Source organism: Corythoichthys intestinalis, chromosome 17, assembly GCF_030265065.1.
Source record: "Corythoichthys intestinalis isolate RoL2023-P3 chromosome 17, ASM3026506v1, whole genome shotgun sequence".
NCBI classification, from domain to species: Eukaryota; Metazoa; Chordata; class Actinopteri; order Syngnathiformes; family Syngnathidae; genus Corythoichthys; species Corythoichthys intestinalis.
This window is the reverse complement of record NC_080411.1, coordinates 24893308-25146035: the sequence shown is the minus strand read 5'-3', so window position 1 is coordinate 25146035 and position 252728 is coordinate 24893308. Positions and strand designations below refer to the sequence as shown.

The 252728-nt window shown below is 39.3% G+C and overlaps 4 protein-coding genes and 1 long non-coding RNA gene across 17 annotated transcripts in view; 4 read left to right on the top strand and 1 right to left on the bottom strand.

Annotated features, from left to right (window-relative positions):
* The first annotated feature begins 24792 nt into the window (after positions 1 to 24792).
* On the top strand, positions 24793 to 186293 carry ank1b (ankyrin 1, erythrocytic b). 10 transcript variants are annotated; one of them, XM_057819840.1, is made up of 45 exons: positions 24793 to 25013; positions 87507 to 87608; positions 94504 to 94602; positions 96346 to 96444; positions 96735 to 96833; positions 99769 to 99954; positions 101747 to 101845; positions 101968 to 102066; positions 102281 to 102379; positions 102580 to 102777; positions 105744 to 105842; positions 105924 to 106022; positions 106094 to 106192; positions 106266 to 106463; positions 109150 to 109248; positions 109398 to 109496; positions 110018 to 110215; positions 112279 to 112377; positions 112450 to 112548; positions 112703 to 112801; positions 112972 to 113064; positions 113175 to 113247; positions 119221 to 119241; positions 120322 to 120445; positions 122128 to 122191; positions 123421 to 123533; positions 128835 to 129059; positions 129151 to 129305; positions 129553 to 129764; positions 130275 to 130479; positions 130621 to 130717; positions 135563 to 135791; positions 135911 to 136039; positions 141274 to 141393; positions 144981 to 145065; positions 149923 to 149997; positions 150081 to 150212; positions 150289 to 150447; positions 153879 to 153950; positions 174459 to 174851; positions 174957 to 175026; positions 179577 to 179712; positions 181684 to 181740; positions 182188 to 182285; positions 184812 to 186293. In XM_057819840.1, the coding sequence occupies exons 1-44, from the start codon at positions 24888 to 24890 to the stop codon at positions 182254 to 182256; spliced, it is 5502 nt and encodes a 1833-aa protein (XP_057675823.1). In that variant the 5' UTR covers positions 24793 to 24887; the 3' UTR covers positions 182257 to 182285; positions 184812 to 186293. The 10 variants fall into 10 exon arrangements, with proteins under 10 accessions (XP_057675823.1, XP_057675821.1, XP_057675824.1 ...); XM_057819838.1 differs by having other exon boundaries at positions 174384 to 174851; XM_057819841.1 differs by lacking the exon at positions 109398 to 109496 and having other exon boundaries at positions 174384 to 174851.
* Positions 186294 to 192617: 6324 nt separating this feature from the next.
* On the top strand, positions 192618 to 208480 carry LOC130906000 (eukaryotic translation initiation factor 4E-binding protein 2-like). 2 transcript variants are annotated; one of them, XR_009061187.1, is made up of 4 exons: positions 192618 to 192893; positions 205098 to 205289; positions 205599 to 205696; positions 208462 to 208480. XR_009061187.1 is itself a non-coding variant. In XM_057819846.1 (3 exons), the coding sequence occupies exons 1-3, from the start codon at positions 192758 to 192760 to the stop codon at positions 205628 to 205630; spliced, it is 360 nt and encodes a 119-aa protein (XP_057675829.1). In that variant the 5' UTR covers positions 192618 to 192757; the 3' UTR covers positions 205631 to 207828. The 2 variants fall into 2 exon arrangements, 1 of the variants encoding a protein (XP_057675829.1); XM_057819846.1 differs by lacking the exon at positions 208462 to 208480 and having other exon boundaries at positions 205599 to 207828.
* A 986-nt stretch (positions 208481 to 209466) lies between these two features.
* LOC130905962 (nodal homolog 2-A-like) lies at positions 209467 to 212915 on the bottom strand. Its single transcript, XM_057819789.1, has 3 exons — positions 212591 to 212915; positions 209943 to 210652; positions 209467 to 209853 (listed from the first exon to the last, which is right to left on the bottom strand). The coding sequence occupies exons 1-3, from the start codon at positions 212838 to 212840 to the stop codon at positions 209701 to 209703; spliced, it is 1113 nt and encodes a 370-aa protein (XP_057675772.1). The 5' UTR covers positions 212841 to 212915; the 3' UTR covers positions 209467 to 209700.
* Positions 212916 to 215409: 2494 nt separating this feature from the next.
* On the top strand, positions 215410 to 245967 carry si:dkey-88l16.3 (low-density lipoprotein receptor-related protein 2). Of its 2 annotated transcripts, XM_057819787.1 has the most exons (47): positions 215410 to 215525; positions 215879 to 216001; positions 216426 to 216671; positions 216796 to 216906; positions 216999 to 217118; positions 217303 to 217428; positions 217526 to 217729; positions 217948 to 218116; positions 218196 to 218364; positions 219404 to 219626; positions 219710 to 219829; positions 219911 to 220129; positions 220332 to 220637; positions 224517 to 224732; positions 224844 to 224990; positions 225091 to 225339; positions 225415 to 225639; positions 225789 to 226037; positions 226163 to 226360; positions 227831 to 228079; positions 228168 to 228377; positions 228463 to 228711; positions 230039 to 230236; positions 230309 to 230575; positions 230650 to 230865; positions 231894 to 232061; positions 232135 to 232257; positions 232781 to 232936; positions 233009 to 233224; positions 233729 to 233958; positions 234028 to 234157; positions 234820 to 235013; positions 235141 to 235327; positions 238322 to 238537; positions 238603 to 238786; positions 238855 to 239056; positions 239190 to 239354; positions 239554 to 239769; positions 240260 to 240487; positions 241669 to 241803; positions 241877 to 242072; positions 242157 to 242282; positions 242822 to 242929; positions 244701 to 244937; positions 245112 to 245400; positions 245508 to 245604; positions 245774 to 245967. In XM_057819787.1, the coding sequence occupies exons 1-47, from the start codon at positions 215468 to 215470 to the stop codon at positions 245819 to 245821; spliced, it is 8718 nt and encodes a 2905-aa protein (XP_057675770.1). In that variant the 5' UTR covers positions 215410 to 215467; the 3' UTR covers positions 245822 to 245967. The 2 variants fall into 2 exon arrangements, with proteins under 2 accessions (XP_057675770.1, XP_057675771.1); XM_057819788.1 differs by lacking the exon at positions 242822 to 242929.
* Positions 245968 to 251925: 5958 nt separating this feature from the next.
* Positions 251926 to 252728, top strand: part of LOC130905688 (uncharacterized) — a 9467-nt gene continuing 8664 nt past the window's right edge. The window contains exons 1-2 of one of the 2 annotated variants that reach the window (XR_009061141.1): positions 251926 to 252060; positions 252447 to 252584. This is a non-coding gene — a long non-coding RNA (uncharacterized LOC130905688). Of the gene's footprint in view, positions 252061 to 252253; positions 252585 to 252728 lie in introns of those variants that run through there. The other variant, XR_009061140.1, reaches the window with a different exon arrangement.

The window sequence follows — 252728 nt, the reverse complement described above, 5'->3', positions numbered from 1 at the left end:
AATTGTGCTATAATAAATAAATTTGCCTTGCCTTGCCTCTCCCTCTTTTCTTCTGTTCCGCCATAACCTCTTCCTGCTCGCTTAAAAAAAAAAAAACAACAAAAAAAACAATAATAATGTACTGTTTTCCTTCCTTCTGTCCTTGTTGATAGACGCTACAATATGTGCTCTGTCAATGTTCATTCGAAATACAGTAGAATAATAGAAACCTTTATTTTTGGAGTAAAATTTTTTAATTTTACAGACGAAAACATTTTTAGTAAATTTCAACTAAAACTAAACAAACACATTTTGATATGATGAAAATATGACTAAGAATAATAAGTATTATCATCCAAAAGACTAAGAGGAAAATTAAAAGGGCTGTCAAAAACAACAGTGTTGCTAACCGATGGCAGTACCACCCGTTACACTCCACATCAAACCATTAAGAATCAGGGTCTTTATGATATTCTATAAACACTTGACAACTGAAATATCCACTCACCAAAGGCCAGTTAGAACAACGCATGAAATATTAACTGTCAGTAATCAAATTCCATTCAGTCAGCCAAAAAATAATGAGAATTCAGCTGTTTGCTGGTGGAAGCAAATTTGACATTTTAGGCATTTTCATCGCAAATTATCTCGCATACCTGATAATGGGACATCAAATTTTATAATAATAATAATGGGGGGTGAGATTACAGGATCATGTTTTGCAAATATAGAGAAAACTGGAAAAACTGCAGAAAACCCACGAAAGCACAGGGAGAACATAAAAACGCTTCCTGGTAAACCCCAGAACTGTGGGACCGGTTTGTTAACCACTTAACAAATTGCAACTCATTACATTTCCCATTATTAAATTTGCTTGGTCTGCCAGGATAAATTCCAATGTAATCCAATAAAATATGATGTACGTATACCTGTGAACATATCTTTGTGTTCCATTTCACTTTAGGATTTTGGAGTATTTTTCAAGGGCTAATTTCCCCAGATTAGATATCTACTTTAATGTATTTTATCTAAATAGTTTACTAAAGCCAAATTATTGTAACAATAAGGATCAAATAGCATCTAATCCAAATAAACTATTATGCCGTGTTCATTTTATCATTGTGCTACTGCATTGCTATGGTCACTGCCCAAATACTTTTTGCAAACCTGTCAACCCAACCATGAATCACAGATTTTAATCTTGTTAAAAGCATAGACAGCCTCGGGAGACAGGCGGGTAGGCGCTCATGATTTGATAATAAAAAAAAATAAATGTCATCTGTAATCGGTTGTCGCACTTAATTGCAATGTTTCTATAGGCTCATTTGTAGGAACATGACATCTTCCGTTAAAGGGGCCAAACTGAGGTGTTCCATTTCATGCTTTATCGTGATTTTTTTCCCAGTTATTTTATTGATTTGTCCAAATTATTCAGCTATACTAAGAGCTTTGTGTCTTTGGAACCTTCTCACGTCACATGCGTAATTTAGTTAACTTGAATTTAAAACAATGAGAAAGCACTGCTAACCTTGTGAAGCTAATGAAAGAAATACACTTTTTCTGACTAGATCAATCTATTTTTTAAGGTAGCACAGGATACATTGCATTTGCCACTAATAATTTTACTAATCAGTTTACATAAGTACAAGTTATTTGACAGTTCCTACCATTCTCTTTTTCTACAAAGCATGTACACCTTGGTGTGGAACCCCTCTCCCTCCATTTAAGGACAGAAAGCTGTTTCGGTATTAGTTTTTTTTACTCCCTATTTTCCTTCAGTAAGTATTTTCTGTTTATTTGTTTTGGAGTATCACCTGACCCACAAAGTGCAGTATATATGGGCTACTACCACACATGTAATGCTACTAACAGGAACACATTGGTCTATTTTTGTTTGTGTCCCCTCGGTGACGTCCCAACAACCTTTGCTTGCGCCCTCCTTTCTTCCGCCTCTCTCCAGCCAACGCCCAGTTGCTGCAGTGCAGTTCGCTCCTCCTTTTCCACAAAATCAAAATGACCCACCCCCCGTTTCACCCCCTCCTTACCATCTCCTCACTCGGAGCAGCCATTGCCTCACTCACTTGCGCTAGTATTCATACAGAGATGGAGGCAAAAGCCCAGGAAAATCATATTTTTTACAATTAGGGCTTTCAATAGCTCAAACCTGAACAAATAAATGATAATTGATGATGATGACCTATAAAAATGTAGGTGCACTGAGGTGTTTACTTAACTTTTATCATAGTAGGATTAACTTAAGAGGAGGAGGACGACGAAAAGTAGTGCATTTACTGTATAACTGGTTGAACATGCTGTCAAGAAAATTTGAACACCCTGCTATTTTGCCAGTTCTCCTGCTTAGAAATCATGTAGCAGTCTGAAATTTTCATCGTAGGTGCATGTACACAGTAAGATGATATAAAATAAAAATTGAGAAATCACAATGCATGGTTTTTTTTAACAATTCATTTGTGTGATACAGCTGCAAATAAGTATTTGAACACCTGTCTATCAGCTAGAATTCTGACCCCGAAAGACCTGTTAGTCCGCCTATTAAACCTCCACCTCCACTCCATGTATTATCCTGAATCAGATGCACTTCTTCGAGGTTGATAGCAGCATAAAGACACCTGTCCACCCCATACAATCAATAAGACTCAAACTTGTAACATGGTCAATACCAAAGAGCTGTCCAAAGACACCAGAGAGAAAATTGTCCACCTCCACAATGCTGGAAAGGGCTACGGAGCAATTGCCAAGCAGCTTGGAGAAAAAAGGTTCACTGTTGGAGCAGTAATTAGAAAATGGAAGAAGCTAAACATAACGGTCAATCTCAATCGGAGTGGAGACCCATGTAATATATCACTTCGTGTGGTCTCAATGATCCTAAAAAAGGTCAGGAATCAGCCCGGAACTGCACGAGAGGAGTTGGTCAATGACCTGAAAAGAGCTGGGACCACCGTTTCCAAGGTTACTGTTGGTAATACACTAAGACGTCATGGATTGAAATCATGCATAGCACGGAAGGTTCCCCTGCTTAAACCAGCACATGTCAAGGCCAGTCTTAACTTTGTCCATGACCATTTGGATGATGCAGAGGAGTCATGGGAGCAAGTTTTGTGGTCAGATGAGAGTAAAATAGAACTTTTTGGTCACAATTCCACTAACTGTATTGGAAGAATAATAATAATGAGTACTTTCTCAAGAACACCTTCCTTACTGTGAAGCACGGGAGTAGTAGCATCATGCTTTGGGGGTGTTTTTCTGTGCATGGGACAGGACGAGTGCACTGTATTAAAGAGAGGATGAGTGGGGCCCTGAATTGTGTGATTCTGTGGAACAACCTCCGTCCTTCAGTCAGAGCATTGAAGATGGGCCGTGCCTGGGTCTTCCAACATGACAGTGACCCGAAGCACAAGCCAGGAAAACCAAGGAGTGGCTCCGTAAGAAGCATAACAAGGTTCTAGCATGGCCTAGCCGGTCTCCAGACCTAAACCCAATAGAAAACCTTTGGAAGGAATTCAAACTCTGTGTTTCTCTGCGACAGTCCAGAAACCTGACTGATGGGTGGGCCAAGATCCCTCCTGCAGTGTGTGCAAACCTGGTGAAAAACTACAGGAAACGTTTGGCCTCTGTAATTGCAAACAAAGGCTACTGTACCAAATATTAACATTCATTTTCTCAGGTGTTCAAATACTTATTTGCAGCTGTATCACACAAATAAATCGTAAAAAATCATACATTGTGATTTCTGGATTTTTCTTTTTAGATTATCTCTCTCACAGTGGACATGCACCTACAATGAAAATTTCAGACCCCTCCATGATTTTTAAGTAGGAGAACTTGCAAAATAGCAGGGTGTTCAAATACATTTCTTCACTGTACAAGTGGAAAAATAAGTCAGCTCATGCATTGCGTCAATGGTGGGCTGTAATCTAACCAATGTAAAGTAAAGTATTAAGCAGCAATTCACAATATGTGGTACGAGTACCACTAGTAGTATGCAGGATCTATATGTTTATTATTATGTTTATTCATTTACAAAAGTTTCAGATATTTACTCAGATAGAAATTCTACCTAATTTTCATGTGCATTACATTTTACTTGAATAATAAATACAGACTTTGGTAACACTTTACTTGACAGTGGGTTCGTAAGAATCTCATAAGACCATCATAATTATGACATGACACAGTCATGAGCATTAATAGATGCTTATGAAAGATGGCATTAAGTGCCATCCATTATGTCACTTTAACCCTAGATGCGGACTGGACACAAATGTAGCTAGTGACATACTTAATGACATCTGTCATAAGGACTCATTAATGCACATAACAGCAGGGGCGCTGCAAGTCACTCACAGCAGGGGCTGCTGAGAATCTTATTTTGTTTTTCCCCTTCCAAAAACAGCCATTTTGCCAAATTTGTCATGCGCGCGCCTTTTCTCCATACAAGGCGTGCACAATGGCAGTATACACGCATGCTGGATAGTTAAGTAATACTACTAGGCTACTACAAAGACAGCATGCTATTTCACTTTCAGCATATGTTGGAGTTGTTGTATTGGAAATAAAAGTGCCCATGTATTATATAATTATAATGCTAATCCCCGCAGCTAGACGGTCCAATGACGCACAAACACATTTGAAAACTAAAAGGTCCAATAAGGCTCAGTTTAACCCCCACTTTTCACAACACTCAATTGAATTGCACACGAATATCCAACAGTGCGCTGCACGGCGGCAGCTCAACTGCAACAACAAACAATAATATGGCTAAAATGCAATCTAAATCTGCAGCTAATTTTTCCTCGCTGGGCGCTATTATAATCATTTTCGTTTTTGACCTTGAATTTTAGAAAATTTCGCAGTTGTTGTAAGGGGGAAAAATCGCTAATTTGCTTTTGTGCCATGCTAACGCATTCTCCATCAACAGTTAACTTTTCCGTTTTAAAAAAAATCAACATATACAGTACATACGAAAGGTTTGGACACACCTTATTTGTGCGTTTTCTTTATTTTCATGACTGTTTACATTGAAAATTGTCACTGAAGGTAATAAATCTATGAATGAGCACGTGTGGAATTATGTACTAACTAAAAACATGTATAATATTTTAGTATCTTCAAAGTAGACACCCTTTGCTCTGATTACTTTTTTGCACACTCTTGCCATTCTCTTGATAAGCTTCAAGAGGGAGTCACCTTGAAAAGTTTTTGACTTCAGATGTATGCCTTTTCATGGAATTCATTGCTTTATCAATGGGTTTGGAACCTTCATTAGTGTTGCATTGAATGAGTTGTGTCCAAATTTTTTGGCCTGTACTGTATATTTAATCCTCGATAAAATACACTATTTATTGATTTATTTTTATCATCAACATAAAGAATCGAGCGACTTTTTTCTCTCCCCAACACCAGGGGGTGCTGCAGCACCCCACTTCCCGCGCGACTGCATGACAGTGTCATGTCATCATAATGACAGATGAACCCGGTGTCAAATAAAGTGTTAGCAAGGTGTTTCTTTTTTCAAATCTGCCTTTTAAAGTGCAATAATTAATCTGAAATTTGTGTATTGTTATAGTGGATTAAAATATGTAATTTTTAGATACTCTCTGACTGTTTTTAGAGGTTACTTTGAGGTTACATGTTCATCATGATAGTCGTACTTCGAGATCTTAGCATTTTTTTTCTTGAAGTGGAACTTGTTTGATATAAAAAGCTTGACAACCACCAGTATTAACTCTATAAGCCAGTACCATGGAAAATTGAATAATTGTTTCTATAATACACAAGTTGGTGCACGAACTATAAAAACACACATTTGAATCTTTGGCTGCCCATTTTTAGAATGTTTCAATAAGTGTCCCATTAAAATATCAATCACCCATCAACTTTCTGTACCCTTTATTTAGAGACCATCTGCGGAAGTATAGTACATAAAAGCACTGTCATGCCAAAGGGTAAGCAGATGTGCAGTGATAAATGGAGACCACACTAATGAGAAAACTGTCATGCAGAGACTTGAGATGAAGTGCTGCTTCTACAAACCTCTTTTTCTTGTAACACTTTAGCTGACAACAGAAGAAGTTCACGTGAGGTGAGCAATATTTTTCTCCGTGGATGACTGGAAGCTACTCTGCATTATTGTGCCATCTTGGCTTCCACGCTCTGACGCTGAGATGATTTCTGGGCATCTGCCAAGCCACGTTTTGCCCTCCAGCTCTGTCTCTGACATGGCCGGCCATAGTGATCAAAGGCTCCTAATGGAGAAGTGGGCGTGCAAAGCCTGAAAATGAAAAAAGATCGCTCAACTTTTTTTTGCGCGCAGGATGGAAAATTAAATTTCTTTTGAGTAATTCGAATATAGAATTTGTTAGAAACATGGGATGTTATTTTGTCTCAGTCAAATCAATAGCAGATTTGCAGCACTCCTAGATGCCTCAGGACTGCAAACTCTTGGCAGGAAATTATAAATCCAACTATTGAAGCATCTTTTTCATCCCCGACATATTCAGCGCTTTAGTGTTTAGTGCTCATTAGGGTCACGGGTATTCTGGAGCCTATCCCAGCTGACTTTGGCTGTGCACCATGAATTGGTTGCCAGCCATTTGTGGGGCACATATACAGTACAGTAGGTAGGAATACTCTTTTGTTTGTTTGTTTGTTCGTTTGATTTAATAATTTTGTCGTTTGGATTATGTAAAATAAGATAATAGAATAATTTCTCAATTTACATTTCACTGCAAGGCTATCATGAATCATTCTACAAAAGTGGTGTATCATTTAAAAACCTGTAGTTTGGCCTGGAAGACCAGCGTATAAGATTCATTTAATGGATGTTTACTGACATCTACAGTTGTATGTGTGAAAGTGCAGCAATAACAGGAGTGACATATAAAGCAAAGTTAACAGGACCAGGGGCAGAACCTAAGGGGGTTCTGGGGGTGTGACCGCAACAGGGCTGGGCCTCTAAGGGGCCCACGAAAAATTAGCTGTAGCACTACCATATCCACTAGCAATGACCCCCCCCCCCCCCCCCCCCCCGGGTGACCGTCCACTCAGGGGGTCCCATTTATGCTCATTGCAACCGGGCTTTGTTCACATTTGTGTTCCGCCACTGAACAGCATGCAGGTATTGGAGTAAAAAAATCTATTATAGTGTATAAGTAAGAATAATCCAATAATTGCACTCTATCATATACAGTTGTGGTCAAAAGTTTACATACACTTGTGAAGAACATAATGTCATGGTTCTCTTGAGTTTCCAGTTATTTCTACAACTCTGATTTTTCTCCGATAGAGTGATTGGAACAGATACTTCTTTGTCACAAAAAACATTCATGAAGTTTGGTTCTTTTATGACTTTATTATGGGTGAACAGAAAAAGTGATCAAATATGCTGGGTCAAAAATATACATACATGGATCTGAAAAAGCGAATCATTGACTTGAACAAGTCAGGAAAGTCACTTGGAGCCATTTCAAAGCAGCTGCAGGTCCCAAGAGCAACAGTGCAAACAATTGTAAGTATAAAGTGCATGGCACTGTTTTGTCACTGCCATGATCAGGAAGAAAACGCAAGCTATCACCTGCTGCTGAGAGAAAATTGGTCAGGAGGGTGAAGATTCAACCGAGAATCACCAAAAAGCAGATCTGCCAAGAAATAGAAGCTGCTGGAACACAGGTGTCAGTGTCCACAGTCAAGCATGTTTTGCATCTCCATGGACTGAGAGGCTGCCGTGCAAGAAGGAAGCCCTTGCTCCAAAAGCGGCACCTTAAGGCTCGACTGAAGTTTGCTGCTGATCACATGGACAAAGATAGCACCTTCTGGAGGAAAGTTCTGTGGTCAGACGAAACAAAAATCGAGCTGTTTGGCCACAATGCCCAGCAATATGTTTGGAGGAGAAAAGGTGAGGCCTTTAACCCCAAGTACACCATGCCTACCGTCAAGCACGGTGGTGGTAGTATTATGCTGTGGGGCTGTTTTTCTGCCAATGGTACTGGTGCTTTACAGAGAGTAAATGGGATAATGAAGAAGGAGGATTATCTTCAAATTCTTCAAGATAACCTAACGTCATCAGCCCGAAGATTGGGTCTTGGGCGCAGTTGGGTGTTCCAACAGGACAATGACCCCAGACACACATCAAAAGTGGTAATGGAATGGCTAAATCAGGCTAGAATTAAGGTTTTTGAATGGCCTTCCCAAAGTCCTGACTTAAACCCCATTGAGAACTTTTGGACAATGCTGAAGAAACAAGTCTATGTCAGAAAGCCATCACATTTAACGGAACTGCACCAATTCTGTCAAGAGGAGTGGTCAAAGATTCAACCAGAAGCTTGCCAGAAGCTTGTGAATGGCTACCAAAAGCACCTATAATTGAAGTGAAAATGGCCAAGGGACATGTTACCAATATTAGCGCTGCTGTATGTATATTTTTTGACCCAGCAGATTTGATCACCTTTTTCTGTTCACCCATAGTAAAGTCATGAAAGAACCAAACTTCATGAATGTTTGTTGTGACAAAGAAGTATCTGTTCCAATCACTCTATCAAAAAGTTGTAGAAATAAATGGAAACTCAAGAGAGCCATAACATTATGTTCTTCACAAGTGTATGTAAACTTTTGACCACAACTGTATCTAACCTATGTACTAGTTAGTATATGTGCATATATACCCCCCCCCCCCCCCCCCACATATATATGGCGGAAAACACTCAGGTGACTTGAAGTTCCGCTCTGAGAACCCCAATTTGACCAAATTTAAAAATTGTCCTATATGCATGTGTTATACATAATTGGAAAGCTTAAAATCTCTATTGTCTGGGGGAAGAAAAATTTTGAATAGGAGGGCATTTAAAAAAAATAAAAATAAAAAATTAACAGCAAAACCCTAGCTGGAGGCGAGAGCACGCGAGAGCAGAATTAAAGACGCCACGATTTTAACGAGATATTATCGCGCACTTACCTTGTTTAGGTCCAAAAACTCCATGTAGCATGTATCATCGAGTGTCAAAAAGCAGATGTGAGTGGCCACAGCCGGATTTTGGGGGGATTTTATGGGTGAAACATGGTCATAAAACAAGGGTCGCGAAACAGAAATCGCAGACGTCAAGGAATGGTCGAGATGTTCTTTTTCATATATTTACCCTTTTAAATATTGTTTTTGAATTTTTCTTTGCTTGGATCGATTATTTATCATCTAACATATGGGAGAAAATGCGATAGTAACAAAAAAATACAATTAAGAGATAGTTATGAGGTTATGTTATGTCAAATACTTGTTCTCCCCCACTGTAGATATCTGTGACTGTTTCACAGACACCATTTTTTTCATTGTGACGTCATTTGTTTAAAAGTTTAAAATATGCAATTGAATAATTTTTTGAAGTCGTTTTTTCTTTTTTAAACGAAATATTAGACATCAATTAATGATTCTAAGCTAAAAATGACAAACATTTTGAATAATAAATATAACTAGGCCTGCAAGCAGGACTGAACGGGCCCTCGCAATCTAGCGCAACTCGGACGTCACGCAACTCGGACTGTGTGCAGGTCAGGGTGGTGGCAGATCCTCCTCTCTAATCATCTCATTAGAACCTAACAAGCTCGAAAGTCGCCTCTTTACATTCCCACACCCAAGAGATAAAAACCCCTATTGGAGAGAGTACTACAAAAAAGGAGCCACTACTGAGCTGTGCAGCCAAGCCCTTATTCAAAACCAAATTAATCTTCTAACTGGGCCAATTCGACCAAGTGTGCCAACTATTGTGGCTCTATAAGCTCCCTGAGTCTCTGAAAAAAATATATTTCCTTTAAATGGCGAACAAAGGGTCGTCACGGCAACAGACAGAGACACGTGGACATGGGCCGTAAAAAAGTATTTTAATAGGTCTTGAAACTACAATGACCAACATGAAAAGAACTGGACATGTTTTGGAAAAACGAGTGACTTTCTATCGCCACTAGTTGGCGCTGTAGGGTTGATGCAAATGACCCCTACAAGGCCCTTCAGGGTATGACTCTCAACAAGCACGGGAAGTTTGGCGCAGATATCTTGTATATCTGCCGAGTTATGACTGTTCAAAGTTTTTGGAGAGAAAAATTGTTGACAGTCATTTTCACTTTCCTGTTTGGACCCCTCCGCTTCAACGAAACTTCAATATTTTTCATCAGGCACCTGAAGACAGGTCTTAAGGTTTCCCTTATGCAGGTTAGAGGTAGATTGATTTTTTCCCTTTAGAGGAGGAGTGTGTCCCGTAAAAAAGGGCATTTCCTGTTCCCACTAGGAGGCGCCAGGCACAAATGGTAAATTTTCAATCCAGTCCTGCTCAGGCTGGTATACCTCACACACATGCCAGATTTAAAATAGATTGAACGTTGTATGAGGGAGTTATCAGTCATTTTCCGAATTCGGTGTTTTGGCGAAAAAATGGAAGAATTTGGCGCCCCGCCCAGGTCAGGCCCGTGAATGAAAACACACCATTTTTATAACTTAAGATTTCATATGCCTCATGAACAGTCTCACCAATTTTGAGAATGATCAAACTAATTCCCTAGGTGCCAAGGTGTAAAATGTGCACACTGTAAATCGATAAAAAGTTCACATTCAATCCAAAATACCCGATTTCCTGTAGGATTTGGAATGTGTGTGCAAGAGACTTTTTGGAGCAGTTTTGCACAAAGTTTTGACTCTCCAAATTTCATCACTCTATGTTAGAAAAACCTAAATGGAGAGGCCTTTTTGAAAATTTCAAGGGGGCGCCACTGAGCCATTTTGTTAAATTGTTTCGTAACGTTGCAAGATTATCGAACGTTATCCAAAGCCGCATGTATGTGCAAATTTTGGTGAGTTTTTATGCATATTCAAGCCTCCAAATGTAAACTCTTACTGTGAACCCATGAAAATTTCACATTCGATCCAAAATACCCGATTTCCTGTTGGATTTGGAATATGGGTGCAAGAGACTTTTTGGAGCAGTTTTGCATAATGTATCTACTCCCCAAATTTCCTTGCTCTATGTTGAAAAAACCCAATAGGAAAGGCCTTTTTTAAAACTTCTTTCTGTCGCCACTAGTTGGCACTGTAGAGTTGATGCAAATGACCCCTACAAGAACCTTCAGGGTATGACTCTCAACAAACACGGAAAGTTTGGCGCAGATATGTTGCATATCTGCCGAGTTATGACTGTTCAAAATTTTTGGCGAGACAAATTGTTGACGGTCATTTTCACTTCCAGTTTGGACCTCTCCGCTTCAACGAAACCTCAATATTTTTCATCAGGGACCTGAACACATGTCTTGAGGCTCCCCTGAAACAGGTTTGAGGTCAATAGATTTTTTTCCCTTGGAGGGGGAGCCTGTCTCGTAAAGAAGGCCATTTCCTGTTCCCACTAGGGGGCGCCAGGCCTAATGGGTAATATTTCAATGCAGTCGTGTTCAGGCTGGGATATCTCATATACATGCTAGAAATGAAAAAGATTGAACGTTGTATCACGGAGTTTTTAATCATTTTCTGAATTTGGTATTTTGCCCAAAAATGGCCGACTTTGGGACCACGCCCAGGTCAGACCCTTGAGTGAAAACTCACCATTTTCAAAACTTAAGATCTCATATGTCTCCTGAATAGTCTGACCAATTTTGAAGACGATCCAACTATTTTCTTCAGCGACAAGGTCTCAAATGAAAATCGATAAAATTTCACATTTGATCCAAAATTTCCGGCTTCCTGTTGGGTTTGGAATATGGGTGCAAGAGACTTTTTGGAGCAGTTTTGCACAATGTATCGACTCGCCAAATTTCATCGTTCTACGTTGAAAAAACCTAATAGGAAAGGCCTTTTTGAAAATTTCAAGGGGGCGCCACTGAGCCATTTTGTTAAATTTTTTTGTAGATTATCAAAATTTACGTAAAGTTGCATGTATGTGCAAATTTTGGTGAGTTTTCGTGCATGTTCAGGCCTCCAAATGTAAACTCCAACTGTGAACCGATAAAAATTTCACACTTGATCCAAAATATCCGATTTCCTGTTGGATTTGGAATATGGGTGCAAGAGGCTTTTTTGAACAGTTAGGCATAAGGTATCTACTCCTCAAATTTCATTGCTCTACGTTGAAAACCTGAGAGGAGAGGCCTTTTTGAAAATTTTAAGGGTAAAGGGGGCGCCACTGAGCCATTTTTTGACATTTTTTCAAAACGACACAAGATTATCGAAATTTACGCAAAGCCGCACGTATGTGCAAATTTTGGTGACTTTTCGTGCATGTTCAGGCCTCCAAATTGGCCATTTTCATTTGCCCTGAAAAAAGAATAATAATAATAATAATAATAATAATAATAATAATAATAATAATAATAATAATAATCCTTTGCAAAACAATAGGGCCTTCGCACGCTGAGTGCTCGGGCCCTAATAAATTACCTACGTTTTATGGCTAGGTTGAAACAAAAGCGGTTGCGCGACTTCTGTCAACGGGGGTTTTGAGGTTAAAACGGACTAATTAAAAATAGTTTGGGGACTTCATGCACCATGAATCTGCTATGGCAGCATATAGACATATTGTTCTATCAAACACAACAGTTCTTTTGTCTTAAAATACTGCAGTTTCTTTTAAAGAGGAGTGCAAGAGCAGAAACTGCTTTTTCAGCCTTGTCTGTGTTTTCCGCCAGATACATATTTATGGCGGAATACACTCAGGTGACTTGAAGTTCCGCTCTGAGACCTCCAATTTGGCCAAATTTCAAAATTGTCCTATATGCATGTGTGATATGTCATTGGAGCCTTAAAATCTCAATTTTCTGGGGGAACAATTTTTTTTAAGAGGAGGGCATTTTATAAAAAAATAAAATAAAATAAAAATTCAATCCTTAAACCCTAACTCGAGGTGAAAACATGAGAGAGCATAATTAAAGACACCATGATTTTAATGAGATATTATCGCGTCCTTACCTTGTTTCGATCCAAAAACAGCTGAGAATGGCCACAGCGGGATTTTTGGGGTATTTTATGGGTGAAACACAGTAATATAACAAGGGTCGCAATGCAGAAATTGCAGACATCAAGAAGTGGTCGAGTTTTAATTTTTCAAATATTTACCCTTTTATGTTTACTCTTTTAAACAGTTTTTTTCCCCATTTTTTCTTTGTTTGATCGATTGTTTATCATCTAAAATATTGGTGAAATGCGACCGTAATAAAAAATGTACAATTAAGCAATAGTTAGGAGGTAGATATCTTTGACCTATTTACAGACACTATTTTTTCATTGTGACGTAATTTGTTTAAAATATTCAAGCGAATAATTTTATAAAGTCTTTATTTTTTTAAGTAAATATTAGACAATAATCAATTATTCTAAGCTGAAAATGAAATGATTCGAATAGTAAAAATAATTACCTTCTCTTTATGGCTTGGTTAAAACAAAAGTGGTTGCACGGTGTCTGTAAACGGGGGTCTCCAGGGTAAAACGAACAAATTAAAAATAGTTTGGGTGCTTAATGCACCATGAAACTGCTATGGCAGCATATAGATATATTGTTCTGTCAAACACAACAGTTCTTTTGGCTTAAAATACAGCCGCCTTGGCCTTTCAGCCTTGTGTTTTCCGCCATATAATATACAGTATATATATATATATATATATATATATATATATATATATATATATATATATATATATATATATATATATATACCCTTAATGCGGTATATTAACTATGTGTTCTCTCCAATTTTCTATACTGCTTATGTACAGTTGCGCTGCAGGTGTCCCGTATTAAACATAAACAAGGCTTCACTGTCATATTCACACCAATGGATGAATTGGAAAAAAATCCACAAGTTAATGCTCATCTCAAATTGCCTTGAAATGCCTGATAACGGTGGTAAAGCACTACATTTGTTCAAACGAAGCCCCACAATTCACTTCATCATGCAGTAGTCTGCAGTGAATAATCGCTGCCAACCGCTCACAACAAAAGGTTTGGACATCTAATGCTGGGAATGGAAGTCAATGAGTTAAAAGTCCCTGAACAGGCAGTTCACGAAATTTGGCCAGCATTTATTGAGTCATTCACTATGTTATTATTGTTGAGAAAATCAGAGGACATATTGATGCAGATGTAGTCTCTAAATGTTTGCCGTAATTTTAAAATACACATAGAGTTTACCAAAATGGTGAATCATTATCAATTCATAATACAACACATCCTCCTAATGTCAATCTTATGTTATCATTCATCATAACAATATCCCACAAGAATTGCTATTAAATCATCAGTTAAATAGTGTCGTAGTGACAAACGGGCCCTAACCCGTTATTAATTCAATAATGCCATTCCAAATTATAGTATACAAAAAGCTTTATTGAAGATTCAAATACGGAGAACATGGCTTGCTCATCCATCCTTTTTACTTCGTGCCATTATTTTTTCATGCACACTTTTTTTATTCATTGATTGCTGAGTACTGAGAAAATGCAAGTCATTTTCAAGGGCACTGTGCGTACAGTGTGTTGGATTTCAGCCAAAAACATGTAGCTTTGATTCACAGACATCAAACAATGAGTGTCTAAAAATAACGCCAATATTCAACCAAAAATAGAATTGCACTTAAATCCGGCGTGTAGTGCATTAACAAATAATGCAATTTAAATTAAATATACATGACTCATTAAAATGGAAAAAAAACCTTCCTTTGTAGTAACACGTCCACTGATTGATTGATGCAACTATACAACTTAAATGGTAGTCGTTACTGGGAAACTGAAAGCAGTACAGTAATTGATTGCTTTGGGAATAGAGCAGATAGCGTCGGGTTTTTTAAACTGTAATTATCAAAAAGTGCCACTAGATAGCGCTAAAACAAAGTTTGGCGTGGTTTTGCAAGGTTGGTGAGAAATGTCATCACTTGCAAAAATGCGCAATCTAATGATCGCAAATAAGTATTTTATGCTTAAAAATAATTAATAGAGAAGTGTTGCTTAGCATGTTTACTGACATGTATTGTTGCATGCAAAGCCAAACCATAAGAATGTTCTTGTGGATTTACTGTAGTTGCAAAAGGAAATGTCCTTGAGCAACTCCCAGAGACCATTAAAGTGTCAGAAATTAGTAAAGATGTCTCCATGTAGTATCATTAATGATTTACGGCCCTCCTTAACGATAAGAGGAAGGGAGATGCAAAACAAGGCAAGACTCATCATTTAGCCAAACAGCAGCTTCCTGGGACTCTGTATTGCTTTTAATTTAATTAGTTTTTGGTAACTGGAACTTTTTTTTTCTTAAATTTTATTCAATCCTGAGGGGATCTAGTTGACACTGAAATTCATGTTTCCCAAAATGTATAGAGCTACACACATATTTCAAATTGGGAAGGAAAAAAAACAAGGCACACCACTTAATGTAAATGTCACAAAATGTCAAAATTTTCTTCTATTCAAATTAGTGCCATTGATAATTACTGGTACTAATACTGATATCACTACAATAGTAGTAACTTCAGTTGTCTAAATTAGTCATTCTCAACCAGTGCGCCGTGGCATTTTAGTGTAAAAACAAAACCTGTCGTAATCATGACATGACAACTGTTATTAATTTGAATAAATGCTTGTGGCGGAAAACACTCAGGTGACTTGGAGTTCCGCTCTGAGGCCCCCAATTTGGTGAAATTTCAAAATTGTCTGATATGCATGTGTGATACTTGCCTGGTACACCAGACTCACCGCTGTTCCAGCTATTGAGTCTGGCCACCATTCACGCGGATACAATTTCCAGGGCGGAGCAAGCCACAGCAAACAGACAGCGGAGTGGACCAATCAGCGACGGGCAGACGTGACGTTAGTAAAATGGCGAGGGCAGGACGAGGGACTTGCGCGCGGAAGTAAACATACGAAGAGAGGGGAGTTTATTCGACATGGCTAGCGCGAGACAGACTGTTGTCAATGACTCGTGTCGATGTGTTTTTGGTAATTTAAAACTGATTTTACCGTGGATTGGAACATATTCTTGGCTCTCCCGTTCACCATCTGTGTTGTTGAAGAGACGACTTTCGACGCGCAAGAGTGACGTTGCTCGTGAAGAACACGTCACGCAAATAAACGAATCTGATTTGTCGATTGATTTTGTACCTGCTCGAAAGGCCGTTAATGGGATGGTTCCCAGACTATTTCTCTCAGTGTTTGAAAAATACAGGGAGAATAGTCTGGCAGAGCCAGGCAAGTGTGATACATCATTGGAAAACTTAAAATTTCAATTTTCTGGGGGAAGAACAATTTTGAACAGGAGGGCATTTAAAAAAACAAAAAACAAACAAAAAAAATAGCCCCTTTAACCCTTAAACCCTAACTGGAGGTGAGAGCATAATTAAAGACACCATGATTTTAACGAGATATTATCGCGTACATACCAAACGCAGTGTGAATGGCCACCACTGGGCTTTTTGGGGATTTTATGGGTGAAACATGGTAATATAACAAGAGCCGCAATGCAGAAATCACAGACATCACGGAGTGGTCGAGTTTTTCTTTTTCAAATATTTCCCCTTTTATATTTATCCTTGAAAACGTTTATTTTTTCTTTGTTTGGATCGATTCACAAGAAAGATGGAATCACAATAGCTCAAAAACAATAACAAAACAATCATAAACTTAGATTAAAAGCAGGATAAAAGTAAAAAATTAAGAGGTAAAGATAGAACAGAGCTAAGGATCATGTGGGTAAGAAAGTAAACAGGTGTACTTTGAGTTTGGGTTTGAAAAGTGAAAGGGTAGATATATTGCAAAAATCAGGGGGGAAGTGAGTTCCAAAGCTCTGGAACCGAAGGTGGTGAGACGGACACTGGACGGAAAGGTGGAGGATAGAGAAAGCGCGAAGTGAACGGGGGGGACTGTCAATACAGAAGAGATTGCAAAGGTAGGGAGTGGCATGGCTATGGAGTGCTTTGAAGGTAATGATGAGGACCGTGTAGTTAATTCTTTGTTTGACTGGGAGCCAGTGAAGTTGACGGAGAATGGGGGTAACGTCAAGGGCATAGGTTTGGTCTTAATATTGGTAGGGACGATATAACAGCATAACCTGCATGTACACTTTTTGCTGGGGACGGACCAAACATATTTGGTGAATGGGGGTCAGGGCTACATTTCTCACCAATATGAACCTAATTAATTGATAGGCTTAATGATTAATGCAAAATAAATCTGTATTGACCTATACTAATCTTAATCTGGTCTTAATCTGATCATGTTTGTTAAATCTAGTCAAATAATTTTTTGAGTGTTAAAGGCTAATTAATAGATTAATGCGTCAGATTCTTCCACTTACTTTAAGTAAATATTACTATTTGTTCGTATTGAGCCCATACATCTAAAAGTTGGTCATTTTTCACCTAGATCAAGACAAAAATTGAATATTCTTTCATTAAGAACATTTCTGACAAGCAAGTTTTTCTTTTAATATTAAATATACAAACCTTTTGCTTAAAATAAGTCTGTTAAGCTTATTTTCAGCTAGCTGTTTTTCTTATTTTAAGAAATCTCAGTGAGTAAAATCGACTTGAAGCAATGTAGCAGTAGCAAAATTAGTGGAGTGTTCCCCACCTCTACAACATTGACGTCTTTTTAAATTACTTACAATGGCTGCTGCCTTGTCTTTGAAGGGGGCGGGGCAGGCGGCCTGTTGTATTTCTGTCGGGCTGTGAATGGCTGTGTGTGTGGGGGGGGCGGGGGGTCAATTCATTAGCCAATCAAACATGCGTTTTAGGGGAAAAATGGACTGGCACATTCAGCGAGTGAAAACGGGTCAGTGTAAGTCTGAACATAATGAAAGTACTGTAATTCACTTAACAATGGTAGGATCAATTCTATCCTTACATATAGGAAGACAATCTAAATGACCTATATAAATGAAGTCATTATATAATGCAAATAAAGTTGCTTAAAAGTTGGTGGGGATAATTTGAGCATCCTGAAAAGTTGCTAGTGTTATGTCCCTATTGTCCTTATGCAAACCTACGCCCTTGTGTAAAGTAGTGTGTGGTGGGGGTCCGAGTGATAAGTTGTGCTGCTGAGTTTTGGACGAGCTGCAGTTTTTGGAGGGACTTATTTGGAGACCGAAGAATAGTGAGTTACAGTAATCGAGCTGGGAGGTGATTAGACTACAGACCAGAGTGGAAGCGATATGGCGGGTAAGAGAAGGGCGGAGGTGAGAAATATTGCGAAGGTGGAAGTAGCCTGATCTGGTGATGTCGTTGATATGGGAGCAGAAGGAGAGCGTGCTGTCGAGGATGACAGTACCGTATTTTCTCCACTATAAGTCGCATCGGAGTATAAGACGCACCTTCAACGAATGGCCTATTTTAAAACTGTTTTCATATATAGGGCACACCACATTATCAGGCGCTGTAGTAGAAGTGGTTGGGGTTGCGTTATGCATCCACTCGATTGTCATGTTTGTGTGCCTTTTCATTCCAGCACATGATTTAGCTGGATGGGCGGGGCTGTGCAACACACCTGTGGCACATTAGGAGTGAAGACTGCTGTCACCATATGTGAGTGTCGGACTATTACTTTCTAGTTTGCTTGCTTACCGCTGTGGGAGTTGTCTGGAGATCTTTTTCCTGTTATGGTTGAATTCTTGTTTATCACGTTACTATTATATTATGTTTTTTGTTGGACTTTGCTATTATTTGGTTTGGCCTTTTCTTAGCCATTGTTGCCTTCCCCTTGGTTTTCTCGCCGACTCGGGTCATGCCTTTTTGTTTTGTAATTTTTCTCGCGTGTTCTGGCGTGCTCCCTTAGTTCTCGTTTTGTAATAAATATTTCAAACCTCAACGACCGTGTTTGGATCCATATAATGGCTCGCCGTTTCCTAACATAGATGGAGCTGCGCTAAGGGATCCATATTGAGCCATATAGAGCACAGGTGTCAAACCGATTCCAGAAAGGGCCTAGTGGGTGCAGGTTTGCTTTCCAACCAATGAAGAGGACACCTTTTCACCAATTAGATCTTTTACATGTGTAATCAGTTAAACTTTGTCGGGTGCTGCTTATTTCAGCAGGAAGTTCATTGGTTAAACTCTCTGCGCATTATCGGCAGTGTTGTTAATAACGGCGTTAGAATATAACGGCGTTACTAACGGCGTTATTTTTTTTCAGTAATAAGTAATTTAATTAATTACTTTTCTCTTCTTGGCAATGCCGTTACCGTTACTGAGGCGGGAAAGGCGTGCGTTACTATGCGTTAGTAAGTTGGTTGAATAAAAAAAGTCTGAGAGAGACGGACTCACGGAGACGAGAGAGCAAAGCAGGAGTGGGGAAGACACCGTTGCAAACGCGATGCTAGGTAGCTCCAGTAATACCTGAGTGTAGCCATAGCCTACAAACTACGCCCACATGATACAGTAGATATCGCATATTATAGAACTAGATGCAAATGACAGACATGGCTGCATTGGCAACATGTTTTAAGGACTACATGCGTTAGTAAACAGCCACCATCTTAAAACAGTAGACCTCGCAGGAAGGCTCTGATGTAGAGATCCTTCCTAGCGAACCTAAGTAACTTTTTTTTTTTTTTTTTTTTTAAATGCTCCTAAATCGGCAAAATCTTGACTTAAATCTATCTTTAAATGATGAAACAGTTTTAAAACTTACACATGTTGATTGTTGAAAGTAGACAGAAGGGAACTAATGCAATAACGGGAGCAATTTTAACAACTTTAACGGTTGATTCACAACTTTAAATGACTTACCACACATAGCAAAGGTTACTATCTAGTTATCGCAATACCCTCGTGTCTAGTTAAGTGGAGGGTAAAGAATTGGGCTAGGGCCAATTGTCCCCAAAACCCTTTAAACTTCACATTGTGTGACCTTTTTTTTTTTTTTTTTTTGAGGAAAAAAAACATGAAAATTATCACTAGTTGCTTTGCCAAGTAACTAATTACTCTTACATTCAGGTAACTGAGTTACTAACACAATTACTTTTTGGGAGAAGTAATTTATAACTGTAATTAATTATTTTTTAAAGTAAAATTAACAACACTGGTTATCGGTTGGAACAAAATCCAGCACCCACTAGGCCCTTTCTGGAATCGGTTTGACACCTGTGATATAGAGGGTGACCCAAAAAAAAAAAAAAAAAAAAAACGGGAACTTTTTAACAATCAATAAAGACAAGCGTGATTGAAGAAAAATATTTTATGTATAGGAATTGAAACTTTGAAATATGCCAATTAAGAAACAATGATGGAATTTTCACTTTTTAAAAAATGACGTTCTTGAAATGTCATCTTCCTGTACTAATGCATTCTTGAAATCTGCTGCTGAGATTGATCCCTCATCTGAGCTGGATTACTATCAATTTCATCCTGATTTAACCATGGTTATTAAAATGCCGCAGTGCTGCCACTTGCTCATGTCTGCCAAAATTCGAATCATTTTTTTTTTTTTGAGATCTTTTTTTAAGTGGTCAGCAGCAGATTTCAAGAATGCATTCATGCAAGCGGACGTCATTTAAAGGAGATAATTATCAAATGAAAATTCCATAATTATTTCTTAAATGGCATATTCTAAAGTTCCAATTACTATGAGTAAAATATTTTCTTCCATCACTCTTGATTTTTTTGGATTGTTAAAAACTTTTTAATGGGTCGCCCTGTTGGAGTAGCTTTATGCATCCACTAGATAGAGCAACGCTAAAGGGAATGTAATTGACAGGGATCAGGGAACAAACCGACCCAAGAATGCAGAGCTCATAACAAGTTTTACTGACAAAATCCCTGACAGGAACAAGCCTTGTCTTTCAGTGAGGCCCGGAGGGTTGTTCGAGCAGGGCAAAGGCCCAGGCAGGAAATGTTCCAGGTCCGATTCTTGTCACAGGTTGCACAAAAAATACAGACAAGAGACGAGGTACGGGCTAGAGGCACAAATCCAAAAAGTTGAAAAGGTGTATCAAGGTCCGGGAAGCCAAGGTAACTGGAGAACGCTCGTAAGTTGCTGTAAGGGTTAACAAACTCAATGAAGCAGAGGGCTATGGGTGTATAAGTAGGGAGGCTATGATCATGATCAGGTGGGTGGAGTGAGTGCTAATGACTGGGAGGAAAAAACAGAAAAAACATACATACCTGCTGAGGAGCTCTAACAGTCAAGTCATGATAAACCAATATTGATGAATATTGACTGATGAATATTGATTAAGACGCATCTGATTATAAGGCGCACTGTCGGCTTTTGAGAAAATGGAAGACTTTTAGCTGCGCCTTATAGTGCGGAAAATACAGTACTTTGATTGTTCGCATCTGTTGTTTCTTTTGTTGAACAGTGGTGATGTACTTTACTTGATGTGTCGCATTCATGCAGCTGTGCGCTCATACTGAGAGGCGTTGTATAGACATCGGATTTTTATCAACATACGAATGAGCCTAATAAATTGGAACTGGACTGTTCACAATGCATGAAGAGACTCAAATACGTGTTGCATATGGGCAAAGAAATCAAAATTGTGTGAGTGTAGCCAAGAAAATGACTCCAGAAACATCTTGAGAACTTTTCTTCTGCTTTCACTTTCGTGACTATTATGCATCCCAAATCTCAATGTTGCCCATATGGTTTTAAATTGCTTGTCGGTTTCTATATTTCCCGTGACGTCATCAGTTCTCAACTCTGCTGAGGGAAACCACAAAAAAATATATATATGCCGTAAAACACTCAGGTGACTTGAATTTCTGCTCTGAGACCCCTATTTTGGCCAAATATCAAAATTGTCCTATCTGCATGTGTGATGTGTGACATCATTGGAAAGGTTAAAATCTCTATTTTCTGGGGGAGGAAAATTTTTGAACAAGAGGGCATTTAAGAAAAAAATTAAACCTAACTTGAGGTGAGAGCATGTTTAAAGACACCATGATTTTAATGAGATTTTATTGCATACTTACCTTGTTTTGATCCACAAACTCCGCGTAGCATGTCTCACCGAGGGTCAAGAATGGCCACAGCCGGACTTTTGGGGGATTTTATGGGCGAAATACAGTAATATAACAAGGGTGGCAATGCAGAAATCGCAGACATCAAGGAGTGGTCGAGATTTTATTTTTCAAATATGTACAATTTTTCTTTGTTTGGATAGATTCTTTAAAAATGCTGTTTTTGCACCTTTTAGCAAGATACGATCGTTTAATTAGTGTGAAAAAATGATGACTTTTAAGTAGGGCTGTCAAAATTATCGCGTTAACGGGCAGTAATTAATTTTTTAAAAATTAATTACGTTAAAATATTTCACGCATTTAACGCAAATGCCCCGCTAAAATAGATTAAAATGACAGCAAAGTGTCATTTCCACTTGTTACTTGTGTTTTTTGGTGTTTTTTCGCTCTCTGCTGGCGCTTTGGTGCCACTGATTTTATGGGCACAATAATTATTACTGACATCAACAATGGCGAGCTACTAGTTTATTTTTTGATTGAAAATTTTACAAACTTTATTAAAACGAAAACATTAAGAGGGGTTTTAATATAAAATTTCTATAACTTGTATTAACATTTATCCTTTAAGAACTACAAGTCTTTCTATCCATGGATCGCTTTAACAGAATATTAATAATGTTAATGCCATCTTGTTGATTTATTGTTATGATAAACAAATACAGTACTTATGTACAGTATGTTGAATGTATATATTCGTCTTGTGTCTTATCTTTCCATTCCAACAATAATTTACAGAAAAATATGGCATATTGTATAGATAGTTTGAATTGCGATTAATTACGATTAATTAATTTTTAAGCTGTGATTAACTCGATTAAAAATTTTAATCGTTTGACAGCCCCAGTATAAATACGTTTTTGGGACAATGAAGCATTTAAAAATAGAACGTATTTATACGTTTCTGGGAGCAAATGAGTTAAAGACACCATGATTTGAATGAGCTATTATTGCGTACTTAACTTGCTTTGATCCACAAACTCACCGAGGGTCAAGAATGGCCACAGCCGGACTTTTTGGGGATTTTATGGGTGAAATACAGTAATATAATGCAGAAATTGCAGACATCAAGGAGTGGTCGAGATTTCTTTTTTAGATATTTACAATTTTTCTTTGTTTGGATCGATTGTTTATCATCTAAAATATTGGGGAAAATGCGACAGAAACGAAAAAATACATTTAAGCGATAGTTATGAGGTAAATATCCGTGACCTATTTACCGCCACTATTTTTTTTATTGGGACGTAATTTGTTTAAAAGTTTAAAATAAGCAAAGGAATAATTTCATCGTCATTTTTATAAACTAAATATTAGACATAAATGAATGATTCTAAGCTAAAAACGAAAGACATCTCGAATAAAAAATATGATTACTAACCTTGTTATGGCAGGGTTGAAACAAAAGCAGTTGCGTGGTGTCCGTAAACGGGGGTTTCCAGGGTAAAACGGACAAATTAAAATAGTTTGGGGGCTTAATGCGCCATAAAACTGCTATGGCAGCATATAGACATATTGCTCAACAGTTCTTTTGGCTTACAATACAGCAGTTTATTTTAAAGAGGGCTGCAAGAGCAGAAACAGCTTTTCAGCCTTGTCTGTGTTTTCCGCCATATATTAATGGCAATTTCAATGGTTATGGATCTTTGTGAGTCTTTAAAAATGCTCTTTTTGCACTTTTAGCAAGATACAATCGTTTAATTAGTGTGAAAAAAATGATGACTTTAAAGATCATGTAAAGTCACTTTCATGTACTGTAGGCTGCTGTATTTTTTGTATTTGAGAATAGCCCATTCCTGGTTTCTGTACAGCCACAACCAATTGGACTAAAGGCAATTCATGAATTTAAGGTCCCTTTCAGGTTGCTCCCTGCTAGGCAATTCATGAATTTAAGGTCCCTTTCAGGTTGCTCCCTGCTGCATGACTAGATTGGATGAATTTAACGTTGATATATTTGTTATGATTATTTAGTCATCCCTGGTCCCGTCACCCTCTCTCTCTCTCTCGCTTTTACAGCTGGAGCTTCACATTGTTACGCAACTGCACTATGAAGAAAGAGGATGTTGCAGAGGAAGGTGGAGCGAGAGCTCTTGGTCATTAGTTCTCCTTGCTGCAGGTGTAGAACAAAAGGCTGCAGCGAGCTGAAACTCGTAACTGATCAAATATAAAAGTATTGAGAAAATTCAACCTTTAAGAAAGTATTGTAATGAAGAGCTTTTATGACACATTTGATGGAAGGTCCCTCTCATTTAATGTCAGAAAAATCCCACACAAGGATCACGCTACCAACCAGTTTAATGCATAAAATATGATTGCTGTTTTAATTACTATACCAGCATCTGATTGACTATTCTTACCCTCCATCTGTCTCTAGGCAGGGAAGTGTGCCATGGAAAATCTACAGTCAGAAGAGGAGAGATGTGAAGCCATTCTGCAGCATAGGCACTTTGGTCTGTTGTACCTGGAACGAGCGATTATGGCTGAAGGCAAAAGGTGCCGAGAATAAGAATTCTCTTACGATGGGGAAGCCGGATGTATTAAAACAAATAAGAGGGAGATTTACAGCAGGATCTCCACACTTCCAGACACAAGACTGCGTGACTGGTCTCCGGGAGCAACGTGGGGGGAGAGAGAGGGAGAGGGAGAGGTAGGCAAGGGGGGGAGGGGAGGGGAAACATTTCAGCGCAGTGCGAGCGCCTGGATGAGTGGCCGCATCAGCACCACTAGCTGTAGCATCTTGAGGCTGACGTGTGGCTGCCGGAGCATCTCCATCGGCTATACATAGAGAGGCGTGGGGTGGGACGGACTGCACACGCATGCCGCGGTGGCAAGCCGAGGGGAGCTAGTCGGGGGCTCGGGGGACTCTGGCAAGAAGAAACGGGGACGACTGGTAGCAGCAGCAGTGTAGCAGCGGCAGCGGCAGCAGCGGCACCATGGCGCAAGCCGCCAAGCAGCTCCGCAAGACCAAGGACCTCGCTGAGGCCGCCGCCCAGGAGCAGCGGGAGAAGGAGGAGGAGAAGATCAAGAAGAGGAATCGATCCAGGGATCGCAGACGCAAGGTAGGATGTCTCCAAAGATGCGGGAAATGACGGCATTGCCTTCGTTACGCTTGCAGTGTGTCTCCTGACTGGCAGTCAGCATTCGGTTACCCATGCATAATTACCCGATCGTAGGGCCTCAGCTGGTGTGTATGCGGGTGTATGATTGTTCTGACAGTGGAGGTGTGGCTATGACGGGCTTTTCGCTTAATGGCATACTCACATGAAGCATTGACCAAGATTTCATTTAATTGCAGTCATGTCTCAAATAGATGCAATTGTAGTTTGATGTCCTGCAATACATTTTTGTTGTTACCCAACATTTACTCCATGTTCTAACTGGTCGGTGGCATTCTCCTCATATTTCATATGCTTGAATGAGACGAATGCAAAATGGAGGGAAATGTGATAATATGAACCAGTTTATGACATTTCAGTGGCATACAGTAGGTGTTAGTCAAGAATTGAATGACAATTTCTCTTCTTAAATACCTGACACTCACATGCTGGGTATGCCTTTCACTGCACATTTTATGAGCTTTGTGCTGCCTGCGCACTCAACCTTGCCAGCCCCAAAATGATTCATGAGAATGAATATTGCATATTTTAATCTAGTTCAGATATTGCATGCTTGTCAGTTGGATTGCAGAGCAAACTAAAATAAAAATTAAAAAAAAAACAGTTCACTGTAAAATGTGAGATGACAAGTGTTCACCTTAGGGTGGTCAACCAGACTGCAAATGAATTTTTTTCCCCACAATATTGGCATAGAGTTGATTTGACAGTGGACCTCATTTTAGCCGGCATTGCATGGTAAATTTTTTTCCCTCAACAGCTTTTCGTGGCATTTCGTAACAATAATCATTCCCATCAATGTCATTAAATAGTTTCTCATTTTAATACCTAATGTTTAATACTACAAGATTAAAAAAAAAAAATCCCTTCAAATTAGGCTATAATTAGCAGTCCAGACAATGTCTTTCACCTGGCACGATATTCTTTCATATATAGAATATATAATAATTTGTGCGTGTGTGTTTGTGTGTGTGATTGTATTCGAGACATTTGAGGAGAATGTTGCATAATAGTTTAAAATTTCATTCATTCATTCATGAGTGTCATGAAACATTCTGGAACAGCAATGCAGAATGAATCTGCATTGATGTTCCAGAATTTTACTCCTTCATGCAACCTCTTTTTTGCTGCTATGCTGGATTTGTTTAGCAGACACTTATATTTCCATTTTAGTTAGGTGGCAAAATAAACAGTCCACTTAAGTTTAGAGTGGCAAAAAATTATTCGATTACTGAACAACTAAGCAATAAACCAATCAATCCATGACTATTTTATTATTAATTGCTTGGATTAATTGTTAATGTTGTTTAATGTTCGGCCTTGTTTAATAGTCCACCTTAAAGCCTTTAAGGGCCATCTAATAAAATACAAAGCTGCTCTCGAGGTCAACCAATATCTTGGTCATCGATATATCGGGCCGATATATGGACTTTTTCCAAGATCGACCATTGGCCAATATAGAGCAGATATAATAGAATAATTTATGGTAGCTGTTTAGGCGCTGATGTTTCTAAAATACTAGGTCGAGAGATATATTGGTCAGACATCCGGAATCAGGATTAGCGATCAGGCAGCATAGAATAGAATGTTAACATATCCGGACTTGCAAGTACTTCACATAATACTGGGTTCTAAACCTCAAATTGCTTATTTGTGTATACTCCCCCCAGCTAATCACATCTCTTTCTGACCCTCCCCCTCATTCTTTTTCTCCTTGGTCATCAGGCCCTCCACATGGTGTCAACCGGAAATACAATTAGCTAATTAGCTATCGATAGCACTACCATATTCATTGTTAGTGTAGGCGTTGAATGCATTTTTTTTTTTTTTTTTTTTGTATTTTTATTAGGATCCCCATTAGCTGATGAAAACATCCGCTACTCTTCCTGGGGTCCACACAAAACATAAAACAGACAAAACATCAACATACTAATCTATGGAGGACCCTTCCTGGGGTCCACACAAAACATAAAACAGACAAAACATCAGCATACTAATCAACATAGGCTATACTGTATATAAAAGAAAGCATTCTTATCTTGAAAAATTTACACACTAAAACAAACATAATTCAACATACTAACATAAAGACAGAAGAAAGTTAGTAAGGAGGTAAATAGACAATATAAGATGTTGATGTTTGTTCTTCTCTTCTTTCTCTATCTCATTTTCTATTTTCCTTTATTACCCCCCATATTCCGCTTCCTGCCTGCTGTTTTCTCCATGTGATACATTAAAGCTGTTCAGAGCAATAGGACATGTCGGCTTCCAAAATCAGCTTTTGACATCGGCCATCGGATGAATTATTTTTAAAAATCGGTATCGGCCTTTAAAAATCCCACATCGGCCGACCTCTACACTGCACCACCTTCTTCCAACTGTTGCCATCCACCAGAAACTATAGGTGTCTCCCCCATCACTGGCAACAGCCCGAGCACTAGTCAACTGCCTCCAAGTAGCCTCCCCCCTCTTGCGTTTTTTTCCCCACTCACTCCTGCTAAACTGGTGTCCATGGGCTAGTCCTCCACTTGTTCTCTTAATCCTAAACTCTCAATTATGGTCAAGGCATCTCTTCCCACCTTCTGCCCTCTCATTATGGACACTGTCAACCTCCCCCTTCAATCTGGCACAATTCCCCCATGTTTCAAAACTGCCTCAGCCAATCTTATCCTCAAAACAACCGCTCTAGACCTGAATGACCTCAATAATTATCACTCTATCGCCAGCTTTATATTCAGCAAAAGCCTGGAAAAAGCTGAATGCACCTGCAGATGTCTAACATTGAGCTCTATTAGCCCCTTCAATCTGGTTTCAGAATCCATCATCGCACAGAGAATTCATCATAAAAATAACCAATGACCTTATCGCTTCCAACTGGTAAAATCTGCTTTCTCGTTCTCCTTGACCCTTACCTATACAGTATTACTACATAGGCCTTACTGGCATGGCCCTCTCGTGGTTCTATTCCTATCTCTCTCAATAAATGACAACCATTCTTCAGTATGGTAAGGTGTCCCTCAAGGCTTGCTACTAAAACCCTTTTTCTTAACTATTTATATGCTCCCACTTGGATAACTCATCTGCCATCTGCCTGGAAACTGCTCATACATGGATTATCAAACCTTCTGAAACTCATAATAACAAGACTGCTTTCATGGTCGTGGCTCCTGACTTCCATCTCGCGATCCTTTCAAGTCCAAAATCTAGGTGTCATCCTGGATTACACTCTCATTTCAGTCCCAAATCAAATCCATCTAACCTTTTTCCACCTAAAATATATTTCCAGACATTGTCCTTCCCTCTCTGATTCTGTTGTTGAGACCCTCATCCAGGTATTTTCTAAATCTTGCCTGGACCACTGCAATGTTATTCTGTTTGGGCTTCTGGAAAAAGCCCCGGGCAGGCTCCAGTATGTCCAAAATTAAACTGCTAGGGTCATTATTGGGACTAAGCCCTGGCAGCACATTGTTCACACTCTCATCAATCTCAAATGGTTTCTGGTCAAATCCTGCATCACAATATTCTGCTCCTCACGTATACATTCATCAACCCAGTCAAACCTCTTATATTGCACACCCCACCACAGGATTTCAGGTCCAACTTTGGTCTGATCAATTAATTAAAAAGAAAAAAGGTGTACTTTTAAAATCATTAGAACTGCCAGGATAAATATTCTTCACAGAACAGTTACAGCAGTAACTACAGAATGTTTACAAGTGCTTAAAGTGAGCAAGCTCATGAGTTCCTGAGGGCAAAAAGCAACCTTTTAGAACAAAGCAGTCAATTTCTCCATACTACTTACCTCCTTTGTCAAGCTTGTAAAGTAAGAATGTGAAAGGCTGAGTACAAGACCAAAATGTTTTTACGATTGGCTCATGGACATATTCAAGTATTAGAGGCTGGGATGTTGGAAGCTGGGCTGTTGGGCCAAATAAACTTGTTCATTCTAAATAACAGAACTAGAAATATATATATATATTTATATATATATATATAGTTTTCTACAAATCAAGCACCAAAATCAATGATCCTAGCTCCATAAATAAGGATGTAACTGAGACAGCTAGTGAAAAAGAAGGTATCAGGAGGTCTTCATGTTCTAAGGATGTTAATTAAGTGAAATTAACATTGTTGTAAATCAAACAAGGGACAAGGGCAGCGTGCTTTCATAGCACCTCCCCCATACTGCTCTTCTTATAAAGGTCATCCAGTATAGTTTCAATAGAATGGTGGATGGACTGTATATCAATGTACTTGAGTATTTTAATAAGTAACTCTGCTAGAATCTTGCTACTCAACTTCAAAATTGAATTAATCAGTAAACTACAATAAGACCAGAGGTTGGTAGAGTAGCCAAAAATTGTACTCAAGTAAGAGTAGCGTTACTTCAAAATAATATTACTCAAGTAAAAGTTCAGTTGTCGTCAAAAAATGTACTCAAGTACAAGTAAAAAAGTATTTGGTGAAAAGGATACTCAAGTAATGGGTAACATTTTGAGTAACTGCTTACAAATGTGTTTGCTTTTTTTCTCGCACAAAGTTATCTATATACACCGTTGTTACAATGTCTTGAAAGGTGGAAAAGCGCTATATAAGTATAACACCATTTACCATTTACCATTTACTGTACAATAACCCATTACATAACCACTTTAAGCCAAAGAAATACAAAAAAACGAAAACAAAAAAACATTGAATTCCAGCGAGTGAGAAAAATGACAGAAATGAAGCATTATTCATCCAAAAAGCATGAGTGCCCTCTAGTGGAGAAATAGTTTGAATAGTGAATAGTTCCTTCATAGTTACTTTTTTTTTTTTTTTTTTTAACGGTGCTTTAAAGACGCCACGTGATTGAATAGGCTTGGCGTGATCATAGAACAGCAAGCTTGCGTCTGATTGGTATATGGAGTCCAGTGATTATTGTTGCGACGTCTCATCGGTGAAATTGATAGAGCTACGTTGCGTTACTGACAACACTGCTCATGAGTCATGAAAAGTGGCAGTAGATTAGCGCTAAATAGCTGATGTGACATGGATGATTTCTGTGAGCAACAGGAACAAGTGGCATGAGAGTGTACTGTAGATGTCTTTTGAAGAGTTTTAAAGCAAAGGGGAGGGCAGGATGGAGCCAAGGTCGAACAGAGCACAGCAGCACTCAGCATGGCCCAAAGCGCCAATAGGCTATATTTGCCTGCCGGCCTAGGATTACACCGCACCTTAGACTACACACACCCGACCTGTGTTACTGTATCTGAGAAGTGACTGCATGATGTTTAATTCCAGGAAAGTAGTGAGTTTGCTGATCATTATTACCTCCTCCTTCAAGGGAGGATCCAGTGCAAAATTTGATCTGTAAACCATTTGAAGAACTGTTTTGTTCTTGTTGTAGCTTTATCCATTGGATTACAATACTTGTATCTATATTTTTTTAAACATGTGCTGTATGTTTTCTATGAAGAACAGATTGCAAAGGTAGCTCTGAAATTACACAATAATAACTAAAATCACAAGGCATGTCCTTTGTTTGGCTGTTAACATGTTGTTGATAATATTAGTTTCCCAGTTGGTCCAGAGCCTTTTTTATTCATCAGTTTCATTTAATGTACAGTGTATCACAAAAGTGAGTACACCCCTCGCATTTCTGCAGATATTTCAGTATGTCCTTTCATGGGACAACACTGACACTGACTTTGACACAATGAAAAGTAGTCTGTGAGCAGCTTATATAATCAAGTTAATTTATTTCCCCTCAAAATAACTCAAAATATAGCCATTAATACCTAAACCCCTGGCAACAAAAGTGGGTCCACCGTATAGAAACTATGTACATCCCTCAATGTCCAAATTGAGTACTGCTTGTCATTTTCCCTCCAAAATGTCCTGTGACATGCTACAGGAGTGCTGTCAGCATTTCTGCAGAGATTGAAGAGGTGGGGGGTCAGCCTGTTGTGCTCAGACTATATGCCGCACTCTACATCAAATTGGTGTGCATGATTGTCACCCCAGAAGGAATTCTCTTCTGAAGACGGCACACATTAAAGCCCGCCCGTCTCATCAGACTATAGGACATGGTTCCAGTAATCCATGTGCTTTGTTGACATGTCTTCAGCAAACTGTTTGCGAGCTTTCTTGTGTACCGTCTTCAGAAGAGGCTTCCTCCTGGGGTGACAGCCATGCACACCAATTTGATGTAGAGTGCAGCGTATGGTCTGAGCACTAACAGGCTGACCCCCCACTTCTTCAATCTCTGCAGCAATGCTGACAGCACTCCTGTAACGGGTCGCATGACATTTTGGAGGCAAAATGACAAGCAGTACTCAATTTGGATATTTAGGGATGTACGTAGTTTCGTTATGTATTTTATTGTTATTTCTTTTTCTAGATTATTTTATTAATACATTGGTACCTCGACATACGATTGCTTCGACACATGATCTTTTCAATATCCGACGTAAAATTTGACTCGCCATTTGTTTCTATATCCGACGACATGCTCGAAATACGACGACTTATGACAGCGCCGCAATTTGATTTCCCGCAAGACTGACGCACGGCGAATTTTCTTGTGAGAGAAATGAAGATGGAAATTATTTTTAAAAATCTGAGCTTGGGATGCACATCCTTGAACTGGCTCAACAATACAGCCATAGACGGTCTATGATATCGGCAGTCCTCCTCAGTTCATCAGTCTCTATAAGTTAAGGTGACAATTATTGTTATTGTAACATCTCCAAAGAAATCGCTAGCGTCATCAGGTTTTTAATCATTTATTCTAGAATTTGTGCAACACAACATGCCTACTGTCCGCCACAGCTGAACAAGTGAAGTGAAAGTAAAAAGTTCTCCCTCACTTTGACACGCTAGCCACGCGGTGCGTTTCTGCGTACACCACGCAAAAATACATTTGCCACATTAGAACCCGATTCGTTACATTATTACAGGTATTATTATCATTATTGCTATTATTCAGAGGTGGGTAGAGTAGCCAAAAATTTTACTCAAGTAAGTGTAGCGTTCCTTTAAAGTAATATTACTCAAGAGTAAAGGTAGTCATCCAAAAAATGCAGTCAATTACAAGTAAAAAAGTATCCAGTGAAAACAGTACTCAAGTAATGAGTAACATTTTGATTAACTGCTAATTTTTAAATGATTTTTTTTTTAAACAATGGTATTTTTTTCTCTCATCACAAACGTATCTCTATGAACTGTTGTTATAATGATACTGTACAAAAACCCATTAGATAACCTCATAAAGCCAAATATATATTTTATTTAAATCATGAAAGAGAGAAAAACAGTAATGAAGCATTATTTGTCCAAAGTGCATGAGTGCCCTGCCCTCTAGTGGAGAAAATAGTTCATAGTTTGAATAGTGAATACTGTAATTCTTTTATAGTTACTATTATGAAATCAAAAAGCTCATCTTTCCAGTTTTCCGTGGTCAGTCGGTGCCAAATAAAAACTAGGAGAGAGTTTTAAATTTGCGATTTCGATTCATGTTGGGGGCAGCGCTCTATGTCACATACTTTATTTGTTACGGTGCTTTGCAAACGCGTGATTGAACAAGCTGGCGTGATCATTGAATGGCAAGCTTGCGTTTGATTGGTGTAATGGAGTCATGTGGTTATTGTTGCGACGTCTCATTGGTGAAAGTAGTAGCGCTATTCTTGGCAATAGAATCGCTAGCAAAAAACAACATCTAATACGTAGAATAAAGAGGACAAATGTAACGACTCTAGTGTAGCCCAAAGTAGCAGATAAGGGTAGCGTTTTTTCTTCACAAATCTACTCAAATAAAGGTAAAAAGTATGGGTTAGTAAAACTACACTTAGAAGTACATTTTTCTCAAAATGTTACTCAAGTAAATGTAACGGAGTACATATAACGTGTTACTACCCACCTCTGCTATTATTATTTTTCCGATTTTTATTCATAATTCACTTGTTTGGCTCTGTGTAATTATTTACCAGCAGTATTTATTAAAGATTTAGTGTTTTTGGGCTTTGGAACAGATTAATTGAATTATAATGTATTCTTATGGCAAAATCCTGCTCGACATACGAGCATTTCGACTGACAAACAAGGTCCTGGAACGAATTAACTTCGTATGTGGAGTTACCACTGTACTTATTTTAGGGATGTCCCGAACCGATTACGTGATCGGAAATCGGGCCTATCGCGCCATTTTTCAGAGGATCGGAATCAGGTGAAAAGGATTGGGTTTTTGATTAAAAAATATATATATATTGCTATGCAGTGCAGCCAAACTGTCCAACTTGTGTTTGGTACTTAAAGTTAACGATGATTGACAGGTTTGTAGATTCGATCTAGCCAGAGAAGCTTGATAGCTCTACGATCAAAGGCACAAGTCTGTTAATCATTGTTTAACTTGCTGTGGCAACTCATTGTGTAAGTGAGAAGCTGTTCTTTGCAATGTGAGTGTCAAGGGGTGAGTGCACTTATTCAATGAAGCATTTCATAAAGAAAAGTATTTTTCTACGTTATGCTTGGTTAAAAGTAATTCACATTATGAAGGCGGCACAGTGGGACAGTAACATGTTTGGAACTTTTGTTTAATAAAACAAAAAATCAAACAAACATATTTTGGTACTGGATTGGGACTCAGGAAGATTCTCAGAATCATGTTACTCGGACTCGGGTGCAAAAATATGCAATCGAGACATCCCTAATTTATTCATACTAGTATATCTGTATTTTCACGACCATAAGGTGCACAGTATTAAAATGCGCAGTCACAGTTGCGTGTGCAATTTCTGTATTCAACACATACATAAGGCGCGCCATATTATTGGGGGCAACATACGGTACAATGCATGCATTCCTCTAATTTCACCATGACTTAACAGTTTTGGAGATCAACCCCATATTAGTTTCTGTATAGATAAACAAAATGATGTGGCATGCAGTAGCATCATTGGTAACACTTTACAATAAGGGTCCCTTAATTAACATTAGTTAATGCATTTTTAGACAATAACTAATGTTTAAGTGACATTACAATAAATAATAAAATTGCTTATCTAATATTTATTAATATATTAATTAACATGAGTTAATGCATTAGTTAATGCATAACCAGACAGTAACTAATAGTTTGGTAAAATTAAAGATATATATAGGCCTATATAGAGTTAGTGTTAGGGTTTAGGGTTTGTTCATTTAGCATTTATAATTTCTTAGTTAGGGGACACATGTGCTACACTTTACAGTAAGGGTCCAAAAAGCATTCAGTAATGGTTAATAAAGGTTAACGGGGGGGAACTTAAGCATTTATAATTTCTTAGTTAAGGGATACGTGTGCTACACTTTACAATAAGGGTCCAAAAAACATTTAGTAATGGTTAATTAAGGTAAAGTAATACTTATGAGGTACGTTCACGTGAAATAATTAGGGCTGTCACAATTATCGTATTAACAGGCGGTAATTAATTTTTTAAATTATTCACGTTAAAATATTTGACGCAATTAACGCACATGCCCTGTTCAAACAGAATAAAATGACAGCACAGTGTAATGGCCACTTGTTACTTGTGTTTTTTGTCTCCCTCTGCTGGCGCTTTGGTGCGACTGATTTTATGGGTTTAAGCATCATGAGAATTGTGTAATTATTGACATCAACAATGGCGAGCTACTAGTTTATTTTTTGATTGAAAATTTTACAAATTTTACTAAAACGAAAACATTAAGATGGGTTTTAATATAAAATTTCTATAACTTCTACTAACATTTATATTTTAAGAACCAAAAGTCTTTCTATCCATGGATTGCTTTAAGAGAATGTTAATGTTAATGCCATCTTGTAGATTTATTGTTATAATAAACAAATACAGTACTTATGTACAGTATATTGAATGTATACTGTATATCCGTCTTGTGTCTTATCTTTCCATTCCAACAATAATTTGACAGCCCTAGAAATAGTACCATACTTAAGGTTAGCTTATAATATACACTCACCGGCCACTTTATTAGGTACACCATGCGAGTAACGGGTTGGACCCCCTTTTGCCTTCAGAACTGCCTCAATTCTTCGTGGCATTGATTCAACAAGTTGCTGGAAGCATTCCTCAGTGAGTTTGGTCCATATTGACATGATGGCATCACACAGTTGGTGCAGATTTGTCGGCTGCACATCCATGATGCGAATCTCCCGTTCCACCACATCCCAAAGATGCTCTATTGGATTGAGATCTGGTGACTGGAGGCCATTTGAGTACAGTGAACTCATTGTCATGTTCAAGAAACCAGTCTGAGTTGATTCCAGCTTTATGACATGGCGCATTATCCTGCTGAAAGTAGCCATCAGAAGTTGGGTACATTGTGGTCATAAAGGGATGGAAGTGGTCAGCAACAATACTCAGGTAGGCTGTGGCGTTCCAACGATGCTCAATTGGTACCAAGGGGCCCAAAGATTGCCAAACGATTTTCACACCATTACACCACCACCACCAGCCTGAACCGTTGATACAAGGCAGGATGGATCCATGTGTTCATGTTGTTGACGCCAAATTCTGACCCTACCATCCGAATGTCACAGCAGAAATCGAGACTCATCAGACCAGGCAGCGTTTTTCCAATCTTCTATTGTCCAATTTCGATGAGCTTGTGCAAAGTGTAGCCTCAGTTTCCTTTTCTTAGCTGAAACGAGTGGCACCCGGCGTGGTCTTCTGCTGCTGTAGCCCATCTGCCTCAAAGACCTTGGTTGTAACGGGTGGTTATTTGAGTCACTGTTGCCTTTCTATCAGCTCGAACCAGTATGGCCATTCTCCTCTGACCTCTGGCATCAACAAGGCATTTCCGCCCACAGAACTGCCGCTCACTGGATATTTTTTCTTTTTCGGACCATTCTCTGTAAACCCTAGAGATGGTTGTGTGTGAAAATACAAGTAGATCAGCAGTTTCTGAAATACTCAGACCAGCCCTTCTGGCATCAACAACCATGCCACGTTCAAAGTCACTCAAATCACCTTTCTTCCCCATACTGATGCTCGGTTTGAACTGCAGGAGATTGTCTTAAACCATGTCTACATGCCTAAATGCACTGAGTTGCCGCCATGTGATTGGCTGATTAGAAATTAAGTGTTAACGAGCAGTTGGACAGGTGTACCTAATAAAGTGGCCGGTGAGTGTATATTTTTAATTTTACTAAACCATGATTTACGATCTAGTTATGCATTAACTAATGCATTAACACATGGTAATTAATATATTAATAAATGTTTGATAAGCAATTATATTAATTACTGTAATGTTACTTAAACATTAGTTAATGTCTAAAAATGCATTTACTAATGTTAATTAAGGGACCCTTATTGTAAAGTGTTACCGCATCATTTTTGATCCGAGAAACAAAACCATACACAAAAGGCTTTCGTTAAATTTGCAATCACGTTGCTGTGTGTGCTCACTAACCACCATTGTTAGCAAGGCCAAGCTTTGGCGCAGGAAGTGTAAATCTTATGACAAAGTTTATTATAAACCCTTTGGATCAGGTGACAGTGAGGTGACTGATGTAACCATAGAGATTCCAAGATGACGCAGCATGTTGCAAGATGATGGAGAGACAGGCAAGACCATGTGATGTTGATGAGCCATTTAAATGACTGCCTGGTTATGCAGACAGACAGGCGAAAACAACTTTTCTGCCGCCACAGATTTATTAGAAGGCTGCTAGCGTACAGCTTCTTAAACTTTTACAGCTGAAATCACATTCCGTCAACTATCTTTAAGGAAAACTTTGAAAACACGTCTAACTTACATAATTGGCCTACATACAGGATATAGCCAGTGCTAATGATTCATCATGGGTCATTAGCAAAGTCGGGATGAGTGAGCACTGTTAATTCCAAGGAATCATTACAAAGGAGAGGGAAAGTGATACGGACTGGCACCACGCCATACACACTGATACGCACTCACAGTGAACATACACACACTTAGAAGTGGAACTGGGCTTTATATAACGAAATTAGCAGTGCTGAAAGTCTATGTGGATCATGTGGTCTTCAGAAGTCCACTAATGCACTGAAAGAGTGGCTCGCAGGCACACCCGGGCTCCATCGCAGAAAGTGGACATGATAATGCGGGCAGCAAAGCAGCGTATGATCAAAAATCAAAGATTTCATCAAGTCTTTGCTGCAATGTGATGATTGCTGTTTGAGTTTTTCAGTTTGATCATTTTCAAGGTCTGCTGGTATCTCAGTTGAGTTTCGTGGAAGATAAAACACAAGTCCATATTTATTAGCCCAAAACCATTTTAACTCTTTCACTCCCAGCCATTTTCGCCGGTGCAACCCCCTTCGCTCCAGGCGGTTTTACTGGATTTTGATTGATTTTGCAAGGCCCACAGAAAATTCTGTTCTATTGCTATGTAAACATGGAGCCCACCAAAAGCAAAAATTAGACTCTATTCTTTCAGCAGGAAAAAAAAGTAAGTTCATATCTTTTTCCATTCTTTAGAAATCAGCGTTCGAAAATAGCTTAGTTTGAGCAATTTTCCAATTTCTGATGAAAAAAAGAGAAATTGAGCTTTTTGTGAAAGCATACATTTCAAACATAACTTTGACTTTAACTCAGCCATTTTTTGCTTTAGTTACATCCCAAACATCTGAATATTTTTTTCCTTTTACAAAATAACATAAACAAAAAGACAAATAGAACTTTTGATAACAAAGTAACAATTTATTTACACATAACTAACTAAAAGATGACGCTGTTGGGCCGCGAGAGCCGGGTAAACTTTTCCCTCATCGCCGCCTGTGTCATAAAGATGGATTTTTTTGAGTCTCTGCGGAGTCTGCTCGGCGAGCAGCACGGACTCAACGGCATCGTCCGCTGCACTGGTGGTCCCGGTCGTTCTGCTCGGTCGTTCAGCGCCTGGCATTCCGGGCGTCCTCTAGGTCAGGGGTCCCCAACCTTTTTTGCACCACGGACCGGTGTGATTTGGGTCTTTTTTTCACGGACCGGTGTCCTGTCAAATTTTGCACCCTTATATAATTTTGCTCCCAAAGCTTTTGTGGCAGTGAAAAAAGCCCTCTTTTATATTCAGTTGGACTCTCAATGTTATCCAATGGTGCTAAAAAACTATTTACATCATAAACATACATGTGCAACACAGAAATGGCGTAAATTAATGCTTAACGACACGGCGAAGTCGTTAAGTGAGAGGGCTACGTCCAGTTGTTGTGTGCACCTAACATGGCAAACGTAAGTTGATATTCTTTTCTTTAAAGAAAGTTTGTAGTGTGTACTTTGGAATCGCTGCATTCGTGGTCCTTTTTAACGTTACGCGCATGCCAACTTTGTCAGAACACCGGCAATGTGCGGCAGAAAAATACAGCAAAAATAAAATAGCATTTGTTTTTAGCCCCGTCGTGTTAAGTGCAGGGAAAAAATACAACTCACCTGCTGAATCAGTGGGAGGCCTGAGTTTGTTTCGTTGAGACGAGATGGTCCCGAGATGGGAGAGTGAGAGAAGCTAGCATCACAAATACACGATGTTGGAAATTGTAGCACAGTTTTCAGCGCGTTCTAAGCGATGTCAGGATATTCCGAAATGACTTTAATCCAGAACTTTGGTAGAGTTGTTGTCTCAAATGTACGTTTAAGTCGCCGTGATTTGCGATCTCTACAAGCTGATATTCCTGTTCCACAGACATGCTCGAATCACTTGGTTTAGTCTTATACGGGTCACGAATTCACTCCTTCGCAGTTCGTGGGTCTTTAGTGATTGGGAAGTAGCATAAATTTTGTTTTCTTCGAGGTTGTAGGCACATCTTCTGGCTCGTCAGGTTCCCTTTTCCCCGTAAAAAGTCTGTCCAAAGACGTCTGTTATTCAGTCATTCTAGTGTGGGGGCTAATTATTTCCGGGAAGAAATGTGATTGGCGACGACCTACGTCATACGTTAGTATCGAGGCCAAGCGCACATACAGTAGATATATAAAACAAGATGTACTGCTAACAGTCCAATCAATGCATTTTTATGACGACCTCCTATCCTGTAGTTGTATATCTAGAGTAGACAGGGATATTGGTGTGTTAAGCGGCACAGGCCAAAGTCAATTGGCCAGAATGCAGTCGTTAATAAATTATTTATTATTTCTGCGCGGTCCAGTACCAAATGCGCCACAGACCGGTACCGGTCCGCGGCCCGGTCGTTGGGGACCCCTGCTCTAGATTGTTCTCCATTCAGTCGTCTTCTGCCGGCGTCCCGGCCGTTTGTTGCCGTTGAATCGGGTTGCGGGGTCTTACCAAATGCGCTACTGCCCTCCAGTGGTGAGTTTTATTGCTTTAAAATGGATTTTCAGCTTTGTGCTTTGAAGCTAAATTGAATCAGAACCCAGAGAATGTCTCTTGTAAAAAAAAAACAAAAAAAAAACGTATAAATACATCTTTGGGACACTGAAACAATTAAAAATAGAACATATTTATACGTTTTTGGGAGCAAATGAGTTAATAGTAAAACTAGCTGGTGAGGACAGTGGCAACAAAAACATACATAAGAGGAAATTTGCTTTTACCCAGCACACAGTGGTATGTGGGGGTTTTCAACCGAATATCAACAGGGCCAATTAACAGTGCCGATATACGGAATTTTTATGCAGATCGGCATTGGCGTTTGTATGGGCCATTATCAAAAAGAATGATTCAAAACTGGGTTATTTCAGCTCAAATGCAATCACATCGCTTCCTCCCTTCAATGCCCCTTCTGTCACCAACAATTTTTTGTACTTCTGAAGCTATTTACTTTGTACTTGTTTAATTAAATAAACAGACCAGTAGTTTGGACATACAAACAAAGCAATTTTACGCTAGTTTTTACACTTTAATGCAGATTAATATCTGCACCAAATAATGATTATAGGCCTCCTTAACGACAGGAAATCGTTATTGTTCCTGAAAAAAAAAACATGTATCGTGACCTAGTATGTAGCACACATTTTGGCAAGTATCAGATTAATTTTATAGTTAGTAAGGCTATACCGATACAAGAATGAACAATTCTTGACCCAAGATTTGATGCACAAACTGATTTTTTTTAATGTGAAAAATTGTTTGTTTAAAGCAACATTCGGTAACTTTTCTACCTTTTATAAAATATTTTCATAACATTTGTGATAGTATGTCGACTGACAACTAGGCAAGGCAAGGCAAATTTATTTAATTGCACAATTCAACACAAGGCAATTCAAACTACTTTACATCACATGAAGAGTCACGAGCAGAGATAAAATGATTCATAAAAATCACATTAAATCAAAAAAAAGTTAAGACAAAGACAATTGAAACAGGAAATGAAATTATTCATAAAATGAATAAAAAGCAAATAGCTTGAAATTTGAAATATATAGAGAGTTATGGATATGTTGTGATTAACAAGAGAGTTTTTAACCCTGATTTAAAGGAGCTAACAGTTTAAGCACACTTCAGACCTTCAGGTAACTTGTTCCAGAGGTGAAGAGCATAATAACTAAATGCTGCTTCACCCTGCTTGGTTTTTGTTCTTGGAACATAAAGGAGACAGGTTCCAGACAACCTTATGGTTCTGCATGCTTCATAGGGATTCAACAAATCAAGCATTTATTTTGGTCCAAGGCTATTAAGTGTTTTGTAGATGAGCAGTAGCATTCTATAATCTATCCTTTGACTCACTGGAATCCAGTGTAACGATTTCAAAACCGGTGTGATGTGGTCCTGTTTCCTTGAATATGTAAGGACTCTTGCAGCAGCATTCTGTACTAGCTGCAGCTTCCTGACTGATATTTTTTATCAAGACCTGCAAATATACCGTTGCAATAGTCCAATCTACTAAAAATGAATGCATGCATAAGTTTTTCCATGCCGTCTTTAGTCAGAAGCCCTTTAATCCTGGCTATATTTTTTCGGTGGTAATAAGCAGATTTAGTGAAGGACTTTAGATGGCTATCAAATTTTAGGACTTGAGTCTATAATTACGCCAAGATTTCTGACTTGATTTGTAGCTGTAAGTGACATTGTGCCAAGGTGCGTGTTTATCTTTGACCTTTCCTTTTTTGGCCCAAAATTGATCACTTCTGTCTTCTCCACATTTAGCTTGAGAAAATTCTGGCACATCCAATCATTGATTTGATGAATGCATTTAGTCAGGGAGACTAAGGGACTACAGTATAATCATGCTAGGACACAGAAATGTAGAGTTGTGTGTCATCTGCATAGGTGTGATAGGAGATGTCATACTGTTCCATGATCTGAGCTAGGGGAAGCTTATAGGGGAAAACACTCAGGTGACTTGACTTTCCGCTCTAAGACCCCCAATTTGGCCAAATTTCAAAATGGTCCGATATGCATGTGTGATACATCAATGGAAAGATTAAAATCTTAATTTTGGGGGGGAATAAAAATTTTGGACTTGAGGGCATTTAAAAAAAAAAAAAAAAAAAAAGTTTTTTAAACATCAAAACCCTATCTGGAGGTGAGAGCTCACGAGAGCAGAATTACAGACGCCATGACTTTAACGAGATATTATCGCCTTGTTTCGATCCAAAAACTCCATGTTGCATGTATCACTGAGTGTCAAGACACAGCTGTGAATGGCGACAGCTGGATTCTTTTGGAGATTTTATGGGGGAAACATGGTAATATAACATGGGTCGCGATGCAGAAATCGCAGACATCAAGGAGTGGTCGAGATCTTTTTCATATATTTACCCTTTTAAACGTTTTTTTCCATTTTTCTTTGTTTGGATCGATTATTTATCATCAAACATATCGGGGAAAATGTGACAGTAACAAAAAAAAAAAAAAAACAATTTAGCAATAGTTATGAGGTAGATATCCGTGACTTTTTACAGACTCAATTTTTTTCATAATAAGTGAATAATTTTTTAAAGTCGTTTTTTAAATTTTTTTTTTTAAGCAAAATATTAGACATTAATGAATGATTCTAAGCTAAAAATGACAGACATTTTGAATAATAAATATAATTACTTACCTTGTTTTCATGGCTGGGTTGAAACAAAAATGGTTGCGCGACGTCTGTAAACGGGGGTTTGTAGGGTAAAACAGGCAAATTAAAAATAGTTTGGGGGCTTAATGCGCCATGAATCTGCTATGGCAGCATACAGTGGGGAGAACAAGTATTTGATACACTGCCAATGGGAAAACCCATTGGCAGTGTATCAAATACTTGTTCTCCCCACTGTATAGACATATTGTTCTATCAAACACAACAGTTGTTTTGGCTTAAAATACAGCAGTTTATTTTAAAGAGGAGTGCAAGAGCAGAAACTGCTTTTTCAGTCGTCTGTGTTTTCTGCCATATAAATATTAAATAAAACTGGTTTAAGAATGGACCATTAAGGGCACCCCACACGTGAATTTGGTTCGTTCTGACTGATGGTTTCTGATTCGACACAAAGAAATCCCTATCATGTAAATAAGATGTGAACCACTGAAGAACAGTGTCAGTGAGCCCTACCCACTGTTCCAATCTGCTGAGTAGTATGTTGTGATCAACCGTGTCGAATGCGGCGATGAGATCCAATAGTAGTAGAACAGATGATTTGCCTGCATCAGTATTCCGATGAATATCGTTTAGGACTTTGATAAGCACGGTCTCGGTGGTGTGTTGTGGCCTAAATCCACACTGAAATGAGTTTTAAAAATTTGTTTTGTATCATAAAAACATGGATCTGTTCAAAAACAACCATCTCAATGATTTTCCCAAGGAATGTCAGATTTGTTATTGGCGAATAATTACTAATGGTTGAGGCAAATAGTTGAATGAGACCTCTTTTATGTTTTGAGGGGGTCTGTATTTCTTTCACCGGCACTAATTAACTCTGAGGAGGGTGGCAGGAACCCTTCCACACACAAAAAAAACTACTAAAAATGTACTGACTGCTTTACAACATATGCCACTTCCCCCTTTCCCCATTCATTATAAAGACGGAAGTAAATGCGAATGCTTCAAGGATGGCAGAGCAACAGGAGACAAAAATATTTGTCTGAGGAGGAAAAAAAGAGAGGCTACCAGGATATACAGAATAAACATTGGCCCGTTGACGTGACCCCCCCCCCTCCCCCCAACCTAACTTGTCAGTGCTGACGAGTTTGGGTAGGGTAGGAGGGTTAGCCACACTAAGTCCCATGGTTGCTAACTGTCATATGTGATCATAACAGGATTCATTACCTTATTACTATTTATCCTTCTCACAGCCGCTGGAAATAGAAATGTTGTTTAATCCATCTGCAGGCGACCATGAGATTGATTTTTGATTGATTGATGATTTTACGACACTGTCCTCATGGGAAACGCAGTCTTCTTTCAGGCAAAACACTACTGGTTTTGTCCACCAGTGTCGCTAAAATCAACCAAACTGAAAAGTTGCAAAGTGTTGCTTTAAAGAGGCACTAACATATTTTTTCTTTAAAATCATAGGAAAGTTTTAAATTCAGCTTCAATAACTGGATTGTCTACCTTATTTGTATTATTTAAATATCTTCTATGAACAATTCTTTAAACAGTGAATTTGTTTGAACAATGTTTTTTTTAAGAGGTACGAAAGTCATTTTCAAATATTTTGAACTGCTTCATGCATTAGATAGGTGTGTGCCCTGGTTGAAGTGTATAACCTGTGTAGTTTTTTTATTTGATTGCAATCAATTTTAGAAGTTACTTCTTTCTGCAAATAGCAGCTTTTAAAATTTCTCATGGTTTGACATCACACCTTATTATGAGCCATATTATGCAAGGAGCTAAACTCTTTGTTCGTCCTTCATGCCCTCTAATACCTGGAGCGCCGCCGCTGTGGAGGCAAGCAAGCTCATCTCAAATTGGCCACTTCCTGGTTCTAAACTAAGCCACACCAAGCATACAGTATAAATAGTGCTTTATTTAAATCTATGCATGAGCATTTGCTGTGGCTTCTGTTGGAGGCACTCTTTCAGGTCCTCCGTGTGTTCGTTTTCAATTCAGGTGAGACTGCTAGACTGGATTGCTAAATAAAGACTGGAGGCAAGAGATCAATACTGCGCAGTTTTAATTTCAGAAATTATTCAGTTACAGAACGAGCTGTGTAGAGAAATGCACACTACACATATGACTCGGCCTTCCTTTTATACAAATAAGGGAGTGTGTTTGTGATTAACTCTTCCTGCGGATCTTGCAAAACAGGTCATGAGCCTTGCTGGTTGTCAGTTAGAAGTCCATGATTATCTTAAGCAAAACTAACTATCAGCAGTTTCAGTGAAAAACAACTGGTCGTGTGTGCAAGCATATCAAAAGATTGCATTAGGCGAGATGCATACTGACTTCAATACTTTTGCCACACAAACAGTTCCTATCTTTGCCACTTTTTTTTCTTTTTAATAATACTTGATATCATTATGATACACGAAACTTATACTGTGGCGACATCACTCTTGGTGTTGTAGTTTTATTTAGACAATGCTAATAGGGCGTTTGCTACTAAAAACTATCTACACCTTAGCAGTACAAAGAATTTGATCCTCGCCAAAATGTCTTAGTGCCACGTAACCACATACATCATCCTTCTAATTTTGTTTCCATTTTGAGAGAAGAAAGCGGTAATTTTGCTATCATAGCGAACTTGATCGGGTGCAAATTGCCAAACAGCAGTACTCTTTCGAGCCATCCATCCCGAATAATGACATGCACATTCTCTAATACGCTACCTTGGTTACAGAAAGCGCGCCTTTCAGTTAGCAAAGTTACATTTGAGCCTGTATTACAAGTTGCGACATGTAAATAAAGGTATGTTTGTCTAAGTAAATACATTTATTTTATTTAACTTCTTCTGGACACAAATGTGTCGGTTCCATCAGTCTCAAAAAATGTAAATGCTCTCAAGTTTTCTGACAAGTGTCACTTTTATTGCACCCATACAGCCATGGTTTAATTCAATGCTGTCGACCATTATTGATTGGTTATTGAATGATGGGCCATTTCATCTAAAGCCTGGCTGCTATCCCAGTGACACATTACCTTCTTTCTCATTATCACGACACATAAAAAGCACAGTCACACCCGAGCGAATAGGGAATCAGAAATAGCTCTTGTTCTGTATGCCCATTCTGAAAATAGAGTAAAATATCAAAACAAAACATCAGCAGTTTCCCAACAAGCACGCCAATACCAGCTGCCATTGTTTCTGCCGTGTCACTTTGCAGTGTTTGCATCAGCACTCAGTGATGGCAGCCCGCCTGCGAACACGACAAGAAGAGACAGCTCCGAGCAATCTCGAGTGCTTCTCCCGAGTTGACTCCCAAACCTCGTCACTGCTCTGCTTCTTGATCCGCTCATACTGTCATTTCTTCCCCAAGGGAAATGGTTTTGTGTTATAATGTAACAAAAACAAGTAGCGGATTTAATTAAAAAAAAAACCCAAAACAAAAGGTTACACACCCCTGTTCAAAAAAATCCAGATTTTGTGCTTTTGAAAGAAATGGAATGTTTTTCAAAATAAAGAATTTATTCTTGTCATGTATTTTGTGGAACCCCGACAGTAAAAAAATACAAAAAAAAAACAGTCAAAATAGCAACATTATCTTAGTTGTTTCTTCATTTTTCAGCCTATAGGCCACACTTTTTTTCATAGTGAAGGAATCTGACCTTCAAGCCAGACCGCCGGAATCATGCCAACCGAACCGCTTGACCCGCGCTGTCGCAGATCCAAGGAGCCGGGCCGGCCGGATTCCGACAATCCGGCCAGAAGGCCAAACTCCGCGCGTTCACCTTAGTCTTAACCCTTTGTACCGACTCCATTTTGAAAGGTTTAAAGAAGGCTCACCGAAAACAAGTTGACAATTTATTCAGGTCGACAGCGATCAAAACGGCAAGGCGAAACAGAAACACTCAGGCGGGGAGGCAAAGTCACCCAATCACACATCAACAAAAGGTTCCCGAGAAAAATGGCAACGATCAGTTAAACATTCAGTCTTTCGAAGGCTCTGGTGGGGTGGGCCGTGGGCAGGAAGAAGGGTATGTTTGGGATCATTGTCTGTTTGTGGATTGGACAGGAGGAATCGGGAGTTACTGTTGTCCGGGCAACGAGGGTTGTGGATTTTGCCAACTCAGCGTCAAAGGGGCTCTTGGAGTCTTGTCAGTCATGTTATCAGTTGTATATCGGGCGTTCTCCTGTGTTCCTTGTGTTGAGACAAGCGTCCCGCCATTTGTTCTGGACTGTCGGAGAGAATTGAATGTGAGACTTGGTGGTACATAGACGTTGGCATGTCAGCGTCAATCTTGCTCAATTAGTTGCATGATGCACACGTTGGGCTTCTGTGATAAGATGTATCTTTATGCCCTATATTCTGCTTGTTTTCCTTAAACTATGGTATAAGTGCTATTTATTTTATATTGGCTTTGTTAGAGTAATACAAACAGTAAATACGAGAAAACGATGACCCTGATTGATTATATTAAGTGTGTTAGAATAATGCAAACAGTTAGACGGTACCTACGAGAAAAGGTACTATCTCCTTCAATCGTGTGGCTGGGCCTGTGACTTAAATATGTTTTTTTCACCCACTCTGACAGCCGCGAAAAGGACGCTCAAGGCATTCCCTTTACTTCCACAGTTGGCCTATTTGTTTAGAGGGCTTTGGTAGTGACTTGGAGTGAGCTTGAGAGTTTTGGAAACACGTTACAGTATGTTGTGTTTTTTAGGCTGTTTTTATCAGAATATTACCACCTATTTAACCTGTTGTTTTCCATTTTGTTGTCATTACTTTCACATTCTTAATCATTGATAAAATACTATTCCCACCAAAAATGCTACTTACACTCCAGTGCGACCAGTACTCTTCATTGTGCATGTTTTGGCTAGTGTGATTCATACTCAAGTGTGACTCACAGTCCAAAAATATGGTAATCAAACAATCATATTCAAACTCATTTTCAACTACTATTTAAATGTGCATTGGATTAACCCCCAAATGAGTTTAGCAGTCTAAAAATCCATTGCATCAACTAGAAATGTTTGATTTCTGATATGGTGAACTTGGAACGAGTTTGCCACCCCGCCTGAGTGTTTCTGTTTTGCCTTGCCGTTTTGATCTCTGTCGACCTGAATTAATTGTCAACTTGTTTTCGGTGAGTCTTCTTTTAACCTTTCAAAATGGAGTCAGTATAAAGGGTTAAGGCTAAGGTGAATGCATGAGTTTGGCTTTTTGGCCCTTAGTGCCGGGGTCCCGCCGGCCCGGGCCGTTGGAGTTGCGCCAGCGCGGGTCCGGCGGTTCGGCTGGCGGGATTGCGGCGGCCTGGTTGGAAGGTCAGATTCCTTCAATAAAATTTGTAAAATTAATTTAACTAGGACGTCACATGGTTACGCTGCCAGGCTTCCAGAGTATGACATAAACATGTCATCCGTTCAACCCTTTCAATTTGAACTCGAGAGGAACATTACTGAGCATGACATCACTGTCGATATTTCACAAAACGAACAGCAAAAGCAAAATGAACAGAAAAGATAGGATGAGCTGAGACGAGAGTATGACAAAACCAGTGTTCTGCCAAAATAAGCTACATTGGCAAAACGTCCTACAAGAGGCGAATTTGACACCCAAAGTACTACCGTGCGCTTTCAGCTTGTTTTGTTTAGATGCATACAGACAGAACATACTAAAGATGCCTTAAGAAAATACTAAAACGTAGTAAATAAGGGTGGTTTAAATACACTACGTGACTAATGTGGTCAACAGATCAATCTGCTTTAAAGCTACCACAACCAAACACAATGCTTAAAAGTATGAGAGGGAAGCACATGCAAAAAGTATTTTTAGGCAATGAAAAGGTAATAAAAGGCTAAATAAAAACAAATAAGTAAGTACTTGTCGCTTTTAACCGATGAGCGCATGTGTTGGACGTCTCGCCGCGTAGAAGGAATTGCAGAAGACCGGTAGTGTTTGTCTAGTGAGTGACAAACTATGTCATCACCCCGAGCGTCCATTGCACGCATAAAACATGGCGTCCTCTGTAGGTCAAAACATGTACTAAATATAAATTTTTAAATCATTGGCAATATTTTATGTGTTTCTAATAACATATTTTAGGAAAACAGAATAATTGTGGCTTATAAGAGACTACAGGTATAAGTACGAGGTTCCCTTTAAGGTCAAGTTGAGAAGACGAATGCATGTAACAAATGTTTTATCTGCACTACACATACCCTCTGGTCTCTCTAACAGCCATCTTGTTCTGCTCCGCTTCTCCTCTTTACTTCTTTGAGTGTCAGTAAATCTTTACTTTGCTGCTTTATCACTCTGCTTGCTCATTTTCAACAATAGCCATGGACTCCAAGTTGTTTATGTCATGATGAACGGAAGGTGAATATGTGACTAGTGGCGACAAAAAAGAAACTGTCTCAGAATGCTATATAAACAAAATATTAACCCAACAAGGATGTACTCAAAAAAGGAATATTTCATGTATGTGAACGCTGATCTCCATACATATAACCTTTGAATAAGAATGTATTTATTCACCTTTATTGGTCAAGTATGTTGGAAACACATAAGCAATTCATCTCTTAGTTACGACACGCCCACATAACACAAAAAAGACAGTGATACATACAGTGGAAGGAACGAGCAGGGAGGGCTGATGGATTGCTGTAAAATGCCCCGATTTTTGGCCTTGCGAGGAAAAAAAAAGTAAGAACATCTAAACTGTGAATTCACTCTGGCAAAACATCTGTATAAGCAGGGATCAGAAAATATTAAAAGTTTACACGTCTCAAATCCCCATCACGCTGCTGTCAGCCAAAGTGAGTCATTTCACATCGTTGCCTCCATTATCAACAGCTAGTCAGCATGTTCACTTCCTTTTTGCATAGCCATTATAACAGACAAATTTGGTCATATGATAAAAATATTGGTCATTCTGTTGGCAAAATGCTTGCTTCAAAATTCATGTATGAACATGATTTAAGCCTGTCTGTTCTCAAATTGTCTGTTGGCGTGTTTGTGTCCACTGATATAGAGTTAAGGATGTGTTTTGCTTATACTTCGCCTTCCGTTGCAATCGTTAATTTACATGTTGCATGTGCGCATTTAGCCTCGTTACCTTACATAAGGATTTTTATTACTGGATGGACAATCTTACATTTCCCCATGTCGCAAGCTTTGTTATTACTGATCACATGTCATTGATATAAAACTGACACACAGTAAGATTTACTGTATAGTAGGGTGACCAAACGTCCTCTTTTAACAGGACATGTCCACTTTTCACATCCTATCCGGGGCGTCCGGCGGGGTTTTATAAATTCATGAAAATGTCCGGTTTTCATTATTTTTCACGGGACCAATTAGCATGTGATGAAATTGACTGACGCTTTGCACAGAATACTACGGTACTGTGCTGCCTGTGACGTGTTCCCTGCCGAGTTTTTATTTTATTACAATCAATATGTATATATTCAAATGCTCATGTACCCAAAAGGAATGAAAATACCTTTATTCTGCTTTGGATACAAATTTGCGCATGCGTGTGCAGTCATAGACTGGCGTTATCATGGCGTCAACTGTCAAATCTCATTCACAAACAAAGCTTCGTCACGACAGGAGCTCACGCTATCGGAATGTAGACTTGCTAAACTTACTTTTCGGCAACTGTCTGTTGGATCTTTGTACTGGTGTGATCTGTAAAATCCAATTTGGTGTTGCATCGTTGCGCTGCTAATGTTTGTAAACTTTTATAGCGGTGTTTGATTTTGTCTCGGCTACCGATGCTCGCTAATAGGATAGCAGTCAGTGATCTAAGCTGCGCTAGGCTTTATGGGAAATGTAGCTTTTTTTTATGTAGTGTTAAACTGCTGCGTTTGGAAACATGCTGGTTGAATCGTTTGTCAGTTTATTTCGGTTATTGTTCGCGTGCAATATAGAACATTGAATGAGAATAACAACATAAGAGGGAATAACAATTTGTCAACGACAATTTTCGTGATAGTAATTTATGAAAATGTTTAGTTGCACTAGACATGTGTCGAATACCGGTTTCAAGGTATACCTTGATATGAAAACGTCAGTTTCAAAAATTTAAAAAATTTCCCGTCATACTGTGCCTAAGGTATTAGCTTTTTTAAGTCCCCAAAATGCAGGCAGAAATCCCTCGCTTGCAGCTTCCAGGCTCAACACTCCCCAACCAGTTGTTGCTCAGTGTCAGTGTGTCAGCAGAGACAATGGCTGGAGGAGGTGAAACTCCTGAACTTTTTCCCCCATCGAAGAAAACAAAATCGCTGGTATGGGAATACTTCCGCTACGGAAAAGTTAGAGCTTACAGCTCAGAGTAGGAGGGCCAACCAACATGTACAACATGTTTCCAGAGGGTGGCTGCCGAGGAGGTGGTACCTCCAATATGATTTTGCATTTATACAAAATTAAAGGTTAGTAAATACTGTCATGAGCGTTTCCCACCAGCTACGAGAGTTAACTCCAGCATGGTTAGCGTGTCCAGCGGTGGTAAAACGTGTTTTTTCTCTCTGGCAACTGTCTAGGTCAGACATGTCCAAAGTCCGGCCCGGGGCCAAATGCGGCCCGTGTTCAAATTTCATCCGGCCCCCAGCCTGTGTCATAAAATCAATAACACCTGGCCCGCACACAGACTTAATAAATTGGTCAGCAGTACTGCAACCAGCATATCAAGTAGCTTACACACGAAATGCTGCTCCTCATTTACCCACTAAAAGGCAGCAGCACTCTAAGCAACATTACTCCGTGTGACCCTCTCCTTCCAATTTTCTAAAATGGCGACAATCAACAAAAAAAAGTTGACTGACGGCCGACGCTTCAAGGATAGATGGAAATTGGACTATTTTTTCACTAAAATACACAACAACTGTGTCTTGCCTCATTTGCAAAGAGACAGTCGCTGTTTTTAAATATTTCAATGAGGCGATATTACCAAACAAGACACGCTGACATGTACGACACGATTACAGGGAAGATATGCAGCGAGAAATTGAAGCAACTTGAAGCTAGTTTACTTTTACAGCAGTAGTATTTCGCAAGAGTCCGAGAGTCGAAAGAGAACACCGCAAAGGTTAGTTGCGAGATTGTTGAAATTATTCATTAAAAAAAATAATAAAGCAAATGTGACACACTGAATGGCTTGCTAATTTTTGCTTAAATATATTGTTCTACGTAAAGGACGCCAGCCAAGGTCGGGCCCCCACATTTTTACCACGCCAAATCTGGCCCCCTTTGCAAAACGTTTTGGACACCCCTGGTCTAGGTTGACGAAGAGAGTGTGTGTATAATGTGAACATGATACGAGTCATACTCAAATGCTTTTTATGGAAAATAATTCAATTATTTTTGTTCTGATGGTAATAATAACACACAACACATTTAAGAGCTGTAATTGCAATATAGTAAAACCGTGATATTTTGGCTTAAGGTTATCATACCATCAGAATCTCATACTGGCACATGCCTAGTTAGCTACTGTCTGTCTGTATTGACTGGACTACATTTCCATGGGTCTGCATTTTATTATTATCATTATTATTTTTAATCATTTTATTCCATTTTATTTTCTTCTTATTATTATTTATTTATTTATTTATTTTATTTTTGCGTTTTTATTGTTCAATTATTTTTTATATATTATACAACCTGTAGAGTAAGCTCTGAGTATTTGAATTAGTGTCTTTGGTTATATATTATGGCTATTTTTTTTTTTTTTTTTTTTAATAGAACTGAATTTTTCTATCCAGACGGAGAAAGCACACTTTAAATATATTAAGGTTATATAGGCATCTTTGAATGAACTTCGAGTAAAATTTAAGTATCTCGAGGCCGGACTAAGTGTCCTCTTTTTTGGAAATCAAAATATGGTCACCCTACTGTATAGGATTTATCTCGCGTCACAGTATACATATCAAAGTGAGTAGAAAATATTTGAAAAATACTATTAGAAAAGTAGATTTGCTCAGTCACTCTGTATTATTAAAGCTGATTGTATTCTCACAAGTGAGTGAAGCACAAACACCAGAGTGGCCATTTGTTCAGTAAACAATCAGGTCAGGTCCTTTGGAAGCATCCATTATTGCTCCAACCACAGAGGCGGAGGCTGAGCACAACAATAAATGTAACCGTGTTTTACTGGAACAGCCTGTTTGTAATAAAATATAATGAGAGCTATGTTAAAACAACATGGAATTAGCTTGAACTGAGCAACAGATGGAAATGTAAATAAATCATGGCTGCAATGCCAGACTAAGGAAGTACAAAACACAGAAGGTGAAGCAAGTGCAGCTTTCTGACAAAATATGGTTAAATTGCTTTGTGTCCTTTAAAGTCTAAATTGCCAATGGAGCAATGCCACTGACTTAATTGTAACTGCAAATGTGATACATGCACAAACGTTGTGATGCTACATAATCTTGTTTGAGTTTTTGGCTACATCCTTATTGTCACATCTGTGACCATTACTCATACTAATACGCTAACTGACCATCTGACTGAGTGACAGTGTGTTTGCGGCTGCCATTGCACCAGTGGTCCCGCGGGGGACGTCAAGGTGAAGGGGAGCAACCTTTTAATTTGCACTCCACAATCATTCAATCTCAGTGCATATTTTCCATCATACTGTGGCTCATTACCAGTAAAAGCTTTTAAAAGATGTAGTCAATACAGTTATTTGACCAAGCCATGACACTTGGTTACAGTCCACACCACATGCTCAGCTTGTGGTTGTTGTGGCCACTGTTTTGCTCAAGCTAACCACTGTAGTAGTGAAAAAAGGTTGCTTTGATTGACACTCTTATGGTGTACCATAAGAAAAAAAGAAGTCAATCCTTATCGTACTTCAAACATGTCTCAGTTCATGGTTGCATTTTAAGGTCAAATACACAACCAGCATGGCAAGGCTGTCTGAATTTGAAGGCGCTGTAAAATCCAGCCCGGTTTTATCTTAATTGGGAGGACACAATGCGTTTTACAGCCTGAAACACCCCAGAATGTCTTTGTCATCGGCAGGGGGCTGCAATCATGGAATGTTGAACCCACATTGCACCGCTCCAAATGAATGTCTCTTGAATATGTTTTTGGGCTGTTTTTTTCGCAAGCTGTGTCCCAGTTTCGAAATGCAGCCGGTAGGCACGGATGCAGCACAAAAGGAGCATGTCTCCATGGCCTAATCACATGTTAGTTTTCCTGCATTATCAGCAATTCTTACAACCTTGGAAGACGGTATAGGCCACATCCCATAGGACACAGACCCTGTCATTTCCCTGTCACACAAAGTATTAACTGCCCAACACTAGACTTGAAGGAAATTTTAATTCCATTTCCTAAGAAGCAATACTGTTGTCTAATGCGTAATCCCTCAAATGATCTGCAGTAATTTTGTTTTACATAGCACTAAACAGCAAAGTTGTGCCCAGTTTTATGATACCGGACGTTCTATAAGGCCAGGTTTCCTAAACATTTTCACAAGCCAGTCTGATTTTTGCCATGTACACGATACATGGCAAAACAATCTGGTCTTGTATGATTTCAATTAGATTTCCACTCTGTTCTAGTATCAACTGACAAATCACAGCACACAAGGCGGGACTTTGTGATGCGTCATAAGGGGAGTCATGGTTGATCTTTTTAACAATCCTGAGAGTTTTCAAAGGTGTTACACGTTCTCGTACTTTTTCCGTATATCCGAGAAAGTGCTGTAGGTGAGTCATTGGCACTTTTTTCAGCGTCCTGCAATTGCTTGTATATCGTAAACTCTCGCTCAAAGTGCGATAGAGCCAGGGGTGGCTAGAATTTCTTGCCGGAACTCCCCGATGTGAAGGTCGCCACGGAGCCAATTGTATTTATTTATTTTTTTGTTTTTAATTTTTTTTTCTTGGGGGGGGCGGGGGGGGGGTCAAACCTCTTAAACTACGGAAAAGCAAAGACAACACATACAAAAACTGATTTTCATTCAAAATGGTATTTTTTTCAATGATTTGCAAAATAAAAGTTAACAAAAACAGAAATAACCCCAACCTCCATTTCCTAATTTTTATTTTCCCTAATTTCCTCACATACTTAAATGCCAAATCTCAATTTTAACTACCAGTACTTAAGAACATAGGTATATTAAAAGTGAAGTTAATGTAAACATATACTTTTTTTTATATATATATATATATATATATATATATATATATATATATATATATAATAAAGATATAAGTAACATACATTCAGAAAAATAAGTACAAATGACTTAAACAGAGTGAAATGGAATATATTTTGTAGATCGTGCAAACATTGACTTTTTTGAATCATAAAGAAATGAATAATTAGCCTAACTTAAATGAACAAATATAAGTCCAAAGTGCACATTGACAGCTAAGATGTTCTGAACCTCCCCATCAGAGCAAATAAAACTAAATATGAGAAATAAGCCTCCTCAACTCTTTTGTTGCTCTTAAAGATTTGATCCATTTTATGTTGCATTGCCCTTTTTTTGTCGCATCAATTCAACAACCTTTTTTTTTTTTTTTTCTTTGCTGTTCCAGAAAACATGCACATTTGAACCAATCAGAGCTAACTATCTCTGCTGATCACATGTCAGTATGTCAACCAATTGACGGATAAAGGATTCCAGGTGTTTTGCTTTGCTGCGTGCATTTGCACATTGACGTGACTCATCGTCAGACACAGATAACTGCAGCAGTTGGGGAAACCTCCATGCTGTCCGTGGGATAAAATAAATAATAAATATTAGTCGAAACGGATTACGCTACACAAGCACTTTATTATGCTTGTTGTTAACACTTGTGTATTTAAATCTGATGTTGGTAGATTGTTTTCTTCTTGGGCATGAAATGCATGTGTGGCAGCTTAGCTTTTTTACATAGCGTTTTGACAGTTGCCGTCATATTTTCGGAATCAAAGCACCGTGTACCAACACACCATTCCGGCCCTGAGTCTTATACCCGTACCGCGTTCTGGCCCTGAATCTTATACCGAAACTGCGTTCCTGACTGTTCTGGCCCACTTTCACCCCTGGATAGAACCCCAAAGTTTGCACATACTTGACTTGCTTGATTGCTAATCTCCAAGACAGACCTAACTCCTCAAATCTTTCGAACTATACATGACAATACACTATGTACTCTCAGGCAGTTATTGTGACCGCATGCCATGATTGTTTGGGAACTACAAATTGACTGCAACCGGCAACGTCTCATTCTGCTTATGTCACATACGTGCTTCTGCGATTGGTTCTTTCAGCTTCAGTATGTGCTTGTTAGCCCCTCCTCTAGCATCGATTTTGATATTCAGCCCAAACCACACAAGACCAGACTGATTTACTATGTATCTTGTACAGTCCCTGACAAATGTCTTGTCGCTTATCAATTTTGTGGAAACAATTGCTAATAACCTGACTTTTAATTATTCAGTTGGTTTCAGAAATGGCTCATATGAAAGCTAAGACCCTCCCAAATGAGTTTCAATGTACAAAAATATATTTGTGTCACTGAAAAGACATTTATCATTTAATGAAGACATAAAGGTCAAATTTTGGCAAGACAAAAGTTTTGTCGTCTACAGAAAGTAGTGTGAAAATTCAACAACAAATTGTATTTCAAATACAAAAATATGTTACATGAGAGAATTAAGTAGTGGTGCTGTGAGATCCAAATGTAATATTTTGTATGACTTTTATGACAATTTATTGATGAAGTCATCAGGAACATCAAAGAAAGCAGTCTTGCATGCCTCCCAGAGTTCATCAATATTCTTGGGTTTCGTCTTCCATGCTTCCTCTTTCATCCTACCCCAGACATGCTCACTGATGTTCATGTCTGGTGACTGGGCTGGCCAGTCCTGGAGGATCTCGATCTTCTTTGCCTTGAGGAACTTTGAGGTAGAAATTGAAGTATGTGATGGAGCACCATCCTGCTGCAGAATTTGTCCCTTTTTATGGTTAGGAATGTAAGAGGCAGCTAATATTTGTTGATATTTCAGACTATTTCTGTTGCCTTCCACCCTGCAGATCTCTTGCACACCCCCATACTGGATGTAACCCCAGACCATGATTTGGCCACCAACAAACTTCACTGTTTTCTGAGTGAATCTCGGATCCATGCGGGCTCCAGTAGATCTCCTGCAATATTTGCGGCGACTGGGGTGTAATTAAATGGACGATTCATCTGGAAGATTCATCTGAAAAATCCACCTTTTGCCACTTTTCCAGCGTCCATCCTTTGGACAGGCTGTGGGCCTTGGCAAATGCCACACAGTTTTTTAATTGTCTTTGGTTTAATGCTGGTTTCTGGGCACTGATTCGACCATAGAGGCCATTTCTAGACAGAATTCGACACACTGTTCTGGTCGACACAGGGACTTCAGGTGACCAGATCTCGTGGAGCTCTGCTGCAGTGGAAAAAGATCAAGATCCTCCAGGACTGGCCTGCACAGTCACTTGACATCAGCATCATTGAGCACGTCTGGGGTAGGATGAAAGCGGAAGCATGGAAGACGAAACCCAAGAATGTTGATTAACTCTGGGAGGCATGCAAAACTGCTTTCTTTGACGTTCCTGATGACTTCATCAATAAATTGTATGAATCCTTGACGAACCGCATGGATGCAGTCCTTCAAGCCCATGGAAGTCATACAAAATATTAAATTTGGATCTCACAGCACCACTACTTAATTTGCTTATGTTGTGTAACGTATTTTTGTATTTGAACTACATTTTTCTTTCAATTTTCACAGTACTTTCTGTAGGCGACAAAACTTTTGTCTTGCCAAAATTTGACCTTTATGTCTTCATTAAATGATAAATCTTTTTTCAGTGAAACAAATATATTTTTGTACATTCAACATCATTTGGGAGGGTCTTAGCTTTCATATGAGCCATTTCTGGAACCAATTGAATAATTAAAAGTCAGGTTATTAGCAACTGTTTCTACAAAATGGATAAGCGACAAGACTTTTGTCAGGGACTGTACATGGTGAAAGTCAGCTGGCTTGCCAGGCTACCTCCCTTTGACCCAAGCCTACTAAATCACACGTTTGAGTAAACATATTTGGAATTATCTCACCAGTATGAAAGAAAACTTTCAAATATTATGGGAAAATGTCAAAAACCAAGGCACCTAATAAGCTCAGATAAGTTTTGGCAAACTCCAGTCTGGCTTTTTTATGTCTCTGGGTCAGAAGTGGGGTCTTCCTGAGTATCCCACCATAGAGTCCCTTTTCATTCAGACGCCGATAGATAGTACGGGTTGACACTGTTGTACCCTCGGACTGCAGGACAGCTTGAATTTGTTTGGATGTTAGTCAAGGTTCTTTATCTACCATCCGCACAATCTTTCGTTGAAATCTCTCGTCAATTTTTGTTTTCCGTCCACATCTAGGGAAGTTAGCCACAGTGACATGAGCTTTACATTTATTGATGACACTGCACACGCTTTTGGAGATGGACTTGTAGACTTGATATTGCCCATGCTTCCTCACAATTTTGCTTCTCAAGACCTCAGACAGTTCTTTGGTCTTCTTTCTTTTCTCCATGCTCAATGTGGTACACACAAGGACACGGGACAGAGGTTGAGTCAGCTTTAATCCATTTTAACTGGCTGCAAGCGTGATATAGTTATTGCCACCACATGTTATGTGCCACAAGTAAGTAAAAGTTGTTGTTAATTACACACATTAGAGAAGCATCACGGGATTTTTCAAAAGGGGCCAATACTTTTGTAAAATGATAATGATTTAATTTTTTTCCCATTTTTTTTTTCATTCTCTTTTGTGCTTTTTCATTGCAGGCAAAATAAAATATTACTACCAAAGCATTTGGAAATGCAATAATTTTCTGGGAGAAACTGAGCATTATCTGACAAGAATTGCAGGGGTGCAAATGCTTTTGGCCAGCAGTGTACAGTATACTAGGCTTTATTACTAAACTGAAGTTTGACTGCTGTCTGCATGGCTTTTTTCTAAAGTAAAATTCAGCTCAGTTAAAAGCATGTCTTGAATGGATTCAAACTACTTTGCCCACTTGATTAGTCAAATTCTTTCGGTTTTTAAGTATGACTGTTTCTGCAAATTGATGAGGCACAGAAAATAATGCAATTCTTTTTTAATGTTTTGAATGAGTCACTGATGGTGTAGTGCTATATACACCTGGCTTTGCAGCAGGAAGTGCAGTGCCACTCTTCAGTCTTTTAGTGTGAGTGTGAATGACTGTCTGTCTCTTTATGTGCCCTTTTAGACTGACTAGCAACCGGGCCAAGATGTAGCCTGCCCTTCACCCAAAGTCAACTACAGTGGGGCAAATAAGTATTTAGTCAACCACTAATTGTGCAAGTTCTCCCACTTGAAAATATTAGAGACATGGGTAAACCTCAACCATGAGAGACAGAATGTGGGAGAAAAAAACAGAAAATCACATTGTTTGATTTTTAAAGAATTTATTTGCAAATCATGGTGGAAAATAAGTATTCGGTCTATACCAAAAGTTCATCTCAATACTTTGTTATGTCCCTTTTATTGGCAATAACGGAGGCCAAACGTTTTCTGTAACTTTTCACAAGCTTTTCACACTTTTTCTGGTATTTTGGCCCATTCCTCCATGCAGATCTCCTCTAGAGCAGTGATGTTTTGGGGCTGTCGTTGGGCAACATGGACTTTCAACTCCCTCCACAGATTTTCTAAGAGGTTGACGTCTGGAGACTTGCTAGGCCATTCCAGGACCTTGAAATGCTTCTTACGAAGCCACTCCTTTGTTGCCCTGGCTGTGTGTTTGGGATCATTGTCATGCTGAAAAACCCAGCCACGTCTCATCTTCAATGCCCTTGCCGATGGAAGGAGATTTTCACTCAAAATCTCTCGATACATGGCCCCATTCATTCTTTCCTTTACACAGATCAGTCATCCTGGTCCCTTTGCAGAAAAACAGCCCCAAAGCATGATGTTTCCATCCCTTGCTTCACAGTGGGTATGGTGTTCTTCGGATGCAATTCAGTATTCATTCTCTTCCAAACACGAAAACCTGTGTTTATACCAAAAAGTTCTATTTTGGTTTCATCTGACCATAACACATTCTCCCAGTCCTCTTCTGGATCATTCAAATGCTCTCTAGTGACCCTCAGATGGGCCTGAACATGTACTGGCTTCAGCAGAGGGACATGTCTGGCAGTGCAGGATTTGAGTCCCTGGCGCATTATGTTACTGATAGTAGCCTTTGTTACTGTGGTCCCAGCTCTCTGTAGGTCATTCACTAGGGCCCCTCGTGTGGTTCTGGGATTTTTGCTCACCGTTCATGTTATCATTTTGACGCCACGGGGTGAGATGTTGCATTGATCCCCAGATCGAGGGAGATTATCAGTGGTCTTGTATGTCTTCCATTTTCTAATAATTACTCCCACAGTTGATTTCTTTTACCTATTGCAGATTCAGTCGTCCCAGCCTGGTGCAGGTCTACAATTTTGTCTCTGGTGTCCTTCGGCAGCTCTTTGGTCTTGGCCATAGTGGAGTTTGGAGTGTGACTGACTGAGGTTGTGGACAGGTGTCTTTTATCCCGATAATGAGTTAAAACAGGTGCCATTAATACAGGTAACGAGTGGAGCCTCGTTAGACCTCGCTAGAAGAAGTTCGACCTCTTTGACAGCCAGAAATCTTGCTTGTTTGTAGGTGACCAAATGTTTATTTTCCACTCTAATTTGGAAATAAATTATTTAAAAATCAAACAATGTGATTTTCTGGGTTTTTTTCCCCACATTCTGTCTCTAATGGTTGAGGTTTACCCATGTTGACAATTACAGGCCTCTCTAATATTTTTAAGTAGGAGAACTTGCACAATTGGTGGGTGACTAAATACTTATTTCCCCCACTGTATGTTAGGCTTTGGCTCCTGATCATGATTTCGGAATTTTAAAAAATGAATAAATAGATATGTGGTGCATACTGTAGTTGCATGTGTTCATGCCACATTTTGAGTTTAGTCAGTCAGCATTAATGGCATTTCAATGATGAGGTTGATTGGTGCCTCTCTGAATGTGTTGCTTCTTGGTAATTCAATGTGTCAGCTTATTTTTCATCTCATCAAGTTGCAGTTTCATTGCGGTGTGACCAATATAGAAAAGGGGGCAATAAAATGTCAGTCTTCAGCCAGGGTCTGGTTGATGCCTAATCAATACAAATCAAGCAAAGGCTTCTGAGTTGCTCTATTTTCTGTATGATTCTTGTATCTTCAAACATGTGTTGATTTTTGTAATCAAGATTTCTTTCCAATTCAATTTGTTCTCATCACCTTAGCCTGAAAAAGAATTCACGTGCTTCACTTTCGCAGTTCTCTCTGTAACTTTTCTTGCACTTCAGGTCTGACCCACACACTTGGGAATGTTTGTTCCATTGATAAATGGCTCCTTGTGGGCTGAAACATCCCTTGTGATTATTGCAGAGTGCTGAATCACAAGGACTTTTATTGACTGGCCTCAGGGAGCAGTTGTCATCTCGAGAAATCCATCAGACGAGCAGTAGAATTCAATGCAATTAGTCTCGTGCGGTGGCATGTCAAGGTTATGTGCTCATTGTTACTACTTGCGATTTTTTTCATAGGACTATGAAACGGTTTCATATGCATTTCTGATGGTGTAGTGGTTCACCTGTAGGACTTCCATTCTGGTAGTGTTCTTTTGCCATTTAGCAATGTTGTTAATCTGAGTGTGAATGGTTGCCTGAATGAGTGCTGTGATTGACAAAAGATTAATCTACGGTAAATTGTCGGCTTTTTGTTGTTATGTTATGCTGTTTTGCAATTTGCATTTACTTCATGTAGAAGGGTTACACATGGAAGCCCAGTGATGTCATACTTCTGTGTTCTCCCCATGGAGAGAGCAGTGTAGTGACTTAACATCATGCTGTGAGGAGCATATGTCAGATCCTGTGACTGCTTGTTGACAGTGGGGCTAATTGTCATCCTGCATATTTATGTTTGCAGTTCATGGCAGAAAAGATTTTTAGATGTTGGAGTAAAAAAGAAATCGAGCTCTTAGCTGCACTTAATGAAAATCTTTGGTCGTACAGTATTCCATAATGTGTGGGAGTCAGTGTCACCAACTTCATCTGGTAATTTATATTGTCAGTAAGAAGCCAGGGGGCAACACGGCGCTGGGATTTTACATGCCAGACTGGCCAGCGTATTACAGAACGAAAGCCCACAATTCACTCACAATTGAAAGTCCAATGCATATTTCAATTTTGTTTTGTAGAGATGCTGTCAATGCACATTATCAGCTTCTTTACTGATCAAAACATATTTTGCGGAAGTTCCTGAAATCTATTTTTCCCCCTTCTTTTTACGTGTCCTGTTCAGCTACTTGGACATGCATAATGGTCGAGCTAAATGGCTTTAAATTCTGTAATTATTGTGCCAAGGATGTGTTTGAAACGCCCTCTGTTGTTGTTTATATTTTGATGTTTGTTCAAAAATGCAGCTCGACAGAAAAGGGTTTAAGGCAGTACTTCTGAAATAGTGGGGCGCGCCCCCCTAGAGCGATGCTGGGGTTAGCGCATGTGACCTCGGGGAATATACTTTTTTTATGGTGCTTGAATAAAGTTTAATTGCACATCCACTCAGTGGTTTGCAGTGGCGCTTTCATTTAAAGAGTGTGTGCAGTATTTTTGAACCAAACACGAGCACACGGCAAAGAGCACTGGAGACATGAAGAGCTAAGACGAGGAAATATGACAAAGCATATGTAACGTTTGGCTTTTGGCTTTGACATTTAATAAAGTGGAAGACAAGGAAAGACCAGTCTGTATACTGTGTCTAAAATGTTTGCAGCGTACAGTAGGTTAAGAGGTCACTTAAATACATTAGATCCCAATCACATTGATAAGCCGCTTGATTTTTTTTTCTTCAGCAAAAACGTCCCAAATATTGCCAACAATCGTCCCGCTTTGCCAGTGTTACATCGGTAAACCAGTGAGCACTGTTAGCATCATATAAGGTGCCATACCAAGCTGCTTAGTGCAAACTAACCCCACACGATAGCAAAGGAGCTGATACTGCCAACAGAAAAAATAAAGACTGTCCCTCTGTCCAATGACACTGATGGTTTTGTTCCATTAATTTTTGTTTGGCATATTGTCCTCATGAGTTTATGTTGCTAATCAATTTGAATTTATGATTATTTATTGTTTTTATTAAAATTTTATTTTTCAGTATCGAATGGTCAAAAAATGTACCTTGAGTGTATGTTGACAGTTTGAATGTGATTTTATTTTTTTAAGGCAAATTGATGCGCTTTGTCTTTTCTGTTACAAACAATGTTAATAAAGTTATACTGTATTGTAAGTTGATCTATATTACTTTTTTTCACAATGTTATGCAGAGGTGTACTTATAATAATAATAATTTTATAGACAAATTGCATTAATTACTGGGGCGGCAGAGAGTTGGGGGGCCGTGACAGAAAATAAATGAGAAGCACTAGTTTGAGACACACAGAACAAGTAAACATGGGGAGTAGGGATTAAAAAAAACATAATTTAGATATACAGCATATTCTAGCTGACTAGGAGTAGCATTAGGTACAAATCATGATTTCAGTCAGTTAGTGTACACGCTGTGAAGAACGAATACACCAGTTACCCAATAGAAGAGAGAGGGCAGGAAAGACTAGTGTCAGAAAAGGGCATGTTCAGCTTGCAAAGAGTACTATTAATAGGTAAGGGTGTTACTCACCAATTTTATGACAATACACTATTGACTCGTTGGACAGAAATATGGTACTTGGCCAATGTATGCCACGATTCAATTCAGTTTGATTCAATTTAAAGGATTACGATCGATTTAATACAGTATTATGTATATGTTTAACAAAGGCAGTTCCATTTAAGTTGGCAAAATGAAATACAAACAATCTTGTTTTTACAAAACTGCATATCTAAAAGATAATGACATTAATCAATGTTTTTGCAATTTGATCGATTTTGATTCGATTGTGCATTGCCCTAGTGTTAATTGTCAAATATTGTACACAATTGTGCACATTCTTCCCTGAATGAATGGAATATACAGGCTTGGCTATTAAAATGCACATCTGAATAACACCTGTCTTACAACAAATTCATTGAACAAACAGTGAACAAACTAGTTGAAGATCTCAATGTGTACATCCCTCTCAAACTTTTCTAATTAGTACTCAATTCCCTGACCCCAATAACTATACAGCGATCCCTCGTTTTTCGTGGTTAATGGGGACCAGAACCCGCTGCGATAAGTTAAAAACCGCAAGTACCTGTAACCTGCAAGTAGCAACCCCGCACCCCCATTTTTTATTTATTTCTTTATTTTTGTGCGTGTCTTCAACGCATTTATTCAGATTTAGCAGTGGAAAGAGATACATATAAGATTTTTTTCCCCAAAGTATAATTAAAAAAAACTTTTCCGTATATAGTATATATTTTAATAAATGGTTTTTAAGCACTTAATGTAAAAATTATGATGTTTTAAACGTTACTGTCCCACCGAATTATTCTTAAACAATAAAGTAGAAAAATGCGTGTCGTTGCAAAATGCTTCATTGAGTGAGTCCACTCAAATCCACCCAGGGTGCTCACTTACACACAATGAGTTGCCACAGCAATTGCTTAACAAGTTAAACGATAATTGACGTATGTGGTGCTTTGAAGTTTCGGCTTCCAAGCATCTCTGGCAAGATCAGACCTTAACATCTGTCAATCACCGTTAACATTAATAAGCAACTCCAGTGCACTGCTTGCAAGAAAAGCAACAGGAAGAAGAGTGAGACTACGTGATCGGATCAGGACAGCTCATCTGTACTTTTTTTTTTTTTTAATTGAAAAAAAAAAAATCCGCGGTGGACTGAGGGCGCAAAGTTTGAAGCGCGAAGTGGCGAGGGATCTGTTGGATCTAAAACTCGTTCTTTAACTTAGTTATTTACCCAAGGCAAGCTGACAAAAGGCAGGGCGGAGAGTTGACATTTTTCAACCTGCAGGTTGGGAGAGCCAGGAGACACGTTCCGCGACCAATGTCTATCGAAGTCTCTCTCTGAACTCCCCCGCGCTTCTAACTTTTATTGAGGGCTTGTTGATGGGCGGAATACAGTTACAACATTGTTGTCCAACGTGGCAGTATTCTAGTCACTGATTGAACAGTCACACTTCTTGATTGAATTAACAGTCACACTCCTGAGCAGGCAAGATATCTTTGTTTTGAACACACATTTGCACTCAAAGTACTGTAGCTTGGTGGAAAAGTACTGAGACGTTGTGTGATGTATCAACATATGTGTGTGTATCTATTTATCAGCAGAATGTGAGCAGTCACCGGTAAGCACATGATTATGGGCTAAAACTATATTCTAGGGCTGCAGCTATCGAATATTTTAGTAATCGAGTAATCGACTGAAAATTCTATCGATTAATCGAGTAATCGGATAAAACAAATATATTTTTAGGTGAAGAGCAATTATAGATATACATGAGAAAACAAGACATTTTATCATTTTCAGTCAATATATGTCTTTATTTTTGATGTATATTGTTGAAAACAGCCAACAATTGCATCTCAGATGTAACTAGAATTTTAAAAAATGACTAATTCACTGCTTTCACTCAAAAAACCTTTAGATCTTATTTTTAAAAAGTATATATATATATATATATTATATATATATATATAAACACACCTAAAAATGCCTTTACGCTTGATAACACACATCACTTAAAAGTTAGGATTTTTTCCTACGTTTTTCAATTAAATTTCTATTTGTGTCAAGTCATTTTTAAGTTCTAGTTAAGTTTTAAGTTAGTCTAAACTGTAAGTCCTGATAGGATTTTGAGTTTTTGCACTGTTCAAAATAAATGTATGATACAGGCTGTATTGGAGCACATCAGGGACTAGTGCTACTTGGTGTTTTATCCAGCAATGATTACTGAGCTAAAATTGATCGTTAGCATTATTGAGTTTTTATTTGACACGCTCATCACTCCACAACGCTATGTTATGTTATAGCCTGTATGTAAGACACGTTAGCCACGCATCGAAAGCGGTCTTAATTAATTGAAACCTAGCCCTCCGCAGTGCTAACGTAAGGTGAGCTAGTAGTGACAGTAACGTTAATCTTATACAGTATATTAGCGTTTAGCGCTCTTTATTAGCGCTTAGCGCTCTACTGCTTTAAGATGGCGGATGTTTGCTAACGCTGCCCAGACGCGGCCTAGTCTGTCATTGCGCATCTAGTTCAACATACATGTGATCTCTATGAGACTCACTGGACGCCACCTGCAACTAACGTAGCATGAGCGGGCTAGTATTTAGCAACGTCGGCGTCGTTTGTAGCGGTTGTCTGTAGCGGTTGTCGGCTGCAGTAAGTTTTTTTTTTTGCTTCTTCCTCTACGCACGTGACATCAGCGCGTTGTCCCGCATTAAAAGTAGTCCGAGCAAAACGTGATGCTTAGAGCTGTCAAAATAAACGATTACTCGAGGTGAATAAAATTACTCGGATCAGTTTTTAAACTCGAGTTACTCGAGTTGCTCGAGTATTCGTTTCAGCTCTACTATATTCTTCATAATAGCTTGGGAGTGCGCGTATAATAGCTGTGGGAGAGCAAACTGGCATAATATATTTGACATATAAAAACAAGCTTATCTTCCAGATCACTGTACTGGTCAAGTCATAGCATCACCACCAATTTACAGATTTATCGCTCAGCAGCTTTCTATGACCGCTTACCTTTCCTAGTGGGAGGACCGCAAGTACAATAGTACAAATTAGATGTAAATAATTTGGATATTTTCGAAATTTTGGTGTAACAGGTTGGCAAATTTAAGGACTTGAAACATTACACTATAGGATTATATTTGTTGTGACATATTTGGTATTTATTTTTTTTGTTAGGGTTCAGTTTCAATTTATACGGATGTTTAAGTGATAAACTAGCTGGTTGTGAAATAATTGCTGCCTTTATTGTTAACTGCAAATAGTAAAATATATTAGGCCTCCATTCTTGTCTAGTGGCTGTGTAATCTGACCTCTCGTACATAACCTCATTGATTGGTCAAATTTCCCATTATTGACAAATTTCAATCAATGCATCTCCGTCCATAATTCAAATATTTAGTGCTTCCTATCACCCCACTTGTATTCAGCTATCTTTCTTTTAATCCCTCTCATCTCTCACTCACTCACTTATTCCATTTTATGTCCTTAATGACTTCATTGAGATGTACCATTCCCCCTCCATCTCTTCAACTGTATTTGCCCTTCCTGTCTTCCCTTTTCTTCCTTTCTATCCATCACTTCTGCTGCTGACTGCTCACTCCTGTCATAGTGATTGTAGATTATCATTATGGGAGGCATGTGCTGCTGAGTGTTTCACATTAGCTATGCATACATGACCCTCGCTTCTGCACGGTTTCTATCTGCAGGCATATCGTACGGTTTTAGATGTCATGAACTTGTCTTTTTTTAAAACTGACAGTACGTCTGTGGTCTACTGATACATTGTGACCTTTTAAATTGAGCTTCCTCAAACAGTGAATTTTTCAGAATAATTTTTATGAATATCAGCGTCCTGGCAAAGTAAAGTTGACGCTGGTCCACTTACTGGGAAAGGGCAGTTTGCCCAGAATATCATCACTGACTAATGACGTCAACAACCGACTCGCTGAGGTTTGATTCTACCCAGCATGCCTTGCAAGTAGTATTTCTGCAGTGCTCATGAATATTAAAAGGTTACGAGAGGCGTGAGATGGGAGGGTGGATGTCGGAGAGAGAAATATGGACATGATGTGTGGCTAGGTGACTGAAAATGCATTTTTGTCTCCTGATCTTTGCTTGCTTGACCTGTGTCTTAATCTAAAACCAGTGAACTATGCAAGGAACGAATAAAAAGAACTAAAAGCTGTCTTCTTTGCAGCCTCAGTATTCTCTAGTGAGGTGTTAGACCAATAAAAACAAGATTCAGCCTAAAAAGATTAAATGGGAGGCTAATGAATTATGCAGTTTAAAGGAACATGTAACAGTATGCCGCTTCACTGCAAACCCAAAAGATGGAAGAACTCTTAGTTCACAAGTTTCTATATTTGGCCTGGTTATTTTTTTCCATTACAAAAAAGAATGAAACACATTCAGTTATGTTGTCAGGTGTTGCTAATATACAGTTTAAGAAGAAGACAGACCACTCAAAATTGTATTTTTTTAGTTCAACCTCACCATTTGTGTTGTTTTCAACACAATTTCAAATTTAGCTCTTTAATACTTTAAATAATTTATTCAAGAGTCTGAACTGTCACCACCATTGAGCCAGAAGTTACTTATTCCCTGCCATTGATGGTGATAGACAGCCGATCTATTTTTTAAAGCAACACTAGGTAACTTTTCAACCTTTTAAGAATATTTTCACAACATCTGTGATAAAATGCTGAATGACAACTAGCTGAATGACAACTCTTTTATATCTTGAGGGGCTATGTACTAAGGGTGTCAACAATAATCGATGCGGCGATGCATCCCGATGCGGGGCATGGACGATTCGATTCGATGCGGGCAACAAGCAGAATCGATTCAGCGCATTTTAAAATATATACAGTAAGTACGTTCCAGAATCTTCCCTGCGCAATTCCGGTGATGCAACGGATTTGGTTTCCCCATTTGTATTATTATTCTCATGTTTCATTTTTTACACACCGCATAACTGGTCAAGTTTCCCACCAACCTCGTAGAAGCCAAAATGTCTCCTGCTCTTAATGTGTTAGGTGCATGAATAATCTTTCTCACTCCCTCTTTCTCCGCTTCAGCCATTGTTATGTTTTGTCCTATCTCTCTGCTCTCTCGATTAGAGCTTAGTTCGGGCCTAAAAAATCCAGCCCGACCCGGCCCGGCCCGCGTATATTAAAGGCAGAGAGCCCGAAATTTTAGGTTTTATTTATAGGCTCGAGCCCGAAACCCCCCCGAAAATGTACGTTTCATTTGTAGGCCCGAGCCCGTTTTATTTGTGAGGACTCAGCAGGAGGAGCAAATGCTGGGATGCAATGCGTGGTTGCGTTTTGTGTGATCACAATTGGGACGATGCCTATGTGCATATTGATAAATTAAAACCTGTCTCTTGTAACAAATTCTCCCAGAAAAACAAGACTGTAAGATGCATATTCAATAAACATTTATATCGTTTATATTTGTGTGTCTGTTCTATCAGGTGGATAGTTCATGCTCATTTACTTGGCAAAATGCAGCAACAGACATTTATTTAATTTCTTCGAGTTGGCAGAAAAAAATGCAAGTTTTCTTAATGTTTAAAAAGTCTACATATTTTTATGATCATTATAAATGCACGTACACAACGAAATAACGCTTGAAATGTATGTTAAATATATTTCTGTTTGGGATATTGTCCTCACATGCATGGACGCGCCTCTCTGACAAAGAGAGGAACAGCTGCATTTACAAAAATAAACTAGCCTTGTTTTTTGTTTCTATAGGTTCTTCTTGTAAAAAAAAAAAAAAAAAAACGCAAAACACGTATAAATACATTTTTGGGACAATGAAGCATTTAAAAATAGAACGTATTTATACGTTTCTGGGAACAAATGAGTTAAGAGCAGGTGGTCAGGCAAATAAACGAATCTGATTGCACAGACGATTTCGTTCGGGCTCGAGAGGCCAATAAGGAGCTGGGTCCCAGACTCCAAAGCTGGAACAGCGGTGAGTCTGGAGTTCCAGGCTAGGGAAACCCAGCACTGGTCCACATGGGAAACGCTTGCCTTGCACCGCCAGACTATTCTCCCTGTATTTTTCAAGCACTGTGAGAATAGTCTGGGACCCAGCCCATTAACGGCCTCTCGAGCAAGCACAAAATCAACCGTCCAATCAGATTCGTTTATTTGAGTGACGTGTTCTTAACAAGGAACGTCACTCTTGCGCGCCGACACAACACAACAACACAGATGGCGAACGGGAGGGCTGAGAATATGTTCCAATCCGCGGTAAAATCAGTTTTAAATTACCAAAAACACATCGACACAAGTAATTGACAACAGTCAACATGGCTCGCGCTAGCCATGTTGAATAAACTTCTCCATTCTCTGCTCATGGTAGTTACTTGTCGCTTTAACAACGTCACATCTGCCCGTCGCTGATTGGTCCACTCCACTGTCTGTTGGCTGTGGCTTGCTCCGCCCTGGGAATTTGATCCGCCGGATGGTCGCCAGACTCAATCGCTGGAACAGCGGTGAGTTTGGTATACCAGGCAAGGGAAACGCAGTCTTCCTTAAGGCAAAACACTACTGCATTTGTGCACTGGGGTCGCTAAAATCGACCAAAACTGAAAAGTTGCAAAGCGGCTGGCAGTGATCATTAAGTGGCGGAAAAGGTGCAGCAGTGTTGAATTAAAAAAAACAAAAAAAAAGGGATGGTGCAATTGATAATTGCACAACATAATGATGTTGTCAATTAGCGGAGCTTGGTATCAGGTAGTACCCAATTTTAATTCCTGTAATGCTAGGAGCTCAAATTGGTCATTGTTCTGACCCATGGCTGAACTTTAGAGTCATTCACCAACACTGACGCCTATTGGTGTCAAAAATCTATGTTAAAAGGGAAAGCTAGCACTGCCTCAAACAGCAAAAATTGCACGAACCACACCAATTTTTAAATCTGGAGATAAAAACGATCTGAGCAATTACCGATCAATATCTATTCTGCCTACACTTTCCAAGGTATTGGAAAGAGTAGTCTACAACAAACTCAATAATTACCTAGACAAGCTAGACATCATTGTACCATTGAAGCAAGGATTCAGAAAGAAAAATAGTACATATATGGCAGTACTTGACCTAATGAAAAAAATCCTCAATCAAATTGACAAAGGTGACTACGGAGTCAGCATTTTTTTGGACCTATCCAAAGTATTTGACACCATTAAGACCGATATACTGATTAAAAACTACAACATTATGGGATTAGAGGCCAAGCGCTAGAGTGCTTCCGTAGCTACAGTGGGGCAAATAAGTATTTAGTCAACCACCAATTGTGCAAGTTCTCCTACTTAAGATTAGAGAGGCCTGTAATTGTCAACATGGGTAAACCTCAACCATGAGAGACATAATGTGGAAAAAAAACAGAAAATCACATTGTTTGATTTTTAAAGAATTTATTTCCAAATTAGAGTGGAAAATAAGTATTTGGTCACCTACAAACAAGCAAGATTTCTGGCTATTAAAGAGGTCTAACTTCTTCTGACGAGGTCTAACAAGGCTTCACTCGTTACCTGTATTAATGGCACCTGTTTTAACTCATTATCATTATAAAAGACACCTGTCCACAACCTCAGTCAGTCACACTCCAAACTCCACTATGGCCAAGTCCAAACAGCTGTCGAAGGACACCAGAGACAAAATTGTAGACCTGCACCAGGCTGGGAAGACTGAATCTGCAATAGGTAAAACGCTTGCTGTAAAGAAATCAACGGTTGGAGCACTTGTTAGAAAATGGAAGACACACAAGACCACTGATAATCTCCCTCGATCTGGGGCTCCATGCAAGATCTCACCCCGTGGCGTCAAAATGATAACAAGAACGGTGAGCAAAAATCCCACAACCACACGGGGGGACCTAGTGAATGACCTACAGAGAGCTGGGACCACAGTAACAAAGGCTACTATCAGTAACACAATGCGCCGCCAGGGACTCAAATCCTGCACTGCCAGACATATCCCCCTGCTGAAGCCAGTACACGTCCTGGCCCATCTGCGGTTCGCTAGAGAGCATTTGGATGATCCAGAAGAGGACCGGGAGAATGTGTTATGGTCAGATGAAACCATAATAGAACTTTTTGGTAGAAACACAGGTTCTCGTGTTTGGAGGAGAAGGAATACTGAATTGCATCCGAAGAACACCATACCCACTGTGAAGCATGGGGGTGGAAACATCATGCTTTGGGGTTGATTTTCTGCAAAGGGACCAGGACCACTGATCTGTGTAAAGGAAAGAATGAATGGGGCCATGTATCGAGAGATTTTGAGTGAAAATCTCCTTCCATCGGCAAGGGCATTGAAGATGAGACGTGGCTGGATCTTTCAGCATGACAATGATCCCAAACACACAGCCAGGGCAACAAAGGAGTGACTTCGTAAGAAGCATTTCAAGGTCCTGGAGTGGCCTAGCCAGTGTCCAGATCTCAACCCCATAGAAAATCTGTGGAGGGAGATGAAAGTCCGTGTTGCCCAACGACAGCCCCAAAACATCACTGCACTAGAGGACATCTGCATGGAGGAATGGGCCAAAATACCAGCAACAGTGTGTGAAAAGCTTGTGAAGAGTTAGGCCTCGTTCGGCCTCTGTTATTGCCAACAAAGGGTACGTAACAAAGTATTGAGATGAATTTTTGGTATTGACCAAATACTTATTTTCCACCATGATTTGCAAATAAATTCTTTAAAAATCAAACAATGTGATTTTCTGGGGGGTTTTCCACATTCTGTCTCTCGTGGTTGAGGTTTACCCATGTCTCTAATATTTTCAAGTGGGAGAACTTGCACAATTAGTGGTTGGCTAAATACTTATTTGCCCCACCGTATCTATCTGGAAGACCTCAGTATGTCAACATTAATAATTCAGAATCATCATACAAACTCATCAATCATGGAGTCCCCCAGGGCTCCATCTTAGGGCCGCTCCTCTTCATCCTGTACATTAATGACTTTGTTAATTCATCATCCGTTTTTCATAATGTACTATTTGCTGATGATACAAATGTATTCTTTTCTCATAAACATCCCTCTGCACTTGAGCAAATCATAAATAGTGAACTAAAGAAAATAGACACATGGTTCAAATGGAATAAACTCTCTCTAAATATCAATAAAACAAATAATATTGTGTTTCGCTCCTATAAAAAACAGCCCATCACACAAATCTGCTTAAACATAAATGGAGAAACCATGGAAAGAGTCTGCTCTACAAAATTTCACCTAACACCTCAAACACTATATGAGAGTTACATGCATCATTTTACCTCTCTGTTTGAACCTCCGTCACCCAACCACGCCCGCAATCCGCAAACTAAATTCCGCTCCTGGAAGCGCCATTGTAGCACGATAATGTTTTATGTGACCTCAAACTGTCATCCATGTTGTGTTATTAACTCCTGTGTGGGGAGTAGGGGTTCATTTACACATGGCTTTGATGATTGTAGAATTGTTGTTGGATTTGAATTTCTATATCAGGCTTAAAATTTATATAGCGGGTCGTGATATATGATTAAGCCATGATAAAGTCGAGGGGGGAAAAAAAGCATCCTTTCATTGTATCGGCTTGCTAAAGCAGTGGCCTGACACAGGCTATAAATATTTCAGATGCTCCGCTTTAGTGCAGGGAACGAAGAGACAAGAGGAAGATCCTTGTTTTGATCTGTCTCATCATTGTTTCACAGGCAATGAGAATTTGGCACTCCGCAAAATAGATGCCACACATGAAATGCCACCGGCATTAATATGTGGTAATATTTTTTCTGAGATATTTTATAGGCTTTAAACAGGCTTAACAGGCCAATTTGACTCTAAAATAGTTTTTTACTTTGGATTTCATTTTTAATCGGTTCCATTACCAGCATGTCGCAGATTTTTACCACGTTTGATGAAGGAGTCTCATCAACAGACGAGACATTGTGCTAAAATATGCATGAACTGCACGATAATGTCTCAAACGCTTGTTATTGTTACTTTTAAATTGTGTGTAAGTGCATCCTGTGGGCTTTTCTTTCGTATTTGAGTGCCAACTTTGCCCTTATTGCTCTTTTTTTTCCCCCCAAACATCTCTTCAAAGATATTCTTTTCTTGAGATTGTTTTGTGACATTATAGTTTTCATTTCCTGCGTTGCACGTGTAGCAAGAACCAACATTTTATTACATCTACTGTCCACTGTTTTGCACGCTTCAACGATGATTTATAGAGGCAGATGGTTGGCTCTTGCTGTGTGGTCATTTGTTGGGGGCCTGACAAAGAGTTTTTTTTTCGAATTCCCACCAAAAGTTACTGCGAAAAATGCAAGAAATAGGTTTGGCTAATCAAGCGATTAAACCTGGTGTCCTATCTGATTGGCAAACCCGTATGACTATTGCTTTACCACACATTAAATGTTGCTCAAAGCATACTTATACAGGTAGTCCCCAGGTTATGACGGACCCAAGCGAAGGGAATCGTATACAGTGGGGCAAATAAGTATTTAGTCAACCACTAATTGTGCAAGTTTTCCCACTTGAAAATATTAGAGAGGCCTGTAATTGTCACCGTGGGTAAACCTCAACCATGAGAGACAGAATGTGGGAAAAAAAACAGAAAATCACATTGTTTGATTTTTAAAGAATTTATTTGCAAATCATGGTGGGAAATAAGTATTTGGTATATACCAAAAGTTCATCTCAATACTTTGTTATGTACCCTGTGTTGGCAATAACGGAGGCCAAACATTTTCTGTAACTCTTCACAAACTTTTTACACACTGTTGCTGGTATTTTGGCCCATTCCTCAACGCGGATCTCCTCTAGAGCAGTGATGTTTCTGGGGCTGTCGTTGGGCAACACGGACTTTCAACTCCCTCCTCACCCCATGGCGTCAAAATGATAACAAGAACGGTGTGCAAATATCCCAGAACCACACGGGGGGACCTACTGAATGACCCACAGAGAGCTGGGACCACAGTAATAAAGGCTACTATCAGTAACACAATGCGCCGCCAGGGACTCAAATCCTGCACTGCCAGACGTGTCCCCCTGCTGAAGAAAGTACACGTCCAGGCCCGTCTGTGGTTCGCTAGAGAGCATTTGGATGATCCAGAAGAGGACTGGGAGAATGTGTTATGGTCAGATGAAACCAAAATAGAACTTTTTGGTAGAAACACAGGTTTTCGTGTTTGGAGGAGAAAAAAATACTGAATTGTATTCGAAAGACACCATACCCACTGTGAAGCATGGGGGTGGAAACATCATGCTTTGGGGCTAGGCTTGAAAGTCCGTGTTGCCCAACGGCAGCCCCAAAACATCACTGCTCTAGAGGAGATCTTCATGGAGGAATCGGCCAAAATACCAGCAACAGTGTGTGAAAAGCTTGTGAAGAGTTACAGAAAACGTTTGCCATCTGTTATTGCCAACAAAGGGTACATAACAAAGTATTGAGATGAACTTTTGGTATTGACCAAATACTTACTTTCCACCATGATTTGCTAATAAATTCTTTAAAAATCAAACAATGTGATTTTCTGGGGGGGGTTTTCTCCACATTCTGTCTCTCATGGTAGAGGTTCACCCATGTTGACAATTACAGGCCTCTCTAATATTTTCAAGTGGGAGAACTTGCACAATTAGTGGTTGACTACTTATTTGCTCCACTGTATTTTCACGTATTTACTGATTGACTGTTTTCATTACTCTAACATACTTAATATAATCAATCAGGGAATAGTCTCTTTTCTCATATTTACTGTTTGTATTACTGTAACACACCCAATATGAAATATATAGCATTTATATCATGGTTTAATAATAAAAAGCAGAATATATTTGATAATATGAATAGTTGGACTTGAAATGATTAGAATTCGCAGCGCCAAGACAACGGGCAGATAAGGGCAGAACAGATACAGGACACTTTCTGACCACGGAAGCCCAATGCACACGATTGACACTGAATAGCAGGTGATAGGCAAGACATCTACAAGGCCACGTCTGAACCACCAAATCCCGCAATCAGCTCTCCTGGACAGTCCAGAACAAATGGCGGGACAGCTTGTCTTTCCACAAGGAACATCTGATAAGGAGGAACTCGCGACCGAGAAGTGAACACGCAGCACTCACGTGGCGCTGAGGATGGCAAAATCCTTAACTGTCGTTGACAACAGCAATGCTCGAATCCTCCTGTCCAATCCACAACAGACAATTATCCGAAACAACGCCCAAACACACCCTTTTTCCGGACCACAGCCAGCCTCACCAGAGCCTTTAAAAGACTGAATGTTTAACTAATTGTTGTCTTTTTTCTCTGGAATCTTTTGTTGACTTGTAATATGATGACACTGGATCCAGTTGTGCTGTATGATTGCTGCCGATTTGGAAAAAATTGTCAACTTGTGTTTCGGAGCCTTTTTCCAGCAGTTAAAATAGAGTCGGTACAAGATGTTAAAATTAAGGTGAACACGTGGAGTTTGGCCTTTTGACCGGGTTGTCTGAATTCCGCCAGCCCGGGTCGTTGGAATGGCGCTAGTGCGGTTCCGGCGGTTTGGCTGGCGTGATTCTGGCATTCTAGCTAAAAGGTCAGATTCCTTCGCAACTTTACGAGATTTCGACTTTACGACGACTGCGTCTCATCATTTTTGTTTTTTAAATGTTGACTTTTGTTTTGTGATGCGTACTTTTATTTTGGCCCAGGAAGCGAACCCATGAACAGACACGCCAACCTACCACACAAACACACACACGTTCACAGAGAAGCCGAGTGACTGCGGTGACAGCCTGCGCGCACATTTGTTGCTTGTGAACAATTCAGAGGCAAAAGCTTTATATTACCCCTTTTGTACTGTTTATTGTGCGTTTTCAATTGTGGTCGAATACTTGGGGCGAGTTTATGTGATTGTTTTTTATAATGTGCGGACGCTAATTGATACATGCTAATCGTTTGTTATTGCTGTATCAGCAGCTACTTGTGAACAAAAATTTGAATTGCTGTTATTGAAGATGAGAATGATTTAATTTAATTTTATTTAAGTTTCATTCTGCAAGTGTTGATGTCATGAGTAGCTGAATAAAGTCAGCAAACCACATGGACGTCTGATGTCTTCATTTCGGCGCTTAGCTCACTCTCTTGCTAGGACTTGGCTCCAACGTCTTGGCACGGACAGTACAGTGAAGTATAATACATGATTTTGGATAGTGTTTTTTTTTTTTTTTTTTTAGAGGGTGTTTAAAAGGTTAATTCCGAAATCCGGGTTACATCGCCAGTGCAGGAACGGAACTTGTTCGTAAACCGGGGACTACCTGTACTTGTTCATTTCTAGATGTAGTTGTGGATTTACCAAGTTTGTGGATTTTCAGAACTTGTGTGGCCGCTTCTGTATTGAAATCCAGATACAGTCATAGTGTTGTGTTTTTAATTGGAAGACTATATACCGTATTGGCCCGAATATAAGACGGCCCTAGTTATAAGACTCAAGTTTGAAAAAAAGACTTTTTGAACACCAAATTAATTTTTATACAGAAAATCATTACAGCACATCTGAAACAAATGATATTTGAGGGAAAAAGCATGTTATTTTGACTCATTCAAATCTTAATATCTGAACATTTAAATATGTAAACTAAAGTGCCATCACATTCCTAAATGAATGGCTTCTGGTTTTTGAAATGTAAATGAATGGCTTCTGGTTTTTGAAATTTAAATAAACCAATCTATTGTGATAAAACAATAAAATTGAAATAACTGCATTCACGATTAAAGGGAAGTCAATGATATATGGCGCCATCTAGCGTCGTGAATGGGTATAATGTCTAGACCGCGAAGATAAGACGACCCCGACTTTTTCAGTGTTATTTTCAATGCAAAAAACACTCATATTCGGGCCAATAAGGTAATATGACAACATAATTGTTAAATAAATGCATTTTAATACGGAAATAGGTGGCAGCCACACAAATAAATGTTAACAAAGATCTTACTGTTGTCATTACTATATTGCAGTTGTCCTGAGTCTTTTAATTTTGTCACGGCAAACTCCAATCAAAGCCCTGTTTAAATTTAACTTAAATCACCATTTTGCTCTTAAGAAGAGCGAATTTTAGTGCTTACATATTTTTACATAGAGACCTTATAGTTAGAGTATATGTCAATGTTAATTAATCATGATGTAAATTTTAAGCATTACAATTAGGGCTGTCAAACGATTAAAATTTTTAATCGAGTTAATTACAGCTTAAAAATTAATTAATCGTAATTAATCGCAATTAATCGCAATTCAAACCATCTATAAAATATGCCATATTTTTCTGTAAATTATATATATATTCTGTAAAATAAATTGTTGGAATGGAAAGATAAGACACAAGATGGATATATACATTCAACATACAGTACATAAGGACTGTAGTGGGCATTTCACTCTACTGTCATTTAAATCTGTCTATGCTCTCCTCACTCCGAAACGTCTACTTTTTCCAAAGCTAGTGAACGACGCCTTAATAATCAGACTCCTTCCTTTTTCATCTGATTTATTAATAAAATGGCCTCAAACCATTGTCCTCTTTAGACCGTAGTAAAACTACAAAAAAAAAAAGTACACAAGCATTGAATTAGCAACAACGTTAGCTTAGCACGCTATACAGGTTCACTAAACATAAACAAAAAGCGTCTCATACAAAAAATATAACATTTCGCTTACTAACATAATATGTACATTCATTACAACAACCATACTTACGGACAAATCTTGTCCAAGGATCATATAAGCACAACATTACCACGTAGGCGTCAGCCCGAGACGTCGTGCAGCCATATTGAACTGGCAAGAAAGCAATAAACCATGTCGCAAAGCGACCACAAGAGTTCGCTGTTAGACAGCACAAAAAACCTTGCTGTAAAACTTACCAAAAGGTAGAATACTCTCTGAGCGGGACATGTGCGTTAATTGCGTCAAATATTTTAACGTGATTAATTAAAAAGATTAATTACCGTGCATTAACGCGATAATTTTGACAGCCCTAATTACAATTGTAAACTATACCTGCAACTTTACACCATAGCTCCCCTCTCTGACTGACTATGGCTTGCTTGTCCGAAAGTGTACCAAAGTGCTACTACTCTAGCATCCACCCATTAAAACTTGAGCTGCTGCCACTCTGCAGAAGCAAGATATTGATTTTTAATTCTCAGAGCGGTGGCTTCATCTTGACATCGATCTGTACTACTTTCCTGGATGGAAATGTATAGTTATGACATTCACTTTGTGAATGGAAATTGCTAATGTTTCTGGTGTGTTAGGATGGAGTTTTGAAGCAATTTTTCTGCGTGTGCAATGAGTTGCAGTTTGATGCACCCATATTCTCACAATTAGTTTCTAGTAAATAAGGGTAGGATAGTGTGTAGCTTCTAATGCTACGTGCGTGATATACACTTAACCTACTTTGAGTTGTCTCTTCCATTTATGCTTCTCGATCAATAGCTAACTAGCGTTGGATTAGTTGTATCCTATTGATACTATATACACACAATGTTGCAATGTTCATTGCTTTATTCAGATTCCTGTTGTGCTTTTCAAAGTGTTTAACTTTGGAGTCGGCCTGCATAATATATTGTTTAAACATCGCAATCGCAATGTGCGCATGCGCAATAGTCCAATCGCAGGACGTTTTTTTTGTTTGTTTTTTTTTGTTTTTTTTTTTTGTTAGCTTTTGTTTTTATTCATAAAAGCTGCGATTGTGCAGACACATTGCTTTCTGGATCCCTTTTATAGCTTTATACAGTATATATTCATCATTCACAGATAAACCCCCTTATCCTGGATTAAACAGTATTATATGATGCAGTGGTACCTCGACATACAATCGCTTCGACACAACGGTTTTTTTCCACATCCGACGTAAACTTTGACTCGCTATTTGTTTCTACATCCGACGACATGCTCGAAATAAGACGACGTGACAGCACTGCAGACGGACGCAAGGCTGACTTTATTTGTGAGAGAAATCAACACAGGTTTCAAAAAGGTTGGTACAGGTGGTGAAACAAGGAAAAAGGTGACGCTTTCCTTCTAAATGAAGATGCAAATTATAGAGAAATATGAGCGTGGGGTGTGCAACCTTGAACTGGCTCAACAATACATCTCCACAGTCCTCCTCTGACCACCGTTCGCCAGTCTTTATAAGTTGACAATTATTATTGTGGTTACATTGCCCAAAAAATCGCCAGCTTTGTCAGGTTTTTATCATTTATTACAGAAGTTATCCAACACAAAACGCCTGCTATCCGCCACAATTGACTGTGTACTCAAGAAAACATTGAAAGCGAAAGTAAATTCAACCGCACCGCTCCTCTCTGTGTCACGTCAGTCACGCGGTGCGTTCAGGCACAGAACAAAACGTCCGCCACATTAGAACCCGATTCGTGACATTATTACAGGAATTATTATTATAATTATTATTCCGATTTTTATTTATAATTAATGTGTTTTGCTATGTGCAATTGCTATTTGTAATTGTACCAGCAGTATTTATTAAGGATTTAGTGTAGGTTTGGGCTGTGGAACGAATTAATGGAATCATAATGTATTCTTATGGGAAAATCCTGCTCGACATACAACCATTTCGACTTACAAACAAGGTCCTGGAACGAATTAACTTCGTATGTAGAGGTACCACTGTACTAGGGATGTCCTGATCGTGTATTTTTGCATCCGACTCGGAGTCCAAGTCACCTAATTTCAGAATCTGCCAATACCGAGTCCTGATCTGATACAAAAAAAAATTTTTTCTTTGAGCTTTGATGCTCACGCTGCCCAGAACAGCCTCTCACTTACACAATGAATGAGTTGCCGCAGCACACTTCAGACTGTGTCCCAAGTTTAACGATGATTAACACATTTGTGCCTTTGATCATAGAGCTACTGAGGTGTCTATGGCCAGATCAAAACTACAAACCTGTCAATCATCATTAACTTTAAGTACCAAACGCCAGCTGCACTGCTGACCAAGAAAAACCATTTGGTTGCACTGCTTATCAGCAAAGAGAGTGAAAGGCTGTATGAGCAATGGATTTTTTAAATGTAAAAACCAGATCCTTTTCACCTGATTCCGATCCTCTGATAAATGGCGTGATCGACCCGATTTACGATTATGTGATCGGATTAGGACATCTCCAATGAACACAATGTGGTTATAGTAATCCACCAAAGTTTTCCCAAACAGACCTATTCAAGTCATCTGGTGAAAATTCTTCTAGATTTAAGATCTCAATATATCGCGAACCCCCAAAAAATCGCAATGCCAGTTTATTTGAATATCGTTCAGCCCTACTTGGGAGTCACATGTGCCATCAGGTGGAGCATTCAATTGATTGTTATGATGGTTAATATGGTTAAAAGCTGTCACCATACTCAAGGTTGCATTGAAATGTGACAGTCATAGCACTGCTAATGCCACAACATTGTCACATGCATCTCACTAAGTAACATGTTCTCAGCATAGGCTGAGTTTGACTTTTGGTGCGGGGGGTGCACAACACGTTGATGTGCCCGAAACGCAGTGTCATCAATAAAATTAACTTACAAGAATATTTATAATAATATGTTGAAAATGAGCTCTTTTTTTTTTTTGTTTCCCATCATTCTTGAGCGAAATTCTAAATCAGGCTGCTTAGGACAGCTATACTTTTCGCCAATGAATATGGTACATCCGCCGGTGTCGTGCCAATGTATTTAACCCCGTCAAAAATTGTATCCCCTGGGCGAAGCCACTGCGCTACACTGATTTGCTAGATTTCTGTGTTTTGGTGATGTAGTTAGCTACAAGGTTTTAAAACATCATTTAAAACACAACTGTCGTATAACATAACATACGCACTGAATGTGGAAAAAAAAGGCATTGTTTTACTGTTTTAGTCATAGGACGACCTATAACTGTTATTACTTTAAATTAAGTACTGTATGGAGTTTCTCCAGTTGAATAAACGTTGAAGTCCAAAATGTATAACTGTGGTTCTTTTCTGGCTTCAAATTATTGTTTAAGTCAACATAACTCATAACTAGAGATCACGTCATTTTCAAAGTATCGGAATCGGCAAAAAAATATCGGACATGCCTTTTTTTTTAAAAAATATATATTTTTTTTAATTAATCGTTTTCTAATTGTATTTAACGTTACAGACATAATATGTTACACTCATCCAGAGTCTTTAGTTTAGGCTTTAGGTAGGGTTATCAAATTTATCCCGATAAATGCGGTAATTAATTTTTTAAAAAATGTATCACGTTAATATATTTAACGCAATTAATGCATGCGCTGCACGACCCACTCACGCATTGTCGCGTTCAATCTGTAATGGCGCCGTTTTACCTATATAGAGAGCTAAAAGGCAACGTAACATGAGTAGAGTGAATTTGGCAGCTTTTGGAGCCTTTTTTTAATTGGCTAAAGCCTTACAATCCCTCTCCCTACGATTAGAAATGTCGTGGGAAACAATGTGGGGAAGAAAGGTAGTAATTGATCTTTTTCTTAACACCCTATGTTATTCCCAACGCAGAGAAGATATATCAATTGGTAGCACTACGCACAGTCATGGTTGCACTTCCCATCATGCATTTGGGCATGGCTACAGTATCATTTACTGAAAGCTCAACAAATACACTAGATGGAAATATTTAGTCACAATATACAAAGTCACATTTGTCCTTTAAGAATTACAAGTCTTTCTATCCGTGGATCCCTCTCACAGAAAGAATGTTAATAATGTAAATGCCATCTTGAGGATTTATTGTCATAATAAACAAATACTCCACTCATGTACTGTATGTTGAATGTATATATTCGTCTGAGTTTTATTCATTTTTTTTCTCAATGCATTGCCAAAATGTATATGATCGGGAAAAATTATCGGGAATGATTGGAATTGAATCGGGAGCAAAAAAAAAGCGATCGGATCGGGAAATATCGGGATCGGCAGATACTCAAACTAAAACGATCGGGATCAGATCGGGAGCAGAAAAACATGATCGGAACAACCCTACTCCTAACTAATGTGTTTGTGTACGTCACGTGGCCATGGGATACAATTTTTGACGGGGGTAACTACACTGGCAAGACACCGGTTGTGGATCTGTTGTACAATTAGCGTCTTTATTTAGGCAAATTGAAACTCCATTTTGACGGTCATCTCTGGCATTTTATCGTCCACATTTTCAATCATTGGTTCTTGCTCAGTAGTTGTTTGAAAGCTTAGGTTTGAAAAAATTACATGTATACATTTTGCCTCTTCGGTCCTCGGGTGGTTTTGGCTAACCAAAGCAAATGACCGTCTAAGGTGCTAGTCACATGATCTGTTCGAAAAAATAATTTTGACCCATTATAAAAATATCTTTTTTTGATCATTTCATTCATATAGGAAAGCCAATTACATGCAATGACACTTTTCGGCCACCAGGAGAGGCCTGACCCCTCTGGCACTTAAACTCCGCGTATGGTTCTCAGATTTATTAGTCTGTATCTCAGTCTCAATCTGGGTACTGCATAATCTAGGTACTGCACATGCAATATTTGCACAGTTACATTATAACATTTTTGCACCGTTACATCAATATTAAAGCACAAACTGTCATCATATTAGGTTAGCCATTTGCCTCCTTGTCTGAATACTGTAAATTGGCATATACTCACTGTTTTGCTCTGTTATTTTGCTACTATATCACCACTTGCTGCTCGTCACTTATTCACTTTATTCCCAATGTGAGTATACTATATATTTTGTTCTTATTTTAGCCTCATTGTACTTTTGCTTTTGTTTTATGTGGTGCACGTTAATATGGGGAAGCTTTAAATCTCATTGTACTCTGTACAATGACAATACTCTGAAGGCTTTCTCTTCTATTCTATTCTAGGATACACTGTATCTATCACTTCACCACAAAATAAGTGTACGTGTTTGTCTAAAAGACTTTAAATGAGGTTCATTTGAACTAGCAGTGCATGGAAAGAAATGAGCTAATGATCGTATTTGTTTGAACATACAATCTAATTCAGCATGTTTTTTCCTTTTTCCTTTCGGTACATTGTAGATAAGAGATGTGAGAGAGAAGTTCAGTCTAATCAGAGATTTTAAGATCAATAGCTCAAATCGGCACACGATAAAGCTGCTGAAATAAACATAGGAAAGGGTCGAGAATAAGGAGCCTCGCTCAGCATTTTCATTGGAAAGCTCTCATTTTGCAGGTCAGATGTGTCAACAGTGTTGGCTAGTGAAAGAATATAAATAAAGGGAGTCATGCAAACACAATGCAAGACATAAAGCACAAGCACTCCCTCCTGAGATCAGACAGGCAGACAGTCCGCCTCGTGGCAAAATGCGTGCTCAGCTATGCCTGCTCGGCTGGCTGTGTGGGCGACACTCCATTGTAAGAATTTTTAGACTGTGATAACATTGTCCTACATACTGTAGAGTCGTGCTTCAAAGTATTCATGGATGAAGATTTATAACCTGAAAAAAAGTAGATGTATGAACAGTATATCCCAAAGCAGCACTTTCAGTTTCTGGTGGAATTTAAGTTTGAATTTGGCGTAAAGGATATCATGGCAATAATATTTTAACTTTGGGCTGTTGGAAGTGCAATGGATCTGAGTGTAAGAGGCACAATTTTCAGTGGTAATGATGGTCGACTTCCAATTTGTTGGAATTTCACAACCAATTTCCCACAAGAAATGTAAGTTAAAAGTTTTTCCCTTGATCAATTCAATAACCAATGTTAGCATTTTTATGCACTTTGCTGTAAAATACAAGGACATCTGAGGCCGTGGACTTTTAAACTTCTAAAAAGAAAAGAAAATTTGACCAAAATCAGTTTGTGCAAAAACTGAGGCAATATTTCAATCAAGTCATCCATCAATTTTCTGGCCAGTTGAATCCATATATTCCAGACACCGAGAATAGTTTTAACATGGAGAACCTTTATTGTATATTATTACAATATGGTTCATAGTCATGAAAATATCTTGAAAGCCTTTTTTTATTGCACTTTGGCTTTAAAATACTTACTCTACTTTATACAAGTGTAACAGCTCTCTGGGGATTTGTTTGCGGATTTTATGTTTGTTAAAAAAAAAAAAAAAAAAAAGTAAAGGAACCAAATTTTCCGCACTATAAGGCACACCTAAACACCTTCAATTTTATAAAAAGCTGACAGTGCGCCTTGTAGTCCGATGCACTTTATATATGAATCAATATTGGTTAATCATGGCATGAAATTCCCTTTAACGCAGCTCCATCTAGTGGATGCATAATGCAACCCCAACCACTACTACTAGTACTGCGCCTTATTATGTGGTGCACTCTATATATGCTTTTTTTTTTTTTTAATTGGCCATTCATTCAGGGTGTGCCTTATGCTCCGATGCCCCTAATAATGCGGAAAATACGGTACTAGTTTTTGAACTGTAACTGCCATTGTTGTTGGTTTAAAATAAATTTACAGACATTTCAAAGCAAGAAAAAATATATGTATACAGTATATAATCAGCCGTCGAACATCATTTACCTTCATTACAAAAAAAAAAATCCACTAAAAATAATTGACGTTATAGTTTTGGTTGAACCCCAGATTGTATGCAGGAGCGGATTCACTAGGGTGGCATGGGGTGGCAACTGCCTCCCTAATAGACAGGGTTGCCACCCAAGTTGCCATGCCATCGGCACCGATGGGGGGGAAAAGAAAAACAATTTGACATTTACTGCCATCAATTACGTAGTAGTGTCACTGCGGATCCTTATAAGAACATTAAAAAGATTGTATGAAACTAAGTTTCTCTACATAGGTTTGTAAATATCACTTGATCACTTATGATTTCTTAGCAAACTTTAATTCAATATGTGTACACATCTGCCATATGTTGACACTAGGGTGTGTAACAATTAGTGTAAATCAATATATCGATTTGTTAAGCATAATTGAATGTAATTTGATCCAAATGCAATATTATTATAGTTTCGATATGCAGTTTTGTTAAAGAGAACCTCGAATTTAAACACTTGTAGGCTCTAATAAGCCACAGTTGTTCTCTTTTACTAAAATATATTATTAGAAACACATCAAATATTCCCTTTGATTTAAAAATCTATAATATTTAGTATATGTTTTGACCAAGGTCGCCATGTTTTATTCGGGCAATGGAAGCTCGGTGTGATGATGTAGCAGTGTAGCACATTTTGGCAGAACACCAGTTTTTGTCTTACTCTCGTCTCGTCTCATCCCGTCTTTCTTCTTCATTTTGCTTTTGCTGCTCGTTTTGTGAAATATTGACAGTGCTGTCATGCTCACTAATGTTCCTCTCAGGTTGAAATTGAAAGGGCAGAACAGATGACGTTTATGTCGCTAGAGTCATACTAGCGTAACCCAGTGACGTCACCGCCCTGAGACGTGAACAACAATGGCGACCTACTAGTTAAACTAATTTAAAAAATTTTTGCATTAAAACGAAAACATCAAGAGGGGTTTTGATTTAAAGTTATTTTAACTCATGATAATGTTTACCGTATCTTTTGAGAACTACAAATCTTTCTATCCGTGATATGAAATCTTTGCCACCCTCAAAAAATTCCTGTCCCTCTCTTGCCACCTCATACTTTTCTAGATCGACCTCCAGTTGTATGAAACTTTTGGCTCATGATTTTTAGGGCCCGAGCACTAAGCATGTGAAGGCCTATTGTTATGCAAAGGATTTTTTTTTTTTTTCATGGCAAATGAAAATGGCCAATTTGGAGGCCTGAACGTGCACGAAAACTCACCAAAATTTGCAAATACATGCGGAAAAATATAAATTTCGATAATTTTGCAACGTTGCAAAAAAAAAAAAATTGCATCAAAATGGCGCCGTGGCGCCCCCTTGAAATTTTAAAATTGGCCTATTAAAAATTAGGGTTTGTCAGCGTAGAGCGATGACATTTTTAGGAGTCTATGCCTTATCCAAAACTGCTCCAAAAAGCATTGGCACCCATATTCCAAACCCAACAGGAAATCGGCTATTTTGGATTGAATGTGAAATTTTTATCGATTTACAGGGTGCACATTTGAGAGCTTTTCGCAGAGGGAATTAGTCGGATCGTCTTCAAAATTGGCGAGACTGTTCAGGAGACATATGAGATCTTAAGTTCTTAAAATGGTTCGTTTTCATTCATGGGTCTGACCTGGGCGTGGTGCAAAACTCGGCCATTTTTTCGGTAAAATGACAAATTCAGTAAATTACTAATAGCTCCTTGACACAACGTTCAATCTTTTTCATACCTGCATGTATGTGCGGTATCTCACCCTAACACGAGTGCATTGAAATATTACCTGTCATGTACGAGGCGGAGGACCCAGTTGCGTATCGCAGACACAGGATTTTATTGATGTTGACAGGCAAGGGAAACCTATCAGGGCAAATTGACATGCAGGCCTATGTTTGTTCGCAAACGATCTGACACTGGATGTTGTCTGCTCGAGGCTTTTATAGTTTTCTCAGTTATTCTTTATGACATAATAAAGGACTTTGTGATGCATGAGTATGGAGCGGCATAATAAAGGGTCTTGTGATATATGTGTGTGAAACAAAATGAGGAAACGTTGCTAGCTGATGAAACATTACTAGCTGAAGTATTACACATGCAAGAAGATGAGAAATTAATGGCAGAAACATTAATACATTAATGGCTGAAACATTAATACATTAATGGCAGAAACATTAATATGTGACAATTACCCATTAGGCCTAGCGCCCCCTAGTGGGAACAGGAAATGCCTTTTTACAAGACAGGACCCTCCTCCACTGGGGAAAAAGTATTTACCTCAAACCTGCATCAGGGGAGCCTTAAGACATGCGTTCAGGTGCCTGATGAAAAATATTGAGGTTTGGTTGAAGCAGAAGGGTCCAACAGAAACGTGAAATGAATGTCAACATTTTGTCTAGCCCAAAATTTTGAACAGTCGTAACTCGGCGGATATACAACATATCTGCGCCAAACTTCCCATGCTTGTTGAGAGTCATACTGTAACGGGTCCTGTAGTGGTCATTTGCATCAACCCTACAGCGCCAACTAGTGGTGACAGAAAGGATTTTTAAAAAAGGCCTCTCCTGTTAGGTTTTTTCAACATAGAGCAATGAAATTTGGGGAGTTGATACCTTATGCAAAACTGCTCCAAAAAGTCTTCGCAACCATATTCCAAATCTAAAGGGAAATCAGGTATTTTGGATCGAATGTGAAATTTTTATCGATTGATAGTACAGTTTATATTTGGAGGCCTGAACATGCACGAAAACTGACCAAATTTTGCATGTACATGCGGCTTTGCGTAAATTTCGATAATCTCGCGACATTATGAAAAACCGTAACAAAATGGCTCAGTGGCGCCTCCTTGAATTGAGGCGGGTTTCGAGCAAGTTAGGTTCTCATGAGATTACGAGAGGGAGACAATCTGCCACAACCATGTTTTTTTTTTTTTTTGTTATTTTATATGCAAAGTATGTACTAATATTGCCAAAGTTGACTTTAATGCGGCTGATGTGGGGCATTCTTTTTCAATGCCTCATTAAGATGCGTTCTTGGTAGTGGTGTAGTATGGAAAATGAATGGATGGGTTTCAGTTTGCTTCTGACGTGATCAGAGAATTTTGCTCTCATTTATTGTTGACTTATTCTTAACCGTCATCCTCTATGTTTATTTCAGGCTGATGCAGCCACCAGCTTTCTTCGCGCAGCACGTTCAGGCAACCTTGACAAAGCTCTGGATCACATCAAGAATGGAATAGACATCAACACAGCTAATCAAGTAAGCGCATCACAAAGAACCAGGAGAATTTCAAAAATTGCAAACACGATGCTTGGGATTAAAAGTCAAGTTTGATGTGTTTCTGCATGATTAATGACTTATAGGTCGAGTATTTGATCCCTGATATAAGAGCCAATCATCAATCAGCCACCAGACATGCAAAAGCATACTTGAATCAACCGCAAGTCTTAACCAACAGGAAAACCACCAAAAAAAAGTAGAATTAACTCATGCCAGGTGGGAAAACACTTGACGTTGACTTTTGTTATGAGGTTTTATGTCAGATGTTAAAAACATGACATTTAAAAAGAAAAAAAAAAGATGAACTGTTTTCATCTTACTGTTGGTTAATTTTTTATTTTTCCGTGGTTGAATACAGCGATTCCTCTTTTCTGTTTGAGTTCACCTCTGTGAAATACGGCATCAAAAATGGATGCTGTCAAATACTTCTTAAATTATCTTGACAGCGTGATAGTCTGTCAAGGTTATTACAAGAAATATGTTGTACAAGTCAAGGAGGAAAGTAAGGATTCGTCATTTTAAAACATAGAACACTAGTGCCAGTATTACATGCCGTATTTTAAAACATTCTTTTACAATTTATAAACATTGTGTTTTTCATTTGAATGCCCTTAGCCTCACTCCATACAAGTGTAGAGACATAAAAGTATTGCTTATTTGAATACTATTCGATCAGCAGTTCCATGCCACCCCCTTTTTACTAGTATTATTAATTTGCAGTACTGTATGTACATAAGTAGCAAAATATTACCTTTCTTATTAAACTACTAATAAATCAATATTACTCAAAAAGCATGGTTGTCAATCATTTACATCACAAAAACTGTAAAATTATAACAGTTGGGCACTGTTGTTTTTGGCAGCCCTTTTAATTTTCGTCCTATCCCAAAACAAACTATTCAAGTTATCTGGTGAAAATTCTTCTAGTTTTAGTATCGCAATGTATCGCAAACCCCCAAAAGTCACAATGATAGTTTTTTTTCCCATGTCGTTCAAGCCAATTCTAGAGTATGTTAAATATTAATACTGCTGTTCGTGTTTAAAATGTTTTTTCAAAAAAAGTGTTTAAAATTATTGTTCTATGCATTGTATTCTAACTTGCACACGCATACCTGTCAACCCAAGGCGGTTGGCAATCTTACAAATAGTGAAGTATGCCCTTACAAATTGGTGACTAATCTTACAACGTTGCATATAGCGTGCAATATGAAACAACAATAATACTCAATTTTTAAAATAATATGAATTTATAGGTAATATTGTAACATATAACCTGGAGCAATCAAAGAACAATCAATATCTACAGCTACAGCATGATTGCTTAAATTAAAAGTGACTTTTGTTATAATTGTATGAAGCACTTTTGGCAATTTCTATCATGTCTTGATGGCTGCATTTCATGGCACTTCAGCTTGCAATTCAGTTTGACTTGAAGGTACCGTACTTGGTTAGTGTGTCCAATTATACATTAAAAAGCTCAATTGATAAAATGAACTCACCGATGCAATCTTTGAGTCAGGGAACATTTGCTAATTCTGGGAAGTGATTAGCAATTGTTGAAGACAAATTGTGTTCGGCAAAAAATTGGCAAAATAAAATCTCCGTTTTCGTCACTTTTCATTCTGCAGACTTCATCTTTATGACCAGTGTTGTTAATCTTACTTTTAAAAAGTAATCAATTAGTTACAAATTACTTCTCCCAAAAAGTAATTGAGTTAGTAACTCAGTTACTTGAATGTAAGAGTAATTAGTTACTTGGCAAAGTAACTGGTTTTACCTTTCCTGTTTTTTTTTTCTTTCTTTCTTTTTTTTTTTTTTTTTTTGTTAAAGTAACCTTTGCTATGTTTGGAAGTGATTTATTATTTCATTTCAACATGAAAGTTTTAAAACTGTTTCATCATTTAAAGATAGATTCAAGTCAAGATTAGGAGTATTTTAGATAAAAAGTAACTTAGGTTCGCTAGAAAGGTTCACTACAACAGAGCCTTTCTGAGAAGTGTACTGCTCTAAAATGGCGGCTGATTACCAACGCCACCGTGTCTGTCATTTGGCATGTAGTTCTATATGCATAAGATATCCCGGCGTAGATTGTAGGCTGTCGGCTACAGTCAGGAAATATTGGAGCCACCTAGCCTAGCATCGCGTTTGCAACTGCGTCACAACAAACACTTCGCTCACAGTGTCTCTGACTTTTCACGCGTCATTCAACCAACGTAGTAACGCACATTGTCTCGTTGCAGAAACGGTGACAAAATCTGAACGGAGAAAAAAAAACGTAATGCACGAAAAACGTACAGATTTTGAACGTACGGCGTACACATTTAAAAATCAGTGCTCACTTGTACAAATTACGCCGAAACCGTACAACTTGGCAGGTATGCACACAGTATGAATACGAATTGTTACAAACTTTACTGGTTTGTCTCTGCATGACAATGTCAAGCAAAGAGGTTTTTACAACCACATGCAGGTTAATCTGTGTATTGCCTTGTTGACCAAACAAACACTGAACAAAGATGTTGGCCCCTAAGGGTTACATGTGGCACCTTCTTTGCACCTTTCGGAAAAATCCTAGATCTACCACTGCTAGCCTGTGTGTGTGTCGAGGAGGGGTTGTATTAAATTTATAGGGAGGAGCCTCGGCCACACCTGGCTACTTCAAGTCATTGCCAACAGACCCAAATGTGCACACTTAATTTATGCCTTTACAGTGGTACCCCTACATACGAAGTTAATTCGTTCCAGGTCCTTGTTTGTAAGTCGAAATGGTCGTATGAAGAGCAGGATTTTCCCATATGGATACATTATAATTCCATTCATTCCACAGCCCGAAAACCCACACTAAATCCTGAACTTATTCACTCCCAGCTATTTTCACCGAAGCAAGGCCATTCGCTCCCGGCCATTTTACTAGATTTTGACTGATTTTGCAATGCCCATAGAAAATTCTGTTCTATTGCTATATAAACATGGAACCTACAAAAAGAAAGATTAGACTCTCTTCTTTCAGCAGGAATAAAAGGAAGTTCATATCTTTTCCCATTCTTTAGAAATCAGCATTAGAAAATAGCTTAGTTTGAGCAATTTTTCAATTTCTGATGAAAAAACAAATTGAGCTTTTTTTGAAAGCATACATTTCAAACATAACTTTGACTTTAACACAGCTATTTTTTGCTTTAGTTACATCCCAAACATCTGAATAATGTTTTCCTTTTACAAAATAACATAAACAACAAGACAAATAGAGCTTTTGATAGCAAAGTAACTATTTATTTACACATAACTAACTGAGCGATGACGCTGTTTTACCCTACCCGCAACAGCCGGGTAAATTTTTCCCTTATCGCCCCCTGTCTCATAAAGATGGATTTTTTTGAGTCTCTGCGGGGTCAGCTCGGCGAGCAGCACGGACTCAACGACATCGTCCGCTGCATTGGTGGTCCCGGTCGTTCTGCTCGGTCGTCCAGCGCCTTGCATCCCAGGCGTCCTCTAGGTTGTTCTCCATTCAGTCGTCTTTTGCCGGCACCCCGGCCGTGTGGCCCGGCCGTTCATTGCCGTTGAATCGGGTTGCAGGTCTTACCAAATGCGCTACTGCCATCCAGTGGCCAGTTTTATTGGTTTAAAATGGATTTTCAGCTTTGTGCTTTGGAGCTAAATGGAATCAGAACCCAGAGATGTCTCTTGTAAAAAAAAATAAATAAATAAATAACCGCAAAAGACATAAATACGTCTTCGGGACACTGAAACAATTAAAAACAAAACGTATTTATACGTTTTTGGGAGCAAATGAGTTAATAAATGCTGCTGGTACTATTGCAAATAGCAATTACACAGAGGAAAACATAAATTATAAATAAAAATCAGAATAATAATATAATAATAGTGGTAATAAATAGTAAATAAGTAAATAAATAGCACGTACAGTAAATATTCGATGACGATTATGATTCAGAGGCTCTGATTCGATTATAAAACGATTATTGATGCACCCCCCTCCTTTTTTTTTTTTTTTTTTTTTTTTTTTTTAATGTTTTGTACATTAGTTCCAAAATTGTTCAAAAATCCTCTCAGGCTAAACCAAACTACTATTTCAGTATCAAGTTAACATATTACAGTAAACAAATATAAAAAAATAACAGTAAATAAAATACTCCAGTCCCCATTCTGTATCAGCAGCTTTAAACTACATTCAATTAATTTAATGTTGTGAATCAACTGTTACAGTTGTTAAAATTACTCCCGTTATTCCATAATTTCCCTTCTGTCTACTTATGTCAAAGTTTTAAAACTATTTCATCATTTAAAGATAGATTCAAGACAAGATTCTGCCGATTTAGGAGTATTTTAGATAAAAAGTTAATTAGGTTCGCTACAACAGAGTCTTCTAGAGAAGTCACTGTTTTAGTACTGCTTTAAGATGGCGGCTGTTTACTAATGCCGGAAAGTCAGTCATTTCGCATCTCTCTGTTCAATAATACATGTTCTAACACCTCCGTCGTCTGTCATTTTGCATCTAGTTCTACATATATATGATATCTACTGTAGCCGTATGTTTGTAGCAACTAGCAACTGGGCGTTGTTTGTCGCGGCTGTCGGCCGCAGTCAGGTTTGATTGTTTTTTTTTATCTAGCGGCATGAGTTGAACATTTTTATTTACTCTCAGTCCGTTCCTTATTGCGTCCCAAAGCCCGTGCTGACTGTGTTTTACTTCTGTTTTACCTGGTATAATTCAATAATCGGAATTTGGATGTTTGTAAATCGTTCTCGAATCTTCCACGGCCGAATCGCGAATAATCTATGAATCGGAAATTTCGCACGCCTCTTGTAATAATACTGTAATAATGTAACGAACTGGGTTCTAATGTGGAGGTTGTGTTTTGCGTGGTGTACCTGAACGCACCTCGTGGCTGACTTGACAGAGTGAGAGAGGACATTTTACTTTCACTTTGTTCAGCTGCGGCGGACAGTAGGGATGTTGTGTTGCACAAGTTCTGAAATAAATGATTAAAAACCTGATGAAGATCGCGATTTTCTGGGCAATGTTACCACAATATTAATTGTCAACATAACTTATAAAGACTGGTGAATGGAGGTCGGAGGAGGACCGTCGAGATCGTAGACATTCTACGGCCGTATACAATGCTCATATTTTTCTATCATTTCAATCTCCATTTCAATGGTAAGGCTCACCTTTTCCTGTTTTCACCACCTGCACTAACATTCTTGGAGCCCATGTTGATTTCTCTCACGAGAAAATTTGCTGTGCGTCCGTCTTGCGGGAAAACAAAGAAACGGCGGCGCTGTCATAAATCGGCGTATTTTGAGCATGTCGTCAGATGTAGAAACAAATGGCGGGTCAAATTTTACGTCGGATGTCGAAAAGATCGTGTGTCGAGGTACCACTGTACTTTATCAATGAGCACCACATCTTACAGACACATACAGAGGGCTGGCCTTCCAGTCTGCTCACAAGCACAATTTTAGTGGTACTCAATAGTCACAGGGAGCTGCAGGAGAGGGAAAATGTGCCACATGCAGCTCACGAGCCTCAGGTTGTCAACCCCTGATCTAAACGGTTGTGTACTGCTAATTATGAGAAGCAGATCTAAGTTGAAAAAAAAAATAGCAGGGCGGCGCTCAAAGTCAGTTGGGAGAGGAACCAGCTCCCTCTCAACGCTCATGTAGCAGTAAATACAAATAGATGGGTTGTGTTCAGCGCATATGGAGCGGTTTCATAACACGTCGGAAGGTACGAGGATTTCCCACAGTAATGAGGTCACCATTACGAAACAGCCCGAATGAAAACCCTGAAGAATTCAATATTTCTCTACAGAGGACAAAGCTTTGCTTTTTCTTCAAATCTTTAGTGGATTATTTAATTGGAACACATAATGTGACTGTATCCTGCGAGGGAAGTCTGTGTAGCGCTATCCTCTGAGGGACTAATAAAAATGACAGAAAAGAGAATTAAAAATTCAAGACTTCTGGATTCTTCATCATTGTGTAAAGTGGTGTACATAAATGATTCAGGATGTCACATTAACATTCTTTCACTCTTCTGCCATTAAGTTTCTACTGTTTCACCTTGTTGCATCATTAGAACGCAGCAAATTTGAAGCATAGAATGTGAGATTTGTCCTCACTTTCTGCATATAAAGCCAGATCAACACCACAACAGTAGAAGTAAGGCCGAGATTCCTGGCGTCACTGCAGTATACTGTACTTGCCATTATAAAAACACTGGATGACGTGAGACTCCGAGTTGTTCCCCGCGAGAATTATGAAAAGCAAGACAGACAGGCAGTTGGGCAGAGTCACAAGCAGATTTGCTTGCTCAATACTATCATCACACTGTGAATTCTGTCCGAACAGAATAGCTGTGGGTTTATCATCTATTTTTAGAGAAGCATCTGATAACTAGATGAGGGATGTGTGCACAGTGAGCGAAATCAGGTATAATACCGAGTTTTAAACCAGTGCGGTTTGAATTTAGGATTGAGAATTCGCACAGACTAACAGCAAAGTTTGGCATCTTTTAAAACATACTTTACTAAGCGTTTAAAGCCTTAGATCTATGAATTTCGCGTTCAATCTTTGTTGTCCGGCCAGTCGTCTGATTTAGGCAGATAAAAGTTCTGTAGGAGTTTGTTTTTGTGGCAACTTCAAAGAGCACTTCTGATTAATTCATTAAGTTGCCATCAGAGATGTTTGCCTTCAGAGTTTATGTGGTCGGTGATTATATTAATCCTGATTATTAACAGGATTATTACAGTGAAACTACACACATTTTGCGATACAGATAATCCCTTCAAGGGAATACATTTGTAATTCTTTTGGCTTTTAGAGATTAAATCCCTATTTTTCCCCCTTAAAGAACGGTCTCAATGGGTTACATCTGGCTTCTAAAGAGGGTCACGTGAAAATGGTCCTGGAACTCCTCCACTCGGGCATTGAACTGGAAGCCACCACCAAGGTGCGGTAGTCATACTTCTTTCATTTCCTTTTCAAACATTCAAGCCAGTGCAATGTACAGTGGTATGAAAAAGTATCTGAACCTTTTGGAATATCTCACATTTCAGCATAAAATCGCCATCAAATGTTATCTGATCTTTGTCAAAATCACACAGATGAAAAAGCAACGTCTGCTTTAACTAAAACCACTCAAACATAGGTTTTCATATTTTAATGAGGATAGTATGCAAACAATGATGGGGGGGGGGGGGGGTAAGTGAAACATCACATTTAATATTTTGTGGCCCGCCCTTTGGCAGCAATAACTTCAACCAGACGCTTGCTTTAGCTGCAGATCAGTCTGTCACATCGATCAGGACTAATCTTAGCCCATTCTTCTCGACAAAACTGCTGTAGTTCAGTCAGATTCCTGGGATGTCTGCCATGAATCGTTGTTTTTAGGTCAGGCCACAGCCTGTCTGGACTTTGACTTGGCCACTCCAGAACATGTATTTTGTTTTATTCTGAAACCATTCTGAAGTTGATTTACTTCTGTATTTTGGATCATTGTCTTGTTGCAGCATCCATCCTCTTTTTAGCTTCAACTGTCTGACAGACGGCCGCAGGTTTTTCTGCAAAACATCCTGACAAACGTTTGAATTCATTCTTTCATTAATGATTGCAAGTTGTCCAGGCCCTGAGGAGCAAAACAGCCCCAAATCATGATGCTCCCTCCACCATGCTTCATGGTGGGATGAGGTGTTGATGTTGGTCAGATGTTCCATTTTTCCTCCACACATTACGTTATGTGTTACTCCCAAACAATTCAACTTTGGTTTCATCAGTCCACAAAATACTTTGCCAAAACTTCTGTGGAGTCTCCAAGTGCTTTTTTGCAAACATTAAACGAGCAACAATGTTTTTGTTAGACAGCAGTGGCGTCCTCCATGGAGTCCTTCCATGAACACCATTCTTGGCCATAGTTTTACATATAGTTGATTTGTGCACAGAGATATTGAACTGTGACAGTGATTTCTGTAAGTCTTTAGCAGACACTCTATGGTCCTATTTTACCTCTCTGGGTATTCTGCGCTGAACCCTGGGTGTCATCTTTGGTGGATGGCCACTCCTTGGGAGAGAAGCAGCAGTGCCAAACTCTTTCCATTTGTAGACAACTTCTCTGACTGTCGATTGATGAACATCCAGACTTTTAGAGATGGTTTTGTATCCTTTCCCAGCTTTATACAAATCAACAATCCTTAATCACAGGTCTTCAGACAGCTCATTTGACCGAGCCATGATGCACATCAGACAATGCTTCCCATCAAGACAATTCTTACCAGGTGTGTGCTTTATAGTGGGCAGGTCAGCTTTAAACCACTCACTCATCAGTGATTGGGCACACACCTGACTAAAATTGTTTGTTAAAAATTGGTTTCAATTGCTCTTTAGGTCTCCTTAGGCAGAGGGTTCACTTACTTATTTTTTCCCCCTTCTGTCATTATTTGCATGCTAGCCTCATTAAAATATAAAATCCTATAAATGTTTGGGTGGTTTTCGTTAAAGCAGACACCGTTTTTACATCTTTGTGATTTTGACAAAGATCACATTTGTTGGTGATTTTATGCAGAAATGTGAGAAATTCCAAAAGGTTCAGATACTTTTTCATACCACTGTAGGTGCAACCGGGTTTTGTTTTGTAAATGTTTATGATGATTATAGCCAGTATCTTTTCCATCTCTTTCCTTCTCTGTGTAACCTCCAGAAAGGCAACACTGCTCTTCATATCGCAGCGCTGGCTGGCCAGGAGAAGGTGGTGGCTGAGCTTGTCAATTATGGAGCCAACGTTAATGCCCAGTCACATGTGAGATACTGTGGATAGGTTCAAATCCGATTTTATTTGTGTTTTTTCAACTCAAGTCAGGCATTGACATGACGGTCGGAATAAATATGGACCATTTCAAATCCTATCTAGGTCATTGTCGTTTTCTTTGTTGTTATAACAACAAAAATTATTTAAAATAGCAATATTTGCCTGCCCCTTAGTATGATCCAAAATGTTATGAATGTTACAAAATATTGGTCCGAATTTTAATAGAATGTTTAACTGATTCTACGGGGGTACTTATCACAACATGTGCATGTTTCATCCAGAAAGGGTTCAGTCCTCTCTACATGGCAGCACAGGAGAATCACCTAGAGGTGGTTAAGTTTCTCCTTGAGAACGGCGCCAATCAAAGTCTCCCCACAGAGGTAGGTGTGAATATGTTCCAGATTTGATCACAAAAAAAAAAGCTTCAGTATGTATATAACGTTTATAGCATCTGGTGCTTCAAGAATGAGTACAGTTGCCATTTGTCACAGTCTTTTTATTTTTTTAAGTTAATATATAGGGGCAAAAGAATGAGGGCAGTAAACCATGTTTAGTACTAAATCTAAAGAATACAGGTAGTCCCCGGCAGTGTTGTTTTTGGCAGCCTTTTTAATTTTCGTCTTAGTCTTTTGGACGATAATAAATATAAGTCTTAGTCATATTCTAGTCATCTCAAAATGTATTTGTCTATGTCTTGTTTTAGTTGACGTTTACTTAAAGGGTATTACAACACCTGGGGAAATGCTAATATTCCATCATTTATCCATAAACGTTTGCATGCCTTTTGGATTCATATCATGCCACTTTGTGTAATTACACACATCGCAACACCAAGAAAATTTGAGCTAAAACGACCGGCGCCCGAGATCCCAGAAATCTAGCATATCGTGTGCGTGACGTCACAAAAAGGAAACACCCGGCTCAGTGCTTAGTACTGAATGGCGGCGATGATGGCGGACAATTTTGTTTCTAGTTGCAGCGACGAATCCAACGTAACGAACGTTCTTGTAATGGTGACGAGGAGAGTTATGAGCCTTTCTTTGGTGTGTTGGGTTATCAATTTGAGCCCAAACGAAAGCCAATGCAGCCTAATGAAAGGATCATTGAGGGGAGCAATCACACTGATGAAACACCGGCAACAGATCATGTGGGAAACACCGAATGGTTTGTTTTGCATTTCTTTTTGTGAAGCTGATACACCATGACCGCAAAATAAAGTAATGTATAGAATAATTATCATTTATTGTGCTATCATAGGTTTTCGCTCTGCCAACAGACACAAATATGAATGGGATTAGAGCATTTGTTCTATATATTTTATGAGCGATAATTTATACATGTTTCCAGTCCTACTGTATATCCCATGCGTGTTTTTTTTTTTTTATTATTATAAAAGAGTACTCACTCTGGCCATTTCAAGCTTGGTTGCTCTGCTCTTTTGGTTAGCCTGAGGGTGGCGGGGTGATATCATCAGAGCCAGTCATTGTCCTCTTTCTTGATATCTCGGAACATTTAGGTGGCTGCTCGTGTATGGTGGGCACCGCATCAGCTTTCAGCAGCCATTTCTTAGCAAAACCTGATTTCATTGGTCCATAGTTCGAATAGCTTTCAGGTGTAAAATGCGTACCACACAAAACCGTGCCGGAGGCTGGGTCTGCAAAATTAGCCCTCTTAGCACGGACAAACTTTACTCATTGTCTGCGTAGTCCAGCTCTTTTTCTCGCGTTCGGGAACTGAGCGACAAATGGATATTTGTACACCACATAGCATGACAGGTTTCAACCATTTTAGGGTTTTTTTTTGATAAAACACGAACGCAACTTTCTCGTGGATAAACAACGATGGCACCTGCCTCGACCTTTTGTTTCCTTGTTGTGAGGTCTCCGCCCTATTCGGCTGTTTCCGGAATACTTTCGGAAATGTTCATAATTTTCGATCTATTTTCGATAATTGCTCATGAATGTGATTTTTTTTTTTGTTAACTTTATGAATATTTTTTATCTTGCCACATAACGGTTCCATTGATATCTCACAGCCCCTTAGTATTATAATACCCTTTAAAATGTTCTCTTCTGTAAAATTGATCAAATTTAATCCATAAACAAATAAATAAAGGTTTCCAACTATTTCGAATGAACATTGAAAGACGAACACATACTGTATTGTAGCGTCTACCAGGACAACACCAACTTGGTGATAATACACACTCAGCAGGAAAACATTATTTGCAATTAATTATACCCACCTAGACGCAACAAAGTGTTTGTAAGAAAAAGTTGTCCGAGAGTTTAAAAGGACGCTTGCTGTTAGCATTCGCCTAATGCTATACCCACCTGGACGCCATGAACTGTATGTAAATAAAGTTGTCTGAGAGTTTAAAAGGACGCTCGCCGTTAGCATTAGCATTATGCTAACGTGAACGCTATGCTAACGCTACAAATTACACATAAAATGTGACGTATTGTGAACGTGACATTAACTAATGTGTGTTTCTGTCTTGTATTTGTCTCGTCATCATCAAGAAAAAAAGTGTTCGTTGACAAAATATTTTCGTTATTGTCATCGTTGACGAAAACAACACTCGTCCCCGGTTTACAAACGAGTTCCGTTCCTGCACTGGTAATGCAATGTCGGAATTAAACCTTTAAATGCCTCAAAACGCCCTCTAAATATAAAAAATTCCGTCATTGTACGGTCCTCGGTAAGTCCAAGCGGGACAGTGAGCTAAGCTCTGTAATGATGATTTCAGACATCCATGTGGTTTGCTGACTTTACTCAGCTGCTCATGACATCAACACTTGCAGAATGAAACTAAAATAAAATGAAATTAAATCAGTCTCATCTTCAATAATAGCAATTCAAAATTTGAGTTTACAAGTAGCTACAGCAATAATAAACGATTAGCATCATCATCGCACATCATCAAAAACAATCGCACAAACTCGCCCCAAGCATTCGACCACAATTGAAAACGCAGAATAAACAGTACAAAAGGGTTATATACAGCCGTCGCCTCTGGATGCTTCACAAGCAACAAATGTGCGCGCAGGCTGTCACCTCTGTTACACGCTGCTGTGTGTGTGTGTGGGGGGGGGGTGCATCTGTACACGTGCTCGCTTCCTGTTCTATGCTTCCTGCGCCAAAATAAAAGCATGCATCATGAAACAAAAGCCAACATTTAAATAGAAAAAAACGGCGAGACTCAGGCGTCGTAAAGTCAAAATCGCGTAAGTTGAGTCCGTCGTAACCCAAGGACTACCTGTACCTGAGTGTCCACATGAAATTTCTCTTCCTCTGTTTCTTACCTGTTGACAGGACGGCTTCACTCCTCTGGCAGTGGCCCTCCAGCAGGGCCATGAAAACGTTGTAGCACTGCTTATCAACTATGGCACCAAAGGCAAGGTCCGCCTCCCAGCGCTGCACATCGCCGCTCGAAATGACGACACGCGTACTGCCGCTGTGCTCCTGCAAAATGACCCAAATCCTGATGTCCTCAGCAAGGTAAACACTGAATTGAATAGTGTCTTTTCTCATATTTTCTGTACTGTTTGTACTACTCTAACACACCCAATATAAAATAAATAGCACTTATACCATAGTTTAAGGAAAACAAGCAGAATAAAGGGCATAAGAGATACATGACACCTTCTTATCATGGAGGCCCAACTTGTGCGTCATGCAACTGACTAAGCAAGATTGACGCTGACGAGGCAAGACATCTATAAGCCCACGTCTGCACCACCAACTCCCGCAATCAGTTCTCCCGGTCAGTCCACAACAAATGGCGGCACATCCTGTCCCAACACAAGGAACACCGAAGAACGTTCGATATCCAACTGATAACACGACTGATAAGACTCCAAGATCCCCTTTGACGCTGTGGTGGCAAAATCCACAACCCTCCTTGCCCTGACACAGTAACTCCCGAATCCTCCTGCCCAATCCTCAAACAGACAATAATCCTAAACAAGGCTCAAGCACACACTTCTTCTGCCCAGAGCGTGCCCGGCGAGAGCCTTCAAAAAGACTGAATGTTTAACTAATCGTTGACAATTTTCTCAGGAACCTTTTGTTGACTTATGATATGGTGACCTTGGAACGAGTCTGCCTCCTTGGCTGAGTCTGTTTCTGTTTCGCCTTGCCTTGTAATCGCTGTCAACCTGAATAAATTTTCAACTTGTGCTTCGAAGCCTTTTTCCATCTTTCAAAATGGAGTCAGTAAAAGAGGTTAAGACTAAGGTGAACAAGCGTGGCTTTGGCTTTTTGGCCAGGTTGTCGAGTCTTGCCGACCCGGGTCGTTGGATCGGCGCAGGTCTGGCGGTTCGGCTGGCGTTATAGCGGCGATCTGGCTAGAAGGTCAGATTCCCATAACACTCACCGGTGGTGTAATACTTGAGTTACTTTTGTCTTTCTAAAGGGGGGAGGGTTCATATACATCTTACCAAAATGTTATGTATCTCCAAGTCAATCCTAATGTCTCAAGAAGATAACCCAAGTAAATAAGAAGTGCAATTTTAAAAATTGATGGGTTCCTGCCCTATTTCAAAAACTTTGGGCAGGAGAGAAATGCACTAGACGGGTTGATGAAACTGGGGTCACTTTTGACAAAATTCTGAGGTTTCAGAAGAACCTGTTTTATTTAGCTTTAACCGTTAAACTTATAGCTATAGTATATACAGTATATAGCTGCAGTACACCTTGAAATTCCGCTATGTTGCTTTCTTACAACAGCACCTTCCCTCTGATCGTAAGTATTGTGAGTAATGAACTGACATTTTAGCACCTCAACACGTGAACTATGAACTGCATATAATTTGCTTTGTTGGTACATGGTCAAATTCAACAAAATATTTCCCAGAATCACAACATTAGAATGCACTGGATACACGGTAATTTTTTGTTTCGAATCCTTTCCTTGTGACAAGTGGATTTTCTTCTGTTTTTTTTTCTTTTTTTTTTTCTTTACATAAATCTCAATAGAATTACTTTTCCTACAATGCAGTTCAGACTCGGCTCTGGAAAATATTGTCAAAGTTGTCAAAGAAGATTTGGTAACATTTATCTATGTTTCAAAAATAATTTACCAATTTGCTGTAGTAGCAGCGTCACTATATCATGTTTACTTCGGTTGTATTTGTTACGTGATAAAGTTAGTTTCATCTGAAACATTTACTGTAAATGTTATCAATACGCAAACTATTTAGAAATTGCAATGAAATGTATGAATTATTTTCCGTTCTATTTAACTTTTTCTTCCTCTCACACATGCCTTGTGTGTCCTTTATTTTTGTAGACTGGTTTCACCCCTCTACATATTGCAGCCCACTATGAGAATATGAGCGTCGCCCAGCTGTTATTAAACAGAGGAGCCAATGTAAACTTCACCCCAAAGGTCAGCGCTCTCAGCTGTGATTTAATTATATGTCAAGAATTCCTTTTCTTTTCCCATACATTTTTTGGGTGGCATAGTATCACAGAAGTAACTTACTAATATATGTATCTCCTTTTCACTAGAATGGCATCACACCACTTCATATCGCTTCTAGGAGAGGAAATATGATGATGGTCCGACTCCTGCTGGACAGAGGGGCCCAGATAGATGCCAAAACAAAGGTAGTTTTTTCGTTTTTGTTAGTCTGAGTTCAAATGCTACTTCCTTTAGCATTATTTGCACATGTCTGGCATTTTTCATTACCAATGACAGCATGATACTTTCCAAGCATTTATTCACCCCATCTGTCGCCCACCCTGCTGAGTCGCTTTTTCTACAGAGCACTTTTTCTCCATTTATGCTCACAATGTCCCTTTTTTGCCCGTGTGTGTACAGGATGAATTGACTCCGCTTCACTGTGCAGCCCGAAATGGACACGTTCGCATCATTGAGATCCTGCTGGAACACGGTGCTCCCATCCAGGCTAAAACCAAGGTACGGTTTGATAAACACTGTATATTACAATCACAGAGAGATTTTTTTTATCCGACGCTGCGGGTTTCCCACATTAGCAAGTCTTTTGATATTATCTGCGTGAATTCATTATGACTTAACTAACATTAACTTAAAGTCAGCCTTATTAGAACCGAACCTCTGTCAAGCTAGCAATCAATTTCTGTTTTATCTTTTGGCAGAATGGTCTGTCCCCCATCCACATGGCAGCTCAGGGGGATCACATGGACTGTGTGCGACAGCTACTTCAATACAGCGCCGAGATAGATGACATCACACTGGACCATTTAACCCCTCTTCATGTAGCAGCCCACTGTGGTCATCATCGCATGGCTAAAGTTCTTCTCGACAAGGGGGCTAAAGCCAATGCTCGTGCACTGGTAATTGTTTTCGTTTGCTTGATTATTAACCCCTTTATTGGGAACTCATTGGTTGCCATTAACAGCGCTTGACGTCCATTCGATTTTGATTGGGGGAGGCTGTCAGTAAATTATAGCAAAATTTATTTATGTTCTTATTTATTTGTTTCACTTTGTCTTACCATATAACATATTTTGAAAATAATAATTAATGATAATTAATCAAATATTTTAATTATTATTAATACCTGGCTGTATTTGGACATCACATTTTGGGTCATTCAGCCACACCTACAATCTTTATCAAATGTTTTTTTGTTCGTTTGTTTGTTTGGTCCTCATTCGTCTAAATCAGACATGTCCAAAGTCCGGCCCGGGGACCAAATGCGGCCCGTGGTCAAATTTCATCCGGCCCAAAGCCTCTGTCATAAAATCAATAACGTCTGGCCCGCACACACTTAATAATTTGGTCAGCAGTACAGCTACCAGCATATGTATGAAGTAGCTTACACACTAAATGCTGCTCCTCATTTACCCACTAAAAGGCAGCAGCACTCTAAGCAACATTACCCCGCGTGACCCTTCCGATTTTCTAAATAGCGACAATAAACAAAAAAAGACTGCGACAGCCGACTATTTCTTCACTAAAATATGCAGCAACTGTGTCTGTCTCATTTGCAAAGAGACAGTCGCTGTTTTTAAAGAGTTCAAAATGCGAGGCGATATTACAAGCGAGACACTCTGACATATACGACCAGATTACAGGGAAGATTCGTAGCGAGAAATTGAAGCAACTTGAAGCTAGTTCAATTTCACAGCAGCAGTATTTGTGTCAAAGTGTCAAAACCTACAACCACGGGTATACATACCAAACGTTAATATGGCCTACATGGCCCAAAATGTCATTTTCATGTATGTGGACGCCATTTTTTTTTTTTTTTTTTTTTTTTATTACCCAAAATAATCACTTGACCTACAAAAAGACCTACCGTAATTTTCGCGTTATAAGGCGCCACCCACCAAATTTCGCATGAAAACAGCATTTGTTGCTCGATAAGCCGCACTGGACTATAAGCCGCAGCTGTCCTCACTGTATTATGGGATATTTACACCAAAAGATATTAACCGGTAACACTTCATTTGACAGCACCATCATAGGACTCTCATAATACCAAATGAACCCCCATGAAAAGCTTCATTGCTTCAAGAAGCTTCATTTGGCCATCACAGCTTCCTTGGGGGAGACAATCATATTCTGCTGTCACCTGCTGTCAACACCGTTGTTGTCCAACATGCCTCCTAGCATGCATTGCAGCGCTGCAGATGTAAATAACAATCAGAATTCATGTTCTGTGCTAATTATTTTTGTTCTGTGCTAATTATTTCTTCAGTTACTGTTCCAATTGCTTCAGTAATTGCTAGTTATGGTATTTACCGTATTTTTGGGACTATAAGTTGCAGTTTTTTCATCGTTTGGTTAGGGGTGCGACTTATACTCAGGAGCTATTTATGTATGAAATTATTAAAACATTAATATATCATTTCACATGTTGTTTTGGTGTTTTGGAGTGACACTGATGGTTTGGTAAACTTGTTAGCATGTTCTTTATGCTATAGTTATCTGAATAACTCTTAATAGCTATGTTACGTTAACATACCGCCACGTTCGCATTTCGTTGTTCATGCATCATGTAACATTATCATACTCTACACTTATTCAGCATGTTGTTCTCTATTGTATTTTTATTTCAAATTGCCTATCAAGATGACATATCTGTTCTATGTGTTGGATTTTATCAAGTAAATTTCCCCCAAAAAATGCGACTTATACTCCTGTGCGACTTGAATGTTTTTTTTTCCTCTTCATAGCGCATTTTTGGACGGGTGCGACTTATAGTCCGTAAAATACGGTAGTAACACTTTATTTGACAGTAGCATCATAAGGCTGTCATTAGACATGATAATTATGACATGACACTGTCATGAGCATTAATGAATGCTTATAACAGATGTATATTAGTGTTATCTGGCAAATTATCTCACTTTTGAATGGATGTAAAAGATCCAAGCTGGACATAAATGGAGTTAGTGACAAATTTTGCCGGATGACACTTAATGACATAAGCATTCAGTAATGCCCATGATAGTGTCATGTCCAGAGTTTGACTTTTGTGGCAGGGGGTGCAAAGCACGTTGATGACCCCGAAACGCAGTGTCAGCAATAGAATTAACTTACAATATAAAGGCTTGGTTGTCGCTTAGCCCATGCTCGTAAATACAGTTATCCCAGCTGTGTGTGTGTGCGTGAAGAAGAATATGGTACCGGTGGTGGCTCTGTTGTACAATTAACCTCTTTAGTGGTGCAAATTCAAACCCCGCTCACCATTTTGGCAGTGCTCTCAGGCGTTTCATGGTCCACATCTTCAATCCTTGGTTCTTGCTCAGCAGTTGTTGTCGCATTTGAAAGCTTAGGTTTGAAAAAAATACGTTTATCCATCTTGCCTCTTCTGTCCTCACATGGTTTTGGCTAAGCTAAGCAAATGACCGTCTAAGGTGCTAGTCACATGATTTGTTCGAAAAATAATTTCGACCCATTATAAAAATGTATATTTTTTGTTGTACATTTCTTTCGTTTTTGTTGTTTGTTTTATTGCTTTACAACTTTTTTAGACAACATTTTACCGGAAAAGTCTTAATTTCAAAATTCATACATAGGAAAGCAATTACATGCAATGATGCGTTTTCGGCCATCAGTAACCCTTTAATCTCCACGTATGGTCTTATGACAGTCTTTTGACGCCGCTGTAAAAAAAAGTGTTACCTATTAACCCAAATAAATCAACGAATAAGCCACATTGGACTATAAGCCACAGGATTCAAAATTAAGGAAACAATTAGCGACTTATAGTCTGAAATTTACAGCATATCTTTGATATACAGTATTTCATGTTTTTGTTCCTGTGGACTTTTTTCCCCTCCATCTCCAGAATGGCTTCACACCACTCCATATTGCATGCAAGAAGAACCACATGAGGTCAATGGACTTGCTACTCAAACACTCTGCTTCATTAGAAGCCGTCACTGAGGTGAGCTTGTTCCTTGTCTGTTTAGTTGGGCTTATGTATGTTTGCATACTGACCTATATTCTTGTGTGTGTATTTTTGCAGTCTGGCCTCACTCCTCTCCATGTAGCAGCTTTCATGGGTCACCTGAATATAGTGAAGAACCTTCTCCAGAGAGGGGCTTCACCTAATGCTTCCAATGTGGTAAGAATCTCCTTCCTCCTAATGGCACAAGATCACCAAACAAAGTATAAGCCAAGAGTTATTATATCCAGAAGGTGGAGACCCCCCTCCATATGGCCTCCAGAGCAGGACACTGTGAAGTTGCCCAGTTTCTGCTGCAGAACTCAGCACAAGTAGACGCCAAGGCCAAGGTATGCACATTCTACTTTTAATCGCTTTACTTGTAAATGTTTTATTTACAACTTATTTTATTTTTGCTAATAGGACGACCAAACCCCCCTTCACTGTGCTGCCCGTATGGGACACAAGGAGCTGGTCAAGTTGCTGCTTGAGCACAAGGCCAACCCCGACTCGTCCACAACGGCAGGGCACACGCCTTTACATATTGCTGCGCGGGAAGGACACATACATACAATTCGCATCTTGTTAGATGCTGGTGCACAGCAGACCAAAATGACAAAGGTACGGTTAAAGTAGTGAAAATTACAAGTACTGTATATAAGTTAAATGTTGTGAAATGGTTCCTGACAGTGTATCATTTGCCCTCAAAATAACTCAAAATATAGCCATTAATATCTAAACCCCTGGCAACAAAAGTGAGTAAACCCCTTAGAAACTACGTACATCCCTAAATGTCCAAATTGAGTACTTCTTGTCATTTTCCCTCAAAATGTCATGTGACTCGTTACAGGAGTGCTGTCAGCATTTCTGCAAAGCTTGAATCGGTGGGGGGTCAGCCTGTTCGTGCTCAGACCATACGCCGGACTCTACATCAAATTGGTGTGCATGGCTGTCACCCCAGGAGGAAGCCTCTTCTGAAGACGGTACACAAGAGAGCCCGCAAACGGTTTGCTGAAGACATGTCAACAAAGCACATGGATTACTGGAACCGTGTCCTATCGTCTGATGAGACGGGCGGGCTTTCTTGTGTACCGTCTTCAGAAGAGGTTTCCTCCTGGTGTGAAAGCTATGCACACCAGTTTGATGTAGAGTGCGGCGTATGGTCTGAACACTAACAGGCTGATCCCCCATCTCTTCAATCTCTGCAGCAATGCTCACAGCATTACTGTAACGAGTCACATGACATTTTGGAGGGAAAATGACAAGCAGTACTCAATTTGGACATTTAGGGATGTACGTAGTTTCTAAAGGGTATACTCACTTTTGTTGCCAGGGGTGTAGATATGAATGGTTATATTTTGAGTTATTTTGAGGCGAAAATAGATTAACTCTATTATTAATATATATATTATAAGATGCACACAGACTACTTTTCATTGTGTCAAATTGTCATTTTGTCAGTGTTGTCCCATGAAAAGATATACTTAAATATTTGCAGAAATGCGAGGGTGGTACTCACTTTTGTGATCCACTGTATGTTGATCGCATTTGTAATATCAGAGCTGGCAAAGAAGAAATTAAGCTTTTTTTTGTTGTTGTTTTCATCCGAGTCTAAATAGAATATCATAGAATACAATAGAATAGAAAACCTTTATTCTCATTGTGCAGAGTACAGCGAGATTTAAAGCTTCGCCAAGCAAGTGATGTAGTGGTAATATAACAGTGTGTATATGACAATTTACAATAATCAAACTAGGAGGCAGCTGGCTGAGTTGATATGATAGGGCAAATGACAGTTTGTGCATAGATATTGATGTAACAGTACAAAAATGTTGTAATTTTGTACAAATATTGCATATGCAACGCCCAGATTGAGATATTAGCATGAGAACATAATACTTGGTGAGATGCATGTGACAATGTTGTGGCATTAGCAGTGCAATGACAGTAACATTTCATTGCAATATTGAGTTGATTTTGGTCTCTGCTCTTGGAAAGAAACAGTCTCAGTCTGTTTGTTTGGCTGGTGTGACCTGGTAACAGGTTGAAGAGGTGGAAGCTGGGGTATGTATAGTCTTTTATGATGCGTCTTGCCCTTCCTAGAAACTGAGAGTTGTAGATGGTCGACAAGGGAGGAAGGGGGCAGCAGATGACCCTTTGTCCTGTTTTGATCACCCTCTGCAGTCGTCTCCTGTCTGCTTCTGTGCAGTTTGAGTATCATTCTGACACAGCATAGGTCAACAGGCTCTCAATGGCTGACCGGTAGAAGGTCATCAGCAGGTTGGTGTCGAGTTGCTCCTTCCTGAGCACTCTCAAGAAGTGTAGTCTGCGCCTTTTTAACCAGTGTAGTGGTCTTGGTGGCCCAGGAGAGTTCCGCAAAGATATGGACCCAACAGAATTTGAAGGACTCCAATTGCTCCACGTATTCGCCATTGATGTACAGGGGGGCAGGGGCAGTTTTGTGCCATCAGAAGTCCAGGATGAGTTCCTTAGTCTTGGAGATATTCAGTGCCAAGGTGTTGGAGGCACACCACTCACTCACCAGTCTGAGGACCTCATTCCTCTGTAGGCCGCCTCGTCCCCATCTGTGATCAACCCACCACCATTGTGTCATCTGCGAATTTCACAATGATGTTCTCCGGGTGGGTGGGTCTGCAGTCGTGTGTAGAGTGAGTAGAGCAGTGGGTTCAGCACGTAACCTTGAGGTGAGCCTATGCTGAGCGTGCGGGTGGTAGAGAGATAGGCACCCAGCTTCACGCGCTTTGGTTGATTGAATAGAAAGTCCTTGATCCTTGAAGTGTTGAGAGAATACTGTATACAGGAGAAAATCCACCATCAGTTCACACTACTGTCCATTAGAGTGGAGGTCCACACATGTAGGCTTTCCTCCGATTCACGCAATTACACCTGCAACATTATATCCTGGTCAAAGGTGTTTTTTTTCTTGTTGTTCATATTGTGTGAACAAAAAAGAGCTTCTATGTCATCTGAATATATTGGTAATATTGGAGTACTTGGCCTAGCGTGGAGTCAATGTTGCAGGAGCAGACCGACTGATTATTGTGCTTTGATAAAGCAAATGAACAACTTTCTTCTGTTACATCAAAAATTGTTTGTTTTAGAGTTCTAATTGTGTTGCGATTTTTTTATAGCACATTATGTAATATATTGTAATGTAGAAACAAAACAAACACGGGAGTGATTATTGATCATCATTGAGGATAATTTTTGACACAACAGAACCAAAAATTTGATTTATAATAACAATATTCTGTTTTAATTTTCTGTTGGGATTTTGCTCGAGCAGAAAGGTTTCACTCCCCTCCATGTGGCGTCAAAATATGGAAAGGTGGATGTAGCGGAGCTTCTTCTCGAGAGAGGTGCCAATCCTAACGCCGCCGGCAAGGTGAGACAATAATACGCATGTATGAGAGAGACAACTTTAGCAGTGTGTTTTATTATTGTGTACTATGTGTCACAAATATTCATGTTTCTGTGTTGTTTTGTTTGTGTGTCTGTCTTTTATATGTGTACGTGTACTTGTATATTTAACAGAATGGTCTGACACCACTTCATGTGGCGGTTCACCACAACAACCTGGACGTTGTTAAACTCCTAGTCAGCAAAGGAGGATCTGCACACAGCACTGCCAGAGTAAGACCCAGGCAGACCAACTGTGGACTAAAGTATTTGGGCGTGTCTGTTATGACATGGAGCTATTCAAGACAATGATCATCTTGCTTTTTGTTCGCTTGATTATTTTCAGAAATTTTAAAGGACTTAAATTAGCATAATGCAATAATGATAAAGACACAACAATATTACATTATATTAATTAGAAAAATAAAATAAGCTTGTTTTTCCCCTGATGGTTAGACATGCAATGGGTTACTTCGATCTATAATCGATAATTTTGGGGTACCAAAGACAAAAACTAATAAATAGTAATAAAAACATACATTTTTTTTGCTCTGCAGGTCGAGCCCAAGACCAAATAAATGAAATTATTTAAAACCATTAGGACATGTCTCAGTACTTTCAATACGCAATAGGTGAAATACTCTGTAATTAACATAATCTAACAACAAATCTACTGTCATTTATTTTCAAAGATGCAGGACTCTACAGTTATGGAATGTCCACTTGTGTCTCCATGTCCTTGTGTCTCTCTGCAGAATGGATACACCCCTCTACACATAGCAGCCAAGCAGAACCAAATGGAGGTAGCCAGTTGCCTGCTTCAGAATGGGGCATCGCCCAATTCCGAGTCGCTCCAAGGCATCACGCCCCTACACTTGGCCTCACAGGAGGGACGGCCCGACATTGTGGCACTACTCATCTCCAAACAAGCCAACGTAAATCTCGGAAATAAGGTATTGTTTGAAGTCATATTCGAAGCTAATCACAGTTTTTTGTCCAATCACTTATTTTTGAAATCCCAGCCTGCCGATCCTGATTTTCTAAAAATGTACAAAACAGTATATACAGTACAGGCCAAAAGTTTGAACACACCTTCTCATTCATGTGTTTTCTTTATTTTGATGACTATTTACATTGTAAATTCTCACTGAAGGTAATAAAACTATGAATAAAACCGTGTGGAATTATGTAAAAATGAAATATCTAAAAACATGTACCGTATAGTATTTTAGTATCTTAAAGTAGCCACCCTTTGCTCTGATTACATTTTTTTGCTCCACCTAAAATGGTTTTTGACTTCACAGGTATGCCTTTTCAGGGCTGAGTAGTGGAATTTATTGCTTTTTTGATGGGGTTGTGGGACCTTCATTTGTGTTGCATTGAATAAGGTGTGTCCAAACTTTTGGCCTGTCCTAAAATATATATGGCAGAAAACACTCAGGTGACTTGAAGTTCTGCTCTGAGACCCCCATTTTGGCCAAATTTCAAAATTTCCCCTAAATGCATGTGTGATACATCATTGGAAAGCTTAAAATCTCATTTTTCTTGGGGAAGAAAAATTTTGAACTGGAGGACAGTTTGAAAAAAAAAATTTTTAAACAGCAAAATCCTAACTGGAGGTGAGAGCACGCGAGAGCAGAATTAAAGACTCCATGGTTTTAACTAGAGATGTCCCGATTGTTCGGGAGGGTCCGATCACGTCATTTTCAAAGAATCGGAATCGGCAAAAAAATATCGGACATGCCTTTTTTAATCATATATATATATATTTTTTTTTTATTAAATCATTTTATAATTGTATTAAACGTTACAGACAAAATGTTTTACACTCATCCAGAGTCTTTAGTTTTGACTTAAAGTGGGGCTGTCAAATTTATCGTGTCAACAGCGGTAATAACATTAAAATATTTAACGCAATTAACGCATGCGCTGCACTACCCACTCACGCATTGTCTTGTTCAATTTATAGTGGCACCGTATTATGTATACATAGAACTAAAAGGCAACATTTAATGAGTAGAGAGAATTTTGGCAGCCTTTGAAGCCTTTTTTTTAATTGGCTAAAGCGTTAAAATCCCTCTCTCAACAATCAGAAATATCGTGGCAAGCAATGTGGGGAAGAATGGTAGTAGTTGATCTTTTTCTTAACACCCTATTTTATTTCCCAACACTGAGAAGATATATCAATTGGTACCATTACGCACAGTCATGGTTGCACTTCCCATCATGCATTTGGGCAGAAGTTAAATGGCTGAATTATCATTTACTGAAAGCTCATAAAAATCCACTAGAATAATTTTTTTAAAGTCGTTTTTTTTTTTTTTTTTTTTTTTTTATAAACGAAATCTTGGACATCGTTTAATGATTCTAAGCTAAAAATGACAGACATTTTTAATAATAAATATAATTACTTACATTCTTTTTATGGCTGGGATGAAACAAAAGTGGTTGCGTGACGTCTGTAAACGGGGGTTCCAGGGTAAAAGGGACAAATTAGAAATAGTTCGGGTGCTTAATGCGCCATGAATCTGCTATGGCAGCATATAGACACATTGTTCTATAAAACACAACAGTTCTTTTGGCTTAAAATACGCAATTTATTTTATAGAGGGTTGCAAGAGCAGAATCTGCTTTTTCAGTATTGTCTATGTTTTCCGCCATATTTTTCAGTCTTGTCTATGTTTTCCACCATATTACTACTACAACTACTACAGCAGGTCTCTGGGTTATTCTTTTTTCGCATCTTAATGCATTTAAATGGTTGAACAGTTTGAATGAGAGCCAAAATGCACATTCACTAAACAGGTATCATCGGACTGGATTGACTCACAAAGAAAAGGCAATTTGAAAATACCTAACAACTCTAGATGCCTTCAGTGGACAAGGTTATATTTTTTTGTGATCAACTGATCATCGACCCCCCAATTCTTTTAAATCGTCCAACCAAATGATCATTGCACCTTTAATTGACATAGAGCTAACGTTCACATAATTCTTTCCAACATTTTGTCTTCAGAATGGATTGACTCCTCTACATCTTGTGGCACAAGAGGGCCACGTAGGCATTGCTGACACACTGGTCAAACAAGGAGCATCTGTTTATGCTGCTTCACGGGTAAGGTACAACTGATGAAAAATGACTCACTGACTGAATTTTTTCTAAACACTATATATTTCTCTTTTTCAGATGGGCTACACACCCCTTCACGTGGCCTGTCACTATGGAAACATCAAAATGGTCAAATTCCTCCTACAGCAGCAGGCACATGTGAATAGTAAAACAAGGGTAAATTGTACAAGCTATATATGTATTTTTAAAAAGTGTCTTAAGCGAAACATGACTTAATCTTAATTAATTGAATAAACCATAAAACCTTATCAAAAAATTGCACACCTCTCAACAAAGGAGAAATAAATTGTAATTTGCTTTTCCCCTGCAGATGGGCTACACCCCTTTGCACCAAGCAGCTCAGCAGGGTCACACTGATATTGTCACCCTGCTGTTGAAACACGGAGCTCAGCCCAATGAGATTACTTCGGTGAGTCACAGTCATACTATCCTGCAAAATAAGAACCAAACCTATGAACAGTCTCAACTCACCGACTGCCATTAACGGCAATAGGTATCAAATACATTTGAAAAGTGTCAGTGAGTTAAAGGAAAAATTACAAACTCATCAAGTGATAGTATATTGATTATTTTTGTCAGAATGGCACATCTCCTCTGGGCATCGCAAAGCGTCTGGGTTACATCTCTGTCATCGATGTGCTTAAACTGGTGACTGAGGAATCAGTATCTGCGGTGAGCCACCATGACACATTCACACAGAGGTCAAAGATGAGTCCGCGACCTCTCATTGCCCTCTTTCCATCTCTGTGATGGTCTCTCTTCTATTCGCTCTATTTTAACAGATTACAACAGAAAAGCATCGAATGAGTTTTCCTGAGACGGTGGATGAGATTTTGGATGTCTCGGAGGATGAAGGTAGGCTGAGTTGATGATGGAAAAACACCGCATATGCAGCATTGATGATTTGTTTTCAGAAAAAGGCTCATGTGAATGACATACAGTCAGTGTTGTCACAGATTAGTTCAAAAAGTACTGTAATTACTGATTACACCTCAAAAAAGTAATGTAGTTACTTTACTGATTATGTTTAGGGTTGTTCCGATCATGTTTTTTTGCTCCCGATCCGATCCCAATCGTTTTAGTTTGAGTATCTGCCGATCCCGATATTTCCCGATCCGATTGCTTTTTTTTGCTCCCGATTCAATTCCAATCATTCCCGATAATTTTTCCCGATCATATACATTTTGGCAATGCATTAAGAAAAAAATGAATAAAACTCGGACGAATATATACATTCAACATACAGTACATAAGTACTGTATTTGTTTATTATGACAATAAATCCTCAAGATGGCATTTACATTATTAACATTCTTTCTGTGAGAGGGATCCACGGATAGAAAGCCTTGTAATTCTTAAAGGTTAAATGTGACTTTGTATATTGTGACTAAATATTGCCATCTATTGAATTTGTTGAGCTTTCAGTAAATGATACTGTAGCCATTTAACTGTTCTGCCCAAATGCATGATGGGAAGTGCAACCATGACTGTGCGTAGTTGTACCAACTGATATATCTTCTCCGCGTTGGGAAATAACATAGGGTGTTAAGAAAAAGATCAATTACTACCTTTTGGCACCATAACAGATTGAACGCGACAACGCGTGAGTGGGTCGTGCAGCACATGCATTATTTGCGTTAAATATTTTAACGTGATACATTTTTTTAAAAATTAATTACCGCCGTTAACGGGATAAATTTGACAACCCTACCTTAAGCCTAAACTAAAGACTCTGGATAAGTGTAACATATTATGTCTGTAACGTTAAATACAATTAGAAAACTATTTAATTAATATATATTTAAAAAAGGCATGTCCGATATTTTTTGGCCGATTCCGATACTTTGAAAATGACGTGATCGGACCCGATCGATCGGGACATCTCTAATTATGTTATTATCAAAGTTACTTTGAAAGTAATTTATCGGTTACTTTTTACCATTTTTTTCTCTATTTGGACTAGTGCTGCAATGATTAATCGATTAACTCGAGTATTCGATTAGAAAAGAATATTCAAATTAAATTTTGTTGCTTCGAGTATTCGTTTGATTAAAGTGGCGTTGTAATGGTTTATTTTGAAAGTGTTTGCATTTAGTTTTATTGATTAGGGTGGATACACAGCCCTCTGGTCTGCCTCTTTTCACATGGCTGAATCCAACTACTCCCAGTTAAGACCAACGTAAGCTAAGTTTTTGTTTGAGCTAATGTCTTTTAATGCATTCATAACTTAGTTTATAGGTATTTATAGCCATCTTTTGTTGGAATATGTGTCTCAACCATTTTTTAAGAGCATTGTAAAAAAAAAACCTTGCATTTTATAGCATTTAAGCTAGCGGACTTTTTCTATGTAAGTTAGCCAATTGTTCTTTTGTTGTACATAGATCCTCATTTTTAAAAATGTTTTCATACCGTTTGAGGCTCAGCTCAGGTATTTTAATTTTTCATGTTCCTTATCCAATAACTCAATTATTCGAACTAATTAGTCCATCGATTAATTGACTACTAAAATATTCGATAGCTGCAGCCCTAATTTGGACCTTCAACATAACAATGACAACAGAAAAATGTCATCGCATGTAATTGACTTTCCGATAATTGAATTTAAAGGGGAAGATCGGAATTTTTCACATAAGGCTTAAAGTGCCTGTGACGGCATTAAAAAAATCTTTAATACCATATTTACGTGAATTAAAATCATATTTTGAGATGATTCGACTATATACAACAATTTGGCAAAGAGCAGATGACGAGAAATCAGTCTTTTATTCTGCCGTGTAGCCCCGCCTGTCATTATAGCGCTCAAGCTTCCCCAGCTAGATGATGATGATGTCGGCAGGGTAACGATTTCAGCTGATTTAAAATTCAGCCTATTCAGGGAAAAGATTCAGAATGAAGAAAATGCAACAGAGCAAACTGTCATCATCGTTTCAATCTTTTCAATTAAGTATTTTCCCCAATTGCTAAATAAATGGTATGGCCATGACAAATGATGGTTTTGTGCTAAATGGGATATGAAATATTAAAAATGTATTTGTTCAGTACGACAGAGCAAAATTACTGCATAATGGTCAGAACTGCCGACTTCTTAACCTCCCGAACGGTATTTTATGCCACCGGAGTTAGTCCGGCTTTTGTCATTTCCCTGCCCTGGCTTCGGAGACGGAGGAAAGAGTATAAACAAAACAGGAGGCGTGACAGCTAGCCGACATGCTAACCCAAACTGAGCGGCTTTTCCAAATATTTTTCTTGCCTTTCAAAAACAAAAAATGACACAAAACTACCCCAACTCATGTCACACACAACGGCGAGATTGATGGTCTTCACCAATCGGCCAGCTACCGGGTTAGCAAATTTCGACTCATCGTTCCCGTGCTGCGGGCTGGAGTACCCGTTGCCAGGGAAGCAGCTGGAGAATGACCGCCGAGTGACTGTTCCAATCTTTTTCGCTTTTCGAGATCGAAAATTCACACAAAACTACTCCCACTCATGTCGTACACGGCGGTGAGGATGACAGCTTTCACCGAGCGGCCAGCCCCCAGCGGCGAGCAAGTTTAGGCACGTCGTTCCCCTGCTGCGAGCAGGAGTGCTCGTTGCTGGGGACGCAGCTGGAAAATGACCGCTTGACAAACCAGCCGACATCGGAGGAGCACGTGGCTGTCCGAGCCCAAGCCGAGGATAGTAGTCTATTGGCGGGCACACGAAGAGGACCGGACCAGGGGGGTGGAAGTGACCATGGTGTGTGACAAGTCACCAGTCGTTGGCCGAGTGGCCTTCTCGGTGGACAGGGAGACTTGTCACCCACAAAATGCAAGCCACTTCCTTATTAAAATGTGTGCCATGATCCTGGTATTTGACATAATACAAAACACCTAGTTTACTCACTTCCTCATTGGTCCAATGGTCCCACAGTTGTCGGACTTATTTTGGCCATTCTCCACAGTGAACGGAAACCCAAAAAGGCTCGCACGCTTGTCCCAGGTGCAGCAACAGAAGCCTGCAGCACATTGGGCTGGCGTAATGTGAAAAAATAAACAAATTAATCTGCAAAATCAGCTGAATCTGCAGTCCTTCTGTATAGAATACTAATAGCTTTATTGTAAATATAGACCCGGCTGACGTCACATTCGCATTCTTCCTCAATCCAGGAAGTCAGTGGTTTTCATGGCGCGGGATTCAAAAAAATTGAACAAATAAATCGATCGCTTCCACTCACGTCCAAGCGGTCCATTTCATTCAGGAGCATAAAATATTGCGTGAAATACAGTGCCTTGCAAAAGTATTCGGCCCCCTTGAACCTTGCAACCTTTCGCCACATTTCAGGCTTCAAACATAAAGATATAAAATTTGAATTTTTTGTCAAGAATCAACAACAAGTTGGACACAATCGTGAAGTGGAACAAAATTTATTGGATAATTTAAACTTTTTAACAAATAAAAAACCGAAAAGTGGGGCGTGCAATATTATTCGGCCCCCTTGCGTTAATACTTTGTAGCGCCACTTTTTGCTCCAATTAGAGCTGCAAGTCGCTTTGGGTATGTTTCTATCAGTTTTGCACATCGAGAGACTGACATTCTTGCCCATTCTTCCTTGCAAAACAGCTCCAGCTCAGTGAGGTTGGATGGAGAGTGTTTGTGAACAGCAGTCTTCAGCTCTTTCCACAGATTCTCGATTGGATTCAGGTCTGGACTTTGACTTGGCCATTCTAACACCTGGATACGTTTATTTTTTAACCATTCCATTGTAGATTTGGCTTTATGTTTTGGATCATTGTCCTGTTGGAAGATAAATCTCCGTCCCAGTCTCAGGTCTTGTGCAGATACCAACAGGTTTTCTTCCAGAATGTTCCTGTATTTGGCTGCATCCATCTTCCCGTCAATTTTAACCATCTTCCCTGTCCCTGCTGAAGAAAAGCAGGCCCACACCATGATGCTGCCACCACCATGTTTGACAGTGGGGATGGTGTGTTCAGGGTGATGAGCTGTGTTGCTTTTACGCCAAACATATCGCTTTGCATTGTGGCCAAAAAGTTCAATTTTGGTTTCATCTGACCAGAGCACCTTCTTCCACATGTTTGGTGTGTCTCCCAGGTGGCTTGTGGCAAACTTTAAACAAGACTTTTTATGGATATCTTTGAGGAATGGCTTTCTTCTTGCCACTCTTCCATAAAGGCCAGATTTGTGCAGTGTACGACTGATTGTTGCCCTATGGACAGACTCTCCCACCTCAGCTGTAGATCTCTGCAGTTCATCCAGAGTGATCATGGGCCTCTTGGCTGCATCTCTGATCAGTTTTCTCCTTGTTTGAGAAGAAAGTTTGGAAGGACGGCCGGGTATTGGTAGATTTGCAGTGGTCTGATGCTCCTTCCATTTCAATATGATGGCTTGCACAGTGCTCCATGAGATGTTTAAAGCTTGGGAAATCTTTTTGTATCCAAATCCGGCTTTAAACTTCTCCACAACAGTATCTCGGACCTGCCTGGTATGTTCATTGGTTTTCATAATGCTCTCTGCACTTTAAACAGAACCCTGAGACTATCACAGAGCAGGTGCATTTATACGGAGACTTGATTACACACAGGTGGATTCTATTTATCATCATCGGTCATTTAGGACAACATTGGATCATTCAGAGATCCTCACTGAACTTCTGGAGTGAGTTTGCTGCACTGAAAGTAAAGGGGCCGAATAATATTGCCCGCCCCACTTTTCAGTTTTTTATTTGTTAAAAAAGTATAAATTATCCAATAAATGTTGTTCCACTTCACGATTGCGTCCCACTTGTTGTTGATTCTTGACAAAAAAATTAAATTTCATATCTTTATGTTTGAAGCCTGAAATGTGGCGAAAGGTTGCAAGAGTCAAGGGGGCCGAATACTTTTGCAAGGCACTGTATATTCGCGGTCTAGACATTATACCCATTCACGACGCTAGATGGCGTCAGATATCATTGAAGCGATTTTCTGTCATGACAGCTCTCAGCGACTCTTCCCATTCATGACCCTAGATGGCGCCAGATATCATTGAAGCGATGCTCTGTCATGATAGATCTCAGCTACTCTCAAGTTTAACCAGTTTGCATTATTTTATTGCAATGTTTTTTCTTATTCAGATTTGTTTCAAGACTACAGTTACAGTTAGACTTCACTTTAATGGTTAATGCAGTTATTGCAATTTTGTTGTTTTATCATAATAGATTGGTTTATTTACATTTCAAAAACCAGAAGCCATTCATTTACGAATGTGATTGCACTTTAGTTTACATATTTAAATGTTCACATATTAAGATTTGAATGAGGCAAGATAACATGATTTTTCTCTCAAATATATTGTTATAATCATTTGTTTCGGATGTACTGTAATTATTTTCTGTATAAAATTTTTTTTCAAACTTGAGTCTTGAAAAAGAGGGGGTCGTCTTATAATCAGCGCCGTCTTATATTTGGGCCAATACGGTAATTGAGGACATTTTTTGGATGACCGCTTTTACTTGAGTAATATTATTTTGAAGTAACGCTACTCTTACTTGAGTACAATTTTTGGCTGCGCTACCCAGCTCTGATCAGACTACAATAATGCGTTATTGAGAACACTGCTTACAGTGTATGTAGAGAGACATGTTCAAATGCTCCAATTTTAGAACATTTAAAGACGCGACCAAGAAAAATAATATGAACCAAAAAAAGACTTTTGCCATGTTAAAAAGTATGTTTTGAGTTGGTCAGATTCTTTTGTATTGTAAAAACATTTGAGCAAGGTTGTGTAAACTTTTCGTTTTGCCTTGACACATTGAATGACTGTTTATAACTTCCCTTTTCATTTGCTTTGTAGGGGTCGCCCAGCTAACGTTAGGTAGGATTGTGTGTGTATATCTATATCTGCTTTGTCCGTTCCGGTGGCTCGTGTATCGTGTGGCTTCATCGCAGTCGCGCACTCATTTTCTCTGTGCTTTTTGTCCTTCTGATCATTTCCTGACTCAACTTCAGCCATGTTTGTTCTGCTCTATTTTTATTCCTTACTCTTTATCTCTTGCTTCGAGATTTATTTAGAAAGAAAAGTGTCCTGTTTTTCATTAGCATCTAGTCGAAGCAGTTTCCATATACAAGCGTTTGACACACTAATGTTCAGGGACTCATTAACCTGACAGGACCTCAAGTTCCCTTCCAATTCAGTTTGTTAATGAGAGCCCATATCAGTCGTAGCTTAATTGATCCACCAGCTTATTCAACATATGCTAACACTGTCCGGGAGATAACAGTTGTCATCTATGCTGTCTTCCAGCTGAAACAAGTTACTGTCTTCCAGCTTAATTTTTAATCTTTTTGTAATATTGTGTGTTTTTAATTATTTATTTTTTTTCTCTTGGAAATAATTTTGTGTTTGTCTTTGTTCCTGAGCAGCACATAGCAATTGTGATGTCTGCTTTCCTGTTTTATCATTTCCGTCCCATGTCTGGTTAATAACAGCATTTTTCTCTTACACAGAAACAACCATCACAAGCATGTTCACCTCAATCTAAATAAATAAACAAATAGATAAAACGCTATCACCAGGTGCCTTGATGTTTGCTGTCCATGCTGGGTGTTTGACTCCATCGCTTCAACTTTAAATGTCTCATTTTTTTTCCCCCTGTGATGTGGTGAAATTGAAGTTGTGTGTTCCAGAATTACTACTCAAACCGATGGAAAATTGTAAAAATGTATTATGATTTTGATCTTAGTAGAAAAGTCAACCACACTTTAGGATATTGTCACATTGCATTTGGGAAAAGTTTTTAGGAGCGTGTTTAAAAAAAAAAAAAAAAAAAAAAAAAAGTATTGTTTCTTAATTTCTGTGGGTGCTTTTCATCCATCTTGATTACATATTTTGTTTTCTCTTACTTGCTCCTTTTTAACCCCCGGCCCAAAAATTGCCATTTCTTATTTTGTCCAGGTGACGAGTTGCTTGGAATTGACGGTGCACGATATTTGAAACTTGATGACTTCAAGGATCAAGATGATGACTTCCTCTCCCCAAAGAAGACGCTTAGGGATTTTGAAGGTGGTGTGGGGACCACGTAAGTCCAATGTTTTTTTTTGGGCTTGATTTCAGACAACAAAGATGAGAAATATTACCATTGCTAACAAATTTCTGCTGGATAATCATTCAAGTAAAAATGTATACAATTTACCTGGATTTTCTTCTAAATCGGAATTAACCCTTTAAATACCTCAAAACACCATCTAAAAAAAAAAAAACTATCTAAAAACATAGTATACGTCACTGTACTGTCCTCGCCAAGACGTTGGAGCTAAAATCCTAGCTAAACAGTGAGCTAAGCTCCGAAATGACGATGTCAGACGTCCTTGTGGTTTATTCAGCTTTATTCAGCTGCTCATGACATCAACACTTGCGGAATTAAGCTAAAGTAAAATAAAAATTAAATCAGTTTAATCTTCAATAACAGCAATTCAAATTTGCGTTTACAAGTAGTCGCTGATAAAACAATAACAAACGATTAGCATGTATTAGTCAGCGTCCGCACATGATCAAAAACAATCACATATACTCGCCCCAAGTATTCGACCACAATTGAAAACGCACAATGAACAGTACAAAAGGGGTTATATACAGCCAACGCCTCTGGATGTTTCACAAGCCACAAATGTGCGCGCAGGCTGTCACCTCTGTCACTCGGCTGTTCTGTGTGTGCGTATGGGGTGGGCGCACTGTACATGAGCTCGCTTCCTGTTCTACGCTTCTTGCGCCAAAATAAAAGCATTGTAAATCAGAGGTAGCGCTAGACTTTTTCGTTGTCTGTTATTTTGACTGACGGTCATAAAAATCCGGTCATAATCAATTTTTACGTGTCACTTAAATTTTTAAAATGGTGATAATGACATATTCAATAGTATTTAGTTTTCATTCATTTTTAATTAATATTCTGTCCGAACAAGCTTAACAGAGAATCCACACCGTGCCATCACACGTCAAGCAGATGAATATGTAACTTTTTCTCCGCAGTGACAAAAACAGCTGACTGTGGCCCCAGTAGGTAGGCTACATATGGAACAATGAAATTAACAGTTCACCTGCTGTGGCCTGAACGCAGTCTCACACCTTCCTCCTGATACGCATGGACTTGAATTGCGTGCCCGCGTGTGCATAATCAAATGTCTCAAGGGGGATTGCTGCAGAGGCTATTGTCATGAGGTTTTGGACTTTTGCCTCGGACAGACGACTTCTCATGGCCGTTTTGATGTTGTTCTGGAGGCTGAATCCGCGCTCTGCGGCTCTTTTTTCACCTCTTTTATCAACAACATCGTCGTTTTGGGGCTTTTTGAAGAAACTTCGGACACTCAGTTGCCTTGACATTTTTCCGAGTAAGGCCAACGACGTCATGCATCAAGAGAGACAATAGCTAATTAATATGCTCACTCGCCACCCTGTGGTCTGGGGTGTGAATTGCAACCTGTCAAAATGACAGATGGACTTCAGTTTTTTCCGTCACCGTTTTAAAAAAACCGGTCAACGACGGAAAATATTCGGTTAACGCGACCCCTGGTATTACAAAACAAAGTCAACATTTAAAAAATACCCCCCAAAAAAACAAAAAACGATGAGATTCAGGTGTCATAAAGTCGAAATCACTGAGTCGGGTCGGTCGTAACCTGGGGACTACTTGTTTGTACATTCACTATTTGAATTTTTAAAATTCCCATGCACTTGTGTTTCCTATAATCATTTTCTCTTATACAGGCCCTATTCTCCCGCCATTCCCAGGATTCCTTGTGTGTCACCAGAAACTGTTCTTCTAGATCAGGTATGTTTAACAATGCTTAAGTGTGGTTTACACATACTGTATGCGCTTCTCACTGTGTAGTGCAAGATTGGGCAAACTACTCCATAAAGGGCTGCTGTGAGTGTAGGTTTTTAATCCAACTGATCAAGAGGAAATCTGTTCACCAGCCAGCTGTTTTAAGCCTGAGTTATGCTTCTGCGTTGCGGTGACGGCGAAGCCACTACGACGTAATTGAGCATTCAATAGTTCTGCGGCAAGGGAGCACGTTGCTCTGTAATTCACCGCCGAGCCACTAGAGGGGTGTGGCATTGTGTTTGTAGTGTTTTGGGGACTCTTGTCGACTTCCTCTAGTTTTCTTCCGGTTGCACGATGCCAAGGGAGAAAAAAAATAATGCCAAGGGAGATGGAACGCTTGAATGTGGATCTTCAGCTCATCAACATTGAACATCAAATGTTGATCATACAAATGTTGAGGGGCAGGCGACGCAGAAGACTGTTTCGGAGGTGGTCTGTCCGACTGTTGATGTCGCACATAGATTTCTAGCCTCGGGTGTAAGTCACAGACTCACATCAAACATACGTACATGATAAATGATGAAGTGCACCAACCAAAAATACGACAGAGTGATAAATAAGCTGGCAGTTTTTGGCCGACTGGGTCACCGCTTCGGTTGGCCATTCGCCTCCGAACACACACATACTTTTCTCAGTAGTTCTTCCATTTTTATATGCAATCGCTGGCCTTGCCATTTGGCAATCTTTATAGTTTCTTGACAAGACATTCTATAAGTTGTTGCACTTGCTCTTTGATGACACTCCCGTCAGCTTGGTCCATTTTTGCGTGTCGCAAAACATTGTTTGAAAATGGCCGTGATTTCGTGCTGAACCGGAAACAACAGTCTGACCAGACCAATCCCAGTCCATTTGTGCCACGTCACCATGCTCTGACGCCGCACAAGTCAAGATTTTCACGAAGTGCACGACAGCCTACGGCGAAAGGTCGTAAATCGGGTCTGCCTTTACGTCGCAGGTCTGCCAATCAATTGAGTGCAGTCAGGTGCAGCTTCTTTCAGCATAAACCAGTTAAACTATCTGTGCTGGGTCAGTTGGAATAAAACCATTTACCCATAGAGCAACCCTTGATGACCAGTTTACCCAATTGTGGTGTAATGTGTTTTAAATGACCAACACAGCATAGCACACACATAACTACTGCATTTCTCCATCGCCTCTGTCTCTCTAAAACACAGCACACCCCCATTCCACTGCCAAAGGAGTATGATGAAGACTCTCTCATCCCAAGCAGCCCAGCGACAGAAACGTCAGATAACGTCAGCCCTGTGGCCAGTCCAATTCACACTGGGTGAGCTTGTCACACTTCATCTTAGCCTTAGGCTCATTAGTAGCGATCATAAAACCTGAAAGGGAACCACGGATGGAAAGACTTGTAGTTCATAACAGATAAACGTTATTATTAGGGCTGTCAAAATTATCACGCTAACGGCGGTAATTAATTTTTTAAATTAATCACGTTAAAATATTTGACGCAATTAACGCACATGCCCTGCTCAAACAGACTAAAATGACAGTACAGTGTAATGTCCGCTTGTCACTTGTTTTTGGTGTTTTGCGCCCTCTGTTGGCACTTGGGTCCAACTGATTTTATGGGTTAGTACCATGAGTGAGCATGGGGTAATTATTGACATCAACAATGGCGAGCTATTAGTTTACTTTTTGATTGAAAATTTTACAAATTTTAATAAAACAAAAACATTAAGAGAGGTTTTGATATAAAATTCCTATAACTTGTACTAACATTTATCTTTTAAGAACTACAAGCCTTTCTATCCATAGATCGCTTTAAGGGAATGTTAATAATGTTAATGCCATCTTGTTGATTTATTGTTATAATAAACAAATACAGTTCTTATGTACTGTATATTGAATGTATATATCCGTCTTGTGTCTTATCTTTCCATTTCAACAATAATTTACAGAAAAATATGGTATATTTTATAGATGGTTTGAATTGCGATTAATTACGATTAAATAATTTTTGAGCTGTGATTAAGTCGATTAAAAATTTTAATCGTTAACAGCCCTAGTTATTATGAGTTAAAATAATTTGACATTAAAACCCCTCTTGATGTTTTCGTTTTTATACAATTTGTAAATTTAGGTTAACTAGTGCAGGGGTTCCCAACCTATTCCACTAAGGCACACTGTGGGTGCAGGATTTCATTCTTACCAAACAAGATGACAACACTTTTTCCCCAATCTGGTGTTTTACAAGTGCAATCAGTTGATTGCAGTCAGGTGTGGCTTGTTTTAGCAGAAGCCTCATTGGTTCAACTGTCTCTGCTGGATCGGCTGGAACAAAAACCAGGACCCACAGTGTGCCTTGAGGACTGGGTTGAAAACCCCTGAACTAGTGGGTCGCCATTGTTGTTGACGTCGCAGAGCGGTGACGTCACATGGTTACGCTGCCATGCTTCCAGAGTATGACTTTAGCAACATAAACATGCCATCTGCTCAGCCCTTTCAATTTGAACCCGAGAAGAACATTAATGAGCATGACAGCATGTTAATATTTCACAAAACGAGCAGCAAAAGCAAAATGAACAGGAAAAACGGGACGAGATGAGACAAGAGTATGACAAAACCGGTGTCGTACAGGCGAATTTGACACCCAAACTACTACCGTGCGCGTTCAGCTTGTTTTGTTTAGATGCATACAGACAGAACATACTAAAGATGCCTTAAGAAAATACTTAATTGTCGTACTACCGAATAAGAGTGGTTTAAATACGCTACGTGACTAATATTGTCAACAGATGAACAATCTGCTTAAAAGCTAACACAAGAAAACACAATGCTTAAAAGTATTCAAAAAGTATTTTGAGGCAATGAAAAGGTAATAATTGACTCAATAAAAACACAAATAGCATGTGTTGGACGTCTCGCCGCGTTGGAAGGAATTGCCGGTAGTGTTCATCTAATGGCAGTGACAAACTATGTTATCGTCCCGAGTGTCCATTGCACGCATAAACATGGCCCCCTCCGTAGGTCAAAACATGTACTCAATATTATAGATTTTTAAAGCAATGGCAATATTTTATGTGTTTCTAATAACATACTTTAGTAAAAGAGAACAATTGTGGCTTATTAGAGCCTACAAGTCTGAGGTCCCCTTCAACTCTTCAGGTAATAGTTTTCAGTAATGCTTACTTATCCAAATCATTGTGGGAATGATTTGCAAAGCTCTTGATAAGCCCCCACAAAAAAATCCTTTAATGGCGTACCGCAAGCAACACGTCGCTTTTGCTCTTTAATATTCATATGAATATTCATATTCATTCACTTTAGCAATTGTGGCTAGGCGGGTCAACCTTCTGTTTGTCCCCAATAGTAAATGAATGGAAATAGTGTAGGAAAGAGATGTTTACTGAGCTAAACCTGATGACCCTGGTGCCAAATTCACTGGTAAAGTTGTGGAAGAACATACAAATGTTCAGTTAAAGAGATGGGTTTAGTGTCGATGGCTGAAAACGAGCTGAGCTGACCCAACCTGACCCAGAGTTAGCTTTTTTAACGACACCTTTTCTTGTGTGCATTTCCTTATGCCACTGACAATGACATTCTCCTGTTTCCACAAACTATCCTTTACCACCATATGCCCTGTATTATATATTATATCCTCTGGTTGCCTTACGTCTCTGACCGTTCTTGGGGGCAATTTACATTGCTATTTATGTGCGTAGCGATCGCAAATGCTACTCGGTGACATCCAACGAACACTTTTAATTTTTTCATTAATAACAAATCTTTATTCTATAATATACAGTGGGGAGAACAAGTATTTGATACACTGCCGATTTTGCTGGTTTTCCCACTTGCAAGCCATGTAGAGGTCTGTAATTTGTATCACAAGTTCTCTTCAACTGTGAGGGACGGAATATAATACAAAAATCCATAAAATCACATTGTACAATTTTTAAATAATACATTTGTATTTCACCGCATTAAATAAGTATTTGATACATTACCAACTAGTAAATATTTCGCCTCTTAGTTCTTTTTTAAGAAACCCTCCTGTTCTCCACTCATTACCGGAAGTAACTGCACCTGTTTGAACTTGTTACCTGTATAAAAGACACCTGTTCACATGCTCAAACAAAGAAACTCCAACCTCTCCACAATGGCCAAGACCAAAGAGCTGTGTAAGGACATCAGGGATAAAATGATAGACCTGCACAAGGCTGGGATGGGCTACAGGAAAATAAGCAAGCAGCTTGGTGAGAAGGTAACAACTGTTGGAGCGATTATTAGAAAATGGAACAAATTCAAGTTGACGGTCAATCTGCCTCGTTCTGGGGCTCCATGCAAGATCTCACCTCGTGGGGCATCACTGATCATGAGGAAGGTGAGGGATTAGCCCAGATCTACACGGCAGGACCTGGTCAATGACCTGAAGAGAGCTGGAACCACAATCTCGAAGAAAACCATCGGAAACACATTACGCCGTCATGGATTAAAATCCTACAGCGCACGCAAGGTCCCGCTGCTGAAGCCAGTGCATGTCCAGACACGTCTGAAGTTTGCCACTGACCATCTGGATGATCCAGAGGAGCAATGGGAGAAGGTCATGTGGTCGGATGAGACCAAAATTGAACTTTTTGGTCTAAACTCAGCTCGTCGTGTTTGGAGGAAAAAGAAGGATGAGTACAACCCCAAGAACACCATCCCAACCGTGAAACATGGAGGAGGAAACATCATTTTTTGGGGCTGCTTCTCTGCCAAGGGTACAGGACGACTGCACCATATTGAGGGGAGGATGGATGAGGCTATGTATCGCCAGATCTTGGCTGACAACCTCCTTCCTTCAGTGAGAGCCCTGAAGATGGGTCGTGGCTGGGTCTTCCAGCATGACAACGACCCAAAGCACACTGCCAAGGCAACTAAAGAGTGGCTCCGTAAGAAGCATCTTAAAGTCCTGGAGTGGCCTAGCCAGTAACCAGATCTGAACCCGATAGAAAATCTATAGAGGGAGATGAAAGTCCGTGTTGCCCGGTAGCAGCCCCGAAACCTGAAGGCTCTGGAGAAGATCTGCATGGAGGAGTGGGCCAAAATCCCTGCTGCAGTGTGTGCAAACTTTGTCAATGACTACAGGAAACGTTTGATATCTGTAATAGCAAACAAAGGTCTCTGTACCAAATATTGTTAGATTTTTGTGATGTATCAAATACTTATTTCATGCAATTAAATGCAAATGTATTATTTCAAAATCATACAACTTGATTTTCTGTTTTTTTTGTATTATATTCCGTCCCTCACAGTTGAAGAGAACTTATGATACAAATTATAGACCTCTACATGCTTTGCAAGTGGGAAAACCAGCAAAATCGGCAGTGTATCAAATACTTGTTTTCCCCACTGTATTTACACTTCACCCTGAATAAAGTTGTTTTTTTTACAACAGAAAAGGTAGCAACAGTGGCAGTCAGATAGCCTATCATTTTTCTCTGGTCATTAATTGTCAGACAGAAGCAGCATGGCAAAACGCCACGCTAAAAAATAAGTGTAAATATCAAAACGGCTTACCTCTTCGTCCTCTGAAGGACCATGGCCGTAATGTTCACTGCGTATGAAATTTGAATGGCTTCGCCTTGCTGGCGTTAATCTGATCTTTTGGTCGTCCGCACAAGTTGATCCGTTCTTCAGTTTTTCCCCCAAGTTTTTGGTTTCGAGAAACGTATGAAGAAAACATCCTTCGTATGTTGAAATGTCCAGAGTCGTTTCTACAAGTGCCATAGCAGCAGTGTTTGATCAGCATGTTCTTTTTTGAAAGATTAGCGGATAAAATAAACAGAAAAAAGTTACCTGGAAATGCTCCAAAATCAACAGGAAGTGACCCAGGTGTGCTATAAAAGCAATAAGAATTGACTCGAAATCAACATGGAGTGACCCCTAAATGCCCGAAAAACCCAAACTCAAATGCACACTGGATCCCTGAATTGTGTTTATTAGAGATGTCCCGATCAATCGGCATCCCGATCGATCGTGTCATTTTTAAAGTATCGGAATCGGCAAAAAATATCGGCCATGCCTTTTTTTTAATATATATATATTTTTTAATTAAACGTTTTCTAATTGTACTTAACGTTAAAGACATAATATGTTACACTTATACAGAATCTTTAGTTTAGGCTTAAGGTAGTGTTATCAAATTTATCTCAATAATGGCGGTAATTAATTTTTTAAAAAATGTATCACGTTAAAATATTTAACGCAATTAATGCATGCGCGGCACACCCACTCACGCATTGTCGCGCTCCATCTGTAATGGCGCCGTTTTGCCTATACAGATTGGAATTGAATCGGGAGCAAAAAAAAGCAATCGGATCGGGAAATATCGGGATCGGCAGATACTCAAACTAAAACGATCGGGATCGGATCGGGAGCAAAAAAACATGATCGGAACAACCCTAGTGTTTATTGGTGACATTTCTGCTGTATTGACACCATTGACTGAATGTGTGTTGCTTACTAGAAAAACATAAAATCAGTTTCATTCTTCACTGACCATTTCTGCTTCAGTATTTATTTTTTGAAAATGTATGTTGAGAAAATGAAGAAATAATTGTGTGCATATGTCAACACTCAGCTTCCTGGTGAGCTTCATGGTAGACGCCCGAGGAGGCTCTATGCGAGGCAGCAGACACCACGGCCTACGCGTGATCATACCGCCTCGGACCTGCGCTGCGCCGACACGCATCACCTGCCGCTTGGTCAAACCCCAAAAACTGACCACGCCCCCTCCTCTGGTGGAGGGCGAGGGGCTCGCCAGCCGAATTATCTCCCTGGGTCCATCCAGCATGCAGTTCCTTGGGTGAGTCAATCATACGAATCTTATCTAGTCACACACTGCAATGGAAATTCAACTGCTGTGCAAAGTGAAAATGATGATTATGACTCACCAGGCCTGTTATAGTGGAGATCCCACACTTCGCATCACTGGCTCGGGGAGACCGTGAGCTTGTGATCCTCCGTAGTGAGAACGGCTCAGTCTGGAAAGAACACCGAAATCGCTATGGTGACGAAGTGCTGGAAACCATTCTTAATGGCATGGATGAAGGTTAGCGAGATGGAAATGGTCCATGAGACTTGTGATGACTTCATTGTGATTTATAGTGTTAAATTTTTAATACAAGGACACTGGGAGAGAATCGTTTTTTTTATGAGGTTTTCACTGCCATGTTATTGAAGTGCACTTGTTTCACTTGGCTTGAATTATGCACTGTTACCTTTCTTTTTGACCTTCTATTAAAATCCCGCTTCTTACTCACCTTTCCTTTTGCTCTTCATTTTACACGTTTCTGTAGACCTGGAAAGTCAAGAGGAGTTGGAAAAGAAGAGAATTCGTCGGATCATTTCCACCGACTTTCCCCTGTACTTCGCCGTGGTCTCCCGCATTCAGCAGGAGAGCGATCTAATTGGTCCAGAGGGCGGGCGACTGACCAGTAAGCTGGTACCCCATGTTGAGGCCATTTTTCCTGAGACCGCTGTAACTAAAAGAGTGAGATTAGGACTGCAGGTAAGTAGAGAGTTGATCACTGAGACAACTTGGAAAACATTTTTAATGATCAATTACGGGGTCTGTTTCTGTCATTTCACTGGACTTTTTTTTTTCCTCATTGTTTGTCACAGCACTGATATTATTTCAGGCAATGGCATGTATCTGAATTTGGCTTTGTTCTACTGTATGCTGCTCTCTCTTCATGTTTTTTTTCTTTTGTCCAGCCATTCTTCACTCCTCAGTTTCCTGATTTAAGTTGTGAGCCACACTGACCGAGCCGATGCACTGATCTGATTTGGGTCAGATTTGACATACGTATAAGTTGGTTGCATGTGTGAGTATGGCTGGGGTTTTGATGATTCCGTTGAGAAAATTCAGTTTTGTGCTCTTTTTATTTTTTGTTTTCCCACTATTGCCACCACTTAATTCACCTATTTTGTGCGCATTATTTTCTGAGACATACTGTACACCCTTCTTATCCGCAGCCGTTGTTCTGCGGTTTATCAACTCGTCCTTCCATCCTCTCAGGCACAGCCCATCCCCGATGAGCTGCTGACACGACAACTTGGCAACCAGGCGACCTTCAGCCCGGTGGTCACCATCGAACCACGCAGACGCAAGTTTCACCGTCCGATCGGACTGCGCATTCCACTTCCTCCATCCTGGCGGGAGAGCCCCCGTGATGCCGGGGAGGGTGACACCACCAGCTTGCGCCTCCTCTGCAGTGTCATTGGTAGTTTGACGAATCAACTTTTTTATTCGGGGTGACATTGAAATGGCTCGGCCTTTTCTCACCTTGAGAAACGTGATGTAAAGGAGTGCTGTGAAGATGTTAACAGGCCATGAATGACGCAGTATACTTTTCGTGACTTAGGTGGGACAGCACCTGCTCAGTGGGAGGACATCACTGGAACAACCAAGCTGATGTATGCAAACAGCTGTGCCAACTTTACAACCAATGTGTCTGCAAGGTGTGAGCTCCTTCTTTTCTTTTATTTAGAGCAGAGGTTCTCAAAATCTGAGATCCAGGGAACATTTACAGGGGAGTCATTTTTCAAAGGGCACACTCAAAATCCCACCATCAGTTAAACATAACAACCACATGTCATGAGTCATCAACACATTTTAGAATAGTCATTCATTAATTGGGTTGGGATCGATTCAACGTGCTTTCCCCTTTATACACATTTTTCAACTTTTTTTTTGTTTGTTTGTTTTTGTTCAGACACACAGCCGCTTTATGTAAACTAGAGATGTCCCGATCGATCGGGTCCGATCACGTCATTTTCAAAGTATCGGAATCGGCAAAAAAATATCGGACATGCCTTTTTTAAATATATATATATATATTTTAATTAAATCGTTTTCTAATTGTATTTAACGTTACAGATATAAGGTGTTACACTCTTCCAGAGTCTTTAGTTTAAGCTTAAGGTAGGGTTATCAAATTTATCGCGTTAAGGGCGAGAATTAATATTTATTACATTTATCACGTTACAATATTTAACGCAATTAATGCATGCGCTGCATGACCCACAATATCTATAATAATCTATCATCTATAATAAATCCATTTTACCCATACAGTATATAGAGCTAAAAGGCAGCGTAAAATGAGCAGAGAGAATTTTGGCAGCCTTTGGAGCCTTTTTTTAAATGGCTAAAGCCTTACAATCCCTCTCCCAACGATTAGAATAATCGTGGGAAACAATGTGGGGAAGAAAGGCAGTAGTTGATCTTTTTCTTAACACCCTATGTTATTTCTCAACGCAGAGAAGATATATCAATCTGTACCACGAAGCACAGTCATGGTTGCGCTTCCCATCATGCATTTGGGCAGAAGTTAAATGGCTACAGTATCATTTACTGAAAGCTCAACAAATACACTAGATGGCAATATTTAGTCACAATATACAAAGTCACATTTATCCTCTAAGAAGTAAAAGTCTTTCTATCCGTAGATCCCTCTCACAGAAAGAATGTTAATAATGTAAATGCCATCTTGAGGATCTATTGTCATAATAAACTAATACAGTACTTATGTACTGTATGTTGAATGTATATTCGTCCGAGTTTTATTCATTTTTTTCTTAATGCATTGCCAAAATGTATATGATCGGGAACAATGATCGGATATGATTGGAATTGAATCGGGAGCAAAATAAAAAAAATTGGATCGGGAAATATCGGGATCGGCAGATACTCAAACTAAAACGATCGGGATCGGATGGGAAGCAAAAAAACATGATCGGAAAAACCCTAATGTAATCAGTTTTTCTGGTGAAAATTCTTGTGAATAAATGCTTAAATGCCTGAATTCTTTATAGATATGGACATAAAACAGTCTCGATTCTTGGTTAAAAGCAAAAAAAAAAAAAAAAAAAAAAAGTGCAGTTAGCATTTTTTAACCTAAATACAGTGGGGCAAATAAGTATTTAGTCAACCACTAACTGTGCAAGTTCTCCGACTTGAAAATATTAGAGAGGCCTGTAATTGTCAACATGGGTAAACCTCAACCATGAGAGACAGAATGTGAAAAAAAGAAGAAAAAAAAAACAGAAAATCACATTGTTTGATTTTTAAATAATTTATTTGCAAATCATGGTGGAAAATAAGTATCTGGTCAATACCAAAAGTTAATCTCAATACTTTGTTATGTACCCTTTATTGGCAATAAAGGAGCCCAAACATTTGCTGTAACTCTTCACAAGCATTTCACACACTGTTGCTGGTATTTTGGCCCATTCCTCCATACAGGTCTCCTCTAGAGCAGTGATGTTTTGGGGCTGTCGTTGGGCAACATGGACTTTCAACTCCCTCCACAGATTTTCTATGGGGTTGAGATCTGGAGACTGGCTAGGCCACTCCAGGACCTTGAAATGCTTCTTACGAAGCCACTCCTTTGTTGCCCTGGCTGTGTGTTTGGGATCATTGTCATGCTGAAAGACCCAGCCACGTCTCATCGTCAGTGCCCTTGCCGATGGAAGGAGATTTTCAGTCAAAATCCCTCATGGCCCCATTCATTCTTTCCATTACACAGATCATTCGTCCTGGTCCCTTTGCAGAAAAACAGCCCCAAAGCATGATGTTTCCACCCCCATGCTTCACAGTGGGTATGGTGTTCTTCGGATGCAATTCAGTATTCTTTCTCCTCCAAACACGAGAACCTGTGTTTCTACCAAAAAGTTCTATTTTGGTTTCATCTGACCATGACACATTCTCCTAGTCCTCTTCTGGATTATTCAAATGCTCTCTAGCGAACCGCAGACGGGCCTGGATGTGCACTTTCTTCAGCAGGGGGACCCGTCTGGCAGTGCAGGATTTGAGTCCCTGGCTGCGCATTGTGTTACTGATAGTAGCCTTTGTTACTGTGTTCCCAGCTCTCTGTAGGTCATTCACTAGGTCCCCCAGTGTGGTTCTGGGATTTTTGCTCACCGTTCTTGGTATCATTTTGACGACACGGGGTGAGGTCTTGCATGGAGCCCCAGATCGAGGGAGATTATCAGTGGTCTTGTATGTCTTCCATTTTCTAATAATTGCTCCCACAGTTGATTTCTTTACAACAAGTGTTTTACTTATTGCAGATTCAGTCTTCCCAGCCTGGTGCAGGTCTACAATTTTGCCTCTGGTGTCCTTCGACAGCTCTTTGGTCTTGGCCATAGTGGAGTTTGGAGTGTGACTGAGTGAGATTGTGGACAGGTGTCTTTTATACTGATAATAAGTTAAAACAGGTGCCATTAATACAGGTAACTAACCAGTGGAGCCTCGTTAGACCTCGTTAGAAGAAGTTAGACCTCTTTGACAGCCAGAAATCTTGTTTTTTTATAGGTGACCAAATTAAAAATACAACAATTACCTTGAATCCTCCAACAAATGACTCCTGAGACAATCCTTCCTGTTTGTTTGCGGTACAGCTTTCGTACTTTTTCAACCTAATCCGGCGTTGGATCGCTGCATGTATCGCTGCGACTGACTGCGAATAACTGAAGCGAATTGTGGGACGGCCTCCTATTTGAAGGCGTGATGCAGTGGAGGTTGAATCTGACCCGTCAATATCATTATGAGTCGATTTTAGCGATCCCGGTGGACAAAAGCGGTAGCGTTTTGCCTTAAGGAAGACTGCGTTTCCCATGAGTGAGGACCAGCGCACACCCGCACAGTGTCATAAAATCATCAATCCATCAAACATATTCAACATTTCTGTTTCCAGCGGCTGTGTGAAGGATGAATAGTAATAAATTAATGAATCCAGTTGTGGCTAAGCAATAGCATGTGACGGTTAGCAATAGGGTTGTTCCGATCATGTTTTTTTGCTCCCGATCCGATCCCGATCGTTTTAGTTTGAGTATCTGCCGATCCCGATATTTCCCGATCCGATTGCTTTTTTTTGCTCCTGATTCAATTCCAATCATTCCCGATAATTTTTCCCTATCATATACATTTTGGCAATGCATTAAGAAAAAAATGAATACAATTCGGACGAATATATACATTCAACATACAGTACATAAGTACTGTATTTGTTTATAGAAAGACTTGTAATTCTTAAAGGATAAATGTGACTTTGCATATTGTGACTAAATATTGCCATCTAGTGTATTTGTTGAGTTTTCAGTAAATGATACTGTAGCCATTTAACTTCTGCCCAAATGCATGATGGGAAGTGCAACCATGACTGTGCGTCGTGGTACCAATTGATATATCTTCTCTGCGTTGGGAAATAACATAGGGTGTTAAGAAAAAGATCAACTACTACCTTTCTTCCCCACATTGCTTCTCACGATTATTCTAATCGTTGGGAGAGGGATTGTAAGGCTTTAGCCATTTAAAAAAAGGTTCCAAAGGCTGCCAAAAGTCACTCTACTCATTTTACGCTGCCTTTTAGCTCTATATACTGAATTGGTAAAACGGCGCCATTATAGATTGAACACGACAATGCGTGAGTGGGTCATGCAGTGCATGCATTAATTGCGTTAAATATTGTAACGTGATATATTAATTCTCGCCGTTAACGCAATAAATTTGATAACCCTACCTTAAGCTTAAACTCAAGACTCTGGAAGAGTGTAACACATTATGTCTGTAACGTTAAATACAATTAGAAAATGATTTAATTAAAATATATATATATGTTAAAAAAAGGCATGTCCGATATTTTTCTGCCGATTCCGATACTTTGAAAATGACTTGATCGGACCCGATCGATCGGCATCGACATCTCTAGTTAGCAACCGTGTGGCTAACCCCCAGATCCCCACCCCCCCTCCAACCCGACCTCGTCAGCGCTGACGAGTTCAGCAGAAGGGGGGGGGGGCTAGTTGTGACTAGTTTGGGCCAGCGAGTGAAAGCTGGTCCAATGTTTATACTGTATATCCTGATAGACTTTAGTAGACCGATTGGTACTTTTTCCAGAATAAGCCATATTATAATGATCTTGAGTCAAAATTTAAAGGGGGAAAAATTATATTGATGAATTAATTTTCAGGATTTCTTTGATTCTAGAAAAATGCCTGCTTTTAAAATTACAGCCTTATTTTAATGAACAATATTCCTTAACAAACGGATAAAAAAAAAACATTCAGTTTCAGACCTCTTGATTTTTTCCAAAACTAAGATAGGTAAGAGAGCAGTATGCTCAGTTTGGAGAGATGCACTTTTTAAATATAATACATAATACATTGCTTAATGTTTTGCGGACCACCCCTAGCTATTGCTTGCGTATCCCAGTTTGAGAACCCTTGCTTGCGATGACATTGCATCCCGGTTCTACCAAATATGATCCTGCAATCCCTTTTCCTGCTTTTTCTTTTCCACAGATTTTGGCTAGCAGATTGTCCCCGCACAGCAGAAGCTGTGACCTTTGCCAACCTTTTGTACCGGGAACTGATGGCCGTGCCTTATATGGCTAAGTTTGTCATCTTTGCAAAAATGAACGAGTCGCGAGAAGGCCGCTTGCGTTGTTACTGCATGACTGATGACAAGATGGACAAGACGCTGGAGTTGCACGAAAATTTCACCGAAGTGGCGCGAAGCCGAGACATCGAGGTCAGCACTGAGTAAAAAAAATAGTAAATAATCTATACTTAGCGGCCCACAATGTAAAGATAATGGGTGTACTTTCTGTTTTTACATGCTTCTTCTTTTTATTTATTTATTTTTTTAAGCTGATGGAAGGTATGCCACTGCATCTGGAATGTTCTGGAAACCTTGTGCCAATAAGGAAAGCCACGCAACAGCCTCGTACCTTCAGCTTTCAAGCCTTCAGAGATAATCGGCTGCCTGTTTCCGTCAAGGTCCGTCTCTACGTGACATGAAAAGCATTCATGTTACTGTGTTTTGTTCATGTTATGGTGTGAATCGTGTATCATGTAGGTCACTGAATCAATTGTCTTTCTGAGCACCTGTTGAGCTTCCCAAAACCCAACTTTGGTGTCTCTGTGTCCGTTTACGATCACATCTGCCGAACATTAAGTTCAAAATGAGCAGACATCCCCAATGTTAAAGTGTAATTATGCTTACAGCTTTAGTAAAGGGGCACTAAAGTTAAACTTCGCGATTTCACAATCATACAAAAATAGACCATAGAATTCACCATTAGTTGATGAGGCTCGGGGCCGATCCGTAGAGGGCCTATTTTCAAAAACTTAAAATTCTAATGTTTTCTAAACCAAAGCCACTAGCAACCTAAAACCAAAACAGGCCCCTCCCTTAGGCAAATATGAGTCTCCATGAGCAGCAAGATCAAAAAATTCCCTAATAAAATCCCGATCAATAATTTTTTATACAAGAATAACAAAACTTAAAATTGCAATAAAATTCTCAAATTTGACACTAGATGCACAAAAATCAACAAATGCAGAAATAATTACCTATATTTTCAGGATCAATAGCAATATTTAACATATGAGTTTTTTTGCCCAAAATAGCAATTTATATTTTTTTTAGTGCTTATTTAGTTTTTTTATTTTTATTTTACTAAGTTTTCAACCGCTAATAAATTACTCAATTTTCACATCAGAAACTTAATACATGAGGAAAGCATGCAGAATCATCTTAATTTTACACAACAAAAGCAAAATTTTCATTTTTCTATATACAATCTCAACTTTTTTAGGTTGAATTCCGATGTTACTATTGCCTCAGCAGCACAGAGGCACGTCTTGCCGCCTATCTGGCCCTCGTCGTTTTTAGATGTTACTTAAAGTAAAACTTGTAAAAGACGATTTTTTTTTTTTTTTTTGCATGGACGCAGAAATGTCTAAATTACTAGTTTTTTGCCAAAAAAACGAACAGTTGGCTGAAAATTACCTTATCATTTGAATGTACACTTACGCTACTGTGTATGGATACAACTTGGCGGCCATCACAAAACAATGAACTTTTTAAGTTGAAAATTCTTGGAAATAAATGCGTACATCACCGGAATTTTGATACAGTGCCCTCCATAATTATTTGCACCCCTGAAAAAGATGTGTTTTTAGCTTCTAATAATTTTTTTTTATTCAAATAATATGGGACCTTAATGGAAAAAAAGAGAAAAATCCAACTTTCAATACAAGTGCATTCATTCAGTGGGGAAAAAAATCCCACTTAAAGAAAAAATTATTTGACATCAAATAATGTGTGTCACAATTATTAGCACCCCTGGTGTTAATACTTTGTGCAACCCCCTTTTGCCAACAAAACAAGGTCTGGGGACTGAGATGGCCATGGGAAGAGCTTGAGTTTGTGTCTGGTGAACCATTTCTGTGTGGATTTGGCCATATGTTTAAGGTCATTGTCTTGCTGAAAGACCCAGTGACGACCCATCTTCAGCTTTCGGGCAGGGGGCAACAGATTTTGATTTAAAATGTCCTGGTATTTCAAAGCATTCATGATGCCCTGCACCCTAACAAGGTTCCCAGGGCCTTTGGAAGCGAAACAGCCCCCCAGCATCACTGCCCCACCCCCATGCTTCACAGTGGGTATGAGATACTTTTCAGCATGCGCATCTTTCGTGGCACGCCAGACCCACTTAGAGTGTTTGTTGCCAAAAAGCTCAATCTTGGTCTCATCTGACCAAAGCACACGGTCCCAGTTGAAGCCTGGGACCTTGTGTATTTTTGTGTGAAACAAATTTTTTTCAGGGGTGCCAATAATTATGGAGGGCACTGTATGAACAGAAAACAGTCTAGATTCTTGATTAAAAGCAAAAAACCGGGCAGTTATCATTCAACTTATGTAAACATTTCGAGCTGAAATCACGCTATTGAGTATTCCAATGTGGCGGCGGCCGTTACAAAACAAAGAGCTTTTTAACTTGAAAGTGCATGCATAGAGCTCTTTTATATAATAATTACGTTGAATTCTCGACCCACTCTTGAGGCAATCCTGCCTGCTTGTACACAGTAAAACATTCGTCCTGTTTCCACCTAAATCCCGCGTTTCCACGCAGCTTGTGTTTGAGTTTACCACAGTAAAAGCCAACTCCGCTCTGCCTGGGTCGGCCCCCAACAGGACGGTGTGGGATGTCTGTAGGAGCTGTCTTGTCAACTGATAGTAAAGTCTATGAATAGACTTTAGCTGTGTTGCGTGCGCACAGAGAGGCATATTTCAGTCGATAGGCAAGATTTCGCTATGACTTCCTAGTTCTAAAACGCTGAGATATTCCTTTAATTTTTCTACTTCAAGAAAACATATAGTCATTTGACGCCAACTCACTCATACGATGGCTGGAAGTCAACTGTTGTCTTGCAAGCGTCCTGACTCGAAGCACAGTAGATATCGATATGATGTCGAGGACCAGGCAAGGAGACGGGTGCAAATGCAATTGCTATCAAACAAAAAACTACATAGATTAAACAGATTACACAATTTAATCTGGGCATGCGCTATGCATGGAATAGTTTAATATTAGGGCTGTCAAAATTATCGCGTTAACGGGCGTTAATTTTTTTTTAAAATTAATGTCGTTAAAATATTTGACGCAATTAACGCATGCACTGAATGAGCCGCTCTCGCATTGCCTCAAACAGATTTCAATGACGCCGTTTATGGACATTAAGAGTGTTGGGGGCAGCGCAGCGCCGTTCCATACTAATGTTATTCCTTCTAATAGTGGGAGAATTAGTAATTGTGAGACGTTTATGCTGTTGCTTTGTGCTCCACACATATTTCGGTAAGTTTGCTTTCTTTTAGTGGCAATTATGTGTCTCTTGTTGTATTTTGGGTAAGATATGCACAGAGATCTGTTATAAAGGCGAGTGGACACAGGCGTTCTTTGGGCGGCGCCGTTTATTAGCATAAGCTTCTGCAACTCCTTCACAACAAACAGAAGTATCATTTAGTGAAAGCACAACAAAAATAATATTGCTATCTCTCAAAAAAATAATAATGTTCACAAAAAGAAAAGCACTTCAGTCTGTAGTAATGAGGCCCTATTCTCACACAGCTAAACAACAATGCAAAGTGAACTGGCATTGCTCAGAGTTTGGTTGGTCACTCAATTCTTATTATTGTTATTTTTATTCTTATTATTATTATATTAACTCTACTTTTGATTGAAAATTGTACAAATTTTATTAAAACGAAAATATGAAGAGGGGTTTTAATATAAAATTACTATAACTTGAAACTATAACATTTATCTTTTATGAACTACAAGTCTTACTATCCATGGATCACTGAAACAGAAAGAATGTTAATAATGCCATTTGTGGATTTATTGTTATAATAAACAAATACAGCACTTATGTACAGTATGTTGTATGTATATATCCGTCTTGTGTCTTATCTTTCCATTCCAACAATAATTTACAGAAAAATATGGCATATTTTAGAGATGGTTTGAATTGCGATTAATTGCGATTAATTACGATTAATTAATTTTTAAGCTGTAATTAACCCGATTAAAAATTTTAATCGTTTCACAGCCCTATTTAATATATTAGAAAATGACTTCAGTGCCTTTTTAAATGCTGGATCCCAGTTGCTTGGATGCGTCACCCTATGAAGGCAAATCCCTTTGTCAGAAAGGAATCATTGATAGGAACTGTAATTACGCAGTTCAACATTCAAAAGTAAATGGCTGAGCCTTTTGAACTCGTTGATAACCAAAACAGAAGCATTTGAAGCAAATAAATAGTCTCACAGATTAATTAAAGTGAAGAGATGCTGTAAACAAATTTCCTAGACAGTATGAAAGATGATACAGTATTACTCATGTGCTTGTTGTGTGTGCGCATATTGATTTTCTGTGAAGTTTTCACACGCATCCTTTGTACATTTGACACTCATAAGTCAAACTTTCAATGGAAGTAGCATTATACAGCTTGTGCTTCTTTTTTTGACAATTTGTTCACAATGCTAACGAAATTGCGTTCACTGCCACCATACACCATTTGTATCAAAATGTTTTGCTTGCAAGTCAAAGCAAAATACAAGTCCCACAAAATCTTATTATGGATACCTTGGAAGTCGGGTCACTCATCTCTTACAGCAATGGAATATTTATATTTAATGTGTGTTGGACTTGAAAAGACTAGAAATGCTATTTATGATCATATTAATTGTTTACTCATTGGCTGCTATTAATGGCGATAAACGTTTAATCCATTTGAACTGGAAGTGTTCGTTCATTCGCTGCCGACCATCCCAGTTCAAAAGGATTGAATGTTCACTAATGAAAAACTAAATTAACAGCAGAAAGATGAAAAAGCCACATGATTGGACATTCATCATCGTCAATGGCACGGAAAGACTAAACAAAAATGATCCGTTTCAATTGTAATGACGCATTTAAATTTGCGAAATTTCATCTACTATTGTCAGCATTTCATTAAGTGCCAAAAAATATTATTCCTTCACAAAACAGCTTTTACACTTGGGTTGATTTTGAGTTTCATCATGAACCACTCTCAGATACAGTGTGAATAACTGTATTATATTAGGATATGACACTATTGTGTTTTATAACAATTCTCCGTTACTGCTTTGTGGCCTTTCTTGTCTGTTCATAGTAATAATCCTTTTTTCTTTTGTGACCATATTCGTGTTTTTCTGATTTCCTATTCATTTCTTTTATCATTTTGCCATGTACGTCTTTGTGTTGTTGTGACGCTATACTATTGTGCACCCACCAGATGAATACACAGCCTTCGATTTTGTGTAATGACTCTCTTGTGAGAGCTTCTGCATGTCCCGGGACTCCCTCATATTCCTCGCCAGCCTTGCCCGTCTGTTTGTGTCTGTCTCACTGTCTCTCTTTCTCTCTCTGGCGGTCACTCTCTAACTGTCTGGTCTGACAGACGTCCAGGTAAAGAGTGCAGGTAAATCTCACCCTCTCGCCTGCCTGTGGACTGCTTCCATCCCCTGCTTCTGGCCCCCATGTTACTACTGCACCACGTGCCTGCGACATTGTGGTGGGGTCTAATGTTGCCTTTGATTTGACTTTCTTTTTCTCCTCTCCCTCTTCTCTTGCCTTCCTCCCGTCCCCTCCTCTATCACACCTTCTTTTCCCTTCCTCTGCTTCCTGTTTCCCCTGTGTTAGGTCAGAGATAGTAACAAGGATGCCACTGGCTTCTTGTCCTTCCTGAGGAAGTGCACCAAGTATGAGGATGCACAACATGTCCTATGCAACCTCAACATAGCAATGCCACCGTGTATAAAGGTAAGGCCTAACCATGCACACATTCTTGCGTATTCTTTTAAAATATATTTTTTAGTCAAAACATCCCAAAAATGCACAATGAAGAGTAAAAAACAAACACTAGGAAAAAAACAAAAACAAAACGGTGAATTCATGGTAAAATACTGGCTTAGGTTGTGAGAGTTAAATGTTTTATTTGTGTTTGTGTGTGTGGTTTTTTTTGCATTTTTTAAAAAATATTTTTGTCAAACTAACAACAAACTACGGTGAAAAGAACTATATACTAGAGATGCCGATCGATCCGGTCCGATCACGTCATTTTCAAAGTATCGGAATCGGCAAAAAAATATCGGCCATGCCTTTTTTTTAATATATATATATTTTTTGATTAAATCGTTTTCTAATTGTATTTAACGTTACAAACATAATATGTTACACTCATCCAGAGTCTTTAGTTTAGGCTTAAAGTAGGGTTATCAAATTTATCCCGATAACGGCGGTAATTAATTTTTTAAAAAATGTATCACAAAAATGTAAAATATTTAACGCAATTAATGCATGTGCTGCACGACCCACCCACGCATTGTCGCGCTCAATCTGTAATGGCGCCGTCTTACCTGTATAGAGAGATAAAAGGCAGCGTAAAATTAGTAGAGTGAATTTTGGCAGCCTTTGGAGCCTTTTTTTAATTGGCTAAAGCCTTACAATCCCTCTCCCTATGATTAGAAATATCATGGGAAGCAATGTGGGGAAGCAAGGTAGCAATGGATCTTTTTCTTAACACCTTGTTATTTCCCAACGCAGAGAAGATATATCAATTGGTAGCGCTACGCACAGTCATGGTTCCACTTCCCATCATGCATTTGGGCATGGCTACAGTATCATTTACTGAAAGCTCAACAAATACACTAGATGGCAATATTTAGTCACAATATACAAAGTCACAAGTCTTTCTATCCGTGGATCCCTCTCACAGAAAGAATGTTAATAATGTAAATGCCATCTTGAGGATTTATTGTCATAATAAACAAATACAGTACTTATGTACTGTATGTTGAATGTATATATTCGTCCGAGTTTTATTCATTTTTTTCTTAATGCATTGCCAAAATGTATATGATCGGGAAAAATTATCGGGAATGATTGGAATTGAATCGGGAGCAAAAAAAGCAATCGGATCGGGAAATATCGGGATCGGCAGATACTCAAACTAAAACAATCGGGATCGGATTGGGAGCAAAAAAACATGATCGGAACAACCCTACTATATACGTATTTACAGTGAGGAACAGAAGTTGCAAGTTCATCAATCAGAAAATAGGTAGCGGTCTGAAAATTCAATCATAGATGGATGTCCACTCATAGAGACACAATCTGAAAAAAAAAATCCATAAATCACATTGGAAAAATTTACTGGGGTTCATGAGTATTTGTACCCCTAAGAATCAGCAATAATTATGACACTCACAGAGTTGTCAGTCTACCTTAAAAAAATCTACCTTCACCCCATGAGTAACCACCCACCCACCACCCGTTTGAGCTCATTATTGTCACATGTGCACCCCACAGTCAGTCATAATCCAACTGCTACCATTGGCAAGACCAGAGAGCTTTCAAAAGACACCAGAGAAAAAAAATGAGCTCCACAAAGCTGGAAAAGGGTGAGAATTGGTGAGAATAAATCAACAGTTGCAGCAACTGTAGGAAAATGGAAAAGGCTAAACATGACTGATAATCTACCTCGGACTGGGGCTCCATGTAAAATCTCTCCTCGTGGGACATCACTCATGATGAAAAAAGTAAGGGCTCAGCCTAGAACTATACGACAGAAGCTGGTCAATGACCTGAAGAGAGCTGGTTGCACAGTTTCAAAGGCTACTGTCAGTAGAACACGACGGTGCAATGGTTTAAAATCATGCATTGCTCAGAAGGTTGTAGAAATATATTTCCATTGATTCACAATAAACACACGTGAAAAATGCCACTTACTTTTCTAACATATTCACACAGGCCCCTTTTGTCTACTTACCAATGTATGTAATTTGATCAGGGCGGGGGGGTTGTACATTCCAAGCAAGTTACCCGAGAAGGGGGAAAAAGTCTATGCACGGAGAGGCTGGGGGCACTTTTCTTTCTCACCTGGTACCAATATGTCTTATCTGTTTGTCTGTCTTTAAGTGTAAATTCTTTGTTCTTTTTTTTATTCCCGAATTCTGTCTCATCATCTCCTCTTCTTTATGAGAATAAAACAACCTGTAACAAGGAAAAATCGACTCTTTTCCTTCCATACCCCATTTGAAGCCAGTACATGTGAAGCCCTGTCTGAAGTTTGCCAGGGACCATCTGAATGATGCAGAGGGGTCATGGGAGAATGGTCAGATGAGACCGAAGTAGAACTTTTTGGTGCAAACATGACTCTTTCTGTGTGGCGGGAGAAGAAGAACAATCCCAAGAACACCATCCCTACTGTGAAGTATGGGGGTGGAAACGTCATGCTTTCAGGCTGTTTTTGACAAAGCGGACAGGACGGCTGTACTGTATAAAGCAGAGGATGAATGATGAAATGTATCATCAGATTTTGAGACACAACCTCCCTTCCTCAGTCAGAGACTTGAACATAAGTCGTGGCTGGATTTTCCAACATGACAGTGATCCGAACCACACAGCCAAGCTGACAAAGGAGTGGCTGCGTAAAACGCAGACCTCAATCCAATAGAAAATCTTTGGATGGAGCTGAAACTTTTGTGTTTCTCAACGACAGCCCCGAAACCTGACAGATCTAGAGAAGATTTGTGTGGAGGAATGGGCCAAAATCCATGTTTCCATATATGAAAACCTGGTGAAGGACTACCGAAAGCGTCTGACCGCTGTTATTCCATAGAGAGGCTTCTGCACTAAAGATTAGCACTGATTTTCTCAGGGGTACAAATACTTTTGATCCCCAGTAAATTACAAATAAATTATTATTTTTTTTAAATCACACAATGTGATTTCTGGATATTTTTTTTCTTCTTCAGATTATGTCTTTATTAGGTAAAATGCATCTATGATTGGAATTTCAGACCTCTACCTATTTTCTAAGTGGGTGAACTTGCAAAATCACAAAGGGTGCAAATAATTCTGCTGTATACCATAAAAACAGTTGTTTTACAAGTCTTTCTTGTTCTTCCGCTTCTCTAACTGGGGTTTGAACAGACTCTGTCACTGTGGCAGTTAGTTGTGGCGTGCTATTGGCTCAATGATCAACTGAAACTATAGCACAGTCTAGCTACAGCTTCCAGTACACTCATGTAACCTCTCAGGTAGTCATGTTTTTCCCAACCTTCCACATATGCAGCATTTCCTCTAACTCTGCAGTAGCTCACGAGTAGTAGTGGTATTAGGCACAAATGCAAACTGGAAAAGAGGAACAATAAGAAAAGGTACGCCTCGAGAGCCCTCCTCGTGGTTGCCAGTGTGAAAAAAAAACATAAAAGTCATGCTAGAGTAAAAGTCACAGGCCAAGTCAAACATTTAAATATAAGTGTGTCTTATAGTCCGGAAAAGAGTCAAGACTGTAATTGAATTCCAACAGTGTCTGATCTGTACTCTGACATTTTTTCTCACAGGTCGTTGGAAGTGAAGAACGCAGGAGAACTTTAACTCCTCTCGCCCTGAGAGAGCGCTACAGTGCTCTAAATGAGCCTGGTTTGGGTGAGTTCATTGTCCGACCCCCAGCCGTCTCCTGAAATACCCACAGCAGAGACGGCACTGAGTTTTGCACTGTCCTTATTACCCAAAGCTCTCCGCTCCCCACTCTGCCCTCTCGATATCCTCCCATCGCTAACGTGCACGCATGGCACAACGACCGAGCCTTGGATGCAAATGCACTGCTCATTTTTACGCCCAATCTTCCCCGCAGTGCAGTTCAATATGAATGAAAATTGGAATTTTGCCAAAAGATATGCAACGGCCCCTCTGACAATCCAAATGGCTCCTCGACACCTAGATAGTTTGGCTCTCTGGGTGCCCTGGAACAAATGAATGACTCCTGTGATATTGGTTTGCATGGCACTGGTGTCCCCACTGCGATTTCCACTGGCATGGCAGCAGATGCTGTTAGCAGTACTATAGCTTAGCTCTGGGAATGGGCAGGACCTCGCAGTGGCGCAAGACAGATGGGCTTCTGATTCTGATCCCCTTTAACTACACTAAGTTGGTCATTTGTTGCTGGTGGTGGACTTTTTTGGAGAAAGGCCTTTTCTGTCTACTGGACACAGTGCAGCTATAATGCACTTCCAGTTACTGAATGCTATCATGATTATTGGTGCTGGCACTTGTATGCACCCCAAATTTGATTCTCTCCGGCCCATTTTTATGTCAACATTATTGTTTATTTCATCCTGACAGAGCAGTAGTTGTGTTCAGGTAAGAATGTCTTTAAGCACTTTTCATGGAAACTCCTCTCCAGTCACTCACATTAACCAACCACAACATTTTGAGCACTTGCACACATTGTCATATGTTCAGCCTTAAAAAATGGGAAAAAAATATTTATTTTATTTTTTAAGTCTTCCAATAATCCCAGATAAACTCAACAATTCAATTTAAAACTTAAAGTGGAGTCATTTTTAATATACAAATGTATCTTTGGTGCCACTAAACCATGATGAAGTAAAGTGAGAAGCTTCATTTTGTCTGGCCATCGCTCTATGTCAGTGGTTCTTAATTGGGGTTTGATTTTGAACCCCAGTGGTTCGGTGAGTAAACCTCGGGTTTGGTGAAGGTTAAGAAATGCAGAGCGCTATTTTGTACGCTGACTAAATCTAGGCAATGTGGCGTTTTAGACGAGGTTTTGGACTGGTTTATCCTCAATTTATAGGCTTTATTCTATTGCTTTCAACTGCTAGCCCTCTATCTAATGGGAGGAGAAACCGATTTGCTCAGTGGAAGGTTGACTGGCACTTGGTATGAGGAAGTATAACAGACCTACAGATAACGTGAACTCTGTAAATAATTTTTTTTTAATTGCTTCATTTTACGCCATGAAAATACCGTATTTTTGGGACTATAAGTCGCACCTGAGTATAAGTCGCACCAGCCATAAAAAGCCCAACGAAGAGGGAAAAAAAATATATAAGTCGCACCCGAGTATAATTCGCATATTTGAGAGAAATTTACTTGATAAAATCCAACACATAGAGCAGATATGTCATCTCGAGGGGCAATTAAATATAAGAATACAATGGAGAACAACATGCTGAATAAGTGTACAGTATGATAATGTTAAATGATGCATGAACAACGAAAAGCGAATATACTGTCCTCACCAGGACCCTCCGGCTCGGTCCTGGCTGTACAGCAAGCTAAACTCCCAAATGACGATGCTTGACGTGCATATAATTTGCTGACTTTATTTTGGCCGTCGTTATGACACCCTCATTTGAAGAGTGTAACTAAAAATAGAAATAATACTAATAAATTTCGGCCTCGGTACCAAACAGTTTGCATCAACGTAAATAAATGATAATTAACTGCTATTACAGCAATGACGCAAACGGTTAGCATGCGCTAGCATTAGCACATCGTTCAAACAACCACACAACTGGCTCTAAGTGTCTGATCGCGGGTGAAAAACACACAACAACAACAGAAAAGGTGATACACACAGGCGGTGCCTCTGTAGAGGTATTTTACAAGCATAAACAATGAACGTAGGTTTGCAGACGTCTCTCTCTCTCTCTCGCTCTCTCTCTCTCTCTCTCTCTCGCCCATTCGCTTAGACGTTGCGTAGCTGTCCATCTTCTTCTGGCGTGTGAGCGCTCTTCTTTGCGTAAACAAGTGCGAGTGCGCCCCCACTTGGGCGTGAAAGCACCACAAACTAAAGGCATGCATTTCAATATAAAAAAGTCAATAATACAATTGAACACACATTGCCAAAGGCAGAACGCGAACATGGCCATAGCTATAATGAGTTATTCAGATAACTATAGCATAAAGAACATGCTAACAAGTTTACCAAACCATTAGTGTCACTCCAAAACACCAAAATAACATGTGAAATGATATGATAATGTGTTAATAATTTCCCACATGAGTCCCTCCTGAGTATAATTCGCACCCCCAGCCAAACTATGAAAAAAACTGCGACTTATAGTCCAAAAAATACGGTAGTATGTGATGCAAGGATGCAACAATAACATGCGAATGTAAAGAGGAACAGTGTGAAATGAAGTGAGTTTCATTTTCCAGCATGGAAATCAACAGCAAAAGGCAAAATTATATGTAGTAAATCCCAAATCTGGAAAAAATTTGAACAGGAATTCACTTAGATGTTAGCTTACTCGGTTTTGAATTTGTTTTTGTTTTTTTTAAATGGTTTTATTATGAAATTGCGATGGGTTCGGTGAATGCACCTGTGGAACTTGGTACCTTTGGCAAGGTTAGGAACCACTGCTCTATGTAGAAAAGAATATAATCATTTAGCCTTTGTCAATGCAGTGTGGAATGTTCCAAACAGAAGTTTAATAAGCATTCTTCAACTTCCTCAGTTTTTTGCTACCTCTCCCTGCTCCTTTGGAATGCGTAGCAGTCATAAACTTCGAAGTTAGTTTTCGTATTTTCATATTTGGTAGAGTGGGGCATTTTACCTTTACTCTCATGCCCCCAAAATGTCATTACTCAAACATAGACTTCACTATCAGTTGATGGGACACGGGGCTCGGGGCCGATGCGTAGAGGACCTATTTTAAAAAACCTAAAATTCAAATACTGTATTTTCACAACCAAAGCTGCTAGCAACCTAAACAGGTACCTCCCTTAGCCATATATGAGTCTCCATGTGCAATGCAAAGTCGTTCCCTAATAAAATCCCAATTGTATTTTCACAACCAAAGCTGCTAGCAACCTAAACAGGTACCTCCCTTAGCCATATATGAGTCTCCATGTGCAATGCAAAGTCGTTCCCTAATAAAATCCCAATTACCTCTAATTATTATTGCAAAATTTAAAATGGCTATAAAATCGTCAAATTTTATACTAGATGCACAAAAATCACCTAATGCAGAGATAATCACCTATTGTTTTAGGAGCAATAGCAATATATAACATATCAGTTTTTGCCCAAAATAGACACTTAATTTTTTTTTTTTTTCGTGCAAGTTTTCAACAGCTAATGAAACACTCAATTTTCACATCAGAAACCTAATACTTTAGAAAGGCATGCAGAATCATCCAAATTTTACTCAACAAAAGCTAAATTTGCATTTTTGTATATACCGTACAATCACAACTTATTTAGGTTGAATGCCGATGTCACTATAACCTCAGCACGTCTTGCCGGCTATCTGGCCCTCGTCGATATGGGCAACTTGAAATGTTGCATAAAATAAAATCTGTAAAAGGCGATTATTTTTTTGTATAGATGCAGAAATGTCTAAATTACTACTTTTTTTGCCAAAAAACAGCCAGTTGGCTGAAAATTACCTGATCATTTGAATGTAAACTTACGCTACTGTGTATTGATACAACATGGTGGCCAGCACAAAACAAAGAGCTTTTTAAGTTGAAACTTCTTGTAAATAAATGGGTGCATCCCACAATTTCTATAGAAATTAACATAGAAAAGTCTAGATTCTTGGTTAAAAGCAAAAAAAAACAAAAAACGGGCAGTTATCATTCATTTTAGGTACATATTTCTAACTAAAATTCCGCTATTGTGTAAATCCAATGTGGCGGCCATCAAAAAACAAAGAGCTTTTTAAGTTGAAAATTCTTGTAAATAAATACGTACATCCTGAATTTCTCTAGATATGAACATAGAACAGACTAAATTCTTGGTTAAAGTTAGGCAGTTCTCATTCATTTTACGTAAATATTTCGAGCTGAAGTTACGCTAATTTTTTCCATGCATTTTTTTTCCACGTTTCAAAGTGCATGCAAGGGGCTATTTTATATAATAATTACCTTAAATCCTCCACCAAATCACTCTTGGGACACTCAAATGTTCTGCCTGGGTCAGCCCCAAACGGGAAGGCGCAGCGCAATGTTTGTGGGAGCTGTCTTGTCAACTGATAGTGAAGTCTATGACTCAAATTTGATATAAATAGGCTAATCTGTGACCAAGTCATTGTGTAATTACTTTTCTGACCTGTCCGACCTTTGACCTCTTTAACACTAAATTTGATCAAGTCGTCCATTTCATCTGATGACCTCTTTAACACGAAATTTAATCAGGTCTTCTATTTCATCTGACAAACATATTCTGCAAGTTTGAAAATGATCCCTTTATTCATTCTTAAATTGTCTTGAACACAAACATACAGACACAGACATATGAATTCAACTGCTGGCAGAGGTAATAATGGGTTAGTTTGCAGTAGAACTGTTTACTAATAACATTGATATTACAATGATGACTCTTTGAAAGCGTCATTTTCAAGTGAACATCTTTTTCAAGGCAAAATATTTGAAACAGATCTTTTGCAAGTAGTTATAATGTTGTGCCTGGTTTGTGTTGGTGACTGATGGTTGTCAAGAGTTGTTAAACTGATTTGATTTTCTTGTCTTCAGCCACAGTAAATGCAATGGAGAGGACTGAAGTCAAGATCAACATGATATCAGAGCAACTGGGTTTAAGCTGGGCAGGTCAGTGTCTTAAGAAAAAAATATGTAAGTCCCCGTTGACTGTTTTGTGATTTTTATTTGAGTCTGTCTGCTGTGCTGTGCAGAGTTAGCGAGAGAGCTTCAGTTTGGTGTGGATGACATCAATAGGATCCGCGTGGAGAATCCCAACTCCCTTCTGGACCAGAGTGCTGCCTTGCTCAACCTGTGGGCGGGCAGAGAGGGCAAGAGGGCAAAGAGTACGTCCACTGATTAAGACACAGAATGTGGTCAACACATCCTGATTTATCTCACCGATGTTTGATGCTTCTTCAGTGGAAAGCTTGTACACTGCTTTAAAGAACATCGACCGTGCAGACATCGTGAGTTCCCTGGAAGGTCAAGTCACACACCTGGCTCCCGGCTCTTCAGAGGAGGGCGCGTGCCGACTGGGTGATCGCGACTCTACCTTGCTATCCCCCAGTGTCATCAATGGTACGACACACACATACAAAAACAAGGCGCGGACAAAAAAAAAAAACGCTAAATAAACCACTAGACATTAACTTATTTGTTTCTATTGACGGCAATACGCTTCCAATCTCTTTGAACTGTGACAGCGTACGACTTAAAATGGATTGGATGTTTATCAGTGTATTATTAGTTTGCTGTTTTACTCTAAACTCATTCAGTGCCATGGTCATTGACGGCGATAGACAAACGTGATAGTTAAACTATTTATCAGGCACTCATTTATTTCCTTGGTAAATTATTGTTACCACCACTTCCATTAAAAACGGATTGGACATCTAGTGCATCAAGGTCACTGAAAAATTGGCATTGACAGTCAGCTCTCCACTTTAAATGAATTGGACGTCTAACGTTGTCAATGGCAGGCACTGAGTTAAATACCTCAGCAACGAATTTGAAAAGTTTAGACCAGGGGTGGTCATTGTCTTTTGCTCCAAGATCTACTTTACATGGAGACAACCTCCCGCGATCTACCTTTACAGCAGGGGGTTGCCCACAGAGCATAATTAATTACATGCATTTAAAAATATATATATTTATTTATTCTATTTTAATGCAGCCAGCTATCCACACGAGCGTTGTGATCGACTGGTCGAATGCAATAGACGTAATGGGCACCCCTGTTTCAGACTGTTATAGGGGACTGTAACCAGAGTGTATTTCTGTTTTTATTAACATTTTACTTATTTACAATTTTGTTTATTCACAATATACAGTATATATATATAAATATATACATATATATATGTATATACACAGTGATCCCTCGCTACTTCACACCCTGCTCTTTGTTGGTCAGGCAGTGCACTGGAGTTGCTTGTTAAAGTTAACGATGATTGACAGACGTTAAATGTTTGATCTTGCCACAGATGCTTCAAAGTGCCGCATGCGTTAATCATCATTTAACTTGTTAAACAGTTGCTGTGGCAACAGATTGTGTGTAAGTGAGCAGCCTGAGCGGATTTAAGTGGACTCACTCAATGAAGCATTTGGTAAAGACAAACATTTTTCTATTTTATTCTTGATTAAAAATAATTCGGTGGGACAGTAACATGTTTAAAACGTATCCTAATTATTACATTTGAAGTGATTTTATGTATATGTAATATATATACACACACACTCACCGGCCACTTTATTAGGCACACCATGCTAGTAACGGGTTGGACCCCCTTTTGCCTTCAGAACTGCCTCAATTCTTCTTGGCATTGATTCAACAAGGTGCCGGAAGCATTCCTCAGAGAGTTTGGTCCATATTGACATGATGACATCACACAGTTGGTGCAGTTTGTCGGCTGCACATCCATGATGCGAATCTCCCGTTCCACCACATCCCAAAGATGCTCTATTGGATTGAGATCTGGTGACTGTGGAGGCTATTTGAGTACAGTGAACTCATTGTCATGTTCAAGAAACCAGTCTGAGATGATTCCAGCTAATGACATGGCGCATTATCCTGCTGAAAGTATCCGTCAGAAGTTGGGTGCATTGTGGTCATAAAGGGATGGATATGGTCAGCAACAATACTCAGGTAGGCTGTGGCGTTCCAACGATGCTCAATTGGTACCAAGGGGCCCAAAGAGTGCCAAGAAAATATTCCCCACACCATTACACCACCACCACTAGCCTGAGCCGTTGATACAAGGCAGGATGGATCCATGCTTTCATGTTGTTGGCGCCAAATTCTCACCCTACCATCCGAATGTCGCAGCAGAAATCGAGACTCATCAGACTAGGCAACGTTTTTCCAATCTTTTATTGTCCAATTTCGATGAGCTTGTGCAAATTGTAGCCTCAGTTTCCTGTTCTTAGCTGAAAGGAGTGGCACTCGGCGTGGTCTTCTGCTGCTGTAGCCCATCTGCCTCAAAGTTTGACGTACTGTGCGTTCAGAGATGCTCTTCTGCCTACCTTGGTTATAACGGGTGGTTATTTGAGTCACTGTTGCCTTTCTATCAGCTCGAACCAGTCTGGCCATTCTCCTCTGACCTCTGACATCAACAAGGCATTTCCGCCCACAGAACTGCCGCTCTCTGGATATTTTTTCTTTTTCGGACCATTCTCTGTAAACCCTAGAGATGGTTGTGCGTGAAAATCCCAGTAGATCAGCAGTTTCTGAAATACTCAGACCAGCCCTTCTGGCACCAACAACCATGCCACGTTCTAAGTCACTCAAATCACCTTTCTTCCCCATACTGATGCTCGGTTTGAACTGCAGGAGATTGTCTTAAACCATGTCTATATGCCTAAATGTACTGAGTTGCCGCCATGTGATTGGCTGATTAGAAATTAAGTGTTAACGAGAAGTTGGACAGGTGCACCTAATATAGTGGTCGGTGAGTATAAATATATATATATATATATATATATATATATATATATATATATATATATATATATATATATATATATATATATATATATATATATATATATATATATATATATATATATATAAGGTTTTTGTTATGGTGTTATGGTTATGGTGTTATACTTATATAGCGCTTTTCCACCTTTGTTTTTTTTTTTTTAGTTATACTTTGGGGAGAAAAGTGAAAAACATGTCTTAAATGTCTCTCCTTCAGGTGCTAAATCTAAATAAATACATTGAACACACACACACACAAAAAAAATGGGCGTGGTGGGGGCGCTACTTTGCGGTTTTTCACTTATCGCAGTGGGTTCTGGTCCCCATTAACCGTGGAAAATGAGGGATCACTGTATATATATATATATATATATTTATAAATAATATCATTATAATTCAGAGCTGGTATTAACATACTGTATGTAAACATCACATTTTGGCTCATGTAGGCCACAGTTGTGTACTAATATTATGGACTATGTGACCCAAAATGTGATGTCGACGTATGTGGACGTTAGGTATTTATGGAGTTAAGTATTTGTCAATCACAAAAATAGTCACTTCCCTTATAAAGGGTTTAAACCCGCAGGGGCTCTAAGCTTGAGCCCTGTGGAACTCCTTTGAGTCCTCATTGGTACTCATTGGTAACTCATTGATTGCCATTGACGGGGATAGACATCCAATCCACTTTGGCTAGGAGGAGATTCCAATGAGATGGTGGAGATGGTTGTCTATCGCCATCAATGGCAGCCAATGGGTTCATGTATGCATGCGTCAAATTTTCAGCATTCCTGCAAAGCCAACTTTTAAAGGAGCAGAAGGTTTGTATATGAACCACAGATTAACATCGACATACTGTATAATATAATGGTGGTGAAGTCCACCACCATATTACTTTCAGGCTTCTCAAGCCTTGAGGCTGTAATGGTCTCCCTCCATATGGCTGCAACCCTTCCTGTGAGCCTGGGTAACAGCCATTTTTGTTTTTTTGTATGTTTTTTTTTTTACCTTATCTCTGTTGCTTCACAAGAGGTCACGGACACAAGGCCATCGCGCCTCGTGCACAAGCCACGAGTTATTAGACCCCCGTTTTTCAGGAGGGGTAAGTGAAAGGGTGGAAGTCGGGGCTGCATGGTGGTCTGCTAATGACTCTCAGAGGATGCCCCCCGAGGGTCTGAGGAATGGTGACATTCTCTGTAGCAGCATGCACGTATACCCTTCTGCCTCACTGGAGCACAAGTCATTCTTTTTCACACCCCATACATGAGAAACAAAGGTAAACTATTTCTCTTTTGATTGACACATTTTACTGTATGTTAGCTACATTTTTTTTTTTAAATGAGGAGTGTATGAGAATGTTTTTTTTTTTTTTTCTTAAATTTGTGTGTGCGCGCGTGTGTGTGTCTGGGATGTATCCACTAGTCAAAAGTGGCACTAGTACACGGAAGACAGTGTGCTCTGGGCCTCCATACCTTGTTTCTATTCCTCCTTTCTGCTCTCAGTGCCTGAGAACAAGACAACGCTTAGCATTTGTCTTTTGCTCAGTCTCTCTCTCTTGCTCCTCTGTTTTATCTCTAAAACTACAACATGTCATATCTGCTGCCTCTTCCCGTCACCCGCTCTTCTTCCTCACAGCTCTTCCTGTCCGACCTCTGACCCTATGTGGCCTTATGTATGAATCTCTGGGTCTCCTCCTCCACTCTTGTCATTCAATATCCCCGCGCTCCTCCCTCATTCAGTCGAGCAGGGGACCCTCTCCTCCGCCTCTTTCAATCCAGCTCTGTGTGTCGTCTACGGTTTGTGCATGCGCATGCTGGATGATTTGCTGTTATGTGATATGTTTGCATGTGCAAGTAATGCAAGTAGTTCATTAGAAATGGTCATCTAGCATTATTAAGTGTAAAAGATGTGTGTCTTAAATTATTGGCACGGCATGGCATGCTTTCACTATATGAATTTTCTTTCTCTGTTTACAACATTTTGGACGATTCAATCCGTGTATTTAGTCTTCAGCGCTTTATTAGCCGGCAAAATTGCCTTTTCTTTTCCGTAAAATAAATGTTGTTTTCGAGGCTACGCTGTAACATGTGAACTGCCACCAGCACATAACGTTCATGCAAGGTGACTGTGATACCGTGTCTTTCATTCATGGGCAAAATTACTGGTCATACTTAATGAGTCAGAAATGTATTCATTCCAAATAAATCATAGCTTTGGTCATCTGTCTAAGCCAGTGATGTATAGTGACTGGAGAATAATTAACTCATTGACTGCCATTGACAGCGATATTCAGTGGTCCCTCGACATACGATCGTCTCAACACACGATCTTTTCGACATCCGACGTAAAATTCTACTCGCCATTTGTTTCTATATCTAATGAAATGCTTGAAATACAACGATTTATGACAGCGCCACAGTTTCGTTTTCCCACAAGACGGACGCACGGTGGATTTTCTTGTGAGAGAAATCAACAAGGGTTCCAAGAATGTTAGTATAGGTGGTGAAAAAGGAATAAAGGTGACGCTTACCATTGAAATAAGGATGGAGATGGTAGAAAAATATGAGCGTGGTGTGCGCGTCCGTAAATTGGCTCGACGAAACGGCCGTAGAATGTCTACGATCTCGACGGTCCTCCTCGATCCTGCATTTACCAGTTTTATAAGTTAAGGTGACAATTATTATTGTGGTACCATCGGCAAAGACATCGCCAGCTTCGTCAGGTTTTTTAATCATTTATTTTAGAACTTGTGCAACACAACACGCCTATTGTCTGCCACAGCTGACGCCAAGAACACAACATGAAAAGTAATAGTAAAAGCTCTAATGCACCTCTCAATCTATCACGTCAGCCACGCGGTATGTTCAGGTACACCACGCAAAACACATCCGCCACATTAGGACCCGATTCGTTACATTATTACAGGTATTATTATTATTATCATTATTACTAATTTATTTGTTTTGCTCTGTGTAATTGCTATTTGCATTAGTACCAGCAGTATTTATTAAAGAAGTTTTTCGGGCTGTGGAAGGAATTAATGGAATTATAATGTATTCTTATGGGAAAATCCTGCTCGACATACGACCATTTCGACTTACAAACGAAGGTCCTGGAATGAATTAAATTCAAATGTAGAGGTACCACTGTATTTCCAAATCCTAGTGAAATTTGATATGACGTCTATCACCATCTATGGCACTGAAACATGATCATTTGTTGCCAGCTTCTCTAAGTTCAGATGGATTGGACGTCTATTCATGTCAATGGCACCCGATGAGTTAAATACCCTTCCTTTAGATTTCAGAAAGTGTGATAAACCTGAGTCACCATTCATACAACAAAATAACTTAGGCTTCCTTTAAGCATATAATTTTCCTGTTCAATATAACAGGCACAAATTAGAGCAGGGGTGCCAAAGTCATTTTAGTCCACAGGCCACTTTTCCACCACAATTTCATTTGATTAAAATTATAATTTAATATTCCATAATAATAATTATAAATATCTAAAATTCAATGACTAAAACAATATATTTGAAGTAATTCAATTGAAAGAAAAGTGTGTCGGGGGTTAACGTACATGAAAAAAAACCTCTGAGCTAAACCATGAAAAGGCTACATGCCCGCTTCATTTTGACATCCAAGTGACAATTATAGTTAAGCTGAAGTTTACATGTTGCCCTCTGTCCTTCTTGGTCTAACAGATTAATTCAAATGCAAAATCAGAGTCGTACCTTCATATATAAAATGCTCAGTATGTTCAACATGCCTTAACAGAATAATTAAAATTACAATCATAACCAGGGTTTAATGCAGGGGTCACCAACATGAACTATAGCTCAGTAAAATTGGGATATTATAATTTCCTATAATTTTAGAAGTGATCCACAGACTTCATAATATATTGACGGGACACAGGGCGCTGGGGCGATTCATTGGTGGTTTATCTCTTTCAAAGCTGACCGAGTGGAAACACAGACCAAGAACTTTTTACGTTGAAAATTCTTGTGAATAAATGCTTAAATTAATTCTTTATAGATATGAATCTAAAACAGTCCCGATTCTTAGTTAAAAGCAAAAAAACGGGCAGTTAGCATTTTTTTTTAACGTAAATATATCGAATGTGATGCTAGTCTTTTAGCCAACGTGGCGACGCCTTATCACAACAAAGGGCTTTTACGATGAAAATTCTTGTGAATAAATGCTTAAATCCCTGAATTCTTTATAGATATGAACGTAAAACAGTCTCTATTCTTGGTTAAAAGCAAAAAAACGGGCAGTTAGAATTTATCTTACGTAAGTATTGCAAAGTAGGACACCGATGCTGTAGCGGCTAATTTCTTCCTATTGATTTTTTTCACAATGTTTCAAAATGCATGCATGGTACAAAAAATATAATAATTACCGTGAATCCTCGAACAAGTCACTTCTGAGACAATCCTTCCTGTTTGTATGCAGTAAAGCTTTCGTACTTTTTCAACCTAAATCCGGCGTTCGATCGCTGCATGTGTGTGTTTGAGAATAACTCCTCTTGATGCTAGGTGTGGGCAGGCCCCCCTACCTGAAGGCGTGGCGCAGGGTCAGCGCCCCGTGTCCCGTAAATATATTATAAAGTCTGTGAGTGATCATTAGAAATTTTCCATTGTTTCATGCCGTTTCCTATTAGCTTAAGGGGAGAAACAATTACTATAGGTGTTTTCATATATTTCAATCATTCATTAATACTACTGAATTATACGTTTGGAGAAAAAAAAAAAGAAATGTCATTAAATGCAGTGGTTTGTGAGATGTTAAAGTCAACTATCAATACAATTCCATGAAGAACATTTAAATCTTAACCAAAGAATTGTGGTTAATGATGAAGGCTCCACCATAACATAATTATGTTGGGCAATGAACATACTGTATTAACGAATGAAAGACATTATATGGGCAGGGGGCTTTACTCTAGTTGGTGCCACAATGTTTTGCTCAGGTTTGACAGAAAACAGTCATCATTGTGTGATCATTATCTGCTTGTTGTTTGCGTGGTGATTTCTGTTGTTGTTATTATAAAATCCATGACTATTTTTCTCTAGTCAAGCCTCACCTGTGAGCTACAAGTGTTTGTCCCATCCGTATCACAATATTCAAAGAGTTGTTTGTGTGACGGTGGTTAACTTGTGATTAGTTTGTATTCTTCTTTTGCTGTTTTTCTGTGATAATCTTTGTGACTGAGTTAAGTTTGACACCTGTGTACGTGTTTGTGTCTAAAAAGTAGGAGTGCAGGAAACGCATAAAACATATTAATCATTCCTATGCTCATTCTAATTCTGATCCATTTCACCGTGTGTACCTCATTCTAAAGCCATGTTTCATCCTCCTGGCCCTGCGACATCCCAGAAACACACATAAAGTATGCATATACGATGAAAACGTGATTCATCGATTAAGATTTTCATTCATACATTTTGTAACTTCTCAATTTCAATTCACTTTTTAGCTTACTGTAAATATTAGAGATGTCCCCAATCCGATCACGATTCACGACATCGGAAATCGTGTCAGTAAAGCCATTTGGTCAGAGGATCAGAATCAGGTGAAAAGGATCGTGTTTTTAACTTTTTTTTATTAATATACAGTATGTGGCGGAAAACACTCACGTGACTTGAAGTTCCGCTCTGAAACCCCCAATTTGGCCAAATTTCAAAACTGTCCGATATGCATGTGTGAGACATCATTGGAAAGCTTAAAATCTCCATTTTCTGGGAGAAAAAAAATTTGAACAGGAGGGCATTTAAAAAAAAAAAAAAAAATTTAAACAGCAAAACCCTAACTGGAGGTGAGAGCACGCGAGAGCATACTTAAAGACGCCATGATTTTAACGACATATTATTGTGTACTTACCTTGTTTCGATCCAAAAACTTGTAAAATGTAGCATGTATCATCGAGTGTCAAGACACAGATATGAATGGACAAAGCCGGATTTTGGGGGGATTTTGGGAATATAACAAGAGTCGCGATGCAGAAATCGCAGACATCAAGGAGTGATCGAGATGTTCTTTTTCATTTATTTACCCTTTTAAACGTGTTTTTTTTAATCCATTTTTCTTTGTTTGAACCGATTTTTTATCATCTAAAATATCAGGGAAAATATGACAGTACCAAAAACATACAATTAAGCGATCGTTATGAGGGAGATATCTGTGACCGATTTACAGACACCATTTCTTTCATTGTTTAAAAGTTTAAAATGTACGAGTGAATAATTTTTTAAAGTCGTTTTTTTAAACGAAATATTAGACATCAATTAACAAATCTAAGCTAAAAATGACAGACATTTTGAATAAGAAATATAATTACCTTCTTTTTATGGCTGGGTTGAAACAAAAGCGGTTGCGCGACGTCTGTAAACGGGGGTTTCCAGGGTAAAACAGACAAATTAAAAATAGTTCTGGGGCTTAATGTGCCAAGGTTCTGCTATTGCAGCATATAGACATATTGTTCTATCACACACAGCAGTTCTTTTGGCTTAAAATACAGCAGTTTATTTTTAAGAGGGGTGCAAGAGCAGCAACTGCTTTTTCAGTCTTGTCAGTGTTTTCCGTCATATACATATATATATATATATATATATATATATATATATATATATATATATATATATATATATATATATATATATATTTAAGGGCTAAAAAGTAGCAAAATAATCCAGAAAAAAAATAAATACGTTTTATAATCCACAACACTTACGGAAAAATGGAAGAAGTACTGGAACATGTTTGGAACTTTTGTTAAAAAAAAAAAAAAAAAGACTCGTGTGCAAATATGCGAATATATGCGATCAGGCCATCCTTAGTAAATATACTCATGGCAATCTTTAAAAGTTTTGAAGTAAAATTTATTGTTAAAGTCCCACTGTTGCCATTTTTCCACACTGATTATATGACTGAATCTTGTCGAAAGGTATTCAAAAATCACTTAAAAACACTCACAAATGCGTAGTACTGAAATTTGCTCATAAAAGCCATTTTTGTAGTAGTGTACCTCAGTTTAATGAAAACAATAACGTATCTAAAGGGAAGGTTTCCGACAAAAACAGTACAGGTATACTCTGGGTTACGACATACTCGACTTAAGTGATTTTGACTTTGCGACAACAGAGTCTCATCCACCATTGTTGCCCAGTCATTTTTTTTTTATAAGTCGCATAAACAGTAACATATTGTTCCTGACAGGATCGTATTCTTTACGTCACTTTATTAATATTACATGTTCTGTCCTCACTAAAAGTGAAGTTGTTCAGCTTTACAGACAGCAAACAAGGCAATTTTTTTCTTTTTGAAGCCTTTTACCTCCTTCACTTTTGACAATTTGTAAAGATGTAACTCACATATCTACACTTATGTTTAAAACGTAACACATTTTAACAATGAAACATTTGAAACAAAACAATTGGTGTTCAAATGTCCATCTAGTCAAATCAATACGTAAATTTAGTAGATTAAATTTGCCTAGCAAAAGTCCGCTAGCTTAAATGCTATGAATGCTAACGTATTTACAATTCTCATAGCAAATCACTGATACGTAACTCCAAAAACTGTAGCTCTAAGCTCAAATACAAATGCATACAAACATGTATTAGCTGAAAGTACGCTCAGCCTTATGTGGGCCAAAAAAGAGCACAGCTGTCCTTATTCATCTAAAACAAGTGTTTAGCTCCTCTGTCAGTCCAGCCAGACCAACGCTGCCACCAGAGGGCAGTGTATCCTCCATCATTAAACAAAATACAATACTTTTGGACTTTTTGGACAGTTATTTTGAGATATAAAGGGTTCATGCCGATTTACGCGGGAATTCGGGTTACATCGCCAGCATAGGAACGGAACTTGTTCGTAACCTGGGTACTGCCTTAAGTCAGGAAAAACAGAATTTGAGACTCGTTGACTTAATCGTGCGAGGGGTTTGATGACGAAATTGAAAGTGGGTCAGAGGAGCAAGTAAGTCTCGAAGAACAGGGGAAATTCTACCATACAGGTTCAAACCGGAGGCAGAATCACCATCACATGACGCAAGTGATGACTCACGGAAACGTTAGCTTTCGCTCCATTTCCATCGCATCTCTGGCACCTACTGAATGGTAAATGTCTTGCATTTATGTCTCTTTACATAGCAGCAGGCATCACGATTGAAGAATGAATAATTCACGAATCATCTGAAAATATGAAAATCAAGTTATTTTTACTTGTGCACTTTTAGCGATGGGCCAACAAGGCCGGCTAATCATTTGTTGTGTTGGTTCCAAGGCCATGGTCAACAATTCTTCATTGGAAACACTTCATTTGTCACTCTGTCGAAACAGTCTTCATTAAAATGTCTTGATCCAGCTACAAAATACTCCCCCGATCCACTTCACTTTCTTGATCTACTAAATTCACTCGGCTCTCACCGCTGGGTCGGACGGAAATTTATAGAGGCAGCGTTTGAGCGGTAAAATATCCCCTGAGATGACAGTGGGACTTTAAAGGGGCGGTATTATTGAAAATTTTTAAGTGTGTTGTTTCAGACACTATAACTGTTCAGAAATGCAAGACATTCATTGGTTCAGTGTTTGGACGTTAAATAAATAAACACTTGTCTGTCCACGCAGGCTTGAAGTGACATTTGGCCTTAATTTTTTTCAGTTCTCAGTACATTAAGACTTTAGGTGTCATGGTATATTGATTGGTTAAGCAAAATTCAAATTAGATCGATCAAAATACAAAAAATCGAAATCGTCATCTTTTCAATGTGCTGGTTTTCCATTCAAATGTCTGGATAGTTACAGCAACAAAACTGTAAAAAAAAAAAATGTCAGTATTGCTCTGTTATTGCTTTAGGTCAAATGTAATTGATTGTGTTAAATGTGTGCATATCGAATTATATCGCCAAGTACAGTGGTATGAAAAAGTATCTGAACCTTTTGGAATTTCTAACATTTCTGCATAAAATCACCATCAAATGTGATTTGATCTTTGTCAAAATCACACAGATGAAAATAAAGTCTCTGCTTTAACTAAAACCACCCAAATATTTATAGGTTTTCATGTTTTAATTAGAATAGCATGCAAACAATGAAAGAAGAAGGGAGGGGGGGAATGAGTGAACCCTCTGCCTAAGGAGACTTAAAGAACAATTGAAACCAATTTTCACCAAACATTTTAGGTCAGGGTTGTGCTCAATCACTAATGAGTGATTTAAATCTGCCCTGCCCACTATAAAACACACACCGGGTAAGAATTGTCTTGATGAGAGGCATTGTCTTATGTGCATCGTGGCTCGGTCAAAAAAACTGTCTGAAGACCTGCAATCAAGGATTGTTGATTTGTATAAGGCAAGGCACATTTATTTATATAGCACAATTCAACACAAGGCAATTCAAAGTGCTTTACGTCACATGAAGATCATAAAAATCACATTTAAATCAATACAACGTAAAAACCAACACAACCAAAATCGGAAATAAAATTATACATAAAAATCACATTTAATAACAAATAGAATAAAAATAAATAAATAAAAATAAAACAAAAACTACTACTAATAATAATAATTGAAATCAGCAATGGAGATAAGCACAAGAGGAATAGAAAGCAAGTAGATTGAAATATATAGACAGTTATGCATATGCAGTGCTAAACAAAAGCATTTTTAGCCCTGATTTAACAGAGCTAACAGTTTGAGCATACTTCAGACGTTCAGGTAACTTGTTCCAGAGGTGAGGAGCATAATAACTAAATGCTGCCTCACCCTGCTTGGTTCTTGTTCTTGGAACATGCAGAAGACCGGTTCCAGACGACCTTAGGGGTCTAGATGTCTCATAGGAATCTAACAAATCAAGCATGTATTTTGGTCCAAGGCCATTAAGTGTTTTGTAGACGAGCAGTAGTATTTTATAGTCTATCCTTTGACTCACTGGAACTCACTGTATAAAGCTGGGAAAGGATACAAACCATCTCTAAAAGTCTGGATGTTCATCAATCGACAGTCCGAGAAGTTGTCTGCAAATGGAGAGAGTTTGGCACTGTTGCTTCTCTCCCAAGGAGTTGCCGTCCACCATAGATGACGCCAAGAGTTGAGCGCAGAATACTCAGAGGGGTAAAAAGGAACCTTAGAGTGTCTGCTAAAGAATCACAGAAATCACTGGCACAGTCCAATATCTATGTCCATAATCTCAATACATCAACTATATGTAAAACAATGGCCAAGAATAGTGTTCATGGGAAGACTCCACTGAGGAAGCCACTGCTGTCTAAAAAAAAAAACAACAACAACAGTGTTGCTCATTTAATGTTCACAAAAAGGCACTTGGACACTCAACTCCAAGTTTTGCAAAATATTTTGTGGACTGATGAAACCAACGTTGACTGATGAAACCAACGTTGAATTGTCTGGGAGTAATACACAACGTGATGAGTGGAGGAAAAATGGAACAGCTCACCAACATCAACACCTCAACCCCACCAGTAAGCATGGTGGAGGGAGCATCATGATTTAGGGCTGTTTTGCTGCCTCGGGGCCTGGACAACATGCAATCATTAATGGAAGAATGAATTCAAAGGTTTATCAGGATGTTTTGCAGGAAAATCTGAGGTCGTTTATCAGACAGTTGAAGATAGAAAGAGGACGGAAGCTGCAACAAGACAATGATCCAAAACACAGAAGTAAATCGACTTCAGACTGGTTTAAGAAGAACAAAATACATGTTCTGGAGTGGCCAAGTCAAAGTCCAGACTTGAACCCTATTGACATGCTGTGGCATGACCTAAAGACAGTGATTCATGCCATACATCCCAGGAATTTGACTGAACTACAGCAGTTTTGTAGAGAAGAATGGGCCATGATTAGTCCTGATCGATGTGCCGGACTGATCTGCAGCTACAGAAAGCGTCTGCTTGAAGTTGTTACTGCCAAAGGGGGGCACAAAGTATTAAATATGATGGTTCACTTACTTATTTTCCCCCTTCTGTCATTGTTTGCATACTATCCTCATTAAAATATGAAAACCTATAAATGTTTGGGTAGTTTTAGTTAAAGCAGACACTGTTTTTTCATCTGTGTGATTTTGACAAAGATCAGATCAAATTTAAGGGTGATTTTATGCAGAAATGTGAGAAATTCCAAAAGGTTCAGATACTTTTTCATACCACTGTAACTTATCGTTAACCAAAGAATCAATATTGCACCGACTTGAAATCGGTGATTCATAACCCAGTGTACAATTCCTAAGGTTCACTTTTTTTTTTAAACTCCTCCACAACCACATAATTTAATGTGGGTCAGTGGCTAGGTTGTGATGACTGTTGAATTTGGTGTTTGTGTTAATATCGGAACTTCTCAGTTTTGGTAAAATCATTTAGTTGTTACTAAACTGCGATAACATCATATTACTTGGTGAAATATACCTATCAGTGTGTTCTTGTGTATACTGTTTGTGATGATTCATCTAGCAATGTGGTGGAAATCTCGTAATGTGTGTGGTAATAGGTAATTGGAATAGTAGATTAAATGAGTGGTTGACTGTCTGCAATTAGTTTGGCTTTCATTCTAAATTTGAGATGCAAACAGTGTCGCAACGTTGTAACGGCTCATGAAAAACTTAAGGTTATCAACAAACATGACATTTCCTGGTACCGCATTTACAGTAAATTATGTACATGCATTGTGTGTGCAAAAATATTTGATTTCATCCATAACTGGTGCTAAAAAGCAAAGTGTGTAGTCTATAGCCTTGTGCAAACCTAACAGGGTTTTGGTTAAACTAAATATCTCCTAAGTACACTCAACCTCGTCTTTCAAAAAAAAAAAGTAATCAAATAATCATATAATCTTTCTTCACATAGGTCTACGCTTTTTTAAAGGACATTCATAATGTCATGTCAATCAAATGTTAGATTGTCTAGCTAGTAGCAGCCTTGTGGCACTGAAGCAGCAATATCTGGGATTGTGGAAAAAGAGCAAGGAAAAAAGCGCCTGGGCGATAAACAACGCCAGGGAATACCTACGTTTTCAGAATGCAAACACAGTTCACATAAATCTCTAAAATCTCAATTATTGATATCCACATGCGGACACAGACAAGCCAACTTGTAGGAAAATATCTTCATTTAAAGCAATATTAGGTAAATTTTCAAGCTTTATAAAATATTTTCCTAACAATTGTGATAATATGTCGACTGACAACTAGTTGAATGACACCTTTTAGATCTTGAGGGGGACTATCGCTTTCACTGGCACTAACTTTGAGGAGGGTGGCAGGAACCCTGCCACACCCCAAAAATAAATAAATAAATAAATAACTACAAATGTCCTGACTGCTTTAGGGAATACGTCACTTCCCCTTTTCCCCGTTCATTATAAAGACAGAAGTTGATGCGAATACTTTCGCATGAATTCTGAAAAGTAAGCAACTACAATAGCAACAAAAAAGATAAAAGGTTTTGTCTAAGGAGGGAAAAAGAGGGTATTAGTCATGTGCTGGGATGAGATTCTGACGGTATGATAACCTTAAGCAAAAAATATTACGGTATTGCAATTACAGCTCTAAAATGTGTTACTTTGCGATATCTGGGTTAAAAAAAAATCAATTGAACAGGATTTTTATTTTTCAAAACATATTATCAAATTGGAACATAAGTATAATGTTAAAATAAATGATTGAAAACAAAATAAAATAGTCTAAATAAAATTAAAATAAATGCAGTCCTTTATGTAAGCGTAAACCCAATCCCACAACTCAACATTATTACCATCAGCCAACAAAAAATAACACCACCAACAAAAATAACTGAACTATCTTTCTTAAAAAGCACGTGCCTATGACTTGTATCATGTTTACATTATACACACTCTTTTTTCCACATAGACAGTTGCCAGAGAGAAAAAAAACACATGATTTACCACCGCCAGTCACACTAAACATGCTGCAGTTAACTCTCGTAGCTGGTGGGAAACGTTCATGATACAGTGCCTTGCAAAAGTATTCGGCCCCCTTGAATCTTGCAACCTTTCGCCACATTTCAGGCTTCAAACATAAAGATATGAAATTTAATTTTTTTGTCAAGAATCAACAACAAGTGGGACACAATCGTGAAGTGGAACAACATTTATTGGATAATTTAAACTTTTTTAACGTATAAAAAACTGAAAAGTGGGGCGTGCAATATTATTCGGCCCCCTTGCGTTAATACTTTGTAGCGCCACCTTTTGCTCCAATTTCAGCTGCAAGTCGCTTGGGGTATGTTTCTATCAGTTTTGCACATCGGGAGACTGACATTCTTGCCCATTCTTCCTTGCAAAACAGCTCGAGCTCAGTGAGGTTGGATGGAGAGTGTTTGTGAACAGCAGTCTTCAGCTCTTTCCACAGATTCTCGATTGGATTCAGGTCTGGACTTTGACTTGGCCATTCTAACACCTGGATACGTTTATTTTTTAACCATTCCATTGTAGATTTGGCTTTATGTTTTGGATCATTGTCCTGTTGGAAGATAAATCTCCGTCCCAGTCTCAGGTCTTGTGCAGATACCAACAGGTTTTCTTCCAGAATGTTCCTGTATTTGGCTGCATCCATCTTCCCGTCAATTTTAACCATCTTCCCTGTCCCTGCTGAAGAAAAGCAGGCCCAAACCATGATGCTGCCACCACCATGTTTGACAGTGGGGATGGTGTGTTCAGGGTGATGAGCTGTGTTGCTTTTACGCCAAACATATCGTTTTGCATTGTGGCCAAAAAGCTCAATTTTGGTTTCATCTGACCAGAGCACCTTCTTCCACATGTTTGGTGTGTCTCCCAGGTGGCTTGTGGCAAACTTTAAACGAGACTTTTTATGGATATCTTTGAGGAATGGCTTTCTTCTTGCCACTCTTCCATAAAGGCTAGATTTGTGCAGTGTACGACTGATTGTTGTCCTATGGACAGACTCTCCCACCTCAGCTGTAGATCTCTGCAGTTCATCCAGAGTGATCATGGGCGTCTTGGCTGCATCTCTGATCAGTTTTCTCCTTGTTTGAGAAGAAAGTTTGGAAGGACAGCCGGGTCTTGGTAGATTTGCAGTGGTCTGATGCTCCTTCCATTTCAATATGATGGCTTGCACAGTGCTCCTTGAGATGTTTAAAGCTTGGGAAATCTTTTTGTATCCAAATCCGGCTTTAAACTTCTCCACAACAGTATATCGGACCTGCGTGGTGTGTTCCTTGGTTTTCATAATGCTCTCTGCACTTTAAACAGAACCCTGAGACTATCACAGAGCAGGTGCATTTATACGGAGACTTGATTACACACAGGTGGATTCTATTTATCATCATCGGTCATTTAGGACAACATTGGATCATTCAGAGATCCTCACTGAACTTCTGGAGTGAGTTTGCTGCACTGAAAGTAAAGGGGCCGAATAATATTGCTGCCCCACTTTTCAGTTTTTTATCTGTTAAAAAAGTTTAAATTATCCAATAAATGTTGTTCCACTTCACGATTGTGTCCCACTTGTTGTTGATTCTTGACAAAAAAATTAAATTTCATATCTTTATGTTTGAAGCCTGAAATGTGGCGAAAGGTTGCAAGATTCAAGGGGGCCGAATACTTTTGCAAGGCACTGTAGCGTTAACTAACCTTTAATTTTGTGTAAATGCGAAATCATATTGGAGGTATTGCCTCCTCGGCAGCCACACTTCGCAAATATATTTTTCAGGTCGTTTGGCCCTCCTCCTCTAAGCCACGGCCGTCTGTAACTTTTCTGTAACCGAAGTATTCCCATTCCAGCGATTTCGTTTTCTTTGATGGGGGGGGAAGTTCAGGAATTTCACCTCCTCCAGCCATCGGGTAGCACAGCTGACTCACTCACACTGAGCAACAACCGGTGGGGGAGGGTTGAGCTTTCCCACTGTAAGCAAGGGATTTCTCCCTGCATTTTTGCGGCTGTAAAAAAAAAACGAATACCTAGTATCCCACAGTATGACAGAAAATTTTTGCAGTTTTGAAACCTTGACGTTTTCATACCACGGTACACCTTGAAACGGGTAATCGGCACGTCTAGTGGCTACCAGGATATACAGAATAAACATTGGCCTGGCTTTCACTCGGGTGGGGTGAGGGGTTAGCCACACTAAACCACACAGTTGCTAACCGTCATATGCTACTGATTAGCCACAACTGGATTCATTTCCTTATATTATTCATCCTTTACACAGCCGCTGGAAACAGAAATGTTGTTTAATCTATCTGCAGGCGACCGGGAGATTGATTTTTGATATATTGATGATTTTACGACACTGCGCAGGTTTGCGCTGGTCCTCATGGGAAACGCAGTCTTCCTTAAGGCAAAACACTACCGCGTTTGTCCACTGACGTCGCTAAAATCGACAAAAACTGAAAAATTACAAAGTGTTACTTTAATGAGTTACCATACTACGTGTGGGGAGGCTACTGTCACCAAAATGCACAAGTGCAGTCAAGCAATGAGGTAATCATTTTGCAAATGGCCTCTCTGTTCCCCATACTTGCTTCTTTATTTCTCACTTGTCTCTTCTCTTTGTAATAAGATAATGAAGCAACAGCAGCTTTTTCTTGACAACTGCGGCATGTTCATTTGGTTTAATTAAATAATAAATTAGATGGTTCAAAAGGACCCTAGTGGTCGCAATTTTTTCACTTCAGCGACTTAATAATGTACTAGGGTCACTGGCCCAGTGTGGCAGTGAGAGTCATGACTTTAATTTTTCGCAACTGTCCAAATCGGTGGCGTGGCTCAGTGTACGGCTGGCATAATGATCTGATTGCAAGGGTGCAAAAGTTCACCAAGTAACAGCTTTATTTCACTATCACTAGGTTCTTCATAAATGGCGCCAGAACAACTTATTTTCCTCTAATACATGGCATGCTTTATGTCATTTTATCACCCAGTTAAAGCAATACTCTGGTACACCACATCCCAAAAGTTCTTTTCTGCAGTAAGACGTGGTGACATTCGGGCTTGTGACCCCTTTGTCCCGTTTAACAAAGTAGTTTATGGAACTCATGCCACGAAAATATACTTTTAATAGCCTGAACTATTCATACAAAGCTTAGTGTAATTGACTCTCAGAATCACTATTCGATGCCTAGCCAATCTTCTGCTGCCAAATATCGTCTATCGCTCCAAAACACATTCTAGTAAGAACATTATGCTGAATCACTGAATTGGCTTCCCCTTCAGTCTCCAGCATCTCTTTTTGGTCATGCCTGAAGAGGGTAGACCTATTTTGCATTGATATATCTATTTAAAGATATTTCATTTAATGACTAGTATTAACACGTATACATTAAAGAATGCTCAGTAATTGTGTGATTGGTCAATCTAGCGTGTGTGATGGCATGTCTGAGTAGACTTAGTATGCATGGCAAATATTTTGTGAATGCAGGCGCACCAATTACCAGTTACTGGCTCAACTCTGGCTCGACTGTTATGGGACGTGTTTAAAAAAAACAAAAACAAAAAAACAAAAACGGTTGGAACGATACAAATAATGATCTGGGAGATCAGAACATTGGATCGAAAAGAAAACTTGTGTCGAACTTCCATATCAGTATGCCTCTACCACATGATCAAATTTTGAATTTCCTACAATGTCCAACATACATCCCTGAATCCATTTGGAATTTTCTACGTGTATAACAAATGAAAAAATATCATTCCAACCCAAAAATAGCCAATAGGCGATGTTTTCTTCTCATTAGGGTCTGCTATGTTACATTCTTACATGTTTACAGTCATAGCCTCTTTTTGACTCGGGGACTGATGACACCAAACCTTTTATTTTATTTTTAATCCCACCCTCAAGCTAACTCACTGTGTCCCAATGACGATAACCCACTGAACCTGATTCCTAGCCCTTCTTTATGCATTTCATATGTGAGCCATTCTATCGAAACCGGACACTTGGATGAAATTAGAAAACTTAGAATTTGGTTATGTTACTCTTCAAAAATGCAGAGATTCTAAAACATTTTTCTCAAGAACATGAAATCTGACAAAAAGGCCTTTGGAAAACTCCTTTTTAACCATCCTTTATTCAAATCAGTGTTGTTTTTGGCATCCCTTTTAATTTTTGTCTTAGTCTTTCGGATGAAAATACTTAATAGTCTTAGTCATATTTTAGTCATCTCAAAATGTGTTTGTCTTCATCTAGTTTTAGTTGACGTTTACTAAAATTGTTTTTGTCTGTAAATTTTTTTTAATTACTCCATAAATAAATAAATAAATAAATAAAGGTTTCAAACTTTTTCGAGAGAACATTGACAGACAGGCACATAATGTAGCATCTACGAGAACAACGCCAACATGGTGATTATACGCATTTACCAGGATAAGAGTACATCGTTTTCTTATTATATCCACCTGGATGCCATGAACTGTATTTGTAAAGTCCGAAAGTTGAGAGAATGCTCACCATTAGCATTAACTTAATGATAACGCAAACGCCATGCTTACGCTACAAGTTACTTAAAGTGTGTGATAATAACTCAGCAAAGACTTTTAAAGGTGAAAGCAACATTGCATATTCTGTCTGAGCAAGAAAATAAATCTTACCGTGTATGCAAACCTGCATAGAGACTTTAGACGACACACTGGTTATTCTGGAAGGTGGGGATGGTGCAGCATGTCACAAGTGACACAACCAGACACTGTGCCATGCAGGCTAACTACAAATAAAATTTCGCACATTGTGAACATGTGGCGGAAACCATTGCGCATTTTCGTCTCGTTTTTGTCTCATCAGACGAAAACTGGCATTCGTCCTGTTATGTTTTAGTCTCCCAAAACACATTTTTAGTTATTATCATTTCCAGTGTTGTTAATAACGGCGTTAGAATATAAAGGCGTTACTAACGGCGTTATTTTCTTCAGTAGTGAGTAATCTAATTAATTACTTTTCTCATCTTGTCAACGCCGTTACCGATACTGAGGCTGGAAAGGCGTGCGTTAATATGCGTTACGATGTTGGTTGACTGATGCGAGAAAAGTCTGAAAAAGACGGACTCACGGAGACGAGAGAGCAGAGCAGGAGTGGGGAGGAGGCAAGGGAGTGTGACGCTGTCGCAAACGCGATGCTAATATGCTAGGTGGCTCCAATAATACCTGACTGTAGCCGATAGCCTACAAATTACGCCCACATGATGCTTCGGTAGATAGCACATATATACAGAACTAGATGCAAATGACAGACACGGGGGCATTAGCAACATGTATAATAAAGAACTAGATGCGTTAGTAAACAGCCGCCATCTTAAAGCAGTAGACTTCTCAGGAAGGCTCTTTTGTAGAGAACCTTCCTAGCGAACCTAAGTAACTTTTTATCTAAAATGCTCCTAAATCAGCAAAACTTAACTTAAAATCTATCTTTAAATGATGAAACAGTTTTAAAATTACACATGTCGAAAATAGACAGAGGAGAACTAATGCAATAACGGGAGCAATTTTAGCAACTTTAACGGTTGATTCACAACATTAAATGACTTCCACACATGGCAAAGGTAACAATCTAGATATCGCAATATCCTCAATACCCCTTTGTCTAGTTAAGTTTAGGGTAAAAAAATGGGCTAGGGCCAATTGTCCCAAAAACCCTTTAAACTTCAAATTGTGTGACCTGTTTTTTTGTTTTGTTTTTGTTTTGGTTTTTTTGAGAAATAAAAACATGAAAATTATCACCAGTTGCCAAGTAACTAATTACTCTTACATTAAAGTAACTGAGTTACTAGCACAATTGCTTTGTGGGAGAAGTAATTTGTTACTGTAATTAATTACTTTTTTAAAGTAAGATTGACAACATTCGTTTGGTCATCGTCATGAAAAAAGTGTTGCTGACGAAATATTTTCGTTATCGTCATCATTGGCGAAAACAACACTGATTCAAATAAACAACCTTGACCCTCATTTTGATCATTTATAGAAAATTGGCACCACCACCCACATTGTATTTAGTAGCTGATATCAGGAATATCATGAAAGCTGCTTGAAAATGGGAAGCGTTGGAGTATTTTTAAGATGTTATCTCATTTCCAGAAGTGGGTAGAGTAGCAAAATATTTGTACTCAAGTAAGAGTGGTGTTACTTCAAAATAATATTATTCAACTAAAAGTAAAAGTAGTGATACAAAAATTGTACTCAAGTACAAGTAAAAAGTATTTAGTGAAAAGAATCCTCAAGTAATGTGTAACACTGAGTAACTGCTAACCAATTTGTTAAATAAAATATTCTTAGCATAAAGTTATCTATATGAACTGTTGTTACAATGATACTGGACAATACCCCATTACAGAACCACATTCAGCCAAAGAAATAGAAAAAAAAAAAAAAATCATTGAATTCCGGCAAGAGGAAAAACACGACAGAAATAAAGTATTATTCTTCCAAAGTGCATGAGTGCCTTCTAGTGGAGAGGATAGTTGCTACTTTTGAACAGTGAATAGTTCCTTCATAGTTACTATTATGAAATTAAAAGGATCATATATCTGGTTTTCCGTGGTCAATCGTTGCCAAACAATGACTGGGAGAGAGGTTAAAATCCGCACTCTCGAGTCATGTTGAGGGCAGCGGTTTATGTCAAGTACTTCATTTGTTACTGTGCTTTAAAGACGCTATATGTTTGAACAGGCTGGTGTAATCATAGAGCGGCAAGCTTGCATCTAATCGGTATAATGGAGTCATGTGATTATTGTTGCGACGTCTCATTGGTGAAATTGGTAGAGCTACTCTTGGCATCGCGGGCAAAAAAAAAAAAAAATCTAATATGAAGAATAAAGAGGAAAAATGTAACGATTCTTGTGTAGCCCAAAGTAGCAGAGTAATAGTAGCGCTTTTTATTCACAAATCTACTCAAGTAAAAAGTATGGCTTAGTAAATTTACTCTCAGAAGTACATTTTTCTCAAAAAGTTACTCAAGTAAATGTAACGGAATACATGTAACGTGTCACTACCCACTTCTGGTCATTGCTTATGATCGGTCAGCTGACAAAATTCAATTCAATTTTAATTGTATAGCCCCATATCACAATAAGGTTGTCTCAGAGGGCTTTGCAGAGTCATTATGATACACAATCAGGTACAGTAGATGAATTAGATGAGTTCAAGTCCTGGGCATCCCCCATCCTTAGACCCTCCATGGCGGCAAGGAAAAACTCAAAAAACCTCATGGGAAAAGAGAAACCTTGGGGAGAACCACAGTCAGGAGAGATCCACTCCCAGGACGGACAGGATATAGAAGCACTAGGAGGGATAATGAGTATTAGCGGAAGGAGCTCCAGTTTGTAGAGACGCAATGGGGTGAGAGAACTTGAGGGGCTCCATCTAGCCAGATGAGACGGAGGGAGCAACGAGGACGTCCATCCAGCCAGGGGTCAGGATAGTCAGGCGGCTGCGACTGAAAAATCTGGGGGAGGTGGGAAAGGGGACACCAGGTGACTAGTAATGAAGAGACTAGTCAACTCGATATTAGAACTAGAAAAGAGAAATATAGACAAGTGGTAGGTAGAGTGAGAAACGGGGTAGGACTCAGTGGCTGTACTTCCCCTGGCATTATAGCTCCTAGTGCAGCTTAGACTGAACTGTGAGTCCAGTCTGTTTCAACTAGCCTGACCATAAGCTTTGTCAAATAGGAACGTTTTTAGTCTAATCTTAAATGTACAGACTCTGTCGGTCTCTTTAATATTAGTTGGAAGCTACAAAAGTACCCTTAAATCCAACTGTTGGGTGCAAACTTTGAGGTGAAAGTTTCTGAGGTGTGGGTTCATTTGTAAACGATTAAGAAAATGAGATATAATACGTAATTCCATCAAGAATCAAATCTTATGTTAACAGTGCGAAAAATGTCTGGTTTCGATAGAACAGCTCACATATGTCAAATTGATTGAATGTTAAGCAAGTGAAATTTCAAAACTACTGGAATCTGATTACCATCATGTACTTTTAATCTGGCTATTTAAATTTGATATGACTTGATTATGGCTGACTCTTAAGCTTTTTTTGCAGCTTAATTGGGACAGGGCTGAGGTCCAACACACATTTCCACCAAGTGGTACAGTTTAATTCAGTATGGCACAGTTTTTGGATCAGAAAAGCCTGATCTATGTAGCCCGTAGTTATTAGTATTACTTGTGTACGTATCATTGTGATATAGTATAACTTGCCATTGAATGCAGTAAAGAAGATCCTGTATTGAGTCTCTTCATGGAATTCGGTATTTTCATAAAAGTAAGACCTGATCGGTACATTCCCTTTTCAACCATTAACACACAATAGTCGGTCTTGGTCCATCCCATCACTGTGTTTAGTTTAATGACAAATTTTCCTGAAAAGTACAACTAAGTCAAAGCAAGTCTTCAAAAGTATTGTAGCAATCTGAAGCAAACTGTAATGATTGGTGGAAACAAGTTGCTTTTTGAGAATCACTCCTCCCCACTGCCACTTCCCCATGCTGCCTGGCTGTGCCTGCATGGTGTTAGTCTTTTTCTTGTCTCGCCCCTGTCGTACCTCCAGGTTATGGGCTGGTTCAGGAGGACCTGCTGTCACCGGCCTCCATGCAATACAGTTTGCCTTCTCCTCTTGGTGCAGAGCCCTACTGGCAGGAAGTGTCCAGTCTGGAGTGTGCCCCCATCGCCGCCACAGAGGAAGACACCTTGATGGAGATGTCGGACGTCCAGGTTTGGCCGGCAGGGGTCAGCCCCTCGCTGGTTACGGTGGAAGACTCGTCTTTGGATGGGAGCAGTCGAGCGGACGACTCGGAAGGCGCCACGCTCTCCCTTCCCTGCAGTTTGGGCCGCCCCAGCAGCGGGGCTAGCGGGGCGAGCGGATCGATCATGGAGCTGGAGGAGGAAGAGGAGGAGGAGGATGGGGAGGTTGAGGAGGAGGAGGCGCCACTGGAGCCAGTGACCTTGCTGGCCGAAAGGGACCGGGTCAGAGCCAGTGGCGCCGTTCCCAAGGTCAACTTGAACGGCCAACTGGGAGGTCAGAGGTCGGACAGGGGGAGAGGGGAGGCTCCTACGGCGGGAGGCGGAGCCAAAAGAGGTGGGGCGGGGCACGGTTCAGTGGAACACGTTTGTGTTGTTGCAGGCCAGCAGATGTACGGACACCCTGAGATGTCCTCCTTGGGTCGACCAGGCGAGCACAATGGAGACAACCGGTATGTCACTCTACTATACGCTAACCTATCCATTCATACTGCATGCCTTTGCAGAAAAGGGTTGACATAGGCTTGCCCGTGTTGAGAAACCACTCATGTAGTTCATCCTCATTAAAGTTGTTAGGTGAACTAGAGTTAGTTGCAGCTGAAGAAATACAGGCCAAAGCTTGGTGCTTTAACGTGGTTGTGGTATCAATGCACTTAACACAATTTCCCATATGTGTTTGGGAGATTTTCTAATGGGTTGATGATGGCAAGCGTGAGCTTTTTAACATTTTGGGTGCTAACACAAGAGTGCACATCTCACAAGAACACCATACCTACAGTGACGTTTTTTTTCTTAAACATGAGCTGGAGCCTTAGAAACGCTGGAGGGATATTTAACAATTACTAAACCATTAAAGGTTTCTGCTAAGAATCAAAAAGGCATCAAAAGCCTACTAGAACATCTGTGCTTTTTCTGGTCAATCACAGGCACTTTTAATGGTGGCACTTATGTGCACATATGCAAAAACCTACATATTTACAACATTTTCTTAATGATAATAGGGAAATGCAGCAGTATTCAACTGGCTCATCAGCTTTCACATTTAGCATGTGACTCGAGCATGACGTAATACCTTTTTACTTTTTCAGATGACGCTGAAGAAATAAAATTCAGTTACTGTACTAATCGAACCCATACCTTTTTTTAAGACTGAACTACAAATCCTCAATCACAGTGTTTATTTAAAAATAATATGAGGAAAGTAAGCTTTGAAAACTGATACTGCCTTTGCTCAGCCACAGACTCCCGCGGTGTTCCATTCAAAAGTTAACGGTCCCTTCCTAAGCCCGAAGCTCAGCCAACAGCTGTTGGGTCTAATTTGTAAACAAGTTATTTAATTAAGTTCTTCGTTTGCTGCTTGTCAAATGTTATTTTGTCTTAAGGTAATGAAAAAGGACGATTGAAGTGCAGCACTATGTAGTCATCAACCTCTGCGCTCCGAACCATAACATTACCTGCTGCATTCATATATAACGCAGCGTGGTAGTGTACTGAACTCGTGAGCAAGTGGCAAGCAGATATTGTTCCGGCTAATGTCCTTGTCAGCTAAGCCGGCAAATTTTAAATACCGGTACATGTTGGACGTCTTCGTATAAGACTCCAATTTGCTTGTCACGGAGTTGGAAGGGGCCAACTGTCCATTCATGCAGCAGAGGCTGGCGAGCTCTCTCAAACAGCTCCAATCTCTTGGAAAGCGAGCTCTAAAGCCTGTCTCTGTGAGGTCCGCAACGGGCGGACCACCAATGGGCACCGGATTGTAGCATATACCGTGATTTTGGGAAAATAAGGCGCACCCGACTATAAGCCGCCACTCACCAAATTTGACACAACAACAGCATTTTTTCATCATAGGTAAGTCGCACAGGATTTACAAGCCGCACCTATCAAATTTGACAAGAAAACTATTTGTTCATGTATAAGCCGCACAGGACAATAAGCCACAGGGATAGTCACACCAAAACACTACTGTTGTCGCGATACTATAATTTACATCTTGATATCTATACTCAAATAAATACTCATTACCATTTTCAGCACTACAGATTTTTTGGAACTCTTTCAGTACCATTACCCCATGACAACAAAATTCTGTGGTAGCTCAAAAAACAATATATAACTGAGTAGTCAAATATGTTATCCCGATAGAGCATTTCAGTATCCATATAATTCAATACAACCCTACTAAAGAAATACACCTTATCGATCTGCAATATCCACATATAAGACGCACTGGCTATAAGCCGCAGGGTTCAAAGCAGAGGGAAAACGTAGCGGCTTAGAGTCTGAAAATTATGGTAATTGCGACCCCCATTTGAAGTGTCCGAGATCATTGTGTCAATGCACAAGCAGCTTATATCAGCTTGTTAATGTCAGGCAGTTCCACACTTGAAGGGAAAGTTCAGAATTTTTTACATCAGGCTTAATCTTCGAGTTAGCGAGGGTTTAATTAGTCTGCGAAGTTGATTCCAACAAATTCTATGTAGCTTGTTTGTTATTTGTTAGTTTTAAGGATCCAGAGTGGCTAAGCTAGCGCGAGTCAATTAGGCCGACATTGCATGCCAATAAAAAACAACATATGCATATACATATGGCGGAAAACACTCAGGTGACTTGAAGTTCTGCTCTGAGACCCCCAATATTAGCCAACTTTCAAAATTGTCCGATATACATGTGTGATACATCATTGGAAAGCTTAAAATCTCAATTTTCTGGGGGAAGAAAAATTTTGAACAGGAGGCCATTTAAAAAAAAAAAAAAAAAAACCTTCAAACAGCGAAACCCTATCTGGAGGCGAGAGCACGCGAGAGCAGAATTAAAGACGCCAAGATTTTAACGAGATATTATCGCGTACACACCATGTTTCGATTCAAAAACTCCATGTAGCATGTATCGCTCAGTGTCAAGACACAGCTCTGAATGGCCACACCGGTTTTTTGGGGGATTTTACGGGTGAAACATGGTGATATAACAAGGATCGCGATGCAGAAATCGCAGACAACAAGGAGTGGTTGAGATTTTCTTCTCCATGTAGTTACCCTTTTCAACGTTATTTTTCCATTTTCTTTGTTTGGATCGATTATTTATCATCTAACATATAGGGGAAAATGCGACAGCGACAAAAAAATACAATTAAGCAATAATTATGAGGTAGATGTCCGTGACTTTTTTACAGACGCCAAATTTTTCATTGTGACGTAATTTGTTTAAAAGTTTAAAATATGCGAGTGAATAATTTTTTAAAGTGTTTTTTTTTTTTTTTTTTTTTTTTTTTTAGCGTAATAGTAGACTTCAATTAATGATTCTAAGCTAAACATGACAGACATTTTGAATAATAAATATAATTAATTACCTTCGTTTTATGGCTGGTTTGAAACAAAAGCGGTTGCACGACGTCTGTAAACGGGGGTTTTCAGGGTAAAACAGGCAAATTAAAAATAGTTCAGGGACTTAATGCGCCACGATTCTGCTATGGCAGCAGATAGACATATTAATCTATCAAACTCAACAGTTGTTTTGGCTTAAAATACAGCAGTTTCTTTTAAAGAGAAGTACAAGAGCAGAAACTGCTTTTTCAGTCTTGTCTGTGTTTTCCGCCATATACATGAAAATCATATATGACCCATGCAATCAATAGTGTTGGCTATGTTTTCAGGATAAAGTTATGAAAACTTGCAATGCATGTCAATATTTGCAGTATGAGCAGCAACATTTGTAATCCAGAAGCTCTGCAGAGGAGCACGGCGGAGTGTTATCACATCGGTTTTTTTTTTCACCGCTGATATTTTGTAGCCAGCAGCAAGTAACCAGTTTATATTCATAGGGAATTTGTGGAAACTTTCATTTGCCTATTTTTTCTATCTGTTTCTGCAGCCTCTAAATCAGGGGTGGGCAAACTATTCCACAGAGGGCCGCTGTGGGTGCGAGTTTTTGCTGCAACCCATGAAGAGGATACATTTTCACCGATCTGGTGTGTTATAAGTGCAATCAGTTGATTGCAGTCAGGTGCTTTTTGTTTCCATTGAAACCTTATTGGTTAAAAGCTCTGTGCTGGATCAGTTGGAACAAAGACCAGGTCCCACTGCGGCCCTCGAGGACCAGTTTGCCCACCCCTGCTCTAAATGCACATTTCAACATGTTGCCAGTCGTCAGTTAACTCAGCAGACTGATGCTGCATTCGAGGAAGGTGCGAAATCAGAGTTTCCAAACTCTGATCTGAAAAAATATCATTGGAACGCCTCCACTATTTGATCACTTTCGAGAAGGCAGGTCTGCTGGAGGTCAAAATGTATTTTGATGACCAAAATAAACAGTAACTTGTCGCAATCAGCCATCTTTGCTGTTTACATTCGCTTGGAATGCTTTGAGGTCGCAACTTGTACCCTCCGAGCGGGAGATGTCCGACTTTCTTCGAATGCAGCGTGAGCACGAGTTGCCGAAGCACTCCTCTCTATTGTGGTCGTATTATGCATCTAAAAAAATTGTCCTGCAGAATTAAATGATTTATTGCAGTTTTTTTTTTTGTGACATTGTTTTGGCCGCATGGATGTTTTGGAGCAATGATCTGCAATTTAATTTTTTTTTTTTTTTTTTTTTTTTGGATCATAGATCTGTATCGTTTTTTTATTGGCAAGCTAAGTTGGTCTCATTGACTCGCGCTAGCTTTGCCAATCCGGAGCCCTGAAACTATCAAATAATTTACAAACTGCATAGAATTTGCTGAAATCAACTTCACAGAGTAACTAAATCCCTGTTAACTCGAAGATTAAGCCTAGTGACAAAAATTCTAAACTTCTGCTTTAAGATATTGAAGTCTGCAGTGAGCCAGATTTACTCAACAAAAGAGCCAGATATGGCTTGCGTGCTATACGTTCGCGACCCCTGGCGTACCAGTACATTTTACCAAGAAAAAACATATTTGATAGACACTTTGACAAGGGTTCATAGCCCTACTCCAAATATCTCTCCCTCTTTTACTCACTTTCACTTACTCTATCGATTTAAGGTTGGTTGGAGGCGGAGCTTTTCAACCCTACCTACCTGAGAAGGATTCCCTGCAGGGCTGGGTGGCCTCAGTATCATCAGGACCAGACAACAGCACGCCGGGCGTGCTCGCTACCCAGGAAACTCTGCTGACTCCGGTGTGTGACACAGTTTACTCACATGCGCTTTATGGGCACCTTCTGCAGGGCAAGGGGCTGGGCTTCTCTTCTTACCAGGACACAGGGAAACGTACGTGGGAACAAGAGTGGAGGCGGGGCAAGGTCAGGTTGAGGCCGACGACCCGTCGCTTTTTTGGAGGGCGAGCATTTTATCCTTTTTTTTTTTTTCTTAGCTTTTTTGGTTTGTTTGTGTTTGTGAATGAGGCAATGGGATGCCATGTACGCATAGTTAGATAAAGTTGTGTTAAGAATAATGTCACTCCATTAAAAAAAAAAAAAAAAAGTGAGTATGCTTCGAAGACAGTAAATTATGTTGCCCAAAGAGGAAAACGGCCCTAAAATGCCATCCTTATATCAGCTTTAATATTTTTTAGAGTTGTCTCATAATGACTTCTCAACCGATATCCCGATATTGTCCAAGTTCAAAAATCCGATAACGATATCAAACCTATATCAATACATGCAGTCGTAGACTTAAAAAAACACTAGGTAAATTTTCAAGCTTTATAAAATATTTTCATAACATTTGTGATGATATGTCGACTGACAACTAGTTTAATGACACTCTGTTATAGCTTGACAGTGTCTCTATCGCTTTCATAGGCACTAATCAACTTCGAGGAGGATGCCAGGAACCTTGCCACACAAAAAAACTACAAATGTCCTGAATGCTTTACATCAGGGGTCCCCAACCTTTTTTGCACCACGGACCGGTGTTATTTGGGTCTTTTTTTCACGGACCGATGTTGTGACAAATTTTGCAACCCATCAAAAATTGCAACGATGCGGTTCTGCGCATGCGCGTAACGTTATACATAGCCGCAAAATGCCCAAATGCAGCGATTCCAAAGTAAACACTACAAACTTTCTGAAAGAAAGGAATATTAACTTTCGTTTGATAATGGAAGGAATTGTAGAAAAGTTCTCCTCAGATACATCCTGCCATGTAAGCTGCACACAACAACTGCACACCACTCTCTCCATTAACGATTTTGCCTTGTCGTTAAACATTAATTAAGAAGCCCGCTTCACAAAGATACGATGTTGGAAATTGTAGCGAGGTTTTCAAAGCTCTTGTAGCGATGTCAGGATATTCCAGAATGACTTTAAACCAGAACCTCAGTAGAGTTGTTGTCTCAAATGTACGTTTAATGAGGTCGCCGTCATTTACGATCTCTACAAGTTGATCTTCCTGTTGCACAGACATGCTTGAATCACTCGGTTTATTCACAAACGGGTCACAAATCCACTCCTTCGCAGTTCGTGGGTCTTCGAGGTTGTAGGCTCGTCAGGTGCCCTTTTCGCCGTAAAAATATCTCCAAAGACTTCTGTTTTCCAGTCATCTTCGCTCATGTGGGGGCTAATTATTTCCGGGAACAAATGTGCTGCGCCTGCGGCCTAGCAATACGTTATTATCGAGGACAAGCGCGCATAGATATTTTATATACACAAACAAGATGTACTGCTAGCAGTCCAATCAATGGATTTCTATGACGACATTCTAATCTATCCCGTAGTATTATATCTAAAATAGACAGGGATATTGGTGTGTTAAGCAGGGACACAGGGTTAATTCAGCCAGAATGCGGTCGTTATTAAATTATTATTTCTATGCGGCCCGGTGTTGTTTTTCGGCACAACACCTGGCCTTTCATTATGGAGATGCTTGAATGGAAATGATATGAAGCTTTACTCACTTTTTAGAACACTGCTATTATTCTCAATACAACTCAATGTAATCATCAAGCGTTTTAGTCTCATTGACTGAGACTTATATCAAAATGATTCATTTTGATTATGTCCCAGTTCTTGATGATCAGAAAAATGTGTTGTATGGTGCAACACATGGTTAAGTCTGCCATTTTTCTCCTGAGTTGACATTTCTAATGAACAGTGTAATGCTGTCTAAAGTGATGTTACAATGACACTTGAATTATTTTCCTTGTGCAGAGAGAGGATAAAGAAGACTATGCTGCTGATGAACACGGACGCGTGCTTAATCGAAAAGTGAGTGTCAAATTTAAGACAGCTTTTTATAGCGCATCAATGACAGGTGCAAAAATGCATAGGGTGGGAAAATAATGGGAGCTACCAGCCAAATATTGGTTGAAAGCGTGTCGTCACTGTCAGCAAACAGGCTAAATAAGTGGAAACTGGAGTTTGAAAGCCGTGAAGAATCCACTGTAAAACCATTTACGCTATATTTGAGTTAAAGTTAGTTAAATACAGTACCATCATCTTTAGAACAAAAACATCAGAATCTGGCCAGGCTGTTATCCTGGGGTAATTTCCAACTTTTCACAATGTGAGTAGTTAAACCAGATGCACTGTGGGATCCGCCTGTGTCTGGCTAGTGGAAGTCACAAGTTAGTTACCTGCTCTGGTTTGACGTAGATGCGCGAGCACTTAACAGGAGTGTTTTTTCCATCCCTGCTCCTTCCCTCCTTGCTCCAGGTGGGGGCGGATGCGAGGAGGGCCGCTCAGTCGGTGCAGCGCACCAGTCTTCGGAGGGTTAAACACTGAAACACAACACACACAACCTGGGCCACGAGGTACGCGATTCCCTCTATACAAGCACTTGCGTATTCCAGTGCTTGGAAAAAACCACCAGAGCAGCGCCAGTGTTCACATTGTTTTACACCACGGGAATGACGTCTTGTTTGCACTACAGTGGTACTTTGATTTGCAAGTTTTAGTACGTCTGTGATCAACCTGATTACTTAATTTACTCGAATATCATATTTTGTCACATGATATGCAGCTAAATGCATTTGTTCACTTCCAGGACATTTATAGCCGTCAACTGTAATTCAACTATTTACTGCCATTGACGAATATATTGATCAAGTATGTTTTTAAATCAGTAGATGGGCAACAAGATCTCACAACATGACTGTAAAATGGAAGCTACGTAAGTTTAATGTAAAACAGACATGATGGCGGTATCACATTGCTTTAATATTGAGATCAGCAAAGGTTTTTTTAAAAAGATTGTGACATTAATTTTGGTGGACATATATGCCGAAACTAAAGCTTCACCAATCGATTGATCGGTCCATATCTTCATAATGATATTGATGGGACACATTCCGCAGACACTGCGCCACGCCTTCAAGTAGGGGGCCGTCCCACACTCCGCTTCAGTTGGTCGAAGTCGGTTGCAGTTGTTCTCAAACACATGCAGCGATCCAACGCCGGATATAGGTTGAAAAGTATGGAAGCTTTACTGCATACAAACAGGAAGGATTGTCTCAGAAGTGATTTGTTCGAGGATTCAAGTTAATTATTATATTTTTCATACCATGCATGAATTTTGAAATGTTGTGAAAAAAACGCACCTCAAACATAGTGCGGACATGTATAAAAATAGTTGGTAAAATACCCTGGAGAAAATTATGTCCTAGTGTAGACGTAGCCTTGGTCAAGCAGTGCACTGGGGTTGCTTATTAAAGTTAACGATGATTGACAGACGTTAAGGTTTGATCTGGCCAGAGATGCCTGGAAGCCAAAACTTCCAACGCGTCGCATGCCTCAATCATCATTTAACTTGTTAAACAATTGCTGTGGAAACTCATTGTGTGTAAGTGAGCAGGTTGAGCGGATTGGGGCGGACTCACTAAATGAAGCATTTAATGAAGACAAGCATATTTCTACCTTATTCTTATTTAAAAATAATTCGGAGGGACAGTAACATGTTTAAAACTTATCATAATTAGTACATTTTAAGTGCCTAAAAACATTTATTAAAAGTGGGGGACTGGGGGCACTACTTCCCAGTTTTTCCACTTATCGCAGCAGGTTCTGGTACACATTCACCGCGAAAAAGGAGGGATTACTATTAGAGATGTCCGATGCCGATCGATCGGGTCCGATCACGTCATTTTCAAAGTATCGAAATCGGCAAAACAATATCGGCCATGCCTTTTTTAATATATATATATTTTAATAAAATCGTTTTCTAATTGTATTTAACGTCACAGACATAATATGTTACACTCATCCAGAGTCTTTAGTTTAGGCTGAAGGTAGGGTTATCAAATTTATCCCGATAACGGCGGCAATTAATTTTTTAATTAATGTGTCACGTGAAAATATTTAACGCACCTAATGCATGCGCTGCATGACCCTCTCACTCATTGTCAATCTGTAATGACGCTGTATTACCTATATAGAGAGATACAAGGCAGCGCTAAATGAGTAGAGTGAACTTTGGCAGCCTTTGAAGCCTTTTATTAATTGGCTAAAACCTTGCAATCCTTCTCCCTATGATTAGAAATATCATGGGAAGCAATGTGGGGAAGCAAGGTAGCAATTGATCATTGTCTTAACACCTTATGTTATTTGCCAATGCAGAGAAGATATAGCAATTGGTAGCACGTTGCACAGTCATGGTTCCAATTCCCATCATGCATTTGGGATGGCCACAGTATCATTTACTGAAAGCTCAACAAATACACTAGATGGCAATATTTAGTCACAATATACAAAGTCACAAGTCTTTCTATCCGTGGATCCCTCTCACAGAAAGAATGTTAATAATGTAAATGCCATCTTGAGAATTTATTGTCATAATAAACAAATACAGTACTCATGTACTGTATGTTGAATGTATATATTCGTCCGAGGTTTATTCATTTTTTTCTTAATGCATTGTCAAAATGTATATGACCGGGAAAAATTATCGGGAATAATTGGAATTGAATCAGGAGCAAAAAAAAAAGCAATCGGATCGGGAAATATCGGGATCGGCAGATAGTCAAACTAAAACGATCGGGATCGGATCGGGAGCAAAAAAACATGATCGGAACAACCCTAATTACTATACATTATTTTGCCAAGGAAAGACCTTTGTTGGTCTTGTTTTTAATGTTTTATCATTTTTGCGTTAAAGTCACTTGTATGCTTAGCATGTTCCGTTGCACAAAACTTTTTTTTAATCATGCTTCTTGGTAAAAAAACAAGAAAAAAAAGGTGTTTCTGCTGATTAGTAAACGGAAACAGGAAACACTTCTAAGTAAAGGTACCATGGTTATTTAAATGGGTAAACTCCTAATTGTACTGTATTGTGTGTCTTATAGGACAAGAGAGCAACTGCCAAAGCTTCCTCCACAAAACCACACCAGGAGCGCAAAGGAAAATAAGCAACAGGACAAAGACTACCAAAATGACAAATATGGAATTACCCTCCACATGTGACACACTTCCAGAGGAAAGAAAAAAAAGTGTTGAGTTCAACTTGTAGTTTTATAACATTTGTAAAGTATCACTAAATCTAAAGCATGACGATTTTTTTCTACAAAACAACCCAAAACAGCAAATGTCACTGAACTAAGACGACAAAAAGTGCTTCCTGTGAACTGTAACTGCATGATGACTGCTGGTGCATGACTTTGACCTTTTGAACTGTCCTAATCTACAAGCTGAAGAGTGTGCAAACGAGAGGGCGGCCCCACACTTGTGTCCTGTTCCCTTTTACAGACTTAATTACACCCCGCAGGTTGACTCCAGGAACACTGCAGCTCCCCAGAATGGGGTATTCCCTCCAACTTTCAAAAATAGCCTCTGCTGAGCCTACCAACGCTTCTTTGGGTGGACCTCTTTTGTTCTGTGTGCGCTTGTCGTAAATATGCACTCTGCTACGTGGACGTGTGCCGCTGTGCATTTGTGTGTGCGTCTTCTCTGCCGCATGCCTTTCTTGCTCCCAACCAGTGTGCGAAACCCTGGCCCCTGATTGGCGTAAAGGCCATGTAACATCAGAATTGGAAGGAAAGAGCCTTTGCGCTCGCCTGCTTCTGAGCGTTCTGTCCTTTTGTGCTGAATTGGCCTCCCCTTGCTGTTGTTAGTGTAGTTGTTGTTTTCCAGCAAAAAAGAAAAAAAAGATTTTTTGGTTTCTAAGAGCTGGAATTTTCTTTTTTTTTCCCCTTCTTCTGCGTCCGTCATAGTAGCCGACATCATCTCTTCAAAGCAAGTAGCCTCAATTGATATGCAGAGTACTCATCCGCACCTTTTTCCCCCCATCCAATGTTTCAGACGATCACATGGGCTGCAGGATGTGGTGATTCTTAGAACACTATTGTGCGACTATGACATGTGATTGTGATGGCAGCACTGTGATTGTCGTCACTCTCACCAACCCCAGACTCGTGATGTGTCATCACAAAATCAAGCACACGCAATCAAGATGATTACGAACTGGTCAGGGTGACGGATAGTGTGAACTTGCCGCAGCAATAAAACCCAAAACGCAAGCACCACTTGGAATTTCTGGAGACATTTGCATTGGATTTTTTTTTCTACCTGGACAACACGGAATCCCTCCTGCTGAATCGACCTTGCTGTGAGTGAGTCAGCGAAACACAAGATCAGACCAGTTTGGCATCATAAGGGGGAAAGCAGAGATCTGAGACAGATTTATGTCTGTATTTTACAACATTATAGCATACCAAGCAGTGTTGTGTTGCAGTATTTAATACAATGATATCATTTGTAATGTTGTTTTCTCAATAAGGTACAGCGGGGCAAATAAGTATTTAGTCAGCCACCAATTGTTCAAGTTCTCCTACTTGAAAAGATTAGAGAGGCCTGTAATTGTCAACATGGGTAAACCTCAACCATGAGACAGAATGTGGGGGGGAAAAAAACAGAAAATCACATTGTTTGATTTTTAAAGAATTTATTTCCAAATTAGAGTGGAAAATAAGTATTTGGTCACCTACAAACAAGCAATATTGCTGGCTGTCAAAGAGGTCTAACCTCTTCTAATGAGGTCTAACGAGGCTCCACTCGTTATGTGTATTAATGGCACCTGTTTTAACTCATTAACGGTATAAAAGACACCTGTCCACAATCTCAGTCAGTCACACTCCAAACTCCACTATGGCCAAGACCAAAAAGCTGTCGAAGGACACCAGAGACAAAATTGTAGACCTGCACCAGGCTGGGAAGACTGAATCTGCAATAGGTAAAATGCTTGGTGTAAAATAATCAACTGTGGGAGCAATTATTAGAAAATGGAAGACATACAAGACCACTGATAATCTCCCTCGATCTGGGGCTCCATGCAAGATCTTACCCCGTGGGGTCAAAATGATAACAAGAACGGTGAGCAAAAATCCCAGAACCACACGGGGGGACCTAGTGAATGACCTACAGAGAGCTGGGACCACAGTAACAAAGGCTACTATCAGTAACACGATGCGGTGCCAGTGACTCAAATCCTGCACTGCCAGACGTGTCCCCCTGCTGAAGCCAGTACACGTCCATGCCCGTCTGCGGTTCGCTAGAGAGCATTTGGATGATCCAGAAGAGGACTGAGAGAATGGGTTATGGTCAGATGAAACCAAAATAGAACTTTTTGGTAGAAACACAGGTTCTCATGTTTGGAGGAAAAAGAATACGGAATTGCATCCGAAGAACACCATACCCACTGTGAAGCATGGGGTGGAAACATCATGCTTTGGGGCTGTTTTTCTGCAAAGGGACCAGGATGACTGATCTGTGTAAAGGAAAGAATGAATGGGGCCATGTATCGAGAGATTTTGAGTGAAAATCTCCTTCCATCAGCAAGGGGCATTGAAGATGAGACGTGGCTGGGTCTTTCAGCATGACAATGATCCCAAACACACAGCCAGGGCAACAAAGGAGTGGCTTCGTAAGAAGCATTTCAAGGTCTTGGAGTGGCCTAGCCAATCTCCAGATCTCAACCCCATAGAAAATCTGTGGAGGGAGATGAAAGTCCGTGTTGCTCAACGACAGCCCCAAAACATCACTGCTATAGAGGAGATCTGCATGGAGGAATGGGCCAAAATACCAGCAACAGTGTGTGAAAAGCTTGTGAAGAGTTACAGAAAACGTTTGGCTTCTGTTATTGCCAACAAAGGGTACATAACAAAGAATTGAGATGAACTTTTGGTATTGACCAAATACTTATTTTCTACCATGATTTGCAAATAAATTCTTTAAAAATCAAGCAATGTGATTTTCTGGGTTTTTTCCCCCAAATTCTGTCTCTCATGGGTGAGGTTTACCCATGTTGAGAATTACAGGCCTCTCTAATCTTTTCAAGTGGGAGAACTTGCACAATTAGTGGTTGACTAAATACTTATTTGCCCCAATGTAACTGTGGGTTTAGAGCAGGGTTGGGAAACCTTTTTCCTAACAGGGCTGTTTCAAGTCCTCCAAAGGCCATGCCAGACGTTTAAAAGAAAAATCAAATGTAACCGTTGAACAAATGTTAATCATTACACTTTTAATTCATAGGATGTATCATTTTAATTCAATTGAGGTTTTATTCGGGAATCTCCCTCGAAGAATTATTGTGTTTATTCTCCCAACAATTAGGACACCAAAGCGCCCGAAGATACTGTAGGTTTCGCAAGCATGTGCATTTAGTGAATTTACGCATCCTCAAAAGCATCCCTTTGGATGTTCAAATAATGTTGCCCAATCCACCTGCCGCCCACAAACTTGGGTGGACATGTTATTTGAAAAAAGGCACAAGAACACATTTAATTCATTCACTACCAAAGACGTACAACAATGTTGTTTATGATGTTACATCATGCGTTGTTGTCACTAACACTACTAAGTAACACCTTACTGTAATCTGATTACTTTCTTTCAGTAACGAGTAAACTAATGGGTTCATTTTTCCAAAGCAGTAATATGATTAAATTTACGTAGCTTCCTTTGTGTCAGTACGTTACTATTTTGTTTTTGCCTCATAATGTATGTAGAATGAAGAATATTGTAGTCATGTACGAAGACCATTTTGAATAGAAAATGCCAGAAAGATTCCTGCTACGTCTTAGTTTCCATGGTAACCACTCACAGTTGCCTCTTGTTTTGGTCTCGAGTCACACGCGCTAAGTGTTTTGGGACTGAAAGGCGTGTGTGTCAGCAGGGGTGCGCATTCGAGCCGAGTGCAGACACCTGTTGAGATGTGTGAGTGGAATATTGATCTGTGTACGTCCATGATTGAACGTGAGTATTTTTCCTTCATTCTGGAGGGTTCCAATGATAGGTTGGACCCCCTACATGCGCAGCCGTTTCGTCACTTTGCAGTTGCAATGGCGGGTCGTCACCGCTCCAAGTTGGCAAGCTATGTTTACATCATATTCGTGTTGCATATTTATGCCATGAGGCGACGTGTTCGTTTAGCATCTTTGGGGTGTGTTGTAGTGTGATGTGCTTAGTTGCCGCCACATTTTGTGGCCAAACTGACCGTGTGTGTGTGTGTGTGTGTGTGTACGGCATACTTCCGGGTTTGTTAGCACGCATCCGCGCCCACCGACACCTTTAATTTATTGCAACGCGCAATTCATTTGTGTGTTGTTGATTATTGTGCAGTCAATTTGCATTGTTTTACCCTAACCTTTTACATTAGCACTGATGTGCTGCTAACCCTAACCCCTACACCCTAACCCGAAATTTAAAATTTTTGACATTAGGCTTGATCTTTGAGTTAGCGGGGTTTAATCACTCAGTGGAGTTGATTTCAACAAATTCCATGCAGTTTGTCAGTTATCTGTTAGTGTCGGGGCTCCAGAGTGGCTAACCTAGCACGAGTCAATGGTGGTTGAAATCAACTAAAATCCCCGCTAACTCGAAGATTAAGCCTTATGTGAAAAATTCTGATCTTCCTCTTTCAGTTACATGCGATGACTTTTTTCTGTTGTCATTCTTATGTTGAGGTAAATTGGTAAAAAGTAACCGATAAATTACTTTTAATGTAATTTAGTTTGATGATGAAGCAATCAGTAAAGGAACTAGATTACCTTTTTGAGGCGTAATCAGTAATTAAATTACTTTTTGAAGTAATCTGTGACAACACTGATGATGTTCAAATAATCATAACTAAAGAACAAAAAAGGGTAGAAGACCCCTTTTTAATGAGGAAAGATGGGAATCTAATCTTTTTTTTTTCTTCTTTTTTTCAACTTTTGTGTTCATGTAGCCATAGAACACAATATTCTGTGGCGCACATGATGTTTGGTAGTGAATCAGTTGACAAGAAGTTGGTCATTTTGGGTCAAAGTGGCATGTAAAGTCAAGGAAGAAAATATCCCTCCTATCACTTGGTTCTACTATGTTCTCAAAATTTAGTGGACAGATATATATATATATATATATATATATATATATATATATATATATATATATATATATATATATATATATATATATATCAAAAGATTATATGAAAAAGTCTCAAGGACTGTAATGTAAAATGCATACATTTTGTATTTGGCCATTTATGACTTAAATTCCATTGATTAGGGGCCTGAAAAGTTAGAAGATAGCCGCATCACCAATTACTCCAGTTGACACAAATTTTGTTACACATATCTGTCGTACCAAGACGCTTGAAAATGTCTCAAGGACACATGCTCAAAATTTAATAGAAAATCGTCATTTTGTTTGAAGCATTTATTTGTGAGGCAAATTTCTTAAATAAAGGGCCTGGGAAATTAAAGGGGAAAAAATGCTCCTCCATCACTAATTATTCCAATCGGCAAATTTGGGTTAATAAGTCTTTGAGACAGACTTGAGGGCCTATACCTGTAATTGAACAAGTCTATTATTTTTGGGTTGATGCAGTCATTCGGAAAAATTCCCGAACTAAACTTGTTGACCAAGCCCTACAAGGAAATTTGTTACAATAAACCCACTTAGACTTTGATTGGTTGGCACCACTCGTGGTTGATGGGTCGTAGGTTCTTCACCCTGCCCTAAACACTTATTTCTGAACTTATTTTCCTCTGTGATAGTTTGTTATGCCGATACTTTACGTTGTCATATCATAGTAGCACACATGCGCTGCGCATGAAAACACAAACTATCCCATAAGTACTGTAATAAGTGCTGCTGTAGCCTGAGTAAGTGAGAAGGACTGAACGAATGAGCACATTATTTTGCACATCACACGTCATTACATGGCCAGTGCATGCACTATATTTGGCACATATCACATTCACCACTGGCAACATGCCACTCAGGTTTTGAGTTATTTCAGAAATGATTACGTGTGTTTATTTTGTGCAGGGCACTAATCTGTGAGATGACTGTGTGAAAGAGTTGTTTTTGTGTGAATGAATATTATATCCAGTTTTGCTCAGATTTTCTTTTATTTTTGGGGGGTCGTGGGGTCAGGGGTATAGGTGAAATATGATGCTTTGTGAATATGAGAACACAAAAGAATTTATAAGGAGGCATGGCACATGAAAAAAGCAGTGTAATGCCCAATTATGTTTAAAGAATATTGTAACATTTAAACTGTCAAGAAGAATAGATCTCACCTATACTCCTTTAGAATGGATACGTGACAATGTAAACGCAATATCATATAACTCTATCCTAAGGAATGCAACTGCACCCATGCACAAAAAAAAAAAAGATGTTTTTATGAAAATATGTCTATAAAAATATATAAAATATATTTCATTAGAATGCTATGCACCCTCATACAGTTGTTATGGATGTTCTTTCAACGTTATATAGTAAGCCGATGCCCACGTGATGGGGAATGTAAAGGCTCTGTAGCTTTGACCACTTTTTTTTTTTCTTTTCTATTGGTCCAGAAGAAGATGGGTGAGGGGAACAAAAAAATGTATACAAGCCTTTGAATCAGAACCGTTCTGACTATAAAATATGTATAGATCATCTTACCCTGTACACCAGCTCAAATCATTTACAAGACTTAATAAACAAAGATGTGACATACATTCTTCGCATGATTGTCAGTGTGCAGGTTTTTTTTTTTTTTTTTTTTCCTTATCCGGTGTATCTAGTAGAAAAGGTACAATAGAATAGATTTTATTTCTCATTTGCACTGTCTACTCTAGGTCATTCATGTATTTCAATTCGTGAAGTAAATATACCTCAAATTTTGTCAAGGCCCACCAATTCAAAATAACTGCCATGCTATAATACAGTCAATGGTAGTCTAATTTACTGAGGTGAACCTGTATTTGTAAAATGCGTAATTTTTGTTTATTTATTTATTTAACTGCTATTTACAATTTGCATCATGTTTTCTCTCATCTAGACTGGAGCATGTAAGCACTGAATTACATGTATGTAAATGAGTCTACTAGGGCCCTTATGTTTACGATAAGAGGTCCTAGTGTATCATTAACGAAGTAGTAAAGCCATATTTACATTGCAGTAAGAAATAGTACAATACGTATGTGGCGAGCAAGTCGTTCACCAAAGAGATCACATATTTAAGGCTAGATGTACGTTAACACTGGGACGTCTGTCATAATGTCGACCATTTTGCGTCGGGGCCACCGGGAAGCACGTACTTTTAAATAGCTGTCGATTGCACAATTTTCAACCAATTTCTAAACAGCTTGGTATGTCATAAACGTCAGAAATTCTCCAAGTTTATTAGTGAATACTTGAAGATAATTATAACCTTTTAATTCAACATCTAGACAGCCAAGTCTATATGTTATTTATTAATTTATTTTAATATAACAGTTTGTAAATTCGTCAAAAAAAAATTCTGCGATTTAAGACTATTTTAGTGATGAAATCGGAACTCCGCTGTAGTGGAGCCCAGAGAAGTCCCCCGATGCAAGATGGCCGCTAGTTATCTACGCCGCCTACTCCGCCGTCACACATCTAGCCTAATAAATTTACGTTCGTAACCGAAGTGTCCTTTCTCAAAAAACCGTTGGGAAAATGAGTTTGTAATGCGTACACATCGTTTTTATTTTCTCAATGTTTTTCTATTGTAACGTACTGTATGCTGTTTGACTAATAACATTGTGTCGTCGTTTTGCTTTCGCACGGTGACAAAAATAAACTACAACTTCCGCAATCCGTGACGCCCCTGCTTTTAGCCAATGATAACACCCTGCATCACGTGGTCACCTAGGAGGGCTTTCTGGGTTGTTTTGGATTTGGTGGTAGCACATGGAGGCAAGAAGGACCCTCGTTTGAAGCAACTTAGCACAATCGTTATTTATTTATTTGTTTTTTTACTTAAACTTGAACACAGCCACTCCAAGAGTGTGCCATGTCAGCGGCAGGACAGACGAGCGGTAGCCGAGACATACCGGCCGTGAGGCGGGTCGCCGTTCTGGAGGCTGCCCACATGCCCCACGAATATTCCACGACCCCCGGGGGAACGGTGTTTAGCACTACGCCTGGAGGTAACTCGGTCATGGGTCAAACTGGCTCTTTACTCGGCATGTGCTGGTATGAGATTCTGGCGGTATGATAACCTTAAACCAAAATTTCACGGTATTGCAATTACAGCTTTAAAATGTGTTACCTTGAGACATGTGCGTTTAAAAGAAACATTTCCATTTAACATGATTTTTATTTTTCTAAACATATTAGCAAATTGGAACATGAGTATAATGTTGAATTCGAATAAATTTCAAAAAATAACAATATATTCTAAATAAAATTAAAAGCCATAGCTCAACATTATTACCATCAGAACAAAAATAATTAGGGTTGAGTTAATCACAGCTTAAAAATTGATTAATCGTAATTAATCGCAATTCAAACCATCTCTAAAATATGCCATATTTTTCTGTAAATTATTGTTGGAATGGAAAGATAAGACACAAGACGAATATATACATTAAACATACTGTTCATAAGTACTGTATTTGTTTATTCTAACAATAAATCCACAAGATGGCATTAACATTATTAACATTCTTTCTGTTAAAGGGCTCCACGGATAGAGAGACTTGTAGTTCATAAAAGATAAATGTTAGGACAAATTATAGTAATTTTATATTAAAAGACCTCTTAATGTTTTCGTTTTAATAAAATTTGTAAAGTTGTCAATCAAAAATTAACTAGTAGCTTGCCATTGTTGACGTCGCCAAGCGGGACTTCACAAGGGCTTCCTGCCGTTTTTCCACAGTGTCTTTAACTACGTAAGGTAGTGACTGAAATACACCACAAAGTGTCAATGGTGAGTTTTAAATTAGCTTAGAAATCAAGCAAAATAGTGTCTTTTGTCCCTCGACTGACGCCGTAGTTACCTGTTTACTGGTCCATTGTAATTCACTTCATTTGAGTGCTGACTTCACAACATATGAGACCTCTGATAGTTTGTAGATTGTGATTAAATATTGCCATCCAATGAATTTGTTGAACCAAACGAAATGTTTGAATAGAGTTTGACCAAAGTCTGAGTAACTTTTATGTGTATTTTGCATAGCTATTTTGATTGGGAATGCCAGTTCTCTTTGCACTGTTGTTTAACTGTGTGAGAATAGGGCCTCATTAATATAGATTGAAGTGCTTTTCTTCTTGTGAACATTATTTTTTTTAGCGATTTTATTTTTGTTGTGGTTTCACTAAATGATACTTATGTTTGTTGTGAAGGAGTTGCCGAATCTTGTGCTAATAAACGGCGTGGTCCAATGAACGCCTGTGTCCACTCGCCTATTGTAATATTCTGATTTAGAATTATCCGAGGCACCCTGAAGTGCACGCGGCGCCAATGTTGTTTACTCACATGATGCAGGAGTGAGTTAGAGTTACGGCCTGCCAAGGGCCGTAAGCTGTGTTAATGTTGAAGCTGAATGTGCTAATAAAGAAACAAAGTTCCAGTGTGGTATACCTTTGGTAAGACAAAACACAAAACAAGACACCTTTCTCTGCCTCTTAGCTCTCAAGTGCGTCATTGTAATCTGTTTGAGGCAATTAATGAGCGGGTCATTCCATGCATGCGTTAAATGCTTCAAATATTTTAACGTGATTAATTTAAAAAATTAATTACTGCTCGTTAACGCGATAAATTTGACAGCACCAAAAATAATTATTTTCCATAAAAAGCACCTGTGTATGAATTTTATCATGTTTACATTGTACACACACACTTTATCAACACAGACAGTTGCTAGAGAGGAAAAACATGCTTTACCATCGCTAGACACACTAAACACGTTGGAGTTAACTCTCGTAACTGGTGGGAAACATTAATGATGGTGTTTACTAACCTTTAATTTTGTTTAAATGCGAAATCATATTGGAGGTATTGCCTCCTCGGCAGCTACCCCTCGCAAACATGTTTTACATGTTGGTTGGCCCTCCTCCTCTAAGCCGCAGCAGTCTTTAGCAGAGGTATTCCCATGCCAGCGATTTCGTTTTCTTCGATGGGGCAAAGGTTCAGGAGTTTCACCTCCTGTAGCACAGGTGAATCACTGACACTGAGCAACAACTGGTGGGGGAGGGTTGAGCCTTACAGTAAGGGATTTCGCCATGCATGCACATAAAAAAAAAAGGTATGACGAAATTTTTTTTGCAGTTTTGAAACTGTGACGTTTTCATACCACGGTATTCCTTGAAACGGTAATCGGCAAGTTTCTAGTCTTTACATTTGCGAAAATAGATATTTTGCAAAAAGGCGTAATTTTTTTTTTTTTTTTAATTCCCACCAGGAAGGATTGATGTGAAAAAACTAATTGTAATATTACCACTGACAAATGGGTATTTAAAGTACATTCATGTGCTGCAGAGATTTTGGGTCTTAAATTAAAAAATTGCTCCATAATGTCTTAACATCTTCTGTGATGACATCTTCATGATAGAAAGTGTTACTCTTGTCATGCTATCGCTATTGCATTCTCCTCTGCTGACACTGACAGCAGTGCTATTGAACGTACGTTCAGTGTTACCCCGGAAAAAAATATTTTATTTAAAGTCATTTTGTTTAGTTTTTTTTTTTTTTTCTACCCTTCTCGCCTTCTCCGCGACACTGAAGTGTTGTTTTTGGCATCCCTTTTATATTTTGTCTTGTTCTTTGTGTTTTGAACGAATATACTCATTAGTCTTAGTCATATTTTTGTCATTTCAAAATGTGTTTGTCTTCCTCTAGTTTTTGTCGACATTTACTATATTTTTTTTTTCGTCTGATAAATTCAAAAGTTCTAGTCCAAAAATAAACTTTTTTCAACCATCTCAAATGAACATTGACAGACAAGCACATATTGTCGCATCTACAAGGACAACGCCAACTTGGTGATAATACACACTCAGCAGGAAAACAGTACATTATTTTGGTTTGATTATTATTATTATTATTATTATTTGTTTATTATTTTCACATAATTATATGCACCTGGACGCAAAAAAATGTATGTAATGTGTTTAAGAGGACGCTTGCCGTTGGCATAAGCCTAAGGCTAATGCTATGCTAACACTACAAGTTACATTTAATGTGTGTTGATCACTCAGCACAGACCTTTAAAGGTTAACGCAACATTGCATATTCTCTCTTGCCAAGATAAGAAAACAAATTTTGGTGTGTGTATGTTTTTCAAAACTAGCAAGCCTGGAGAGGACACTGGTGAGTTTGGGGGGGCGCAGCACGTCACATGAGTGACACAACCAGACACTGCTAAGATGCAGGCTAAATACATAAAATAAATACATAAATAAAAAGGTTACACATTGTGATCATGTGACGGAAACTATGGCGCATTTTTGTCTCATTCTATCGTCAAATGTATACTGGCATTCGTCTCGTTATGTTTTAGTTTCCCAACACACGGTTATAGCTCGTTATCGTCTCGTCATCATCATGAAAAATTGTTGGTCAACGAAATATTTTCGTTATCGTCATCGTTGATGAAAACAACACCACTACACTTTTTCATTTTCCTCAGCACGACGATCGTTTCAGAAAAGTGTATTATGATATTTTACTTATTTATTTTTAATTGACTTCCTTTTTGTTTGCAATAATTAAACAACATGTTAGGCTTACTGGGTAGAGTGTCTCTGAGAAACCAAACAAGCAATACTACTTACTACTGCATACATACTCTGATAAGTAAATTTCCTCCCCAAAAGTATTGAAAACTGCATCCAAACCTCACAAAATTAAAACAAGCATAAATTTTGTGATCATGGAGTAAGAATTAAACAGATTATTTCATCAAAAATAAATTATCATTCAATAGTTTACCCATCCTTACAAAGTCATGCATGAATGCATCTGATCCAGTCTGCAATATTATTATAGAAGAAAAACACCCAAAAGAACCCATACAAAACATCCACAAATGTCCTAAACATGTAAGAATAATTCCTTGCTGTGCACTTAAAAGTGTCCCATGATGAGAAAAATTCATACATTTGCTCCCATTTTACACAGATCAAGAGGCTTCATTCACATTCCTGTCATGTCCCCTTGTTAATGATCAACATCAACCCATTTTCAACACCACCATATCTATGTCAGGATCACGGGGTGCTGAAGCCTATCCCAGCTGACCTCGAGCGAAAGGCGGACCACACCTAAACTGGTCGAAATGATCGACAGTGTTTTGTTATTCACTCCTCAACAGTCTTTTAAAAATGTGCTCATGCACAATTGAAAACATGGACAATTGCACAATGTCCCTAGCATACTAATACTGTATGATGTGTGTATAGGTATTGTATAGGTTAGCATTGTACAAATGAAATAAGGGAAAGTTTCGCTTTGCAGCAATGAGAAAGTTGACCTCATGTCCACATGCTGGTAGTCATTGATACTGTGTGATGTACATGTGGCAGGTGGGAAACATTCACACTGATAAAAAAGACACACACACATTTGGCCCACTCAGTGTACTAAGCCATAGTACAAAAAATACAGTGTATCACAAAAGTGAGTACACCCCTCGGATTTCTGCAGATATTGAACTCATTTGCTCCCAAAAACGTATGAATACGTTCTATTTTTAATTGCTTCAGTGTCCCAAAAACGTATTTATACGTCTTTTGCGTTTTTTTTTTTTTTTTTTTTTTTACAAGAGGCATCTGTAGGTTCCGATCTATCTAAAATATGATGCACAAAGCTCAAAATCCATTTTAAAGCAATAAAACTGGCCACTGGAGGTCAGTAGCGCATTTGGTAAGAACTCACCTCGGGCCAAGAAAGGAAGTGAGGAAAAATAGTAGGGCTGCAGCTATCGAATATTTTAGTAATCGAGTAATCAACTGAAAATTCTATCGATTAATCGAGTAATCGGATAAAACTTTTTTTTTTTTAGGTAAAGAGCAATTATAAATATACTAGGGGTGTCAAACGATTAAAATTTTTAATCGAGTTAATTACAGCTTAAAAATTAATTAATCGTAATTAATCGCAATTCAAACCATCTATAAAATATGCCATATTTTTCTGTAAAATAATGTTGGAATGGAAAGATAAGACACAAGATGGATATATACATTCAACATACGGTACATAAGTACTGTATTTGTTTATTATAACAATAAATCAACAAGATGGCATTACCATTATTAACATTCTGTTAAAGCGATCCATGGATAGAAAGACTTGTAGTTCTTAAAAGGTAAATGTTAGTACAAGTTATAGAAATTTTATATTAAAACCCCTCTTAATGTTTTCGTTTTAATAAAATTTGTAAAATTTTCAATCAAAAAATAAACTAGTAGCCTGTCATTGTTGATGTCAATAATTACTTACACAATGCTCATGGGTGCTGAAGCCTATAAAAGCAGTCGCACCCAAGCGCCAGCAGAGGGCGACAAAACTCTGTAAAACACAACAAGTACACATTTCACTGTCCTGTCATTTTAATATGTTTGAGAGGGGCATTTGTGCGTTAATTGCGTCAAATATTTTAACGTGATTAATTTTAAAAATTAATTTCCGCCCGTTAACGCAATAATTTTGACAGCCCTAAAATATACATGAGAAAAAAAGACATTTAATCCAATATTGAACCATTTTCAGTCAATCAATGTCTTTATTTTCAATTTACATTGTTGAAAACAGCCAACAATTGCATCTAAGATGTGACTAGAAAAAAAAATTCACTGCTTTCACTCAAAAAAACTTCGAGATCTTATTTAAAAAAACAAACATATTTCTTACCTAAAAATGTAATTACGCTTGATAACACACATCACTTGAAAGCTACGTGTTTTCCCCACGTGTTTCAATTTAATTTCCATTTGTGTCAAGCTATTTTTAAGTTTTAGTTAAGTTTTAATTTAGTCTAAACTGTAAGTACTGGTAGGAATTTGAGGTTTTGCAGTGTTCAAAATAAATTATTATACGTGCTGTATTGGAGCACATTTATTCAGTAATGACTACTGAGCTAAAACTGACAGTTAGCTTTATCATGTTTTAATCTTACACCCTCATCACTCTACAGCTCTGTGTTTTTACAGATTAAATAAAGCCTGTATATAATACACGTTAGTCACGCATTGACAGTGGTCATAAACTCATAATCAATAAAAACCTAGCCCTCCGAAGGGCTAACGTTACGTGAGCGAGACAGTAACGTAATATTTATTAGCGATGAGAAGTCTACTGCTTAAAGATGGCGGCTGTTTACTAACGATGCTCAGACGCGGCCGAGTCTGTCATTTCTCATCTCGTCTTAAAGTGCATGTGACACGAAAAAGCATGTTTATTTCATAATACACGCGGTATTTTATGCTCCTGAATGATATGGACCGCTTGGATGTGTGTGGAAGCGATCGCTATATTTATTTAGTTTTTTGAATCCCGCGCCATGAAAATGAGTGACTTCCGGCTTCGGTCTTGCATTGAGGAGGAGGGCGCTGTGACGTGAACGGTAGAAGACGTCTTCACGCTACAGTGTACTGTTGTGTATGAGGACGAAGGATTCAGGTGATTTTGCGGATTAATAAGTTTATTTTTCGCATCACGCCAGCCAAACGGCTGCAGAAAAATCATTCTGTATGAGGGAGAGGCGTATGCGCCTTTTTGGAGTTTGAAAAGGTTCCCATTCACCGTGGATATTAGCCAAAACAAGCCCGACTACAGTGGGAGCTTTGGACTTACGAGGAAGTGAGTAAACATCTTGTTTAGTATTTTGTCAAATATTAATACAGCTATTACAAAGTAAACACTACAAACTTTCTTTAAATAAAGGACTACTTACGTTTGATTATTGATAGGCATGTAAAAAGCTCTCCTCATGCACATTAGTAGCATGTTAGCTCCACAACAACTGCAGCCACCCTCCTCCGGGGAACGAACTGTAAATAGCTCTCCGCCGGGCGGTTTGCCGATCCGCAAAGACAATCGGCAACTCAGTCGTTATGTCAAATAATCCAGGCTAGTTATGTGTGATTTTCCGCTTCGAAGACTTTGAAACATCACTCGGTTTGGGTTAGCATGTCGGCTAGCTGTCGCGCATTTTGGTTTGTTTACATTCTCCGAAGCCGGGGAAGGGAAATGACATATGTCCGATTTAGGTGTCATAAAATATCGTTCGGGAGGTGCGACAGTAAAGGTGAAGTCGACGGTTTTGACCATTTTTATTATTTCATATTCCATTTAGCACAAGACTGTTATTTGTCATGACCATGCCATTTATTTAGCAATTGGGGAAAATACTTGGATAAAAAGAATATCCTGTAAAAATATTGACATAAAGAGACAGAAACAATGACATTTTGCAGCTCTCTTCGTCGCGTTTCCTCGTTGTGAATAGTTCCCCCTCGACGGGCTGACTGGTCCTTCTCAAGTCATTTATATAGCTATTGGGGGAAAATACTTGGATAAAAAGAATATCCTGTAAAAATATTGGAGTAGAGAGACTAAAACAATGACATTTTGCGGCTCTATTCATCGCGTTTTCCTCATTCTGAAAAATTCCCCCTCAATGGGCTGAATAGTAAAACCGATGAGCCCAGTCTACCGCTGACGTCATCCACCTGTTGGTGACGCTAAAGCCCTATAATGGTAGGCGTGGCTAACCAGCAGATTAAAAGACTAATTTCTCGTCACCTGCGCTTTGCTAAATTGTTGTATATAGTCGAATCGTCTCAAAATATGATTCTAATTCACATAATAATGCCATTTAAGACTTTTTTTCTCATGTCGTATGCTCTTTAAATGCATGCGATATCTATGAGACGCATCGGACACTACCTGCTACCAAACTAGCATCATGCGGGTGTAGTTTTTAAAAACGTCGGGGTTTTTTTTGGTTTTTCTTTGTTTCTTCCTCTACGCACATGACGTCAGCGCGTTGTCCCACATTAAAAGTAGTCCGGCCAAAACGTGCTGCTTAGAGTTGGCAAAATTAAACGATTCCTCGAGGTGAATAAAATTACTCGGATCAGTTTTTAAACTCGAGTAACTCGAGTTGCTCGAGTATTCGTTTCAGCTCTAAAAAGTAGTCAGGAAATCGAAGTTGGAGGGATCTTGTGAAGACGCGTGAGAATTTGAGAAAAATGTGGAGAACGATCAGGGGAAAAAAGGCAAACAACACTGGAAGAGTGTAATAGAAAACGAAACCATTGTCAAAGAAGGATTCAAAAAAATTTATCTTGATGAGACAGACTTTGACGTCCACAACAGCGTCAGGTTCCACACGCGTTCTGCGGAGCTCACGTTGCGTTACTCCTTTGCCTGAGGTTGAAACCAACCATGAAGATGATGAAAAAAGTGAGACCGATCTTGATCCGGACTCATCAGATTAGCCACGGGAGCAGCCAAGAGCCTTCCCCGTTGTTATGTGCGCAAATAGTTCAACAGTTCAATAGTTTAGTTATGTGTAAATAAATTGTTAGTTAGCGATCAAAAGCTGTATTTGTCTTGTTGTTTATGTTATTATGGAAAAGGAAAAAAATATTCAGATATTTGGAATGTAACTAAAGCAAAAAATAGCTGTGTATAAGTCAAAGTTATGTTTGAAACGTGTGCTTTCACAAAAAGCTCAATTTCTCAGTTTTTTCATCAGAAATTAGAAAATTGCTCAAACAAAGCTATTTTCTAGTGCTGATTTCTAAAGAATGGAAAAAGATATGAACTTTTTTTTCTGCTGAAAGAAGAGAGTCTAACCTTTCTTTTGGTGGGTTCAATGTTTATATAGCAATAGAACAGAATTTTCTGTGGGCCTTGCAAAATCGGTCAAAATCCAGTAAAACGGCCGGGAGAGACGGGCCTTGCTCCGGCGAAAATGGCTGGGAGTGAATGAGTTAAGTATATCTTTTCATGGGACAACACTGACAAAATGACACTTCGACACAATGAAAAGTAGTCTGTGTCAGCTTATATAATAGAGTTAATTTATTTTCCCCTCAAAATATAGCCATTAATATCTAAACCCCTGGCAACAACAATGAGTACACCCCAAAGAAACTACGTACATCCCTAAATGTTCAAATTGAGTACTGCTTGTCATTTTCCCTCCAAAATGTCATGTGACTCGTGACAGGAGTGCTGTCAGCATTGCTGCAGAGATTGAAGAGGTGGGGGAGTCAGCCTGTTAGTGCTCAGACCATACACCGCACTCAGTATCAAATTTGTGTGCATGGCTGTTACCCCAGGAGGAAGCCTCTTCTGAAGACGGTACCCAAGAAAGCCCGCAAAGAGTTTGCTGAAGACATGTCAACAAAGCACATGGATTACTTGAACCATGTCCTATGGTCTGATGAGACGGGCGGGCAGTGTTGTCCCATGAAAAGATATACTTACATAACTGCAGAAATGCGAGAGGTGTACTCACTTTTGTGATACACTGCAGGTCATTTAAACACAGATATGTAGAAGGCAAGGCGATCCTCATTAGTGAATGGGATGTCACTTTAAAATAACTGCTCAACAAATGCAAACTACTGTATTGTATTCTGTTAGGATAGAACTTTGTGCATAAGAATAGGATGTCTGGTTGGATACGTTGTGGTTGCCTACTCTATTTATAATTCAGCCTCTTAAGTCGAGTGTCTAAAAAAGGGCTACAATTTAGTTCGACCAAAGAAATTATGAAAAAGTATGTTCATATTGTTGCTTCTTTAGTTGTAGGCATTGTTGAAATAGAACCTCCAATATGTCTAAATATGTATACATACAATGCATACAAAGTTTTTCGTGTGTTAACACCAAAGGGAAAACATGAATATTTCATCATACAATTAAATTGATCATATTTAATGCTCAGTTAATAGTGTCGAAAATTAATATATGTATGCTAAAATCAGCAGTATCTCACAGTTTGAATACATACGGTACATTTACAGTAGTATCTGCGCATTTCTTACTTTTTTTGGTTAATCCTCTGTTTTTCCATCTTGACGTTTGTCTCCAGTCTGCTTTCCTTTAACCTACCCACGTACTTTTTACCCATGTACTCGTGAGCCTTCAGAACCAGGATCATTTGCATGTAACAAAATCCACCACAAACACTATACTTTAGAGATACACTGATTATCGGTCGGACCGGTTATCGGCGTCAATATTTGGAAAGGTGACGTTTTTTTTTTTTTTTTTTTTTTTTTTTTTTTGATCGGCTCATATGGATAAAAATCAATTTAAAACTAGGTTTGTTATTTCTATGATTATTTTGTCCGTTATTCTAGATCTGATTTTATATTCGTGGTTATATATTTTCCGTGGAAAATTTTCAGCGAGCGATTAATTCAACCTTTTATTCAAATTTATAAGAGATGTTTCTAAATCTAGGAAGTTCAGGCATTTCTGGAGCTACTATTTTCTATTTGTGTGATTTAATAAATAGGAGCGGGAACATCTTGTTACCTCACGATATGATACAATTTGCAATACAAAGCTCACGATAACGATGATCTGACGATATGGCAATACAACGATTATTGATACATTGGCCAGGAAATCATTCTAGGATATTCTAAAAACAACTAATGAACAGAAAAACAAGCTTCTGCTGTCAATTGGAATGAGTTTATCACTAGTAGACGTCCAATCCATTTGAACTGGGTGGGAGGGTGGCAGCGAATGAACGTTCTCCCCACTTCAAATGAATTGAACGTCTATGCCCGTCATTGGCAGCCAATGCTAGGCAATGAGGTAATTTTTGGGCCATTTAAGGTCATTTACCTGTTGATTTTCAGTTATTTCCTGTTGATTATGGGGTATTTTATGGATCACTTCCTGTTTATTTTGAATTACAGAACAGGAAGTGACCTTGGAATCACCCAAATGAATAGGCTGTGACTCAACAGGAAATGACCTGGAAATGCCCTAAAATGAACAGCAAGTGACCTGTAAATGCCCCGAAAAATCGGACAGAATGACTGCGAATGCTCTGGTGTCGAATTAGTGCTGCAACGATTAATCGATTGACTCGTGTATTTGATTAGAAAAAAATATTCATATTAAATCTGGCTGCTTCGAGGATTCGTTTAATTAAAGTGGCGCTGTAATGGTTTGTTTTGAAAGTGTTTGCATTTATTTTCATTGATTTGGGTGGATACACGGCCCTCTAGTCTACCTCATTTCACATTACTGAATCCATCTGCTCCCTGTTAAGACCAACATATGTTTTTGTTTGAGCTAATGATTTTTTTGAATGCATTCATAATTTAGTTTAAAGGTATATTTAGCCTTTTTTGTGGGCATATGTTTCTGAGCCATTTGTTAAGAGCATTGTAAAAAAGCGTTAGCATTTTACAGCATTTAAGCTAGCGGACTTTTGCTATGTAAGTTCGTTAACTGTTTTTTTGTTGTACATAAATCCTCATTTTTTATATATACCGTGTGAGGCTTAGCTCAGGTATTTTAATTTTTTTATGTTCCATATTTGATTCAACTCGATTATTCTAAATAAATAATTCATCGATTAATTGGCTACTAAAATAATCGATAGCTGCAGCCCTATTTCGAATGAACGAGCGTTCCCAGTCTAAATGGATTGGGCGTCGAGCACCGTCAATGGCAGCCTTAAAGTTACCTGAGACGCTAATATGGTGGAAGATTTTGGTAGCAACTTGTTGGTCCCTTTTTATTTTTATTTTATTTTTTTTTTAAACACTGACACCTTTTTAAAACGATCTCTTGATTCTTGGCAGGAGCATACCGATAACCTTCTGGGATACAAAGTATCACAATATTTCACCATTTCGACATTTTGTCACACCCCTATTAATAAACATGCTTTAGGCATTTCAATGAAGTTCAGTGTTTGCATTTTTAATTTTTTATACGCCAATTTTTACACTTTTAATGCAAATGAATATTGGCTCCAAAAATCGGTTATCGGCCCCTCTAACTAATATTGGCTCCAAAAATCGGTTATCGGCCCCTCTAACTACGAATAATCGGTATCGGTCCTGAAAAACCCATATCGGTCGATCTCTCCTTTACATGCCCTCTTATATATTGCACACACATACAATGTACACCTGTACATAAGCATATTGTCATTCAATATTAAACGCACAAATAGATCCTTCCAAACACATGTGATGTAAATAAGTAAGATGAAAATATGCATGTTTCTTTTTACGATTTTGTTGGTGAGAACTTTTATGATTACAAAAATTTGGAAGTCAACCACTATAAGCAGATTGTGTTCAATTTAGAAATAAAACCAGTACTTACCAGTACATTTTCCCTCTTGCATCTGCAGGAACCCGAATCATCTACGACAGGAAGTTCCTGCTTCAGTGTCGCACTTCTCCTCTGGCTCGCACGCCTCCGAAGCTCCCGGACATTCCGGGAGTCACCAGGCCACTCAAACGAGAGTCCTCCACTGAGACCAGCCAGCCGGAGGCGAGCGAGATCGGTACCACTGAACACAGCCGACATACTGAGGTTGCAGGTAAATGGTGTTTCTGCATTGTAGTTTTACAACGGAATGGAAAGTAGCTCATTCCAACAAGTGGCATGAGAATGAATTAATTTCAAGACCGTTTTAGTCTCTCGCATGGTGAATTGGGGGTCTTCATTAGGTCTAGTAATTAAAATTCATGTATTCTTAAACAAATAGATAAATCGTGTATGAAAGATTTGTGCCATGTTTTACACGTTATTCAAATTTTTTGTTGAGATGCGCTTGTGTTTACCATAACAATTACCGGTATGTATATAAGAACTCCGTAATTTTTTCTCCACTCTTTTCTTCCCATAGGAGACGATGCCCAATTCGAAATGGACATTTGAAGAGGATTACAACAAATCCTAGGATTCTTCACAATAGTTGTGCTGCGATTGCAGAAGGTGTTTAAGGTTGAATTTCCAACATATAGATAGTCGATTATAAAATTAGTGTCCTTAAACGGGAAATTGTATCTTTCTGGAACTATTTATGTGCCTTAGATATTCGTCGCATTGGTTAGTAAAGCTTTGACATCTTAGGTGCTGGACAAAATCAGTTTTAACTCAACGATAAAGTCTTGTTTTTGGTGATTCAGCGACATTTATAATTCTCGAATGAAATTAGATTATTTTTCCCTACTGTTACCTCACTACATTTGTTTTAATAGATTTTATTTGCATGATGAAATTAATCTATTTTTTATGCTTACAGGTATACTAGTACAGTATTATACAATGAATGACTTACAGATATAGTCGCAAGGAAAAGAATGTATACTCTGTCTGTGAATCACGGTGGTTTCTGTATTAATTGAACATAGCCACAAAAAAAGACAACTAATTACGCACTATAAGGGTTATAAGGCGCACTTTAATGAAGAGCCTATTTTAAAACTCCTTTCATATACTGTATATAACCCCGTATTATAAGGCGCAGTAGTATAACGCAACTCCTAGATGGAGCTTTGCTAAAGGGAATGTCATGTCATTATTAACCAATATTGATCCATATACAGTGGTATGAAAAAATATCTGAACCTTTTGGAATTACTCACATTTCCGCATAAAATCACTATCAAATAAAAGCTTATCTTTGTCAAAATCACACAGATGGAAAAAAACTGCTTTAACTAAAACCACCAACATTTATAGGTTTTCATATTTTGATGAGGACAGTATGCAAACAATAACAGAAGGGGGAAAAATAAGTAAGTGAACCATCACATTTGAATTTTAATATTTTGTGCCCCCCCCTTTTCACCTACTTATCCCCCCCCCCACTGTCATTGTTTGCATGCTATCCTCATTAAAATATGAAAACTTATAAATGTTTGGGTGGTTTGTGTTTAAGTAGAAACTGTATTTTTGTCTGTGTGATTTTGACAAAGATCAGATCACATTTAATGTTGATTTTATGCAGAAATGTGAGAAATTCCAAAAGGTTCAGATACTTTTTCATACCACTGTATAAGGTGCATCTGATTAAAAGATGCACTGCCAGCTTTTGAGAAAATCAAAGGCTTTTAGGTGCACCTTATAGTGCTGCAAATACAGTACTAGTTAAAAGTTTTTAATTGGGCCAGCACATTGGTCTAGCGTTAGCATGTCTGCCTCCCAGTGAATGTGAACATAAATTATTTGCATATAACGGTATGCCTTTTGATAAACTGGGGCCCAGATAAGGGAGTACCCACCTCTTGCCTAAAGCTACATGAGAGGCTCATGTTTCACAGAAAGTCTAATAATGACAGCATGGAGCTAATTGGAGTCAGGATTGAGTTGACCTTAAAGTCAATCAATGTGATGAGATTGAAGGTGTTGATTAAAGGTGCCCTTAAGGACTCTGGGGAGGAAGCCACAAGGTATGAAATTTTTGATGTTATTACAAAACACTATTTGGAAATATTAGACTCTACCAAATTAAACAACATGGAGTTGTTTGGAAGAATTTACAAAGAAGATGCAACAACAACAACAACAATTATTTTCCCCACTATAAGGCGCATCGGTGTATTAGGAGCACCTTCAATGAATGGCCTTTTTTATGATGTTTTCATATATAGGACGCACGGCAATAAATGGCGCAGTCATCTTGGTTGGGGTTGCGCTATGCATCCACTAGATGGAGCTGCGCTAAAAGGAATGTTAACCAGTATTGATCCATGTATAAGGTGCATTGGATTATAGGGCGCATCGATGGCTTTTGAGAAAATTGAAGGCTATTAGATGCGCCTTATAGTGTGGACATTACGGTTTGTTTGTGTATATATACTGTACTGTTATATCCACTCAATAACTCATTGCAACTGTGAAGTATAACAGAGGAGGGGACATCAAAGTTTGGGGCTTTTTGTTGCCTCAGGGCTTGGGACTTTGACACAGTGAGAAGAAATAGTGTGTGCTGTAATTGAATAAACTTGGGTATTTTGACATAAGAAAGACTTATTAAAACTCATGGTTAAATTAAGTGCAAAAAGTGCCCAATGTTGCATGATGTTTTTTAAATTAAATATGCAAATATTCCATAAAAGGCTTGAACTGTTTTTGACTTCTGTATAATTCATGTAGGGTTAAAGCAGGTCATTAAAAAGCTTTAAAAGTCATTAAATGGATTTAGTCAAAATTCAGCCCTTTAAAAAGTTTGAAGCATTAAAAATGATGTGAACCTGACTGTTACAAAAAACTTTTCTTACATTATTTATTAAGGTTGCCAGATATTATCAGGTAGTCAGGATAAGAGAATATAACAACGTCATTACGGGATAAGACAGCTGATACTGTCCAATAAAGTCATTTTAAAATGATATCGGATAATATCGACATTGGTTTTTCGTTATCGGTTTTGGGCCAATATGCACGTTGCCTTATAAGTGAATGTAGAAGCTTACTGTATTTGTACAAGGGCTGGTCACAGCTTAGCACAGCAGCTATGCTTATTGACCATTAGATGTCTCCAAACTAAGATGCTTGGGATTTTTTATGTGAGCAGATCATTTGCATTGGTGCAAAAATTAAATGCACAATGAATGATTGAATGAGCCAGAAACACTGCATTATTGGCACTTGAACTTGATCCCCCCAAAAATTCTTAGGTTTTATGTAAACAACAAAATATAGTGGTGCGATATCTGCACTTTTTCCATACCTTCATTTGAAGTTGTTCTTATTTTTCACAGAATGCTTACTGGACAACACTGAAGTTGTTACATTTATCATTGTTAAGTATCCAGTGGGCCATCACAATACAGTTAGCCATAAAATGTCGTCCACGATATCAGGATATCTGTTAAAGACAACTCTACTTACAATTTGTGTGTGTGAAACTATCTGCAATTCGGCATGGGCATTAAATAGTTTGAAGTGGAATTAAATGAGATTTGCTGACATTGATACTTGTAGAAACCCATCAATGTGATGTATTTAACTCTTAGCTGTTTGTTGGAATTATTGTTGTATACATTCAGACCGCCAGTCTTAATGGTCAAGTTTTCCCCTATATCTGGTAATTTTATCTGATTGTTCAGACTGCAGTTTTCTATAGTTGCCCAAAAAGTGTTGCACATGGATAGACGATCAGTTATAAGACACACCATAGCATTATGCTGAGTTAAGTAACCCACTTGCTCAGATTTAGATAAATACCTATGTCACAAGGCAGCAGGGAAACTATGCTAAACAAAGAGCATAGCATATTTTTTCGCTGTCCAAAGATTTATCTTAAAATTCTTGTGCAATGGATGTATCTGGATGATTGTACATATGGCAAGGAATCTATCCTCTATATTTGTTGCATTTTTTGCTATTATCCGCTTCTTCACCGGTCCCCGCCGTTTCATCCATTGCTAAGCTAAGCAAAGTGACGTCATGACTGTTGCCCGAATTTCGATTTTTGGGCACTGGACAGTTCAGACCGGGGCCACATTGCGAAAAATGTTATCTCTATCAGATTTAAATCCACATACCAAAGTGGCTTACAATGGATTTGAAAATATCCACTCCCATGTGATTCGGCCTGTTGAGACGGTCAAAAAAAGTATCTCACTCGAGTCTGATAAACACAACAACAATAAAAATGGAGTTGGGTCACTTCAGCCTACTGTGTGTGAATGGACTTAACTATTAATAATACAACTAAACTGTTTAATAATGACTCACACTTTTGTTGAAAATTTTGACATAATTTATTGTTCGACGGTACAATGCAAACATACAGATGGGTCAATGTGACCTAAACATCTCAAGAAGCATCTGATAAGCAAAATGTAGCTTTTATTCATCAGCAAACAACTTTAGTGCTTCAGTTAGTGACCTTGCTGAGCAAGTTACGTAAATCTATCTTTAAAAAGAACTATCACTTAGCGTGTGACTGAGTGTGTGATTTTGTCCAATTGGCACTGACGTTTTCTCGGCTTCTGTCAATGGCAGCTGCACTCCTCCACCACCATGTCCTGGTGGTGCTTCATGGCCATCTTGCCGTTCTCATAGTAGAGCATCGAGAGCGACGACAGGGTGCTGGGCACGCAAGACAAACATGGTACCTTGTGTGGGTGGTGCAGCATGAGTAGGCTCTATGGAGAGAAGGAACAATGACGGATTAGAACAATGATGTCAAAACTGTGGCAAAAGTATGGTGAAGAGCAGAAAAAGTGAGTCTTACCTGAATGTAGGCATGGTTGGTTGGCTTGAAGTTCTCATCTACAGGTGTGGGACAGGCGCCCTCACAACGGAAGGCATTGTAGCGTTTGGGATAAATCATCCACTGGCTCCAGCCCAGCTTCTCAAAGTCCACCCACATGTCCACCTTCCTGCACAGAGGACCCTTCTTGTTCCCACTACTTGCCGGCGCGGCCACGGTTTTTCTTCGTCTCTGCTGCCGCTGCTTGGCGTATCTTTTCTTCCTGCGACGTTTCAAACTAGCCTCCCCATCCAGGCTCACATACTTGGAGTTCACCGCCGTGTGGATCAGAGAAGGCATCTGCTGGGCGTCTGGGTTTTGCTTGACGAAGACAACCATCATGACCCGTTTGGTTGTTCGGTGATGGATTCCCTCCATATCCAGCGCAGCGTCTTTCAGCTGACGTCCGGACAGTTTATTCTCCTGCCAATGTTGGAGCAATTGGGTCAAGGAGAAAACTTTCCAGGAGGAGGAGCTCAAGGAACTGGGTTGGACCCTAATGCTGCCTAGGAAAACCCTGCCAACAGAGCAGCCGTCCCCAGAGCATGAGTGGAAAATTTCCACTGAGGCTCTGGGGGACTCACTAAAAGCCAGGAGGCGGATGCGGAGCTCGGCCAGTTGGATGTGGTCGTTGGCGGACAGGGAGGACATGTCGAAGGTGATGGACCACTTGTTACCTCTTTGCTCACAGCCTGAAAGAAGTGCAAGTACAAATTGGTGTTATTTCAGAGTTGGAGGACATTTCATTTTTTTAAGTAGTCCACATACAAAATAATTAATTTGCTTGTTCTGGGGGAAAAAAATAAGTAAATGAAAACTTGGGAAATATTTTTAATCAGAGGAGCAGCCTAATTGAAAGCATCATTATTGTAAAATTGCTTTTCTGACCTTTCTGACCATGGACCTCATTACACCAAAGTTTAATCACCTCTTCTGTTTCATATTAGAGACATTTTCTGGAAGCTTAACAGAAATTTGTGTAATAAATTTCTTACCAATGATATATAAACAGAGCTAATCAAGCCTTTGATATGTTATTACATTTTATTGATGAATATGGAGCAGAAAATAACAAAAGTAAAGGCTTGTTTTTCAAGGATTTTGAAGCCAAAATGTCCTCCATTGTTGAAATGATATTTCTAATTAATGCTAAATCCATCACAAACCATATAGAATCATATTGCAAGATCTACAAACCATATAGAATCATATTGCAAGATCTGTACTGATTTTATTATTGTATTATAGGCATTTTTTATGGCTAAAATGTTTGAAATTGTAGGGCACTCATTTCTTAACTCATTGGCTGCCATTGACGGCGCAAAACGTCCAGTCACTTTATTCTTCGGGGATTGGCAGTGATCATTTGTGATTTAGTCAATAGCAAGGGCGTAGGTTTGGTCTCAACATTGGTAGGGACAATATTACCATAATGCACGTAATGCAAACAATGATCCAAATAAGGGACGACTAGCTTGACTTCGTTGTTCCTTGTGGAGGCTGGCCTGACCGCAGTAGTTTTTACTGTAAGCAAAGTTAATGTTATGCTAACTCTGTTGCAGGTCAGACTTTCGGTAGCAAAATTAGTGGTGTTTCCCCCACCTCCTCAAAAATGACGTCTTTTTACATGACTTACTGTGGCTGCTGCTGGACGGAAAAAAAAAACCTAAACATCTAATATCCCCCCCTCTCCGAAAGGGATGGCATGTCGTCGACATGAATCTGTCAGGGTTGTGTAAGTATGTCTGTGTGCGTGTCTTTATGGCGGGACAGGGAATCAGCCAACCAATTGTTCGTTTGAGGGGGATAAAAATGGACTGGCACATTCAGCAAGTGAAAAGGGATACATGTAAGTCTGAACATAATGAAAATAATGGTAAGGTCTATTCTATCCTTACAATATAGTAAGACAATCTAAATTACCTGTATATTTGAACTCTTTATCTAATAAAATAAGGTTGCTCAAAAGTTAAAATTTGAGCATCCGAAAAAGTTGCTAGTGTTATGTCCCTACAGTCCCTATGCAAACCTACGCCCTTGGTCAATAGTAATGAAAGATGACCATTAACAGCAATGCCTCCCAGGTTAAATGAATGAAAATCTTTTGTCAATAGCAATTATTTAAATACTACAAAAATACTACCATAAATATATGTATATTAAATCAACCTTAGAGTGTTATTGGGGGCCACAACCAGTATGTTTTTATTCATGTTAATTTTGCTAAATCTGTTTTAATTAAAAATATCATTAATTAATAATAAAAAATATATTGCTTCAAAAATAAAATAAGAAATAATTATTCAAAATAATATAACGGTAATTAGGATATAGGTTTAAACCTGGTTTTCACAAAAGTGGATATCACATTTTGGGTCATCCTTGCCTAGTGGCCTATGATCAAAGCCTAATTATGCTTCATGATCTGATGAAGATTCATGATCTGTAACCCGCAGGTGTCAAACTCAAATCTCCAATTCGTGTGTATAACGTGCATTTTAAAGCATGATGAAATATTTTAAGTAGTGAAGCGGGTGAATAAGCTAAAATTAACAATTCTTAAAATTATTTAAACCTTGCCCATATATCAGCCTGAAAGCTATATGACAATGTTTAAACGCATCACTCACTTTTTGCAACAAGGCTGGTCACATAATCCGAATCATGTAGTCCGGTGTTGTCCTCGGTCCAGCTCTTGTCTCCTGCTTGATTCTCGGTCTGCATGGTCCGATAAAGTTGCATCATGAAAAGGGGCAATCCACCGATGATGCGCCTTTGCACGGTGATTCCGGAAGGGTTGATGGAGCCTCGCAGCCGCTTGTCCGGGTGCATCGCGGCAACGCACAAGTCCAAAAGGAGGATAAACACAACCGGCCTCATCGTAATTCCACGATCGAAGTGCAGCTAACTTTGAAATGATGCTACTGAGATGCTTGCCCACAGATTTTATAACCCCGTGGTTGATGGGTGAGGATTTCCTTTGAAGGCGGTACGTCATATCCAAATGTTTGATCTACGACATGCTCAATGTCATACAGGTATGCAGTATAACTTTTATTTTTTATGTGACACGATGCATCGAAACCACTTTGCGGCTTTGTAGTTGCCGAAGTGTGAAAAAAGGCCACATCATGATTGTTGTATTTTGTGGACATGAAATGCTTTGACGAGGATCTAAAAAAAAAAAAAAAAAGATTAAAGGAGATTAGGATCCTGCATGTCTGATTAATGAGCAGGTAACTGCAGGAGTTAATCACAGACGCAGGCAAGTTCAGGCCAAGATACAATCGGCCAACATTACGTCATTTTTACATATGGCATGATTGGATTTGTATTATTTTGAGTCCTATAAATTGTATTATGGTCACAGTTGTTTCTAAATCACTGAATCAAGAGTTACAAATTGACTCCAGCTAATGTGAAAACGACATAAAATGCATATAGTAATTTATTCAAATGGAAAGGAAAATGACATTAGTGTGACTGAAACATTTTTTTAAAAAGATATATTTTGGGCTAGTTTACAGAATAAGTAAAAAGACAGCGTGCGTAATATTTTCAAAAATTCAAATGTGAATAATTGTTTTTTGAAAAGCAATGTGAGAGTTTAATATAAGGGTTTCTTTACATGTACTGTTTTTCAGTAGCTAAAGCAATACATATAGAATGTTGATTAATGTTTATGATTATACAGATTCCATTATATAGGATTCATTATTGGTTAGAAATTTCATTAATCAATGAAAAAACCTTTGTTTATATACAACCCGTGCATCTTTATGGAGGTAGATTTGTGTATTTATTATTAAATAAAAAAAAGTTGCTTTAACAAAATGTATATTTTCAATCAAAAGAAATCATTTCATTTAAAAACAATGTGTTTGAATGCAAAAATGAAATACTTTTTTTTTGTCTCAAATCTATTTTGGCATTCAAACACATTTTTTTATTTGAGTGACGTTTTTTAATTGAAAATGTATATTTTGACTGAAGCAACTTTTTTTTGATTGAATAATAAAGACACAAATCTACCACTATTCATATAATGCCCAGTACAATTATAACAAAAAGAATGATCCTCAAAAATCATATGTACAAGGGAGTTACGTGGACTTGTTTCCTCAAAACTCACAATTGACAGCAACTACAAAATGTCATCAGTGAGGATTTTTCTTCCCCATCAAACGAATTAGATAACACAATAATCTTAAAAGGTAAGCAGAGACGATAGGCTCCTTTCCGATCGCTTTTCATTTGTTCATTAAAATTCTCTGAAGAGGCCATATGTATCAAAAAGTCTTTGTAATTCATTTGATATTTAAAATCAATCCAACTTGCAAGTTTAAAAAACAAAATATGACTTAATTAGCCATTCTTTTTGCAATGTATCTTACGTTTGATTTTTAAATGACTTTTATCCTGCTCTTAATCTAATTTTATGATTGTTTTGTTGTTATTGTTGTTGAGCTATTGTGTTTCCATTTTCTTGTGAAACGTCTTTGAGTGGCATGAAAAACGCTCTAGAAGTAAAATGTATTATTATTTTTAAAGATTGAATGCAACTGTTCATATATATTATATGTATGTATGTATATAATATATATAAGAATATATATATTATTTATTGATAACAACTCCCAAATATAATTCCAAATACTTTCATATATTAAGAACACTCTTACAACAATAATGAACTAAAAAATGAATTATCAAATCATATTTGGACTTTTTAAAAAATTTTTTATTTATTTTATTTATTTATTTTACACAATTATACACATTTACAAACAAAAACGGGCTCACACATGATCAACATTCTACCAAGAAACCACAAATAACACTCTTCATCATAATATACACATTTCTACTTGTTGGCCATGTTTGTATTCACACACACACGTCACTACACATCATACACACACACACACACACACATCCTCGAACATAGGGCTTTACAAAGAAATATTAACTTTCTCAAACAATGAAACCAAGTGGAGAGCTTTTTGCTGCTTGATCAATTTCAGAGATCTATACCATATATGAAACTCATTCATCCAATGTTTAAAACAAGGTCTTGTTTTAAAATACCTGCATTTGTGAATAAAGAATTTTCCAAGCAGTAAAATCACATTAACAACAAAACCCAAATCCTTATTTATGCCAGACACACCAAACTTGATTGACTCTACCGTCCACGTTGAAAGATCAATTTGTTTGGACTGAAGCCAGCTCCGCATATCCTTCCAGAACACTGCACTAGGTCACAATGAAAAAACAAATGATCAATATCCTCAATGTCATTTTCACAAAAAACACAACAATTTGTCTGAAAATTAAATTTAAGTCTCAAAAAGTCGTTAGTGGGATAAATTGCATTGAAATGTACAGTATTTGGTGGCGATTTACTTCCGCGTGCAGTCCTGCGCATGTGTTGTGCAGATGGCGCTTTAATTACCAGCGTTCGAGCGGCTGGTGCACTTCGTACAGATGAGTCGCGCGTGTCCGACATGAAATCACGCCAGCTCGTTTGTTTGCTTGTCCTATCAATTTTAAAGGTGTCCGCAGGTAACATTTTTTTTTTCATTCGTGTGTTTCTAATATTGGAGCATTTTGTACAAGACCTACGTTTTGTTGCTGTTTGTTCAGGTGCCGTTTATGTCACGTTCGAAAATAATGAGGCAAAATGGCGGCCAAATTGAATTGTACACTTTCTCTGAACGTTTAGATTTGATCTTTTAAAATGGTGTTCGTGCGTATTTTTTTTTGCGGTTGGGGTATGGGAACTGCCTTAACCCTATGTCTTTGTTCACATTTGGGTCACCCAACACTTTTAATTGTAATGTTATGGCACTTTAATGAATTGCGTCCATGATGCCAAGTGTCCCATATCAAGTGACATTTCTGTGTATTAATTTCAGGGCAAAATTTCCAGTGTCGTCCAAATCAGTGGCAATGTGATGATGGAAACTGCATCGCTGATCAATGGAGATGTGATGGTGAAGGAGACTGTCTGGATGGCTCTGATGAAATTGACTGCACTAGTAGGTCATTTTTTGGGCTGCTAGATTTTGATTAAATTTGAATCACTGTGACATCTATATCTTAAAACCTATATCGAGCTACTTACTGGTGGTGCAAGTTGTATCTTCAGGCACCCTGTAGGTGAACCAATATGGTGCCTGAAAATATCTTTATAGTTGTTTGCACCAAATGTGATAGATTTCAAGGAAACATTCACCAATGCTTTGCTTCCTCAATTGCAAATCGTGCAAGGAAGCTAGGTGCAATAAATTGTGATTAGCTTAAATATCATTTGAAGCTTAATCATTTTAAGTCCACCTTATGTTCACACATTTAAAAATATTCGGTGCCACGATTTTTGTTCTCTTGTTTCTAAATATGACTCTATTGTCAAGCCTTTTTCCCCAAAATAACTTTTTTTTTTTTTTTTTTTTTTCCTTCAAGCACCCACAAAATCTCATTGTCCACCGGGTCACTTTCCATGTGTGGACTCTGCTGACTGTGTTGACGCATCTGCACGCTGTGATGGACGCAAGCAATGTCCATCCGGCTCCGATGAAGAGAACTGCGGAGTTGCTAATGGCTGTTTGGACACAGACTGGATGTGTGGTAACAAAGTTTGTGTACCAAGAGACCTACGCTGCGACGGAAACAATGACTGCATGGACAACACTGATGAGGAGGGCTGTGGTGAGAGCTTTTATGTCAGACAGTGAAAATTCATTAATGCTTTTTAAAGGCTCACAGCAATGGCAGTATTGTGACCAAGCAGTTTAAGGAATAACTGTTTAAAATGTGACTCATTTGTTTCCAGTTTTGTGCAGTGAAGGTGGCCTACAGTGCGCAGATGTTTGTCTGTCTCCTAGCCAGATGTGTGATGGCAAATTTCACTGCTCAGACGGCAGTGACGAGCCCGTTACCTGTGGTAAGTTCAGCACTAAAATAAACCGCGTCGACTCATTGAATCCCTAAGTGCGAATGCAAATAAATTAAATGCATTGTCACTCCTCCTTGCAGGGCAGACCTGTTCTGTGAACAACGGCGGTTGCAGTCACACATGCGCCGATGAACCCTGGGGATCTTTGTGCACATGTCCTTCTGGATATAAACTCTCCATCAATGGAGCAGTCTGCAAAGGTTATACATGCTTTGCATTTACATTCTGGTTGACTTGAATGACTTTATGCTAAGCCTGAAATAGTTGTAGTGTACTGTATAATACAATTACCATTTGGAAATTTTTCACTACACCACCATCTGCTGGCTGTGATGTGCAACTGCCTCATTTTCCCATTCCTGTCAAAACTGCCTGGGTCTACAGATGTGGATGAATGCGATGTTCCATTTGCGCCGTGCCTGCATCACTGCACCAATACAGATGGATCTTACTTTTGCCACTGCAGAGAAGGCTTCAATCAGGATGAAGGCTTTTCCTGTCTGGCCACAGGTAATTATGCTGTTATGTTCATATATGAAATTATTGAATCTTAAACACTTTAATGCATTTTTCTTTATTTTACTGACTTGTTCAATGTGTGTTTTAGGGAATGTTACCCGACTGCTGACAGTGCTTAGGACTTCTGTTGGGTTGCTTAATGTCAATTCACAACTGTTTGATGTGGTGCAGACTCTAAAGTTCAACCCGGTGGCCCTGACATATGACATTGCACGAGGCTACTACTACTGGGCCGATAATGAGGGATTCATATATAAAAGTGATGGGCAGCGCAGTTTGATTATTTACGCTGGTCAGTTACACATCTACTCGCAACTGGTGTTGATTTAAAATGGATTTTTAAAAAAATATATGTAACAAAGCAATGTTTGGTATAAGAGTAGCTTCTTGTCTATAAGAGCTACTTCATATATCATGAACTAAAATTATTTTCCATTTGGGTTTGATTTCTAAGCCCACTAATTCATGACGTTAGTCACAACTCGAGATGTCCTTCAAATCTTCATACAGGGCAACCTGGAATTCAAAGTCTAGCTTGCGACTGGCTGAATGGAAATCTCTTCTGGTCCAATCAGAGGACAAAATCAATCTACATGCAAGCAGATGATGATGAAAGTTACATTACCCTGTTGAGCAAATCAATCAGCCCATCAGAATTGGTTATTGTACCAGTGGAAAGGTGTGTTATGTCAATATTACAAAATTTCAAATATTTTTTATGTATCATATAAATGGTTGTGCTTTTTTTTGTCTTGCAGCTTGATGTTTTGGATTAATACAGGCCCTGATGATAGGGTGACCATAGAGAGATCATGGATGGATGGCTCAGACAGGAGCTCTCTCACTGTACTCACAGCTCAATTGGCCCATGGACTCACAACCGATGTAGCCGCCAGGAGAGTCTACTGGATCAGTGACTTCAAAATGGTGATTCACAAAAGACCTTTTTACTAGGGCTGTCAAGTTTATCGCGTTAACAGGCGGTAATTTTTTTAATTAATCAGGTTAAAATATTTCACGCTATTTGACGCAATTAGCGCATACACTGAATGACCTTTTCATGCGTTGACTCAGTTTACAATGACGCTATTTTAGCACATTGAGAGCGAAAGGCAGAGAAATGCGAGTGGACACACTTTCATTGGACCGGACCGAGCCTTTGATTGGCTTAAGCTTTGGCAGCCCCTACTAACAGTCATGGTTGCCCAACAACAGGAGACGTTCTTTTTTAATACAACGCAGAACATGCTGTATACCATTTGCAGCCACCACTGACAGTCATGGGTGCCCAACGTCCCATCATTTGGGCAGAACAGTTGTCGCTACAGTATCATTTAGTGATAGCACAACAAAAATAATATTCCTCTCTCCAAAAAAATAATGTTCACAAAAAGAAAAGCGCTCAATGCAAAGAGAACTGGCATTCCCAATCAAAATAGCTATGCAAAATACACATAAAACTTACTTTGCCTAGGCTAGATCTCTAATTCAAAACTCGCCATTGACACCTTGTGGTGTATTTCAATCACTACCTTATGTAGTTAGACACTGTGGAAGAACGTCGGGGAGCCCGATATGACTTTTTGATTGAGAATCTTACTAATTTTATTAAAACGAAAACATTAGGAGTGGTTTTGATATGAAACTTCTATAACTTGTACTCAAATGTGTCTTTTAAGAACAAGTCTATCAGTGGATCCCTTTAATACAAATGTTAATGTCATCTTGTGGATTTACTGTTATAATAAATACAATACTTATGTACAGTATGTTGAATGTTAATGTAAGTCTTGTTTCCATTCCAACAATAATTTACAGAAAAATATGGCATATTTGAGATGGTTTGATTTGTGATTACGATTTTTAAGCTGTGATTAACTCGATTAAAAATTTTAATAGTTTGACAGCCCTACTTTTTACACAATTTTAATCTAAAATGGATCAAGCATTTTACTTTTTCCTTCAGTCCATTGAGACAATGAAATTGGATGGAACCGGCCGCTATGCGTTCACTGGACTGTTCAACAAGAGGCCAGCTCTGAACCTGGCTGTGTTTGGAAGTTCCTTCTATTGGGTGGATGACAATGGACTCTGGCAAGTGCCACAGACCCAACCAAGCAAGAAGAAGTTTCTGTGGAAATCCACAGTTCCGGTCATGACGATTTTTCATGAACTACAGCAGCCTCGAGGTAAGCAAGAACTTGACCTTTCTCCTCAGAATTTGTTTATGAAATGCACAACAACAAGGTACAGTCTTGTATCTCAACAATAGGCACATCTGCATGCATCAAAACACCTTGCCAGATTTGTCTACTCACTAAGGGCAACCCTGTGGGGTTTACCTGCACTTGTCCTGACTCCAAAGTATTGATGGTTGACGGATCATGTCAGTGTAGGTACAATCATGGATACATTGGGTTTGAGGATCATTCAATGTGGACAAAGTTGACAACTGTATTCTTTTGTGCTTCAGATCCTAAATTTCTGTATGCGACCTCCAACACTATCAACCTATTGGAGTTTCAAGGCAGCATGCCCACAGAAACTGAGATTTTCGCTACAGACAAGGGCATTCTGTCATTCGATGTGAGCTGGAACACCGATTGGCTGTACTGGGCCAACCAAACTGGCCACGTCCAGCGCACCAGCCTAACGCAAGTTAAGACGGAGTGGATTCCAACACCCATGTCAGGTAAATTTTTTTTTTTTTTTTTAGTATTGTCTAATTTAAACTGGGGAGGGTTGATCATTATTGCCATCTACGCCCCAGTGAAAAATTGATTGGATGTCTATTGCCGTCAGTGGCAGTTAAATGAAGGGATTTCAAATTTTTGTAATTGGAATGGAATCTGACAAACAAATCACGGTAGCCATAATTTGTTCATCTCTTTTAGTTTGTCTCATCAAAGTCGACCAGAAGAGTGGGAGCGTTTATTGGGTGTCATGTGACCAAAGCTGGATTGGCTTCGTAGAAGTGGACCGTCGTTACCAGCGGCAGTTGTACCACACAACAAAAGAAATCCGTTGTCTTCACCTGGACTGGCTGAGGGGTGGACTCATCTGGTTGGAGGAAGAGCACATCTTTACCATGAGCCTGACTGGAAGCAAAGCCAGAGAACTGCTACATTTGACAGGAATCCAAGGAAACATTGCCTTTGATCTGAGAGCTGCAAGTCTGCTTTGGAACTCCAAAACGGCAGGTTTGTTAAAATTTAAATTAAGGGGAATGTGACTGAATGGAAATTCTAACCCCTCTGCAAATGAGCCGATTAAAAAAGTTTAATAAATGGAGGGGGGAAAAAAACATCAGATGTTTGTTGAAGTGCCAGGATTATCAGGCAGGGCCCATAAGTGGTGACACCCATTTTAATAATATTGGTACTATTTTAGCCAGTCAAATGTGAGTATCCAAAATTGCCCGCTCTTTCTTTTGCATTAATAGCCCTCTATCTAATGCACCTGTGCTTAAGTCATAGGTTCATCTAATGTCTGTAATTGCGACTTCCTAGGTCCTCTGTTTAGATGCTAGCCCCTCCTACCAGAAATTCCATCGATGAGACTATATTAAGAGGAACTTTGCAGGAGGTTCATGTTTATCGATCCTTCCTCAATGACTTTATCTAATAGACCGCAACTGCGTGACATCCAGTCATTGAAGTGCTTCACATGCTGTTCACAAAACAATTGACTGCATGGTGGAATTATTACTCCAGTAAAACCAAAAATGTTCAATAATTTCACAAAAGCATTACTATAACTACAAAAGATCCATTTTGTTTCAAATGTAATGAACGATGTAACGCTTCACAACTTTTGACGATTGTGATTGATGTCACCGTTGGAGAACAATTGCAGAGAACCTTCAATTAAGAAATACAAAATTTAGAAATGTAAAGAGATATGCAAATATTTTAAACAAGTCTTTACATGAGTCATTCACACAAGGTGTCCTTTTAATATTAAAACTTGCCCGTTGACACCTCCTTGTTATTAATGGCCAAAAGGAAGTGAAGAGGTAAAATTGGATCCAGTCAGCCACATATTGCGAATCCGGCTTTTTGCAGAGGTAAGCAAAAATGACCGACTCAAATGGCTTAAAAAGTGACATTCTGGGGATTTTCGAAGCAAATTCTTGCAAATCTGATAAAATGACATTACCAGTACTTATGCTTGCCACCCGTACCTTGAAATACGGAATCGTTCTGTATTGAACCAATACTGAACGCAGTTAATTCCGTATTTCACAATTGTCCCATGGGTCGACCCTGCGCGACCCACGGCTCCTGCGTGGCGGGCGGCGGTGCGCCCAGCCAATGCACGTCTGTCACACACATACACCTGCGCTCATGAGTGACCACTGAGTCTACAATAATGAACAAAAAGGGCAGGAGATATTAAAGACGGCAAGATGGTTATCTGCCTGCCCGCTGCTGTCTGCCCTGCACTGCGCTCCACTTACGGGTTCGTTGCCTAGTTACCTCGCTCTCTCTGCTCAGTGCACCGCCCCGCGCACTTTCAAAACCAACATTTCTGCAACATTAGAAGTTCAGGACACCCCACGTATCCTCAAGAGGGAAAACGTCTCCAAAAAATGGACTGGAGTGGCTCGATAGTCACTGATGATGATTATAACGCGAACGGCAGGCAGGAAAGTTTTTGCAGTGTCTCACGGAAGTGTAAAACAGCATTGTGCAGGGGACCTCCACAAACGGAATATAAGATCCCAGAAGAGCCTTCGTCACAATTCTTTGTACCTGAAACATCCCCTGAGCTTGATTTGGTATGTTATTATGCTCTTGTATATGTATAACATATAGGCTATATTTATATTTACCTTCATACATCTTGCATTGATAGGAGCATAGCTAGGCTATTTCAGTTGCTACTATGGTTGATTATTTTTAGGAATGTTGATTTGTTTTTTTTTTGTTTTTTTTTTTTTTGAAACATGCATTATCAATCAATATGGAATGAATTTATGTACCCATAAAGAACATGTTATTTTGTTTCGCTAACTAATGCTAATCATTTGGAATTATTCCTAATTAGGGCTGTCCCAAACGACTAATTTTCTCCCGATTAGTCAGCTGACTATTTTTACGATTAGTCGACTAATCTAATAATTAAAAAAAAAAATTTGGGGGGGGTGTTTATTTACTAATTTAGCAATGACATTTTTGTTGACGCTTATCAATTCACAAAAAACATATTGGAACACTTAAATTATATATTAAAGTACAAATAAACACGTAAATAACAATAATCAAATAAACAATGAGTTCAAATGCTGATAGAATTAACTAGTGTAGCATCCCGATTGAAAAGGTGGTCTCTTAAACTGATGGTTTACAACTTTTATTCCATCCTTGATGTAATCACACCGTAAAAGCTACGGTGCACACAAATAAAACAACACAATTAGAAATTAACAAAAACTTTTCACCTTTTTCCTTTTAAACCTTATTTATATATCAATGAATTGCCTTTACCTTAATTTATTACCTTATCATTGACAATCTCTCCCTTGAGTGCAATCTTTGTATATACTGTATATATTTATGACCTTTTAACCTTATATAATTTTCTATACCATAAAATAAACCACAACATGAAGTAAACCTTTCAGTTAGCATTAAGGACTATACTAATAGCACTTATAAGCCCATTGTCAATGAAACATTATTATTCAGTAAGGCGACAGCACCCTCTGGTGTACAAAAAATGGAAAAAAAAAAAAAAACTGGGTGACGGCGCTTGAGGTGTTTAATTCACGGCCGACGTGCAGTCAAGCTTGGCATTGAAGAGACAGGACAGAAGAGTGTACCCTCCGTTGTTTCTCTGAAATAAGTCAGTGTTTTGGACACTCTGGTGCGCTTTTTTGGCTTTGTGCCGCCCAATTCCCAGCTTGCATACAGAGCATCCGACATTCTGAACTTTCCACGCATATATTTTTTTTTAAACCTTCATTAACCGTCGACGGGATGTTGTGCTCGTCGACGGATTTACGTCATCGATGACGTCGACTATGTCGACTAGTCGGGACAGCTCTATTCCTAATAGATCAACAGCAAATAAACACTGAATAAATAGTCCTACTGCAAATATATGCCATCGATTGATTGATAGTGAATTTGACATCATCCCACTCCTGCCCTCTAAATTACTGCAGCTGAGGTGACACAGGTATACCACACAGTAAAACGTAGCCCGTCAGAGCTACAATAGTGCTGACTGTGGACACAGGTTCAATCAGAAGATTTTTATGTGATTCCAAAATGGTGAAGAAAATGACTTTGGGGAGAACAAGCAAGAGGCACTGTTGAAACAAGTCCTGGGTCCAAAGGCAGTGGGTGATGTGCTTAAGATCTTAACGTCACCCATCCCATTCTCCATACAGACCGATGCCTCGAATAAATTGAGCAGGAAGATGTTCCCCTTGCTGTCCAGTACTTCAGTCCAGAGTCTGGGCTTGCCAACAAAATGCTGGACTTTATAGAGAATGCAGACGAGTCAGCTGCTGTAATTGTAGCTATCCTGGAACATTCCCTTAAGAAATGTGGCTTGTCAATGCATCACGTGACCGGATTCGGTGCCGACAACACAAATGTTAATTACGATATTCACAACTTCATTTTCACTAACTTGCAGAAAAGAAAGAAAAAAAAAAACGATCTGCTGCACGGAAACTGCCATGCCGACAAAGTGCACAATACAGTTTTCTCATCTAAAAATACATTTCTATTCATTTTAGGAGTTTTGGGGATGCCCCTTTTTTTTCGCCCGTAAGGCTTTGGGCGCGAGGGGGGGGCGTCCCTTATTTCCATTTCTGAAAGGTGGCAATCCTAACAGTACTACTGTAAATTGTAGATGCCATTGAAAGTTAATACTTTTAGTACCATTGATAGTCATCCAATCATTTGGCTCTTCATCATGCTGTGAATTTAAATTAGTCACTAGTAGACAAATCCATTTCAACTGGGAGGGTTGGCAGCAAATTACCCTTTCCAGTTGAAGTGGACTTTTATCACTGTCAATGACAGTCAATAAGTTTATATTTGTGCTTCATTTGTACTTCTCAGGCTTAACAATGATGAGTTTGCTCCAGGAAAAAAAACACCAATTGGAAAGTTGGAATATTTCAGGCTCAGTGGTAGGTGCCCTGGAGCCTTACCTGTTGTCTCTGTCGGGGAACGTCATGACCTTGTGGGACCGACGTGATGGACGTAATATCCAGGACTTAAGTGTGAGAGGTCCTGTGGTCAGTGTAATGGCAGCACTCGGCGACATACACGAAGGTTCATATACTGTATACACAATATTGTCATAATTCTTTCAGTGTTGGGAAAAAAAAAAAAAAAAAGGCGGTCTTCCATTGGGTGTAAGTTCCTTTTCATTTATTCCCATAGTGCCAGTTACTGCTGTTTGCTCTGGATCATCTATGCTATGCAAGGGCACATCAATCTGCCTCCCTCAAAGCCAGCTGTGTGATGGCAAAAATGACTGTCCTGATGGAGATGATGAAAGTTTGTGTGTTAAAAACTGTCCATCCAAAGGTACTCGATCAGCCTGTTTAATAGTCACAAGACATTCACCAGAGTTGCATTCAGCAACTTCTCATTGTAATGGCTCTTCAATCTGCATTTGAATTCATAGATGATTTTAAGTGCAAGGACCAAAGGAGCTGTGTGTCCAGAGTGCAAGTGTGCGACGGCCGTGCTCATTGCATCGATGGCTCAGACGAGGTCGAGTGCCCCGCTGTTACCTCACTTGGAACTCTGGTGAATGCCCTCAAGTGTCGCATGGGTTCTAAGCCATGTAAGAATGGCATGGAGTGTGTGTTGTACAGCCATGTGTGTGATGGGGAGGCGGACTGTAAGGATGGCTCAGATGAAGAGAATTGCAGTGAGTAACTTGAAATGTTCTCATGGCTTCAAACCTGTATGCTAAATTTAAATTGATTATCCTTCAATGCAACAGAACAGGATGCGACCCCACCAAAACCAACCACTGATGCACCTGAGAAAAGTGCCCCTAAAATTGTGAATGCCGCCCCAACTCTGCCTGCCTGCATCAGCCCATCCGTCCTTTGTCCACATGCTTCTATTCACGTCTGTATCTCCCCGAAGCAGTTTTGCGATGGTCAAGATGACTGTCCTGACGGCTTTGATGAATATAACTGCGTGAAAAGATGTCGCTCTAAAAGTAAGACAGAAATACAGTATCACTGAAATTGAGAAGTGGTGTGAAACTGTTGAAGTCTGGACTATGTGAAAATTCTTCAAATTCATAGGCGCTGCTTTAAGGTTATTCAAAAATACACATTCTAAACATGTTTCTCTTGATTTCCATAGCGGACTTTCTCTGCAAAGACAGGCGGAGCTGTGTTTCCAAGAAGTTCCTTTGTGATGGTCGAGCTCACTGTCACGACGGCTCAGATGAGGTTTCCTGCCCGACTATTGCGCCACCTGCCACCCAAACAAAGACTCTAAGATGCCGTATGGGATTCTGGCAATGTCTGGATCGGTCCCAATGTATTCCCCATAGCCATGTGTGTGATGGAGAAAAAGACTGCCGGGATGGGTCAGATGAGGAAAAATGCGGTAAATTGAATTCTAAAGATGGCCGACAAGTGAAGTGAATTGATATTTTTTGTTTTTTGGTGTAACAGTAAAAATGTGCCACTTAATTTTGAATTGTTCGATTTCTCAAATTGCACGCTCTGCAGAAACTCAATCTACCTCCAGTCCAGCTTTAAATGAGTTGCCTTCAGCCACAAAGTCTCCCCCAAAGGCAACTTGTATGAGTCCATCAGTGTTTTGTCCAAATTCTCTTGTTTGCATTCAGCCAACACAAATGTGTGACGGAAAAAAAGATTGTCCTGATGGATCAGATGAGAACTGTGTGAAAAGATGCCTTTATATCGGTAAGTACGCTGTTTAGAAAAAAAATGATAATGATAAAAATAATATATGGCGGAAAACACTGAGGTGACTTGAAGTTCTGCTCTGAGACCCCCAATTTGGCCAAATTTCGAAATTGCCCGATATGCATGTTATACATCATTGGAAAGCTTAAAATCTCAATTTTCTGGGGGAAGAAAAAATTTGAACAGGAAGGGATTAAAAAAAAAAAAAAAAAAAAAAAAAAAAAAGTAAACGGCAAAACCCGAACTGGAGGGGAGCGCATGCGAGAGCACAATTAAAGACTCCATGATTTTAACGAGACATTATCGCATACTTAACTCTTTTCGATCCAAAAACTTTATGTAGCATGCATCACTGAGTGTCAAGACACAGCTATGAATGGCCACAGCCAGATTTTATGGGTGAAACATGGTAATATAACAAGGGTCGCTTTGCAGAAATCCGACATCAAGGAGTGGTCGAGAGTTTAATTTTCATATATTTACCCTTTTAAATGCCCCCCCCCCCCCCCCCCCCCCCCCCCAATTTCTCTTTGAATGGATTTATCTAAAATATTGGGGAAAATGCGACAGTAACGAAAAAAATAAATTAAGCGATAGTTATGAGGTAGATATGACTTTTTTACACACGCTAATTTTTTCATTGTGACGTAATTTAAGTTTACAAGTTTTTTTGTTTTTTTTTTAAACTCAACATTAGACATCAATTAATGATTCTAAGCTAAAAATGACAGACATTTCGAATAATATGACCACTTACCTTTTTATGGCTAGGTTGAAACAAAAGCAGTTGGTTGCGCGACGTCTGTAAACGGGGTTTCCAGGGTAAAACGGACAAATAAAAAATAGTTCGGGGACTTAACGTGCCATGAATCTGCTATGGTAGCATATAGACATTGTTCTATCAGACACAACAGTTCTTTTGGCTTATAATACAGCAGTTTATTTTAAAGAGGGGTGAAAGAGCAGAAACTACTTTTTCAGCCTTGTCTGTGTTTTCCGCCATACATATATAAAATAATTCAACATCATGCGAACTACCAATTTTAAGAACAGCAGTTTTCATAACTTATTTTGGGTATTGGTAGTTCCAAGTTAATGCCGTTTACCTAGTCAAATGAGTTGAGTTATCAAGTTTTGGGGAAAATGTAGATTTCTAAATAGATCTTGTAAAGATCAGTTGTGCGCAGACTTGTGTATGTATTGCGCTGTCTTTGAGGTGACCAAGGTTCGAATCTTGCTTGATTTATTTTTCACATACACACTGTACCTGCATGTACTTAAGTCCGTTTCAGGTCACTTAAATTTTGCTTTTACGAAAACTTGCTTTTGCAAAATTTTCCATCAAAACTTGCAATGCAAGTAAAATAGCAGATTTGAAATTTCAAGTTGATTCAACCATAAAGCGCCTGTCCCTCCCATCATGTCTCCTGCCCCTGCTGACTCTACATTTTTATCTCTACACTCCAGATGATTTTCGCTGCAAGGACAAAAGAAGCTGCATCTCACAAAGCCTTGTTTGTGACGGGCGGGCTCAATGTCACGATGGTTCTGATGAAGTTGACTGTCCGAGTGTTGCAATCCCGGGAGGCCGAGCAAAGGCCTTGAGGTGTCTCATTGGCTCCCAACTGTGCCGGGATGGCAGCAAATGTGTGCTCGTCAGTCACATTTGTGATGGAGAGACAGACTGCACAGATGGCTCAGATGAAGAAGGATGTGGTGCGCATTTTTAAGATTATTACGGCCAGATTTTTGCTAATGTCAAACCTCATTTCAGTTGTATTTGAGCATTTTTTTTCCTCTTCAGACGTTTCAATGACTGAGACTCCTCCACCTGAAAACTTGAATCGAAATCCTTTGCCTCTAAATACACAACCTCCAAGCAAGCCATCTTGTCCTAGTCCTTCATTTCTATGTTCAGATTCATGTGTCCCTTCAGCAAAGATATGTGATGGAGTAAAAGATTGTCCTGATGGTTCTGATGAAGATGTATGCATAAAACGATGCCCAAATAAGAGTACGTTAAAAATGCTTATTCAACAAGGCACAGTGTGGAATTGGAGTGAATCATGCCCCCAACCCTGTTCTCTTGACCTCCACAGCGGACTTCCGCTGCAAAGATAGGCGGAGCTGTGTCAACAAAAAGTTGGTATGCGATGGCCGAGCTCATTGCCATGACAGTTCCGATGAGGTTTCCTGTCCAACTATAACGCCACCCGCCAGTCGTGCAAAGCCTCAAAGATGCCGTATGGGTTTCCAGTTATGTCTGGATCGGTCCCAATGCGTTCCCTACAGCCATGTGTGTGATGGTGAAGAAGACTGCCGTGATGGGTCAGATGAAGAGGAATGTGGTAAATTGTTTTTTAAAAGACGGCTTTAATCAGTATTTAACTCAATATTTATTTATGGTGCCACAATCATGGCAAATAAATAAATGTTGAGTATCTTAAAGTATCGTAAGGTCTATTCAGGGGTGCCGAGGAGGAGGGTCCGTCGGGAAGTCGAATCTCTGATTCAGGAGGAGCAGTGTGGTTTTTGTCCCGGCCGTGGAACAGTGGACCAGCTCTATACCCTTGGCGTGGTCCTCGAGGGTGCATGGGAGTTTACCCAACCAGTCTACATGTGTTTTGTGGATCTGGAGAAGGCGTTCGACCGTGTGCCTCGGGGAGCCCTGTGGGGGTTTCTCCGGGAATACGGGGTACTGAGCCCCCTGGCTGTTCGGTCCCTGTATGAGCGTTGTTGGTTTTGTCCACATTGCTGGCAGGAAGTAGAATTTTTTTTTATGGACAGAATTTCTAGGCGCAGCCGAAGTGTTGAGGGGGTCAGGTTTGGTGACCTCAGCATTGCGTCTCTGCTTTTTGCAGATGATGCGGTGCTGTTGGCTTCATCAAGCCGTGACCTCAAACTCTCACTGGAGCGGTTGGGATGAAGATCAGCACCTCCAAATCCGAGACCATGGTCCTCAATCGGGAAAGGGTGGAGTGCCCTCTCCGGGGCGGGGATGACATCCTGCCCCCAGTGGAGGAATTCAAGTATCTTGGTGTCTTGTTCACGAGTGAGGGTAGGAGGGATAGGGAGATCGACAGACAGATCAGAGAAGCATTTGCAGGAATGCGGACTCTGCATCGGTCCGAAGTGGTGGAGCTGAGCCGAAAGACGAAGCTCTCAATTTACTAGTTGATCTACGTTCCTACCCTCACCTATGCTCATGAACTGTGGGTCTTGACCGAAAGAACAAGATCCCGGATACAAGCGGCCGAAATGAGTTTCCTCCGCAGGGTGTCCGGGCTCTCCCTTAGAGATTACGGGAGAAGCTGGGAGGGACTGGGCATCGAACCGCGAGTCTCCGGTTTGAGAGGAGCCAGCTGAGGTGGCTGGTGTCTGGTTCGGATACCTCCTGGAAGCCTCCCTGGAGAGGTGTTCCGGGCATGTCCCACCGGCGGGAGTCCCCGGGGTCGACCCAGGACACACTGGAGAGACTCTCAGCTGGCCTGGAACGCCTTGGGATCCCGCTGGAGGAGCTGGTCGGGCAGAGGGAAGTCTGGGCTTCCCTGTTAAAGCTGCTGCCCCCGTGATCCGATTCGGAGCAAGCGGAACATGATGGATGGAGTATCTTTTAAAGGGGAATTAAACTGTAAATTGTCTGACTTGGTATTTCTCAACTTTTTGACTCTGCAGAAATCCCATCTTCTGCCACTCCGCGCTTAAATGAATTGCCTGCATCTGCAAAGCCCTTTAATAAGCCTTCCTGTAAGAGTCCATCAGTGTTGTGTCCAAATTCGTTTGTCTGCATTAGTTCGACACAAATGTGTGATGGAGTGGAAGACTGTCCTGATGGTTCGGATGAAAATTGTGTGAAAAGATGCCCTAGTAAGAGTAAGTAATGAGGTTGGGGCTTCGAAGTTCAAACAAGTTTATTTTTTAAATCACATTTCTCTACCTCCATAGCTGACTTTCGGTGCAAGGACCGTAGGAGCTGCGTCTCAAAGTCAGTGGTCTGTGATGGCCGGGCACATTGCCATGATGGCTCAGATGAGGTGAACTGTCAGAGTGTAGTAATGAGCTTGACTACAACAAATGTACTGAAATGCCGTATGGGCACAAAGCTCTGTAAAGACCGCACAGAATGTGTCTTACACAGCCATGTGTGTGATGGAGAGAAAGATTGTTTGGATGGATCTGATGAAGAAGGATGCCAGGAAACCTGTGTAAAAGGTTGTATAAAAATGTTCTCCTTTTTGGAAATGTCAATGGTTTTACATTGTTGCTTTTTCTCTTTACTTCCAAAGGTGAATTTCAATGTGCTCATAGGGTGATGTGCATCCCTGAGGCCCAGGTCTGTGATGGAAGAGCTCAGTGCAGCGACCGTTCTGATGAGATGGGCTGCAAGGAAAAAAACAAAATCTGCGAGTTTCACTGCTCAGACGGCCATCGTTGCATCCCGAATAAATTCGTGTGTGATGGAGACAAGGACTGTGTCGATGGCACAGATGAAATGGGTTGTGGTAAGTCAAATTGTGAAAACAATCATTACATTTTATAACTTAAAATTATGTGTTCACCAATTTATGAGTTAACTCTAAATTGTAACTCTGAGGCAGGCAGCGTATGATCGCTGCAACTCCCAATTCAAATGAATTGGTCGTCCATTGCTGTCAATGACATATAACTAATGGATACTGTATATATTAATAACGTCTGAAATTTGCAATAATTGAGCTAATCCTTTTCATGATCAGATTGTGTATGACTAGCGGTGCACCCAATGAAAAAACTGATGTAAAAAATCAAAACTAATTAGAATATTAAAACATAAGCTTATTCAGATGTTTATTTTTTAGTATTAATGCTAATTTACAAATGTGTTTTATTTTGTACTAATATTTCAACAATGCACAACAAAATAAAACTCAATTTTTTTTTTTTTTTTACTTGACCCACTATAAAGTAAAAAGCATGTTCAAATTTCAAAATGCAAATCTATTAGTTTACATACCCCAATTGTATTTGATTTTCACTATTTGTACGATATTTTGGTGTTCAGTCACTTCTGTTTCTGAAGGGATTAATTTAGAACTTCTTTCTCGGATTGGCCTTTGAACGCAATGCACCCTGTGCAGTCGATTCACCAAGTGCTTGCCTGCATGTGGGAATGAGAGCAAAATGTTTCCAAAACTGGAAAGACAATCTTGTAACCCTATTTTAGCTGTTCAAAGGGGGTAAGAAGAGCAATGTAAGTGGGAAGTTAATGTGGAAGGTGCTGTTCCAAAGTTGCACCGAGCAAACACATCCACATCATTCACCGCTTGAGGGCACTCAAGAAGTGCACGCTATCAGAAGTGCACGCTACTGAGCTTTTTGCTTGTGCTGGAAAAACATTTTGAACCAAAACCAGATTTTCAGTCACCATACGAGCATGACCTTAATCACAATTAAAATTTGCAATTATTGCCCAGCCTAAGTTGTAAAACTATTTTGACTGTGTAGTCGTTTTCATGTTCAACAATGTTTTTCGTTGACTGCCCCCACCCAGATACTGTCACACCTCTGGTTCCAAGTCCTGCTTCAGTTTGTACTGCTCCTTCAGTTCTTTGCCCTGGTTCGTCATTGTGCATCTCACAAACTCAGCTATGCAATGGGAAAAAAGACTGCCCAGATGCATTTGATGAGAGGGACTGTGTTTTCAAGTGTAAAAGTGCAAGTAAGTGTCTTGACAATGGAAGGGCAGAAGCATCTATTATAATCTCTGATGTATTGATTCCCCCGCCTCCCAGGAGACTTCTTGTGCAGTGACCGGAGAAAGTGCATCCTCAAAATGTATGTGTGTGACGGTCGTGCCCACTGTCCAGATGGCTCAGATGAGAGGAAGTGCAAATCACCTGACCGTGGTTCATCCAGTAAGTTAATGAAAGGGAAGATACATGGAAATCCTATTCGAGCGGACAAAGGTAGAACAAAAAAACTTTTACAATAGTGTCATACACATTGAAATGCTTTCATGCTCCCCATTATTTAAGTGTCTTTGAAAAAGAAGACACCTCAAAGTATTTTATGTAAACTTATTAACTTTATTTGACCACTGATAATGGAGAACATTTTAAACAAAAAATGATGCTTGAGAGTTGTGACGTCAGTTATACCCACTATACAAACGAACAGAGTTGCATGTTTTAATGGGCAGAAGAGACATTAGAAAGGAGGGTGGGCAATGTGGGGAAACATTTCAGCAGCTAAAATAGTACTGGCCTTGATCAAATGGCTGTGACCACTTTCTGGAAATGGTTTTTTGATACTTTTTTTTTCTCCATTACACTTGAATTTATTAAACAAAGATTCTTTCCACTAGCATCCATTTTTTTGTTTCTTTAAAATCATTTCATTTAATGAAGCCAAGGCATTGAATGACTTTTCTTTGCTAAGCCCCCAGGGAGAAGTTGGCTCCTCTAAAATGCCGTAACGGCTTCAAGCCTTGCAAAGACGGTCTGGAGTGTGTTATGTACAGTCATGTGTGTGATGGAGAGAAGGACTGTCAGGATGGATCAGATGAGGAGGAATGCACCGTTCAGTGCAAAACAGGTTTGTTTATGCGGTTTAATTTTTTTCTGCAAGTCCAAGCGCTATATTCAAAGTGTTTGTTTCCGTTCCCAGATGAGTTTGAATGTCATCACGGTAATAGATGCATCCCACCAGCGCAGGTGTGCGATGGACAGTATGACTGTCAAGACCGATCTGATGAAATGGGCTGTGAAAGTCAGCACTTAGGCTGCCATCACCATTGTGATAACTCAACACGCTGTATACCGGAGACCTTCCTGTGTGATGGAGAGAGAGATTGCGCTGATGGCTCGGATGAAGACAAGTGCAGTATGTGACATATTTGCACACATAAAAAGTGAATGTTTAGCCCTTTACAAAGTTTTTGGCCATTTAAAAAAAAAAAAAAAAAAAAAAAAACTCGATGTACCCATATGTGGAAATTACATTTTGAGGCTACAATATTTTTGTATTGTACAAGTGTGACCTACACGGCCCAAAATTTGATATCCCTATATGTGGATGCCACAGCCTAATTATTAAAAGATGAAATAGACTATTAACTAGTTGAAAAAGAAAGAAGCTAAGCTAAATAAGAGCATATTAAGTCATTGCCTGCCATTGACAATACACTGATCGGTAGGAAATGGTTGTTTCAGTGTAATTGATGGCGCGGGTTGTCATTTTCATTTTGACTAGGAGGGCTGGCATTGACCATTCGCTGCCAGCTTCTGACAGGCAAAATGGATTTGATGTTTAGTGTTGTCAAATGTAGCCAAAGTTAAATGAGTGCCTTATAAAGGGTTAATAGGCCAGTGGTCACCATCCTGGCAGGTTTGAAATTCTGTGAAGTTGAGCAGTTCCGCTGCAATAGCGGCCAGTGCGTGTCGGTGGCTCTTCGATGTGATGGATACGCAGACTGTAGTGACCGCTCTGATGAGTCCGGCTGCTCGAGACCACCTCGCTGCCCCTCGCAGCTACAGTGCCCCCACAGTCATGAGTGCCTGCAGAGTGAATGGCTGTGTGATGGTGAGGAAGACTGCAAGGATGGCTCTGATGAAAAAGTAAGCTGCATTCAGGTTAACATTATTCAAATCCATCTACGTTTCACTTAAATTCTGGCCTGTACCTAGAACTGTATGACTAAGCCTCCACCATGTAGACAATACCAGTGGAAGTGTGGAAGCAGCAGTCAATGCATCCCACTGTCTTGGAGATGTGATGGAAAGCAGGACTGTCAAAATGGTGTGGACGAAGACAAATGTACGTATTGTGGCTGCAGCTATTGATTATTTTAGTAGTCGATTAATCAATGAACTAGTGGATTCGAATAATCGAGTAAATCGGATAAGAACATTAAAAAAAAACTCAAACAGTATAAAAAATGATCTAAGAACAATTGGCTAACTTGCATAGCAAACGTCCGCTGGCTTAAATATAAAATTCTAACTTTATTTTACAACGCTCTCAACTAATGGTTCACACATTACCACAAAACGGCTAAATATTCCTATAAACTACTGTAAATTACAAATGCATAAAAAAATTAGCTCAAGCAACTTAATTTGTTGGTCTTAACAGGGAGCTCCTGGATTCAGCCATGTGAAATGAGTTATATCGTATTCACTGTATATCGCAATCACTGTTGCCACTACAGGGCAGTATATCCACCCAAATCAACAAATATAAATGCAAACTTTCAAAACAAACCATTACAGCTCCACTTGATTAAATGAATTCTCAAAGCAGCTAAATTAAAAAAAAAAAAAAAAAAAAAATTCTAATCGAATTACTCAAGTTTATCGATTAATCGTTGCAGCACTAATTATGAGTTCTTTAGGATTGGGCATAAAATCGACCACATGCAGTCTCTTGTGTCCGTCTAATGCGAAGACCCTTTTTATTGTTTGCATTTATTTTAACAGGCAAACAGAAAAGGTGCCCTTCACACCTTTACCAATGTGGAAGCGGTGAGTGTGTAGACCCAGGACTGGTGTGCAACGGCGTTATCAATTGTGCTGACAGTTCAGATGAAGGCGTGGGATGCACACTGCGCAACTGCTCTACTCTATCAGCTCCTCAATGTAATTATCATTGTGTCAGCACACCCAACGGACCGGTCAGTAAAACTGGGAGAAGCTTGTACTTTTCAGATGTTTTATGCATAATAATTGAGTTGAAATAATACTTGGTATTGAAATAATTGCCTTTTTTTTTTTTTTTTTTTTTTTTTTTTTTTTTTGCAGAGGTGTTACTGTGCAGCTGGTTTCACATTACATACAGATTCCATTTCCTGTGTGGACACCAACGAATGCAATTTAATGCAGCATGATGCATGCAAACACGCCTGCCTCAACACCCGTGGATCTTTTGTGTGCCAATGCCACCCTGGCTTCTATCTGGAGCCTGACAACAAAAGCTGTAAGACGAAAGGTAGGAAAATTTTGCGCCATACAAGCACAACTTTAAATTGTTTGACAGTTTGTGTACTGTAGAAAGTGACTGATGCATTATACAACTGTGTGATGGCTTTTTTTAACATTAAATTTTAACAATGACATTCCCACACACCAATCTAAGTTTAGCTTGAAATCTGAGTAATTCAATTAAACGGTGTCACTTTTTTTAAAGTTGCCACATCAGTTATTTTTACCATGGAGGATTAGGGAGGAGTGATAATGATTTGATATAGATGAGCCAAAATATGAAGGATTTCCTTATTTGTAAAACAGATTCTAAAACACAAAATGCTTTCAATATTGTAGATTTTAAGACGCAAAGCGCTACGTAAAGTGGTTTATTCAGCTACATTAGCCCAATAAAATGACTTCTAATGTTGTAGTTATAGCACAAGAAAAAAAGTAGCTGTTATTACAAGAAAAAGTCATACTGTTACCTAGCGGTAACGTTGTGCCTTTGTTAAAATCCACAATTTTGAAAGCATCATGTGTTTTAGAATGTTTTACGAATGAAGGAAAGGAAATCCTTCATATTTTGGCTCGTCTACATCAAATCCTTATCAATAGACTGATTTACAGGCTACCAACACTTCGTCGTAGCTTTACGACGTAAGTGACGTAATAGCGAATTGGAATACAAGAATATTGTGCACCTCCTGAGTCTATTTTAGAATCTGCTTCATAAATATGGAAATCCTTTATCTTTTGGCTCAGCTACATCAAATTATTAATAGATGGCTTTATATTGATGCCTCGTCATCGCTCCCAGCTAAGGTACGTGTACATAGTGTAGCGGTTTACCCTATGACCTGTAATTGACTTTTTCTCGTAGTACCAGTATGACTTTAATTTCATTTATTTGGACCTCATCCTCTGTTGTAGAGTTACAACTGCATGCTAGCGAGAAGTGTCTTTAGCCAAGAGACATGAGCACATTCAAAGAGCACACATGCCCTCTACTGGCTAATTAGAACCTGCAGTCAAATTCATCAGACCTGAAAAAGTGGGCTCTGATAAGTAATATACATCCCTAGAATATACTTACCAATTTTCATCCTGATCCTTCCACGAATAAAGGCAGGAACCACTACTAGTGTAGTGACCACTACCTCTTAACAGAATTCACCTAGGGAACTTGTGTGGGGCATGTTGTGTTCCGGGGGAAAAACTTTGCTGTCGCGCGCTTTTCTGGCACAGACACTCGAGTCAGTCACGAGTGGCCGGACATGTCAACACGAAATTTACTCGACGAGCTATCGACTCAACATCATCCGCTACACTGGTGACCCCGACTTGCCTCGTTGAAGTCTCAGAGGCATTTTTCGAACACTTAAAGCAATTTCGGTCAGTAGCTTTCTCGAGCTAATGATGTTGAACGAGTCTTCTGTGGCCGTGTGGTTCGCGTGCACGGAGGCACAGTTCGCCCTCCATGGTATAGCTGACGATACCATGCGCTTCTACCATGTGGTGGCTGCGCTCGGGTACTCGATGGCGGTCAGAGCTCAGCGTGTCGTTGCTTTTCCGCCAAAAGAGGACAAATATGGGGTGCTTAAGGTGGACTTTCTCTGATGTTTTGAACCGTCGCATGCTTTGTCAACTCCAACGACCCCCGCGGTGCCCGCCACAAGAGCCCTTATGCCTGAGGTTTTCGCCAACGATGGCGCCGCTTCCGCTCAGGAGCCTAGCTGTCGTCCTCCCGTCCCATTGGCCGCATGGCCACAGCACGCTCCCGCTCTGGTGCTTCCCGACGCGCCGGCTGTCTCGTCTCCAGTGCCACTCTCGCTTGCCTAGTCTCCGGCGCTGCTCTACGTCGATGCCGCTGCGCCCGTCCCCGGCTTTTGCGGCTTCGGCGCCAATGCGCCGGCCTACACGACGACGATGCGCCCGCCTACTCGACGACGCCCCGTCGGCCTCCGGCCTACTCGACAACACAGCTTCTGCTCATGGTCTTCCTAACGATGTCAAACCTGTGCCTGCGCCTCCGGAAGCCGCCGACGTCTTTCCTCGTCCACCGCTTTTGGACAACGATGACATCGCTTCGACTCCAGTTTCGGCGTTTCCCTCGCTCCTGCTACGACCGGTCGGCTTGGTCGATTTCGCCAGCTACCCTCATCCCGGTCAACTCCGACCACCGCGCCTGTCGCCCTCGTCTACGGCCTCGACTGGGTGGCAGTGCTCGTCGCACGTCTCGACCTCATACTCGACCGCAGCTGAGCAACGCATGCCGCCTCTCTCGTTGTGCGCTTCTCCGGCCACGCCTGAGGAGAGCAGCACGACGCGCTCCTCGTCCTGGACGGCCACCAGATCGTCCTGCGCGGTCGTCCTTCACTTGGCATCCCGGACGTCCTCCTGATCGTCTCATTCGGTCGTCCACCGCCTGGCATCCTGGACGTCCTCCAGATCGTCACTCTTGGTCGTTCATCAGCTGGCATCTGGACGTCGTCCTGATCGTCCATTCGGTAGTCTTAAACCGGTGCCCCGGCCATGCAACCCGACCGTTCCGTTCCCTTTATTCAGGTTGCACCTGTGTGGGTGAATTCTGGGGGGACCTGTGTAGTGACCACTACCTCTTAACAGAATTCACCTAAGGAACTTGTGTGGGGGGACGTGCTGTGTTACAGGGGAAAAACTTTGTTGTCGCGCGCGTTTCTGGCACGGACGCTAGAGTCAGAAGAGTCACAAGCGGCCGGACACGGCAACACGAACTTTACTCAAGGAGCTATCGAGACTCAACATCATCCGCTACACTAGTATAGTTAGTGCTCGACTAGAACAGAGGAAAAACCATGAGCCCTGCTCTGGGCGTCTTAAAAACTATACTGCTAATAATTTCTCTAGAACACATGAGCATATAAATAGCAGAGAGCACATGATTTATTTTCAAAGGACATACAAAATGATATGGCGAGCCAGACCTTGCAACCAGTTTGACATCTCTAGATTAAAAGATAACGTATGCTCTCTCTAGATGAGCCACTTCTTGTGGCATCTATCCAGTCAGAGCTCTTAGTACTTGGAGTTCAGAGTGGGACTTTGCGTCTTCTGTCCTCTGCCAACCGGCCGGTCTTTTCATTGGATTACAACTGGGCTCAGCAGAGAGTCTACTGGCTCAGTCCAGACTACCAAAGCATCCGTTGGGCTGACATGGCAAAGGACTCCACCAACAAGGGGACGCTTGTCAAAGGTGAATTTCTAATTTGAGACACGAATCAATCTGGAGAACTGAATTGCATTGAGATCTAATTACAGGAGTGAAGTCGGATTGCATTGCAATGGACTGGGTAGGTAAGAACCTGTACTGGGTGGATGGACTTGTAGGGCAGATTCGGGCAGTCCGGCTCAGTGACAAAACACTGAAGTCTCAGGAGTACACAGTGGTCTTGGCTGAAGATCTTGAGCAGCCACGCTCGCTCTTACTTCTACCACAAAAAGGGTGAGATACCCAGTCAGGAAGTTTTGTTGTCAATGTAAATCTTCATCTTTTTTTCCAACTTTATTCAGATTAATGTTCTGGTCTGAGATTGGTAGAACCCCTCAGATCCAGCGGTCAGGGATGGATGGCTCAAAGAGGAAGGTGGTGGTGAGCAGTGGGCTGAGCTGGCCCGTTAGTTTGGCCTACGATTTCCTGGACGACAGAGTTTACTGGGCTGACGAGAAGCTGCGCTGCATTGGCATGGCCTCCTTGGACGGAGATAACGTCAAGGTGAATGTCACCTCATGCAGGCTTCAGACACCTACGCTGTCGAGAAATGATGCTCATGTTTATAGTTTGATAACTGATAGGAACTTGTATTGACAATAGGATCTAGTACTGAAAATTGAAATGCTCTCACCAGATTCTTCAATTGGCTGAGACTCCAAGCCCTTTCTCAGTGGCAGTCTTCAACGATCGCCTTTTCTGGTCCGACACAAAGCGAAGAACCATCCGCTCGGCTGACAAGAACACTGGGAAAGATCAAAAGGTTCTTCTTAAAAGACCAGGACAGCCTTTTGGCCTAAAGGTTTGTCATCACTGTTCATGAACTGACCATCTTGATAACTGCATGACATATTTCCCTTAATTTTCCATTTGTCAAGCACGCTCATCGAAATAGCTGGTACATACCATTTTCTGATGTTTGCATCAATATGAATAGAAGATATTTAACTGTTCCAGGAGTCTGTTTACACACTTGCTTGTCTTTTTTTTTTTTTCTTCAGTTGATGCATGCCCTCATTCAGCCCACTATTAGCAACCCCTGTGAAAAGCTCAAATGTTCCCATCTGTGTCTTCTGACAACTGGAGTGGCTGGGATGGAGCCAGCTGCAGTCTGCCGCTGTCCAAAAGGGCTGCTACTTTCTCAGGACAAGATCAGCTGCGCTCTGCCTTTGGAATCCACTTTCATCCTATTTTTGTCTCGGACCGTAGTCTATCAGGTAATGTAGTTTTAGAGATTTTTTAAATGCTACTGCACATCCCACACACACTTGTATAAACCGTATTTATCTGTGTTGTTGTGGGTCAATGATGACAGAAGCCAGGACTTTTGTTTCGTTGAGCTTTTCATAGCTGATAAAGTTCACATAATTAGCACCCTCCTGTCCAATACAATACACGGTGCCCTTACAAATTAACCAACAAATGTAATTATTCATATGCTTGAAAATACTGTAATTTTGCTTACCTCCTCAAAAGGGGGGTGTAGAATTAATGGAGGGGACCCAATTTAATAAAGGTGTCACATTATTGACATGGGGTACGGGCAAAATGAAGTTCCCAAATTTTTTTGTACGGGAGGATGCATTAAAACAAAATGTCTGGAAATTAATCAGGTTTGCTGTAATTCTAATGGAGAATAAACATACAGTATTTACTAACTTGGCAAACCTTTTACATTTGTTTACTTCTCCCGTTTTACATTTTCAGGTTTACTTAAAGTCCTTCCGTCAGGAAGGGGTCGGTCTGAAAAATATGCCAAACAGTCGAGTTTTGGCTCTTCCTGGATTTTCTGAGGCCTCTCAGCTTGATTTAGCCTTCCGAAACTTGTCCATGTATGTGGCTGATGGTAAACAAGGTACTATAGATGTGCTGAACTTAAGCGGGCCCAGGTCCAGACAAGGACTGACACCAGCTGGGCGCATTATACAACTGAAGGTAGGAGGAAAGAAAGTTAAGCAAATGAGTTCTGACGCTCAGTTAATTGATAATTACTATACGGCACTCATTTAAAAACTTTTTTTTTTTTTTAATTTTAAGTTACCGTATTGGCCCGAATATAAGACTGTGTTTTTTGCATTGAAATAAGACTGAAAAAGTGGGGGTCGTCTTATATTCGCGGTCTAGACGTTATATCCATTCACGATGCTGGATGGCGCCAGATATCATTGAAGCGATGTTCCGTCATGACAGATCTCAGCTACTTTGAAGTTTAACCAGTTTGCATCATTTCATTGCAATGTTTTTCCTTATTCAGATTTGTTTCATGACTACAGTTAGACTTCACCTTGATGGTTAATGCAGTATTGCAATTTTGTTTTATCACAATAGATTGGTTTATTTACATTTAAAAAAACAGAAGCCATTTACGAATGTGATTGCACTTTAGTTTACATATTTAAATGTTCAGATATTAAGATTTGAATGAGGCAAAATAACATTCTTTTCTCTCAAATATATTGTTATAATTTGTTTCAGATGTACTGTAATTTTCTGTATAAACATTTGGTGTTCAGTCTTTTTTTTTTTTTTCAAACTTGAGTCTTGAAAAAGAGGGGGTCGTCTTATAATCGGGGTAGTCTTATATTCCGGCCAATACGGTAAATTAAAAAAAAAAAAAGTTATTGTGCGTCATAACCAGCATGTTTTTATTTATTCATTTATTTATTTAAATAAAAACTTATTAATAAGCAAATAATATATAAAAAAATCATGCATTGGAGACCTTGCCTAGGCCACACTGTTAGCACTGTGGGCAACATGACCCAAAATGACATCCACGTATGTTGACGGCAGGTCTTTCTGGGGTAAAATTGTTTTTAATTGCCAAAAATAGTTACTTGCCCTATAAAGGGTTAATGCTTTATATCAGGGGTACCCAAGTCCTGTCCTTGAGAGCCCCTATCCAGCTTGTTTTCCATGTCTCCTTCCTCAAACACATCTGAATCAAGTAACCAGGATCGTTGTCGGGCTCCTGCAGAGCGTGCTGATGAGCTGATCATCCGATTCAGGTCTGTTAAAGGACGACATGGAAAACAAGCTGGAATGGGCCTCTCAAGGACCGGACTTGGGTACCCCTGCTTTATATACTAGAATTTATACATTTCCTGTTCCTGAAGGATGACTCTGTTGTGGCTCTGGCTGTTGACTGGGTGACCTTCAACATCTATTGGAGCAGCACCAATCGGCCTAATCTCCATGTGACCTCCCGCCAAAATGGCTTCACTGCCTCTCTGCTGCAAGAATCAGTTAAGGTTTGTACTACATGGCTTTATCCCTCTTAAAGCTATAAGGGTTCCGCTAGACTTGGACTATTTGATCTTCCAGAGGATTACATCCATTGCAGTGGATTCCCCATCAAGTCAGCTTTGCTACTCAGCTTTTGTGCGTGGAAGGAGTCAGACTGAAGTGAGCTGTACCTGGATGGATGGCGACATCAAAATAGTACTTTGGACAAAGTCAACCATCCCCACATCACTGGTCTTCACAAATAAAGGAACTACAGTCTTCTGGGCGGACACAGGTTTAGAGTTCGACCCTATTTATCCTGCAGGATATTTGGGCTTTTATGCCCCCAGATTATTGACATGAAGTTTTCGCCACCTAGGTGAAGGTCACATCTGCTCTATTGGACTTGATGGCACAGGCTACAAAGAGTACAACACAGGACCTGATTTACTTATTTCCTTCACATACACAGAGAATATGTTCCTTTGGATAACACGGGAAAAGGGTAAGACTTGAGACATTTGCATGTCTTATTGGGAAACGGCAACAAATTAATGCAATAATTATCTGTAGGTTTAGTGGTTCATAAGGCTAAAACGTAATGGCATGAACTGTAGCCATTTTCATATTTTTAAACTTTTAGCCCATTAAATGCCAGTAAATCAACCGCTGTTTTAAATATTCATTCCTTATACTACATTATACTTTTGCCCCTTAACTCTCTTAGCAGTCTTCTTCCCCTTCAGGCAGTAGATGTTATAGATTAATGCAGTCATCAATTATTCAGACAATTGGTTTTCTTGTAGCATTGAGCATGTCTTACTCATTGAAAGGGTTGTCGTTTTCACCTCTGCCAAATTTCTTTTAGGCAAGTTAAATATTTTCAGTCCTCATTAACCATTATGTGCGCATCAAATTAAAGATACTATTCAAACATTTGATTTTCGACCTGTTCTATGACCAGTCTGTTTATTGAAATTCTTGCTTGGACTGGCCGTGCTCAACTATTCAATATCTAACTATGGTGATATCCAAACTCTGTAGATGTCACCAAAACATGGTTCAGTGACGGCCTCCATCCTAAACAGCTGTGGTTTGAGACAAAAATCAACCTGTTGGAAATCAAAGCTTACAGCAGTGACAGCCAGAAAGGTGGGATGTTTTGTTATGCAATAGTTGTCAACTGGATGATGTATGCTGTAGCTAACAAAATATAAGAAATTAAGCTGAAACGCAGTACAGTATTCACTTGAGTGATGGGGAAAGATTACATAAATGCAAGGGTTTTTACAGGGTGTGGGGGGTGAGGCAGATGTTTTGGTCATAGTAATTCATATATGTAGTTCACGCATCTACATTTACATTCCAATTATACAATTTGATTTTCCGGTCATTGTCATCGGCCACATTGTAGTTGTGGCTTCCTTTTGGAGGGCCATTATGTTGGCCAACTTGTATATTTCACGACGCTAGACGTCAATCCATTTTGACTGAACAAATATTCAAAGTGCTGTTCATAGTCGGGGAAAAAGTTGCTTGGTTTGTTTAGAGCAGGGGTGTCCAAACATTTTGCAAAGGGGGCCAGATTTGGTGCGGTAAAAATGTGGGGGGCCGATCCTGGCCGACGTCCTTTACGTAGAACAATACAGTATATTTAAGCAAATTTTAGCAAGCCATTCTGTGTCACATTTTCTTTATTATTTGTTTTTAATTAATAATTTCAACAATCTCGCAACTAGCCTTTGTGGCGTTCTCTTTTGACTCTCTTGCGAAATACTGCTGCTGTGAAATTTAACTAACTTCAAGTTGCTTCAATTTCTTCAATTTCTTGGTGCAGATCTTCCCTGTAATCTTGTCTAGGGCTGCAGCTATCGAATATTTTAGTAGTCGATTAATCGATGGTCTACTTAGTTCGAATAATCGAGTAATCGGATAAGGAACATGAAAAATTAAAATACCTGAGCTGAGCCTCAAACGGTGTGTGTATATATATATATGTATATATTTTTTAATGAGGATCAATGTACAACAAAACAGCTTGCTAACTTATAGAAAAAGTCCGCTAGATTAAATGCTAATGTTTTTAAAAAAAAAAAAAAATTATACAATGCTCTTAATAAATGGCTCAGACACAAATTCCCACAAAAAGCGGCTAAATATACCTATAAACTAAATTAAGAATGCATTAAAAAAACAGTAGCTCAAAACAAAAACTTAGCTTACGTTGGTCTTAACAGGGAGCAGTTGGATTCAGCTATGTGAAAAGAGGCGGGCCAGAGGGCAGTGTATCCACCCTCATCAATAAAACTAATTGCAAACACTTTCAAAATAAACCATTAAAACGGCACCCTAATTAAACGAATACTCGAAGCAATCGAATACTCGAGTTAATCGTTGCAGCACTAATCTTGTCGTACATGTCTTGTTTGGTAATATCGCCTCACACTGAACTCTTTAAAAACAGCGACTGTCTCTGCAAATTAGGCAGACACAGTTGTTGCGTATTTCAGTGAAGAAATAGTCAAATTTCCACCTATCCTTGAAGCGTCGGCCGTCGCAGTCAACTAATTTTTTTGTTGTCGCCATTTTAGAAAATTGGAAGGGTCACACAGGGTAATGTTAGTGCTGTTGCCTTTTAGTGGGTAAATGAGGAGCAGCATTTAGTGTGTAAGCTACTTCATATGCTGGTAGCAGTACTGCTGACCAATTTATTAAGTCTGTGTGCGGGCCAGTCGTTATTGATTTTATGACAGAGGCTGGGGGCCGGATGAAATTTGACCACGGGCCGCATTTGGCCCCCGGTCCGGACTTTGGACATGTCTGGTTTAGAGGATATGTCTTGTAAAAGCACATTTTCTTTTAATATGTGAGGCACCTTGATAACATTTCTTGGAGAGTTCAGCTATTTGCCTCCAATTTACAGGATCTAATCTGTGTGCTGACAATAATGGAGGATGTGAGCATCTCTGCCTGCCTTATCCCAAAGGCCGCACGTGCAAATGTGCTCGTGGGTTTTACAGCGATAGTCCCACATCCTGTGCGCCAGAGCACCCTTGTCCCAAAGGAGAGCAAGCTTGTCTTGATCGTGTCCACTGTATCAACAACGACAAGTTCTGTGATGGACACGTAGACTGTCCGGACCACTCGGATGAACTGGATTGTGAGTTACAAAACTACATACTGGATAAAAGTACACAAATTGTACTTGTCTAATTACAGCGTAGTGTTGCTATCCTATTTACAGCACTGTGTTGATCCATTAATCTATACATATAGTAAGCTGAACAAATAAGATTGAATGTGTTCATATAAGAAATATGAACTCCTCCTGTAGGTCCACTTCAGAATGACCGCTCGGGGACCAAAATCAATGACCATCTCTCCAAGTCTCCACTTGCACCACCTCAGATTTCAGCGGACACTTCCTCATGTGGTCAACATCATTGCAGCGGCCATGGCCACTGCGTCCATCAAGGCAAAGCCATTTACTGTCATTGCATGGCTGGTTACCAAGGAGAGTTCTGTCAAGAGGAGAAAAATAGACGGAGCCATATAGGTGTTGTTTTGGGGTTTTTCCTGCTGCTTGCTGCATTTGTGGGGGTCGCTTTTGTTTTTGGGAAAAGGTAAGGATGTGCTATGTTCAAAAGCCAATTATGGCTAGCTGCACCTGCATTGGAAAGAAATGGATACCCTTTGGTTAAGTAGGTTTTTTTGTGTTGTCTTGATACAGGAGAGCCTGGGTAGCAATCAGAGGCAGATCACCCGAAAAAGAAACATTAATGTCCAACATGGTGCTGCAATGTGAACACATGGATGCAGACTGTGAGGTAAAACCAGATAAGTCTGATACACTGTAGCCTTTCAATCGATTTACGTTCTTGTCCAACTATTTTAGGTTGATTCAAATGCCGAAAATCCTAATCAATTTAATTTCGACTCATTTCTGAAGTAGAGCTTAGTTTCCATTTAAAATGCATCCCCACCCCTGTTTTGCAGGAGCTAGAGTCCTCTGTAGACTCGAAGAACCCCCCAGTCGCCTCTTGAGAACTCACCCACCTGTTGCCAGATATTGATGGTTACTGCCATTTGGGACCTGAATTTTATAGGTTATGGCAGGACTGAATATGGCGATCATGTTCTTGGTGTCAAAATGAATACGTCCAATAAACATATGATAAGAATGAAATTATGTGCAATCTTTTGTTCCTCATGAATTGTCTTAGTGACAGAACGAATCAGCACCAGGCTCCCTAAAGTGCCTGTGACACGAAAAAGCATGTTTATTTCATAATACACGCAGTATTTTATGCCCCTGGATGATATGGGCCGCTTGGATGTGTGTGGAAGCGATCGCTATTTTTATTTAGTTTTTTTAATCCCGCGCCATGAAAATGAGTGACTTCCGGCTTCGGTCTTGCATTGAGGAGAGCGCTGTGACGTGTACGGTAGAAGACGTCCTCTTCACGCTACAGTGTACTGTTGTGTATGAGGACGAAGGATTCAGCTGATTTTGCGGATTAATAGGTTTATTTTTCGCATCACGCCAGCCAAACGGCTGCAGAAAAATCATTCTGTATGAGGGAGAGGCGTATGCGCCTTTTTGGAGTTTCAAAAGGTTCCCATTCACCGTGGATATTTACTGTGGGACCATTGGACTTACGAGGAAATGAGTAAACATCTTGTTTTGTATTATGTCAAATACAAATACAGCGATAACAAAGTAAACACTACAAACTTCCTTTAAATGAAGGACTACTTACGTTTGATCATTGATATGCATGTAAAAAGCTCTCCTAATGCTCATTGTGTGATTTTCTGCTTCGAAGACTTTGAAACATCACTCTGTTCGGGTTAGCATGTCGGCTAGCTGTCACGCCTTCTGGTTTGTTTACATTCTCCGAAGCCGGGGAAGGGAAATGACATATGTCCGATTTAGGTGTCATAAAATATCGTTCGGGAGGTGCGACAGTAAAGGTGAAGTCGACAGTTTTGACCATTATGGAGTAATTTTGCCATGTCGTCCTGAATAAATGCGTTTTTATTATTTCATATTCCATTCAGCACAAGACTGTTATTTGCCATGACCATGCCATTTATTTAGCAATTGGGGAAAATACTTGGATAAAAAGAATATCCTGTAAAAATATTGAAGTAAAGAGACAGAAACAATGACATTTTGCCGCTCTCTTCGTCGCGTTTTCCTCGTTGTGAATAGTTCCCCCTTGACGGGCTGACTGGTCCTTCTCAAGCCATTTATATAGCTATTGGGGAAAAATACTTGGATAAAAAGAATATCCTGTAAAAATATTGGAGTAGAGAGACTGAAACAATGACATTTTGCGTCTCTCTTCGTTGCGTTTTCCTCGTTGTGAATAATTCCCCCTCAATGGGCTGAATAGTAAAACCGATGAGCCCAGTCTACCGCTGACGTCATCCACCTGTTGGGGACGCTAAAGCCCTATAATGGTAGGCGTGGCTAACCGGTGTTCTGACAAAATTTGCAACCCATCAAAAATTGCTACCTTGCGGGTTTTGCGCATGCGCGTAACGTTAAAAATGGCCGCGAATGCGGCGATTCCAAAGTAAACACAACAAACTTTCTTTAAAGAAAGGAATATTTAAGTTTGATCATGTAAAGACATGTACAAAAGTTCTCAGACACATCCTACCATGTTATCTGCACACAGTAACTGCACTCCGCGCTCTCACTGTTAACAACTTTGCCGCGTCGTTAAGTATTAATTTACGCCATTTTCGTGTTGCACATGTATGTTTATGATGTATCTAGTTTAGTTAGCACTTTGGATAACATTGAGAGTCCAATTGAATGTAAAAGAGGGGTTTTTCAGCGCCACAAAAGCTTTGGGAGCAAAATTTTACAAGGGAGCAAATTTTGACAGAACACCGGCAGATTAAAAGACTAATTTCTCGTCATCTGTGCTTTGCTAAATTATTGTATATAGTCGAATCGTCTCAAAAAATGATTCTAATTCACATAATAATGCCATTTAAGACTTTTTTTCTCGTGTCATATGCTCTCTAAACCCCAATAATAAAGATCATTATATTTCACAACATGCAGATGCCCTAAACAACAGGACTTACAAGCGTCAGCACCAGAGATCAATTGTCATTTTAAAGTCGATAAATTGGTGTGAATGACACTTCACTTTTGTTTGAACTGGTGCAACCTTTTCTAGTTAACTGTTCCAACGCTGTTAGTTTTTTTTTTTTTTTCACCCACTGGTTTCATTTCCTTGAAATGTGAAAATCATAGTATCTTAAAAGCAGTTGTAATGCTGAGTAATTACAAGACAGCCTGCCAGTTTTACATGACAAACTCCAGAGGGCATCATGAATCAGTTAAAAGGAAAAAAAAAAAAAAAGGCCTCAGCCCTACTTTTGTTTTCAAACAAAGGACCACTCCTTCATGAGAAAAGGTAGTGTGGGTTGAAAATTCTCAGGACTAGTAAATGAAATTGATCCTGGAAGTTCGATTTAAGGTTGTGCAGTACATCACATAAACAATTTGGTGAGAGAATGCTCACTCACTTGTGAAAAGAACAAAGTGTGGATCAAGTTGTGCCCCCCCAGCCCCACTACCACCGCATGACCGCAAAAGATGGGGATAATTCATATTTACCTACTCAAGGGATTCTTTAGACCACTTCTTTGTATGTGCCCAGCGATTGACTAGCGACCAGTCCAGGTTGCACCCAACTAGTCAAATCATCACATAGGGCTAAATTACAACACACTCAAAAGGCACTTAATACATTAAGCATGTCAAGACCTGAACATCTTGTAATACAAGCAACTAAAACTCGCATGGGTGAGCACTTGACACATGATGCAACTAATAGCTGAGGAAAAAAATCCTTGATAGAAATAACTTGGTAGTTTGACGTGAATGTCAGCCTCGATTGACAGTGGAAGGGCAATGAGAGAACTGTATGCAAAAGCAGCTGTGCCAAGAATTAACATCTTTAAAATGGTATGACGTACTGTTTTTTTTATTTTAAATAGCTTTATAAGTGAAAACATTTGGTTGTAACTTGTTTAGGAAATCCTGATTGCTACCACAATGACAATACGTGAGCAATAAGATGTTCTCGTGTCACATTCTGCAGCCGCGAGTAAATTTTCACACATTTGCAGGGCACCCAGTGTCAAAATCCTGTGCATGGCTTTTTGAACTTTGGTGGGCTGGAATCAAAACTAATCAATCTTCCACGAAACCAGGCTGACTTGATCTGAAAAGCTTCCTTGCGGCTGTGTGTGTCGTGACCTCACTTAACAGAAGGGAGCACACTGAAACCTGAGGAAAGCTTACCTTTGCCAGAGAGTATGGGTAAGTTTGATCTCACGAGTCGTTAGGGGGTTTGTCAATGTGTGCTTGTTTGCAAGCTTCTGTCCATAGTTATTTTTATGTAGTGGGATGTGGTCTTACTGAATGTTTTTAAATACATATGGATGTATATGGAAACCCTAATTACTATTGAGTCAGGTCAAGTTGAAATTTGTATAGCTGTGGAAATTAGCAGTGACATTATGTATACATTTGGTGGGTTAAAACAACCTGCTACCATAACCAGCTTTTAACCCGCCCCCTTCTCCTGAGGGAGAGGCATGGTCCTCATGTCTGCCACAATATACAGTAACACAATACTCTGCTGCTGTTTTAAATTACAGCGACCATCCGCTACCCCAGGGTATACCCCACTTGACTAAAGTCACAAGACCATATTCAGGACAAGACTGTCAAAACTGGATGGAAAGATGGTCTCTACTAGGAGTGTAATGATGCAATGATCTGCAGCTATTTATTGATTGGTTAAGAAAAATTTAATCGAGATCAAGATGCAAAAAAATTGGATCAACATTGTCATTTGTCATTTTGTCTGAAATGTTTCAGCAACGAAATTGTCAAAAACATGCTTTTTTTTTTTTTTTTTTTAATTGCTTTAGGGGAAATGGAACTGGTTTTGTTAAATGTGTACATAACGAGTCAAATACTCTCCTGCCTTTTATACAGTATATTGTTGAGCACTTTGAGATCCTCTCGGGTTTTATAAAAGTGCTATATGAATAAATTTGAATGGCCATTGAATCGAATGAATTGTGATGTCGGTAAATATATCGGCCAAAGAATTGATATCTAATGGTATTATTCAACTAGTGATTTACAACCATGGTCTTTACCTCATTTGTTAAAAATGACGTGGTCAAAAATAAAAGGCGGAAAACACAGACAAGACTGAAAAAGTTTCTACTCTTACAACCCTCTTTAAAATTGCTGTATTATAAGCCAAAAGAACTGTTGTGTTTGATAGAACAACATGTCTATATGCTGCCATAGCAGATTCATGGCGCATTAAGCCCCCGAACTATTAATTTGTCAGTTTTACCCTGGAAACTCACGTTGACAGAGATCGCGCAACCGCTTTTGTTTCAACCCAACCGTAAAATGAAGGTAATTTATTATTCAAAATGTCTGTCGTTTTTAGCTTAGAATCATTGAGGTCTAATATTTCGTTTAAAAAATGACTAAAAAAATTATTCATTCATATTTTAAACAAATTATCACAATAAAAAAAATGGCGTCTGTAAATAAGTCACGGATATCTACCTTATAAGTATCACTGAATTACTTACTTAACAAAAAAAAATACAATTTTCTCGGATATGTTAGATGATAGATAATCAATCCAAACAAACAAAAATGGGGAAAATACGTTTAATAGGGTAAATGTATTAAAAAAGCTCGACCACTCCTTGATGTCTGCAATTTCTGTATCAAGACCCTGGATATATTACAATGATTCACCCATAAAATCCCCCCAAAATCCAGCTGTGGCCATTCACAGCTGTGTCTTGAAAATCAGTGATACATGCTACATGGAGTTTTTGGATCGAAACAAGGTAAGTACTCAATAATATCTCCTTAAAGTCATGGCATCTGTAATTCTGCTCTCGCGTGGTCTCGCCTCCAGGAAGGGTTTTGCAGTTTAAAAAACTTTTTTAAATGCCTTCCTGTTCAAAATTTTTCTTCCCCCAGAAAATTGAGATTTTAAGCTTTCCAATGATGTATCACGCATGCATATCGGACAATTTTGAAATTTGGCCAAAATTGGGGTCTCAGAGCGGAACTTCAAGTCACCTGAGTGTTTTCTGCCAAAAACATTTTGAATACCATTTTGATAAATAACAAATTGTGTAATATGGCCCTTGTAAAATATTATGAAAGAGATTTTACAAGATTTTCCACAAAGTATTTTGTTTCATCATGCTTTTTTCCACGGAGACCTTTATTATCTCACGTTTTTTAGCTCAGATTTTACAAGATAAGAATTTTTCACAATTTTTTTTCATGTCTTTTTCCGCAATCTTTATTTCATATTTTTCAGTACAATAAATTGCCTTCTGTGATCAAATACATAGGCGGAGTCGGTTTAAGTGATTGGCTGGATTCTGGAGTGTGGTCGTTAGCATTTAGTAGTGTCTATGAACTGTTGGGTAAACCTCCAGAAAGCATCTGATTAAAAAAAACCGTGGTGCTGAAATACTCGCTCAGGCTGAGGTAAAGTTCTTTCATTATTATGCAACCGGTTTGTAAGTTCTGAGTTACTCTGAAAGTGCAGCTACCAAATACTAGCACAGCTAGCCAGACTCAAAGATCCAGCCAATCCCTTTAACTGACTCCGCCTTAAGTAGTTGATTGACAGCACGCATCATTGTGCCAAAAATCGACATTATGAAATGAGGCCATTGTGGAAAAAGACAATTTTTTTTTTTTTTTTTTTTTTTTGTAAAAACCCTTGTAAAATCTCGTGCTGAAAAACGCCCAAAAAATACCTTGTGGAAAATGCTTTTTTTTATTATTGTGTATCTTTGTCATAATAAAATTAGCTTATTTTACAATTTTTAAGGGACATGTTAGTCAATTATCAAAATGGCATTCATTTCTAAATGGTATTAAATTTTGACCCTTTTGGGGTTCCATAAGTTGGATGAGGCATTCATTTTTATCCCGCTTTGTTAATTTTTGCTTTCTTTGCTATGTGGCAGGAAATTGATTTTTCACTCCGCTGTTCGCAGCCAAGAATGTAGTGATGAATTAAGTCAGGTGGCTATTTTGGCTTTAAAGTAAAACCTTCTAGAGGAATGTATGGACTGCATGAGCCACAAGTCAGGTCACTAAACACAAGTCTTGTTCCAACTTGCCACTTCGCTTTAGTACAGCCGCCCTCTTTTCATCTCCTCACCCCAATAATAGCCTAGAGGTAAGGCTGTGAGTTTGAGCAAAATATGTATCAGTTGTTATTCACCCAGATATTTGTTTTTAGGATTTACAGTATATGTCCTTCATGTGGTTGGATTCAGTGCCTGCAATGACTGTGCTTAGATACACCACCAACCGCCACCCACTCTTTGGCTAATATTGCTTTTTTATTTATTATAAGTACTGAATGTTGATCAGCAATGACGTGACTGATTACTCAAATTTCTTGTGATGTTGCTGTAATGATAGCATTTATGACCGTGTATATGACTCACTTGTAGATTATATGTGCTAGAGGGCGGGGAGTGTGTGTGTGTTTGAAAGAGAAGAAAAACCAACAGGTATTCACAGGTCTCTGCTTTCCTTCCCTTCCCCTTTTTGTTGTAGATTCCCCCACTGAAAGTGCAACTAAACTTAATTCTTGTTGAACAAGAATACTAGGGCTAATCGTCAAGAAAAGCAATCTCACTTTTTTGGAACCAATTGGGTCGGCGGATTTTTTTTCCAGGTGTGAACGGTAAAGAGGTAATTTTTCTTTATGCTGTTGTAGCTTTTGGGAAGAATGCCTATCCTTCAAACTTGACTAAGAAATGCAGTATAGCTATATTTTAGTGTGTGCTGTTTTAGATTAGGTTTGTTATGTGTGTATTGTTAAATATGGATTGTGGT

Bases quoted from the DNA above. Each gene is read 5' to 3' on its own strand.
- ank1b (XM_057819835.1), top strand. From the start codon at position 24,888: ATGGCGCAAGCCGCCAAGCAGCTCCGCAAGACCAAGGACCTCGCTGAG. The intron at 99,955-101,746 runs GTAAACACTGAA...TTATTTTTGTAG, and splicing joins ATCCTGATGTCCTCAGCAAG to ACTGGTTTCACCCCTCTACA. The intron at 150,213-150,288 runs GTACGTCCACTG...ATGCTTCTTCAG, and splicing joins AGAGGGCAAGAGGGCAAAGA to TGGAAAGCTTGTACACTGCT.
- LOC130906000 (XM_057819846.1), top strand. From the start codon at position 192,758: ATGTCAGCGGCAGGACAGACGAGCGGTAGCCGAGACATACCGGCCGTG. The intron at 192,894-205,097 runs GTAACTCGGTCA...TTGCATCTGCAG, and splicing joins GTTTAGCACTACGCCTGGAG to GAACCCGAATCATCTACGAC. The intron at 205,290-205,598 runs GTAAATGGTGTT...TTCTTCCCATAG, and splicing joins CCGACATACTGAGGTTGCAG to GAGACGATGCCCAATTCGAA.
- LOC130905962 (XM_057819789.1), bottom strand. From the start codon at position 212,840: ATGAGGCCGGTTGTGTTTATCCTCCTTTTGGACTTGTGCGTTGCCGCG. The intron at 210,653-212,590 runs GTGAGTGATGCG...CACTTCTTTCAG, and splicing joins GACCAGCCTTGTTGCAAAAA to GCTGTGAGCAAAGAGGTAAC. The intron at 209,854-209,942 runs GTAAGACTCACT...TTCTCTCCATAG, and splicing joins CCAACCATGCCTACATTCAG to AGCCTACTCATGCTGCACCA.
- si:dkey-88l16.3 (XM_057819787.1), top strand. From the start codon at position 215,468: ATGAAATCACGCCAGCTCGTTTGTTTGCTTGTCCTATCAATTTTAAAG. The intron at 233,225-233,728 runs GTATGTGACATA...CCATCCTGGCAG, and splicing joins CTCGGATGAAGACAAGTGCA to GTTTGAAATTCTGTGAAGTT. The intron at 241,804-241,876 runs GTTTGTACTACA...TTGATCTTCCAG, and splicing joins TGCTGCAAGAATCAGTTAAG to AGGATTACATCCATTGCAGT.